Source organism: Paroedura picta, chromosome 2 (genome assembly GCF_049243985.1).
Source record: "Paroedura picta isolate Pp20150507F chromosome 2, Ppicta_v3.0, whole genome shotgun sequence".
Lineage (NCBI taxonomy): Eukaryota > Metazoa > Chordata > Lepidosauria > Squamata > Gekkonidae > Paroedura > Paroedura picta.
Genome location: NC_135370.1, coordinates 1,559,890 through 1,834,766, shown reverse-complemented (window position 1 = coordinate 1,834,766; position 274,877 = coordinate 1,559,890). Strand labels below are relative to the sequence as shown.

General features: G+C 46.8%; 4 protein-coding genes across 13 annotated transcripts in view; 2 read left to right on the top strand and 2 right to left on the bottom strand.

Annotated features, from left to right (window-relative positions):
• WDR12 (WD repeat domain 12) overlaps window positions 1–4,059 on the top strand; it is a 12,508-nt gene extending 8,449 nt beyond the window's left edge. Inside the window, exons 10-13 of the mRNA XM_077319194.1 lie at window positions 1–94; window positions 1,570–1,702; window positions 2,842–2,914; window positions 3,772–4,059. The exon at window positions 1–94 is cut by the window's left edge and continues 12 nt beyond it. Coding sequence (XP_077175309.1) covers window positions 1–94; window positions 1,570–1,702; window positions 2,842–2,914; window positions 3,772–3,849 — 378 coding nt within the window. The 3' untranslated portion in view covers window positions 3,850–4,059. The remainder of the gene's footprint in view (window positions 95–1,569; window positions 1,703–2,841; window positions 2,915–3,771) is intronic.
• Window positions 4,060–9,370: 5,311 nt separating this feature from the next.
• ICA1L (islet cell autoantigen 1 like) lies at window positions 9,371–69,610 on the top strand. 9 transcript variants are annotated; one of them, XM_077319186.1, is made up of 14 exons: window positions 9,371–9,516; window positions 9,982–10,048; window positions 12,148–12,313; window positions 17,069–17,141; window positions 19,582–19,705; window positions 21,021–21,219; window positions 27,935–28,060; window positions 31,285–31,383; window positions 34,222–34,280; window positions 34,663–34,703; window positions 36,895–37,032; window positions 58,729–58,977; window positions 67,494–67,612; window positions 69,316–69,610. In XM_077319186.1, exons 3-13 carry the CDS (start codon window positions 12,155–12,157, stop codon window positions 67,604–67,606), a joined length of 1,380 nt encoding a protein of 459 aa, XP_077175301.1. In that variant the 5' UTR covers window positions 9,371–9,516; window positions 9,982–10,048; window positions 12,148–12,154; the 3' UTR covers window positions 67,607–67,612; window positions 69,316–69,610. The 9 variants fall into 9 exon arrangements, 7 of the variants coding, with proteins under 7 accessions (XP_077175301.1, XP_077175303.1, XP_077175305.1 ...); XM_077319188.1 differs by having other exon boundaries at window positions 69,311–69,610; XM_077319187.1 differs by lacking the exon at window positions 9,371–9,516 and adding an exon at window positions 9,541–9,632.
• A 2,648-nt stretch (window positions 69,611–72,258) lies between these two features.
• On the bottom strand, window positions 72,259–115,424 carry FAM117B (family with sequence similarity 117 member B). Its single transcript, XM_077319185.1, is given in 10 exon segments — window positions 72,259–77,652; window positions 82,099–82,219; window positions 83,608–83,833; window positions 84,460–84,603; window positions 84,740–84,853; window positions 85,874–85,966; window positions 96,571–96,722; window positions 114,642–114,964; window positions 114,966–115,124; window positions 115,126–115,424. Coding segments are annotated over 10 exon segments (1,938 nt in total). The 5' UTR covers window positions 115,398–115,424; the 3' UTR covers window positions 72,259–77,318.
• Window positions 115,425–142,942: 27,518 nt separating this feature from the next.
• Window positions 142,943–261,560, bottom strand: BMPR2 (bone morphogenetic protein receptor type 2). 2 transcript variants are annotated; one of them, XM_077319207.1, is made up of 13 exons: window positions 260,920–261,559; window positions 201,940–202,113; window positions 200,197–200,373; window positions 170,127–170,237; window positions 169,369–169,460; window positions 167,896–168,126; window positions 165,573–165,687; window positions 163,242–163,402; window positions 160,779–160,926; window positions 157,739–157,875; window positions 156,861–157,033; window positions 150,778–152,057; window positions 142,943–149,254 (listed from the first exon to the last, which is right to left on the bottom strand). In XM_077319207.1, exons 1-13 carry the CDS (start codon window positions 260,966–260,968, stop codon window positions 149,004–149,006), a joined length of 3,099 nt encoding a protein of 1,032 aa, XP_077175322.1. In that variant the 5' UTR covers window positions 260,969–261,559; the 3' UTR covers window positions 142,943–149,003. The 2 variants fall into 2 exon arrangements, with proteins under 2 accessions (XP_077175322.1, XP_077175323.1); XM_077319208.1 differs by having other exon boundaries at window positions 149,056–149,254; window positions 150,752–152,057; window positions 260,920–261,560.
• Window positions 261,561–274,877: the final 13,317 nt, after the last annotated feature.

Below are 274,877 nucleotides of genomic sequence, written 5' to 3'. Positions count from 1 at the left end.
GTGGTCAACTCCATTTCCTACTCACCACTGTGTCGGCGTCTAGCCTCTGGAAGTACAGACAGACACATCAGGTTATGGGATCCTCGCACCAAAGGTGAGCGAAAGCAAGTAAGAAAATGTTATGACATGTGAGAAACTATATTTAGCTATACTTGGCCATGGTTAACTATTCAATGTGCATGCTTTCGTGTATTTTTGGTAAAGTGTTTCCAACCAAGATGTGATTTTTGTAATATTTTTGTATTATTATTATTACTATCACTACTACTACTACTACTACTACTACACTCCTCTGACCAAAGGTCTTGAGAAAAGTCACTAAAAATTCAGGATAAAATACAAAGCAATAAACATTAAAATACAGCATAAATTTAAACCTCTCTCTGGAATGGCATAGAGCAGGGGTAGTCAAACTGCGGCCCTCCAGATGCCCATGGACTACAATTCCCATGAGCCCCTGCCAGCAAATGCTGGCAGGGGCTCATGGGAATTGTAGTCCATGGGCATCTGGAGGGCTGCAGTTTGACTACCCCTGGCATAGAGGAACCCCCAGTGGTAAGAATTTAGCAGGAGAATACATTATTTCCGGATTGGTGTCTGCCTGCAAGAGAAAGATCGCACAATATTTGACAGGCAGCTGATATTTACCCAGGATTCTGGAAGTCTCTGCATGGTGTCCATCAGTCATAGAATGAGGTCAGGTGATCTGTGGTCTTTGTGACTCCAGAGGCCCAGCAGCAGGAGCGGTCAGAACATGGAGTTCAGGTGAAGCATCCTCTGAGCTCTGCCGCTTGGCAGGACATTCAGTCTGCCCAACATTAAAGTGCACCTATGGCTAGAAGTTGCAAGGAGGCTTGGGGGACAATTGCAAGCAGAAGCAAGCTCCTTTTATTCAATGGGGCATATTTAGGATTGTGGCCTTAGATATGAGGAAAAGTTCAAAAGGGTACAAAAATAACCTGAGAAGAGCTGTGGGGTCAGAAAACTGCACAAATCCCTCTATCTGCACTGCATTAATGACCTAAAGTAGAAAAAAGCTAGTGCTCACGTGACTTTAACCTTCTTGAAAAAGTCTGGATGTTGTAGACCAGGGGTAGTCAAACCGGCCCTCCAGATGTCCATGGACTACAATTCCCAGGAGCCCCCTGCCAGCATTCGCTGGCAGGGGGCTCCTGGGAATTGTAGTCCATGGACATCTGGAGGGCCGCAGTTTGACTACCCCTGTTGTAGACTTTAGGCTGTGTGCCATTTTGCCTCTCTTCTGCTTCGCTCGTTCCAAGGACAGCCTGTATTGGGCATTCCACAGTTCTGGAAGGCTTGGGAGGTCTCGTAGTTGTTCTTTCACCAGGATGCTGCCTCTTTTGTAGACTGGTAGACTAAAAGCAAAGCCACTGCAGCCGGCTAGGTCCTAGAGAATGTGGCAGAGAATGTTCCTGTCTTTCGCACTTTACGCTTCTAGCATGCAAACGGAAATTGCATCTGGATTCTCAGTGCATTGATCTCAGCTGTGTCATAGCCTTGTAAATTCTGTAATGCCCCATCTAAGGGATCTCTCCTTGCTCATTTCAGATGGTTCCCTGGTGCTGCTTTCACTCACCTCGCACACTGGCTGGGTGACATCAGTGAAGTGGTCACCCACCCACGATCAGCAGCTCATCTCTGGTTCTCTGGACAATCTAGTGAAAATTTGGGACACAAGGAGGTAAATGTGGGCGTGCGGGTTCAAAGAGGCAACTCTCTAGGTTGGTGGGAAGCAGGCCACGGGTCATTTTTAGCGATATTTCTTCATCTGGATTTATCAGTCTGCGTCTGCAGAAGCAAATGGGCCATAAGTTCCCTCTGAGAACAGCCGTGTCATCACCGACACAGAACACAGAAAAATCTCCTGTTCTTATTCAAGTGAAGCTTTTCATTATCATTTTTTTTTTAAAAAGCCTACACAGGTAGGTGTTGTCCATAACTGATGTGAGACTACCGAGTGTCAGATGAGGTTCTGGGAACCTGGGTCCAAATCCCCACTTTGCCATCGTAGCTTGCTGGGTGTGCTTGAGCCAGTCAGCCTCGCCGTCTTGCCTACCTCCACTTTGTTGGTGGGATACCATGGAGGAGAGAACAGCCAGCTTGGGGTAGTGGTTCAGAGCGGCTAATCTGGAGAGCCAGGTTTGATTTCCTACTCCTCTGTGTGCAGCCAGCTGGGTGACCTTGGGCTAGCTACAGTTTTGTTAGATCTGTTTTCACAGAGCAATTCTGTCAGAGCTTTCTCAGCCTCACCTACTTTCCAGAGAGTCTGCTGTGGGGAGAGGAAGGGAAGGTGATTGGAAACCACTTTGAGACTCCTTAGGGTAGTGAAAAGGAGGGTATAAAAACCAAATCTTCAGCAATGTAAACCGCTTTGGGCTCTCAGTGGAGAGGAAATCATGGTGTAATTATCAAAATAAATGAAAATATACGTTTAAGACACTCTGACTAGGAAAAAGAATATGTCAATAAGGAAAACATGAAGCCCCCTTTACTGAATCAGACCCTTGGTCCATCAAGGTTAATATTGAGTAGACAGCTCACTAGACAACTTAGACTGGCCGTGTTTCCTTAGACAGAAGCCTTTCCCATCCCCTGGTCCTTTGGACTGGAGGATTGAACCTGGGACCGTCTGCTTGCCCAGCAGAGGGGCTACCACTGAGCCACAGCCCCTCCACATAAACCTTTGGGCTGAGTTTTTGGACCTTTGTACATTTTAACTCCAGTAAGCCACCGTGAGCCTTTGTGGATGGGCTGTGCGTGTGTGAATAAAAAGGAAAAAGAGAAACAAGGGATGGAACTCGCCTCTCTTTGTCTCTGCAGTTGCAAGGCTCCCCTCTATGACTTGGCTGCTCATGAAGACAAGGTGCTGTGTGTGGAGTGGACAGAAACCGGGGTAAGAACTTCATCTTTGGGTACAGGTGGAGAGACCACTGAGTGCAACTGATGTGTCGCTTGAGAGCAGATGCTTAAAAAGACTTAAAAAGACTTAAGTACATCTTAACTATCCAGCTCCGCCCAAAGGTGGTTTAACTGCTTCATATCCTAGTTTTATTTGTTCATTTCTTTATTTCTGGCCTGCCTCTTTCCATAGAATGAACTCGAGTTATCTCCTTCGGTATTCGTGAAGTTCTTGCTTTCCAGAGCTAGATCAAAAGCAGACTTGTGTTTACACAAAATCCTTTTTTTCGGAGTCTTTGAAACATCGGCCCAGTTTTTAAGACCAAATGAAAGCTTGGCGGTCCACAAGCAAGCCTGTGCCTCCAAAGCGTCCCCTTCCCTCACTTCCCTACTCATGCATTGTGGTTTCCTTCCTCTCGTCACCATGCTATGGTTCATGCTACCACCCCCCCCAGGGGAAAAATCAGCATCGGGAACCATCTACTGACAATTTGGTGTATCTGAAGCAGCTGATTAAGAGCAACAAAGAGGAGCAAAGCACCGAGCATTTTGCTATGTGTATTGAGTTGTGAGAATAAAGATCTTCAGGTAGCATTCAGGACGCTGTTCAGTATCTGCAAGAGACCACCATGCCCTCTGCCCCCCCCCAGTTGCATCTTCCACTGGTTTCTCCTGACTACCCCCCCCTCCCAGTGGAGATTCTCATATCCCTTTTAAGATGGATTTTTATTTCTCTTCTTGTACACATTGTGTCAGAATTACATTTGCTGTTGTTTAGGACCTTACCTTATTTAGGCTGGAAAAATGGCTAGTGGTGAATGGCTTCTCAACTAAATTTTGTTTTTCCCCTAGTTGTTGCTGAGTGGCGGAGCTGACAACAAACTGTATTCTTACCGATGTCGAGCAAACACCTCCGATGTTGGAGCTTAAAGAAGCCTGTGGTTTTTCCACCAGACAACCTTTCTTTTATAGTTTATTTTCTTTTCTGTACCTGGTTTTGAAATATCTATGGAAAATGTGCTTGTTCATAAGTATGTGTGGTTGGCTTGCCAGGGTGGGGTAGGCAGGGGGGGTGACTATGGCATGTTTTTGTATTTAAAGCTAGATTAATAAAATAACACGTTTATTGCCTGGACTAAACATGTGTACATGGTACTGAGAGATTGATGTAATTACACAGTTGGTTTTGTAAAATTAGAATGCTGCCCTCTTATCAGGCTTCTACTAGGTTTAGCAGAGTAGCTCAGATAAAAATAAAGTTAAGAGCCCAGAAGCACCATGAAGACTTAACATAATTAGTGTCAGGGAAGAAGTGAGCAGGGTCTCATGAAAGCCCCTACCCTGAAGCTCCAAGCAATTTTTGTTAGTCTTCAAGGTGCTCCTGGGCTCTTACTCTTTTTCTGCTGCTACAGAAAGACTAACACAGCAACCCCTCTTGATCTGTCTCCGTGCAAGGAACTTCAGGTGTTTACCACTGAAAGTCTAAGGCTGCAGATGGGATTACGGGGGGGCGGGGGGGACACTGAAGGTTCCTTAACACAGTTATTATAATGCAGTGTGCAGACCACCTCATTCAACAGTCTTTGCTGTTTTTTGGGGGGGAAGGGGGCTGGGGATGCTAAGATTAATTCTTGAACCGGAAAGACTCCCAGTCTTGCAAGGAGACATTCTAATATACCTTAGTGCATTCTTTGTGGATCTATAGTCACCGCTTCCTCTGTCAAATATTCATATCGATCTTATCATGGGTGGTGTGTATTCTCAAACTGGAATGATAGAGAAGATACACAGGCAGCATGGCAAGATAATTTCATCCTGCTTTGCACACAGAAGTGGCAGCTAAATCTTTATGACGTCTTAACCAGAAGCTCTGTCTTCTGGATGAGCTATCTGCCAGGAATGCCCTAGCTTTGGAGAGGGGCAGTTTAGGAAGTTAAAACAGCCCAGGAACAAGGTAAGCTGAGCAAGATTCACTGAGCCGTGATCCTGAACAAATTCAGAGTCCAGTCAGGCACCTTTAAGATCAACCAAGTTTTATTCAAGGTGTGAGTTTTCGTGGGCACGCACCTCTTCAGAGACCATGTCCAATACAAAGATCCTGCCATTGCTACCAACCATGATGGTGCAGGAGGAGGCTGCTGAAATCAGGCTAGTCATAGCTGCTGCTGAAAGGTCTAACCCGAGCAAACGACAACACTGGCAGAACTACCTGGGTTTAGCCCTGCTTGTGGCTGGCTGCAGGAGGCCCACTGGGAGTATTCCCTGTGTTGAATGCCCAGTCCCAGTTTTGGAACAGGGATTAAATGACCTATTCAGCTCACTGTATGCCAAAGTATGCATGCAAGAAAGAATTTGATTGATTGATTGATAGATTGATTGATTGATTGCAAATCCATATATTAGATACTCATTGGTAGTATCTGGGAGACAACTTCCTATCACGTTATTTATTGCAGGTATGAAAATGCAGAATGTAACCCTGAAGACAAATTCACTGTTACAAAGCTCCTTCCCTAAGCCCTGATAGGGCTTGAGCAGACTAGTTTTTCATGTTCTCTCCCACTCCCATTCTCAACAATTCACCCTTTCTGAAGTGTGTTTATGCCTCCTTGACCTGGGTTTTGTTCTTCTGTTTAATTAATTTAAAACAATGCAACTGCAGAAGAACACAGTCTTATGGTACTCATGACCATATTTATTTAGAAGCAGTTAAGGTTCTTCAGGATCTTAGCCTAAGCGGCTCTCTACTAATTTTTAACACAACCTTGTAAAATCAGTTAAAGTTTGGATCACGATTGTCTGTCTCTTTAGTTCTGTTTAATGTTGCCTCCCTTTTCCTTGAATGCTGCCATCGGTTTCCTCATTCCCTTGCACTCAAGGCAGGTTGCACACAGAGTGAGTCAATATGATCTATGGATACACTATTCAATAAATAATGCAATAAGGTTTGGGTTCTAGAACTAACCAGAAGCCTACAAACAGAATGGACGCATAGTGTTAAGTGTTAACATGACAAATTGAATGATACAAAATCCCATAGTAGGATCCTAGTTTCTGTGAGTAGTATTGGCCACAGTGGCCAATAACGTTTACAAGTCTCATTTTTGAAAATATGGGACCATAGAAAATAGTCTTAGTAAAATCTTTTCAGCAAGCTTAGATAGCTTGAACAAAGTTTTAAGGGCTCCAGAAGGACTGAAACTGCTATTATCTGCAAATGAGTGAGTCTGTTGGCTGAGCAAAGGGAGTCTATGGCAGTTTGCAAGGGGGCCCCTATGTAGCCTTCAAGTATGCAATGGTTCAGGTCTAGGAATATGCACATGTGGAAGGGTACCCTAGAGAGGAGCCCATTCTCACAGGAGATATACATTTTCTTTGTTGTTTGACCTGGGATTCTCATCTGATTTTTGGATTATTGGTTTTATTGATTTTATTATTTATATTATATACTGCCCTCCCCGAAGGCTCAGGGTGGTTTTCATCAAACAGGAACAGTACCAAAGTTTATAATAATACAATAATAACAGTAACAACATTATGAACAATAGGACATTGGGAGAACAATAAGTCAACGCTTATTGATGGCCCAGTGGGTGGGCGGGTGAGGCTGCAGTGATGGTTGCAGGAGGGAGGCTTGGGCTGATTGGAAGCGGTAATTCTGGTCAACCTCAACCAAATGCCTGGCGGAGGAGCTCCCTTTTGCAAGCCCTGCGGAACTGCAGAACTCTCACACAAAACTTGATTTATCAAGAAGCAAAAAACATGATGTGTTTCCTGACTGAGTACTGCAAACAAGGGATCCTGATGACAAATCTCATTTTAAATAGCCCTGTTGATTTAGATGTGATGATAGCTTGAGAGAGACTAGGAATATGCTGAACCTTCCAACAGCAAAAGAGGACATTTTCATCAGTCTTTTTAAAAAGCACAATAGAAATGGTTGGAACAAAAACATATACAAAATGGCTGCACTTTATAATTCAGCTCTCTTCTGAAGAGAAATAAAATTCACATGAAAATCACAGTCCTGGGTTTCTGCTGAGGCCTCAGAAATAGTTATCAGCACTGCTGAGAACAGCACAGAGCAAGAACACTTTTCCATTTGCTTCATGCATACTCGGTTGTAATTCTTATACTGTATTCAGAGCAAGTTGTGGGACTAACAGGTTCAAATGTATCTAACTAACCAAAGAACAAAGAATCATAGTTCTAACAGTGTTATGAACTGACCACTGGACAGAAGGCATTTAAAACACTAATAAAAGTAGCACCATCTTTATACCCCCACTGCACCCCCACACTGGCTCAATAACTGCCTATGTCATGACCAGGGGATCGCAGGAGACTTTTGGGGGGGGGGTTGAACTGGAGGTTACCACATAACTGACCATGCGATTGTATTGTAATCAGAAGTATAAATGCTTTGTTGTAGACAGCCTGCGTGCTCACTGCCTTTTGGACTGCTTTTCCTGGAGGGAGCCTATTCCTCAGCTGATGAATAAAGATCTTTTGGCTTCTTACCCTTGAGGTTCTTTTTTTTATTATTGGAATATTGGGAACAGCAACTTAATGGATGTGTTTGACTAAAACTTCAGTCAACAAAGAGACGTAAAAAATATGTGTCCTCTAAAAATAACAGATAACAAATAACCTGATAACAGAAAAAGTGAGCCACAGTGACTCAGGAAAGCTCTTATCCTGCCACAAATGTTGTCAGTCTTTCGGGTGCTCCTGGCCTCTGGCTCTTTCCTACTGAAGAAGTGAGCTGCAGTGACTCAGGAAAGCTCTTCTGCCACAAATGTTGTCAGTCTTTCGGGTGCTCCTGGCCTCTGGCTCTTTCCTACTGAAGAAGTGAGCTGCAGTGACTCAGGAAAGCTCTTCTCCTGCAACAAATGTTGTCAGTCTTTCGGGTGCTCCTGGCCTCTGGCTCTTTGCTACTGAAGAAGTGAGCTGCAGTGACTCAGGAAAGCTCTTATCCTGCCACAAATGTTGTCAGTCTTTCGGGTGCTCCTGGCCTCTGGCTCTTTCCTACTGAAGAAGTGAGCCGCAGTGACTCAGGAAAGCTCTTATCCTGCCACAAATGTTGTCAGTCTTTCGGGTGCTCCTGACCTCTGGCTCTTTCCTACTGAAGAAGTGAGCCGCAGTGACTCAGGAAAGCTCTTATCCTGCCACAAATGTTGTCAGTCTTTCGGGTGCTCCTGGCCTCTGGCTCTTTCCTACTGAAGAAGTGAGCCGCAGTGACTCAGGAAAGCTCTTATCCTGCCACAAATGTTGTCAGTCTTTCGGGTGCTCCTGGCCTCTGGCTCTTTCCTACTGAAGAAGTGAGCCGCAGTGACTCAGGAAAGCTCTTATCCTGCCACAAATGTTGTCAGTCTTTCGGGTGCTCCTGGCCTCTGGCTCTTTCCTACTGAAGAAGTGAGCCGCAGTGACTCAGGAAAGCTCTTCTCCTGCCACAAATGTTGCCAGTCTTTCGGGTGCTCCTGGCCTCTGGCTCTTTCCTACTGAAGAAGTGAGCCGCAGTGACTCAGGAAAGCTCTCCTCCTGCCACAAATGCTGTCAGTCTTTCGAGTGCTCCTGGCCTCTGGCTCTTTCCTACTGAAGAAGTGAGCCGCAGAGACTCAGGAAAGCTCTTATCCTGCCACAAATGCTGTCAGTCTTTCGAGTGCTCCTGGCCTCTGGCTCTTTCCTACTGAAGAAGTGAGCAGCAGAGACTCAGGAAAGCTCTTATCCTGCCACAAATGCTGTCAGTCTTTCGAGTGCTCCTGGCCTCTGGCTCTTTCCTACTGAAGAAGTGAGCCGCAGAGACTCAGGAAAGCTCTTCTCCTGCCACAAATGTTGCCAGTCTTTCGGGTGCTCCTGGCCTCTGGCTCTTTCCTACTGAAGAAGTGAGCCGCAGTGACTCAGGAAAGCTCTCCTCCTGCCACAAATGCTGTCAGTCTTTCGAGTGCTCCTGGCCTCTGGCTCTTTCCTACTGAAGAAGTGAGCCGCAGAGACTCAGGAAAGCTCTTATCCTGCCACAAATGCTGTCAGTCTTTCGAGTGCTCCTGGCCTCTGGCTCTTTCCTACTGAAGAAGTGAGCCACAGGAAAGCTCTCCTCCTGCCACAAATGTTGCCAGTCTTTCGGGTGCTCCTGGCCTCTGGCTCTTTCCTACTGAAGAAGTGAGCCGCAGAGACTCAGGAAAGCTCTTATCTTGCCACAAAAGTTGTCAGTCTTTCAGTTGCCCCTGGTGTGTCTCTGGTAACGCTGGTTCATTTATATTTACTGACTGTTCCTCGGGAGAGAAGGTTTGACTTGGGCTCGCCCCGCCACTGCCCTTCCCGCGCCCCTCACAGCGCCCGCCCCGCCCCCACCTCGCGCATCCCTTTCGCGGCTCCCGAGCAGGTGAAGCGACGGGCGGGGGGGGAGGGGAGGGGGAGGGGAAGGGGCGTGGCTTTCGCTTCGGGACTCGCTCCGCCCCTCCCCCCCAAGGCGCGAGCGGGAAAAGTCCGGCGGCGGTTTCTTTCTGACCGTTGGCCTGAGAGGGGGGGCAGGAGGGGTCCTTGGGGCGTCTCTCGCTCGCTCCCCTCCCCCTCCGCTTGAGGCGACCCTTTGAAAAAGTGCGTTTTGCCGTTAACCGGGGGCGGGGGGGGGCTTATGGAAGAGGTCAGAAGGGGGTGGGCGACCCTCGCCCCCTTTCGCCCCTCGGTTTGGGGCCGCTTCCTTTTCCAGCGGGGCAAGTTCTCGTTTTTAAAGGGCTCTTCTCATTTTTGGGGGGTGGGGGGGTTAGTATCCTGCTGCCTTTCTCTTGGCCAAGCAGCCCATGGGCTTTTAGACCTGGATGGGTCCATCTTTGTGTTCCAAAATGTGCAAATGTCGTTTTTTAATTGGAAAGTCAGGACTATTCCCAGCGAATAGCCGCAGTTATCCCTCTTACACAGTAAGGGCCTTTAAAACGAGATTTGTCGTGGCAATCACTTGTTTGAAACAGTTACTTGAGAAAGGGAGTGGCGGGCTATAAATCTAATAATAATAATAATAATAATAAATCTCTCCTGTTTTTTTTGGGGGGGGGGTTCTGCCAGGCTGTGGCAGGATCTTGGACTTTGGCGGCTAAAATGTGCAGCGAAAGTTGGGTCAGCCGCAGCAAAGGTATGATGAGACTGTGCTGCTGAGATGTCATATTTTTATTACTTTGTTGTTGTTTTTTTGTAATAATAGTCTCTTTTTCCTGCTTCCCACTCCAGCCCGCATTACCTGCCAAGGGAAGGGGAAGTTATGTGGTTTGTGTTTCTGAGAAGTGTAATATAAATGGAAGTTAGAAGTTAGGAATTAATTTGTGAATGCCCCAAACTTTATTCACCTATCTTTGTTTATAACAAGGTGTGTGTTTGATTAGAATCCAGAGCATACCTTGTTACAACAGAGATGGAGGACTAAAGATTGGGGCATTCATAAATAATTGAGTTGACTGGTCGGGGGGGGGGGGGTACGGTGAAAAGTTTAATAATGGTGCTTCCTGACAGCGGCTCAGCTCTGCCGTCTTTTCCTGTTTCTGTAATGCACATGTCTAATTACTTAGTGCAAATGGGCTGCATGCATTTGTTAAAGTGAAGCATATAATTTTCTTTACAGGGCAGGACCCCCCCTTTCAATGTCAGGGATGTAATTCTGAAATAGCTCTTCAGTAATTGAATTTGTGAGACAATTGTGGTAAATGATCGCATCACCTTGAAATATAAAACCCCACCTGATTAGGCTAACCCAAGCCTGGATATCGAATTGCTGCGCATTGCATCATGTGAACTGTTTCCTTTCTGTCAATCTAAAAAAGTATTTTAAAAAATTAATTTATGGTATTTTAACTTTGAGAAATATATGGAAAGACTACATATTATTAGAGAGCTGCATCAGATATGACAATATAATTTAAGGATATCGTATTAATAAGAAAACAGAGCCACTTATGTTGGAAGATGGCAACTTAGGCTGGAGGAAGGCTTCAAACTTTGCTTAATAGCCACTGTCTCTAAGCTTGTCCTTTCTCAAAGGGTTGTTGTAAGAATAAAATGTGGGATCATGTATGCTACGACAGTTCCCGATCAGTGTAAATGTCAGTATATGATACAGTATAATTTTATTTATTTATTTATTTATTTAATACTTGGCCATGCTAAGGAACACTGTAATAATAGTTTTTTAAAAAAGCTGGAAGGCGTGCATTTAAAGAAAACTATTACTTTTCCAGATCAGACAAAGATAAATATAAAATAATTAAGACAGGTTCTATCACAAAAAAGTTATGCATATAAACCAATAAAAAGATTGCTAAGGAAATCATACAAAATGCAACTCTAAGCATAAAAGTCATGCTCTGAATTTAAAACATGAGAAAAAATTTAAAGCATATCACCGTTTCAATAAATTAACAGCAGTATTTGCTCCCAAAGGATTTATTTTGAGGTAGATCTAACAAGATTTTCTTGAATACGAACAGTTTTCAAGAAATATATTAATCTGTGAAATATCTAATGTATTGTAAATGAAACAGTAATGTTGCTTTCAGTGGGTTTCAGGCACGGTTTCAAAGTGCTATCATCATCTTTACCCCAAATGGTCATCGTTCAACATATCTGAAAGACTGAACCTCTCACATAACTCTCCTTCTGTGCTGAGGTTTTCATCAGGTAATAGGAACTTTAAGAAAATGCCCACACTTTGGGTCTATTTCCTCTGGCACATTTTACCCTTTCTCCTGTTAGTCAAAACAGTTTTTTGTAAGCATTTGGACAGTGAAGAACACTTAAAAAAATTATAGATAGTTCTATTGCCAACTTACTTTTTAAGTGTTTTTAGATTTGATTTTTGTTTATTTTGTGTCCTACCTTGTATTTTGGGGGGGAAGGTACATATTTTAACTAAATTATTTAAACAAATAAAAGATAACCACCATGTCATATTTCAGATATGCAAAGGTACAGATTTAAATGAGCAATATATATATATCTAGGAACTTCAGTGCCACTTTCTGTAAAAGCAAACATGTCCAAAATAACTTTCAGCATTAAAAGTGAAAAAAATAAGCATAATGTCAATATAAAATGACCATGGTGCCATGCTAAACAAACGTCCTTCAAAGCCTATTGATTTCAATGAACTTTGAATAATACAACTCTTTCTAGGACGGTGCTGGCTTTTTTTTAATTATTGAAATTACCTGATGAATTTTTTTACTTCCTACCATGTTTTAGTTACTTCATGGTCACCTATAAACAGAACAGTCCTGGAGACCAGTCAGTAGTTCGCAAAATGCAGAAGAAATACTGGAAAACAAAGCAAGTCCTAATTAAAGTTACTGGAAAGAAAGAAGATGAACATGTGGTAGCATCTGATGCAGAGTTAGATGCCAAACTACAGGTAACCACAATGTTTTTTTAATATGTGCTGAGAAAATTTATTTTGTGACTTATCTCATCTGTCATAAATAGAATTCAAATTAAAACATTTTAGTATGTACCTATATACCTGTAAGCTTTGTTGAAGAATCTCAAATAGAATTTCAGTCAGGTGGCAGAACTCAATACTGTTATTTTATATTATCCAATAACAATACCTAGAGGAATTTCTAACATTTGGACAGCTGCAACATGAACAATATTGGTAGTGGAAAAAAACAGCTCTTCCGTTTTGCTTCCCCCCACTTCATAGTGAGGTTAATAGCTTGCAGCCATTTAAACTAAATAGCTGAATGGTGAAACCACCCCCCTGTTAGATTTAATTGGCTGGCAGCTATTTCAATGGTTGGTTGGACTCACCCTGCTTCCTAGTGGAGGAAGCAAAACCATCCAGTGAAGTGGCTTAAAGCCATTTCACTGGTCTGTAGAACCTGGGGGAGAGGGACTGATAGGTTTAGTGGCTGGCAGTGATCTTATGAACCCACCCTGCTGTTAGGTTTAAATGGCTGGCAGCCATTTTACTGGATGTTTTTGGTTCCCCACTTCAAAGCAGGGGGAAGTAAAATGGAGCAGTGAAATGGCTTGCAGCTCATGAACTGCTCATGAATTGGCACTTGAAATTAAATTAACCATATTTTCTTAACAACTAAAAGCCTTGGTCAGTTTCAACATAAAAGGTGCACTTTATTCCAGGCAAAACATATGTAACCAGCATTATGGAATGCCATCTGTATGTAAATAGTAAATTATTTACTTATTTTTATTTATATTTATATACCACCCTCTCGAGCCTCTTGTGGCGCAGAGTGGTAAGGCAGCCGTCTGAAAGCTTTGCCCATAAGGCTGGGAGTTCAATCCCAGCAGCCGGCTCAAGGTTGACTCAGCCTTCCATCCTTCCGAGGTCGGTAAAATGAGTACCCAGCTTGCTGGGGGGTAAACGGTCATGACTGGGGAAGGCACTGGCAAACCACCCCGTATTGAGTCTGCCATGAAAACGCTGGAGGGCGTCACCCCAAGGGTCAGACATGACTCGGTGCTTGCACAGGGGATACCTTTACCTTTACCACCCTCTCCTTGCGGCTCAGGGCAGTTTACATGGAACATGAAAGGATATAAGAATAAGAACAATATTAACAAATAATAACAGCAGTAACGGTGGTAGTTTAATAACTAATGGTAACAACATTAACACGTTAACTGTGGTCCCACAGGTTGGTCAGTTCAGGATTACCTTATGATGTGCTTGATGGGCTTGTTTGTCTGGGGGTTCTTGGGGCCCAGTAGATGTTATTGATTCAGTTGACCTCAACCAAATGCCTGGTGGAAGAGCTCCATTTTGCAGGCCCAGTGAAACTGTGTTAACTCTGTCAGGGAAAATTGCATATTGAGTTCAGTTTGAGGCTACACAGGAAGGGAAAAGGAAATGTAGTCCTTCATGCCCCACTGGGGGCCTTAGCATCGCCAAGTGAGAAGAATCAGGTAGCAGACAACATGAAAGAGAAGAAGAAGAAGAGTTGGTTCTTATATGCCGCTTTTCCCTACCCGAAGGAGGCTCAAAGAGGCTGAGAGAGCGCTGATATCACTGCCCGGTCAGAACAGTTTTATCAGTGCCGTGGCAAGCCAAGGTCACCCAGCTGGTTGCATGTGGGGGAGCGCAGAATCGAACCCGGCATGCCAGATTAGAAGTCCGCACTTGTAACCACTTCACCAAACTGGCGGCGGCGGCCTCTTACCAGGTGAACTGGCTTTGATTCCCCACTTCTCCACATCAGCCAGCTGGGTGATCTTGGGCTAGTCACAGTTCTCAGAGCTCCTAGTCCCACTTACCTCCCAGGGTGCCTGTTGTCGGGAACAAAACGAAAGATGATTGTAAGTGAAAAGCGGGGTATAAAAACCAACTCTTCTACTACTACCAGAGACCCTGCGGAGCTGCTGTCAGAGTAAACAGGATTGACCTCTAGACCTATGGTGTGACTCAGGATAAGGCACTTACGTGTGTTCATTCTTTTCGCTTTTGTAGCTCATGGGCAATGCTCCGAAGACACCTCCACCATGACTGAGATGGGCACCCAGATTTATATATCAGATAGTGGGCCCATTAGGGACAAAACTTCCTTTGGAAAAAATATTATTAAATGCTATGTGTAGGCTGCCTACACAGTTGGCCATTTTAAAGTGAAAAAAGACTTGACTTTTTATGTCTAGTCTTTTCCTCTTTATAATAACAGCTCCTGAAGCTTTGTTTCAATTTTTGAAGCAAAATGGAACATGAGGTGTTAAATATCCTCCTTTCTCATACGACGTAATCTGACTTGTGATTTTATCTCCATCACAAGACTGATGGAGGTCTGTGATCTTCCTCAGTTTTGGCCCTTAGCATTTATCTTGGAGGACGACAATGTAACCCAAGAATTGGAAATGAGATTGACATGGCTTTCTTAGCCATTGAAAGTCAGTCTATTTTATTTTCAGTACAATTGGTGAGCTCTCTCTGCAATAAGGGCAGCTCATGGGAGTAAACACCACTGAATAATATGATACTTACTTCTGAGTAGGAGTAAGGAGAAGCAGAACTTTGAGTATCTCATCTCCATGTCTCCCATGAGACTTCTCCTGTGTAGGGACATCTTACCATCATAATCACTGAATTTGCCAGTGAAATTGTGGCAGCTGTGGAATGTATTTATTTTTGCATTTATAGCCCACCCCTATTGGACCTGCTGTCTTGGGGTGGTTTACAACATGTAACAGTTACAATCCATACAAAGTTAAACAATTAAACATGTTGAAATACCTATAAATTGGTAGTACATTCTCTTTCAGGGATCACCAGTGAGAGCTGTCTTACAGCATGGGAGGCCCATTATGTTGGGAGATCCATTTGCCCAAACTGATCTCAACTATCGGCCTGGCAGAAGAGCTCAGTCTTGCAGGCCCTATGGAACTCTGCTAGTTCCATTAGAGCCTTGATGTTCTCTAGGAGCTTATTCCACCAGGCAGGGGCCAGGGCTGAAAAAGCCCAGGCCCTGGTCAAGGCCAGTCGGACATCTTTGGGGCCAGGGACTACTAGACGATTTGCGGATACTGAGCACAGCACCCTCCTGGGGACGTATTCAGATAGGCAATCCCTTAGATATACCATGCCTGGACCGCTTAAGGCCTTGAAGTGAACCCAGAATTCCACTGGGAGGCATTGCAGTTGCTTCAGCACTAGCAACTGCTGGTTTTTATAGTTTTAAATGTACACAACTGTTGTAAACCTCCCTGAGCCCATCATTGGGGAGGGGTGGTCTATAAATTGAACTGTATATATATAAACCTGACACAAAACGGACAAAGGCTTTCTTAGCTGCAGAGGTATACACCTCCAGAAAATATCGAAGATGGTTTTGGGGAGGGGACAATGAAGGCAAAGCATTGCAGGATTTACATGTGCATATTACTCTACATTTTACTCTACATATTACTCTACATGTGCATATTACTCATATTATGAGCCTCTTGTGGCGCAGAGTGGTAAGGCAGCAGACATGCTGTCTGAATCTCTGACCATGAGGCTGGGAATTCGATCCCAGCAGCCGGCTCAAGGTTGACTCAGCCTTCCATCCTTCCGAGGTCGGTCAAATGAGTACCCAGCTTGCTGGTGGGTAAACGGTAATGACTGGAGAAGGCACTGGCAAACCACCCCGTATTGAGTCTGCCATGAAAACGCTAGAGGGCGTCACCCCAAGGGTCAGACATGACTCGGTGCTTGCACAGGGGATACCTTTACCTTTTATTACTCTACATCAAGACTGTTCACCTGTTTTTCCTATTAATGAACTCCGGCTAAGACAGACGGAGAAGCATTATGTGTGTGCATCCTTCACTGGGAACTGTAAATATTTTATGTTCTTTGAGAAAGTGGCCAATGGCAGGCAAGTAGGAGGAAGTGGATTGCAGGAAAGCAGTATGAGAACACACATACATAATCAGTTTTTTTAGTCAAAAACATATGCAGTGTTAGAATATCAGCAATCTGTTGAGCATTAGCTTGTATGGAGGGCTTCCTGTGGACAGCTTGTGGGCTGAATTATTGGGTGACTAGTAATCAAGCCCGCTGTACCTGAAATACAGTGGGCGCTAACGAGGCAGTGTGCGGCCCCCGAGCCGGCAGGCCGCCGGCAAGGGAGCCACTGCGAGGTGCGCTGAGTGTGGCTCGCAATTGGCGGCATGCCGGCGGCCTGATGCGTCGGAGGTGCTTTGCGCCTCTCGACACGTCAGGTGGCCAGGAAGGGAGCAACGGCGAGCCGCGGCAAGGGAGGCTGTGCGCGGCTGGCAATTGCCGGCGTGATTCAGATTCAGACAGCATGTCTGCTGCGCGGCTCGCAGTAGCTCCCTTGCCGGCAGCCAATCGGAGGGCCCAATTGGCAGGCGCTTCGCGCCTGGCAATTGGGCCCTCCGATTGTCAGTCCGGAGGAAGGGGCCAATCGGCACCCTTCCTCATCCCGGACAGAGCCCGCCCTAACTCCTCCCCCTCAGCCCTTAGCGCATTATTTAGTCGCAGGCAGTGTTAAGCGCATTATTTAGTTGCGGGCGCAGTGGGCAGTGTTAAGATTAAGCATCTCTGAGTTTAAGCTGGTGCTTGAAGTTTGCCAGTTCAGTTCATGGCAGTTGTCATAATATTGTTTGTATGTACTTGGCCAAATTAATATGTCAACTAACTTTTATTTTAAAGGTTTTTCAAACCATTCAGATGACGTGCACAGATCTTCTAAAGACAATTGAAAAATACCAGCAAAGACTTAATGGTAAAATTGCCATGTTCTTTAAAACATTTTTGTCAGATAGTTCAGTGCATCAAGAAGTGTATCTGCATCAGTGCACAGTAATTGTGTTTGTCGGCACAGATAATAAGTTCTGTTTGACAAAAGCGAACTCCCTACTTGTGTTAGTCTTGCATCTTAATTCTTATCTGAATAATATTACAGTTTAATTTCACTGAAGTGAATTTAGTCGCACTGAAATACAACAGCATCACATACAACAGTTTTAATCCAAAACAAAGTTTGAGTCCAGTGGCACCATTAAGACCAGCAAAGTTTAATTCAGTACTCTAAGTTTTGTCTGCATGCCAATTTCTTCAGATACAATGAGAGAGAGGGAGCAGGTGGGGTTTTTTTTAAATTCCCAGGAAGGGCTAATTGCATGCATAAGAAACTGGGTGATTATAGCTGAGATAGGATTAAGGCGGATATAACTGCGAAGGCAGTAAATTAGCATACAGATCTGTTGAGAATTAAGCTTGAGTCCAGTGGCCCCTTGAAGACCAACAAAGTTTGCCTTCTGGGTATAAGTGCGAACTGAGAGACGTGGCATGTGTAGTGAAATAAGCCTATAACTGTTCAGTCCAGGGGGTTCCACTGTCCTGAGTGTGTTGTGATAACTTGGAATTCAGCATCCTCTCATTCTATCCTGTTTCTGAAATTCCTTTGTAATAAAACATCTACTTTGGGGTCCCCCACTGAGTGCCCTGAAAGTTGAAATGTTCTCCTACAGGTTTCTCAGTTTTATGATTTCTGATGTCAGATTTGTGTCTGTTTATCCTTTGGCGTAGAGTTTGGCCTGTTTACCCTATGTAGAAAATGGAAGGATATAGTTGGCATTTAAAGGCATAAGCAAATGCAATTATGAATAAATAAACAAATACATATACAATGTTAGAGGATGAGCACATGAATGAGCCTGAGATGGTATACTGCAGGAGCTCTAAGAAGCCTATTTGGATGAACAGAGAACTTCAAGAGGATATTTGCCCTGTTCTAAAGTTGCTGAGACTTGGGCAAGACTGTTAGCAATAGGACTTTTTAGAGCACATTAATTCATAGAGTCACCATAAGTCTGAAGTAATTTGACAGCACTTCATAAATACACACACAACTGCTACTTCAGCTTTCCTTGCTAAATATTTAACATACAGGGTGATTTCCATAAAGGAATTAAAAAGTGAGTGTACAATATAATAAGAAAATACCTTTGATTGGATCATTTCTCTTAATGAAGCAGAACCTTTGTGCCTGGGTGAAATATTTTTATTTTATTCATTTGCACCCTGCCTTTTTCCTCAGTAAGGACCCAGAGCAGCTGATATTGTTCTCTGCTCCATTTTATAACCATCCTGTGAAGTAGGTTAGGCCGAGAGTGTGTGACTGCCCCAAGTTCATCCAGTGAGCTTGCGCAGCATAAGTTTAACGTGCAGGCTCTTTTCTCTTTCACTATTATATCATACAGCATTTCTCAGTCAGGGTAGAGCCCTAGAGGGGTTATGCTGGTTGGGGGGATTTAATTTTTTAAATGTATTTTTAAAAGATTGTTAAATTCATCTCCCCCCCCCCACCCTCTTTATTTGCGCAGGTAGATCTGCCCCCTCCCAAAATGGTCAGTGATGTGCCTGGAGGGGATGGGGAGAAGCTGCAGCCTGATTTTTTCCCCCTGTGGCAGGCAGAGCAGGCTGCTGGGCTGCTTCAGGACTTGGGAGTGGGTGGAAACGGGCCTAGCTCACGCCTGCGGCCATAGCCTGGATTTCCTTGTTCTAGCCACCAGAACAGGTGATATCAGTTAAACTAGAACTTCTGGGAGTTGTGGCAGGGAGGCATGGCTTGCTGACATTACCTCTGAGGTTACTTGAAGCCTGAAGAATATTTCAGGGATTACTCAGTGGTAAAAAGGTTGAAAAAGGCTGGTATAAAGTCTCTGAGCCTAATGCTGGGAGCGATCGAGGGCAAAAGAAGAAGGGGACGACAGAGAATGAGGTGGCTGGATGGAGTCACTGAAGCAGTCGGTGTGAGCTTAAATGGACTCCGGGGAATGGTAGAGGACAGGAAGGCCTGGAGGATCATTGTCCATGGGGTCGCGATGGGTTGGAAACGACTTCACAACTAACAAGAACAAAGTCTTTGAATATTCTCTTGGTATCTAAAAGAATAACAGGTTTACTGTGACATAGTCTCTCTTTGCATCTGCAGAAGAGGGATGCAGCTCACAAAATCATTATGCTGCAATAAACTTTTTAGTCTTGACTCTTGACTCAAGTCATAACTCTTGGTTGGTTTTACAGCAGATATAACATCCATATCCCTCTGCCACCAGTGTTTATCAATGTTTTTCATTTCCTATTTTTTACATATAGGAGTTATAAAGTCACTTATAAGAGTTATAAAGCCACTTACTTGGCAATTCTTTCTCTCATAGCTATTTCTGAGCAAGAAAATGAGCTAGGACTCTTCTTAAAGGTTCAAGCAGACCAAGGCGAAGTTCAGATTGGCAGAATGATCGATGCTACTGGCAAGGCGCTCTGTTCATCTTCCCAGCAAAGGTTTGTGTGTTTTATCCCATTTGCTGAACATTTAATTTGTTACTGAGGCTATAAAAATAGTATATGGAGTACATGCAATTCTTATTGGGTACTTCAGAGTACATGTAGATCGTACAGAGGTGGATTGCATTAGGATATTAAAAATAAAATCTCAGCAGTTCGTAAAAGTAAGTTAAACCATGAGTGTTCGCTTCTGTGTTGCTTTACCACCTCTCTTGAAACATTAGTCATTAGTATGCCCTGGCAGAGGCATACCCTGAAGCTACTGACTTCAATAGGGTCACAAGGGAAAACGCTGCTTAGGATTTCACAGCTGTTGGGGGGAAATTGATTAATCAATTTAAATTGGATTTAAACCAATCTGAAACAGTCATTAATCTTTGATCACTTATTTGATGATGTTGTATTCAGCAGTATTACTTTTCCTAAAAATAGTCTACTATTAAGATTAGTATATATATTTATACTGCCTTTGCATTGTCATTAGTTTTATTTCTTACATTATTTCTCTTTTACACATTTTTTCCTAACTCTTACTGTAACTGTTCAAACAATTCTTAATCATTTCAAGCCTTTTATATAAACACTTTCACAACCAGTACAGATGCAGTAAAGGTGGTTCAGAGATAAGGTGCAGGCTGTTGGGTCTTTCTCCCCATCATCCCTCCACAGTTCAAAGTGAATTTTCTTCCTCCTGCAGGAAAAGGGAGAGAAGGGATTTTGCTAGCCTGCATCAGGATTAGTAGACTGTGACCAGTCTTTGAAAATCATAGTATACATTTTTTGTTAAACTCCATGTCAACTAAAGATCCCCATTCACAATTCAAGATGCATAAATATATGTTCAGGCTATAATTTGCCACTGCAGGTGTAAAGAAGAGAAATTATTGGGGGAGGGGGAATTCAGTCTGTCAATGGATTACACTGGTGGCCTTTGCCATATATCCTGCCACCCAGCAGACCCTCCCCAGGAAAATGGACTCATGTGTTCACAGAACTTGCATAGTTTGGGAAGCTCCTGTTAGTTCAGACAAGTCCTGTGAATCTGGGAATCAACTTTCCTAGGCTCATAAAGAGGAACATAGCAAGAATCCACACTCCTTGCCTTGACAGGTTACTGGATTTAACCAATTACTATAGCTCTGAGCATGCAAAGGCCTACAAAATAATACTTACAGTACTAATTATTTGTTCCATGAAGGAACATATTATAGGAAATGTTGATTCACAATGCAGTACTTTTGCAATACTGTCTTTGTCATTTTGATTCAGTTTAGCAGTCTACTGATTTTTCTCTCTCTACTTTTATCTTCAGGCTGGCTCTCTGCACTCCTTTGTCTCGCCTTGGAAAAGAACTTGCAACATTTAGTCAGAGAGCTGTATCTGACACTTTGTTAACTATCAATCTAATGGAGCAGGCCCGTACAGAGTATAGAGGGGCGTTACTGTGGATGAAAGATGCTTCCCAGGAATTGGATCCAGACACCCACAAACAAATGGAGAAGTTCAAAAAAGTATAAATCCTCAAGGCAAAGCTGTTCTACATCTTGTTCATATGCAATTTTCCCTTTAGGGTTTATGCCTGAGAAGCGATTAATTGTTGGCCTTGAATATATGAGCAGCCTCTAGTACCCCTTCCCAATCCTTCATCCTGTTATGGACAAGAAGTGTAAGGAACAAAGCACAGCCACGAGGCAGCTAGCAGCAAGCAGGTTTATTTAGGATACATGTCTGCAGGCATGGAGAGAAAGCACCTGGATGCAGTCTCTGGAGTCTGTGATGCAGCACAATTAAATGTATAGCTCCCAACGCGTCATCTCTCTCTGTTCCTCTGACCAATCCTGGTCACACGGAGGACTCGCATTCTACCTATCCCCAGCATATATATCTTATTTCATTCTTATCCTTTGTTTCAGAGATTATATTTCCGTTTAAGGTGTTTTATAGCTAGTTCCTATATATTTCCTGTTTTGGAGAAAACATTTCTTTTTCAGACATTTTACAGCTGTTGCATCCTGTTTACAGTACTGAAACTTTTTGGTTATTATGTGATAGGTCACAGATACAGCTTATAGGCTCATCTATATAAATCCCAACAAAAACGGAATGGGGTAGCTGAGAGATCCCACAATTATTTGAATCTCTCTCGATGCCTCCAAATATGAAAACTAACGGTTAATAAAATGGCTTTTTAGTTTCAAATGTAACACAAGCACTTTTAAAGTCTAATAGCAGAGGGAAAATGCTCTAGAGCAGGCTTTCTAAACCAGGGTTTCCCAAAAGGGTGGGAATTAATTTTTATATATATTTTAAAATTTGTTAAACGTTTATTGGGTGATATGACCATATCCCCTCCCAAGATGGCCAATGATGGGTCCGGAGGGGGTGGGGAGGGGAAGGTTCCCAGGTAGGCGTGTCTACAGCTCTGCTTCCCAACCAAGTTCTGCATGATCACATCACTTCTGGGGTTTCTCGAAGCTGGAAGAATGTTTCAGGAGGTTCTCAGCGGTAAAAAAGTTGAGAAAGGCTGCTCTGGAGCAAGTTAATAGAAGCCAAATTTGGTCCTTGGGGCGGGGGGGGGGGGGCATGTACGTGTGGAAACAAGCCACTCTATCATAAATAGTTACTTTTCCCCATCCTGAAAAACTGCATAAATAATATTTTATTCCCTAGCCTATCATTGTATGAAAGCAGGCAAAAATGAGATCGAATCAGTTCATCTTCGTGGCCAGTTCCACATGGGTTCTGTGGAATCGCAGGCCTGCCACGGAGAGGAACTCGCCAGCTATATGCATATAAAATTCTAGAAGCTCCCAAGAGTGCTCGCCCCTCCCCCACACACACACTGAGGGTGACTTTCCCGCCCAAAGTCACATGATGTGGGAGGGGCTAGCTCTGTCCTCTCCTGCCGCCTTCGAGAGGATTGGTCAGCCAGCTGAAGAGAAATTTTACCTCAGATTCAGAAGGGAGGCGAATGACTCAGAATTCTGATATTATGGGCCTTGTTTAAATAAGTAAATTAAATAAATACTTTTAAAGGAGAGAAAGAATAAAGGGGGCTGAAATGGCCCCAAATGGAAAGCTGAGTCCTTCTACAAAGATAGATACACTTAATTCCCCATTTCATGTCCCCTTTTAGTTTATTTTCTTAAATAATTCAGATATGGGACCCAGTGTTCTTGCAACACCTCTTCTGTTTTTCCATTAACTCTCAGTGTCAGTTTGGCCATCTTTGCGAAGTCCACTAGTTTGTTCAACCAGTCTTCTATCGAAGGTAGTTCTTGTGTTTTCCATTTCTTGGCCAGAACTAGTCTTGCTGCAGCAAGCACCATCTCCTTGATGTTGAGATCTGCTGCTGCTGGCTGATTCGATCAATGCTGGTAACCCAAGGGCTGCCTGGCACTGAGAGTCCTTGATCATGTAATTCATGACTATTTGTGATACTAAATGTCATAATTTGGTGCCAAGAGGTGCTGTGTTGACACGCAACTCACCAATTTGTCAGCTCTCTGACAATGAGACTCCGAGCATGCTTGCCTCCATAGTATTGCCACCAAGCACTGCTGCCAAGCATCAGCACCAATTTTTGCTGCCAAGCAGTGCCACTGAGCATCACTGCCAAGTGTCACCACAGAGTGTGGGGAAATTCAAGGGACAGGTAATGGTGCTCTCCCCCTGCCCCCCAACATTGAGCATCAGCTCTGCAAGTAGAAGAAGAAGAAGATTTGGTTCTTATATGCTGCTTTTCCCTACCTGAAGGAGGCTCAAAGCGGCTTACATGCGCCTTCCCTTTCCTCTCCCTACAACAGACACCCTGTGGGGTGGGTGAGGCTGAGAGAGCCCTGATATCGCTGCTCGGTCAGAACAGTTTTATCAGTGCCATGGCGAGCCCAAGGTCACCCAGCTGGCTGCATGTGGGGGAGCGCCGAATCGAACCCGGCATGCCAGATTAGAAGTCCGCACCCCTAACCACTACATCAAACTGGCTCAGATGACCATCAGGTATACTACTGTGGGTAAGAATCTCGCAGAAGAAATGGAGTAGCCTTCATAATCAATAAAAGAGTCGAAAAAGCAGTACTGGGATACAATCCCCAAAATAACAGAATGATCTCAGTTCGAATCCAAGACAAACTTTTCAGCATCACAGTAATCCAGGTCTATGCCCCAACCACTGCTGTTGAAGAGGATGAAGTTGACCAGTTCTGTGAAGCCCTACAACACCTTCTAGAAGCAACACCAAAAAATGATGTGCTTATCATCATGGGGGATTGGAATGCTAAAGTAGGAAGCCAAAAGATACCCGGGATAACAGGCAAGTTTGGCCTTGGAGTACAAAATGAAACAGGGCACAGGCTGGTAGAATTTTGTCAAGAGAATACAATGGTCATAGCAAACACTCTTTTCCAACAGCCCAAGAGACGACTCTACACATGGACATCACCAGATGGTCAACACAGAAATCAGATTGACTGTGTTCTGCAGCCAAAGATGGAGAAGTTCTATACAGTCAGTAAAAACAAGACCAGGAGCTGATTGTGGTTCGGATCATCAGCTTCTTGTTGCAAAATTTAGGCTTAAATTGAAGAAAGTAGGGGAAAGCACTAGGCCACTCAGATATGAACTAAATCATATCCCCGACGAATATACAGTAGAGGTGACAAATAGATTTAAGGAATTAGATCTGATAGACAGAGTGCCTGAAGAACTATGGACGGAGGTTCGCAACATTGTACAAGCGGTAGCAACTAAAACCATCCCAAAGAAAAAGAAATGCAAGAAATCAAAATGGCTGTCTGAGGAAGCTTTACAAATAGCTAAGGAGAGAAGGGAAGTGAAAGGCAACGGAGAAAGAGAAAGATACTGCTAATTGAATGCAGAATTCCAGAAAAAACCTAGAAGAGATAAGAATGCCTTCTTAAATGAACGGTGCAAACAAATAGAAGAAAACAATAGAATGGGGAGGACCAGAGATTTTTTCAAGAAAATTGGAGATATGAAGAGAACGTTTCATGCAAAGATGGGTATGATAAGGGACCAAAATGGTAGGGACCTCACAGAAGCAGAAGAGATTTTAAAAAGGTGACAAAATTATACAGAAGAACTATACAAGAGCGAGTTTAACATCCCTGATAACCACAGTGGGGTACTTACTGACCTGGAGCTAGACATCCCGGAATGTTAAGTCAAATGGGCCTTAGTAAGTCTGAGCAACAATAAAGCTAGTGGTGTTGACAGCATTCCAGTTGAACTATTCAAAATCTTAAAAGACAATGCAGTAAAAGTGCTACACTCAATATGCCAGCAAATTTGGAAAACTCAACAATGGCCACAGGTTTGGAAAAGGTCAGTTTACATTCCAATCCCAAAGAAGGGCAATGCCAAAGAATGTTCAGACTACCGCACCATTGCACTCATTTATCATGTTTAGCTCAAAATTTTACAAGCTAGGCCCCAGCAATATGTGGACCGAGAACTTCCAGAAGTACAGGCAGGATTTCGAAGAGGCAGAGGAACTAGAGATCACATTGCCAACATACGCTGGATCATGGAGAAAGCTAAGGAGTACCAGAAGAATGTCTACTTCTGCTTCATTGACTATGCTAAAGCCTTTGATTGTGTGGAGCACAACAAATTGTGGCAAGTTCTTAAAGAGATGGGAATACCAGAGCATCTTATTTGTCTCTTGAGAAACTTATATGCAGGTCAAGAAGCAACAGTGAGAACCAAACATGGAATCACTGATTGGTTCAAAATTGAGAAAAGAGTTCGGCAAGGCTGTATACTGTCACCTTGCCTATTTAACTTGTATGCGGAGCACATCATGAGAAAGGCGGGATTAAAGGAGTCACAAATTGGGATCAAGATTGCAGGGAGAAATATCAACAACCTCAGATATGCAGATGATACCACTCTAATGGCAGAAAGTGAAGAGGAACTAAAGAGCCTGTTAATGCGAGTGCCAAAGTTGGCTTGAAACTCAACATCAAGAAAATGAAGATCATGGCATCCGGCCCTCTCAATTCCTGGCAAATAGATGGGGAAGAAATGGAGATAGTGACAGATTTTATTTTCCTGGGCTCCAAGATTACTGCAGATGGGGGCTGCAGCAAAGAAATTAAAAGACGCTTGCTCCTGGAGAGGAAAGCTATGGCAAATCTAGACAGCATCCTAAAAAGCAGAGACATCCACCTGCCAACAAAAGTGCGTCTAGTCAAGGCTATGGTATTCCCAGTTGCAATGTATGGCTGCGAAAGGTGGAGCATAAGGAAGGCCGAGCGTCAAAGAATTGAGGCTTTTGAACTCTGGAGAAGATTCTTGCGAGTCCCTTGGACTGCAAGGCTAACAAACCGGTCAGTCCTAGAGGAGATCAGCCCTGACTGCTCCTTAGAAGGCCAGATCCTGAAGATGAAACTCAAATACTTTGGCCACCTCATGAGAAGGAAAGACTCCCTGGAGAAGAGCCTAATGCTGGGAGCGATCGAGGGAAAAAGAAGAAGGGGACGACAGAGAATGAGGTGGCTGGATGGAGTCACTGAAGCAGTCGGTACAAAATTAAATGGACTCTGGGGAATGGTAGAGGACAGGAAGGCCTTGAGGATCATTGTCCATGGGGTCGCGATGGGTTGGACACTACTTCACACCTAACAACAACAAAATGTCATAGATGTCAACTCCTGGAGAGAGGTTCTGTGGGTAGAGTGGATTCAATCCATTTTTCCACTATGTCAGCCCACACCCACCTCCAGGGTGCATTATCTTGCTAGTCTCCCATGTGGGACTGCACAGAAGCTACGAAGATGAAAACAGGGTTGCACTTACCTGTACCTATTGTTCATCAAGTGGTCATCTGTGCAGTCACATAACCCCCTCCTTCCCCACTGTGGGCCCCTGATTGACTTGCCTGTTCCGATGGCAGGAAGGAGAACTGCGAACCTCTCCCATATCATGTGGGTGGGAAAGTTACCCTCTGTAGGGGAGGGGTGAGACACTCTTAGGAACTTCTGGAATTTTATATGTATATAGCTTGCAAGTTCTTCTTCATGGCAGCCCAGAGATTCCGCAGAACCCATGTGGGACTGCACAGAAGACCACTCGATGAATAACAGTTACAGGTAAGTGCAACCATTTTTTGTTCCGAGTGAGGGCCATATGCTAAGAGTGGTGGTTTGGATTTTCAGTGCTGATACAAAAATATCAGTCATGTCCTGATCTTGTAGGCTACTGTACTTGTGTACAAGATTATCTGGTTAGGCCAGGGGGCTTTCCGCACCGGGATCCATGTAGCAAATTGTTTGCTGAACGAAAAATCGCCATTTAAAATAGTGGAATTCGTCGTTATGCATACCTGCCTTTGTAGTGGAATCCAGTTGCGTTTCTATCGTTACCCACAGGCTTCCGGTCTCAGCAAAAATCGCTAGCCAGGAAGCGCTACTGCCAAGCTTGTCCCGCCCCTGGCCGTCAAGCAGCCAATGGGCGGCCATTAGCATGCTCCCAAACAGCCCCTTTCCCTTTAAGAAAGGTTTAAAAAAAACACACACACCCGTTGCAACGAATACGCGTTGATTCGTTGCAACGGAGAGACCCATCCAGCTAGCAGGTGGTGTTTGAGCTGCCGTTTCATCGTTGCCACGCTCCCCCCGAGTGAAAAAAAAAATCCCCCCCCCCTCACGGGTGCGATTTTTGGCCGAAAACACTGTGAAATATAAAGGGAAAATACATCAGCAAACGGGCTTCTGTGTTGCTTGTGCTTAGTGACTGTAAACAGAGGGACTGCAGACGGGGAAGCCTCACTGGGTAAACGAAGGCTCGCTGGTGCGTTGATCTCTGCTCGCTCGGAGGAAAAAAAATGGCGATCGCTTCGCCGGAAGATCAGAGGAGAGAGCCAGGGGGAGGGACTTGTAGAAACCACAACAATGGTAACTCACAGAACTTTCCCGCTAGTGTTGCAGATTGGTTGCAGGAGTGTAGCGCTTTCCGGAGGGTGAATCCACTTTTTGGGATTTCCCTGAAAGCGCTACAAAGAAGCACTTTTTGCGGATCAGTTTCGGATGTGTGGCAGATTGTCAACGACGTTGTGCATAACGGCAAAACTGTAGTGATTTCAATTAGTAACCATTGTGCTATTTTGGACGAATGCGGAAAGCCCCCAGAAGGTGATATAAGTACTTTGTAGAGAGACAGTGCAAAAGAGGGATTGTTAAAAAACCTGAATTGGTATCGCTGCAGGTTCAGATGCAAGTAAGAAACACCAAAATTCAATTTGATAAACTGAAGATGGATGTTTGTCAGAAGGTAGACCTTCTTGGAGCCAGCCGCTGTAACATGTTGTCACACTTCCTTACTCTCTACCAGGTAATTCTTCCATTTTGAGGCAGCATTAGTACCCCTGTACCACTAATGCATCTATTTATTTATATTTTCTTTATTAATCTAATAGTCTATTCTTCAGGGCGAGGGCAATGTATTAAGCTTACTGAGCTGAAGCACTGAAATCAGATTTATACACTGAATATTTTATGTGCTGTTCTGATTCTGATAGTAAATTGTTGTTTGAGATTACTGCTATTATTGATACTTTCATAGCAGTCAAATAAAACAATACAGTATCAAAATAATGCACAAAGCACCCAAGTCATACATATTATAAAATAAAACTGCATGCACCCCAAATTAGTAAATGAAAAAATGCATCAGTAAGCAAAACAGCTAATTTGTTGTTGTTAGGTGCGAAGTTGTGTCCGACCCATCGCGACCCCATGGACAATGATCCTCAAGGCCTTCCTGTCCTCTACCATTCCCTGGAGTCCATTTAAGTTTGCACCTACTGCATCAGTGACTCCATCCAGCCCCCTCATTCTCTGTCGTCCCCTTCTTCTTTTGCCCTCAATTGGTCACAGCATTAGACTCTTCTCCAGGGAGTCCTTCCTTCTCATGAGGTGGCCAAAGTATTTGAGTTTCATCTTCAGGATCTGGCCTTCTAAGGAGCAGTCAGGGCTGATCTCCTCTAGGACTGACTAGTTTGTTCGCCTTGCAGTCCAAGGGACTCGCAAGAGTCTTCTCCAGCACCAAAGTTCAAAATCCTCAATTCTTCGATGCTCAGCCTTCCTTATGGTCCAACTTTCACAGCTATACATTGCAACTGGGAAGACCATAGCCTTGACTAGACGTACTTTTGTTGGCAGGATGATGTCTCTGCTTTTTAGGATGCTGTCTAGATTTGCCATAGCTTTCCTTATGCCCGGTTCTCACTGTTGCTTCTTGACCTGCATATAGGTTTCTCAAGAGACAGTTAAGATGCTCTGGTATTTCTATCTCTTTAAGAACTTGCCACAATTTGTTGTGCTCCACACAATCAAAGACTTTAGCATAGTCAATGAAGCAGAAGTAGATGTTCTTCTGGAACTCCCTAGCTTTCTCCATGATCCAGCGTATGTTGGCAACTTGATCTCTAGTTCCTCTGCCTCTTTGAAATCCTGCCTGTACTTCTGGAAGTTCTTGGTCCACATATTGCTGGAGCCTAGCTTGTAGGATTTTGAGCATAACCTTGCTAGCATGAGAAATGAGTGCAATGGTGTGGTAGTTTGAACATTCTTTGGCGTTGCCCTTTGGGATTGGAATGTAAACTGACCTTTTCCAATCCTGTGGCCACTGTTGAGTTTTCCAAATTTGCTGGCATATCGAGTGTAGCACTTTTACTTCATCGTCTTTTAAGATTTTGAATAGTTCAGCTGGAATGTTAATTAAAGATAGAATAAAAAGCAAAGCAATATAGAGGCAAGGGAACTTCTCCAGTTTTGAAGGGCCTGCAAAATGTAGCTCTTCTGCCAGGTTTTTGGCTGGAACAGGTGAAGATCCGTCAGCCGTAATAAAGTAGAAGAAAAGTCTCAAGTTGGCGATGGCAAAGTGATTTAATGTTCCAAACAATTTCCAAATGGATTCCCAAGTATAGTCCCTTTTCGATATTTTCATCAGTGTATTCTCAATATTGTGATGACTCAATCTTCTCTAATAGTGTTTTTATGATTGTTGGAAATAACCTACTTAGTCTCTTATAATGTCTTGGTTATGTAGATCAGTCCCAAATTGGTAGCACAATATCCAAATTTGTAGGGGTCCACTAATATTAACATCACAATTGGTAATTCCTCTACAGCAGTGGAGTCAGATGTTGTGTAGATTGAACTACATAACCAAGACATTAGAAGAGACTAAGCTGACATGGCTGAGCCGGGGAAGGGCCTCTGATTTTAACTGCCCTGGCCTCAACCAGATGCCTGGTGGAAGTGCTTTGCCTTGCAGAACTGTGAAAGCTCCATCAGGGCCCTCAGCTCTTCCAGGAGCTCATTCCACCAGGTCAGGGCCAGGACCTTGGTATAGGCTGAGGCCTTCAGATATGTGGTCATGAAATGCTTGAGGGGTTAAAACTGGGATTTCAGATTGTGTCTGGATACCTGGGTTGCAGGAAGCCCATGTGACATGCAAAGGGTGATAAACTTTTGGTGTCCAACACCTGCTGGTTGAATGGAAGCTGCGTTTTTCATAAACTGAAGTCTAAGTCACCTTCAGTGGCAGCCCCATGTAGAGCATGTACTGCAGTCCAATCTGGCAGTTACAGCAGCATAAATCAATGTGTCTAGATCAGTGGATTTAAGGAGAAAGGGTGTATGAATATTGTGCAAATTAGAACAGTCTTCCTGTCTTTGGCTCTACCCTTCTGCTGTCCATTCTTCTTGGCCCCTCAGCTCTGTTTGTCTACTCTGGGTTCAGTCACTTCAGCTATAGGTTGGCTAGCAGCCCCAGCAGCCATAGCTGAGTTTCCTGGTTATGGTATTATACAACTCCTGGGGAAACCAAGGGATTTTCTGAAAGCTCTCTAAAAAATCTTGCAAATGCCAAGTCTGGGGGCACTTAGCCTATTTCTGTGGGTTATTATCCTCCCTTTCTAAGCCGTATTATTCTGACAAGAATGGGGCAGCTCTGGTATCAGGGAGAGGCAACGGGAGAGGTCTTGCAGGCTCATCCTAAAGGTCTCAGCATTTCTTGCAAGCCAGCCTTTCTGCTTAATTTTGTCTACATTATGTGAGGCAGGCGAGTGAACAGGTTGGTGGGATTTGGCAATGTGCAGCCAAAAAAACACAATTTTGCTTTTTAAGAAAAATAGCCATGGAAGAGCAATTCTGGGCACAGAAGCAGCCAAGGAATACGTAAACCTTTCCTCCACCTGTTTGTTTGCTCTGAAATGTGCTGTCTAAGCATAGAGATGTTGGGCCAGAAAAGGATAATTATACTTTCTTGTCACCATGTTTTTTACTCGTAAATTCTTATTCTGTGAACCCACCCACTGCTAGTGTTGGGGCAGCATTTTTCACATTTGTGTATAATATTTAGCTAGGCCCCTTTCACAACCATTTAAACTTGACTGCTACCACTGATCATTGGAGTCTTGCCCTGCAAAGGAAGCACTCTGAGAGCCAAATAATATTTCTGGCAAGTATAGTTCGTCCACTGCAGTACAACCATGTCATAAAATATTGTCATATATGTCCAGTAATCATATTTTACTTTGCTTATTTTAGACAGCTTTTTTGCATTTCTGTCAAAAGTCTGCTCAAAAGATGTCTGAAATTCATGAATCCTTTGCATGTTCTCACTCAAAATATCTGGTGCCATCTGAGGTATGTTGCATAATTTAACCCATATGGAAAAGTATCAGCTCTAGAGAGAAAAACATGCTGAGATTTGCTTGGTAGTTTGACAGTGTCATTGTGTCTTTTGTGTTTTGATTCATTTCATTTTAAAACAGTATACATTGTCTAAAAGTACATAGAAGAAGAGCAGGATTTTTATACCTCACTTTTTACTATCTGAGGGATAGTGGCTTACAATGTCCTGTCCTTCCTCTTTCCACAACAGACACCCTGTGAAGTAGGTGAGGCTAAGAGGGCTCCAAGAGAACTGGGACTGGCACAAGATCACCCAGTTGGCTCCATGTGGAGGAGCAGGGAATCAAACCCAGGCCCATTCCGCACAAGAATCAATGTGGCCAATTGTTTACAGTAAGCAATTCCGAAATTTAAAATAGTGGAATTCAGCGTTATGCATACCTGCCTTTGTAGTTGAATTCAGTAGCGTTGCAATCGTTTCCCACAGGTTTCTGGTCTCGCCAAAAATCGCTAGCCAGTAAGCGATTTTTTCCTGTGCTTTGTCCCGCCCCTGGCCGTCACTCAAACGAACAGCCAATGGGCGGCCGTTCATGCTCCCGAAAAGCCCCTTTCTGTTTAAGACAGGTTTAAAAAGAGAAAAAAACACACGTTGCAACGAATCTGCGTTGATTCGTTGCAACGTAGAGACCCATCTAGCTGGCAGGTGGTGTATGAGCTGGCGATTCATCGTTGCCATGCTCTCCCGAATGAAAAAAAATCCCCCCCCCGTGCACGGGTGCGATTTTCGGTCCGAAAATAAAGGGAACTTGCAAACGGGGCTGTGTTGTGCTTGGTGACTAGAGGCGAGCTTTAAAGCAGCTCTGTGAAGGGACTGCAGCCGGAGAAGCCTCACTGGGTGAATGAAGGCTTGCCGGTTCATTGCTCTCCGCTCGCTTGGAGAAAACAAAATAGCGATCGCTCCGCCAGAAGATCAGAGGAGAGAGCCAGGGGGAGGGACTTTGCTGAAACCACAACAATGGTAACGCACAGAACTTTTTCACTAGTGTTGCAGGTTGGTTGCAAGAGTGTAGCGCTTTCCAGAGGGTGAATCCACTTTTTGGGATTTCCCTGGAAGCGCTACAACGAAGCGCTTTTTGCTGATCGGTTTCAGGAGTGTGGCAGATTGTGGACGACGTTGTGTAGCAATTACAATTTGCCACACTCCTGCTACAATAAACCTGTGCGGAATGGGCCCCAGTTCTCCAGATTAGATTCTGATGCTCTTAACCACTACAGCATGCTGGCTGCTATAGCATATTCTACTTCTAGATGTACTATAAATTGTTTTGTTTAATCTCAGAAAGCTGGCCAAATGAGGGGGGGGGGACAGGAACATGATGAAACACAAAATAAAAGATGTTAAATGCATTTATCGAATAACAGTTGTGCTATATCATTCAAAGTTGTGAGAAAGACAGCAAAGGCATTATGGAGAGTGAATGATCACTTAATCTCTCTTTCTTTTACTCTGACATCACTTGAACACAATTAAGGGTTGTTTCACTCCCTGGATACAGTATTGCCATTGAAAAAAAACACTTCACAGGGCACCAGAGCCAGCCATGATGCCTTATTGAGCTTAAGTACACACTTCACTTTCTCAAGTGTAAACTTAAAACTACACCCCATCTATGAGTCATGGAAGAGGAGTAATGTTACGTTTTACATCATACTATCTGCCTTCTGCCCCCCCCCCCACCCCTGACCACCCCCTCTTCCTTCCACTTCCCTCTGAGGCTCGGAGGCTGCAGATCCCTGCTGCGTGAGAGCTGCCCCTGTCAGTGAGTTCCCTTCCCGGGGGCCCCCAGCCTGCAGTCTTTCCAGGTCCTGGAGGCAGGGGTAGGCTGTCTGCAGAGTTCTTCCACCCCCACTCCTCCAATCTAGTGCCTTTTGTATTCCTGTATGGGATATGTTCCCAGGGCCCTACTCTTAAAAAATAATCATGAAATGGGCTGATCATGGAATGCAGACCCCATGTGTGACTGCACAGAAGACCACTCGATGAACAACAGTTACAGGTAAGTGCAACCCTGTTTTCATCTTCGTGATTCCTGTGCTGTCCACACAGGTCTCTTTGCAGGCCTGCCTCAGAGAAGAGCTAGCAAGCTTAAAACAAGTTTCTAGAAGCTCCCAAGAGTTTTCCTGCCTCCCCTCACAGAGAGTGACTTGCCCACCCCAAAGTCATGGAATGGGGGGGGGGGGGCTAGCACTCTCTCCTCAGTTCTCTCCTTGATGCTGTGAGGAGAGGATATTAGCAAACTTCTTTTGGTAATTTTACTTCAGGTTTTGTGAGTAAACAGACTAGGAATTGTTGATAAAATGTGGTGTAAGATGGCCTAAGAGACTGAAGGCAGCCTCTTGGGAGAGGGCAGTTACAGGTAGGTGCCAGGAGGAAAGAAGGCAAGAAGTTGAGCTGTGTCAGTGTTACAGGACAATATGGTTTGAAGAATCTGAGATATTGCTAGTTGATTGCCTTTCCCATGAATGCTCCAGTGATCCATTAATTTTACCCTTATAACATAGGATTAAGAAACAGGGCATACTGTCTTTACTGTTCAGAATGTTTGTTTTCTTAATCTGTTATTCTGGAGTAGTGGTGTTCCAATTAAAAAGATTTTAGTAATCTCTCCTAGTTATAAAATAAACTATTTTCTGTAGAGTTTTGTCAGCTGATATGTGCAGAAAAGCTAACAAAATGATTAGTTACTGCTATTGTCAAAGATCACTCTCAAGAATAAGATATACATCTGTTTAGAGAAGTCTCATAAAAAACAATCTTTACTCTCTTTTTTAAAAACTTGTTTATTCCAGGCACCTAAGCAATCAACTGCAGGAGATAAGAGAGTTGCAACTTCTGCAGACCTTGAAAGGTAAGTGCAACAGGGAATTATATAAACGACATATATCCCCCCCCCAACTTGATTAAATAATTCAGTACTTTGCCTAAATTATATTCAAAATTTTAAAAGAAATCAATTCAAAGATTTTTACAAATCAGGTAGATCAGTTTACCTATTAAATGTGGCCATAAATAAGATTCCTTACTCATATTAGGTATCTAAAAATGGTTTATTTAAAGATCTAAGAATTCTTATCTGGACTTTAAACCCAGAGATTTAAAGGCATCTACTTTTTACTAGTGTTACAATATTGAAATAACTGGACTAAAGCATAAGATAAAGTACACTTAAGTGATCATACCATATAAGTATTGATGCTACAAAATTCAATATCACTATTTTAAATCTAAAGGCTGGTTTTTCTGAATGAAGATGCTTCTCTTGATTCCTCAGGTAAGATGCTGAATTGTGTTTCATTGTAGATTTCTCTAGAGCAGTCATTCCCAACAGGAGATCCACAGACCCCAGGGGGTCCTGGAAGCATTTGTAAGGGGTCCATGGATTTTCCCCTTCTGCCTTAATGGATGCATTTGAAAATGTTGACTCCCAACTCCCCATCACAGAAGCATGTGGCAGCCTCTATTCTCTCTCCCAGGACAGAAAAGCTGATCCCCTCCCACATCTTGCTTGTGAAGAAACTTCCCCAGGATCTTCCAGCTGCCAGGCTGCCCCCCCCCTCTTTTGCCCTTCCAATGGCTGAGCCTCCTTCCTTCCCCACCTTGCTCAGCCTCTCTAGGAAGCGGCTTTTGCTGGGCTTAATCCTTTTAGGATTGCAGGCAAAGGAGTAGGAGAAGCTCCTGCCCACCCACACTCCCCACCAGGTGCAGTGCCCAGGCCTGGACAGAGGAACCTGACACAGGGCCATTCCGCACCAGGATCTATGTAGCAAATTGGTTGCAGAATGAAAAAACGCCATTTTAAATAGTGGAATTCATTGTTATGCATACCTGCCTTTGTAGTGGAATCCAGTTGCATTTCTATCGTTTCCCACAGGTTTCCGGTCTCGACAAAAATCGCTAGCCAGGAAGCGATATTGCCGAGCTTTGTCCCGCCCCTGGCCATCAATCAAACCAGCAGCCAATGGGCAGCCGTTATCATGCTCCCGAAAAGCCCCTTTCCCTTTAAGGCAGGTTAAAAAAAAAACCACGTTGCAACGAATCTGCGTTGATTCGTTGCAACGGAGAGACCAATCTAGCTAGCAGGTGGTGTTTGAGCTGCTGTTTCATCGTTGCCACGCTCCCCCCAAGTGAAAAATAAATACCCCCCCCCGCATGGGCGCGATTTTCGGCCGAAAATAAAGGGAAAAATAAAGGGAAACAGGGCTGTGTGGTGCTTGGTGCTTGGTGACTTAAAACAGCTCTGGGGAGGGACTGCAGCCTGGGAAGCCTTGCTGGGTAAACGAAGGCTCGCCCGTGCGTTGATCTCCGCTCGCTCCGAGAAAAAAAATGGCGATCGCTTCCCCGGAAGATCAGAGGAGAGAGCCAGGGGGAGGGACTTTGCAGAAACCGCAACAATGGTAATGCACAGAACTTTCCCGCTAGTGTTGCAGATTGTTTGCAAGAGTGTAGAGCTTTCCGGAGGGTGAATCCACTTTTGGGGATTTCCCTGAAAGCGCTACAACGAAGCGCTTTTTGCGGATTGGTTTCAGGAGTGTGGCAGATTGTCAACGATGTTGTGCATAACTGCAAATTAGTAGCGATTTCAATTTGTGCAATTTTGAACGATTGCGGGCCTTCCCTCTCTCCACGACAGGGCTCCTTGTGAGTCATTCTGCACAGGGTTGGGCAAGCGCTTTTGGTATTCTAATGCAAAGTATTCTTAGGCATGAGGACTGTTGGACGTGAGATCAGCTCTTGTAAAGTTAAGCACATTTAAATCCCCTTTGATGTGGGTGGTGTTGGATTGATTTCTGGGAAACTGCTGGCATTTGTATATGCTGACTTTTGGTTGGCTTACGCATACTATGATGAAGAATCAATGCACCCATTGACTTCATTGAAACTTTACAGGGCTTCCTCCCGGCCATCCCTCCCTGGAGAGGGGTTCCAGGATTATAGGGAAAGTGGCTGTTCCTGCCCCCACCCTTCCCCTTTCCTCAACAGCAGCCTCCCAGTGAGCCTCTCCCTTTCCCTGCCTGGGGAGTGTTCTCTTGGGAATCTGCCCTGTCAGAGAGGGTTGCTACCTCCTGCTTGGGGAATCCTGTGACATTCTTGCCCCCTTCCCTAGGAGGCTTTGGGAGGGATGTTCAGAGGAGAAAGGCCCTGCTGCTGGCTCCAGGCACTGAGACATCTGAGAGCAAAGAGGCTAGAGTCCAGGGCCAGAGGGCGGGAGCCACAGGAGCAGGGCCAATCAGCACAAAGCTGGCTGCACCCTGATTGGCGCTATTCAGACTTGGACAGCAGGACATGTCCCACCCCCTAGGCTGTTTCAGAAACATATAGAGGAACAACAATGGATAAGGATGTGACAGGCTAGTTTTAAATATTGTACTTTATTTACTGGAATGCTAGGACAGTCTAAGCATCATGTGCACTGAGGTACATCATTAAAAAAAAATGTGATTTACTCTTCACCTTTCCCATAGATATTTCCTATGCCACATTTTGTTCTGGTATTACCAGAACAGGAGATTCAAATGAGGATCCCTGGCAAGTAGATTCAGATGAGGATCCCTGGCAAAGTAGTAAGTTTGGAGATACCCAACCATGCATCCCCGAGAAAGGTAGGAATTCAACAAATCTTTTCCCTTTATACTATCTTCCTTTACAATGGGAATCTCCACATACAAAACGTACATATACTGGAATGTATAAAGGGAAGTATGAATATATTAATCTTCATGGTTTCTGTGCAGTCCCACATGGGTTCTGCAAAGATCGCAGGCCTGCCACGGAGAAATAACTAGCCAGCTCAAAGTAAAAAAAGTCTCCCAAGAGTGCTCACCCCTCCCCTCACAGAGTGACTTTCCCGCCCAAAGTCATGTGATGTGGGAGGAGTTAGCACTTTCTTAGTGCTTAGTTAGTCCTTTCTTTGCCGCTGCGGAAGGATCCTAGCCAATTTGCTCTTCGGATTTCCTCAGGAAATTCTGTGAGGAAATTTTTTTTTCGAATTCTAAATATTTTGAATTATCTTATTCAATGGCACTATTTAAAAAGTGTGGGAAGTGTGGCGACAGACAGATCTTCACTCCTCTTTCCTCTTATGCCTGGGAGAGGGGCATCTTACATCTAACTGCCCCTCATGTAAGAGGCTTATGCCCAAAACCAGAGATGATAGAAGGTTAAAAGCTGCTTTGTGGGAGAAATCTCTGAGGCCTTCAGAGGCACCTGGGCCTTCTACGTCTGAGGCCCCTCTTCTAGCAGCATGATGGTAGAGAAGCAAAGGGCTATGTCAGAGCCCCTTAAAAAGCAGAAAAAGAGGACAGGGGCACCCTCCAGAGGACGTTCCCCTTCAATTTCGGTAAAAAAATCCAAAAGGGTGATATTCCCCTCATCGTCACCGACACGGCCGGCGACAAGAGGCCATTTGCAGGGCCGGGAACCAACTCAAACTGCAGGCATTCGAACTTCCAGTGCCTCACCACCGCGTGCTTCTTTGGCGCCGAGAGTGGTGCCCGCTCTCATGGACGAGCCGTTGCTTGTTAATCCCGGCTCGGGTCCAGCGCCGTGGCCGAGATCGGCTTCACAACATCACTCGACTTTGCCACCTGTTGGTCGACACCATAGTTCAGCGTCCATCAGCAAGGGAATGGGTCCATCTTCAAGTAATGTCCACCACTCGCCTCCGACCCTCAGCCGTCAGTGCTCACCCTCGACTGATGACGACGATATGATGTGGCCAAAATGACGTCGACGTTTATCATCGTTGGAATCTTCCACCGAATCCTGGGTCCAAATGCTGGTTCCAGATTCTTGGCGCTGCGGGGCAGGGACATGTTGACGTCAATGAAAAAACTGCCATCGACCTCGGTCGATCGGCGTCAACGTCGTTCTCCGTCTCCGAGACCATCGACATCAAGGACCGTCCTCAACGCCGAAGGTCGTTATCACTGGCGTCTGTTTCGGCTCTGAACCTCCCAGCAATCGATGAGGCTTGACATCGACAACGGAGGTCTGAAAGGACAATTGACATTGACTCTGCTTCTGACTCTATGTACGAAGCTGATGCTATTATGTTGTCTTCTCCTTCTGATGTTGTTGGAGATCTCCAACTGATGATAATAAGCCATATGCCCAACAGATTATCAGAATGGCTAATGCCTTAATTCTCTAATATAGAGTAAACATGGAGAAATCAGAAGACCCCCTCATGGAGTTTTTATACTCTTCAGCAGGTGGTCCAGTAGCTGATTAGAGGGGTTACAGAGGTGCTGGAGTGGAATTGACAAAACCCAGCTTCAGCCTCTCCATCTGCAAAGAAAATTGAGCATCTGTATAAGGTGCAGGAGGAGGGTTGTGCATTTTTGTTCAACCATCCTAAAGCATCTTCACTTTTTTCAGCAGTGCTTCCTGGGAAGGGCAACCTGACCAGCATTCTGCCCCTCTGGATAAAGAGGGAAGACAGGTTGATGCTTTTGGAAGGAAAGTGTACTCTTCTTCCACTATGGGGGTTAGGGTTTCCAATCTACAAACCCTAATGAGTAGATATCAAGCGGTGCTCTGGGAGAAATTGGAGCCTTTCCTAACAGCACTTCCCGAGGACCAAAAGTCCTTTGTACAAGCTTTGATTATCGAAGGAAAGGACCTTGCAAAACAGCAGGTCAAAACAGCCAGACACACAGTAGATTGTTTGGGAAGGATCATGGGCACCGCGATAGTTATGAGGCGGTACTCATAGTTTAAAAACTCTACACTCTGCACAGATATTAAATCTGCTTTGGAGAACCTTCTGTTTGAGAGAGAGGACCTATTTAGTTGTAAAACAGATGAGGTCCTCGAGAAAATGAGAAAGTATCGTTTACAAGCACAATCTTTGGGGATAGGTACTTCCTTGACTGTCCAATCAAAGCCCAAACGTTGGGGTTGCTCATTTTATCGTCCCAGTTTTTTCAGGCCTTTCAGGCAGTTTCATTCTGCACCACAAGAATTTTTACCCTCCTCTCAATTTCAGCAGAATCAAAGAGATGGTGGTCGTAATCGTGAGAACGTGTCTGACACGGATAATAGGGTTCGCCAGACCTAGTCACAATGACTACTAAAGCAATCCACCACAGTTGGCGGCCTGTCTAGTAATTTGCACGTTTGGATTACTATATCCCTGATTGCTTGGTTTCTTTCCATTATAAAAAATGGTTATTATTTGGAGTTCCTGAGTGTCCCTGATTTTAATATTCTGTGTACCCATTGGGATTCATGTGCACCTTATATTTTGTCAGAGGTGAATGACCTTCTAAAGAAAGGTGCAATTCAGTGTTTGGGTCCTGCTCCCACTACGCAAGGGTTTTACTCCAGATACTTTCTAGTAGATATGAAGGCAAAAGACCTATTTTAGATCTGCGTGCACTGAATGTTTTTATCCAAGTCAAGCGTTTTTGGATGCTTTCCCTTGCTGAATTGATTCCACGTTTAACAAAGGATTTATGGTTTGCCAAGGTGGATCTTAAAGATGCATATTTTCGCATCACATTTAATGCATCCTACACAAAGTTCCTCAGATTCTATGCGGGGGGGGGGGGAACCATTACAAGTTCAAGGTTCTCCTTTTTGGGTTGACATCTGCCCCGAGAGTGTTCACAAAGGTCACTAACGTGGTAGTAGCATATCTCAGGAAACAGGGCATTCAAGTTTACCTGTTTCTTGATGATTGGCTCTTAGTTGGACACTCGGCAGACAACCTTTCATCCTCTGTGTCTACTTCTCTCAAGCTATTACATACCTTGGGTTTTAATGTTAACTACAAGAAGTCCAGTCTTACTCCAAAGCATTCCTTGGAGTTAATTGGTGCATGGCTGGATGGTGAGAAGGGTAAGGTATATTTACCACCAGAGAGGGTTGCTAAGATTCCGGCCTTGGCTTTAAAATCTACTAAGGTCAGGTCCAGGTCTGTCCAAGAGTTACAGACTTTGTTAGGACACATGTCATCAACCACTGCTGTTATACCGTACGCTAGGCTTAAGATGAGACCCTTGCAGATGTCGTTTCTATGGGTGTGCAAACCACATGTGGTCAGCAGTTGGAAACACTTCTCACTACCTCGATCAGTTTCCTGCTCTCTGACATGGTGGACCCTCCCATCTAACTTAGCTAGAGGAGTTCCTTTTGGTTTACAACAAGAGGACTTAGTCCTCTATACGGATGCGTCCCTGGAAGGTTGGGGGGGGCGCACTGCCTTCATCATTCCACCAGTAACTGCTGGATAGGGAGAAGTCTCTACATATTAATGTTTTGGAACTGCGAGCCATAAGACATGCTCTTTTTTTCTTTTCAGGGCTGTTCACGGGAAAACATGTCCTAGTAACATTGGACAATATGGCAGCAGTTTTTTAGGAAGGCAACAAGTCCAAAACACTATGCCGAGAAGCAACAAGAATTTGGGACTGGGCTGTAACCAATCGAACAACCCTGTCAGCCATTCACATTGCCGGGTCACTCAACACGTGGGCAGACGCACTGAGTAGTGATGTAAACATAGTTCAGGAGTGGTCCCTCGATCCGTCCTATCTAGACCCTATTTTTCATCAGTGTGGTCAACCAACCATGGATTTGTTTGCGACTCGTCAAAATACAAAGTGCACTCAGTTTTATTCCAGGGGAGGTATAGAACCAACTTCACTAGGAGATGCCTTCCTCCACTGTTGGAGGGGATCCCTTTTTTATGCCTTCCCCCTGTTCGGTTTAATAAACAGGGTGGTGACCAAGTGAGCAGCAGACAACACCCAATGCATTTGTGTCACTCCTTTTTGGATGCAAAAAACGTTGTTCCCCACCCTTTTCCGATTAGCCAAAGGGAGGTACCTTCACCTGCCAAACCGGGCAGATCTCCTGACTTGGGGAGAGTACCTGCATCCGAATCCCAACCCCTCTACCTAACAGTCTGGAGAGTAGGCTTGTAGAAGACTTGAGAGTAGACCAGATTTTGGAGGCCGCCTGCTGGCCTTCCACTCAGCATTCATACACCGCTAAATGGAATAATTTTACAAAATGGGCTGCAGAGTCTAACCATGCTGCAAAACCCTGCCCTTTATCCGTGATTTTTTCTTATTTAATCAAATTAAAAGATAGGGGACTAACTCTTCTATTAAAGTGCATTTAGCGGCTATTTCCGCTTCTCATGAAATAGTTGATGGTAAAACAGTTTTTTTCCCATCCCTTAACTTCAAAGTTTTTGAAAGGTTTGAAAGATATGTTCATCTTCGTGGGTTCTGTGCAGTCCCACATGGGTTCCGCGATTATCGCAGGCCTGCCTTGGAGAAATAACTAGCTAACTTAAAGCTCCATCACAGTGCTAGTGACTTTCCCTCATAGGGTGACTTTCCCGCCCAAAGTCATGTGATGTGGGAGGAGCTAGGAATCTCCCCTCAGTCCTTTTTTTGCCGCTGGTAGGAGAAGGACGCTAGCTAACTAGCTCTTCTATTCACCTCAGGTGAGAACTTATTTCTGAGCGGATTTTTTCTTCAGAGAAAATTAGTAAAGATGGCTCTATTTAAGAAATGTAGTCAGTGTGGAGCCAAGATGCCTCAAACTGACCATCATACCTCTTGTCTCCTTTGTTTGGACAAAGGAATTATGTGGCAACCTGCCCTTTGTGTAGAAAACTAACACCTAAAACTCGAGACAAGAGGGGCAGGCACTTAAAAGCAGCCCTTTGGGAAAAGTCCCTCATGGCTCCTGAAACTCCAGGGCCTTCCTCTTCTTCAGCTCCCCTTCAGGGATCTTCTGTACTAGAAAGGGTGGCCTCAGAACCCCCTAAAAAGAAGAAGAAGAGAGCTGTGCCACGTTCTAGAGCTAAGTCCCCCCTATCATCGGGGACATTGAAGAGAACTTCAAGACATATCTCCCCCTCACTGCCAAGACAGCAGTCGGGGTCGAGAGGCCGTTCGAGTGACCGGGGCTCTGCGTCGGGTTCGGCTGTAAGAGCCGATGACTCATCATTGCAGCCTTCGGCGCCGGTGCATTCCGTTGTGCCTTTAACATTGAGATATCTTCCTGACATGGCATCTGAACCTTCAACGTTGAGAGGTCCCCAGCTTGGGGCATCAGAATCGTAGCCAGAGCAACAAACTGATGCGTGGAGCTCTCGCCAACGATGTTCGCAACTGACGCTTCAACGTCAGCACTCCGCTTCGTCGTTGGACAACGATGTCAGAGTAAGGCCCCAATGTTGACGCTGACTGTCTTCTTCGGTGTCATCTTCCAAGTCCTGAATCCCTATGATGGTCCCAGTGTCTTGGTGTCGGTGGGGTGCTGCCGAAGGATGTGCCTTTTCCGAGGCATTGGTCTCAGCAACCTTTGGCTTCAGCTATGCAGTCGGCGGCTAGAGGCTCAGATTCTGATGAGAAGCCTGTGCAGCGATGGTGTCAGACCTCTCCACCTTCTCGAAGTCGAGAACATCTCTCCCGTTCGCTGCCGGTTCAACGTTGGGAGCAAGTTTCTCTCTCATCTCCTGCTAGTGTCACCTTCGTCGCCAACATGATGTCGAGAGCGCGATTTCATCTCACCGCCAGCTCGACGTCTAACACAGGTCTCCCCCTCGACGTCGAGACGTCCATGTCGAGACAAGGACACTGATTCCTTTATTGAGTATGAGGACTTTGATGAGTCTGTTGACCTTTCGCCCCCTGATGAGATTGGGGTTGTTTCAGGTCAATCCCCTATGGATGAGAACAAGCCATATGCCAAACAGTTAATTCGCATGGCAAATGCACTGAAATTGAAATATAGGGTTGTTTCTGAGAAATCAGAAGATCCTTTAATGGTGTTTCTGTACTCCCCTGACCTAGGGCCAATCACGCTTCCACTTATCCGAGGTGTCTCGGAGGTATTGGAGAAGACCTGGCAGACTCCTGCCTCTGCCTCTCCTACCTCACGGAAGATAGATCACCTATATAGGGTGCAGGAGGATGGCTGTGCTTACTTGTACAAGCATCCTAGGTCCTCATCAGTATTCTCTGCCATTTTACCAGGCAGGGGTAAAAATGAACACCATTCGGCACCGTTAGATAAGGAGGGTCGAAAAATGGATGTGTTTGGCAGACGCCTCTATTCCTCGTCTGCATTAGGCATTAGGGTGTCTAATCTCCAGACCATTATGAGCCGTTATCAGGTGGTTCTCTGGGAGAGGTTGGAACCCATATTGACTTCTCTGCCTGAAGAGCACAAGCCTCTTATTCAGGCTTTGTTATCTGAGGGGAAAGATTTGGCCAAACAACAGGTCAAGACTTCTCGTCATGCCGTGGATTGCTTGAGTAGAGTAATGTCTACCACGGTAGTCATGCACTGCTATTCATGGCTAAAATCCTCTACTCTCCCAGCAGATATTAGAACGGCTCTTGAGGACTTACCGTTTGATGGGAATGAGTTGTTTAGCCCACAGTCAGATGACGTCATAGAAAAAATGCGTAAATATAAGCTACAGGCTAGGTCCGTGGGCATTGGGAGCTCCACTTCTGCCCAATCTCGCCCTAAACAGTGGTGTCAGGATTGTTAGAATCCCTGCCATAAATTAGCCTGAGTTCTTCCATGACAGTTATATTGCTTGGCGCCTGGTTGCTCCAGGTCCTGTAATCATGCTAACTAGTAGAAAGTGAAATATATGTTATTGTAACTCTTATCACTTGTTGGGGCCTCTCGGCTGGGCCTGGTTTCGCTATCAACCATAGAGAACAGTCAAGGCCATGAGAATGTATCACTGTTTTTAATTGCATGTGTCTCTTCTCTCCTTCTCCCCTCCCTTGGGAACTTTCAAGTTTTGGGCGGGAGAATTGTATTGATAAGAAGAAGCAACTCTGCCCTCAAGTCAGATTTGACTTCGCCAGTCTTGATGTTTGTAGTGCTTCTCAATAAAGCTTTCTTATAATTAAGAAGCTAGTTGTGAGTTCTTTCAACGCCTGACATTAAGTCAAATCTCACAACACCTTTCACCTGCCAACATGCAGGATGAAGGCAATATCTATACTGAGCAGGAAGAAGGCCTGGAGTGGGACTTCTCTCAGGGCGAAGTGGCCGGCGCGGGCTCGTTTAGCTCGGGCATGGTCAGAGCCTTGGGAGATGCGACCCCGGGTCACGCAGATTTCCTGGAAAGGCACATCACCGAACGCAAGCGTCTATCGAAGTACGACCACCTGACAGGTGATGAGCAGTGGCCTGATCAACTGCCCGTGGGGGTGCCCAGCCAAGGGATGGCGTCCACCCTCGAGGTGCGGGAGTTGCAGCAGAAACTTGACAAGGTGACCAGCTGGCTGCAGGGTGTATCGGGACGGTTGGATCCTGAGGAGCAGCGTGAGGCGAGACGCTTGCTGCGCGAGTTGCAAGCAGACTTCTGCGAGCCCGGCAGCCAAAGGCTGGGGGATCTTCCCACCCTGAGGGAGCGCGAAGAGGCGGCGATGAATGCCGCCGGCGAAGCCGAAGCCACAGCCCTGGCGGCAGCGAGAGCGGCAGCGCAACTGCAGGAGGAGGAAGAAGACGACAGCCTCGGGGGGGCCGATGCTGGGAGAGGAGCGGGACTCCAGGGTTTGGGTCAAGTCGTGGCCCAAGGACTGGCTGCTGGAGTAGGAGCCGGTGGATTACAAATTGCAGCGGCAGCTGCTGACGGAGCTGGGGTAGCGGCGGCGGCTGGTGGAGCGGCTGAAGCGGTGGCGGCAGCCAGAGCAGCGGCGGCAGCGAGAGCAGCGGCGGCAGCGAGAGCAGCGGCGGCAGCCAGAGCAGCAGCGGCGGCGGCGAGAGCAGCGGTAGGAGTTGGTCGAGGTGTCGGTCGTGGAGCGCGGGCTCCGATGGATTGGGGCCCGGGGCGTCTGCCTCCCCATCTCAGGGGAGTGGAGATGCGGAGCACCTACAAGTTTAAAGGCAAGTTCTCAGGTGATTCGTCAACTTTCCCGTCCTTCCTGGTGCATCTTCAAGCCTACATGATGGACATGGGGTTCACTTTCAATGATGATGCCGAGCGCATTCGTTTCATGGGGGAGTGTTTGGAGGGAGAGGCGGCAAAGTGGTTTGGAGGGAGAGGCGGCAAACAATCCGAGAGCGGTTCGTAACTACAGTCACTTCCTGAGAACCATGCGCTTGATGTACGTGGAGCATTTCGAGAAGGAGACAGCGGAGAAGAAACTCAAGGTCCTGAAGCAAGGGACAATGACGGTGGCAGAGTATGCCCGAGAATTTAAAAAGCTTTCTTCAGCTGTGCCGGATTGGACGGAACCCCAGAGAGTGCATGCTTTCGTGGGGGGACTCTCCGGAGACCTGTCCAGCAAGTGCCTCCTCCTAGATGATCCTCTGACTGTTTTGGGATGGGTACAGCTGGCGGGAGAGATGGAAGGACGTCTGGAACGGGCGGCTGAATATAAAGGGATTGCAGACAAGACGGGTGGAAAGACCTCTACCCCTAAGAAAGCCAAGCCCAAGGCTAAACTGGAACCGAGCGAGCGCTCTCGGCGCATGGAAAAGGGATTGTGTCTGGGCTGCGGCCAGGCTGGCCATTTCCTCGTCCAATGCCCAACCAAGACCTCGCCTAGTGCCAAGCCAGCGGGGGGAACCCCAGCCAAAGCCTCTACAACCAAGAAAGTGTCCCTGAAGAAAACTGCCAAGACCCTGCTTGCTCCGGCTGGGGCCGCAACTGTGGTGGAGGAATCGGAAGGCAGCAGCCAAGATGAAGAAATACAATCGGAGGAGCAGTCGGGAAACGAAGACGGCCTGCTGTGAAGGCGCCCCGCCAGCAGGTCTCCGGCAGGGGCAAACGCGCGGTGAGTGACTCTCCCCTGGTTCTCTTGCCCGCAACTCTCACAGAGCCCAACTCTGGGAAAAAATTGGGGGTTCGTTGCATAGTGGACTCGGGGTGTAGTTCGCCCAGCGCTAGCCGAGACTTTGGGGGTGGGGAAGGTGCCTCTGGGGGAGCCCCTACCCATTACTCTACTGGATGGGAAATGTGCCCCAGGGGGGGAGGCTACGGTGAAAACGCTCCCGATGGACTTGGACATTGAAAAACATTGGGAGCAGATCCAACCCCTGGTAGCGCCCCACTCCGCATTTCCGTGTGTGTTGGGACTGGTCTGGTTGCGGGAACACGATCCCACAGTGAAGTGGAAGAAAGGGACAGTGAAATTTTTGTCTCCTAGTTGCAAGCAGCATGTGTGGTCCCAACCCGCTCAGTGCTGTCGAACCGTGGCCGCGGTGGGGGCGGCTAGGGCGCCTGCCCTCCCACGGGAGTATCGAGAGTTTGAGGATGTGTTTGCAGAGACCGAATGCGACCAACTACCTCCCCACCGCAAAACAGACTGTGCAATTGAGCTGAAGAAGGGGGAGCCGCTTCCCAAAGCCAAATTGTACTCTATGAGCCCTAGGGAAATGAAGGAGCTCAGGGAGTTCTTGGACAAGAATTTAGCCAGGGGATTTCAGACCGGCCACTTCTCCCCTGGCTGCCCCAGTCCTCTTTGTGAAAAAGAAGGATGGGTCCCTACGCCTCTGTACGGACTACAGGGGGCTGAATGCTGTTTCCACCTGCAATGCTTACCCCTTGCCTTTGATTAAGGACTTGTTGGGACATTTGGGGAGGGCCCGGATTTTTACAAAACTGGACTTGAGGGAAGCCTATTACAGGGTCCGCATAAAGAAGGGGCATGAGTACCTGACTGCTTTCAACACCCCCTTGGGCCAATTTGAATAAACTGACATGCCGTTCGGCCTCGCCGGCGCTCCGGGCGTGTTCATGAACATGATAAATGAAATTATGCATGATTTGTTGTATCAAGGGGTACTGGTTTACATTGATGATATTTTGGTGTATTCAGAAGACCCGGGCAAACACGCCAAATTAGTCCGCGAAGTGCTCAGTCGGCTGCGGAAGCACCATCTGTTTGCCAAGCTTTCCAAATGCGAATTCCACCGGGACGCGGTGGAGTTTCTGGGGTTCCGGGTTTCCAAAGAGGGGATTGAAATGGACCCGGGCAAAGTGTGTGACTTGTTGGCCTGGGAACCCCCCAGGACGAGGAGGCAGCTCCAGAGCTTCTTAGGCTTTGCGAACTTTTATAGAACGTTTATTCCCAGCTTTGCCAAGGTGGCATTGCCGCTTACTGACTTGTTGAAAACAAAGGAGGGGGGAAAGGCGGCAAATCGACCGGGCGCCCCACTCCAGTGGACCCCCCTGTGTCAGAAAGCCTTTGAGAATCTGAAACTCCTTTTTACATCCGAACCGGTGTTGGCCCATGCTGACCCAACTAAGCAATTCACTGTGCAAGTAGATTCCTCGGATGTGGCAATGGGGGCCGTAATCCTACAAGAGGGGGAGGATGGGAAGCTGCACCCCTTAGCCTATCTATCAAAGAAGTTTTCCAGGGCAGAACACAACTAGGCGATTTGGGAAAAAGAGGCAGCCGCAGTGAAATTAGCTCTTGCCACATGGAGGCATTGGTTAGAGGGGTCTGCCGTCCCGTTTGTAGTTTGGACAGACCATAAAAAACTCCAAGCACTCAAGCAGCCCCGCTCACTCTCTGCCAAACAAATGCGGTGGGCGGAGTTTTTCTCTCGTTTCAACTTTACTCTTAAGCATCTGCTGGGCAAAATGAACTTTTTGGCGGACGCCCTCTCCCGCTTGCCCCAGTACAACAGTAAGCGCGACCCATTGGTGGATACAGTTTTCACCCCCGCCCAATTGGGGATGGCAGCAGTGACGCGCAGTCAGACTAAGAAAGGAAACCCGATTCCTGGTGGGTGGGTTCAAAAGGAGGTGTTACAAGACTCTGAGTTTGCTTCCCTCCGCCCTGCCCTAGTCGACAAGGGGGGCCTGTTTTTCACGGGGGAGCGCCTCTACGTTCCAGCGGCGGCGCGCGGGGACGTTTTAAAACTTTGTCATGATGCAAAAACCACAGGACATTTTGGTTTCGTGAAAACTCTGCACCTGGTCAGGAGACATTATTGGTGGCCAACGTTGAGAATCGATGTAGAGAAATACGTGCAAGGCTGCCCTACCTGCCTGATTTCCAAACCCCCAGGAGGAAAGAAACGAGGGCTGCTGCAGCTTCAGCCCACCCCTGCCCGCCCCTGGTCCGATGTCACCATGGACTTTATTACGGACCTGCCTCCCAGTCAGGGCAAGACTGTAGTTTGGGTGGTGGTGGATGCATTTTCAAAGCAAGCCCATTTTATTCCCTGTGCGGGCTTGCTCTCAGCGGCCAAACTGGCTTCTATGTTCGTGACTCACATAATCCGCCTACATGGAATTCCTAGGAGATTGCTCACGGATCGGGGCCCTCAATTCGTTGCCAAGTTCTGGCGGGAGCTTTTGAAGCTGCTGGGGATAGAGCAAGCCCTGACATCGGGCTACCACCCTGAGTCCAACGGGCAGACTGAACGGGTGAATCAAATTCTTGAACAGTACCTGCGCTGTTTTATTAATCACCAACAAAATGATTGGGTTGCCCTCTTGCCTCTTGCTGAGTTTGCCTACAACAACGGGGTGCATGCCTCCACTGGAGTGTCTCCCTTTAAGGTGGTGTACGGGACAGACCTAGTTGCTGCACCCACCTGGGATTTAATTTCTGCTGAAGCCCCTGAAGTCACAAAATGGGCAGCAACTATTAGTGCAGGTTGGCCTGATATTGTCTCTAGCCTTGAGGAGGCTAAAAAAGCTTATAAGTCCCAGGCAGATAAAAAACGTGCACCTGCACCTGTCTACAAAAAACCTACGCTGTCAGCAACAATCTAAGAAACTGGGTCCTAAATTTGTGGGACCCTTTCCCATTGTGAAGCTGATCAATGCTGTGACTGTGGAATTGCGTTTGCCTAAAACTTACAGGAATGTGCATCCGGTTTTTCATTCCAGCCTGCTGCGGCGAGCCCCTGTGCCGGATGTGTGGCACCCTCCGCTCTCAACACCAGTGCCCATCTATATTGATAAAGACACCCACTACGAGGTCAACCAGATATTGGACTCTCGTGTGCACAAGGGTCGACTCCAATATTTGGTGGATTGGAAAGATTTCCCTTCGGGGGAAAGGGAGTGGGTGCAGGCGGAGAATGTGAAAGCCCCTCGCCTCCTTCGGGCTTTCCACCATGCTTTCCCTGAATGCCCTCGACCAGTGGATGCGGGCTAGTGTGGGGGGGTCCTTTTTAGGGTGGAAGGATGTCAGGATTGTTAGAATCCCTGCCATAAATTAGCCTGAGTTCTTCCATGACAGTTATATTGCTTGGCGCCTGGTTGCTCCAGGTCCTGTAATCATGCTAACTAGTAGAAAGTGAAATATATGTTATTGTAACTCTTATCACTTGTTGGGGCCTCTCGGCTGGGCCTGGTTTCGCTATCAACCGTAGAGAACAGTCAAGGCCATGAGAATGTATCACTGTTTTTAATTGCATGTGTCTCTTCTCTCCTTCTCCCCTCCCTTGGGAACTTTCAAGTTTTGGGCGGGAGAATTGTATTGATAAGAAGAAGCAACTCTGCCCTCAAGTCAGATTTGACTTCGCCAGTCTTGATGTTTGTAGTGCTTCTCAATAAAGCTTTCTTATAATTAAGAAGCTAGTTGTGAGTTCTTTCAACGCCTGACAAGTGGACCCATCCCTGTTATCATACGCAATCCTTTTGATCCCGGTTCTTTGAGAACAGGTCCTGAGCTTTCTCCCATGCTCCAAGGTTCTGGCAGCAGTCCAAAAGGAGAAGAGGGCCCCGCAATTGGCTACAAGGTGGTGACAGGGATGCTAGGGGTAGGCAGACCCAGTCCCAATAACTGGGTTGGCACCTTAGCTTGTTTCGCTGTAACATGGTATTCAATAATGCAAAGTTTATGGGTTCGTTCAATATAACTTTGGTTACTTCTTGGAATTCACTGAAACACGTCCTTTTAATTTACCACATTCGCAAGACAGCTTGGTGGATTCTAATATTGTACATGAAATTGATGAATTGTTGCGAAAGAGGGCAATCAGATGTCTAGGACCATCTCCCTCTTCCCCTGGACTTTACTCCAAGTACTTTCTTGTTGAGAAGAAAGGGGGTGGAAAAAGGCCTAATCTGAATCTTAGAAACCTAAATATATTAATTACAATATATATTGTACTTAAATGGTTTAGAATGTTATCCTTATTTGACCTCTTTCCACTTTTGTCTGGAGATCTTTGGTTTGCCAAGGTGGTCCTTAAGGACGCCAATTTTCATATCGGTATTAATCCAGCCTGTACTAGATATTTACGGTCCTATGTAGGGATGGGCAATATGGGTTCGGAAACGCCCGAATCGGCCGAATGGGGGCGATTCGGGCGTTTCCGAGCCAGAAACGGTCCAAATCGGACCTCTAGCTACCCCTAGCGGTCCAAATCGCCGAGATTCAGCGATTTGGGCTGCTGAATCGATTCGGCCCGAATCGATTCGGCCTGAGTCGGAGGCTTCAGACAGCCGTTGCCTGAAACCTCTCTGTCTGTCTGTCTGTTTTTTTTTCACTGTATTTTTTGCCGCCTAAAATGGCGGCGGGGGGGAGGGGGGGAGTGAGTGGCCAACCAGAATGCCTGTAGCTTTTCAGCTCAGGCATTCTGGCCACTCACAGAAGGGTTATTATTTTTTAAATCCCCTTGCTTTGTAGCCTGCCCAGGAGGAGGCTACTTAAAGCAAGGGGCTGCTTGCTGGAGCTCACTTTGAGCTCTGGCTGGCTGGCTGGCTGTGTGCTGCTCCTAAGCTCCTGCTTGGTCGAGCGGCCTGCCTGCCTGCCTGCCTGCCTCCTGTCCTGACTGGGGTGGACTTTTGGACCTGGCCGGTGTGGAGTCTGCGCTGGAGAAGACAGCAATAGTTTGTTTTAGGGGTTTTTTTCTTCTCCTTTCCTATTTTTCTCTTTTTTCCCTCCCTCTTCTCCCTCTCTTTCTCTCCTCTTTTCAAAAGTTTTTTGCCTTTGGGTTTCTGTGGGTGGGGGCCTGGGGGGGGTTGGGGAATTGTGTTTGCTGTTTTCATTGTGTTGTTAACTGTTTGCTATTTTGTTTTTTGTAAAAGTATTTTGGGGGTGGGGGTTGGGGCTTGTATTGTAAAGTTGCATTGTTTCTGGTTGTTTTCTTTGAGGGGTTGGTTGTTTTGGGTTTTTTTCTACAGGTTTCCTCAGTTGCCACCTTTGGTCTTCGTGCCCTGGGTGGCAGCTGGTTGTTTGATAAGTGTGTAGGTGTTTTTTGGTGGGGGGCTAGTTTTAGTTTAGTTTGTTCTTTAGTTTAGTTTAGTTTAGTTTGTTAGGTTGTGTTTGTTCTTAGGTTGGTTTAGCTTAGGGCCTTGCAGGGCCAGTTTTTGCCAGCCACCTTTGGGGGAGTGCCCTGGGTGGCTGCTGCTTGTTTGTTGGGAGCTGTTTCTTTGGTAGAGTTAGCTTGTTTGGTTAGGGCCCTGCGGGGCAAGTTTTTCTTGGTGGCCACCCTTGGGGGAGTGCCCTGGGTGGCTGCTGGTTGTTTGCAGAAGCTGTTTGGTTGGCCTAGGCTAGGCTTGGTTTGATTTGGCAGTTTGGGCCTTGCAGGGCCACTTTTGCTTGGTTGCCACCTTTGGGAGAGTGCCCTGGGTGGCTGGCAGCTGGTCGGTGTTTTGGAGATTGTTTGTTTCCTTCCTGGGGGGAATTGCTGCGTTCTTCTTTGGGTGTCCAGTTAGTGACCCTTTAAATAGGCAGTAAGATCCATAGTGTTAGGAGAAATTATAAAGTGCAAATAATTTTTTAGAATAGATAGTTTCTTTCCTAAGTAGCCAGATAGGATTTTTATAAGAGAACAGTGATTTGGGTTTTAGGTTAAAATTTTATTTTCTTAATAGTTAAAAAACATTTAAACCAGCAGGGGCTGTGCCTTATTGAAGGCCAGCTTTCCTGGTAGAGACAGGAATTGATTTAGAGGCTAACAGGTTTAGGGGTTCTTCTTAGCAGATCAGATGGGGGCTTGGTGCACAAATCTGCTCCAGCCTTCCTTCTAGCTAGTAACACTCAGGTAGTTTAAAACACTTTAAAAGTCTAAAAAGGTTTTTTTCCCTAATTTTTCCCTGCTGTAGGTTAGGTAGGGCCAGTTAAACTTAGCTAGGACCAGACAGGTTCCTTTAGTTTAACAAAAAGAGAGAGAGAGAGAAAGAGAGAGAGAGAGAGAGAGAGAGAGAGAACAGGAAAACTCCATAGAAGTTAGGTCAGCTTAGGGTCTAAAAAAACTAAACAGGTAGCTGGTGGGAGGGTTTTATAAGTTTCAAGGTTTCCTTAGAAACAGGTGTTAGGGCAGTTAGTGGTAGGGCCTCAAATTTCCCTGTCTCTTAGATTACAGACAGTTAGTAGGAAAAGTTTGTCCAAGGGAACATGAGTGGGAAGAAGGAAGGTCAGGCTAGGGGCCCTGGGGGAAAGGCCCTACAGAAAACTAGAGGGGTGGAGGGGAGTGAGAGGGGGAAGGAAGCGTCCTTCCCCCCACCTGAGAAGAGGCCTGTCTTGGGTCGACCTTCCACCACTCCGACCTCTGGCCGGAGTGGTGCAATAAAGAGTGTCCGCAAGGGTCTCTTTATTGAGGCGGCTGACGGGGCGCCCCCTTCTAAGGTGCGGCAGGCAGGGGTCTTTGCTGGCACTTCTGCGGGGCCTGCTGATCAGGCAGCCCCTCGTGCCGCTCCTTTTGCTAGCGAGGCATGGGGGCGTCAGGAGGAGTTGCCTGATCTCTCCCTCGAGGTGAGCCTTGGGGACATGAGTGGCTTGTCCTTCATGTCCCCAGGCATCACCTCGGGGGTGCAGAGAGCCCTGGAGGAGATGGGTGAGGGACTGTCCCGCCAGTCTACTCCCCTTTCTCCTCCAGGATCCAGCAGGCTTCAATTGGGGGGGGGGAACAGGAGCAGATGGTTGAGGTGGTGCAAGAGGGAGAGATGGAGGTGGCACCCCCTGCCCCGCCATCTCGACCCCTTCCCCCTCTCTCACCTTCTTCTGTCCCCACCTCAGGACACGGAGAGTCCGGCCAGAGCTCCTCACAGGAGGCAGCTCAGAGGACTTCGCAGGCTGCAAGCCAGCCTGCGTCGTCCAAAGGCTCCAAAGTCTGGAATTACTTCCAGACAGTGGAGGGAACCCACCTAGCAGAGTGCCAGCTCTGTAGGCAGAGGGTTAGTCGTGGAAGGCAGGAACGCCACTACACGACTAGCGGCCTCATGAGCCACCTGAAGAGGCACCACCAGGCTGTCCTGCTTCAGGGGGAGAGACAGGCTGGCAGTGGGGTGCCTGCGCAGGCACAACCTAATAGCACGGGGCTGGAGAGTCTACCTGGGACCTCCACCTCGAGAGCTCTCCCTAAGAGTTCTGCTCAGGGGGCGGCTGGAGTTAGAGGGAGGCAAGCGACCATGGTGGAGATGCTTGCCCGGGCTGGCAGTGGCATGCCAAAAGGGGGGTTTGAGGCAGGGTGTAGGGCCGCGAACCATGACCTAGCTACGCTCATGGCCGTGGGTGGGTACCCCTTTCGTCTGGCTGACGACATGTACTTCCACCGACTATGCCATCGCATATCCACCTGGTACACGCCTCCTAGTCGTACCACGATTAGCAGGACAGTGTTGCCCTCTCTTTATAGGGCAGCCTGGTGCCGCGTGGAGGTAGAGATGTCCCGAGCTTCAGGGACTGTACACTTCATGTCGGACATATGGACGTCATGTCATGCGCAGGATGCGTACATCTCGCTGACTGCGCATTGATGGGACGTACGGGAGGTGCTGGGTGGGGTTGAGCCTGTTAGGCAGGGTGAGGGCTGCCGGGCAGGCTATCACCATGCCTTGCTGCACATCGAACCCTTCGATGTGCGGCACACGGCAGACAACATCGAGGGCACCATTCGTAGAATGGTAGATGGCTGGGTAGGCAGTGGGACGGGGGTCACCCAGGGCTTCTTGGTGACAGATGGTGCCCTCAACATGACCAAGGCGGTCAAGGGCATGGGCCTGAAGCACATCTCCTGTGCGGCCCACCTTCTCCACCTCGTGGTTAAGGATGCCCTTGGGATCGGCTCCAAGGGAACCGGTTCATCCGCCGAAGCCATTGACTTCAGGCATCTCATTGAGAAGTGCCGGAAGATCGTGGCGCATTTCTCTCACAGCTCGTACGACGTCACGAGGCTGGAGAGAAAGCAGGTCCTGATGGGCGTGCCGCAGCATTGCCTTATCAGAGACTTCAGCACGCGCTGGAACTCCACCCGCGCCATGCTTGAGCGCTTGGTGGAGCAGAGGAGAGCCTTAGACGCCCTTGTCCAGGAGACGAGGATGTTTATGCCTGGGGAGTGGCTCACCCACCGAGAGTGGGAGATCATTTCTCAGACCGTGGAAGTGCTTGGGCCCTTCAAGACTTCCACGGAGATGCTCTTATCTGACACGGCGAGTTTGGGTCTGGTCGTGCCCATGGTCCACAAGGCCCGTGTGGTGCTGGCCCCCTTCCTGGACCCTGCTCGAGGACGTGCAGACACTGTTCCAGCCGTGCGCGCGCTTGCGAGGAGGCTTCTGAGAGGGCTTGAGAGCCGCTTCGAACCCCTCTGCAAGTCTGTGACATACAGGCTCGCCGCCATGTGTGATCCGCGCGTCAAGGGCAGCTTAGCAGAGAGGGAGAGGAGCCATCCTGAATGGTGCGAGCTGCTCATTCAGAGGCTTGCCTGGTGGACGTCCAAGGAGGCTGAGGTGTCAGGCCAGGCAGGGGAGGAAGGAGCCAGCACGTCCGCTGCTCCTCCCCCCCCCCCCAGCCTCTGCTGGCACATCAGCCACTGCGGGCCACCCCAGCGAGAAGGCTGAGCAGGGCAACTTCTTGCTGGGGTTCCTCCAGCCCACTCCTTCTCTTGAGGTCAGCGTGTGCCCGAGGGAGGACAGTGCGTCTGGGATGGTGAGGGCTTACCTCGGTGAGCCCCAGGAGTCCGAGAACGCCTGTCCCTTGAGATACTGGGCCAGGATGGAGGCGGTCTGGCCGGCCCTCTCCCGCCTGGCATGTGTCTACCTTTCGTGCCCGCCAACGAGCGTCCAGAGTGAGCGGGCATTTTCTCATGCGAGCAGCACCGTCTGCGAGTATCGCTCCCGCCTGGCGCCCAAAAGAGTCCAGCGATTGGTCTTCCTCAAGGTCAACTTGCCGGCTCTTGGCCATCCAGAACTATTCTTGGAGGAGGACTGAGGTGAGCATAGAATTGCTGTGACTGCATCCTCTCTGAGTCTGTTCTGGGTGGCGGGGATGAAAAACGCTCGCCCAAGGTAAAAATTCAGACAGGACCAGTGCCCTGGCCAATCTAAATTGCCCCCCCCCCACCCCACACACAGAAATTCTGCAATCACCAGAGGGCCAGAGATTAAATCTGGGTCCCTCAGTCATGCCACCCATTTGGAAAACTTTTCCCAGTCCCAAAGTGAGCTTTAGAGCTCAAGGTAAACCCAAGAAGTAACTGAGCATTTCTCAGTGGGTGCCTAGGAGGAGTTTGTTGTTGTGCGTGCGCCGATTTGTCTTTTTGCTGCTGCCAGGGCTGTTCTCCCAGAACAGCTCTGTCAGGGCTCTCTCAGGATGTGGCCTGAGTAGAGCAGTTGGGTTAGAGGTGGTTTAAGGCGGTGGCCTGTTAGGTTGTTGGATTCCCCACCAGCGTCCACTGCGCCGTGTGTGGACTTCTGGGGGGGGGGGAATGTGTCTTTTTGCTGCTGCCAGGGCTGTTCTCCCAGAACAGCTCTGTCAGGGCTCTCTCAGGATGTGGCCTGAGTAGAGCAGTTGGATTTGTGGTGTTTGAGGGCGGTGGCCCAAGCGTAGGAAGGGAAAGGTGAGTGGAAGCTGCTTTGATACACCTTTGGGTTGTGAAAAACAAGTCTTCCTCTTGCTTTGTTTTTGTTAGAGGGGGGAGGCTGGATGGGAGAGCCAGTGATGAGTCCACAGAATGGATGGAGCATCCAGATTCGCCTCTGAGCTCCTCCATTTGCTTTCTGAGGCTCTCCTGGGTTAGTGCGTAGGCGCCGTGAAGCTTTACAGCTTCACTGGGGGTTTCTGGGGGAATCTCCAGGTCTCCCCTGGAGGTTGAAATCCCTGAGCCACTAGTGTTCCTAGTGGTGCAGGGATATCCCCCCCACAGGCCAGTGCAGGGCCCCCCTCTCCTCTGCAGGGGAACCCAGGTGAGAACTCAGTGGATCTTATTGGTTCTGCAGTTCTCACCTGGAGGCTGCTTAGGCTGCCAGCCACAGGTTCCCCTGCACCTGGGAGAGAGAGTCCCTTCCTGGCCTCTGTTTGGAGCCAATGCAAGTCAATGTCTCCATTGACTTGCATTGGAAAGCCTTCCCCCATCTTCCCCAGGGGCTGGGAGGGAGGGGGTGCAAGTTGCACCCCTGAAACTTCTTGGGGAACAAGGAAATTGGCAATTTACCTGCTGAAATCATTTTTTTCTCACGCTTTTGGGAGCCCATAGGATGGGGACCCCTTGGTCCAATCTTCATGAAACTTGCAGGGGGGCTCTGGGGGGGGGGTCTTCCCTCCATCCCCTGCAAGTTTCAGGAAGATTGCACCAGGGGGTCCCATCCTGGGGGCTCCCAAGGACCATTCCCCATAGAAGTCTATGGAGAAACATGTTCAGCCTAAAGAACCTGACGCTCCATGGAGCGGATAGGGGCACCCTCTTTGGGAGCCCGTAGCATTGGACCCCTTGGTCCAATCTTCTTGAAACTTTCAGGGGACTCAGGGAAGACCCTCCCTGAGATCCCTAAGATGTTTCAGGGGTGCAACTTGCACCCCCTCCCTCCCAGCTCCAGGGGAAGGCGGGGGAAGGCTTTCCAATGCAAGTCAATGGAGACATTGACTTGCATTGGCCCCGAAACGTCCGAAACGATTCGGGAGGCTCCAATGCAAGTCAGTGGCCTCCACTGACTTGCATTGGCCCCCGAATCGATTTGGACCGGTCCGAATCGGCCGATTCGGATCCGAACCTGTCCGAATCGGGCCGATTTGGATCCAAAACGGTCCGAATCGGGGCCTCAATGCACAACCCTAGTTCTATGCGGCCAGTTTGCATTATGAGTACATGGTTCTCCCGTTTGGCTTAGCCTCTGCCCCTAGGGTTTTTACCAAGGTCACAAACGTAGTTGTTTTGCAAAAGGCTTGTATAGTTCTGCAGATGCAAAGTTTGGTAGGTCCATACTGCAGGAAGTAATCTCCACATAACCAATTCTCCCACTGTAGGGGCACTGTTTGGGGAGATCCCAAGATGTCATTCCCCTCTGGGAGAGAACAACCATTGGTCTTACCTGCGAGGAGTTTTTCTCCCCAGAAAGTTTTCTCTTCCTGAGTTTTTCTCTTCCTGTACCACTGCTAGATTGGGGAAATAAAACCCCCAACCCTTAAAATTGACAAAAGTGGCAGCAATCAATCCCCGAGCCCCCACCCACTTTGCAAACTCAACAGACCCCTGCCCTATCCTGTGTCTCAGGGTTAGCATGATATTTTCTACAGCCTTCATGGCTAGATTGCTTCTATTAGACATCTGCAGTATGGCAACCTGCTCAAATGAGCCACATTCGTCTGCCACTGTGCCACAGATGTCAACTCCTGGAGAGAGCTTACTGTAGGTAGAGCGGTATTTCAATCTATTTTTCTGCTGTATACCCCACACCCTCCCCCAGTGAGTGATCTTGCTATTCTCCCATGTGGGACTGCGCAGAAAACACAAAGATGAAAACAGGGTTTCACTTAAGTGTGTTGTTGATCAAGTGGTCTTCTATGCAGTCACACAACCCTCCCTCCTTCCTCACTGTGGGCCGTTGATGATAGACTAGCTTACTTGTTCTGGCAACAGGAAGAACTGAGGGAAGAGTGCTAACCCCTCCCACATCCCCCCCCCATGTGATTTTGAGCGGGAAATCACTCTCTGTTAGGGGAGGGGTGAACACTCTTGGGAGCTTCTAGAAACTTGTTTTAAGCTTGCTAGCTCTTCTCTGTGGCAGGCCTGCAAAGATGCAGACCCCATGTGTGACTGCTCAGAAGACTACTCGATGAACAACAGTTACAGGTAAGTGCAACCCTGTTTTCAAGGCTCAATCAATAGAACATATTTTATTGGAATCACGTTTCAGTGTTAGTCTCATCCGCCCCACATCTGTCCCCAGGCACTTGCTCACAGTTTTCAGATCTGCTGGAAATGCACAATGTTATCCGCATAGTGGTACTAGCAACTGCGCAAATCTCTAGAGGACGTTCCCCAGAGGCTTTACATAAATGTTCTCTTCCTTTAAAGCAGAGCATGAATCTTAAATTTTAAAGAAATATTGAATTGCAGAGATTTAAGTAATCACAAGGAAAGGATCTTATAAAATCTTGTATCACTTTCAGAATTGCTGCCCACAGAGTGTGTTGAAGAATTTTTTTTTAGAGACTTTTCTTTTCTGGAGAACTTAACAAGCTCCCATGCTTCAAGCACTAGAAATGTAGCACAGGAATACCAACGTGTCTTTGACAGCCCTTGTAGGACTACCTCTATTGGGGCACCTGCTACAGAACTGGAATACTTCGCAAACTCATCTGGAGTCCTCCCCTCACAGCTTTTGGATCTAGGCCTTCATGCTATTCGGGGGTTAGATGGTAAGTACCAGAGTGACCAGCATGTTAACGAATTCAGCCCTGGCACCTGCATTCATAATCCCCCAGAAAGGCCATCCATTGTTATTTTATTTCTTATTTTAAATATATTAGAATGATAGATTACAATCTAGCATACTGAATAGTATAATGTAATGTAGAATGGTAAATTGGAATTTATTTATTTATTTTATTATATTTATATACCGCCTTCCCCGAAGGCTCAGGGTGGTTTACAGGAAACAGGAAAGAGATACAGATAACATATGGAACAACAGGTGATAACAGCAATAACAACAATAACATTAGAGAATGATGGAACTGCAAAAGAGCCTCAGCTCAACTCTTGCTGGGACCCAGTGGGTTGGGCAGATTAGTAACAGTCGTAGTAGGAGGGAGTGGGCTTGGAGGCCAGTTGGAAGCGATGGTTTAGGGTGACCTCAATCAAATGCCTGGCGGAAGAGCTCCTTTTTGCAGGCCCTGCAGAATTGTTCAGGTATTTCTCTGGTCTGGGGATAGGGAGGTAAACTCTATAGAACCAGTTGGCCTACTTCAAAGAAGAAGATGCTGTAAAGATGCGTCGATGAGTGAGAGGAGACAGATGGAATGTCATGGCAGAGTCTCAGTTAATCACTTTCAGCATTCCTCCATTAAGGATACATCTGCCCATTAATCTCCAATTTTGACATATTTCCTTCACTATGTTTTCCCCTGGAATTGAACCCAAACAAAAAGCTTGTTAGTATACTAAGCTTTGGTCCATGAATCTGTTAAAAACTTCCATTATGTTATATGCTAATTTATTGCTCACCCTCTGCCTATATATATGGACTGGTAACTTCCATTTCATTGTATCTGAGGAACTGTGCATGTACACGGAAGCTTATACTTTGAATAAAACTTTGCTAGTCGTAAAAGTACCACTGGACTCAAACTTGGTTCATCTTCATGGCTTCTGTGCAGCCCCACATGGGTACTGTGAAGTCGCAGGCCTGCCATGGGGAATGAAATCAGCCAGCTAAACTGCTAGAAAGCTTTCAAGAGTGCTCACCTCGCCACTCACAGGGGGACTTTAATGCCCCAAAGTCACGTGATGTGGGAGGGGTTAGCACTCTCCCCTCAGTCTTTTCTTTGCCACTGTGAGGAAAGGACTTGTTAGCGAACTCTGTGAGTTTTACCTCAGAACTTGTAACTTCTCTTTGTTAGACCTATCTTTACATGTCTTTGGGTGAGAAATTTTATTTTATTTATAGTGGCCCATAACAATTTTAAAAATGCACTCCGGGCAGGGCTAAAATGGCCCAATCTGATGAACACGTCACCTGTCTATTGTGCCTGGGAGAAGGACATTCAGTATGAGGCTGCTCTGCCTGTCAAAGGCTCACTCCAAAGACAAGGGATGGGAGGGCACAGAGGCTAAAAGCCACGCTGTGGGAGAGAACTCTTAAGACCACCGATCAGAAGCCAGGACCTTCAATGGCTATTACAGCACCCCAGAAATCCCAAGATCAGGAAAGGTTTGCTTCGGAGCCTCCTGCCAGGAAGAAAAAATGGTCACAGAACTCTAATCCAGCATACCCATCTCCCTCTCAGACCGCCCCTGAATCAGGCTGTCCTCGTCAGTCCCTGGTCACCGACAAGGCCTCCATCAGCAATGACATCAGAGGTGAGGGGATGTATCTGGCGCCGTAATTTGCTGCTGACTCTTGCAGTCAAGGCACTCCCTCTCATCCTCTCCTGCTCCATCAGCATTGTGGGAGGTAGAAGTGCAGACAGCGTAGAACCAGCCGTTGCCAACGCACCCTCATCGTGACTCATCATGGGCGATTGATCTTCCGGCCTCAAGGTCCCAGAAGGATTCCTCGGGGTTGACACACCAACATGCATCCAAGGAAATGAGACGCTCGCCGCCACATCTCCACAGTGAACGCCCAACATCAACAGATTCCAAGGGCGACCAGATGGTTATTCCACCACCCTCATGCCATCGACATTGGCACAACTCAGTCGACTCTTTGGCATTGGACCCGTGTTCCAGAGTCTTGCAAGAGATGGGGCAGGGATTCCCCAATGTCAAGGGCACCATCACTGGAAGAACAATATTGTAGTCAATGTGATGTTGAGCCGTATGAGTCTACCCTAGAGGACACAAATATATTTGAGGAGGCAGGGGCCACTCTGCTGTCTTCACCATCAGGCACCATAGGAGAACCCCCCAGGCCAGTCCCCCTCCGAGGACATTAAGAGAGCAGCTGATGCAAATGCCTAATGCTTTAAGTCTTCAGATCTGGATCACTCTCAAGAAATCGGAAGCCCCTTTAATGGAGGTGATTTATTCTCCAGGTAGAGGACTTGTGGCATTGCCTTTAATTAGGGCCATTAGTCAGGTTGCAGAAAAAAATTAGCAACAACCTGCCTCTATTCCCCTGGTGGCAAAAAAATTTGACAATTTATACAAGGTGCAAAAGGAGGGTTGCACGTTTGTTTAGACACCCTAAGCCAACATCAGTTTTTCCCCCACCATCCTCCTAGCCAAGGGGAGGTCTGACCAACACTCATAACCTCTGTAAAATCCGAGTCCAGTAGCACCTTTAAGACCAACAAGGATTTATTCAGGGTGTCAGCTGACAAGGAGCGCTTGCACTCGAAAGCTCACGCCCTGAATAAATCTTTGTTGGTCTTAAAGGTGCCCCCGGACTCTGATTTTATTGTGCTCCTTCAGACCAACACGGCTACTCATTTGAATCATAACCTCTGGACAGAGAAGGCCGACTCATTGACACTTTTGGTAGGAAGGTGTACTCACTGCCTGTGATAGGGCTTCAGGTCACCAATCTCCAGACGGTGATGAGTCGTTACCAGATGTCCCTTTGGGACAAATTGCAACCCTTAAATCCATTCCTACTTAAGGAGCATAGACCTTTTGTTTAAGCCCTGTTTCAAGAGGGAAAGGACTTGGCTGAACAGCAGGTCAATACAGCATGCCATAAGGCTGACAGCCACAGGAAGGTCATAGCAACAGCTGTGGTAATGAGGTGATATTCCTGGCTTAGATCTTTCATACTACCCCAAGATTTGAGGGCTAAATTGGAGGATCGGCTGTTTGAAGGCACTGACTTATTTAGCTTACAAACTGATGACACCTTAGAGAAAACTAGAAGGAACAGATTGCAGGGGAAATCCCTTGGCGTTGGGGTCTCGGGGTCTCCTCATACTTGCCCCAGGCATTGGGCAGGTCTAATTTCAGACAAGGATCCCAGCAACGTCATTATTTTCACAGGGGTCAGAAATACCCCCCAGTGTAACCAATCCCAGGGGTCAGGGTGCAGATGCAACTGTACAGGATCAGGAGATCAGGAGGGCCAGGCCAGGCACTCACAACCTCAATGGCTAACCCAGAGTGAGTTAGTACTGGCCGGGACGCAACTGATCCCCGTGCCCCAGGCCAGGAATTTGGGAGTGACCTTGGATGCCTCACTGACCATAGAGGCACAGGTCATGAAGGTTACCCACCAGGCGTTTTTCCACCTTTGTCAAGCAAGGCTACTAGCACCATACCTATCCTCTGAGCACCTGGCCATGGTGATACATGTGACGGTCACCTCCAGGTTAGACTTCTGTAACTTGCTGCATGCGGGCCTGTCTTTGTCCCTGACCAGAAAATTGCAGCTGGTGCAGAATGTGGCTGCTAGGATCCTCACAGGAACTCCTTGGGGGGGGGGCATATCCAGCCTGTGCTGAGGCAGCTGCTTTAGTTGCCAGTTGAGGCCCAGATCCGATTCAGGGTTTTGGTTTTTAGCTTTAGGGCCCATAGTCTGGAACCCACATATCTGAGGGACCGTTTGTTGCCCTGTGCCCTCCGCAGGGCTTTGTGGGCACCAACTTGTTGGCCATTCCCAGCCCCAGGGAAGTGCACTTGATCTCAACCAGAACCAGGGCCTTTTCAGTCTGGGCCCCTACTGGGTGGAAAGAGCTCCTGGGAGAGCTGCAGGCCCTGTGGGAGCTGTTGGGTTGCTGCAGGGCCTGCAAGACAGAGCTTTCCCACCAAGCCGTATAAGCTTCGGTTGAGGCCAGTGCAGGAGGAAGATCTGACTGCCCCCCCCTCAGGGAGCATATCATCTTTGACCATCTTGATGACGATTGTTGACATAGCCCTCTACCACCCAATGGCAGGGGGTCTGTTATGGGGAAGGATTGTTTTTTGCCAGGTTGGGCTTGTCTATTGGATTTTAATAGGTTTTATTGGGGTTTTATTGTTGTGGGGTTTTTATATTGTAACCCGCCACGAGCAGGCATGCCAAGAGTGGCAGGTAAGAAGTGTAATAAACAATAATAATAACGAACTGATCGAAATCACAGTTAACACCTACATGCTCCTTGGAGTTTATTGGTGCAACATTAGATGCTACTTGCCGTGTGGCCTCCTTACCACTAACCAGGAGACCTGATTTGGTGCCTTAGCTGCAAGGTTATGAAGAACAGGCATCTTTTGGGGCACATGGCTTCCACTATGGCTGTCACACATAATTCCAGGTTGTTCATGAGACCGTTGCAAATGAGGTTTCTCTCAGTGTGTAAACCCCATGTAGTGCCTTTCTGGAAGAAATACTCTCTTCCCAGAGTAGCCATATGCTTTTTGACATGGTGGTGGGACATAACACAATATTTGTGCAGGAGTTCCTCTTGGTGTCATAGAGGAGGAAATACACATTCGGGGGCCCACTGCCTCCAGTGCACAGCCAAGGGTACCAGATATGCAGCAGAGTTTAGGTTGCACATTAATATCTCTAAGCTATGATCTTCCCAGTTGCAATGTATGGCTGCGAAAGTTGGACCATAAGGAAGGCCGAGCGTCAAAGAATTGAGGCTTTTGAACTCTGGTGCTGGAGAAGACTCTTGCGAGTCCCTTGGACTGCAAGGCGAACAAACCGGTCAGTCCTAGAGGAGATCAGCCCTGCCTGCTCCTTAGAAGGCCAGATCCTGAAGATGAAACTCAAATACTTTGGCCACCTCATGAGAAGGAAGGACTCCCTGGAGAAGAGCCTAATGCTGGGAGCGATCGAGGGCAAAAGAAGAAGGGGACAACGGAGAATGAGGTGGATGGATGGAGTCACTGAAGCAGTAGGTGCAAATTTAAATGGACTTCGGGGAATGGTAGAGGACAGGAAGGCCTGGAGGATCATTATCGGACACAACTTCACACCTAACAACAACAACATCCCTAAGTTGTGTGCCAATAAGTATGCTATTCTCTCTTTTGTTGATTTGCTCAGTTGACTGATTCGCCACTCAAAAAAACACCAAGTGCAGATCATTTTGTTCAAGGGGAGGATTAGGGCCCGCTTCTCTGGAGGACACATTTTTAAAGAAATGAAATTTATCCCATTTCTGCGCCTTCCCATCAAGCATCCTCCTGCCCAGAGTTGTGGCAACACTAGAGAGGGATCGCCCTCCCTGTGTCATGATCGCCCCCCTCTGGACTCGGGAAACTTGGTTTCCTTTCCTGCTCCACTTAGCCCAGGCTAGAAAAAGTCAACCAATTGGCTGGTACACAAATGTAATCTTTTTGGTTATAATTCTTCCAATTTATTTTGTAGTTATTGCCTTCATATCTATGATGTGCAAACATAAACCAAAATGGGTTCTGGAGAAACACACATTCTTTTCTTTTTCAATACCCCGTTTTCAAAGTTGTTTTCTTCCCCAGTGGTGTTTTTATCATATAAATAGTCCCTCAGGCTCAGTGTTTCCTGGAGGTTTCTTTCCTGCTCTATGGCTGTGAAAACCTCCTACCAGGAAATCCTACTCCGCAAAGTGGAGATGATTCATAACCTGGTCAGAAAATAAGGGGTCGTCACCAGTAAGCTTCAATATACACAAGTTTCAAGAGTATCTAGCTTTGTTGAAGGATGCTGATTTGGCCAATGCATCTATTAAAGTTCATTTGGCTATCATATCAGCTTTTCATGACTGCATAGAAAATACCCGGTTTTTTCCCCATGCTCCATCCCCATGAGTTGTCTCATGTTGTAAAACGTTTCTAAAAGGTTTTAAAATTACTTTCACACCAGTTATGACTCTTATCCTTCAACGGAGTCTGCCTCTTGTTTTATCCAAGCTTTTACATAAAACATTTGAACCTCTAGTCTAACACAAATAGACTTGTCTTTTTTGTCTTACAAAACTGTGTTTTTAGTAGCCATTACGTCTGCATGCAGGGTAGGAGAATCATAGAATCATAGAGTTGGAAGGGGCCATACAGGCCATCTAGTCCAACCCCCTGCTCAACGCAGGATTAGCCCTAAGCATCCTAAAGCATCCAAGAAAAGTGTGTATCCAACCTTTGCTTGAAGACTGCCAGTGAGGGGGAGCTCACCACCTCCTTAGGCAGCCTATTCCACTGCTGAACTACTCTGACCGTGAAAATTTTTTTCCTGATATCTAGCCTATATCGTTGTACTTGAAGTTTAGACCCATTACTGCGTGTCCTCTCCTCTGCAGCTAATGGAAACAGCATCCTGCCCTCCTCCAAGTGACAACCTTTCAAATACTCTCAACCTCCCCTCTCAGCCTCCTTTTCTCCAGGCTGAACATTCCCAAGTCCCTCAACCTATCTTCATAGGGCTTGGTCCCTTGGCCCCAGATCATCTTCGTTGCTCTCCTCTGTACCCTTTCAATTTCATCTATGTCCTTCTTGAAGTGAGGCCTCCAAAACTGCACACAGTACTCCAAATGTGGTCTGAGAACTCTCTGCTCAGACTACAGAGCTGCCCTTCCTACACATTTTTAAGGATAAAATTCTACTCCAACCCAGTGTGGAATTCCTGCTCATGGTTGCATCTAAACTGGCCCTTCCATTTTTTCCCCAAACCTGGAATCACATTTCGAGAAACAACTGTACATGCTAGATGTCAGACAAGCCATCCTCGTCTATTTGGGCAGGGTCAAATACTTTCCCAAGGACCAAGGGGGAGCTTGGTCTGTTTAGCCTGGAGAGGAGACGACTGAGAGGAGATCTGATAACCATCTTCAAGTATTTAAAAGGCTGCCATATGGAGGATGGAGCAGAATGGGATGAAATTAATGCAAAATAAATTCCGTCTCAACATCCGGAAGAAGTTCCTGACAGTTAGAGCAGTTTCTCAGTGGAACAGGCTTCCTCGGGAGGTGGTGGGTTCTCCATCTTTGGAAATGTATAAACAGAGGCTGGAGAGCCATCTGGCAGAGAGGCTGATTCTGCGAAGGTTCGAGGGGGTGGCAGGTGACAGTGGGTGAGCGAGAGGGTCCTGCCTAGTGCAAGGGGTTAGACTAGATGACCCAGGAGGTCCCTTCCAACTCTATGATTCTAAATCCCTTTTCATCTGCTTCAGAGGTTCAAATAAGGGACATAAACCTTATCCCAGACAATCTCTAGGTGGATCGTGCTAGCAATCAAACACAGCTATTCTGCAGCAATGTTGGACTGCCGTCTGGGCATGACAGCACATTCCACAAGGGTGCATGCATCATCTGCGGCTTTGGTGGTGGGTTTTCCAGTTCAAGACATTTACGATGCAGCAACATGGTTCACACCAGGCAATTTCATGCACTAGACATGGACTCTGCAAGGGAGACAGCAATGGGTAAAGCAGTACTTCAAACCATACTCCACTCCTAAACCCACACCTACATCCTATAGTCTTGTTAATCTCCCATGCGGGACTGCACAGAAGCCACAAAGATGAAAACAGGGTTGCAGTTATCTGTAACGGCTGTTCATTGAGTGGTCTTCTGTGCAGTCACACAACCCTTCTTCCCTGCTGCGAGCCGCTGATGATTGTTGCTTGCCTGTTCAACAGCAACAGGTAAGGACTGAGGGGAGAGTGCTAACCCCTCCCACATCACATGACTTTTGGATGGGAAAGTCTCCCTGTGTGGGAAGGAGTGAGCCCTCTTGGAAGCTTTCCAGCAGTTTAGCTTGCTAATCTCCGTGGCAGGCCTGAGACTTCGCAGAACCCATGTCTGACTGCACAGAAGACCACTCAATGAACAGCCGTTACAGGTAAGTACAAGCCTGTTTTCTGCTACTTCAGACCAACATGGCTACCCAATTTGACTCTATCACAGAGCTATTTCACTATTATTCCAGTAGAGGTACACCATATGTTCCAACAGCCTCATGTTTTGGTTTGGCTTGTGGGTCAAAAATTATGTTTTGTTTATCATTACTATGGTAGCACAAACACTGCATGGGTTTAAAGGAGCAATCGTAAACAGATCAATTTAGAAACTGCGTGATATTGAATGGGGGAACATGTATTTGAATCTAAATCTCAAGATGTGGCACTGAGTCAGTGGTGCATTGCAGCCTTCTGTCTAAAATTATGTAGAAGAAATTACTTTGTCCAAAACTGATTTAGGAGAATCTTATTCCACTAAGGAATTAAGAGGAAGCATTTTTTTTTGTTGCCAATCATTTCTTTGAAGGACATGTTATGTCAGACCATCTGAGCATTTCATCTTTACCTGTTCTGCTGCAGGGGAGACTAGTAGCCAAGAGAGGCCAACGTGGTTCAGCGCTCTTGCACACCTGGATCCTCTTTCAAATCCAGATGCTATTGGCCGGTCAGATGATGAACTCCTCACTGCATGATAAAGAGTAAGTGTGCACAGGTTTTCTGTCTAAAGTGCCTTTCAAGGAGGGACACCTAAGGCTGCAAACAGGTCACTGGAATCCATTGAGTAGCTATTTAGCTATTTATTTATTTATTTATTTATTTATTTATTTATTTATTTATCATACTTATATACCGCCCTCCCCGGAGGCTCAGGGCGGTTTACATCATAACAGAGAACAATACATTACTGTTAGTGAAATATACAACACAGTCTCTGTTGAGTGGAATGATAAAACTCATGATTGCTTCCCTAATTTCACAAAATAGAAGTCACATAACTACAATGGCACAAATGAATTTCTTTACTGTTATGTATTCATTCATTTGACCTGATTTAATAGATGAAGCAATCACTCTAAAAAACTTCAAATTATTCAGAAAAGGAATGGAGGCATCTCTAGAATGGGAAAAAACAAACACAGGGTAGTAAATAACTGCACTGACAAAATATACAGAACTATATTTATATATATATAATATTTATATATATATATATATATATATATATATTATATATATATTTATATATATATAATATATATAAACCCAATCTATTCGTTATAAGCATTTCACAAATCTTAAAAGTATTACAAGTACTAATAATTTGTATCTGGGCATAAAACAAAGTGTTGGTTATTCCTTATCAGATGCCTAATTCTGTACTAGGCCTTAGAGTATGAATTTTTTAAAAATCTACAAAAGAAAAAAAAAGGAAGCCAGGGACAAATAAAGGACTTCACTAGGAACCTTCACTAGGAATCTTTGCAGAAAAATCTGAAATTGTAAAAAAGTACTTTAGGGAATTAAATCCCCCAAATAACAGAAACATCACCTCTAAAAGCAAGAAAAAAATGCCTGCTGAAGCTGTGTTCTGAGATTTCAGAGACCACGGTGGGGGTTGCTAGGCAACAACAGTAATACTTAGGCTTCAGGAGTGTACTAGCAGACCAAAACAGCCTTGAAAAATGATACACCATCTTCCACTGTAATGTCCCCTCCGCAGGGACAGGCCCAGAAACAATCAACAGAGACCCACTATCCGCATAGGCTGCATCGGCCACCACACAACTCCAGAGAGTACCAGGGAAAGAGAAGAAAACTGATGGGTAGCAGATAAAGGAAAGGGGTGGGAAGGAGAGAAGGAAGGTGGGAGCAGAGGAGGAAATAATGGGGGGGGGGGCGGCAGAGATACATGGGAAAGATATACCCTGCCTGCAAGTCCTTAGGGATCCCTGCTTGGCAAACTCTAAGTGGATTGGGGACAAATCACCCAAGGCCCACCTGCTTCCATGTGATTGTTTGCTATCTGAATCAAAGACCCTTTCCCATGTTTCCCCATCTTCTGAAATGAAATTGGTAGCCACAAGAAGCTCACAAATATTTTCACTAAGAAAAGTTTCCAGTATTTCCTGTTTATATGCTTGCAAGAAAATCAATCAATTTCAACCCTAAAAGTTTTAATCTAGGTGTTCTTTGGTATTATAATTGGTATATGAAGAGATTTCCCTATCAAAGCATCTTTAAAAAAAACACTAGGATGTAGAAAGCTGTATGGAGAAGAAAAGATTTAAACAAGTGTAATCATCCATCTGTAGTTGATGTCAAGTAAAAGAATTAATGTCTGTACAGTTCTAAAGGAGTCAATATGTTCTGAAATTTCTTCTCTGTATCTTCCTGAGGATAGATGAGAAGTGGAAGAGTTTCCTGGTATCTTGGAAAACAGCAATGCCTTCTCGAACTCCATGAAACATGCCATCTTACACCACTGTTTCCATTCCATCTCAAGGATCTGATCTTACAAAATAGCTCTTTTCCCCCTAGGAATCAAGTTTAAGGGTATATTAGAATACCATTTTTGTTGCATTTAGTTTAATTTCATTATCATCCCTCATGGTCCTGATAATTTGCTGTTCATTTGTGGGTCTGCCTTATGGTGTTCTAGGCTTTGGATCCTTAATAAATGCAGAATGTGTATAGTTGCAGCCATTGTGTCATTTTATCTGGAAGTGGAACTCTTGTCAAATGTGGGGGCACAGCTCATATTCTCAGACAGAGCCTAGCTTGGTTGCTAGCTACTGTGATTTGCCACCTTTGAGGCATTACGGTCACTAAGGCGCAAACCTGATGGAAGCTACCAGTCCATCAGATTTTCTGACAGAGCCCTAAAGCTGGTTTTTGGAGGGATGTTAATCGCGCAGCTGGTGAATGGATCAGAAGCTATCCTGGCCGCCACAGCCGGCAGAGAGAAGCAGCAAGCGTAACAGTTTCCTGAAGGCATATAAATGGCAATCTACAATTTTACATCATCATGTTGTGATCTAATACCATGACCATTCTATTTGAGGATTCTTGCCACTTATGGAGGAGACAGTTTTGCTAATACTGGAATTTTGTTTATTTCTAAATAGGATTATTTTGACTGATGGACAATTCCCCCACTGAATTACATGTTTAATGTGAAGCTAGTTTTGCATGATCCTGAATCCTCCTTTTTGTTCACCTTTCTTCTTCCAGAGCTGCCCGAGTTGGCAGTAGTATACCTTTGAATGGGTGCCTTCTGGCAGGAGGATTCCTTTGGAGGAATCGTGGCCTTTCTAATGGTCGAGGTCCATGCCACTATGCTTAGCTTAGCTAGGTCTTGCTTTACTTGGCAGGCCTCAGGAAAGGAAATGCCCCTTTTTCCATTTAGTCTTTTTTCAGTCTGAAACCAAATGTTTTCATTCATTTTCTGTCTTCTCTCACAAACTAACTGCACCAATATGTTTGGATTGGACAACTGTCAAAAGGTTTATGGTTTTAATAAACAACATTTAATTGTAATAGACAAGTAGAACTCCAGAAAGGACAAGTTGGTAGCCATGGACAGGAATTTGTTTGGTAGCTGAAACCTGACTGAGCTGGCTTCAGGAATTCACACACAGCTCCCATTATTGAGCAAATGCAGTCCAGCTAAGCAACACACTTTCGTATCTCCCCCCCCCCCCCCGCCCCGTACCGCATCCAGGGCCTTGGGTTATACTGTATGTCTTCAGCACATTAAACAATTCACCTTTTATTGTTATTGTTATTTGATTTATTTCCTGCCATTCCCTATACAGGCTCATGGCGGGTAACAATAGTTAAAAAACCCCCATAAAAACCCTGTTAAAACTCTACTTTGTTTTCTCAACAAAGATTCAGGGAGTGATTGGCAAAAACATACTGATTCTCCTAGAAAACAATTTATTAGATACAACAGACTACTTTCTATTTAAATCGGGTGCAATCGTTTGTCAGATTCCTTCCACACAGAGATGGGATTAGAGAGGATCTGAGGAATTATGGAACAGGCGTGTTGTTCTAGTGGACTCCTCTTAGTGCTGGGTTAAGCCTCCCTGTCGCTTAATCCGTGGCAGAGTCATATCAAATGTCTTACGTGATGCAGACAGTAAACAAGCTGGCCATATGGCATCAGTCTCGCTTTGGTTGTTTTGGTGTCTGGCTTCTTTTTTCCACTTTCCTTTATTGCAAAAAGGAAATTGTGTCCCAGCCCTACATGCCCTCAATAAAACCATTTAAAAACCCAGGCAATTTACACTCAAGTATTTGAGGTCTAAAAGTACTAACTGGGATCAAGAACTGGTTGACAGGTTGCACCCAAAGGGTGCTTGTAAATGGTTCACCATCTTCTTGGAGAGGAGTGATGACTGGAGGGCCTCAGGGATCAGTCCTGGGCCTGGTGTTGTTCAACATATATTCATACATGATTTGGATGAAGGAATAGAGAGGGTGCTTATTAAATTTGCAGGTGACACTAAACTGGGAGGGGCAGCAAACTCAGAAAGAATCAGGATACAAGATGATCTTGACAGGCTGGAAAACTGAGCTAAAATGAATAGAATGAATTTTAATAGTAATAAATGTAATGTTCTGCATGTAGGAAGGGAAAATCAAATGCATCACTATAAGTTGGGTGAGACTTGTCTTGGCAGTAGTAAATGTGAAAAGGATCTGGGGGTCTTAGTAGACCATACACTGAACATGAGTCAGCTGTATGACTCAGTGGCTAAAAAGGTGAATGGAATTTTGGGCTGCATTAAAAGAAGTATCATGTCCAGATCACGCGTGGTGATGTTACCACTTTACTCCACTCTGGTTAGACCTCACTTGGAATACTGTATTCAAATTTGGGCACAACAACTGAAGAAAGATGTCGAGAAACTGAAGCGTGTCCAGAGAAGGGCTACCAAGATGGTGAGGGGCTTGGAGACCACGTCATATGAGGAAAGGTTGAGGGAGCTTGGTCTGTTTAGCCAGACTGCAGTACAAATGGACAGTGGTTCATCCCTGCTCTCCTCTGAAGCAACTTGATTCTCTTTTCATTTACAAAATGAGAACTGGGACGCAGAGAAAGTAGCAATCCAGGGTTTCTCACAAGGTTAGGATCCAAATTGTAGGGGCTTTGCAAGGAAAGTCAATGCAGTCACTGTGCTATTTAAAGCAAGCTGGGGGGGGATTTAACAATGAGTATAATAAGGACACAAAATAAACTCGGGAATTAACTGTTGATCATAACGGGTTAAGTTTAGTCTAGCATCATATTTTATCATTCTGGGCAATAGCAAAGAACCGATACAACAGACAAGTGTTAACTTGAAATATTTATTGAAAGTGTGCGAGTCCCATAAAGGTGAGTAAAACATTTTTGTAAAAAAATTCAATAAAATTTCTTGGAAACCCAGGTCTTACATCTGTCGTTAAAATAAAAAACAATAGAAAAACAAGAAATGCCCAAACACACGGGTGAGCCTTGTGGGGGGAAAAGTCTCTTTTTAAAAATCTTACATCGTCAAACATCGTTGGTCTTTGCAAATACAATGTACCAAATTACATGTGGATTTCTCCAGAATGTCTTTGAGCGCTGTACTGGCTGAAAACAGAATAGCCAGACTTGAGCAAGAGTGAGTGAACCAGGAAGGAAGAATTCATCACATGCCACTGGCAGTGAGATGCTGTGATTAAGTCACACAACAATATCCAGACAGTTAAGGTAAAAAGGAAGGACACATCTTAAGGAACAGTCAGACAACATACAAGAAACCAAGGAAAGGATCCATGTGTAGCAGCTAAAGTTCACCAAGAACCGCTTGCCTTATCGTTACCTCCTGGGTTTTTGATAGGCACCACTTAAAGGATTTCAGGTGTTTCAGAAGCCTACAGAACAGCACTGAGGAGCAGCTTTGCTTGACGACTTGCCCCAAGACAGTGATGGAGCCACCAACAGCCAACTGAAACCACAATGACAACCCTGGTCTCAAACGGCACAACTCGGTCATTAACAGCTCACATCCAGTTATAAAACAGAATTTTGCTTATTTCTTGAGAATTTGTAAAGCAGCAGGGATGTTTTCAAATGGAAAAATAAACTATAAGAACTCCTGTTTTCATTAACCAATTTTTAAAATTGCAAAAAGCAATTTCCACAGGCCTAATTATCAACCCAATAACGCCACTCCAAGGATTTCCAGGCCCTCTGTTTCACTTGCAACGCTTGCTCCCTAACCTGGTTTAGCGTATCAGCGGCCTTTCTACCGGATGCTGCCAAAACTCAGCAGAGCAACAAAATCTAAGGAGACCAATGCATTGGCTTACCCAGAAAAACTGTCTGGTGCCATTATCTTCAACAATGGGCTCAAAAAACAAAAGATTTGTGATTCAAAGATCCCATTCTTAAGAAACCGCTCTACTTTGCAAGAGGACTTCTCGATGAGGATGAGCAACATGGAGGCTTCTCTCTACCAGCGAAGGTATTTCACCTCTTGGAACCCGTTCTAAGAGAAAGACCAGGTGCAGGCAGAAGCGATCGACTCTCTTCAGCAACCCTCATTCACTGCCCTAGCACTCGTCACCTGGTGCCTTTCCTGACAGCAGAAGAAACAGCAGTGGAGTCAGAAGGGCTGGGTGTGGCAGAATAGGGAGCACCTACTCGAGGTCTGCAGACACATAGATTCCCCTTTTGGGATGCAGCTCAGTGACATTCTCTTTTTCTCTGTTTTTTGGCTCCTGAAAGGTCAGCTACTGAACACAAATCCCCTTCCTCCCTCGTCCAGGTGCACCCCTTGTCTTTCTTGCCAGTCACCTGTACGCAGCTCTAGAGCTAGGAAATCAGAATGGATTGGGTTGTCACAAGTTCAAGTCCAACTTGTGGGGAAGTCACTGCCTTCATCAAGGCAGAAAATACATCATACAGACACACCCTTGTACACATCCACACTCTCTTCACCCTGCCCAATTTCTAACTGCTTATCTTGCCCAGGGTAACAAATGCTGGTAGACTTAGTAATGAAAAGAGAAGATATCCTCATGATTTCTAACTAGCTGCACTTCCATGCTTCTGGAAGATTGCTTGATTTCTGCCCTTCCTCTGTACATGTCGGAGAGAGAAACCAACATTGAACCAGGCGGCTAAGTAAGACTCGGGGAATCTTATAAACCCCGGCCCTAAGGAGGTGAAGCTGGCTTTAACCCGGGCTAGGTGGAAAGCTCATAGGAGAGATCAAGGCCCTGCAGGACTAAATCAGCCCCCACAGGGCCTGGAAAATGGAGCTATTCCACCAGGCTTATGACCGAGACCAAAAATAACTCCCACCAAGAAAAGCTGGCCTCGCCCCTGGGGATGGGATGAGGGGGAGGAAGATTGGTTCAGTTTCCAAAGTGGGGAGGAGTTTGCCCCAGTCACAGGATGAGAATTCCAAGTCTAAGCTACAGGAGACGTTGCATCTCTGGAGAAGAGTTGCTTTTTATACCCTGCTTTTCAGTACCTGAAGGAGCCTCAAAATGGCTGACCACTGCCTTCCCTTCCTCTCTCCACAACAGACACCCTGTGAGGCAGGTAGGGCTGAGAGAGCCCTGACAGGGCTGCTCAGTTAGAGACAAGCCCAAGGTCACCCAGCTGGCTGATGTGGAGGAGTGGGGAATCAAACCTGACTCCAGATTAGAAGCACTACACCAAGATGCCTCTCAAGTCAAGAATGCCACAGTTTCTGATGTGTGAACTGGAAAGAAGTCAGCTGAATGGTCCAAGGCACCCTGTTTTTTTTCCTCTTCCATGCAAAACCCACCATATTTTATCACCAAGGTTCAAGCAGCAAGGAAGTAAATGAGTCCAGGACCATTAGATGTCAAAACTGTTTTGCATGAAAGATGTTTTAAGACATCTTGCAGTGATTAATTAAAACAATTCATCTTACATTTTGAAGGGTTTCTAAGACCAACATTTAAAATGTGATTCCAAAAACAGCACTTCACCTCTCGGGGCCTCTATGAAAAGATCTCTTTAAAACCATCCTATGGTCTGGAACCTGTAAGCTGATAACCAACGGGGTCAGACGCACCACAGACGCCCATTTTTCCATCCTCTACGCAGCCAATGTTAAGTATTGTCAAAATGAAGTTCACTACATCAGATGACTGACATTAAGGTCAACCTTCTTTTTCCTCTTATACTGCTTTCTCACACAGGCCATAATGTACTTTAAATTGGAGTGCAAAACATCCATGGGGATTCAACACTCTCAAATAAAAGTACACAATGGAAATGTTTTTGTAGCAAGTAACAGATCTTAGGATTGGATATTCTAGCAGGTCCATCCCCAGAACAGGGTGAGCCATCCTGGTCTCCCAACCCAACAATGGAAACACAAGACACAACTCAAACGATATGCCGGTGTTTAGAAGCCTCGTTTCGAGCAGTGAATTCCAGAAGGCCAGGCACAGAAAACTGTCACTTGAGGGAATACACACACACACACACACACACACACACCCTGAGAACGGGGGGGGGGGGAGACATTCCCGTGAAGTGAAGGCAAAAGACTAGTCAATGCAGGAGACGATGGCTGCTATGCCACACTACTGCAACACCACAAATGAGTGTAAGATCCAATCAACTTGCGCATGACTCACTTCCAATCAGTGGCAAAATGGCACTTCCTCCCCACTCAGCGTGTGGCGTCCATCATCAACAGCTGCTACTCAGAATGGGTCACATTAATGCTCTGAACTGAAGAGCTGGTGTTTATAAGCCCACTTTTCACTATCTGAAGGCGTCTCAAAGCAATTTACAAGCGCCTTCCCTTCCCCAGAACAGGTACCTTATGAGGTAGGTGAGGCTGAGAGAGCTCTGAGAGAACTGTGACTGTCCCAAGGTCACTCAGCAGGCCTCTTGTGGAAGAGAAGTAGGGAATCAAACCCAGTTCACCAGAGTCCACCACTCTTAGCCACTGCACCACGCTGGCTCATGTGCCTCAAGACATTGTTACTTTTCAAAGATTAGTTGGCTCCAATTATGTTTGATCAGTTCTAGATCCAAAATCCCTTCGAAACCACTGTGCTGCCCTCACAAGTGTCAGCAACTTTGGAGAGGTTTCGGAACTAGCTCAGGCTGGGCTACTGCAAATACCATTTTGTATCCAGAGTTGTTCTGTGCCGTCCACAGGCCAATTGAGCAAAAGAAAATCCTTCCTGTTTCTTGACTATGATACAATAATTTTAGAAAAACACACACAAAATAAATGAAGTGGGAAATATCTGAAGACCAATACTAAGAATCAGACAGTTCTTAGCTTAACACTAACAATACTGCTAGTCCAAAAGGAGACCAGGCCCACTGAAGATAAACTGCTTTAACACATACCATGCCTTGCAAACTATTACCCTCAACAGACCCACAAAACAGTACTTGGACAAGCGGGAAGAAACATGCACGGCCATTTCAAGGTCATATGACTAGAGCCTATAAAGTACAGTGGCAAGACATGATCAGGTATGGGCCAAAGGCGAGGCAAGACTTGGACAGCAACACAGGAAACCAAGACATCCCAAGAGGCACTGATGTGACAGTCGATTGGCATTTGGAGGGGGGGGGGGCAGGGCGAATGGGTCTGAAACACAACACGAGGAACCACCCATCACACGACTGGCCGAAGTGCTCTAAAAAGCTATTCCCGGACAAACAGCTCTACGCGAGTGCTAATCCACCCCCCGCTGCCCTCCCAATGCACACGATGAACCGATATTGCTTTCCTTTTTTTAGTCTGAAGAATAGTAGGCTTATTTGGGAGAAGGAATTAAAACATGGTGACATGACAAGACTGCTGAAAAGTCTCAATCCTTTGGTCCCAACAGCTGGAATGATGTGGTTCAAAGTTATGGGATGGCCTGTTCTCTGTGCGCATCAGAAAACACAAGATTTTAAAACAAAATATTTTTGTACAAACTAATGATCTTATAGTATCATTTGCTTGTCTTCCCTTTGCAGATATTTTTCTGGGAATAGCTGGTACATCAGACTTCTTGATCCTTGTTTTTTTTAGGGAAAAAAGGAAGTTCAATTTGGGACCCAACGCCTCAGAAAAACCGGTCCTTCCAATTGTATAGAATTAGGCATGTCTTCATCCTTTATAGTACCAAAGCTTTTGAAAAGTGCAGACCACGGACTGATCTTGAGCCTTCACAAGACAAATGTGGCCATCTCTTTTTCCTAGGTCTCACACCCAGGCGATCAGTCATGGAGATCAATATACTAGCCTGACCTGTTTAGCAGTTTTTGGAATTGCCAGCAATTATGACGCAAACAGATGCAATTAGGAAGGCTTAAATCACCATCAACTTCAAAAAGGTTGCCCCCAGAAGGTCATGCCACGGAGGTTATCCTTCCGCTTCTTCGCTGTGTGCTGACGGCTGGAACACGGACATCTGGGGGACGACTTTGCTTGAGCTGCTGCTGCTGCTGCTGCGGGAGAGCCGGTCTTGGTCTGCCCCTGCCGACAGGGAGGCCATGGCGATGGGCTGCAGCAAAGCCGGCGTCATCCCAGAGGGGACGGTCAGGTTGTGACAAGCACCCTTGAGAGTGAGATCCTGGGTGGGGAGAAGGGGCTTGAGGATGCTGACGAGGCAGAAAGCAGAGCCACTTTTGGGAATGAAGTTCACTTTGTTCTTGTCCGGACAGTAGAAAGGTGGAATTTCATGTAGGGGTTTTGGCCTACAAATGGGGGGGGGGGGGACACATGAAAAAGAGAAAATTAGGTTCTAACCTGGCAACAAGAGCCTTTTCTATTTTAAAATAGGAAGAATTAGGTGCACTGAAAATTGCATTAATATTCATAACCCCATTATGCAAGGGAGCATCACAGCTTCAATCTTTCTTACGGTTATACGGTGAGTAATTGTCACAGCACTGTGTGAAAGAGTTACTGGACCAAGTTGTGTCAATATTTTTATTTATTTACAACCACCCCAACCCCCTCCCCCGGCTATATACCAGAGAAGAACACCAAGAATTTAATCGAGATTTCAATGAAATCACTTCTAGTTAGGCTTAGTACCATCCTTAATAATCTGGCAGGGTCCCATTGAACCCGAAATCTCCAAAAACATGCACAATATAAGATGGTTTAAGACTTTTACAACCTTCTGAAACATATATATATAAGCCACTATAAGGATGAACCTCTAGGATAGCCTTTCTTAACTTCTTCAAGCTTGAGAATCACAGAATCATAGAGTGGGAAGGGGCCACACAGGCCATCTAGTCCAACCCACTGCTTAACGCAGGATCAGCCCTAAGCATCCTAAAGCATCCAAGAAACCCCAGGAATGGTGTGATTGTTTAGAATATGGTTGAGAAGCATAGCCATGTACACACCCACCTGGGGACCTCCCCTTCCCCTCACCTCCAGGCCCATCAATCCTTCTGACCTCTGGGATTCCAGCACTTCCTCCGTTGCACCCTTCTCTATTAGCGCCTTCATTGCCAGAAACAAGTCAGGTGCTGCTTAGTTTGAAACCTCCCACTGAAGTAAACATGGAGGTGTCCATTTAAATTCTAATCTATAGTGATTATCAGTGGGACCTACTCATCTGAAGAGATGTTCTCCCAAGCAGCAGCAAACCAAGCTGACCTGTCCCCAGTCTTAACAGTGACCACATCTGCCTTGAGTCAGAAACTAGATTTCTGAGATGACATTGCCTCTCTCTGAGGTGGCAGCTGGTCTTTGGCCTAGAATGGCTAGCAGCCTGCACTTAGAATATCTCTGTTGAGATATTCAACAGTCTAGACAGAAGATACTGGGAGCCTTGAGGGTTAGTATATCAGCAGTCCCTCTGGTAGGAGTGCCAGATCTGATGGGAAAACCGGCTATGTTTATACAGAAACTGTAAAGGTTGGGATGCAAATGATTTCACTGTCTTATTAAGAGAAAGTTCACGTTAGGTAAGGTGGGGAGTGAAGTCAAGCTGAGACAGGGTCAAGAGCCAGAGAAAGTCAGAAACTAAAGACATAGAAGTAGAGCCAAGAGTGTAGTCAGAAGCCAGGAAACCAGGAGTCGGCCAGGAGGAACTTCACCACAGTGAACTGGAACATGGACTCATCTGGCAAGACAGCAGGTAAATGCACATGTTGCACCCACGGATGACCTTGGCTCAAGGTCCTCCTGAAATACACCAGAGCTGGGTGGGGCACCCAGAGGGCTTGCAGCTGGACCTAATCCTTGTCAGAGTTGCAGCTGGGCCCCATCTACCTTGACAATGAGCTGACAGGTGTGCCAACCTTCTGACAACTGTCAAGGTAGATCAATGGCGCTGCCAATGCCACTCTGGTGAGTGTCCAGGGTCCGCAGGGCCTTGGCCTGGTGGCACTGGTGCTGCCCCTCTGGCGAGTCCTTGGGGCCAGAGGCCTTGTGCTGGGGCTTGACGTAAACAGGCACACAGGGCTGAGTATTACTGCCTGGCTGGTGCTTAGCTGCTCATCACCCAGGATCTCCTGGTGCCTTCGGAGCACCCCCTGGTGCTGGAGTCATTGGCATGGACACGACCCCAGGCCTGCTTATGCGTACTCGCCCTATGGGACTGCACAGAAGATCCACGATGAACAGGAGGTTCCCAATAAGTCTACATGAAAACTCTTCTCCCAGAGCCCACAGGAAAGTGGGGGTTCATCTTCAGAGCTCCCACATGGGATCGGTGCCTGACAAAAGGCCAGCCGCGAAGAACTCGCAAGCTATATATATATATATATATATTTTTTTTTTAAAAAGTTGAGATGTTCCCAAGAGTGCTCACCCCTCCCCTCACCGAGCGTGACTTTCCTGCCCAGACTCACATGACTAGGGAGGGGCTAGCACTCCCCCCTTAGTTCTTTTCCTGCTGCCGTTGAGGGAAGGCTGTTCAGCAAGCTGAAGAGAAATGTTACCTCAGATTCAGAAGGAGAGGCGAACACCTCAGAATTGATATTAGAGGCCACTGTTGTAGGACAGGGCCTTGTTTAAATAAATAAATATTGCAAAAGAGAATGAAGGGGGTGGGGTGAAAATCACCCCAATGGAGAGCTCGGAGTCTGTCACCTCTGACAACCTCCACAATGCCTTAGCCTTGCTGTCAAAACACCTCAACATTTGAGGAAAGGAAGAACAGTTCGTCTGGAAATGGCCTCAGATCCGCAAGGCGATCAAGCGGTTCATTTATGGGCCAGCAGCCACCTTGGTGAGCTCCGAGCCTGTCCCATTGGTGCCTAATCAGAAGAGGAATTTGCCCTGTCTAGGGCTGCACCAACACCAGCTTGGTGGAGTGGTTAGGAGTGCAAACTTCTAATGTGATGGAGCCAGAACTGATTCCCCACTCCCCCCCATGCAGCCAGCAAGGTTGACGTTGGGCTCACCGCAGCACTAACAGAGCTATTCTGAGCGAGCTGGAATCTCAGGGCTCTCTCAGCCTCCCCTTCCTCACAGGGTGTCTTTTGTGGGGAGAGGAAAGGGAAGGCGATTGTAGGCTGCTTTGAGACTCCTTTGGGTAGAGAAAAGTGGCCTAGAAGAACCAACTCTTCTTCAGTAATCTCAGGGCTCTCTCAGCCTCCCCTCCCTCATAGGGTGTCTGTTGTGGGGAGAGGAAAGGGAAGGCGATTGGAAGCCCCTTTGAGACTCCTAGTAAACAAAAACAGCATGCAAAAGCCCACTGGTGAAGGAGAGAGGGCCCAAGTGGCTGATTTATGGCCAGTAGCCAAGAATTTCCCGCTAAATATCCGGAAGAAGTTCCTTAGAATAAGAGGAGTTCCTTAGTGGAACAGGCTTTCTCGGGAGGTTGTGAGTTCTCCTTCTATGGAAGTTTTTAAGTAGAGGCTAGATAGTCATCTGACAGAAATGTTGGTTTTATGAACTTAGGCAGATTATGAGTGGGTGGGCAGGATGGGATATGCCTGTTGGTCTCTTATGACCCTTCCTTGCTTACCCCAGAAAATTGCTAATTGCTGCTGTGAGATGGTTGGTGAATTTCGTCCAGGCCAGGCTGGATTCTGGAGATTTTGAGGCATGAAACTGGGGTCACCGTGAGTGAGAAGGTAGTTATGAGTTCCTGCATTGTGCAGGAGGTTGGATTAGTTGACCCTGGAGGTCCCTTCCAACTCTATGATTCTATGAACAACAGTTACAGGTAAGTGCAACCCTGTTTTATCTCTAGTCTTACACTGAGCTTTGGAGATGCTCTAGATCACAGGTGGCCAAAGTGGCTCTTCATATGGCCATGGGCTACAATTCCCATGAGCCCTTCTATCAGGGCCTCATGGGAATTGTAGTCCATGGACATCTGGATAGCCACAGTTTGGCCACCACTGCTCTAGACATTCACTTCCTTTCTGAAGGGCGAGCACCATCAGAGTCTCCCTCCACACGTCATGTGGAACTGGCAAGAAGAACTGAGGCCTCACCACACAGATGTGGTGACCTTTGAAGACACTGAAGAGCAGAGGAGACATGGCCCCTCAGGACAAACTGTGCCTGGCTCCCAAGAGCATCCAGAAATTGCAAACTGAAGAAATTCACATCTCTTTGGCCAGAAAGGCATCATGTCAGATCATATTGTGACCCATTCCTAGCAACAATCTACACCAGGCGTTCTCAATCAGGGTTTCTTGACAATCCTGGAAGAGTTTCCCCAAAATGATGGAAATTAATTTTTGTATATTTAATGTGTTCAATATTTATTGGATGATATGACCATATATGGTCATGTTGAACTGCCCCCACCCCCACCCAATGGCCAAAGACTGGCTTGAAGGGGGTGGGAAGGGGAGGGGCCCCAGGTGGGCATGTCCACAGCTCTGCTTCCCAACCATATTCTGCAGAATTGCATCACTTCTGGGGTTTCTCAAAGCCTAAAAAATGTTTCAGGGGGTTCTCATGCGTAAAAAATTTGAGCAAGACTGGTCTACACTGATGGAGCAGTTTAGGATTCCCCCCTTGCTATCTGTAACAGTCTCTGAAAAACAGGCTGTATTTGGCTTTCAATAACTGCTTAATTACGGGCTGTCAATGCAGAACTGGGCGCCCAACCTTAAAGCCCTGCGTTATGCAGACTTATGCAAAACCAATCGCTTATGCAAATGTTTATTAAAACTCAAGGGTTAAGTTTTAGTTCTTTGAAGTGCAGAGCTACTTACAAGCTTTCCTCAAACACTTTCACCTTCTCGCAGCCTTCAGGAGGTTCACGTTTGAACATGTAGCTGTTGTTGGGTTTTGGTGAGGTGGCGTATTTGGGCAGCGGGGAGTTGTTTCCATTCTCTGAAGTGAGCAAAGCATCAATTTATTTAACATACGATAAATCACCTCTCTCATCCTTGATTGCTTCACATACTAAGAGAGATGACGAAGTGTTCTAAGGGTAAGAAGCCTCCTCTTGGAGTTCTGGGAATGCCTTTCCTCTATGCATGCAAACCAGCATGTTAGCTCTGCAGAAGATCTCTAGTGTATGGATGTAAGAAGAACCCTGCTTGATCAGACTGGATCAGCTCAATAGTCCAGCTAGCCCAGCATCCCGTCTCACTCAGTGGCCAGCAAAAGGACCCGTCAGCTGAAAACCAAGGACAAATATGAACAAGCTGATGATGGCTAATGTGCAAAGCGTTGATTATAATCTTCAAAGCAGAGTCAAAATGAGCTCGTTTTGGACCAAAATTGTCTTCCTCAGTGACACTCTTGTTTTTACGATTCAATATAAATGATTCAATGTTCTCTCTCCAAAAATATTCACTCATGGTGTCTCTTGGACCATATAGGTTCATATACCTTTACGATGGGGATCCAGTGGTCAGTACTGACAATATAGTCCTCTCCTTTTGACGCTGTTTTGAAGATTATAATAAACATCTACATATTAGCCATCGTCAGCTTGTTCATATTCATCCTCACTCAGTGTCCAACCAGTTCCTCAGGGAAGCCAACAACAGGGCATAGAGGCCAAGGCCTTCCCCTGAGGTTGCCTCCTGGCTCTGGGCTTCAGAGGGTTGGTGCCTCAGAATGTGGAGGTTTCCCTCAGCAACCATGACTAGGAGCCATTGGAAGACGTGTCCTCCATGGATCTAACCCCCCTTTGAAGCTGTCCTCACATTCTCTGGCAGTGAATTCCACATTTTAATCACTTTCTGGGTATTTCCTGTTGTCCATCCTGAACCTCCTGCCCATCAGCCTCATTGGATGTCCTCAAGTCACAGTCTTTTGGGAGACGGAGAAAAATCTCTCTGTCATCTCTCTCCACCCCACGGCTCGTTTGACAAAGCCCTGTCATTTGACAAACCCTGTCCTCCTTTAGTTGTCTCTTTTCTCAACTGAAAAATGGCAGACTCTTCAGCTTTTCCTCATAGGTGCTCCCACCCCCTGGTATACCTTTGGAGGCTTAAGATCATGCCTGCCAAATGAGCAGCCAGGGAAACCTGTTCTACAACTTCTCTCTTTTCTGAGTTAAAAAAATACTCAATGCTTTCTTCCCATAGTTAGAATCCGCTGCCTTCAGAAGCCCAAGTATATAATAAATGCCTCTTCGCCCATCTTAAAAAGAGAAAGATCAAGGTAATCAAAGTTTCTTAGATCAAGGCCTACATCAAAAGATGGTTGAAGGGCAAAAAGAGAAAATGCCCTTCAGGTCGTAGCCCAAGTACTCTTTCAGGCCGTACCTTTATCTCTAGACTCCACAAGCAGATCCTCAGTAGAGCACGGACTCTCCTCGCTGCCCTCATTGGAGATGGCAAGAAAAGAACTGGGGGACACAGACTGGGACCGGCTGCTGTTGTTGCTGCCCTTCTCTGTTCCCCCCGGAGTCTGCGTATCGATGCTGCGGGTACTGCTGCTGCGCTGCACCAGGGGAGGTGGAGCTCGATGCCCATCTGGAATATCCTGTGGCTGTTGGAAGGGAACGTGCATGATATACTCTTGGCCATGTAGGAGACGACTAATCTTGTCTGGTAAGGAATTACTTTATGCGTTAATGGACTATTTTGGGCCTCTCCAATAAATCTCTTTAGTATAAGATTAGTTATTCTTCAGACTCCAACAACAACAAAGATGTAAGAGATTTGAGGTCTGGGAAGTCATTCCAAGGAAGTGAAAAGTAGCTCTATTTAAGAGGATTCTGAAGGGATGATCCCACATGAAAAAGCAACTCCCCTGCCTACAGCGAGGTTCCACAACACCCCCGTGAGCGTGTCTTAGCTTCTCCTTGGAACAATGATTCCAGATCTTCCCACAGACATCTCTGGAAAATGTTCAACCTGCAGCTAGGCAGATCCTCTTAGGAACACTGCCCAGTGGTCCTTGTGACTGACTATTCGAGTCTTCCCAACACAGACTCTGCATCAAAATACTGAGGCACGTAACATCCTTGTCCTTCACCCTGCAGTGACAGTTTTCTCACTGGCTTGTTTGCTCCTCTCCTGCGCTCTACAATAAGCTCGGCCAGTTCTGAGATTCAAGGCGTTAGATACCACACATGCTTCAGGTTACACATTCCACGGCCGGCGTGTACTCACAATTAATTGTTCCTCTTTCTCTCCCGTCTCCTTTATTATTATTTCAATCTCCTGATTAAGTCCCTCTATGCTGTTGCGGAAACGTGAGCCTGTTGACTTGGCGATTGGCATCACAGGGACGAGCACGTTCTTTGGGACGGGGGCCTGAAACCCCAAACAAGGACAACCACGATTACACCTCTCTGGTTTGAAGCAGGAAAACTAGAGCGTCGCTCGTTTACGTGCTACGAAGATGACCCGGCAGATCCCAAGCTGCCTCAGGCCTAGTGGCATCCCTCACCTGGCACTGGTTGATGGCTGCGTGATTGCCATGGAATGGAGACTGCCGCTCCTTCTCGCGGTGGTGCCTGCTGCTGTGCTTGCTTCTTTGCAGCTGTTGGCGTAGCTTGGCAATCTAATGGGACAAGCAAACATTTTAGATTTCTTACAGCATGGACATTTGCCACGCCTGCCTGTCAAAAGGGACCTTAAGAATTCTTACTCTACCAGGTGCTTTATTTTGGAACAGTAGTCAGCTTGCAAAAAAATTCAGAGGCTTTTTTCTCTTCCACCCACAATATGTTGACAGCACAACCATACACACAAGCATACCCCTCCCCACAAATGCAGGCTGGGGGTAACTTCAGTCTGCCTCCATCACTGCTGGGGGAAATGGAACAAACAGGGCCCAGCTGGGGGAAATGGAACAAACAGGGCCCACTCTTCTTCGGAGGCAGCTCTTGTCACTGGCCTGGCCCCCTTCTTCAACACAGGATGGAGCAACAGGAAGACTGAGGCTCAAAGGCATATCAGGGTCTTCATCAGGGCCTGGAGAAGCAAGCTGGAGAGATTGTGTGGCTCCATGAGAACCCCCGAACCTTTGCTAGCAGCACATCACTTCCCACCTATGGGCAGTGATTCCACACCGTTTCCTCCTCCCAGGCCGGTCTGAAGAGAAAATGAAGGCTGCCCAATGGCTTGTTGCTCAGACACAACAGGCATCTTAGCCTGAAAACACCCTCAGTGCATTGTAACAAAACTGAAGAAATGGACTCTCTTGCATACATGATGGTTGTAGCAATTATAAAAATGCTAAAAAGGTGACAGTAAAAAGTCCTTGTGGCTTTTAGTGACAGTAACTTCTTACCGTCCTGTCCAACTTACACTGGGTCCTGCTTTCCTATGATTATTCCAATACCATAAAAAGTCACATTAATGATTTGCCTAGTGGACCAATTTCTCCACAGTGATGTTGTTCCCTACTGGATCGTTCTCTTCTATGCCGCTCCCTGTCTTAAAGCCAGGCCAACAGATGATCAGGTTTGTTATTCCTTTGAACTGTATGGCTGTTTCCCGCTCTTAGTACTGGGCACATGGAAGCAGAATGGGCCTGTGCTGTGGGAAAGCTGAGTACAAACATAATAGGTTCCCCAACCTCCTTGAGTTGGTCTGTGCTGCCCCAAGATGCTGAACGCTTATGAGAGCCTTTCTTCTTTTCCAAATACTCTTCAGCCCAAGCACTCTCCGTCTACAAAAAAAAAAAAAATCATACAGACAAGTTAAAGGAAAAGAATCATAAGTTCAATAGAATGTGGGTAAACAAAAAGCAGTGATTAAAATCAGAATCAGGTTAAGACATTTTAAATGTCCTGGTTTTCGATACAACGGTATTGAGGTCTAGTAACTCTTAAAATCATGGCCCTGTGGCATTATCCAAAAACCTAACATTCTATGCACATCATGGCAGCAAATGTATCTGACATGGAGACAAACTAATAACAGAAGCTTGTGTTTTACTGAATTGTTTTAGTTTTATTGTTGTTTTAAATTGTTCAAATGTTTCAATATTTTTAGGGGCATCACCTCGGGGACCTTGATCAGGCGGAAAGGCAGCATAAACAATATTTAAATTAGGGCATATAATACTGTTTTTGCCTATAAATCCAGAGTTTGCAGAACAGTCTCTCAGCCCAAAGGAATTGCTATGTTCTTTCTACCTCACAGAGATGTCCTGTTTGAAGCTTCTGAACTATTAGAGCTTAATCTTCAGGCAAGGGTTCTTTATCAGTGTCCCTACATAAACATTTACCAGGGAGAAATCATTAAGATACCAAATTCTTCCATCTAAATCCACAACACAAATCCGAGCAAACTACATGAGCAAAGGCTTTTGAACTGTACTCGCAGATAACATTTAATGGGTCTTTTTGATTGTAAACTGATATGTTTCAGTCACTATTGCAAATTCATGCTTATCAGGAACTAGAATTGGAATATTTGTTTGACTCAATAACCAACATCAACTTGATTTAAATTAATCTATCGTGAGTGCAGTGAGTCTAACAAAAGTAAATAGTTCCTGAAATGAAACACATTATTCAAATCCACCCAAGTCCCGTCTGCAACGTATGTCCTCCACACCAACAAGCTTGGCCCTTCCAAGTGGAAGGAAAAGGCGTGAGCCAGCCATGCAACACCTACTCCTCGTTGCTGCAGCTGAACTTGCCAGAAAGGGAGACTATATCTGTGGAACCTGCTACTGGATGCAGGCAGTGTTTATTTTATAATTTAATTGCTATCCCGACCTTCCCAAAAAAGCTGGCTCGAGGCAGCTTACAACAAGATAAAACAGAATAAAACAGAACAATACAATACAATACAATCCACTTTCAAATTAAAAATCCCAGTGAACACGCCAAGTTAACAATCCCACAGATGGCGGATAAAGCCCCTTCCCCATCCCAGGGGGACATTTCACATTTCCAGCCGCATCCACCCACCAAAGTCACTCAGGCCGAGATCTACCCGCCAGCAATACTGCTTAGCTGCTTAGCCAAGTCTATTAGTGTGTATTTCCATTTTGCAGACAATGGTATTAGCCCATCCAGATGGCCTTCTCCGTGGCTTCTGTGCAGTCCCTCATGGGTCTGCACCTTCCCAGTCCTGCCACGGGAGGAGCTAGCAGCGCCCAAGAGTGCCCCCCCCCCCATCTGATAGGAGCTTGATTTTTCCAGCCCCAAAGTCACATGACTGGGGGGGGCAAGCCCTTTTCCCCTCAGTTCTCTTTCTGCCCCCCAGGAGGCTGTTCCAGCCAGCGGTCCAATACTTTCCTCAGAAGGAAAAACAAAAAAACAAGCAAACAAAAGGAAGGAGAAGCAAAACAAGAGACCTGAGAGAAAAGGAAGCGAGTATTAATATTCAAAGGCTGAATTTAGCCTATTATCGGGCTTCATGGCTCTTTTCAAAAATGTTCTACTTGTTGGGCGAAGATGGCTCAGATGGATCTCCATAATACCTGTCTCTTACGCCTAGGAGAGGGACACAAAATGGCCTAAGGCGAGAGGGGGAAGGGAAACTGCCTGAAAGCGTCTTTGTGGGAGACGGCCCCGCAAGCCTCCACCCCCCATTCTGGAGAGGGCCCATCTGCTACTAGAACAGCCAGTGCCCCACCGGAGAGCTCCTTGCCCCTGCTCCTGAGATGGGCCCTTGCAGAGCGGCCTCTGAGCCCGACAAAAAAGCCCAAAGGGAACACAGAGCCACAGTTAAAGAATAATCAAAATACAAAAAGCATTTGCAGAAACTGTAAGCCAAAACAATTTCAATTAAGACATGACAAGAATATAACCATTTTTTAGAACAACAACTAGTTTCAGAATAATTGGCTTATTAATACCAAACTGATTCAAGTGGATAGCTATGATTTGAGATGGGGAGCCAAGGAAGCTTGTAGCCAGACGCGGATGTTGGATTTTCGTAGGGCAAACTTTAATAAACTCAGAGACATGATGAGTGTCATACCATGGACGAGAATGCTGGAAGGGAAGGGAGCATGTGAAGGGTGGGCGCTACTCAAACAAGAGCTATTGAAAGCTCAATCAATGACTATCCCAGAAAGACGAAAACACTGCAGGAGCTCTAAGAAGCCTATTTGGATGAACAGAGAACTTCAAGAGGAACTAAGAAAGAAAAGGAAAATGTTCAGGAAATGGAGGGAAGGACAGAGCTCTAAAGAAGAGTACCTACAGGTTACTAGGCACTGTAGATCAATCATCAAAAAGGCCAAAGCTGAGAGTGAGCTAAGATTGGCCAGGGAAGCCCACTGTAACAACAAGAAAAGATTTTTCAGTTATGTGAGGAGCAAACGTAAAGTAAAGGAGGCAATAGACCCACTGTTGGGTGCGGATGGACAAACTCTAATGGAAGATGCAGAGAAAGCAGAAAGGCTTAGTGCCTATTTTACATCTGTTTTTTCCCACAGGTCAAAGTGTTTAGGCACATCTAGAGATGGCCGTAGCCAAAGGATAGTGTCTGGGTGGCAGGTTAACATGGATAGAGAGGTTGTCGAGAGGCATTTAGCTGCACTGGATGAGTTCAAATCCCCTGGTCCGGATGAAATGCACCCGAGAGTACTCAAAGAACTTTCCAGACAACTTGCACAGCCCTTGTCCATCATCTTTGGAACCTCTTTAAGGACTGGAGATGTCCCGGAGGACTGGAAGAGAGCAAACGTTATTCCGATCTTCAAAAAAGGGAGGAAGGATGACCTGGGAAACTACAGACCAGTGAGTCTGACTTCTGTTGTGGGGAAGATAATGGAGCAGATATTAAAGGGAGCGATCTGCAAACATCTGGAGGACAATTTGGTGATCCAAGGAAGTCAGCATGGATTTGTCTCCAACAGGTCCTGCCAGACCAACCTGGTTTCCTTTTTTGACCAAGTAACAGGTTTGCTGGACCGGAGAAATTCGGTTGATGTCATTTACTTGGATTTAAGTAAAGCTTTTGACAAGGTTCCCCATGATGTTCTGATGGATACGTTGAAGGACTGCAATCTGGATTTTCAGATAGTTAAGTGGATAGGGAATTGGTTAAAGAACCGCACTCAAAGAGTTGTTGTCAATGGTGTTTCATCAGACTGGAGAGAGGTGAGTAGCGGGGTACCTCAGGGCTTGGTGCTCGGCCCGGTACTTTTTAACATATTTATTAATGATCTAGATAGATGAGGGGGTAGAGGGACTACTCATCAAGTTTGCAGATGACACCAAATTGGGAGGACTGGCAAATACTCCGGAAGATAGAGACAGAGTTCAATAAGATCTGAACACAATGGAAAAATAGGCAAATGAGAACAAGATGCAATTTAATAAAGATAAGTGTAAAGTTCTGCATCTGGGTCAGAAAAATGAAAAGCATGCCTACTGGATGGGGGATACGCTTCTACGTAACACTGTGTGTGAACGAGACCTTGGGGTACTTGTGGATTGTAAACTAAACATGAGCAGGCAGTGTGATGCAGCGGTAAAAAAGGCAAATGCCATTTTGGGCTGTATCAACAGGGGCATCACATCAAAATCACAAGATGTCATAGTCCCATTGTATACGGCACTGGTCAGACCACACCTGGAGTACTGTGTGCAGTTCTGGAGGCCTCACTTCAAGAAGGACGTAGATAAAATTGAAAGGGTACAGAGGAGAGCGACGATGATGATCTGGGGCCAAGGGACCAAGCCCTATGAAGATAGGTTCAGGGACTTGGGAATGTTCAGCCTGGAGAAAAGGAGGTTGAGAGGGGACATGATAGCCCTCTTTAAGTATTTGAAAGGTTGTCACTTGGAGGAGGGCAGGATGCTGTTTCTGTTGGCTGCAGAGGAGAGGACACGCAGTAATGGGTTTAAACTTCAAGTACAACGATATAGGCTAGATATCAGGGGAAAAAATTTCACAGTCAGAGTAGTTCAGCAGTGGAATAGGCTGCCTAAAGAGGTGGTGAGCTCCCCCTCACTGGCAGTCTTCAAGCAAAGGTTGGATACACACTTTTCTCGGATGCTTTAGGATGCTTAGGGCTGATCCTGCGTTGAGCAGGGGGTTGGACTAGATGGCCCCTTCCAACTATGATTCTATGATTCTATGATGGTCTGAAGTAGCAAAACAAAAACTGAGTCTGATGAGGAAGAGGGCACACTCTCGAAAGCTCACCCACTGAATAAATCTTTGTTGGTCTCAAAGGTGCTACTGGACTCCATTTCTGGTTTAATACAAAACTGAGTAACAACTGAATAAGCCACTGGTTTTTAGCTTGTTTTCGACTGTAAACCTTCTTCCAAGAATCATTTATAAATACTCAAACCAGGCTGGAGTTCACACTGGCTGCAAAAGGCTCAAGACGACCTGAAGGTGCAATGAAGCTGGAATGCCCCAGCAACCTTATTTATTGTTTTATTTACTTATTTTCAGATTTGTATCCTGCTGCTCTCCATTCAAACTCACAGCAGTTCACAGTAAAACAGTAAAAACTAGTAAACTCCTAAAAACATTAACATTGCATATTAACCATAAGACATTACAAGATAGCGATACAAAGAATGCTCTTGGTCGCCTTGTGATATTTAGGAGCCCTGGTTAAGCCTTTTGCAGCCAGTGTGAACTCCAACCTGGTTTGTGTATTTATAAAAGATTCTTGGAAGAAGGCGCTCAATAAATTTATTCACTAGTGCAGAATTCAAATGCTTTCCATCCAGGAATCCCTTGTTAAAGATGGGTTTGCAATTCTTGACCTATAAGACACATACTTAAGCATAAGTATTCACCCCAAATATACTAGGAGGAAGAAGAAGAAGAGGAGGAGGAAGAAAAAGAAGTGGTCTCCTTTCCCTTTGTCTCCCCACAACAGACACCCTGTGAGGTGGGTGAGGCTGCGAGAGCCCTGAGATTCCTGCTCGGTCAGAACAGTTTTTCCAACATTTCCGATTTACGTGATTGGCTGTTCAATTCACTGATTGACCACTCTTCAATTCAGCCATCACAATCAGCCCCATGGTATAAAACAATTAAAAAAGACCACTCTAGAGCATCATATTTCGTAAATATAACAACACGTAATCCTAGAATAAGAGCCTCTTGTGGCGCAGAGTGATAAGGCAGCCGTCTGAAAGCTTTGCCCATGAGGCTGGGAGTTCAATCCCAGCAGCTGGCTCAAGGTTGACTCAGCCTTCCATCCTTCCGAGGTCGGTGAAATGAGTACCCAGCTTGCTGGGGGTAAACGGTAATGACTGGGGAAGGCACTGGCAAACCACCCCGTATTGAGTCTGCCATGAAAACGCTGGAGGGCGTCACCCCAAGGGTCAGACATGACTCTGTGCTTGCACAGGGGATACCTTTACCTTTAATCCTAGAATGGCTGTAACATCTTTGTGGTTTGAAATGATGCCATCAGCCATGCTCTCTGGGGCCCATTATGCACGGTCGCTGAAACGGCGATTTCGGGTCACATGGAAAATGCGGAGGGGGAAGACGCGAAGCACACCAGTTATGCATGGGATTAAACTGAGTTTCAGAATCCCAGTTTGCAGGAGTAAGCAAACAGGTTGAAGTGTCTACATTTGGACATCACAGCAAACTGGAGGTTGATCAGACCAGGAAGTATGAATCTAGCTTGATGTAGAAATGGGGGCAAGAGCAAAGGCTGTTGGTATCTGTTGTTGTCAGAACCAGGTTGGTTCTGTCAAATGGTTGTTGTCTTAATGTGTATTTTTCCATCAACCCCCCCTCTCATCTTGTGAACAGTTATCACAGTTATCCGCATGCCTATGTTATTCAGTTTGTTATGGTTAGATGGGTTGACTGACTCTAGAGAATTCATTGTCCTTCCCTGCCTCCTCCATTCTGACCCCATTTGGGTTCTGTCCTTGGGTTTCAGAGATTTCCTAGCCACCTGGATGGTTTTTCTTTGAAGCTTCCCACATTAATTGGATGCCACGAGGAGGACTAGGCAAAGAGGTTATATACTGTGTAACTGCACTGAAATTTCAGTGCTGACAATGTTTATGCTTGTGTTCTCTTGCTTGCTTTAGAATAAAATCGGTCTTTTGCATTCAGTCAAAGACTGTGTTTTCTTGGCAACGAATTAACCTGACAGTTGTACAGCACTTGTACTGCATTTCCTCCCTCAAGCTTTACCTCAGATGGGTAGAGCACACACACTGATATGGTGGAACCACAGGTACAATTATGGGTGACAACATTGAGCCTGCACTGACTCTGAGGCAATGTCTCATAGACAGAAAACAGAGTTCCTTACCTGTAACTGTTGTTTATCGATGTCTTGTGTGCAGACACACACTGGGACTGCCCAGGCACAGACCTGCTGCAGAGAAAGATTCTCTAGCTTAAGCTCTGAAGGGGGCACCCATTGACTCAACTGTGCAGGTTTTCCCGCCAATCAAGTCACCTGACCTTGGAGTAGAGCATTCCCTTCCCTCAGTTCCCACTGCTGCAGCGAGCCATATGTTATCATGCAACAGACCCTCACTTCCCTTTCTCATTCATTAATGCATGGTCCTATTATAGATCACAAGTTGAGGGCTTGCAGCAGGGTGGGGGGAGGGAAAGTGTGTTTGCACAGAAGATGTCGATGAACAACAGTTACAGGTAAGCAACTCTGTTTTCATATTCTGTCTTGTATGCAGCCCACACTGGGACCTTAGTGAGCTCACATACCTAAGGAGAAGGGTCGCAGCTCTCAACTAAAAAGAGAGCGTAGCACCACTGTCCCAATGCAGCTATCAGATCTGGCTTGCAGGTCCAACACATAATGTCTAATGAAAGTTTCTTCTATTGACCAGGTTGCGACCCTACATATTTCATCAAGGGAAACTCTCCAAGAAAAGGCTTCCAGAATAGCTTGTGCCCTGACAGAATGAGCATGGACATCCAGCAGGCAAGGTAGTGACGACAACCTGCAGGACGTCTGAATGGTCGTGACTACCTGCTGGGCATTGGATTGTGAGGTAGCCACCCTACCTTTTTAGGGCCCCAGTAACATAAAGAGAAACTTTCCCTAAATTGCCTAGTCCTGTCAATGTAGTAAAGTATCGCTCTGTGGATATCTACTGACTGTAAAGATTTTTCAGCCACAGAGTCTTTTTTGGGGGGAAACTGGAAGCAAAATGTCCGGTGACAGGTAAAATTTAGAAACTACCTTGGGTACAAATTCCCGACTGGGGTGCAGCACTACTTTTAAGGATATATCTTCATGTAAGGTGGGTCTATCCGGAGTGCCATCAGTTCACCAACTCTCCTAGCAGATGTTACAGCTACCAGAAAATCCACCTTCTTAAACAAGGAACTTAAGACATGAAGGGGCCATAGGCTCAAAGGGCGGTTTCATCAACGCATCTAGGACCACCACCAGGGTGGCACTGTCAATGTTGATGGAAAAGAGTGCCCTTCAATTTCAGCCTAATAAACAGGAATAGCTACAAGGTGTGTGCGGATCAAGGACAGCGACATTCTGTAGTTAGCCAATTCCAACAGGTACCAGACAGGATTTTCCCTCATTGACAATGAGTCCTAAATCCCTCCAGAGTAAAAAGGTGAACCATATCTGATCTGACAGATGTTCTAGAGATCTATCTACTAAAAGCCAGTCATCTAAATAAGGGTAGACAGATACCCCATTTAGTCGAAAGACAGCTACCACAACTGCTACACAACTGCCACAGAGGGGCCATGGCTAGACTGAAACGGAGGATCATCTGTGTATTGAAAAATCTTGTGACCTTGTCAAGAATAGATGTTTTATGAATTACCTATGGATCGCAATATGAAAATATGCATCCTTGCGATCTAAGACTATAAACCATGCCCTTTAGAGAGGTTCTCAATCATGAAGGGGAACCATATGGAATTTAGAAACCAGTAAACGTTTATTTAAATCTTGACGATCCAAAATAGGCTGGGATCCCGTGTTATTCTTATCAACAATAAAAAGAGCTCCCTTTGCTGGTCGGAAAAGGAGAAGAAGAATGGGTTCTTATATGCCGCTTTTCTCTACCCGAAGGAGTCTCAAAGTGGCTTCCAAACACCTTCCCTGTCCTCTCCCCACAACAGACACCCTATGAGAGAAGTGAGGCTTAGAGCCCTGATATTACTGCAGAATAAGAAGAGTTGGTTCTTTTATGCCACTTTTCTCTACCTGAAAGAATCTCAAAGCAGCTTACAGTCGCCTTCCCTTTCCTCTCCCCTCAACAGACATCCTGTGAGGGAGGTGAAGCTGAGAGAGCCCAAGGTCACCAAACTGGCTGCATGTGGAGGAGGATCAGGGAATCAAACCTGACTCACCAGATTAGGAGTCCACACTCCTAACCACCACACCAAGATGGCTTTCTTTTTATTAGCCACCAATTCAGAAAAATTAGGCAGTGCAGTATTTTCTACCTTAAGATACATACTATAAGTTGTTTTGTTCCTGTTGGGCCAAGATACACTAAGCAAGCTGTCCGTGTTGTTCAAAGCACTAATGTTACATCTTTACTTTCAGTGCATTTAAAGAAGCATGAACAGGCCTGAAGCTGCAGCCATGCATTGAGGCCAAACTAGGGATTACAGTGGCATGACCGAATTTCAATAAAACCAGGGGGAAAGAAAATGGATGGAAGGGTACCCAATTAACTCAGGAAATGGATTATTAATGGACAAACAGGGTTGGTGGCAAACAGGCTGGGATTTAAACTCTAGTCTGTAACCACTAGAAACAACAGACTGGACCCAAGAGTGCCTTATAATGGAAAGCCAAGTGACCTTGAAATGGACAAGCTCTCTGGGATACCGCTTGGAGCCAAGAGTCAGAACATTTGGCTAGAAGGTTTGTCCCTATGGGATAATGGTTGGCTCGATCTCATACATTGAGGGTGCTTCCTCTTAGGGAAAGTGCTATGCTGTTGCCAAGAAAGATATTGGAAGGTCAAAGTGGGTTGACACTGAGATCTGTAGAACGAGGAGAAGCCTTGTTGACATTTGGCCAAAGCAACTGGAGAAGTACTGCTGAGAAAGTGGGGGTGGCAAACTACTAAGGTAACATGCAAACTGCCTGTTCTGTGCAGCGGGCCTGCTCATGCGCAGTTCCAATGTGGAGCTGCCCAACAAAATGGAAATGTGCTGTTTCCCGCAGAATAACTGACCAAGTTAGTACATAACATTCATATGAGCGCATCCACAGCCTTGCAGGCCAATGTCAGCAATATCTGTTCCACAAAATATATTTCTGGTAAGGCCTTGGAGGAGGAGCATGTCTCATGGCTTAAGTGCCACTCAGCGCCATCCCGCCCCTGAGTGCCTCCTCCTCCACCTGTCTGTCCAGCAGCCATCCAATCTCCTTCCATCCCCCACTCCTTCCTCTTCCCTCCGAGGCTCAGAGACTGCAGATCCCTGCCATGTGAAAGCTGCCCCTGCCAGTGAGCTCCCTTCCCAGGGGCCTCCATCCTGCCACCTTCCCAGGTCCTGGGGGAGGGGGAAGCCGTCCACAGAGTTCTTCCACCCCCCACCCTCATATATTGTAAAGGATTTTTGATGTAAACCGCCAAGAGCCGGCCTAGCCGAGAGTGGTGGTATATAAATTAAATAATAATTTTGCTTGAAGCTTGTTCTGTAGTTGCCCTGATCAGCGTCCCCACATTTCTTTGTGCTGTCCCATAGCAATGATGGGAATAACATATCACTTGTGAACACCTGGATATAGCACAATCATTTACATGCAGCAAAAAGTTTTATAATTTGTTCGTAGTAATTTTAGAAATTGCTCATAGCACTGAACGAACCAACTTCTGAATTGCAGTAGAAAAAACAATCAGCAGCTGAGGGGGCAGCACAGTAGCCAACCCCAACAGTTCTGCTAAGGAGCACCAGGTGCCAGAGCAGAGCGGAACCCAGTCCAGAGTATGTGCAACTCCGACTGAGGAAGTCACCCACTTTCCCCTTGCTTTGACAGCCATCTGCCACTTCAGCATCTCACTTTCCCTACCCCTTTGCAGTGAAGAACCTCAATTTCTCTGATGTGCCTGCAGATGGCAGGGCTTCTAGCTAAAGCTGTGCCAATGGCAACATATGGGCCTGGCCCCCCACTGGGCAAAACGAGACGAATGATCCAGCGCAGTCCCCAACCCCTCTTGCCTCCTCCATAGTTTTGTGGCCTAGAGCCCATTTTTTAAACCACACCAGCAGCAAGAGTCCACTGAGACAGACCACCTCAAAGTCATCCTGATTGAGGAACTGAATGGCACCCAGCACAGAAAGTATTTAATCTATGCAACAGACCCATTCTTCAGAACACTGGATAGAATTTCATCTGCAGCTTACCTGTGTTGCTTTGTCTCTCATGCAAGGTGCTGCCTGTCCGTGATTCTCACGAGGCCACTGTCCAGCAAGGTATGGAGCGGCTAGTATGTCTAGGGAAGGTGTGCGGCGAGAAACACTGGAAGGGCTTGACGATGGCGGCCGTTGTTTCTCAACTAGAAAGAGACACATCTCCGTAAGTGAAAGTGAAACTCACACACACACCCAGATCTTGCATAGTAAGCCCTAGTCTGGTTTACAACTTCTTCTATAAACCCCTCAAGAGTCACTTATCTCTTCTACAAGGATTCTTACTGATAAAATCAGCATTCTGTTCACAGATTCTTCCGGATGTTTATTCTTTTGAATTTTCATCCTGTTGGGTTTGGTCCAACCTTCAAGGACAGGGGCCCCCAACTTGAGGCCCGCAGCCCACATGCGGCCCCGACCTCTTTCTGTGTGGCCCTCCAACCTGCTTGCCTGCTGCTATAACCCACAGGGCATTTGCCATCGACCCAGTGTTCTTCCTGCCTCAAGAGGCAAAAAGACAACAGCAACATTGTTTGTTTGGGTCTCCATGGTTCCTCCATAACAGCATTTTGGCCATTCTAGGCGCTTTGCTCGCCAGCACAGCTCCAGCACCCAGACCACTCCCCCTCTCCATGAATTGCCATGCTGAAGCCACATATCTATGTAAGGAAGGTAAAGTCACTGTGGGAATGGAGATGTCAGGTCTGCTGTTGCAAAAAAAGGCAGGAAAAAGGACAGTAAAAGGCCTGGTAGTTCTGCCAGAAATGGATACAAGGTGTTCTGCATCCTGAACATTTCTAGAGGCTCCACCCACCCAAGCAAGTGGCTTCCAAAGTGACTGGTGAGGCTGCTGCTGCAAACAAGAGCATTCTTCCTTCCACAACAAGGGCTGGTTGCTCTGACTTCTGGCCTTGCTTGCTTCTGCCTCTCCCCCCTTCCTCTCTCCAGCTAGGAGACTTCTTACACGTCTGTGATTGCAGGAGCCGGTGAGGGGCCCCTTGAATAAGCTCATGGCCTTGCCCTGCTCACATCCTCCTCCAGACCAGCTCCCCTCCCTCTGGCTGCCCACGGACTTCTCCTGACTGAGGCTGGGCTGGCAAGCAGTGATGGGCATGAGCACCCTGCGTATAATCTGAAGCCAACTTAATGGCATCTCCTCTGCTCCAGGTGGAAGACTGATCTCACTCACTCTTTCGGTCTACTTGCCCTTTTTGGAAGGGCCCCCAATTTTACTGTATTAAAACATATTAGCAGGTGCATATTTAAACTTCAAGGGACCGTGTTTATCTTTATCCATAGTTCCTCTTAATATTTGTGAAACAACCTGGTGGTGTCCAAGTTGGAATAGGACCAACCTTGACTTGGACATCAATGCCTTGGCTAACACAACAATCACTCTGACGGTTAAACATGTGTAGCTAAATAAAAGGATTCCACAGTAAAATACTGTTCCAAAATGGATTGCATTAAAGTTAACATTTCTTCATTTACCTTTGAATGTTTACTTTTGATCTAAATAAGTAGGTTAATAATTTTATTACATTTTGGTTTAAGTTGTGGCCCTCTTCAGGCACTTACACCAATACAGCCCCCAGGTGCCAAAAGGTTAGGGGCCCCTGCTCTAGGGCAACAGAAAACAACCCTGCTCCATCCTCTAAGGGCTGTCACATAGCAGAGTTATTTTCCAAATGTTACCCTAAAGGTAGCCCATAATGGAAGGGTGCCTCACACAGAGACACCATCATGCACAGAAGCCCATGACTGGACTCTGAGCAGGTTGGCACACACAGAAACCTGCCTGGCAGAGACTGACTATGGAGTCAGTAGGTTTGAGCTGGACTAAACCATTTCCTCCTTGCCCAACTGACTGAGCTAAATGTGCACAGTATCTAAATCACCCCCCCCCCCAGCCAAAGACCATTAGACTATCTACAGGAAAGGAATATCCCTTCAAGGTACTAACTGCAACTTCTTTTGTCTCTCTTGTCCAGTGTAATTTCTGCCTAGCAGCATCTCTTATCCCCAAATGTCTTCCCCCAGTCCTTCCTGATAAAACAGACAAGGCCATTAGCAACGCATTACACCTAGCCAAGGTATTGTTCTACTTGATGAGATTACTTCACACCTCCCACTCTAGTGACCTCACAGTTCAAACTCACCTATCAGGTACTCATATTATCAGAGACCAATCATCAATCACGGACCTCCTAGTGGGCAGTCCCTGGGGCTGCCCCAGGAATTTCAAACATTATATCAAGCCTTGCACACACCGTGTGTGTGTGCGTGTGTGTTGTGCTGCTGTTCCCTCCACACCCGGCATCCTGTCCACTCCTGATGTCATCAACCTTGTGTCTTGGCTGCTTGGATCCAAGAAAGGTACAGTATCTTGAACTTGTCCCCCCTGTAGAACTTAGTGTATGTATGTTTTTGCTTGTGTGTGTTTTGAGTGTACCCCAATATTTCCCCCAAATAAATCCCCTGAGTGTAAGCTTAATTGTCTTCTCCATTTAAGAAGGGTTTTTTCCAGGGAAAGGACCCCGTAAAAATTGGTAGTAAGATCCTGCGTTACCCAGCCTCTTGCTATATTCATGATTCCCCAACAATTTGGGTAACACAGAAGGCCATACCAAAGAATTTCCATCGAAACATCCAGAAGAAGTTCCTGACAAAGCAGTTCCTCAGTGGAACTGGTTTCCTAGGGAGGTGCCAGGATCTCCTTCTTTGGAAGTTTTTAAGCAGAGGCTAGATAGCCATCTGACAGAAATGTGGATTCTGTGAATTTGTAAGTGCGTGGATAGAAAGGACTGTGTGGGTGCTTAAGCTCTTGTGGCCATTCCCTGCATTCTACAGGGGGTGGACTAGATGACCCTGGACATCCCTTCCAACTCCATGATTCCTAAATCACAGACAGTTATTATCCAAGCACCAACCCTTCACCTAAGAGATTCAAAACTACCTGTCATCCAGTCATCTTGTTCACTTATACAATTGGAGAGTGTTTTTTTTTTAATGCTGGAGATGAAAATTTGACACTCGTCCAAATTTAAGCAGGAACACTGAATACCAAAGGACTGAATTGAACTGCAGATAAAAGTAGAATGAGATGTGATACTCTCATGACACAATTACAAAGTTACTAATGATATCTAAGAAATTAATGATGTTTGTAGTTTGCTAAAAGAACTTGCCATTTAAGGAACACAGTACTAACCACTGAAAACAAAGTGTAACTATTTGCACTTAAGGGTAGCAGCTAAAAGACACCAGCCTTTCACCAGGCACACACTTGGGTTCAAAGGTGTTGCTGTGCACCTGAGAACCATATCTGCTCGTGGACGGCAGTGTGCACCCACACTTTTCCAATCGAGTGCATATAGCATACCCCCTATTGCCTCAATGTTCCTCCAACTAGGGATGGCCACAAATCACCTGACAAAGTTCACCATGGATTTTGGCCGGTTTGTGGTTCACGAAGTGAAGAATCATCACGAACCTTCACACATTTTTATGCAGGTTGTTAAGAGCAACCAGCTGAGTCCCCCGTCACTCAGCTGTTTGGAGGTTTATAAAATTATGCATGAGGTAGAGAAAGATTTCTAGAGCTCAAACGCTAGAAGTTGGATACCCTGCAAAATTGATGAACAGCAAATTCAGAACAGGCACGTTAGTACTTTATCATGCAAAGGGTGATTAGCTTATGGAGTTCACTGCCACCTGATACAGCAATTGCCATGAGTTTAGTGAGCTTTAAAAGGGGATTGGACTAATGCATGGACAATCTATCCATGGCAATGACTACATATGGGACCTCCATTTCCACAACAATAGAACTCAGTGCTGGGGGCCTTGGCTACTCTGCCTCGCCTGCAGCCTTCTGAAGGTATCCATTGGCCACGGTGGGAACCGGGATGTTAGACCCAATGGGCTGATCATAGCTGCTCTTGTGTTTGACCCACAAATATACTGGGCTAGTTTTTGAAGGCTAAGTAGTTCTGGATGCATCCCTTTTGAAAAGGGTAAATTATAACTTCTATTCTACATTATAACTGCTCTCTGTATACAGTCCTATTTGGAAACTCATGAAAATCATCAGAATTTAATACAGCCAGGTCTAAGTAGAAGAACGCCCATTTGCTGATGCTTTTGCCTTCAGCAGAAGTCATCCTTTTGCCTGCCTTGCTGGTGGAGTCACACAGTGGCACGAAGACTACAGTATCTGGGGGTGGGGGGTAATGACCACAATGTTGCCAAAGTAGCTGCCAAAAGGCCAATGGCCTTTCCCAAACCTAAGCATTTCAGAGTCCTCACCCACTCCCACCCCAGGAAGCAAAAGCTGCAGTGGCACAAATTCAGGAGAGCACTAATGGGCAGGACAAACCCCCTCCCTCCCTCTCCCCCTATAAAACTTTACGAGCACCCGAAACAAGCACCAGTACTAATAAATCTACACATTGTAGCAGTGTGCATTTTACTGTGGCAGTGTATGTGGTTTTGTCTGATGTGTCATTGTTCAGCAGAAAAGAAGACCAGGCAATCTGCAACAGGTTAAATGGCATCAGCTGTTCTATGGCTGGGAAAGATTATACTCACTGGGCTTCAACTGTTGAACTAACTGAAGGGGGAAATGGAAGCCAACTCTGCAAGACCAACCAGCTGCAGACAGACCCCCACCCCCCAAAAAGCAAGCTATTTGGCTAAGAAGCACTATTTGTTTGGTGCACGCACACATGCACACACGCACAAATACACACAGAGACACCCCACTCTCATCTGGTGTATCATTTGACTTCTTGGGAATTCTGAAAGATCGCTCTAAGCAAGGCAACTGTGTTTTGCATCTAGCAAATTCTTTTTGTGGCAACTGTGTTTTGCATCTAGCAAAACCTGCTTTGCATCTAGCAAATTCCCCATCATGCACACCACATGATAAAAAATGGAATATGCTAACCAGTATGAGGCACCACTCAAACGAAAAGTATCAAGTAAAATAAGTTTCCCGAAGAAACATATGATCAAGGCAGGTTTTCTTCATGGCTATTCTTAATGCTGCTTGGCCAACCATCAGCACTCCAAGGGCCAGCCGCCTTTGGGTGAGGGGGGTTTCTCTCAACACACGGGGTGCCGTTTGGAGCATGGGGTGGAATCATCCGGTTGATTAGAATCCAGTATTCCACGGGAATCCAAGAGGCGCACCATTCTTGATGTTAACAGGTCAACATTAGAACTGTTTGTATTTCTTAAATCATATTTCAGGCAATCACCTGATACTTCTATATGCATCAACCAAACCTCATTAAAACAAAACTTTTATTTGTTACCTTGAAAATCAGAATCCATTAGCCAGGTACCAATATATATTTTAAAGGAGAACCAGAATTATAGATAACTATGCTAAGTTGCCTTGATTTAAAATCAATTTCCCCTGCTAGCTAATGCAGCATCCTTAGCTCACAGTCCCATGGAATAATCAATTAAAACCTCACTAATTAATTGTAACACTGAAAGACTCAAAATATTCATCTTTTCAACAAATTTGTCTTAAGACCATTTTGGAAAACCAAAATGCAGATGAAATGAGCTGCCTGAGAAAGTTATACCTGTAATAGTATCAACATCAAAGCACCCTTTCCTGAACAGGAAAATGCCAGATTGTCACAGAATATGCCCCCTGCAGCATATACAATAAAACCCAGGACCTCATTTAGGCACAAAGGGGGAATCCCCCAGCCCATCTAATTGCTAGAGATCTTTAGATCCACCACCTGTAAACCGCTCCTGTGGAGTGGTAGAAATAAAGTCGTAAGGCCAGTGTGGGTGGAGAAAGGGAGAGTCCGTGATAAAAACTTGGCGGGCATATTGGGAGCCACACACTCCGGGGCCAAGCGGCCAATCAGGAGCCGCGCATAGCACAGCTCCTGATTGGCCACTTGCCCACTTGCCCCATCGTACACTGGAGGCTGAGGGGGGCACCAGAAGACGCTTCTCCATCACTCCTTTCCCGCCGCCAAAGCCGGGACCTGGCCCCTGTGATGACGACTCGGGAGGCACACAGCGCCTCTCGAGCCGCCTTCCCCCCATGCCGCCATTACCAGCCGGCCCACCGCTCCCACAGCCAGCCGACCCCCATGGGCGGCATGGGCGGGCAGGCAGCAGGTGGAGGCGGTGCCTGGGGGGTCTCTCTCGCCCCTGCGGAGCTGCCCCGCCCACCAGGAGCCAGCCCAGTCCCGGGAGCCTTCGGCCCCAGCAAAGGGACAGTCCCACCTCATCACTGATGCGCCGGCCCTATCCCTTTGCCACCGAGGTCCACTAGCCGAATCGAAGGTGCCCACATGAGCCAGCCCCACGACGAGCCAGGAGAGCCTCGGCCAGGAAGCACTCTACACGCCAGGTAAGCTCTTCCGCCGCCGCCGCTCCCCAAGTCGCCCCCACGAACCGCCACTGCCTCCCCACACTCCGCACACGCCGAACCATCCACCCACCGCACGCTTCTCATGCCCACCCCCCACCTCAAGTCGCCCCCATGCTCCCCTGGGCTGCAGATTCCCCCACCCAACACACCCAGCCACCCACTGCCCTCTCCCACCGCAAACCCCCAAGTCCCCCCTTGCCGCTGCCGCTTCCACGCTCCCCCCACATGCCGACCCACCCACCGCATGCTTCCCACGGCCACTCCTCCACAAGTCCTCCCCACAATCTGCCGCCGTCTCCCCCACCACAAACACCCACACACCCCTCTCGACCCCATGCTCTTCCCCCTCAACTCCCCCTCCCAATTCCCCCCTCACCACTCCCCACCCAACCCCCAAAGACCCTTCACATACCCCTGTCCCATCCCATTCCATCTACCTCGCTGCCTGCCTTCCTTCCTTCTTTCTTCCTTACTGACTTCCTCTATTTCTCTATCTACTTCCTGCCTCCTTCTCTCTCTCACTTGCTCTCTTTTTTCAGGAACTTCTGGATGTTTAGACAGAATTTCTTTTGAATTAATTCAATTTCATTGTCTCTCTGGGGCAACTCTGCTCCATCCTCTACATGGCAGCCTTATAACTGCTTAGAGATTTTATTTATTTATTCATCTTCTAGACCATTACTCCTTGCAAGCAGGCTTGGGGCAGTTCACAACATATTTCCACACATCAAAAATCACAATTAAAATAATAATAAAACCATATAATGCTTGGCTTCTTATCTGTCAATCTATCTGCCACTTTCCACACTACATCTTCTAACTCACTTTAGCAGAGGGAAGAACCTGGAGGTTAACTGCTTACACACCACGAAATTTATTGTACACACATGCATGGTTGTATTGGACTGATGCTGAGACACATGCAGACGGCCCTCTGTCCTCTTGCAACTCTATGCCTGTATTAAGGCAATAAAGTAGAATCCAAACAGGCACCCTCTGATTTAGCTACTGATGCTGCTCCGGAATATTTAATTAAAAAATACTATATGTAGCCTCGGCAAACTGTGTGGTCTTCTCAGACTTATTTTTCTGCTCTCATGTGACTGTGTTTCCCCCACCACCACCACCACCACCACCACAACTGCTCAGCTGCTAGGTTCACATGATGTGACCTACATAACAAGAGATGCACTGCCTTCAAGATAGCAGTTACAACAGCTGGGCGTCTGAACAATGGTGCCATTTCAGAGCCCTGATTTTATTAGATTTAATTACACCCCAGCCAGGGGTTCAATGCTATGCAGCTTTCCTATACTTCAGGCTGCTATGCAAAACAGTACTTATTTCAATATACATAAGCATCAGGGTACAACACTAACAGAATGCTTTCAGATGTCCATGTCTGAGGGTAATAAAGAACCCAGTCATTAAGAGTCTCAAAATATTAGCTTTTTTTTTTTTGCAATTCAAAGTAAAAACTTGTACACAAAAACCATACGCAATTTCATTCAGGCATCAAATGGATTAGAAATCACTCCTCAATATCAAATTGTCCTCTTTCTCTCTGTCTTAAGGTATTCCATATTAATGAGACTTGAAAATCAATCTAAGGTTACCAGTTTTGGTACTCCGCAGAAATAGAATGTAGCATGGTTTTAAAAAAATGTATGCATGTGCCATCAAGAAAGTGAGTGCCGGAAAAATACAGTTAAATTCAAAATTGGCACTCATTTCCTATGGCAAATAACTAAACTGTACACCAAATGCTGACTGGCAGGCAGTCTCCAAGATCTCAGCCGGAGGAAGGCGTCTCCTGCCACCTGTGGCCCGAGACTCATTCCCGACATCTCCAAGGGAAAGTACCAGGGACTGTTCCTGTGCTGGACATGGATTCTGTTATTGAGCCACTGTCCTGTATATAAAGACAGGGGAGCTAACGAATGGGTGTGTTAGGGTAACATTTCCTTAGAGGGTGAAATAAGACCATACTCCCCTAGACAAAGCATCAACAGGACTGACTAGAACAGGGGTAGTCAAACTGCGGCCCTCCAAATGTCCATGGACATCTGGAGGGCCGCAGTTCGACTACCCCTGAACTAGACCAGCCTTTCTCAACCAGCCTTTTTGTGAAACCCTGGAAGGGTTTCCTGAATGAATGGGAGTTAATTAATTTTATAGATCTTAAAATTTGTTAACCATTCATCAGGTGATATGACTTCATATGGCCATGTTGACCTGCCCTCCCCTCCCCAGAGGGCTGCAGGGGGTGGGAAGGGGAGGGGCCCCATGTATGCAGCGATGCTTCCCAATCATATTCTGCAAGAAGATCGCACCACTCCTGGGGTTGATCCTTCCCACCGTGGAGAGAGCGAGGGAGTGGGCCCCAGGGACATTCAGTGAGGGCAGTGGCCCTCTGAACTTCTGGGCAAGGCCGAGTATGCCCAGGAGTGCCTGGAGCCCTGGCTGAGAAAGCCCAGTCCGGCTAAAGACCTCGTTAAGTGATCTGGATACTGTCAGGCAGAGTTCCTCACAGACAGGAGGAACTATTTGCATGGCTTAAGGCTGCTGAACTCTCTCTGTCCTGCTGGGGCAAACTACAACAGTTTCAGTGCAGAGGTTGACAGTGCAGTCCTCTACAGAACTACTCTGGCCTAACTGCACTGAAGCTCACAGCTTGAAGTAGAATTGCTTTATCAATTTACTTTTCTTCTCCACATTGTCCTTTGGATCAGTGGTCCCCAACCTGCGGGCCGCGGCCCAGCGCCGGGCCGCGAAGGCCATGGCGCCGGGCCGCAGCTCCCTCTCCCCGCCCCCCCCCGCAGTAAAAAACTTCCCAGGCCGCAAGCTTGCGGCCCGGGAAGCTACTTACTGCGGGAGGGCGGGAAGAGGGAATCAGGGCCGGGCTGCGCCCATGCAGGCCGTGCCCGTGCGGCTCGATCCGCGGGCGTGGCTTCCGGGCGCGGCTCGATGCGCGGGCGCGGCTCGATGCGCGGGCGCGGCCAGAAGCGTGGGTGCGGTCCCCGCGGGCGCGGCCCGATGCCCTGCCGGTCCCCAGCCTAATAAAGGTTGGGGACCACTGCTTTGGATGATTTAATACAGTAGTCCCCAACCTGCAGGCCGCGGCCCGGTGCCGGGCTGCGAAGGCCATGGCGCCGGGCTGCGGCTCCCTCTCCCCGCCCCCCAGCAGTAAAAAACTTCCCAGGCCGCAAGCTTGCGGCCCGGGAAGCTTCTTACTGCGGGAGGGCAGGGAGAGGGAATCAGGGCCGCGCATGCGCAAATGCGCCATGCGCGGCCGAAATCTCTCTTTTGCTCAGAAAGGTTGGGGACCACTGATTTAATAGACAACATTGTACAGTTGCCATCAGCCTTCCAAAGAAAACCCAGCAACACTTTCAGTATAAAACAGCAGAGACACCCGGTGACTCGGGAGGCATGTGTGGGTCTCCTAAGCATGATCCCGCAATGTGGTAGCCTCAGGAAAGTGACATGGCAGGGCCTGTGGCTCGCTGCTTATCAGAGGAAGCCTCCTGTGGTGCAGACCTCACTCTGAGGATGGAAGTGAACACAGCTCTTTGGATCATTGTACGTGTGGATCTCTGCAGTCTGCCTTGAAGTCTCAGAAACTGGGACAGTTCAGCAAAGGGCTGGCTCATTGGGACAAGGGAAATAACGGTATTAAGGCACCATGACAAGGAGCTATGGGAGCCCTGAGGCAGCAGGTGGATTAGGCTATTCCAGGTGATACAGGTGAGAGATCATGCTTCAGATGATACAGGTGAAGGATTATGGAATGCTCCCTTCTGGTAAATATTAGATGAAAACAGAAAATCAGCACGGCAGAGGAACGTTCTCCCCTCTTCTTTGTTTGCTGTGCTCTTTCTTCCTGTTTGCTTGTGATTTTATATACAAAGGAGTGTTCAAGGCAGTGATCTACCCCCTACAATCTCAATTGGGACGGTCCATCTCGCCACCGAATGTATAAATCTGACCTGGAGATAGAGCTGAGCTATCTTCTTACAATCACCCTCAGCTCACTTAAAGACCCAAGCCCACAAATACAGGGATTACTATTCTCTTTACTGCTTAAAAAATGGAAATAGAAATAGGCAAGTCCAATCAACTGCCCTTTCCATATCTGCACATTAAGCTATTTCAAATGTTGGCTCGGTTCTCCCCATTTAGAGATAAGGCAAATGCCCAGCTATCATGTCTCTAACAGCCCAATACGGCCCAAATGAGGATCAAAGTCTCCCCACGGAGGAACAAAGGGCATTTTTCTGGATCCACAGAAAAAGACAAGGATGGTTTTTCCCCCCTTTCAAACAGAGCATCTAACCCACACGCGCACACACACCAGTGATGTATGTGTTATGTGAGGGAAACAAACCCTTTGGGTTACATACTCGGTTACTATAGCAACCCAGAATAGTACCCAAAATCAGAACGTAAGTGGGGTGGGTAGTAGGCGTGGATAAAATAGGAAAACAGGAGGGGAAAGCACGAGTTGTGAGAAGAGAGGGGGGAAACAGTGGGGCACACAGCTGTAGGCAGAAAAGACAGGCCAGTAGGGCAAGAGGCCGGGAGGGAAGAAGCAGAGATTAAGCTAAGGTGGGAGCAGCATTTCTCCTCCCCCATGAATCCTTACAGCCCCCCCACCCCCCCCAGCAATATACTTGGAGGCAATAGATTTCACCTTGGAGGTGAATGGCGGGAGGCCCATAGCTTTTATTGGCTATTTGAGATTGTTCCAGCTTCAACCAAAAGCCTGGTGGAAGACTGTTCTTCTCTGACTGCTTGGGGGAGACCAGAAACTGTAACGCTAATCCCTTTCCCCCCCAATGAGGACCCCAAAAAGGCTTTTACAAATGACTTTTACAAAGAACTTTTTCCAGACTAAAATATAGCCGCTGTACAACAACCAAAAAAGCAGCATAGAGCATGTGGTGTGTTTTGAAATTGCAGTAGGCCTAACACCAGGAAAGAGGGGTCTGCTCATATGCATGGGGGGGGGCACTAGGGACGCAGTTTGGGAGCCAAAGCGGCGGCAGCCCGAAAAAGTTTACAAGCCACTGGTTGAATGAGATCAACTTGATCAGTTCAGAGAGGGGCACAGGCAGGGCTTGCAAGACACAGTTCAGGTTCCGTGATCGGAAATGATGGACAACGGGCAACTCTAAAGATGCGGCTCCTTTCAGGAATCGGACTATGTGGCAGTGCTGTGCAAGCTGAACGTTCCAAGTGAGCATTGCAGGTAGTGCAGCCACCTGTCGGTCATAGACCCCGTTTAACGACATCTTGTAAAACTCTATTTTGTAACCCCAATGAACGACATCTGTAGCCCACTGGTCGGATTGTGTCATGAAACAGTACAAGACGGCCTCCTACTGGAACCTCCTTGTAGTCAAGGCTCTGTTCTGATTGCTGTCTCTGCCTCTCTTATCCTGGCTGTTAGGATCCTGTTTGTTAAACTTATAGTAACGTCCTCTATGAAAGGACTGACTATTATAGCCCCGTGATACTCTCCTGTTATCCCGAAACCTGGGAAGAGTATTCTGGGATCTGGAAGAAAAACTTTAGTATCTCCAAATAAATCTTAGGAAGCACCTGCCTTCTGTCTTGTTTCCAACAAAATCCTATTTAAGGCTTTGCCAAACGACCATTGAACTTACCAAAGATGGTCCTTCTCCCCTAGAGTAAGGAGGACATCTGTCAGGATGGGTTTTCCCTTCAGCTGCTCAGGGAGCCAGGGTTTGATTAAATCACCCTCCTTCTGGTTCCTGTCCTGCACACTGCGTCTCAATCCCCAGTCAGGATACTCTGAGAGCCATGGAATACAACAACTGAAGCTAAAACTCATCAACTATTTACGCATTATGTTACTTAACTTTTTTTTGAAAGGCAGAAGAACAGGAAGAAAGGAGAGAGATGATATTGCATTTATCAAACCCTCTATCCTTTGTATTTTTTTATAATCCACTCAGGTCCCTTGAGTGGTTTATAACTATCTCTCCTTCTCCATTTTATCTTCACAACCCTGTGATTGGCGCAAGGTCACCTGATCAAGATTCCATGACAGAGGGGGTATTGTGCACTCAGATGGCAGCTCTCCAGGGTCCTAGGCAGAGGATTTCATGCCACCTACTATCTGGTCCTTTTAACTGACAAAGAGGAGAATTGAACCTGGCACCTTCTGCATGCAGAGACTATTCCAATGAGCCACAGCCCTCCCCTCCTGTGGCTCTCTCAAAATCTGCTCTGGAAGATCCATTCCCCAGACTCTCTAGAGCCCATGTCAGGGTGAAGCACAGTCACTGCAAGTTACTCAGTGGAGAAAAAAAGAGGGGCCTCTAAATCCATTTCTTTATTTTTTGTACACTACACAATCACATCCAAAAGCTATTTTGAATTTTAAAATGCAAGCAGGCTCTCTACATAAGTGTTTTAACTGATCACTGAGCTGTTCCCCTAAATTTCCTCTCTTGGGGGGGACTGGGGGGGGGAGGAGAAAGGAAAAAAGGTTACTACGCACATCCAAGGTCTTCCTGTATTTCAAGCTCAAAGAACAGATTCCTTGTATTGCGATCGCCACCAAAAGCTTTGTGGATGGAAAATATACTTCTCTCAGTAAAGGAATAAAATTTAATCACAAGAAGCTATCAGTCTAAATGATCTAGCCCTCAGAGACCAAAAGTATGAAAATGTATATTCTGAAGATGGATTAAAGTAGGCTGCTCGTGATTTTAGAAAGTTGTCCTAACTGTATGCTGAAAACTAATCTATACACGGAACATTCCAATTTACCCACTCCTCTACAATGCACGGCCTTGTATATTCTGGTTTGTCTTGTTTCTTTTCCTTCCAGGCAACTTAAAGCGGACAATTTCAAACTTGGCAGAGAGAAGAAATGCTATGGCAATTCCAGAAAACACACTGATGCAAAAAACACACACACCATATTACGTAGTTTAACATGGACAAACCTCATTATATTGCCACCCAACTGGCTTTCCAGAGGGAGCAACTGACAAAGGGCACAGAACTGTCTCCCCTCCAGATTCACTTTGGAAAGCCACTTTATGTGCCTTTAAGAACAGTCGCTTTTCCTCCACCTTCCTCCTCCTCAGCTTACATAGAAGGAAATGCAACATTCCAATTCATCTATGAAACCAAGGCCAATCCCTTTCTCACTATGTACTAACCAGAGGCAAGAACCCAGTAAACTGACTCGAATCTTGGCCCTTTTAGAAAGGGACTAAGCAGAAGGCAGAAGCCCTGAGGAACAGCATGCATGCTACTTAGCCAAAGTCCAAAAGTCTAGCTGCTAGAAAGAATATCCACGGGTGGGGAGATGTATTCAGCATCAGCATCATCAGCATCAAGCATAAAAATGAAAAAAGTATACACCCAGATGACTCACAGCCTCCCTGATTGGTCCTTTGGGCAAGTGACACCTCTGAGGGCCAATCAGGTAGGCTATGCATCATTCCCAGCCTCTGCTCTGCCTCCTCCTTCTTTCAGCCAGAAGAACAGCTGCGGAAGGTAAGCCAGTGGGAGAGCAGGGGCTGGGAAGGAGAGCCGGGGACACAGCCTGGGCCCAAACATGGTACCGTCCGTTGGGGGGGGGGGATCCCTACATGTGCCACATGCTGCCCAGACTGAGGTGACGCTGGCGTGCACAGATTGCTCTGAGGGCTGGCAGCCATTGAAGCAGCCTGTGCACCCAGCACCACCCCGGTCGGGGCAGCACATGGCATTGGGGGAGCCTCCGAGGGCTTTAACAGTGCACAGGGACCCTCGGAGCAGCCTGTGCATGCCGACCCAGTTCCAGGGGGGGAACCCTGACAAGGGGGTAGGGGAGTCTCCCTTCCTTTCTTCTTCACTCCCTTCCCCTTTCTTCCTGTCATTTTCTCTTTTTTCTGTCTACCTTCCTTCCTCCCCTTCCTTCTTTCCCTCCCTCGGACGACCTAGCATTTGCTATATTCCGGGATACAACGGGCTGTGTTGCTAGTTTCATACATATTGCCAAAATCCTACTGAAAAGTAGGGTCCTTCCCACATTGATAGCCAAACTGTACAAAAGATGTGTCAAATTATATTCATTCTTTAAGTTGTACTTTTTCTAGATTTGCAGGGCAAGTTTGCAACCCAACAGTCACATATGCCAGACTTGCCTGATGATAGATCCCATCCACCTTAAAAGGTAAAAGGTAAAAGTATCCCCTGTGCAAGCACCGAGTCATATCTGACCCTTGGGGTGACGCCCTCTAGCGTTTTCATGGCAGACTCAATACGGGGTGGTTTGCCAGTGCCTTTCCCAGTCATTACCGTTTACCCCCCAGCAAGCTGGGTACTCATTTTACCGACCTCGGAAGGATGGAAGGCTGAGACAACCTTGAGCCGGCTGCTGGGATTGAACTCCCTGCTGGGATTGAACTCCCAGCCTCATGGACAAAGCTTTCAGACGGCTGCCTTACCACTCTGCGCCACAAGAGGCTCTCCCATCCACCTTAACTTGACCCAAAAAGATCTCCCACCTTCAAACCTATAACTTTCATCCTTCCTCTATCCTATGAACAAGGCCATTCTCATTTTGAGAGCTGCAAATTAACCAACCACTTTACATGGAAAATCTCCATGCCACTTAACTGTTAATGATAAGCTTCCAGTCATGAAATGCAGTTAAAGTGCTAGGTAGGTCAACATTACATTACTCATTTTCCAGTGAATTCTGATTCAACACTATCAAGCACACATACTGATGAAAAGAAGCCCTCAGGCCAGGAGATTTCTTAACAGTAGACTCAAGAGTAATTTTCTGTGTGACCTCTTCAAGCATATAGAAAGCTGGAAAACAAGACTGATCTATTAAAATTGATCATCAGTCAATAAGATTGTCTTGCAAAATATATCATTTACACTGACCCATAAAAGTCAAGCCAGAATGAACTGGTTTAACTGGCAGAGATGGTTCCAGACATAAGAAATCTGCACAAGTAGTTACAGCATCCCCTTGACTCATTCTTTTAGTTTTTCTCAAATGCATAAACCATGGAAATAAAATCTACTCTGCGTAGCCATGCAACATGAGCCTATGTGTCCTGCCTGGGAAACAGTCAAGAGGTTCCTAATAATAATACAATGAGAAATATTAAACTGGACGGGTCCTAGTGACATCTCTGAAGAAAGTTGGAACTGGGCAGTTAATGTGGCACTTCTGATGTCCTTTTACCTTTCAGTATTAGAGACCTGAAGAAAGGTATTTACATTGAGTGAAGATGTAGTGGCGCGCACGCACACACAGTAAACAAGTCAGCCTTAATAGCTAGCAACAACATGGCTCACACATACCTAATTTGGATAGTTGTAGACTCATGTCAAAGCAGGGAAAGGGAAGGGCCAGCTTGCCTGGAAGTTGTCCTTACTCTCCGCAGGTGACCAGGCATGTGGATTACATACAAGGCTGCCCAGGACTGTTTGGCCTCCACACGTGGATTGTCACAGGAATCTGCCTATTCTTTGAATTCACCAGGCCACATGCAGGTCAACCTTGAAGGGTATGTCAGGACTATCAAGAAATGCAGAATCCCTAAAATATTCATTGTTTCCTTCAACTCATATTTATTATGTATTTATTATATTTATATACCGTCCTCCCTGAAGGCTCAGGGCAGTTTACATCAAACAGGAACAATACAAATAACTCAGTTAATAATAATACAACAATAACAACATTATGAACAATGGAACATTGGGGAGAACAATAAATCAACGCTTACGGTTGGCCCAGTGGGATGGCTGAGTCTGCAGTGATGGTTGCAGAAGGGAGGCTGGGGGGGGGGGGTGAGAAGCGTTGGTTCTCGTCAACCTCAACCAAATGCCTAGCATAAAAACTCCCTTTTGCAGGCCTTGCGGAACTGCTCGAGTTCCGTCAGGGCCCTGGTTTCCTCTGGGAGCTAGTTCCACCAGGATGGAGAAAGCTCTGGCTCTGCTGCTGCAGCAAGCAGGCTTCCTTGGGGCCGGGGATCACCAGGAAAACGCTTCCACCTGAGAGCGTGAGAGAGCATCCACAATGGTCCATCCCCATTCCCCAACTTTAGTCATCACAGTGAACAGGCAAAGGTCAACTTGTGAGGTTTTATGGTACTTCTGAGGTCTTCCCAGCCCAATAGTCCAATACTGGCCTCTGTTTACTGATTGTGAAAAAGCAATTGGGCAATTTCACTTTCTATGGTGTTTTTGTTTTCCTGAGGTTAGTGTCTGTCACACTAGGCATCTAATCACTCTTTGGGTCTACCATCACCCTGCCCCAAACCGGATAGCCCAGGCTAGCTTGATCTCATCGGATGTTGTAAGTTAAGCAGGGTCAGCCCCAGTTAGTCTGTGAGGCAAGCCCATCAAAGATGTCCAGGATTGCTCTGCAGAGGCAGGCAGAGGCAACGTCTCTTCCAAGAGTCCCCAGAAGTCACTTGCCACACGATCCACCATCACGATCTGCCATCACCATTCTCACTGCAGACTGAAGAGCACAACAAACTATGGCGTCTGCCTTTGTTTTCTAACCTGCTTCTATCCTCCAAGAAACTCGGGGCACCTTATGGTTCTTATATTATCCACACAACAAGCCATAAGGGAAATCAGGCTGAGGGAGGGAGGATGGCTGGCCCAAAGACACTCAGGAAGGTTTAGGATCCTGTGGGGATTCAAACTCAGCTTGCTCTCGTCCAGGACAACACTCTAACCATTACATCAGTTAGTTCCCAAGCTTTTTCAGGCTGCTGCCCCACTAGCTCCCAGGACACATTCCTGGTGTCCTCCCCCCCCCCCCCCACACACACACATACCTTGTTTCTGGTATTAGGTCTACTGCAAATTCAAAACATACTCCATTGCCTATGCTTCTTTTTTGGTTGTTGTGCAATATTGGCCATATTTTAGTCTGTTTAAGAGATGACAGGTTAACAGGTCTATCAGATGTAAAATAGGTTAACTGGCCACAAAAAGCCCTACATTTCTTTCCCCTGCTACATTGTAATTTTAAGTTGCCACAGACAAAAGGGGGGGTGTCCAAAACCAAGAGTCCCGCTCTTACAAGCTACTCTGGCTTCCATTTTTTTCTTCAGTGATGCAGAGCAAAGAAAGGCTGGCCGACTCCTTAGCCTTTTGGCAATTTTATCTGAGCTGCCTGCCACATGGAAATCAGAACGGATCTGGGTCCAGTAGGACCGACTAAGCTTAATTGTGGGAATAAGCGTTCATGGCCATGGCCACTTCAGTGTGCATGGAGATCCACCCGACATGTCTAGTCATGCCCTTTCGCACCTCTGTTTACATTTCACGCTTTCCAGGCCACGAAGTCGGTTCCTTTGCAGCATTTCACAGGCGCTTCAGCACAACCTCCCAGCAAACCTCCTCCAAGGGCCGGAGAAGCCCGCGAGCCTCGAAGGCAGGGGCGACCGGCCCGAGGGAGCAGCGCGCTCTCCCCCCGAGACCCGCTCAGGGGCCGCAGCCACACGCGGGGCGCCCCGCGAACAAAGCGAAGAAGCCGCCTGAAAAGGGCTCCGCGCGCCGGAGAAGTCCCCGTCGGCCTCGTGGCCGCGCACGAGCGAGCGGGCCCAGCCGGGCACCTTCGGGGGTGGGGGGCGCGGGGGGGGCTCACCTTTGCCGGCGGGCGAGGCGGGGCTCTTCCTCTCGGGGGAGGCGCGGCTCTGCTCCGGGGACCGGCGGCGCTGGCGATGGCGGAGTCTCCCCCCGGGGAGGGCGGCGGCGGCGGCGCAGGCGGAGCTCTCGGGCGGGGGCGGCGAGACGGGCGAGGCGCGGGGCGACGGGGGGGCGGCCGAGGGGGGCGGCGGCGGCGGGGGGGGCGGCGGCGGGGGCAGCGGGTGGGGGGCGGCCCGGGGGGGGCTCCCGCGCGGCGGCGCAGTCGGGGCGGGGGGGGCGGCCCCCCCGGAGGGCGTCTGCGTGGCGACGGCGGGCGCGCCGAGGGGGAGGGGGGCGGGGGGCGGCGGCGGGGGGGGCGTCGTGGGCGGGGGGGGCCGCTCTGGCGCCGCTGCGGGTGGGGCTGCCGTGGGGCGGCTTGAGCTGGAAGGGCACCGTGGCGCGCATGGGCTGCAGGCGGCTGCTGCTGCCCCCCCCGGACGCCCCCCCCCGGCGCCGCCGCCCCTCCGCCCCCCCCGGCCGCTCCCCCCCCCAGCGCGGCGGCCGTGGCGGGCGTCGGGGAGCCGTTGCGCCTCACGCGCGGGTGGGCGGACATCGCGAGGGGGCCCGCGGGGGCCGGACCCCCAACCAGGCCGCCGCCGCCGCCCCCCTCAGGCGCTGCCCCTCCGCACGGCGCTCGCGACGCTCCTCTCGCCTCTGCCGCCGCCGCCGCTCCGGCCGCCTCATCAACAATAGCGCCCGCGTCGGCCTCTCCCATTGGAGGCGCGGCCGCCCCGTTCCGGCCGCTACAGGGCCCCGATTGGCTGAGGGGCGGGCGCGAGGGGGGCTTAAAGGGACAGGGGGCGGGGCGCCGCCCGCGCGAGACCTGCACGCGCGTCTCTCGCGCGCTGTCGCCAAGGGGACGGGTGCCCGCCCTCCAGGCGCCGAGGCCGCGAGGCCGGTCCTGCCCGGTTGCCAACCTCCAGGGGGCCTCAGGGAGAAACGGCTCCTCAGGAGGGCGCGCCTCCGGTTGCCAATCTCCAGGAGGGGACTGAAGGGTTCCCAGAATTATAGATGAGAGTAGCCTCCCTGGAGAAAATATATAAATCAATCAATCAATCAATAAGATGGCCGCATTGGGAGATGGGCTCTTCATTGTGTTGGAATAATGGGCCCTGAGTCTGTGGCAAAAGGGTGGGCCACAAATAGAACAACAGCTGCCTTGCTGGAGCCTGCCTTCTCCCCAAATCTCCAGGAATGTCTCCGCTCAGCACCAGCAGCCCCGCATTAGACTCTACCGGGGCCCTCCCAGTCACAGGCCCTCCTGGCCCCAAACGTCCCCTCCTCTTCCCAGGCATTGTCTAACCCAGGGGTAGTCAAACTGCGGCCCTCCAGAGGTCCATGAACCACAATTCCCAGGAGCCCCTGCCAGCGAATGCAGTCCATGGACGTCTGGAGGGCCGCAGTTTGACTACCCCTGGCCTAACCCCAGCTTCTGTATTTCCGTAGCCTGGACTCTGTTCTGAGAGGCAGATGCACAAACAACACCTCTAAACCACAACAGTTTAGGCCGGGGGGGGGGGGGCAAACGGTGGCCCTCCAGATGTCCACGGACTACAAGTCCCATGAGCCCCTGCCGCTGGACATCCGGAGGGCCCCCGTTTGCCCAGCCCTAGTTTGGGCCAAGGGAAGACAAACTGTGGGTCCCTAGATGCCCCTGGATTTCAATTCCCGTGAGCCCCTGCCAGCACGGGCCTCTGGAGGGGCGTAGTTTGGCCACCCCTGGGTTAGGCCATAAGAAAGTGATTCCTCTTTACTAACAGCCCTTCCGGGCTGGGCGCTGCCTGCCTCTGCCCTTTCCTGGCCCCCAAAAGCTCTGCGACACCTTTGAGAAGCGAGGCCTGTGCATATCTTCTTCCTCAGGCACCATAACACGCTCGGGACTTTCACTAAGAAAGAGCAAGCCATGTGGCTATTCCAGTTCATTTCATAGGCCACCCCTCCCCGCAAACAGGCTCAAGGTGGCTTATAGTGAAATTTTAATAGGAACACAAGTAAAAACTATTTTAAAACATTGCACTTTAAAACTATCTGTTGCTATTCCCTTCCCCCTAGCTCCCTGGCATTCTATATCCATTTTTCTGGCCTATGATGGGGGGGGGGGGTCACCTAGTTATACTGGGAGAAGCTGAACTAGGGAGAGGTGGGAAGCCCATCGTTGTCCTCATTTTGTCCTGGCCTCAACTGTAGGCCTGATGGAAGAGCACCATTTTACAGGCCCTGCAGAACTTCACTAGCTCCATCAGGGCCCACATCTCCACTGGAAGCTCATTCCACCAGGCAGGAGTCAAGGATGAACTGTGGCCCCAAGTCCCACCTGGAGGTTGGCATCCCTAGAGCGGGGCTTGGTCCCCCAGGCTTCATTGTGAACAAAGCTAGCTGCTGAGCAGGATTTTGTTTCAGGGGCCCCCTTTGTCACAGCATTGCCTTTTTCAAATCTCCCCCCACTGACTCCTCTTGGCCTCTTCACTCCCTGCGAACTCACTTGCTGGGGGACCTCCTTGTTTGTCTTTCTGATTCTCACGCTCCTCCCTATCCCAGGGATTAGGAATGCAATTGTACATTTTGGCACCTGTAGCCAAACACAGAAATCGATCCCCTCCTTGTATGACACCAGCTCCCCCCACCCGGTGCTACAGACCTTTCCCACATTAAATATTTGCCTAGAGATGAGCCCTGCGGCCAAGGAAGGGGCGTGGGGCTGGGAAAGGCACAACGCAGAAAACCTGCAGGTTTGAACCTGACCAAATAGCAACTCCAGAGATTTCCCACACTCAAGCACAGACCCACCGGATGCCTCCCCCCAGCAGCATGAAGAGAGGAACACCCTGCCCGGTCAAGAGGTGACACAAAGTGACATTTCAGCGTCCTTCTGTGGGAAACTCACAAGAACCCCACAAAGCAGCATAGGTAGGAACAGAGGGACAGTGTTGATGGAGCAGACTGTGGACTCCTGCAGCCACGTGTGGCCATGACTCAGAATGTGAGTGCATGGGACAAGTCCAAAGGATTTTACCCTGCCCCACTTGTAGCAAAGTATCATAAATTGGCTCCCCATAGAGACCTTAAAAGGAGCGGGGGGGGGGGGGGCAGATGCAAGGAAAGTCCTGGAGATTTGGGCCGGGGGCCTGGGAAGGGCAGAGATTGAGGCAGGGTGGAAATTCGGCAGGGTATAGAGCCCAGTCTCCAAAGCTACTATTTTCTTCAGGGGAATTGTAGTCTGGAGATGAACTAGAATTCCAGGAGAACTCCAGGCCCCACCTGGAGAATGGCTAACCTAAAGGGCAGGAATATCTGTGCTATTTGTCCTGCTTTCAGCCACCAAGTTCTTCTTCTCCTTGTTCATAGAATCATAGAATCATAGAGTTGGAAGGGGCCATAGAGGCCATCTAGTCCAACCCCCTGCTCAACGCAGGATTAGCCCAAAGCATCCTAAAGCATCCAAGAAAAGTGTGTATCCAGCCTTTGCTTGAAGACTGCCAGTGAGGGGGAGCTCACCACCTCCTTAGGCAGCCTATTCCACTGCTGAACTACTCTGACTGTGAAAAACTTTTTCCTGATATCTAGCCTATATCGTTGTACTTGAAGTTTAAACCCATTACTGCGTGTCCTTTCCTCTGCAGCCAGCAGAAACAGCATCCTGCCCTCCTCCAAGTGACAACCTTTCAAATACTTAAAGAGGGCTATCATGTCCCCTCTCAACCTCCTTTTCTCCAGGCTGAACATTCCCAAGTCCCTCAACCTATCTTCATAGGGCTTGGTCCCTTGGCCCCAGATCATCTTCGTCGCTCTCCTCTGTACCCTTTCAGTTTTATCGATGTCCTTCTTGAAGTGAGGCCTCCAGAACTGCACACAGTACTCCAGGTGTGGTCTGACCAGTGCCGTATACAATGGGACTATGACATCTTGTGATTTTGATGTGATGCCTCTGTTGATACAGCCCAAAATGGCATTTGCCTTTTTTACCGCTGCATCACACTGCCTGCTCATGTTTAGTTTACAATCCACAAGTTCTGCTGTACTGATACTTTGTGGGTTTGGCTTTGGGTTCAGATGGGTAGCCATGTTGGTTTGAAACAATAGAACCAATGTGTAGTCCTCTGGCACCTTGAAGACCAACCAAGTAGAAGCTGTCTGAAAAGAAGTGGGCTTGCACACAAAATCTTATACCCAGAATTAAACTTCCTTGGTCTTCAAGGTGCCACGGGACTCAAACCTATTCTTTGGCTTTGGTTTTAGATCATTAACTTTCTCACTTTTAACTCCTTTTATTTTTCCTTCATTCTGTGTGGAGGAACACCTAAAATCCTACGTAGAATGTTGCCAGAACATATAAAGAGTATAAATAATCATTTGGTGTGGACAAGTTAATGTTTAATAGCAATAAATTAGAGAGTTATGAGGTAAACGTGAGCTATTTTCACTTGGATTGCAGGAGTAAAACTGTACATCCTGTAGGCTCAGGGAGCAATTTTCTCTCCGAGGTTTTCAGGGAGCCTCCCTCATGTTTATATGGGGCAGGATTATAAATTCACCACCTCTGATTGGCTAAATGTTATGTTTGGTTACTTGGTGGATGTTTGAACCATTTCCATTGGCTGTTAGCTTTGAGCCAATGAAACGAGGGCCTGAGATAGAGTAAGCTCTAATTCAGGGGTAGTTAAACAGCGGCCCTCGAGATGTCCATGGACTACAATTCCCAGGAGCCCCCTGCCAGCGAATGCTGGCAGGGGACTCCTGGGAATTGTAGTCCATGGACATCTGGAGGGCCGCAGTTTGACTACCCCTGCTCTAATTGCTTGATTTGTCTGGCAGGAGACTATCCTCTCAGCCCGGTGATAGTGAGTGAAGCTTCTCCAGTTGCTAGTGATGCCTGAAGGAAGGAGCTTCTCCGCGAGGGGAATGGTGGTTCGAGTCAGAAAAGCCTTGTAGGACCAGCGAAGGAAGTGACAGGGCCCTTCTGGGGGCAGTGCCTTGGTGTCCTCATCCCAGCAGCTTCAGGCAACAGCCTTAACTTCCACGAGTGAGGCTATTGACCTCAAGGTGTACAGAATAAGCCAAGGAACATTCTTGAACAGGAAGACTTTATCAGCCAGTGTACTAAATTTCACCCCACCCAGTCTCGCATCTTGTGGTTCTGGGAAAGGTAGTTGAAAGGGCCACAGCTCCTGGCTTACTTGGATGAAGCTTCGGCGCTCGACCCATACCAGTCGGGGTTCCATCCTGGCCGCAGGGTGGAGACAGTGTTGGTCACCTTGGTGGATGATTTCCGGCACCAGCTGGATTGGGGCGGAGCGGCAGTATCTGTTGGCTGCATTTGATGTGGTTGACCACGAGTTACTGGCCCACTGCCTTGCCAGATCTGGGATACGGGGGACAGCCTTGTGATGGCAGTGTTCCTTTTTCTGGGAGTAGACACAGAGGGGGGCTGTGGGGGAGTCACTATCGTGTCAATATGGGCTCCCTTGTGGGGTACCACAGGACGCAGTACTCTCCCCCATGTTATTTAACATCTTCATGCGTCCCCTTGGACAACTGGTCCGGAGCTATGGGCTGGGTTGCCATCAATATGTGGATGACACCCAGCTCTGTCCACATGGATGGCCACCTGGACTCCTCCTGGATACGTTTGCCAGATGTTTGGAAACTGTTGCTGGATGGTTAGAGCAGAGTCACCTGAAACTCAACCCCTCCAATCCGGAGGTCCTGTGGATGAGCAGGAAAGGTGCAGGACAGGAAGCATGTCTTCCCACCTTTGCAGGGGCACAAACTTAACATCTCGCCCACAGCAAGGAATTTGGGGGTGATCACAGAATCACAGAATCACAGAATTGTAGAGTTGGAAGGGGCCATACAGGCTATCTAGTCCAACCCCCTGCTCAACGCAGGATCAGCCCAAAGCATCATAAAGCAATCCTAGATCCTAGATGTCTCACAATGGAGGCACACCTCACAGGAGTAGTGTGCATAGCATTTTATCATCTTCGCCAAGCACGGCTATTAGCTGCCCCCAGACTGTCTGGCCACAGTGATCCATGCAATGGTCACCTCTAGACTAGATTTCTGTAACTTGCTGTATGCTGGCCTACCCTTGACCTGGAAACTCCAGCTGGTGCAGAATGCGGCTGCTAGGTTCTTCACTGGTTCACCTTGGAGGACACATTTCCAGCCAGTGCTGGTTGCCAGGTCTGACCCAGATCAAGTTCAAGGTCTTGGTTCTGACCTTTAAAGTAATTCGTGACTTGGGCCCAGCCAATCTGAGGAACCAGTTGTCTGTTTATGCCCCACGCAGGAACTAATCTGTTGGTGGTCCCTGGCAGCAGGTAGATGCACCTGGCTTTGACCGCAACCAGGACTTTTTTGGTCCTGGCCCCAACCAGGTGGAATGAGCTCCCGGGAGACCTGATGGCACTGACTGAGCTGACTGAGAGTTCTGCAGGGCCTGCAAAATGGAGCTCTTCTGCCAGGTGTATGGTTCTTCTTCATATGACCCTGTGGCGAAGCCTTCCTTGTCCAATACGGCTTCTTCTTTCCTACCTGCGAGTCCCATGCCTCTTCTCCTCCTCATACCCCAGCCTTGCAGCAAAGCATTTCCCGTACTCTTCTGCATGGTACAATGCCAGCCTGATTCCCCACCTCCGTTTCCCACTATCCACACGAGGTTGCCATGTTGTTCTCTCCAGCTCGTTCCTGGCTGTTTCGATTGCGTGCCTGAACTTGAGCTGCACACCTGAGCTGTAGAGGTATGCACATTATCAAGCTTCCCACACAAGTCCTGCACTGACAAGCGTGGGAAGCAATGAGAATCCAGACAAATGCAGGATCAGGTATAACACAGGGAGGTGGGAAGACTAAGCCACTGACTGCATGCTCCTCCTTTAGCAATACAAACGCCCTCTTGGCCTCCACGTGCCTGAGGCTGGCAACCAAGCCACCTGCCAAGCGTGTCCCAAACGGATGCCAGGGCAAGAGAGAGAGATGCCAGCCACAAGGCCTGCTGGCCCTGTGCCACTGCAAGCCTAGACTGGAGTGGATCAGGGGCACGGAGGGGCCAGAGTGCGGGTCTGTCGGCTTCCTCGGCCTCTCCCGCCCTCCCGCCCATGCCTGTGCCGCACGAAGCCTCCCAGATACCCACAGAGGCCATCTCAAGTTTAAAACCCCCAAGTGCCCTCCTAGCCCACCCCCAATGGCCAGCAGAACATCACTGGCTATGGGTGTTTTCACACACACTGAATCAGGCCTTTCCAGCACCTTGCTGGGGTCAGGGGAAAGATAGGGACAGGTGGACAGCAAAGACCCTTATGCTGGACTCCCTCCTGTTTCCTTGGCCTGGAAGATGAGCTTCACTTTCTTCCCAGCATTGACTTCAGTAGCATTTGAGCACACAGCCTCAGTCTGACACACGGGTGCGTTTTCCGAGGGAACATATAGACTGAAATGTATTAGAAGAAGAAATAACTGAAGAAGAAGAAGGGCTTCCAATTGCCTTCCCTTCCTCTCCCCACAACAGACACCCTGTGCGGTGGGTGAGGCCAAGAGAGCCCTGATATCACTGCTCAGTCAGAACAGCTTTATCAGGGCTGTGACTAACCCAAGGTCATCCAGCTGGCTACACGTGGGGGAGCGCGGAATCAAACCCAGCTCACCAGACTAGAAGTTGGTGCTCCTAACCACTACAGCAAACTGTCCCTCTTAGGTCCATATGTTTGTACTGATGGTATTCCTTTTTGACTGATATGTGTGGGGCCTGTAGGGAAAAGAAGTGTTCCTTTTCAAAAGGGTTTAAAATATTTGTAATTACCTTGAGCTGTATTTCAACTATGTTTATACTTTTGTGTCCCTCAACCTTTTTGGCTCTCACCACTTTCGGATTTCTGACCCCATGGGGGAGGGGCACAGGCACAAAATGGCTGCCCCCGGAGGCGGAGCCAGGAGGCTGCTGCAGTTTCCCTTCGGTCATACTTTAGTAAGGATATGGGGGCACCCCAGGGGGAATCCCTGCATTAGCAGCAGCACAGGTCCTCTGACAGCATTAGCACAGAATCAGACGCTTAGGCAGGGCTCTCCGGGACTTGTTTGTCTCCATGGAGGGCAATACTCATGGCCACTTCCCTGGCTACACCCTGCAACGCATTTGTGAACAGTGTTTTGAGTTGTGTTGACGTTTCTATGTGCCCAGGGCTTACCTAATGAAATGAGGTTAAACTGGGCTGGCTTTTTAAGGAAGAAATGCCATTTTCACCCCTAACATTTAAAAAGGCATTAAAACTCTTTGGCTGTTGTGCATTTGTCAAGTTCTTTGTTAATGGCCTCTGCAACCCTTTGTGGCAGTGAATTCCATACATTGATGATGCCTCGTGTGATAAAAGACTTCCTGGTTCCCGGAATCCTCATCCCATTTAACTTAATTGGATGACACCGTGTGACATTATTTATTTGGATTTTTATACCACCTGTTCTTTACAGCTCTGGGCGGTTTACATGGAACATTATGAAATTTTACATGGAACATTATAATAATTTAATCTATAACATACAGTTTCAATACAACATCATAACAACCAAGTAACAATTTATAACACAACATAAACAACAACAGAGATCAAATTAGGGGAGATCAAATTAGGTGAAGGTAGGTGAAGCTGAGGAATAGGGGCTGATCCAAGTTCTCCTGGAAAACTTCATGGCGGGATGGGGATTTAAGCCCAGGACTCTCCAGTCATGAGCTGATCCTCTAACCCAGCTTTTTCCAACCTTTTTATCACTGAATAATCTTCAGGCTTCAAGTAACCCCAGAAGTGATATCAGCAGGCCACATCTTACACACACACACACACACACACACACACACACAAAGACATGGTAGTGACAAGTCCCTTTTTCTTTTAGATTCCTTTTTAGCATGGTTAATTTCCTAATATGAGGAGAGCTGGGACAGAGTTCTAGTTTAACTGATATCAGCTGTTCTGGTGGCGAGAACAAGGCAAATCCAGGCTGCGGTGGCAGGTGTGAGCTAGGAACCTGTTCCCACCCCCAAAGTGGCCCAGAGGCTGCCTCTACCCACCACAGGGAGAAAAATCGAGGCCAGCCCCCCCCCCTTCCTGGCCCATCATTTGGGGAGGGAGCAAGCTGGCCTTGCTAAATAAGGAGAAAACCCAGGGTACATTTTTAAATAGTTTTAAAATGCATTACAAAATTAAATCCCCCTCAAGTGGCATAACCCTCCTTGGGAGACACTGCTCTAACCGCTACCTTCCGTTGCCTCTCCTTCTTATCTTATCTTGACCAATCAGCACCCCAAAGTGTCTCTGCGTTCCAGGAGGGATCGGCTCTCTTTCTCCGTGCTCTCGCAGGGTATTTAGGACAGTGGTTTCAAAATCTCCCCCAAGCTCTTTGTGGGAACCTTATCAGGGCTTCCTCCACGCAGGAGGTCAGGCGTGCCTCTCTGAGATAGCCTGTCCCTCACTGACCAGCCTCCTCTTGCTGCGGGTCGCTGTTGAAGGGAGCATCGCATGTGACTCAAAGCACACTGTCAGTTCCCACGGGATCATGGCCGCCCAGCACAACCGGCTAGCTGCCTTTTCTGCACACCTTAGAGCAGGGGTAGTCAACCTGCGGCCCTCCAGATGTTCATGGATTACAATTCCCATGAGCCCATGCCAACTGGCAGGGGCTCATGGGAATAGTAGTCCATGAACATCTGGAGGACCACAGGTTGACTGCCCCTGCTCTAGGGCACGTCTGGCCTTCACCAGAGAGAGGAGCCTCTCTAGGCAGTTCTCCAAACGGAATTGCTGCTCTTTAAGGAAAATCTCTGAATGTTGAGCTAGCATTAGAACAGGAAGGAGGACACAAATGAAATGGATTTTAAAAATCCACAAGCTTGCTACGGAGAGTGGATGACCCCCCCCCCATACACACACACACACTTGGTGAAAGGAGAGATCTGGCTTGCTTAGTGCCTTAAGAATGGGAAGCCTGACAGAAGTTTTTTTTTAGAAAATTGCAGCCTGGTTAATATGTGAGACTGATATTGTGACAGTGGAATTTTACACACAGCCATCATTTCCACATAAAATATAAGGTGCGCTTCAAGTGCTTGGAGTTATTTTTTTAGTTTTCAACTTATTATCTGCCATTCCCAGTTGTTCACTGGCTTAAGGCTGGTCACAGTACTTAAAACCCCACAGTAAAAATACACTTTCAACCCCCACTCCCTTAAAACTCCCAGCGGCATTCAATCCAAGGACACCCCCGCCTCCTTCCTGTAGCAGGAACATCCCTCTATCCATCCCGTGCCTCCTGTGTGTGTGTGAAAGAAAGAAAGAAAGGAAGGAAGGAAGGAAGGAAGGAAGGAAGGAAGGAAGGAAGGAAGGAAGGAAGGAAGGAAGGAAGGAAGGAAGGAAGGAAGGAAGGAAGAAAGAAAGAAAGAAAGAAAGAAAGAAAGAAAGAAAGAAAGAAAGAAAGAAAGAAAGAAAGAAAGAAAGAAAGAAGGGGTCAGCATAAAGTGCAAGTCTCCATATTCTCTGAATTACAAAGCCACAGTTCATTTTATATAAGAATTTAGGACTGGACTGGTAGTCATCCCTTTGACTATTTTCTTCAGCTGTCTTTTCCGATGTAGGCTGTTGAGATTGATGGGTTGCCAGCTTGGGAGGGGGGGTGGAGCCTGAGGAGGGAGGGGTTTGCAGAGGGGAGGGACTGCAATGGGGGTCTAAATGCAACCTTCCCAAGTGGCCATTTTCTCCAGCCCCTACTTGGGGTGGTGACCCTATGAAATTGGCCCTGTACATTCTGAACATGGATGTGCCTTTGAACCACATAACAATACTTACTACTTTAAGGACACACTAGGCTGACTATTACTATTTCCTGGGGTAGCAGATAGTAGTGTAGCTATTTAAGTTTTTGCATATGGTATTTTGCGCTGAAAGGCCAAACTATGCGGTTAGATGGATTGTGGAAGTAGGTTTTGCTTTGCTTTTTTCCCACTGAGAAACACCCAGGGAAGGCTGCTGGGGGGTGGCAGGGGCGAAAGGGGATGCTGGAACCTTTCCTCTCCTCTTTGTTGTTTCAGAGTTGCCCTGTCTACGCTATTCCCTTCCCTGCTGCTGCTCCACTTCAGAATCGCAGACTCCAAGGCTACTTAGAATCATAGAATCATAGAATCATAGAGTTGGAAGGGGCCATACAGGCCATCTAGTCCAACCCCCTGCTCAACGCAGGATCAGCCCTAAAGCATCCAAGTAAAGTGTGCATCCAACCTTAGCTTGAAGACTTCCAGTGAGGGGCAGCTCACCACCTCCTTAGGCAGCCTATTCCACTGCTGAACTACTCTGACTGTGAAAATTTTTTTCCTGATATCTAGCCTATATCGTTGTACTTGAAGTTTAAACCCATTACTGCGTGTCCTCTCCTCTGCAGCCAACAGAAACAGCATCCTGCCCTCCTCCAAGTGACAATCTTTCAAATACTTAAAGAGGGCTATCATGTCCCCTCTCAACCTCCTTTTCTCCAGGCTGAACATTCCCAAGTCCCTCAACCTATCTTCATAGGGCTTGGTCCCTTGGCCCCAGATCATCCTAGTCGCTCTCCTCTGTACCCTTTCAATTTTATCGATGTCCTTCTTGAAGTGAGGCCTCCAGAACTGCACACAGTACTCCAAGTGTGGTCTGACCAGTGCCGTATACAATGGGACTATGACATCTTGTGATTTTGATGTGATGCCTCTGTTGATACAGCCCAATACAGATATTTGCCTTTTTTACCGCTGCATCACACTGCCTGCCCATGTTTACTTTACAATCCACAAGTACCCCAAGGTCTCGTTCACACACAGTGTTACCTAGAAGCGTATCCCTCATCCAGTAGGCATGTTTTTCATTTTTCTGACCCAGATGCAGAACTTTACAGTTATCTTTATTAAATTGCATCTTGTTCTCATTTGCCCATTTTTCCATTGTGTTCAGATCTCGTTGAACTCTGTCTCTATTTTCCGGAGTATTTGCCAGTCCTCCCAATTTGGTGTCATCTGCAAACTTGATGAGTAGTCCCTCCACCCCCTTATCTAGATCATTAATAAATATGTTAAAAAGTACCGGGCCGAGCACCGAGCCCTGAGGTATCCCGCTACTTACCTCTCGCCAGTCTGATGAAACACCATTGACAACAACTCTTTGAGTGCGGTTCTCTAACCAATTCCCTATCCACTTAACTATCTGAAAATCCAGATTGCAGTCCTTCAACTTATCCATCAGAACATCATGGGGAACCTTGTCAAAAGCTTTACTAAAATCCAAGTTAACGACATCAACTGAATTTCCCCGATCCAGCAAACCTGTTACTTGGTCAAAAAAGGAAACCAGGTTGGTCTGGCAGGACCTGTTGGAGACAAATCCATGCTGACTTCCTTGGATCACCAAATTGTCCTCCAGATGTTTGCAGATTGCTCTCTTTAATATCTGCTCCATTATCTTCCCCACAACAGAGGTCAGACTCACTGGTCTGTAGTTTCCCGGGTCATCCTTCCTCCCTTTTTTGAAGATCAGAATAACATTTGCTCTCTTCTTGTTACAATGGGCTTCCCTGGCCAATCTTAGCTCACTCTCAGTTTTGGCCTTTCTGATGATTGATCTACAGTGCCTAGTAACCTGTAGGTACTCTTCTTTAGAGCTCTGTCCTTTCCTCCATTTCCTGAACATTTTCCTTTTCTTTCTTAGTTCCTCTTGAAGTTCTCTGTTCATCCAAATAGGCTTCTTAGAGCTCCTGCAGTGTTTTCGTCTTTCTGGGATAGTCATCGATTGAGCATGCAATAGCTCTTGTTTGAGTAGCGCCCACCCTTCACATGCTCCCTTCCCTTCCAGCATTCTCGTCCATGGTATGACACTCATCATGTCTCTGAGTTTATTAAAGTTTGCCCTACGAAAATCCAACATCCGCGTCTGGCTACAAGCTTCCTTGGCTCCCCATCTCAAAAGGAATTCTATGAGGACATGATCACTTCCTCCTAGGGTCCCCACCTCCTTCACCTCATCCACCAACTCTTGCCTGTTGGTCAGTATTAATTCCAGTATGGCTGAACCTCTTGTGGGTTCATCTACCATTTGATAAATGAAATTGTCAGCCAGGCAGGTCAGAAACTTGCATGACTAAGGACGCTTTGCAGAGTTTATTTCCCAGCACACATCTGGGAAATTGAAGTCACCCATGATGACAAGGTCCTGCCGCTTGGATATTTTCTCAAGCTGCTCACAAAGTGCAGCATCCACATCCTCTCGTTGGTCAGGCAGTCGGTAGCAGACACCAACTACCACACTGTTTTCCCCTCACTTATTTTCACCCAGATGCTTTCCACTGTAGATATGCTCTCCTTCACTAGAATTTCCTGACAGGTAAGCCCTTTCCTCACATACAGTGCCACTCCTCCACCTCTTCGATCTATTCTGTTTTTTCTGAACAGTTCATATCCATCCACCATTACATTCCAGTCATGAGAATCATTCCACCAAGTTTCTGTGATGCCTACTAGATCATACCTTTCCATCAGCATGAGAAGTTCCAGCTCTTCCTTTTTATTGCCCATGCTTCGGGCGTTAGTATAAAGACATCTGAATCCTTTTACTTTTGGTTCCCTATGAGCTGGCCTTGCCGGTTGGGCTGCCTTCGATCGTTTTCCTTCAATACACTCCCTATGTTGAACGTCTCCTTCCCCTAGTGGCTTTAGTTTAAAGCTCTCCTGATGAATCTCCCCAGGTTCCTGCCAAACACATTCTTCCCCAGTTTCGATAAGTGCAGTCCATCAGGTGCTAGTAGGCCTTCCTCAAGAAAGCCTATCCCATGGTCCCAGAAACCAAATCTCTCCTGCCGGCACCAACTACGCAGCCAGTGATTCACCTCCATTATCTTCCTCTCCCGACGCATTCCTCTTCCCTTGACAGGCAAGATTGAAGAGAATACCACTTGTGCCCCCATTTGCTTGAGCTTCCTCCCCAGATCTTGATAGTCTTTTTTAATAGGAGCGATGGTATTCAGGGACATGTCATTTGTTCCCACATGGACCATCACAAATGGGTAGCGATCCGTAGATTTGAGCAGTTTGGGCAGCCGTTCTGAAACATCTTTAATTTTCGCCCCTGGCAAGCAACACACCTCTTGGGTTAGGGGGTTGGGCCCAGCCACATGGCGATCCATTCCTCTTAGCAGGGAGTCTCCAATTACCAGTACTCTCCTTTTTTTTTTCTTCTCAACTCAATTTCCTTCTGTTCCCGTGGCCTCTTCCCTTTGTCTTAGACTTTGTTTTGGGACCTCTTACCTTGTTGACACTTGCACCTCCTCTGCAAGGGCCTGAAATCTATTCTGGAGCTCCAAAGGCCCCGAGAACTGTCTCGCTCTTCGCTGTTGAGTCTTTTTCCGAACTGTCTGCAGAGGCTCCCTATTGTGGTCAATCTCCTTATCCTCTTCAGGACTGGTTGTATTCTCTTTATTCTGAGTTGCAGGGCTCTGGTCTATGAACTCCTCCCCTTTCTTACTTTGGGTCAGAGTAATAATTCTGTTTTCTAATCCCCTAATCTTTTCCTCCAAAAGTCTTACCAGCTTACACTTGGGGCAGCTGTAGTCCATCTTGTCTTCTGGGAGGAAGGCAATCATGTCAAACTCACTGCAGATGATGGGATGAGTGTTCTGGAGGTCCATTGTAATGTCTAGGCAGTGGAAGTACTAGGGAAATATAATCTACTGATATAATCTACTGATTCTAATTGCTCGGCCAAGAACCCCAGGCTAAGCCACAGGCCAAGAGCCCTTTGTCTCTCGCCCTTCGGCTCGCGCCAAAGGCTCGCGCCTCTGGCGAGGAGCAGCCCTTTTTAATCCTCCCAACAATTACCCAGCAATCACCTCACCCAGGCAGCACAATAGCCTCACCTGGTCAGCAGCAACTCTCCCCAGTAGCTCTCTCCACGTGCTCTCAGTTGTCTGAGCTACTTTTCTGTTCAAAAGCAAACACCATCAGAGGTGGGGTCTTCTACCCCTGCTATAGGGTATCCCAGGAAACTCTCTGGGCCATTACGCACAATAGGCAATGTTGCTAAATCTGAGTGCTATTGAAAAGTGCTGCAATCAAAAGCGGCAGGTCTTGTTAACGCACACAGCCGTTTCTATCGATATTTTTCCACGCTTCCTCCCGCCCCTGGCCGTCAATCAAACAAAACAGCCAATTAACTGTTGTGTTCATGCTTCCCTTTAAAAACTGTTTTTTAAAAACCTGAAAACACCAGTAGCAACGCATATTCGTTCATTCGATGTATCAGAAAGACCTTTTTCGCTGGCATAGGAGTTGGCGCTTATTCGTTTACACGCTCTTAAAATGAACTTCGCCCCCAGTGCAATTTCTGGCCGAAATTATGGGCAGTGTCAAACAGGGGGGTGTATTGTGCTTGGAAACTTTACAGACAATTGCTTGTTGAAGGATTTCTGCCAAAGAAGCATCGCTTATTCGTTGCTTTTGCTGGTTTAAGGAAACAAATGGTGATTGTGACACCGGAAGCTCAGGTGTGAGAGCTTAGGGAGGGACATGCTTGCTACTGCTATACTGAGAACGCACATGTCTTTTTCGGATGTGTTTCAGGTTGTTCTCAAGAGTCTAGCAGTTTTTTAAGGGAGAATCCACTTTTGTGGATTCCCCGAAAAGCACTACAACGAAGCGATTTTTGCAGGAGTGTTGCAGATTGTGTATGATGTCGTGAATAACTAAAAATAGCGTTACACAATGGTAACACTTTGGCAACATTAAGGTTGTGCGGAATGGCCCTCAGAGATAGTTTCCCGTTGCCTGCCTCTGAGCAGCAACCCTGAGTAGCCTGGAGATTTGGGAGTCTGAGAAGGGCGGGTTTTGGAGAGGGAGGACTTCAATGGGGTATAGCGCCATAGTCCACCTTCCAAATTGGCCATTTTCTCCAGGTGAACTGATCTACGTTGCATGGAAATCAGTTGTAATCTCAGGAAACCACCAGACATTGCCTGGGCATTGGCAACCCTATGTATGTGCCCAGCTTTTGTGGTGGGCAACAGCTGCTGAGGTACAAAAAAAGTGGCTTCTTGGGGTGAGATCCACGCATTGCAAACATAAAGCTGTCCTTCTGGTTTGAAGAGGAGGAGCTGTGGAGAAAAGCCGTGACTGAAAGCCCAGCTGTGGTGAGAACTCACTCCGGAAACACCAAGATTTCGAGGCCCAAGTTCAACGCTAAACCACATTGGAGAGAGGCTTACTCTCCTTCCTTTATTTATCATGTAAGAATGAAACAAAAGGAATACTGGCTTGGTGCCCTAAACAAGGTTTTGAAGTTCTTCCAGACTTCATGTCATACAAAGATTATTATTGCTCTGGGACAGTCACTGAACTGTCTTGGCAATGTAAACCGAACCATAGACAGAATCGTTTATAATTAATTGCTTCTGTTACTTCTTTCCCACGTTCCTTTGTAGAAACACACACAGACAGAGTTGGGCTTGAACAATGGTTCTCAGGAAAACCTTCTTCGGTGGATTTCCCTCCCACTTTCAGCTTCCAATACCAGATCAAATGGATCTATGAATTTAGGACGGGCTAGCTGCCTAACAATTTGAGATAAGCAGATGACACCCCATTCCTGGCAGAAAATAGCAGAAGCTACTGTGGGAGTTTAAGGCAGAAAGTGCCAAAACAGGAATGCAGCTGAACATCAAAAAGACCAAAGTCGTCCCCATTGCTATGTGTGGGTGGGAAAGTTGGCCAACGAAGGAAGCCGGCAAGAAAAAAGTTGATCCGTTTCAAATGCGTTGTTGGAGGGCAGGTTAACGGATGCTGAGAGCAATCAGTGGGCCCTCGAGCAAATGAAGCCTGAACTCTCTCTAGAAGCTGAAATGACGAAGCTGAAGTTATCATACTTTGGTCACATTATGAGAAAACAGGAGTCACTGGAAAAGACACTAATTCTGGGGAAAGTAGAAGATCCAACATGAGACACATTGACTCTTGTCAAGGAAGCCATGGTCCCCCCTTTGCAAGTCCTGAGCAAGACTGTTGACGACAGGACATCGTAGGGGACAGTAATCCGTAAGGTCGCCATACGTCGGAAGTGACTTGATGGCACAGCACACACACAGAACTGCCCAACTATCCCTTGTAAGTAAGAAGAGTAATGTCTTGATGTGAAATGGGTGTTGAGGCAAGTGACTTGTCTTCACTGAGTCAGCTTCTCTCCAAATTCCAGCAATGAACTGGAATGGTAGGGCCATCATGCAGGGCCTTTTAAAAAGTATTTTGCCCCAGTAGTTTTCCATGATAAAACCTTACCTTCTGAGGAGTATGAATTCTGGCATGAAGACTGACTGGGAAAGAGTACAATCAGACAAAACACCTCCAGCACCCACAGTTTTGCCAACTGTCCAACAAGGGCAATCCCAATGTCCCAAGGCAATATGAGCCACCATCAACAATAAGCGGCGGGACTTACCCCGAGCCGCCCGTTGGCGGGGGAAGGGCGGGCAGGAGAAGAGCACGCCACAGTGGCTCCCGGCTCGGCTGTGTGCTAGGGAGCGCCGGTGCAGCCGGCGGCGTGAGGGGCGGGGCCGGCAAGATGGGCTTGCGTGTGGCCCCGGCTTCCCGCCACTCGCATCCTGGGCGGGCAAGCGAATGGTTGTTTCCTTGCCTTGTTGGGAGCGGGGCCCTTGGGAGGCGCGAGCGAGCAACAGCAGCGGGGAGTGAGTGAGGTTTGGAAGGAGGGAGGAGTATTCTTGGCCCTCCCCACCGGCGCAATGTTAGAGTGGACCCCCCCCCCCGCCGGCCGCGTAGACGGTCTGGTGGGTGGCGTTTTGGGTGCAGCAGAGCAAGGCTTTAAAAAACGATGGTTGAGGCTGGGGTCAGCGAATCAGGGACATCGCTCCCCCCCCCTAGGAGTTGGAGTGTACGCTACTCCCCTATCCTTTCCTCTTCACCTCTTTGATAATTGGGGGAGGGATGGGATTTTTAGCTGTCATGTCAGTAGATTGATGTTTTAATGGTAATTTTAATGTGATTAGTTGTTGTGACCCACCTCGAGCCTGTCGGGAGAGGCGGGATATAAATCTAATAATAGTAATAGTAATAGTAATAGTAATAGTAATAAAATAAATAAATAATAAAGGAAGCCAACTCGATGGCCGCAAAGAAGAAGGCCGGGATGGGGAAAGGCACTAGGTCCCAGAATGCGGCCGGCAGGGCAGACACGGAGCGGGGTGAGGCTGCAACAGAGGGCCACCAGGAACAGCGTCGAGCCAGCGCATCCAAGGCGCAAGAGGCGTGGCTTTCGGCAGTCCCCCACACCCTAGGCTTCAGGGAGCGGGGCGCAGTGGGACCACAGGGACCGGGTATCGGGGGGCCAATCAGCGGGACCCCATGGGAGACAGCAGAGCCCAGACCTGGCAAAGGGAAAAGGCCGCAGCTGGGCCAGAACCCGTGGCGGCCCATCAGGCTCAGGGCGGGCCAGAGCCAGGGCCTCTGAGCTGATTACACGGCAAAGGTCAGGCTCCAGTGGGAAGAAGGGAGCCGGGCGGGCGGCAGCATGCAGCAGTCCAAGTAAGGAGTCAGGTAACCCGTAGGCTTCCCCGGTACGGCGGCCATCATCCCGAGGGAGGCGCAGGTCCCGCCACCCTCCAACAGGAGCATCTGCACGGTCCAGGGAGCCAGGGCCGGGCAGCACTAAGTGCAGGGCACGTGGGAAAGGTCAGCATTCCAGCCGGTCTTCATCAGGGACCTCGGAACACTCTCCATCTCATAGTTCCAGCAGCTCTGCAGTGGAATCGGTTTCAGACCAGGGATCAGTAGTCAGGTTGCCGCGTAACAGCGCAGACTACTGGCAGGGCCATGCCAGGGCATTGGAACGTTTTTCTAACCCCAAGTCTATACAGTGCGGGACTGCGCAAGCTAACTCCTCTTCAGAATCCAGCACAGGTGATACCTTACCTGTTTGAGCCCAAAGAAAGTGGGGAAAAGAGCATGGATCCAGGCGCGCGAGACACCAGGGATCAGTGTGACTCAAGCGTAAGCGATCCACGCATGGTAGTCCCTCCACGGGTGAGTCCTCCTCCAGGGATGGGGGAATTGAGGACAGAAAGGAGGGTTGGTATTGCCTGGAGGGAGCCTATGTGCCCGGGATTCTGCCTTGGATGGATGCTAGGCATTCCAATTCCCACCGCCTGTTGGATGAAGCAGGGATCCCTGAGAAAGATAGGTTTCCACCCATCAAGTACAAGGCGCCTGAGGCGCCTCCAGGGGTGCACATGCAGGCAAAAATACGAGAAAGGGCCTTAGAGGGCTACTTCGTGGACTTGTTCTCATTAATTCGAAGGCAAGCTTCGGGGGGCGACACCGGCAGCCACCGTGATAGGAAAAAGAAGAGGGAGGTGGCCCCCTGTGACAGGTCATTTGATAACTGGATGAGGGGATTCACGGAGTACCCGGCCCTCATAGTAGGATCCTATCCGGAGAGGGCGTGGCACTTGGTGCGGTACCAGGCTCACATTTTAGAGACTCGTGACCTAGCAGGCAATGACACCGCTATGGACTACGACCGCGTTTTCCGGGAGATGACATCTCAAAACCTGGATACTAGGTGGGACCTAAAGGACACAGATTTGTGGATGGTATACGTGGGTCCCAGTGCTCGACGCCCGGCGGAGAGGAGTAGCTCCAGGGGCACCTCGAGGCGCTCGTCCAGGCTACCGTGCTGGGACTTTAACAACAAGGGCTGCCGGAGGCGTCGCTGCCGCTTCGACCACAAATGCGAGTCTTGCGGTGGCGGTCACCCCCTTCCTTCGTGCACGAAGCCTAACTCCCAGGCGCCCTTTCGAGGGGCCCGGCCTGTTGGGAAGAAAGACGGAGGGTCGGGAGCAGCTGTTTCTTCCAACGCCACAAAAGCGGTCTAATGACTGGCCAGCTTCGCTTTGCTGTTTGGCCTTGACACTGGTAAGTCTGGCAGAATTGGCAAAACAATTGTTGCATTATCCGGACAGGGAAGCTGCAGATTACATCTGGCATGGGTTTTCCGAGGGCTTCCGGATCCCGTACGTGGGGCCGCGGGTCGCCACTCAGTGCGTCAGTCTGAAATCAGCAGTTACCATGCCAGCAGTGGTAGCTAGAAAGATTCAAAAGGAATGCGCTGAAAGCAGGATAGCTGGGCCATTTGACCAGCGTCCCATTTCCCATCACAGGGTGTCCCCACTCAGGATGGTGCCCAAGAAAGCACCTTGGGAATTTCGTTTAATTCATCATTTATCGTATCCTAAAGGGTCTTCTGTGAATGATGGCATTGACTACGAATGCGCGGTTCGCTACACCCCATTTGATCTTGCCGTTAATTTGGTACGAGGCCAAATGCGACATACAGTCGGCATTTAGGTTGTTACCAGTGCACCCGGATGATTTTGACCTGCTGGGGATGAAGTTTCAAGGGCAGTGGTTCGTGGACAAAGCCATGCCTATGGGCTGTTTGAGAGCCTGTGCGGCTTTCGAGGCATTTAGCACGTTCCTTGAATGGGTGGTCCAAGAGCTGAGCAGTTTTCAGGAAGTCACCCATTTTTTACGTGCCCCAGGAATTCTGGGGCCTGTGCATTCCGCCTGGCCACCTTCCAAACAACGGCTGCCACCTTGGGGGTCCCTTTGGCAGCCGATAAGACTGAAGGCCCTATGACACGTTTGTCTTACTTGGGGATAGAACTTGAATCCATGCAAGGCACCTCCAGGTTGCTGGCAGAGAAGATAACTGAATTATGGCGTCTGCTGACCAACATGGAGTTATGGTTGAAATGCACATTGAAGGAAATGCAGCGGTTATTAGGGCATCTTAATTTCGCATGCAAAGTGATCAAACCGGGGAGGGCCATGTCAGGGGTCAAGAAGCCTCATCACAGGGTCCACATCACGGGACATATCAAAAAGGACCTAAAAGTTTGGCAAGAGTTTTTGGAATCGTTTAACGGGGTGGCAATATGGCAATCGCCGTTAGCTCTGGCAGACTGTCTTCGGGTCCATTCGGACGCCTCTGGAGCCATGGGGTTTGGCGTGATATACAGAGACCACTGGTGCGCCAAGCGATGGCCCGAGTCATGGAGGGAGGGGATCAGGCGGGATGTCACGTTCTTAGAGCTTTTCCCCATTTTAGTAGCGATAATGCTTTGGGGTCGTTGGATCGGCAACAAACGGGTTACTTTCTGGTGCGACAACCAGGCGGTCATCCATATTGTGAACAAGCAGACAGCCCGTTCCCCTCGTGTCATGAAATTAGTGCGCAGGTTAGTGTTCACATGCCTGCGACTCAATGTCACGTTGTGGCATCGCAAGTGGCGGGGGTTTGCAATGAGGTGGCTGACGCCCTCTCTCGTTTTCAGGACGAGAGGTTTCGTCAGCTAGCCGCCAGAGTGCGCCAAGACCCAGACGACTTCCTGGAAGACCTTTGGGATCTTGGCATCGAGTGATCCTACAAGGCGTCGCAGAATCCCTGTCTCCCTCCACACGAAGGGCGTATGAAGGAGCCGTTCGGAGTTTTCGGGCATTTGCAGCATCATTGGGCCATATGGATCGTTGGCCCATGAATGAAAGACTTTAATCCCGTTTTTGGCCCATTCCTTAGGACTTTCATTTTATAGCCATGTCACAGGGGGTTGGAACCCTGGATCATCCTTTTTGGCCCGGAGGGCTGTGAGGGGTTGGGCCAGGGTATTACCAGCTCCCCCAGATGTGCGGTGGCCCATTACCAAAGAATTATTGACTGGTATTTTAAGGGCATTTCTGTGCTGTAATTTTGGTTATGTAGCCTTGGTTATCATCCAGTGTAGTTTTAAATTAATTTCTCTTTCACATGCCTTCTCTGACCCTTCAACTACAAGAGGCCACACAAGTGGGCCTTGTTAGATATCCACAGATTTTAAAGTTGCTAGCACTCTTGAAGATCTTTATCGGTGGCTGGCTTCCTGGCTTTAAAGAATATGTTACCGGTGGTTAAAATGCATATTCCTCTTCCCCACTGGAGTGTAGCTGGCATGAGTTGGAAACTGAGGTCGATGAACTGGAGATTGACCCTGCAGTTACTATAATGCCCATGGGCGTAACTCATCTTAGGATGTTACCTGAAGATATAAATAATACAATCTTAATAAGGTGTGATCGAATCCAAAAGGCTCTTACCCTGCCTTGGTCAGTTCTCAACATTGTACTGGAAATGGCCTCCAATGGCTTTTTCTGTGAGTGGTCTGGATGGAGAGAGAGAGAGAGGGAGAGAGAGAGGGAGAGAGAGAGAGAGAGAGAGAGAGAACGAACAAAAATGGCGGCTCAGTGGGACACAGTTGCGTTGCACACCTATTTTGATCCCCTGCAATTTCCAGCATTTTTGTACAGGGATGATCAGAAAGGGAAGAAAGTGTTTGTGAGGAGGCGAAGTAGAGGATAAGGGAAGACGCCCCCATTGCCTCGGCAACCAGATAGATGCATTCTGCTCTGTTGCAACGTGACAAAAGAGTGACCAATCAGCCCATGTGCTTATCTGTGCGTGAGAGTTATCTGCCTGCGATGGATTGTGCTGATGGGCATCCATGTATGCATTCCAAATCACATGCATCTTCACTGTGGTTCATTTGCCTTATGACGTCACTGCAGAGCCAAATCCAGCTGGTTCTATGAGCTGCTAAGGGATTCCTGAGCGTGCACGGGGGGGGGGGGGGGGAGAACGGCATCCAAGGGAAGAGCAAACGGCAGAAGGGGAGAAGTAGCAACAGTCATCTGAACATCACTGTCATGCATTTGCAGGAGGAAATTCAGCAGTGCTGTGGTTGCCAACATTTCTCCAAGCAGGAAGAGGGTGGGGGGCAGGGGGGGAAGACAGACATGCTCAACTGGCCAGTTTGAGTTCTTCACCAACACCCCCCCCCCCATTTCACTTGATGCAGATTATGATTTTAGCAGGTTCCAGGAAGAGTCGAAGAAAATGCAATTGACTTAATTTGTATTCTGGCTAGGATTTAAAATAGCTTCATATTTCAAAGGGCAACTTTGATCATGGTAGTTTTGTGGCAGGATTTCTCTGGGTTGTTAAGCTTGTATTTATCAGTTGTGGTTTGGTCTTTCAGAGTCTGAGATAGTTGGCCTAGATGGGCAACATCTTTGACTGCATAAGGGCCGGGTTGTTTTAGCATTTCTAGGGGTGGGGAAGACCCCCAGGAATCCTCAGAAAGGGTGGCCATTTGGGAGCTCTTCCACCCATTTCACTCCCACTTACAGAAGTCTGGCTAAAGATGTGTCTTGGGGGGGGGGGGACGGAAGCTGATCACCGGAAAGTCTGGCAGCAAAGTGGGGAATATGGCAGAGTTTTTCGAAACAGGAACTTCCTTCTCTCCCCTGCCCCTTCCCCCAGCTCCAAGACGTCCCAAGGAACAGGATTTTGTCTCAGCAACTGCTCTGAGGATCAAGGTGGTTTTATCACTGGTTTATCACTGTCATAAACGGGTGTGGATTTTAACAGCACTTGGTGGTACAAAGTGCCTTCAAAGACCAGCTGACTTGGGAGGGGTTGTTGAGGCAAGAGCTGTCGAGGCAAGAAGTCGTTTTGCCATTGCCTCCCTCCCTGTGATGATCTGGTATTCCTCGGGGTTCTTCCATACAAGCACTAACCAGGTGCAGAAAGCCTGGCCCATCCGAGTCAGGGCTTAAGGGCACTTCCTTGTAAGTCATTGTAATGATTTTAGGAGTCAGTGATGTTCAGCCCAGCATGTCATGCTGCTTAGGAGACTTCCATATGCTTCTCACAGACCTCTCTGCCTGGAAAGTTACTTTGTGGTGGTCCACATGTCGCCAGGCTGTCAGATCCAGTTGTCTTGGAGACTGTTTGCTACCGGACCCTGGAAGGATCGCTTGAGGCCAGAGTTTGGGTTTACTAAATCCATGAGGGCTTTCAGGAGAGCTCAAGCCCCTGCCGTGTTACAGAGGAGGGGGAGCACAGCAGCAGGCCATGACCAGCAGGACTGGGATTTTTAAAACTGCTGCCTAGGTTGAGGTCAGTTTAACGTCCTTGGGGCCAGGGATCCTGAACAAATGTTGCTCACTAGATCTTAATGCTCTTTGGGGGACAACCTGGGCAAGGCAGTCATGGGAGTTATGATGGTCCCAGACTGTTTAGGGCAGGGTCTGCAACCTGAGGCCCCCGACCTCTTTCTGTGTGGCCCTCCAACCTGCTTGTCTGCTGCTACCGCCCTCAGGGAATTTTCTCTCAGACCCATCCTGTTCTTCCTGCCTCAAGAGGCACTATCTACTGCTGTTCATCCTGACAACAGCAACATTGTTTGTTTTGGTCTCCCTGGGTCCTTCTGTCAGCCCCTTCTGTTCTTATGCTCCATAATAGCATTTTGGCCATTCTAGGCACCCAGACCACTCAGCTTTTTCACTCCCTCTCTCCATGAATTGTCATGTTGAAGCTACGTATGTATATAGGTAAAGGTAAAGGTATCCCCTGTGCAAGCACCGAGTCATGTCTGACCCTTGGGGTGACGCCCTCTAGCGTTTTCATGGCAGACTCAATACGGGGTGGTTTGCCAGTGCCTTCCCCAGTCATGACCGTTTACCCCCCAGCAAGCTGGGTACTCATTTTACCGACCTCGGAAGGATGGAAGGCTGAGTCAACCTTGAGCCGGCTGCTCGGATTGAACTCCCAGCCTCATGGGCAAAGCTTTCAGACGGCTGCCTTACCACTCTGCGCCACAAGAGGCTCTTACGTATGTATATAAGGAAGGTAAAGTCACTGTGTGAGTGGGTTCAGGAGATGTCAGGTCTGCTTTTGCAGAAAAAGGACAGTAAAAGGCCTGGTAGTTCTGCCAGAAATGGATACAAGGTGTTCTGCATACTGAACATTTTTAGAGGCTCCACCCACCCAAGCAAGTGGCTTCCAAAGTTACTGGTGAGGCTGCTGCTGTAAGCACAAGCAATGCTTCCTTCCACAACAAGGGCTGGTTGCTCTGACTTCTGGCCTTGCTTGCTTCTGCCTCTCCCCCCTTCCTCTCTCCAGCCAGGAGTCTTCTTAGACGTCTGTGATTGCAGGAGCCGGTGAGGGGCCCCTTGAATAAGCTCATGGCCTTGCCCTGCTCACATCCTCCTCCAGACCAGCTCCCCTCCCTCTGGCTGCCCACGGACTTCTCCTGACTGAGGCTGGGCTGGCAAGCAGTGATGGGCATGAGCACCCTGCATATAATCTGAAGCCAACTTAATGGCATCTCCTCTGCTCCAGGTGGAAGGCTGATCTCAGTCACTCTTTCGGTCTACTTGCCCTTTTTGGAAGGGCCCCCAATTTTACTGTATTAAAATTAAAACATATTAGCAGGTGCATATTTAAACTTCAAGGGAAAGTGTTTCTTAAGAAAGAAATCTCATACTATTCAATGTATTTAGGACTGCAACTCTACCATCTGGTAGACCAGATTCACAATCCATTTTAAAAAATTGTTCCTATTTATTATATAGAAGATTGTTATACTGCCCTTCCATACAGCTCTAGGCAGTTTACATAAAATGCAGTAGGGTAATTACATAGAACATCATAACAGATATAACAACCGTAACAACATAAAAACTAGGACAATATTTCAACAGGAACGGTAACTTGACAGATTATTCAGTCATGGAGGGGGTGTCTGAGGGGGGACCAGCAGATGTTATTGGTTGGTCGGCCTCAAGCAAATGCCTGGTGGAGGAGCTCCCTTTTGCAGGCCCTGCAAGGTTGTGGGAATTTGAACAGGACCCTGATTAGGCTTGTGCACCAGGGGGCGGATCCGGACGGATTTGACTTTGGCATCCCTTAAAGTCAATGGCACCATTGACTTCAATGGGAAGTCCAGCGTTCCCGCCTTTCCTGAGGCCTGGGACGTTAGAGGTTCCATTACAGCCTCCAAATTTTCCGGGCAGCTCTGGAACGCTCTTCCTTAACCCCCCTCCGAATTTCACAATGATTAGACCACGGGGTCCATGTCCAGGGGTTCCGAAAGTGGGTGTCCCCATCTCTGGAGAGTCCGCCGGTGCGTCAGGCAGTTGGTACACCAGCCAGATAGCCAAACTCTACTCTGTGTCCCACACCAGACCCACACATTAAATAGCTGGCATCACTGGCATGGGGAGTGTCCTAAAAGAGAAAGACTCCCAGATCCATGTCGCAACTCCCTCCCCCTCAACCTTTTGTCCACAGTTGGTGGAAGACTGACTAACTGGTTAGAGCTAACTCCTTCAGGGTGATCATCTTGCGTTTCCACACTCAGGCCTCAGTAACAGATGCCAGGCCTATATTCTGCTGTGCAAGGCAGCTCTGCAGGGCTTGTCCTTTATGGACAGAAGCTGAACACCGCACAACACCAATGTCAGAGAAAGGTTCCGAACCCCACCACTACGACTGGAAAGGGTGTAAGCATTTCCATATACCCCACCCCTTCATTTAAACCATCTCCTCCCACAGCCATGTTTCCCATGTCCCCCAGTGGCAGGGATTCCCGGCCCCTCACTGACCTCCCCATCCTCAATCCACCCAACCCCCCATGATTTCCTTCCCAATAGCCCCCAACAAACAATGTAACAATAGAACAGATAAAAACTCCCTCCCAGTCCCCCCCCCCAGCAGTAAGGAAATGGAATGATCAGATGCACCCTCCCTGCAAGTTTTTTAAGGGGCCCCACTCAAAATTCCTGACAGCTGGTGACTCTGAAGCCTGAGCAAGGACCTTCAAGGCCATATGCGGTCAGGGCCCAGTGTACCTGAGGCCTTTCTACCTATGCCCCTCAAAGAGCTTTGCGCTCCACCACCTCCAACCGGTTTCTGATCCCCGCCCCAAAAGAAGCCCACTTGACCTCAACCAGGGCCAGAGCCTTCTCTGACCTGGCCCCCACCAGGTGGAACAAGCTCCCAGAGGAGATCAGGTTCCTAAACAGAAATTGTGCCACATGAAACCTCATCCCAATTTGACTCTATAGATATTAACAGTTTGGTGTAGTGGTTAGGAGTGTGGACTTCTAATCTGGCATGCCGGGTTCGATTCTGCACTCCCCCACATGCAGCCAGCTGGGTGACCTTGGGCTCGCCACAGCCCTGATAAAGCTGTTCTGACCCAGCAGTGATATCAGGGCTCTCTCAGCCTCACCCACCTCGCAGGGTGTCTCTTGTGAGGAGAGGAAAGGGAAGGCGACTGTAAGCCGCTTTGAGCCTCCTTTGGGTAGGGAAAAGCGGCATATAAGAACCAACTCTTCTTCTTCAGTGATCTCAGGGCTCCCTCAGCCTCCCCTCCCTCACAGGGTGTCTGTTGTGGGGAGAGGAAGGGAAGGCGATTGGAAGCTGCTTTGAGACTCCTTCAGGTAGAGAAAAGCAGCATCTAAGAACCAACTCCTCCTCCTCCTCCTCCTCCTCCTCCTCCTTCTTCTTCTTTTCTTCTTCTTCTTCTGTGATCTCAGGGCTCTCTCAGCCTCCCCTCCCTCACAGGGTACCTGTTGTGGGGAGAGGAATGGGAAGGCGACTGTAAGCCGCTTTGAGCCTCCTTCCGGTAGAGAAAAGTGGCATATAAGAACCAACTCTTCTTCTTCTGTAATCTCAGGGCTCCCTCAGTCTCCCCTCCCTCACGGGGTGTCTGTTGTGGGGAGAGGGAAGGGAAGGCGACTGTAAGCCGCTTGGCGACTCCTTCGGGTAGAGAAAAGCGGCATATAAGAACCAACTCTTCTTCTTCTTCTACTTATAGCTTTGCCAACAATCTCATTGCTTACCTACAAAAATGCCTTGACATTTCTGTGCTTGCCATTGGGGGTATACTGAGATTTTTAATGGAAAAACAACCTTCCTTTCAATTGGAATGCAAACCTCCTGCCTACTCACCAAGGGGCAAATCTCACTCACCATAGGTGACTGGATGTTTACAAGCTTGACTTACGACTGGTAAATGTGTTAGGAACAACCGGCAGACTTTGCATGTGGGTCCCACATATACCTCTAGTGTACCTGGACACATTTTGCCAACTCATTTTTTCTGTTCTCAGAGCCAGAATAACTATAGAGCAGGGGTGGCCAACCTGTGGTTGTCCAGATGTCCATGAGCCCCTGCCAGCACCATGCTCATGGGAATCGTCGTCCATGGACATCTGAAGAGGCCACCCCTGCTATCAAGAAACGTGTGTTTCAAATAGGAAGCAGTGACATCTTCTGAACAGACACAAGGGCCACCAAAGCAAAAACACAAGCACAGTTTCATGAAGGTGATTTTTAATAAATGGATTAATGCATCATTTTACAGCAAGCCTCCCCCACCCTGACCTAAAGAATAGGTTTTTTTTAATGTTCTGATCCAATCTCTTAGTGTCAATACAGTCTCCTTATATAGGTTCAATATATACCAAAGCATTTTGTTACAAGTATTCATAGAAAACTCTGTAGTGGCTTTTTAACCATGTCAGCATTCATAGTGGCATCCACAAATGATTAAACAAAAAGAAAAGCAGTAAGTTTCATTCGTAGTCACACTATTCTGTAATACACAAATTAAAAGAGCACAGCAAGGTACTGGGCAGCTTATACAAAAGTAAGTAAGATGGATTGTTGATAAATTTAACATTTCAGCAGAAACACGAGAAAGGCTTCATACGAGGGATTGAGGCCTCTGAGGAGATGAACATCCTTCCTCCCCTCCGGACGTCTGGTGGCAGACGTGTGACTGGTACGTAGCTTCAAATTTTGCACAATTAGAAGAGAGACAGAGCACCATAGTCCACCTTTTACAAACATCAAAACCTTTATAAAGAAAATTAACATTTGCTCATTGCCTTCATTCCAACTTCCCTGGCAAAGAGAGGACCCCGCATGCGACAGCCACTGAGAGCTGAGCCTCACCCTCATGAGCATGCCAGTACAACCCATTCCCTCCAAGAAGCTACTGGACACTTGTGGGAAGAGGATGGGATTGGTATTTGGGTGGGTCAGATTCTTTTGCAATTAAAACGTGGGTGCTGAAGTGGGTGAAATGGTGAAGTGCTGCCAATCTGGCTGCAAACCACCAACAGAGATGCTGTGTGGGCCCTCTGTTTCGCTGACAGACATGAAGGCTGTAGGTTACCAAATCGGAATCAAGTGCTTCAAAACCATCCAGAAAATATGGGACCCCTGAAGCAAAATTCTGGAAGGGAGAATATTTCCATTGCGGTTCATAGCAGAGTTATGACCTGCTAAATCCATTGAGGTCCATGGTCTTAGCAGGATGTAACTCTGTTTAGGATTGCACTGCTCTGACCAGACTATTTGTGATCTTAGGTTTCGGCCCAGCTTTGTCATATTCAAGTATCACATTCCCTAAATCCTATTTGCCTTTTGGCCCTGAGTGCAAACCTAGCCTCTGGGTAGGGTTGCCTGAGCCAGGTTGGGAAATACCTGGTGATTTTTGGGGTGGAGCTCAAAGAGGAGGGGAGGGAGAGTCCACCTCCCAAGTGGCCATCTTATCCAGGGAACCTGATCTGTCACTTGGAGATGGGAGAATCTTTAGAGACCCCCAGGAGGTTGGCAATGCTACCTCCGAAAGTTCCTGCCAGAAGACGTGTGTCTATTTTTCATGGAATCATAGAGTTGGAAAGGCCATCTAGTCCAATGACCTGCTCAATGCAGGATCAGCCTAAAGCTTCCATGAAAAGAACCAGTCTAGCTGCTGCCTGAAAACTGCTGGGGGGGGGGGGCTCCAGGGGTTTGGCTGTTGTGCTCCACCTTAGAAAACAGATTTGTGGGTAGTTTTTCAAAGTGATCCTGCAGTACAAGCTATACTGAGGATAACATAAATGGGTAAGCGTCAGCAGGACACGGAAGATTGATATCTAATTTCCGTCCAAACATTTTGTTAAAATATTGCTCAGATGGTATGAAACTAACCCACCTTAACTAGGCCAGCTCCTGCCACCCCAAATCTTCCATTTCACTGGTTGTTATAGAAGCAGGAAATATGAGCAAGCTATTTAATGAGGCTCTTCAGAACTGCTTTGCATTTTGATTAAAACAACTGCTTGGGATGGAAGAGCTTGGTTAAGCTTTTGTTTCTGTTATACTCTCTGCTTATATTACAGTTTTATGTGATGAGCTTACAATATGCCCATGAGGACAACAAAAAATGGGCACTTATTTTTGGTTTTGCCCCAGAGGTCCCAGTAGGGACGTCAGTCCCCAGGAGGGACCTGAGGGATACCCCCCCCCCCCGCCTGGAATTCCAGCTCCTCTCCAGACTACACAGACCAGTCCCCCTTGATTATCGAAGTGTTCTTTCTTTTTGAGAAAAAATTGTTCTATTACTTTTACAACTTAAGCACAACTATGACAGTGCAATAATAATAATTAAACACTTGTGGACCATTTCCCTTTCCCTAAATTACAGTACAACTAAAAAGGTTTTGCCAGGGAAATTACGGGGGGATAGCAATGAGTCTGCCGCACTAGAAAAATAAATCTTCTCTGACTTCTTTAGAAATGGGACTTTGACACAACCCTCCTCTCCATTTGTCCAAATCTGTCAGCACAAAGTGGCAAAAGAATGAACCTTGCGGTGACATATTTCCTGCAGTCAAAATAGCAGCTCTTTTCGCTACACGTGCTTCTTTACAGAGTGCTTTCAGCATCATTTTAAAGGAGAAAGGAGACATATTTTAGGGGGGGGAAGACTATGTCAAGATTACCCTGCAGCTAAATGTAATTTTCAGAGGAGGGAAAGAGATAGTTTAACTCAGGGGTCGCCAATGTGGTGCCCACCAAATGTCTTTAGAAAATGTATGTGAGCCAGGTGGGGCCACTGGAGATTTGACTGGATTTGCAGATTTTTAAAAATATTGCTTTGGTAGCAGCTGTGTGATCTTTGCTGTGTGACTGAAGGGAAGCTGCAGCAGCCATTTTGTGGCTGTAGCCACCATACTGGGTCAGAATTCCACAGGTGTCTGAAAACCCAGAAAGATTGGGGACCCCTGGCTTCACTCACCCACTTGAGCAATGTTTCAGGCCTGATGCCTCCAGTGGGGCAGATGTGTAGATGTCAGCAATTTTATCATCGGACCAAGGATTCATTGTCAATAGATCTCCACATGCAAAATATGTCCAGAGACCTTTAGATGTGTCAAAAATCACTCAAACGTCTTCTTCTACAGCAAAGACACCCTCTGCTCTCCTGCCAACAACCATGATCAACTCTGTTCTTACTTTTCCCTCCCTGGCTGCAGAATCCTTCACTTAGGAACATTCCCTTCACGCTGGGCTGCGTTGGATCACCGAGGGCAATATTTACCGTATTTGCTGGCGTATAAGACGACTGGGCGTATAAGACGACCCACCAACATTTCCACTCAAAATATAGAGTTTGTTACATTACGTTACACTACTATGGGCCACTATGGGCAGCTATGTCTATCCCAACTGAAGTGCACCCGACGTATAGGACGACCCCCCCCCCCTACTTGGAGGCATGTTTTTCAGGGGGAAAACGTAGTCTTATACGCCAGCAAATACTGTAACCGGAAAACTGTAGGCTCATGATTATTCCGCTCGGTCCTGATGAAGGGCAACAAAGATGTGAACCCCCAGTAAACGTGAGGCTCACACAGACCTGAAAAGGACTCCAAAGGATGGGCAGCCTATTTACTGAAGCCCCAGCCTCAAGAAAGGGGTAGGGAAACCACCAGAGAGGTAATATAAACAGGAAGTGTGCCTATGACAGAATAATGTGAGCAAGAAAGTGAAAGATGATAATAAAAATCACATAAAAGAGGAACATGAATGTGTGTTTTTTTTGGAGGGAACTATTTGTAGGATTTCTGCACAAGATGCAAACAGCAATCTACGACCAAGACCATTTCACCAAAAATTCTAAATACTACCCTTATTTACTGTGCTGGATCACTGGACCCAGGTCTTATTCTTACTGAAACCCATTTAAGACTACTCTAGTGGGTCTGAAAGAAGAAACTTATTCTGATGCCAAACGGAAGCAAGCCCCAGTCCAGCTGTATGCAGGTGACAAACGCAGAGTGCAATGCACAGGGCTCTTAAGAGTGTAGAAGGGCGGGCAAGTGAAGAATCAAGGAAATGTCCTGAAGGACAGTACTGAGGCCCCTTAGAACCTAGCGTGGGGACAACTGGCTCTAGGGAACTGATTAGAGCAGGGGTAGTCAATCTGTGGTCCTCCAGATGTCCATGGACTACAATTCTCATGAGCCTCTGCCAGCATTTGCTGGCAGGGGCTCATGGGAATTGCAGTCCATGGACATCTGGAGGACCACAGGTTGACTACCCCTGAATTAGAGAACAACCTTTGCAGAAGTGTGTGGCAAAAAATACAGCTCAATCTCTCCTTTCTAGAACAGTATCACTGAGATGACTTAGCCATCTCTCTATTTTTAAGGCCTGACCAACAGCTAAGGCAAATCCTTCAGAATAGGACAAGGACCAGTACAAAGTGTTTATGAGTTTCTGTCTTCTGATCTTCAAAACTGGTACTTCAGTGGGGCCAAGCATTTTAATAGCCATGCACCAGTGGAGCCAATGTATGTTAGTGTTCAGGATATATCCTGATTGTCTCCCCCTAGAAAAAAAAATCTTGATATGCTCTTGTGACAGGATGAAGTAGTTCTCTGAAGACACACTGAACGCAGAGGGGTCTGGAGGAATGCGACCCTTTTCACGACACTCTCCAGCCAGCCGGTCCTCGTGCACAGGAGCCACAGAGCTCTGGACAACCCCCCCCCCCAGTATTCAGCTTTAGGCAACAAAAAGCCAATAGAAGCATATTAACTTATCACATGACTATCATACCAGTGAATCCATGTTTTAGCTCTTCTATGTAAAAAGAATCTACCTACGGTAAACGTTTTTAAAGATAACTTATATCCAAATTAGGTAAAAATGTACGTATCAATATACACTGAAAGCATTCAATTAAGGAGAAAATGTACATAAATACAAACCGTATTTAAACCGTGAAAATTGCATAAAAGATAAAACAAAAAATGGAAAGACGTTAAGGCCAATTTCACTTACAAAACAGTTGCAAAGCTCATAAGGATCTTGCTTTTGGAAGAGATTACCACAGAATTGGACACCTCGGGGCCCTGACCTGGACCACCCAGGCTTGCATTTGGATGGGAGGCAGGCAATGCCCCCCCACCCATCCCCCCCCCTCTAAACACTCTAGGGGGTGGCCATAACTCATGGTGACTGGATGGCAAAATAAATAAATAAATAAAAAGTTATCCCGGGTAAAGCTTTGATATCTTGTGAAACTGCCAACAGGAGGCAAGCTTATAGAGTAAAAGACTTATTGGGCAGATCTCATAGGTTGTACAAACTGGCCCTCAATATATTATCTTTGTTCAACACTGTATTTTTTAAAAAGGGTTTTGCAGACCTGCATGATTGACTATGGAGAAAAATGGAAATTCCCTAAGCTGGAAGGATGAAAGAAGGACAAATATGTTTATTATTATTATTATTATTTTTAAAGCCCTTTCAAGGCAGGGAAAATCATGCACTAACTGTGACCTTAGAGTTATGCACACACGCACGCGTGCGCACACACACACACGCACGCACGAACGCACACACACAAAGCTGGACAACAAGCAGCCACCTCAACTGATTATGCTGGGCAAAGGTCATTGTTGAGGGCCACTACTTGCTGAATTGTTGGACTTTTCTTTTTAAAGGTTGTAATTCGAAAAGGGAAAACACGTTTAGAAGAGTCAGAAACACAAAGCCTACTGCCAACTACAGACTATTGCACATTTTAACGTAACCCAAGTGAAAAGGGGGATTCAAAAGGTAACACACTCATCACACAGAAACATACAAACAAGCTCCTGCACAGAACTCAAAAAGGTGAAAGGCAGACACCACTGCAGCCAAAATCCTCTCACTGATTGGCTGACACGTTTAGTGACCTTTAGAAACGGGTCTAAACTGATTATCAGCAATACATATTTTTTGTTTTCGTTTTTTAAAAAAAATATTTTGAGACCACAGCATTTGATACACATATATATAACTCTGTGGTCAGAACGGACAGATGTAATTTTTGCAATACTAAATAAAAGTGCAAAAACAAAAGTTAAAAAAAAATTGAAACAAAATTAAAAATATGGAAGCATAAGCTAAAAATTGTCTGCATAGCTGAAATCTATTTAAAGCGAATCCTCGGTAAAGGGGCGCTGACAGGAGAAAGCAGTTTTTGGGGGAGAAAGTCTTCCGCACGTTTAACTGAATGCAAAAATGTCGTTTTTTGTCAGCTTCTGAACAAGTCACAGGCAGTCCACTCCTGCATCTTTAGACACCATGGTGGTGGCCGTACCTCCTTCCACGAGATAGACGGCTGTGCTGGACTTTGAGCTGACCATCCTATCGCGACCGTTGTTGTTGACCTCACAGTCCAGGGGCTCGGTGGAGATGACCCACGTTGAAGGGCGCCAACGCTTCAGGGAATACGGCGTTTTCACGCGTTTCTTGATCTTTTCGCCTGAGCCAGCTTTGCCATCTAGGGATGACTCGCTCACTAAAGGGGGGGTGGGGGGTGGGGGGAGGAAGAATATACAAAGTGTCACGTAGATGTAAAGACCACAAGACAAGAGGCGCCAGAAGCAAAAAAAGACAACATCTGGGTCAGAAGAAATAAGTGATGAGGCAGATCGGAGCCCCCCAACCACGGGCACCCTGGGGGCATGTAAATAAAAGGCCCATTAGGTATACGAGAGTCCTCTGATGAGGCCTGTTGCAAAATGCATGGGGAATGTTTTGGAAATTTTACCTGAGTAATAAAAAAATATTTTTACCCGATTCTGTACCATCGGGCCTTGGCCTTATTTTTATCACCTTTGGCTTTGTGGTGGTGGGAGCAACTTCAAAGTGTCCAGGAGTGATAATAACAGCAATGCTTCAGGATTTTGGAAAAACGCTCTAACAGGATGTCTTTGAAAGTTAAAACAATGTCTTGCTTTCTTAGAGCCACACAGTCTTTCTGCCGTGGTGGCTAGCACATAACCAATCTACATAACCAGTCTGATCTCTAGTGGCCAATCAGAAGCCCAATCAGAATATCCCCACTGGCCGCTCCCATGTTCCAAAATCACTTGTTGGGCACCAGGAAAGGTGCCAGTGGGCAACCACCTCCCCCCCCCCAAAAAACCCCAACAACCCCTAACCAGTATTTTTCAGATTCAGTTATACTGAACTTGAAAAACATCGACATTTCCCGATATTCCCAAATCTCAATACTGGTCTAGTATTCCATTCTAGTAAATATTTGGGAATCCCTAATTTTTCAGCTTGATTATACCTTATGGAGACTATTATAATCAACCCATGGGATACAATGGAGAATTGATCCAGGGATATCTGGGGCTCAGGGAAGGGGTGTGCTTTTTGAAGTAGAGGCACTAAATTTGCAGTACAACTGTTGTTGCCTTTCCCCAATCAACCCCCCAGTTTCAAGAAGACTGGCACAGGGGGTCCAATTCTATGAGTCCCCAAGTAAAGTTACCCCATTCCTCACTGTTTTCAATGGCATGTAAAGGGAATGTGGTCTCTTTAAACACCTTTTGCAAGCTGTAAGTAAACTCTGAATGCCTTTAAAGGGCTCACTGTCCCTTTAAATGCCTTCTGCAAACCACAGGTTCACCCAGAAGGCATTCAAAGAGACTGCAATTGCTTTGAAATCACCTATCCAGCCTTCCTGAAAAATCCTGAACATTTTGAGGATTTTTTGGGTTTGGCCATTTCGGACTGCTGAAATTAAGCCCCTGAAAGAATAGCCAGAAAATACCGATACAGTATTTTCCTGGTATTATTTTCCCGCTCAGATATTCTGCATGCACACCCCTCGTGCCATGGCACCCACTGGCCACGTTGGGGACCTGATGTGGATAGGGTCCAGCACTGACCTATTTCGGTAACCAGTAATATCCAAGAACCACAGATTACATGAACAAGGCTAGCTTATTTGTATGCACTCTCACACTGGATTCCAATACCCCAGTTTAAGCCCACTGTTTACCATGGATTCAAGACTGGAAGACTCACACTGCATACTAAAGCCATCCAAAATATTTGTGGCCGACAGATCCAGAGAGTTCGGCCTCTGTGCTCTCCTAGTGTGGGTCTGTCCAGAATTTGGTGCTGTGCTCTGGTTGCTGGGGACAGTCGCGGCTTGCACGGGACATGGGTTGCTGTTGTTATTGTTGGCGTTAGGTCGGCCATTATCCAGGGATCGGTCTCTCCTATCGACCAGGCGATCCAAAACGCCCTCGTCGTGGCTCACTTGCTGCTCTCTTCTCAGTAAGGGCTCGTGCTCATCAGGGCTTGAGTTGATATTCAAGCGACTGTCCTCTCCGCTGAACTGGTTCTGCAGCATCTCCTGGGCCCTGTGTGCCACCGAGCCGGTTGCTTGGCCAGAGGGCACTGTGCCATTGACATACTGGGTTGGAACAGCGTGAGAGTTCATGGCATGGCTCCTCCCAGCAACTTCATTGGTGGTAACCGTGACGACGTGAGGTTCTGCAGCATTGATAGTGTTCATCTTGGCAACTCCAGTTTCTACTTGCTTCAAGTTTGATTTGTGCTTCCCTCCAAATTTCAGCCGAGGCTCCTTTGTGGAGTTTTTGGTGTTTAGGGGTAGGCTAGTAGGCCTCTTTGGGAGGTTCTGCTGCTTGGGAAGAGGGTACACCTGAGCAGGCCGGACATCTGGAATCAGACATGCCTGGCCGTTTCCAGCTTGTGCGAAATCTTGTTGCCCTGTTGCTTCTACTGCTAGCTTTATCAATGGGTACAGCAAGCTGGAGCTAGTGCTGCTGAGAGGATCTGGACCGCTGAACTGCTTAAGGGAGTGCTCCATCAGATTCTCATCAGAGCTTTCCTTTAAGTTCTTGTCCACCTCCTTGGGATCCAGCTTGTTGGTCTCCAAGTCTTCCTCCGTCAGCTGTAGACAAACTGGAGTGGGCCCAAGCGGCTGCAGGCCATTTGCAACACCAAGGTTTGTTTCGCCTGAGTAAGGCAACTCAGATATGGTGGTCATGCCAGTGCTTGGAGTCAGGCCTGCTGTGTTGGTCGTGGTCGTGTTGGTGGACAAGCTTGTGACGCTGGTCTCGGGGCTTGGGATACGAGTTTGTGCTTGCTGCCGCTCATAGTTGATGGAGTTTCTGTTCTTCTCCCCGAGTGCCAGCGGCATTTGGGTCACTGAAAGCTCCGAGGAAATGTTCTTCACTAGGCTGTCGGTGTGATGAACCGAGTCCTCAATATAGGATGAGGAAGAGTAATCTTGATAAGGTCTGATCTTTGGCACACGTCTGTGGTGTGACAGATTTCTTTAAAAATAAACAAAAAGGAGAGTGGCGTTATCTGGGCAGAACCATTGCTTCAGTTTAAGTATCTCACTCAAATGCAAAACACGCAAGGAACTGTCTTATACTACCTGATGATACCGTTAATTCCCCCCTCTTCAGCACAGAAATAAGAAACAAGACCACAATTCTCCAGGAGAGGATCTTGGAGATATGCTTTGACCTGGCGCCCTTGACTGATACCTGGATGGTGAGCATGAGGTAATTCCCCTCCTCCTGCTTAATCCTCAGATACTTGATCCTCCATCAACATGGAACTGAGGAATGAGGTGGGTGAAGTGGCAATTCTCACCCATTTTTGCTTCCTTAGCCTGGCTTAGGGTGTTAGGGAGAGGGCGGGAGTCCTGTGGGTGTTCTGTTGGCCCAGCTCACCAGCAGACTCCCTTCTACCATAGCCAGTGGGTGAGTGAATGCTGCATTTCTCTAGACTGCTGGTCTTGGGAGACTAACATCCATGCAGAGACTTACTTGTTGGAGCCCCAGACTTCCAGGCGGTCATGGCAACACTGAGACTCACCCAGGTTCTACTGACCACCACGCATGAAAGACAGGAATGGCAGGGTCATTTGTGAACCAGGGCCACCGTGTGACCACTTCCTTGCATGGGCCAGTTCAGGGGTGGCTGTTCTCCCCCTGCAGGGGTGGAGCATATTTATGCTCGCCTGCAGAGACAAATGGAGCCTAGTGGTTTGCAAAATGCTTGGCAGGATTGATGCAGACTTGCCCCCTGTTCCCTCAGTTAGGTGGCTGAGATCTGGAATAGAGGTCGGCAGGAAGCTATCGGTCGTATTGCTCCCCGACACCCTCAGCCTTTGTGGCTCCGTGGTACAATGAGGCAGTGGTTCTCAGTGTTTTTACCTTCGCGACCCCAACTTCGGCAGCAGTGTGCGTGTGTAGGCGTACAACAATCGAGGCGGCGTGGAGGCAGCCAGCAACATGGCAACCCTGCAGAAGGGACCAGGAGACCCAAAATAGGGTTGCGACCCCTAGGCTGAGAACCACTGCCTTAAGGGATTGCTCAGGTGGCTAGAGCAGAATTGGTGATGAGCTCTGGACAAAGCTGTAAGAAGGCTTGGTCCATGGACTGCAATTCCCACAAGCCCCTGCCAGCGTTCGCTCATGGGAATTGTAGTCCATGGACATGTGGAGGGCCACAGCTTGACTACCCCTGGTCTATGAGGTGACCACGTGACTATTTCGCTACCTCCAATATGCCCACTGGTTTGCATCCACCTCCATTATTCAGATCGGTTCAACAGCTGACCACCCCTTTTGGTGTGTCCCAAACCTATTTGGCCCTCAGATGTGGCTCATTTGCAACCTTTTTGTGTGGATAAGGTCCCTACGTTCTGCCTAGAAATGGCTGCCAAACTTCATAACAGCAGTGGGATGGTCCTTTGTAGGCCGGCTCATCCTTGCAGATGTTGACAGGATCCTGACAGCTGTGAAGCCAACTACCTACTCCCTGAATCCTGGTCTCTCATGGCTGGTACAATCATGCCACAAAGTGGTGGCACTGGGAGGCTGATTATTCATTTGTCTCTCGACTCTATGTCTTCCTGGATGAGACATATGCCCTCAACTCTTTTGGCATATAAGAACCAACATATTTTGGCATATAACATATTTATCCTCCTCCTCCTTCTCCTCCTCCTCCTCCTGGCCACTTGGTCCTGATGGGTCGCCTTGCCTCCCTGGGGATTCTCTTAGAGGGTTGCTATCAGGGAGGACAGGTCTTCCCAAGAGACCTGAATTGTCGTGTCCCATCAGGTTCAATCTTCTATCTGATGTAATTTAATATACATACAATACACCTTTCCAAGACCATCAAGAAGTTTGGAGCTGGGTGCCATCAATATCGTGATGACACACAACTCTTCCTCCTAATGGATAAGCAGCCAGGAGCCGGGCTGCTGCATTTCCCCATGTCTGGATGTAGTAATCTGATAATGGGCAATTGGCTGAACTTGCATCCTTTCACAGTGGAAGTCATGTGGCAGGGAAAGACTGAAACATGAGCTGGAGAGTCACTCCTGAGACTTGATGGTGTCTAGCTGACAGCTGTAGACTCTGTAAAGAGCCCTGAGGTGTGGTGGATTCTGCACTACTGCTGCCTATCAAGTGTCCGTAGTAGCAAGGGTGGTGATTGTTTCACATACATCAGGCCCTCCAGCTGACGCCTTATTTGCGTGGGTCAGATCTTGCCATACTGATCCATGCAATGAGCACATCCAGACTGGACTACTGCAATCCATCCTTTGTAGGATGAATTGGAATGTATTGAAATTGGAGACTGCAAGTCTCCAATATGCATTGAAAATGTATTGGAGACTGCAAGTGGTCCAGAATGCAACTCTCCGTCAGCTCATATTACTCTGATTCAGCAGCAGCTGCCCTGGCTACCAATCACTCTCCAGAATCAATTAAAGGTGTTGGGGTTAACCTTCAAAGTCCTTCGCAGTCTTGGACCCTCCCAGCTCTGGGACTGCCTCTTCCACTGCAACCCCCCCCCACTCGCTCTGGCCATTCTCTCAAGGGAGGCCAGCCTCAGCCTATGAGAAGGGCCTTCTCAACTGTGGCTGCACTCTTGGGGGGCTCCGTGCCCAATTTCCACACAGCATGGGAGGCTGAATGGTGCAGACGGGCCTCGGAAGTGTAATCGACATGCTTGGATTGTCTTTATGGTGCTGGCTGTTTAATAGTTTATATTTGTTATCTGTTTTAGAATCACAGAGTTGGAAGGGACCTCATGGGTCATCTAGTCCAACCCTCTGCACTATGCAGGTCACATCCCAATCGCTCATCCACTGTAACCTGCCACCCCCTTGAGCCTTCACAGAATCGGCCTCTCAGTCAGATGGCTATCTAGCCTCTGTTTAAAAATTCCAGAGGAAGCCTGTTCCACTGAGAAACCGCTCTAACTGTCAGGAATTTCTTCCAGCTGTTTAGATGGAATTTCTTTTGAATTAATTTCATCCCATTCATTCTGGTCTGTCTCTCTGGGGTAAGAGAGAACAATTCTGCTCCATCCTCTACATGGCAGCCTTTTAAATACTTATGCTTATCAGATCCCCTCTCAGTCATCTCTTCTCCAGGCTAAACAGACCAAGCTCCCCCAACCTTTCTTCATACGTCTTGGTCTCCAAACCCCTCACCATCTTTGTTGCCCTCCTCTGGATACGTTCCAGTTTGTCAACATCCCTCTTCAACTGGGGTGCCCAAAACTGAACACAGGACTCCAAGTGAGGCCAAACCAGAGCAGAGTAAAGCGGTACCATCACCTCCCATGATCTGGACACGATACTCCGTTTGATACAGCCCAAAATCCCATTTGCCTTTTTAGCCAGGGAGTCACACTGCTGACTCATGTTCAATATATGGTCTACTAAGACTCCTAGATCCTTCTCGCACATGCTACTGCCAAGACAAGTCCACCCCCCCCAATCTTATATTGGTGTATTTGGTTTTTCCTACCTAAATTCAGAACTTTACATTTGTCCCTATTGAACTTCATTTTATTCAGTTTAGCCCACTTCTCGAGCCTGTATTCTGCTGCTGTCTTCGGCTGTGTTTCCTACCCCTCCCAGTTTAGTATCATTTATGTTGTTCTAATATTGTACGCTGCCAAGAGACCCTTTAGGTGAGCAGCGATTGAAAATCTAATCAATTCCACATAATATATTTCTGGTAAGGCCTTGGAGCTGTCCTGCCCGAGTGCCTCCTCCTCCTCCAACCGGCTTGCCTGTCTGTCCAGAACTCTGCCAATTGCTTCCGTCCCCCCACCTATATTCGGGAACTCTACCGCTGCTGAGGCCCCCCTTCCCCAAATGCGGGCCCTCCTCAAGGTCCTCCCGCAGATCTCCATGGATTTCTCAACCCAGAGTGGCCAACCGTAATGGCCCCTCAGGTCTGCTGCGCAGGGGTATGGATCACGGTCAACGGTGAAATATCTGCTGTACATGACATCTTATGGCACACATGGCCCAGCTCAACAAAGTGACATTCATGTTAGATCCAGCCATTGTAACAGATGAGTTTGACATCTCTGCTAGAGTGCCTAACCACTGAAACGCTTTGTTTGTTGTGCCATGATGGCCCTGTGGCATCTGTGCAACACCCTTGCAAGTTCCCCTGCTGCAGCATCTTGTTCTCATATAGCACATGGGAAAGAATGGGGGACATTTACATTAAAAAAAAAACAAAGCACTGAAGTTCTTATCTGGTTAAAAGTGCAAGCACCTGGGACGGGGAGCACGGAGAATGGAGCCGTGTTACAAACAATCTTGTGTAGAATAAAATCAGAGTCCAGTAGCACCTCTAAGACCAACAAGGATTTATTCAAGGTGTGAGCTTTTGAGTGCAAGCACTTGAATCTAATCTTGTGTAGATGGTGGGGCACCTGTACAGCCACACTCCACAGAGCAGTCATACCACAGCTGGGACCGCTAACTGAAGGAGGAATTGTTCAAGACCAATGGGGACGGGAGGGCTGAGGAAAGGTGACACTTGCAACCAAAACACCCTGTGGGAAAAGGCATCCAGGCCAAATCAACACACAAGCTTGGCGTGGCAAAGTGACTGAACAGGACCTCATGAGACCCAGGTTCTAACCCCCACTCTTGACACGGGAGCCTCACAGGGCTGTTATGAGGACAAAGCGGAGGAGAGGGAAAGCAGTGTGAAGGGGCATAACTGCAGTGAACAGAAGTAAGTTTGGAGGCCTCGCCATGGGATTGAACCCTGTACGCATAAGGATGTGGTACCGACCGCTCATTCTGCATAGCTGTGGACGTCGGGTTCACGGTTGGGCTGACAGATTTGTTCCTTTCCCAGATCATCATGAGTTCAGCCATCCGCTCTTCGGCGCACTGGGCTGTCAGCCGAGCCTCAGCATCCTGGTCCCAACAGTCCTCGATTGTCTCTTTCAGCGACCTCACGGCCTGGAAAGCACAATGTCATTGGTGAACCTGACTCGCCTGCAATAGGCCTGCCAAAACTCGATTACAGGGTTACGCCGCCTAATTTCTGGCATGATTTCCTTCACTGCTAGGAAACTGGGAATGTGTCTTAATGTGTGTTGATTGGAAGGGAGCTTTGTGGGGGCATCTCTAGGACCATTACAAGTTTTCAACATCTGTTACATCAGCAGGGCAGAATGACAGTCATCATTCAAAATATGTTCTGATGACAAAAAATCCTACAGAAGAGGCAATGCAGCTGCAACAAGGTTAATCAGAGGGAAGGTGCTTCTGCAGGGAACGTTACTGTCCTCAGAGGCAGAGAAGGCTGAAGAGGATTTCATCAAACTAGCGACATGACACAGGGAGGCCATCCGCTTGTGTTTCGTTGGGATGGGCCAAGACAGCAACGACGCCTTAACATTACAGCCCCACCTAATGCCCAGCCATGGAGAGACTCATATGGCCACTTAACAAGTCACAGCAGCAAGTCAAAAAGTTAATGTTACTTCAAACTATATAGTACTTTTTATTTTCATAGCGTTTTTTTTTACCTGATAGTAGCAGTTACATTTTTTGGAACCCCAAACCAATGTTGCGGTTCCCTCCCCGTAGGATCCATATTGCAGAAGCCCACCTGTTATCCTCAAAAGGACAGAAAGGGATACTCAGTATTGCATCTCTCACCAAGCTGTTCTCTTTCCAGGCCTCTGGGAATTTGGGTCGTTGCTTTTCCCGGGAAACAAGGACTTGCATGTCTTCGAAAGTGGGATGGTTTCCAACTTCGGCTTGGAATGCTGTCTGGAAATCTGGCACGGCTTCCCCTGTTCGCAAAGAAGTACGAAAAAGAAGACAAGATCAAATTACCCTGGCCCTGAAATGGCACAGTAGGGCAGAAAGGAGGTGCCTCATCATGCGTTCTTTCCTGGCACCTGAACCAAGATTTGACACATAAGCCGAGATAGCCCAAAAGTGGGCAGCAAAGGAGCCTCTCTACCTGCCGGAGGGGTTAGCTGGTTGAGCAGCTGATAGCCCAGTGCAGCAGGCAGGATACTTATCCCTTTTAAAGTGTCCTGCCATACATCTGGGTCAGTGGTTCTCAACCTTCCCAATGGCGTGAGCCTTTAACACCATTCCTCCTGTTGTGGGGACCCTCAACCGTAAAATCATGCCAGGGTTCTTTCACAGAAAGTAAACCGAAACTGACCAAAGGCACGAAGATCCCTTGTTCAGGATTGGATATAAATGGTTTTCTTCTCCAGGGTTTCTCAGTTCAGTCCTGCCTCTTGGCCCACCATGCCGATCTCGCTCTTTGCTATCTCGATCTACCCACCTGCGGGAGAAGCAGCAACAGTGGTCGCGCCCCCTCCAGGCCAAGCTGCTTGCCCTGCCGCAACCCCTGTGAAAGGGTTGCTCGATCCCCAAAGGGGTCCCGACCCCCAGGTTGAGAACCACTGGTCTAGGTGATTTGACACAACAGACACTGTACCAAGGCACCATCAAACTCCACGTTGCCACAACAGACACAACTGCCTCTTGTTTGTGGATCCAACATATTCCTCCTCCCTCCTTGTTGTTGTTAGTTGCTAAGTCGTGTCCGACCCATCGCGACCCCATGGACAATGATCCTCCAGGCCTTCCTGTCCTCTACCATTCCCCGGAGTCCATTTAAGTTTGCACCTACTGCATCAGTGACTCCATCCAGCCACCTCATTCTCTGTCGTCCCCTTCTTCTTTTGCCCTCAATCACTCCCAGCATTAGGCTCTTCTCCAGGGAGTCCTTCCTCCTCATGAGGTGGCCAAAGTATTTGAGTTTCATCTTCAGGATCTGGACTTCTAATGAGCAGTCAGGGCTGATCTCCTCTAGGACTGACTGGTTTGTTCGCCTTGCAGTCCAAGGGACTCGCAAGAGTCTTCTCCAGCATCAGAGTTCAAAAGCCTCAATTCTTTGACGCTCGGCCTTCCTTATGGTCCAACTTTCGCAGCCATACATTGCAACTGGGAATACCATAGCCTTGACTAACCGCACTTTTGATGGCAGGGTGATGTCTCTGCTTTTTAGGATGCTGTCTAGATTTGCCATAGCTTTCCTCCCCAGGAGCAAGCATCTTTTAATTTCTTTGCTGCAGTCCCCATCTGCAGTGATCTTGGAGCCCAGGAAAATAAAATCTGTCACTATCTCCATTTCTTCCCCATCTATTTGCCAGGAATTGAGAGGGTCAGGATGCCATAATCTTCGTTTTCTTGATGTTGAGTTTCAAGCCAACTTTTGCACTCTCCTCCTTCACCCGCAACAGGCTCTTTAGTTCCTCTTCACTTTCTGCCATTAGAGTGGTATCATCTGCATATCTGAGGTTGTTATTTTTCCCTGCAATCTGGATCCCAATTTGTGACTCCTCTAATCCCGCCTTTCTCATGATGTGCTCCGCATACAACTTAAATAGGCAAGGCGACAGTATACAGCCTTGCCGAACTCCTTTCTCAATTTTGAACCAATCAGTGATTCTATGTTCAGTTCTCACTGTTGCTTCTTGACCTGCATATAAGGTTCTCAAGAGACAGATAAGATGCTCTGATATTCTTTAAGAACTTGCCACAATTTGTTGTGCTCCACACAATCAAAGGCTTTAGCATAGTCAATGAAGCAGAAGTAGATGTTCCTCTGGAACTCCCTAGCTTTCTCCATGATCCAGCATATGTTGGCAATTTGATCTCTAGTTCCTCTGCCTCTTTGACATCCTGCCTGTACTTCTGGAAGTTCTAGGTCCACATATTGCTGGAGCCTAGCTTGTAAAATTTTGAGCATAATTTTGCTAGCATGAGAAATGAGTGCAGTGGTGCGGTAGTTTGAACATTCTTTGGCATTGACCTTCTTTGGGATTGGAATGTAAACTGACCTTTTCCAATCCTGTGGCCATTGTTGAATTTTCCTCCCTCCTCCCCATGTGCAAATAAATTCCGTGTGAAAATGAACGCCAGTTGCCTGCGAAGTCTGAGGTGCTGGTATCTGGACCCAATGAATTTTGCTTGCTCTCAGCAAGTGAGGATTCTAAGCTCAGGTGTAAGAGGTAAAGAAATGTTCAGGTGCTTGCATCCAGATATCATGGGCAACCAAGGTTTTTTTTTTTAAGCACTCTGCACAACAAGGGATGGAAGCAGGAGCAAGGGGAGGGAGTGCGTGAGCATGATGTGCATGCTGTATTTGTACCTCTCCTGGCCAGCTGGGATTTGAATTGCGGTTTAGTGTGACTTTTGTAGTTTTGCTCTTCGGTTCTAACAAGGAAACTCCTTGCGCCTGGTTGCGATTTTCTTCAATAAAGAGGTTTCTTGTTTACAGCAGATCTGGTTCTTGGGAACTCAATAGAGGCTTCACAGCGAGCGGTACAGCTGCGTTTTTGGAGATGGGATCGACTCAAAATGGACTCCCAGCGCCTCCCAGTAAGCCTCTTGTGACTGTGCCCTTGATACCCATTCAACTGTGCTGCCACTAAGCGTGTAAGCTTCTCTTAATGCCTAAAGCTTATTGACGGGATTAATTTATTATGTCCAAGGCCACATTATTTCAGTGCGAGGCTCCTAGCACTAGATGGCGCCGGCTTCACTGTGATCAACCAACCTTGGAATTGGGCTTTACAGCAAAAACGGAGCTGCGTTTTAATTTTTTTTAATCCATCAACAAGCATCAAATGTAATCGGAGCAGGAGACTTACGGAAGTTCTTCCCTTACCTGGGAACAGATCGTTGCATCTCATAAAGATCTCCCAGTAGATCAAGCCTAGTGCATACATGTCCACTTGCTTCAGAGCCGATTCGCAGTCCCTCAGGTTCACCGCTCCTTCGAGAACTTCAGGGGCCATGTAGCGGATCGTGCCCACCTGCAACATACATTGCGTCCTTCTTACATTAATCCAGGGCCAAGTCAATTCTCCTTATTACGCAACTCTTTCTGCAGAAGCCAGCAGACACGTCCCCCGCCCCACCCCCAGTCACGTTTCCATTCACACTCAACCCTCCCGGTTCCCATGAATGGAAAGGGCTCTGATTCTGGCCCCATTTAATTACATTGACACTATAGCAGCCATATCATCCTTTTAAGGTACTCTCATGACTAGCAAAGTCTCTGGTGGAAGGTCTGAGATTCACAGTGAAACACAGAAAGGCCAACAGAGGAATCTGATATTTCCTTGGCCTTAGAATTAGCAAGAGCCTCTCTGATTTCCAGCAGGGGCGGAGGCAGGGGGGACAGCTGCACACAAGGCAGGGAGCCCTAAAGGAGTACCTTTTATTTTATTTATTTATTTATTTATTATTGGATTTATATACCGCTGTTTGCCAAAAGGTCTCACGGCGGTTCACAATAAAACCGCCTTTTGCATATTGAGTGAGGTGATGGGATCAGCTCATTTCCCTCGGCTCTCCAACTCTAATAGTAAATAACAGGAGCCGTTTCTCATCATTTTTAGGTGAAGGGATCTGCAAGGCATTTTTTTTACTGTTCTGCCAAGTGGTACTTCTGATCCGGTTCTCCGGAGCCAACTGCAAGAGCCAACAGCTCTTGCAGTTACTGCAAGAGCTGTTGGCTTGTGAGAGCAAGTAACTGGAGACACAGTTGGAAGGTCAGTTTATCACCACAATCCTCTTATGAATGGGCAACTAGTAAACGACATGCATCTTAAGTGAGGACCATCCTTTAAATTCGCTAAGCTCTACGGCAGTGGTCCCCAACCTTTATTAGGCTGGGGACCGGCAGGGCATCGGGCCGCGCCAGCGGGGACCGCGCCCGCGCGGGCCACGCCCACACTTCTGGCCGCGCCCGCGGGCCACGCCCGCACATCGAGCCGTGCCCGGCCGCGCCCACGAGCCGCGCCCGCGGATTAGGCCGCACCCGGAAGCCATGCCCGCGGATCGGGCCGCGCCCGCGAGCCGCACCCGCGGATCGGGCCGCACCCGCGGGCCACGCCCGCTGATCGGGCCGCGCGGCCGCGGCCTGCACGGGCGCAGCCCGGCCCTGATTCCTTCTCCCCGCCCCCCCGCAGTAAGTAGCTTCCCGGGCCGCAAGCTTGCGGCCTGGGAAGTTTTTTACTGCGGGGGGGGCGGGGAGAGGGAGCTGCGGCCCGGCGCCATGGCCTTCACGGCCCGGCGCCGGGCCGCGGCCCGCAGGTTGGGGACCACTGCTCTACGGCATCCATGACTATGATAATTAACAAGGCCAATGATACCTTTCAGGGGGGAATGCTTGGAAACATGAACACCTGAACCTGCCTTATACTGGATGAGATCTTCGGTCAATCAAGGTGAGGACTGTCTATTCAGACTGGCAGCAGCTCTCTGGGGTGTCAAGCAGATATGCTTTCATATCACCTACTGCCTGGTCCTTTTAACTGAGGGATTCAACCTGGGGAATTCTGCGTCCCAAGCAGATACTCTACCACTAAGCCATGGCTCCTCCCCAAGGGAGAAGAAATCCTTGTCAGTCACATCCAGTCAACCTCTGCAGAATGCAGGAAACTCACAAGTTCCTGCCCACCCACAGTGACCCCAATTCCATCCCCAGATGATTCCCCCCCCCAAAAAAAAGAAAACAAAAAACAAAAACAGAATCCTTGGCCAGTCTGGGCTTGAAGAAATTTGCCTCCTGACCCTCAAGTGTTGATCTACATTTCCCTGGGCCTGCAAGAAAGGTTTTGGAGAGCCTGCCGATAGGGCCTTTCCCCAAAACTCAGCCTTCAGCCTGGAGGAACAATCTGACCGGGCCTTTGGAGTAACTTTCTGGTAGATTTTGGCATGCTATGATGTTATGTGCCTCACCAAGACAGAGGAAGCAATAGGCATGTTCATCCATGTGCGGGATCTCAACCCCACAGCAGGAGCACTTTTTAAAGATAGCCTTTGAGGCCACAGGGAACAACGACTGTTCTTCACGGCTGCAAAAAAGGAACTGGGGGTATAGAGCGCTCTGCCTCTGATCACGCGTGGGTCTCGGTGGGCAACTGCGCACACGTCTTCAGAAAGGCCCATCAAGGCTGGACAGAAAACGGTCTTCAAAGCTCTCCCCATGACGTGCTCTTAAAGGAGCCACCCAGTGACCGAGGCTCTTGTTGAGGGGGCCAAGGAAAGGATCAAATGAGGCTTCCCTTTCATGGCACGTCGTTTTACCCCGTTCATCAATGCCACCTCTGTCCCTGCTCACCTCACTGATGGCCGCATTCTCCTCCTCCCCCGGGCGCACCAGCCTATTTCCTGTCAGCTTCATGGAAAGGCCGAAATCGCTGAGGACGCACGTCCCGTCGTTCTTCACCAGCACGTTGCGGCTGTTCAGATCCCGATGGGAGATGGCGGGCTTGTAATTGTCTGCCGAGCAGATGCAGAGATACCGTTTCAGAACGGCCACCACAAAGCCCAACACCAGCATTCAAAGAGAGCAAAACAGTCTCCGTGCTCATAATGAGAATGACAGACAGGAACATTTCCCTGCAGTGCTACTGCAAGAGGGGCTGTGCTGGCCCTGCCAAAGGGGGGCGGGGAGGGGCAGGGAGGACCCAGCACTGCCCCCCCCCCTCCACAAAAAAGAGCCAGTTTATGTTTTAATTTTGGGGGAGGGCAGGAGGTGCACAAGGCATTCTTCTATATTTCGTTTTGTAAGCAGAAGCCTAAGAGGCCTGTTCCCCATAGGAAGCCTTCCACAGCCACGACCCACTTCACCAGGCCAGTTATAGCGCCAAAGAGCGGCCAGCGGCAGATCTTGCTTGTGTCCTGTGTGGATGCAGATGGACACTCCTGACAGGAGGCCTGACAAACAGAAGGACTAAGCCTTGCCAAGAAGAGCTCTTCATTCATTCATTCATTCATTCATTCATTCATTCATTCATTCATTCATTCATTCATTCATTCATTCATTCATTCATTCATTCATTCATTCATTCATTCATTATATTTATATACCGCCCTCCCCAGGGGCTCAGTTCTTACATAAGAACAAACAACAATACATAAAACAATCTATAAACATGTGAATAACTTTACAGTAATAACTAATGGTTGTAACCATATAACCGTATAACAGATCTTGCCTCACAGTCGGCTTGCTGAGGGAACCGAAGCAGTGCTAGAACCAGGCAAAGTCATCAGCCCAGGAAGCAGCCAGCCATGTCAACAGAGACTGGTGGCCAAAGAGCTGCAGAAGTTCACTGTGGGAGCCAACCCCTGTGGGAACTCTTTCCCTCATGTTCTCCAGAGAATGCTGGATCTAGGCGGTTGGCCATTGCTACTTCTAGTAGATCTAACAGCAGTGTTTGACAGTCAGTCAGCGCCTAGCTGACAGAGGGAAAGGTGGTACAGCCTTAAAATGGCTACAATTCTTTCTCCAATAGAGGAGAGAACCTCCTGGTGAAGTACCCTGATATGTAGGGTTCTGCAGGAGCTATTCTCTCCCCAATATTATTCAACATCTATAGGCATCCCCTCACGCAGCTAGTCCAGAGGCTGGAGCTGGGTTGTCATCAATATGCTGATGATACCCAGCTGGATCTGTTTATGGACAGCCATCCATCTGCACCCCCAGATTTACGAGCCAGTTGTTTGGAGGCTGTGGAGAACCGGCTAAAGCTGAATGCAGCTAAGATGGAAATCCTTCGGATGGGTTAACGGGCTCCAGGTGAGTCAGTGCAATTCCCAGCTCTTGATGGAGGGCAACCACCCACCGTGAAAAGCCTGGGTGTGATCTTGGACTCTTCTCTATCAATGAAGGTCACAAGTGTTGCCCACAGGCATTTTATCATCTTCGCCTAGCACATCAACTAGAACCTTACCTGTCAGCATCCAACCTTGCCACAGTGATCCACTACAGTCACCTCCACACTGGACTACTGCAATTCACTTTATGCAGGGCTACTCTTGAAACTGCTACGGAACTTCAACTGGTCCAGAATGCAGTGGAAAGGGTTGTTGTTGGGACTCAATGGAGAGTACACATTTGACCTACCCTCTCCTAGGTGCACTCACTAGAAGACTGGATCAGGTTCAAGATTCTGACCTAGTCAAGTCAAGTCTTTATTATTACGGAACTAGACCAGTAGTCAAATTACAAGATACATAAAAACATCTGGCATTAACAAGATAAAAGAATCACTGATAACTAAAATATTATAAAAGATAAAAAGATTCTGACCTATGAAGCCCTAAATGGCCTGGGACCTTCATACCTGTGGGACCGCCTCCTGCCCTACGTCCCCCAAAGAAGCTTAAGGTTGACTGACCAGAACCTGCTCAAGATCCCCGGCTTTAAGGATGTCAAAATTGCCTTGCCCAGGGCTAGAGCTGAAAAAAGAAAGCAGAGCTGATCCACCAGGCCTACAGTGGGGCCAGAAATGGCATCCAAATTCTGGCCTCCGTGCCCAAAACATTGGCCAAGCTACCACCGTACTGAGTTTTGATACCTGCAGCTATACCTGATGTCCCCCATTGGGAAATCAAAGGCAGCTTTGAACTGATATTTATGCAAGCTTCCCCACTGTGACCTTACCTCCGCGAGGTAGCTCTGTGTGAAGATAGGCCAGGCCCCGGGTGATGGAGTGAGCCAGATGACAAGAGCTCACCCAGTCACTGGCATGGAGACCCAAGTATCTGCATAGAGAACCCTGGAAGGAGAATAAAGACAAGCCCTTTGTGAGGTGTGGTGGGCTCAGCTCATCCAAACCATTTATGAATGTGTTGAACAACGCAGGGCCCAGGACAGACCCCGAGGCACTCCACTCGTCACTCCTCTCCAAGAAGATGGTAAGCCATTTACAAGCACCCTTTGGGGGCGATCAGTCAACCAGTTCTCGATCCGCCTAACAGTAATAGGATCCATACCGCATTTTACCAACTTGTCAATAAGAATATGATGAGGAACCTTATCAAAAGCCTTACTGAAATCAAGGTAAACTATGTGCACAGCGTTCCCCTGATCTAGCAAGATATCAACTTTCTAAAAAAAAGTCTGACATGACTTGTTCTTGTGAAAGCCATGCTGACTCTTAGTAATTACAGCCATCCACTCTAGCTGCTCAAAGACCGTGTTTCACTATTTGTTTTAAAATTTTGCCATCTACAGACATCAAGCTGATGGGTCAGTAGTTACCCAGATCCTGCTTTTCCCCCTTCTAGAAGACGGGGACAATATTTGCCCGCCTCCAATCCTCTGACACTTCACCAGTTCTCCAAGAATTGTCAAAAATAATGGACAGAGGCTCAGAAATAACATCTGCATGTTCTTTTAGTATCCTTGGATGCAATTCTTCTGGCCCAGAGGATTTGATTTCATTTAAAGAAACTAGGTGTTTATGGACTACCCCTAGAGTGATCCTAGGCCACAACTCCCATCCCTCATCATGTGACATTATTTTGCCATGTTGAGCATGATTCCCCTTGCAAGAGAAGACTGAGAAGTAGGAATTGAGCAGTTCAACCCTCTCTTCATCACCTATTACAATGTCACTTTCTTGTCCCTGCAATGGTCCTACCATAAAAATCACACTGTTGAGATGAACACTGGAGCACACCACCAGGTTCTTCTTCTCCTTATGGCACTCAATTGCATATTGGGATAAAAATTCCCAGCTTCCATTAAAGGCTGATGGGGCTGAGAGGGAAAAAGATCTTGGGGTCCTAGTGGATGGCTATGTGAAAGTGTCACTACAGCATGCTGCAGCAGTGAACAAACTCTATGTTAGGGATTTTCAGGAAAACGACTGAGAATAAATTGGCCGACATTATACTATCCCTGCATAGATTTATGCTGCGGCCTCATTTGGAATACTGTGTCCAGTTCTGGACACTGTATCTCAAAAAGGACATTGCAGAGCCAGAAAAGGTACACAGGAGGGCAACCAAGATGATGAGGGGCTGGTTGGGACTTCTCAGTTTAGAAAAGAGATGACTAAGGGGGGACATCACAGAAGTTTGTAAAATTACGTGGAGGATGGAGACAACTGGCAAGGAAATTGGTATGTGTATGTGTGGATACTGTGGATCTATGTGTCTCTGGATACCACTGAGGGGCCAACCTAGGCACCACTTTCCAATCCCACCCACAGGCCTGGTGGTGGTGAGAAGTACCATTAAGTCACTGCCCACTCATGGCAGCCACCGGTACCATTTTCAAGGCAAGAGACATTCAGAGATGGCTTGCTCCTGCCTGCCTCTGAGTCCTGACGCTGGTCATTCCTGGTAGGTCTCCCATCCAAAGACTAGCCAGGGACGACCATCCTGAGATCTGATGAGATGAGGGCAATCTAGGCTATTTGGGCTACGCACTACTTTTCAATCTTATCCATAGGCCTACACTAGTGGTCCCCAACCTTTTTCAGGCTGGAGGGCGATTGCGTGAAAGTGCCGCGATTGTGCATTTTCGGCTGCGCATGGCGCATGCATGCATGCGCGGCCCAGCCCTGTTTCCCTCTCCCCCCCTCCCACAGTAAGAAGCTTGCCAGGTCGCAAGCTTGTGGCCTGGTAAGTTTCTTACTGCAGGGGGGGGAGAGGGAGCTGCAGCCCAGTGCCAGGGCCTTGGCAGCCCGGTGGTTGGGGACCACCGACCTACACAACATTGGCCCCCTCTGGGGGCCAGTGCAATATAGCAGAGCAGGAGGCTAGAAATAACTTAGCAGGGCTCCCTGTACTGAAAATGAGTGGCTTCAGCCGCTGAAAATAAAGCTCTCTGCGATGTGTAAAGCTCCACTGTTATTATCCAAAATATGTGACAATATATGTCGGAATATTAGCGGGCATTTTTGAAAATGCAAATTCATGCAGTGTTTTTTCATTAGCCATGTGTTCAACACAGCTCTCTTTGAACTATTACTTACATTAGGATAATATTCCATTACTAATAAATACTCTATCCGTCCTTCTGTAGTGAATCTCTCATCCCCGACAATGAAGCGGGCAATGTTATCGTGCTCCATCAGCGGGATTCTGTAGATGTTCCTTTCATTGATGAAGTTCTGGCGGTTCGTGAAGGAGAAGACTTTCACGGCCACAGGGCGTTCATCTAAAGAGCCTTTGTAAACAGCTCCATATCGCCCTCGACCAATCAGCTGTGAAGAAAAATATAAAATAATTGTTGGCTCTACTTCAAAGTAAGGCGGAATATGCATCTTGGCCACAATCCAAGGCGGTATTAAGTGTATTTGGTTTCAATGAGCTTAAACACATGTACGCCTGGGCTCAACCTTCAGTTAGAAAGTACGGCATTTCGCTGTTGCGTACACAGGATTTATTTTTGAATTTGGTGGCTGGAATCCAAAGAGCCGTATATGCAAAGCGGAAGGTACAAATGCCATTCCGTGTGTGTGTGTGTGTGTGTGGCAGTAGATGGACGCTGCTTTAGCCCTCTTGGAAATGACACACTGGTAAACAAAATTAAAAATGCAAGAGGTCATCCCATGGTTGCACTCAACCTGGCCCTTGGGTGTGGTAGTTAAATGTTGCACAAAGATCTTGGTAAACTCAGGTTGGACCACAAACATATCAGAAATAGAACAAGAAGCCCACTTTAAATATTGAGGTGTCACCTTCAGTGGTAACACCCTGCTCCCCCTCAGAACTCCACCAGTATGCTCTGGACCTGTTTGCATTGTTGCCCTGTTGCATTGTTTATATTGTTTATACTGTTATGTTGTTATATGGTTACAACTATTAGTTATTATTATTGTAAGGTTATTCACATGTTATAGACTTTTATGTATTGTTGTTTGTTCTTATGTAAACCGCCCTGAGCCTCTGGGGAGGGCGGTATATAAATATAATAAATATAATAAATAAAATAAAACTTATACTTCCTCAGCACAAACAAATTCCCAGTTTTCCCAGGGCAATCTACCTGCACCTATTGAGGCCTTTAAAGCTAAGGTAAACCCAAGTTCAAATCCCCCCTCTGTCATGGAAGCTTTCTGGGCAACCTTGGGCCAATCACACAGTCTCACTCTAATCTACCTCACAGGATTGTTGTGAGGATAAAAGGGAGGCAAGAAGAACAATGTAAGCTGCTTTGGGTCCCCACGATATAAATAAACAAACTTGTGAATATTCTAAAATTTGCTCTTTCTAACAACAGTGCAAACCTAATCTAGCTTCTCTCTTTGAAAATAACCCCCAGTACTAATTTTACAGAAGAGTGAATGCTTACTTCTAGGACAGCCTCCTAAATTATTATCAGCCTGCCTGATGAAGAGGTCCAGCCGTCATTCGCACTGAGGTTTCATGATCATCTGATAGCAAACAGGTCAGATCACACAGCAAAGCGAAGAGACCCCAAAAACTCCCAAAAGCAGAGTTACCTCCAGCATTTTCAGATTATCTAAGTCTAACGAGGGCTCAGACGTTGCTGCCTCCATCATGTTCATGCTGTGCAGACCCTGTTTGCGGTCGCCTGAGAAGGAAGAGACAGACATTCCAGAGGTTAAACGACCTGGTAGTATGCACATCCAAATGGCCGGGATGGAGCTCATGGTCCCATCACGGTCTCCCCCCACTAGCCTCCTGAGACCTCTGGAAGGCCAATGCTCAGATTTAGGGGGGTCCTGTGAACAAAACGCTCGCTCTTCCGCCAGCAGTTTGGGCAGATGTGAGAGGCTTTGTTGCCCAAGAATGAGGTGAAAGAAGTGCCCACCCGCGCCTTGCTGCATTTTGTCTACGGGGTTGATTTATTTATTCTGTGAAGGCTGCCCTTCTTCCCAGGAGCTCCAATGCCTTCGGCTGTCCCATCTTTGTCCCAAGGGGCTTCAACAGGATGAGAGGGGAGGGGGTCCTCCTCTTCCAAGCTCTGCTCTGCCTGATCCTTGGTCCTTCTGCCTCCTCTGGCAAGTCTCACAGATCCCGTCTCTCCTAGAATGTTTCTTTACTCATTTCAGATGCCATCAGTAAGATTCACTGCTGACATGGAACAAGACAGGAAGAATCCACATAGGGGGAGCAGGAGGAGGGAGGGAGACAGGCATGTTTCATTCTGCTGACGGAAGTGCCTTTCATTATCAAAGAATAGGGAAACTGAGAATGAAGACTTGGTTGCCATTTCTGAAAACTGACTGAAACTCACCTGCAAGCATCCTGTATCCAAAGAAAAGAGCCACCACCAAAACAGCCAGGACAGATACTGATGCCAGAACAATGACAATGGTTTCATCTCGCTGAATCGCATGGGGTGGGTCTGAAAGAAAGAAAGCATTCAGTGAGGACCTCTTCCCACAGCACAAGCACTCAGAAGGCCTCCGACACCCACTAGAGAACAAATACGAGCAATATGTTATCGTAGATTTTAATGCATTTTAGCTGCAAGGGAGAATCTAGCTTCCTGTCTTTACCAGCCCTACAAACTGACTTTGATCAGTCTTAAATATTTGTGACTCAAATACCACTTTAGCAAGGATGGTTACCTGACAGTCCAGCCTTTCTTGTTGCTGCTGTGCTGCCAAACAGACTTACTGAGGCCCCTCGTGGCGTTTTCAAGGCGAGAGACATTCAGAGGCGGTTCACTATTGCCTGCCTTGGACATTCCTCCCGTCCAGCCATTAATGGGGGCTGACCCTGCTCAGACTGGGCTATCCAGATCAGCGCTCCTCTAAATTGGCTGATGGGACCAGGGCAAAGATCATTTTGTTTGGCCAATGTTTCAGAGGATTTCATTCCTTTTCAAGTACCTAGCATATAACACAACTGAAGACACCAGCCACACAGAACAGCAATGAAAACCATGATTTAGGGGGAATTTAATAGCAGATGGGCTAATGCAGGCACAGCTCAGCCAAGGGAGCAAGGGCTGCGGATTGCCTTTCACCTTTCCCAGGATCTGACTAACATAAAAAAGTGAAACATCAAAATCACAAGATGTCATAGTCCCATTGTATACGGCACTGGTCAGACCACACTTGGAGTACTGTGTGCAGTTCTGGAGGCCTCACTTCAAGAAGGACATTGAGAGGGACATGATAGCCTTCTTTAAGTATTTGAAAGGTTGTCACTTGGAGGAGGGCAGGATGCTGTTTCTGTTGGCTGCAGAGGAGAGGACACGCAGTAATGGGTTTAAACTACAAGTACAACGATATAGGCCAGATATCAGGAAAAGATTTTTCAGTCAGAGTAGTTCACAGTCAGAGTAGTTCAACAGTGGAATAGGCTGCCTAAGGAGGTGGTGAGCTCCCCCTCACTGGAAGTCTTCAAGCAAAGGTTGGATACACACTTTTCTTGGATGCTTTAGGATGCTTAGGGCTGATCCTCTGTTGAGCAGGGGGTTGGACTAGATGGCCTGCATGGCCCCTTCCAACTCTCTGATTCTATGATTCTATGAAACAAAAAACTCTCCTCACTCACAGTTCATGAAGAATCGAGTCCTATTTTATTCCCAAGATAAGAAAATACTCTTAGGATTGCAGTGTTGAGTCCAATTTACTTTTCAAAAGCTAAACACAATGGATTTGTGGACTTCTAACTATCTTTTGAAGTTATTTATATTACTAGCCAAGTCCAATAACACGATACAGAAGTAACACAAGCAGAAATAACACAAGCAGCGCTTACTCTTTTCTCATGCATTTGGAAAAGGATCCCAGGAACAGGGTCCCCGTGTGGCTCCCCGCATGCACAGAAGAAGAGTTCCAGGGCTCCTTCCCTTGTGGCCCAGGGGAGGGTGAGCCATTATAGTGGACACAGCCTCCATCCACGCAACCAGATTGTACAATCCCTTGGCCACAAGGAGGTGGAGGGAAGTGCCATCAAGGTGCAGCCGCCTTCAGCAACCTCAGAGGGCTTTCTAGGCGAGAGGGCCACCGTGGGCCTGCCTCTGCACAGTGGCCTGGGTGTTTCTGAGGGGTCTTCCAAGCAAGTGCTAGCCAGAGCTGGCCCTGCTTGGCTTCTAGAGATCTGAGGTGATCAGACTCGTCTTAGCTGTCCGGGTCAGGGCTTAGGCAGAGGCATATTTAATTCCTCCCCTCCCAACACAAAATGTCTTGCTCACATGCTCACTCCTGCCTCCAGGCGGTCTGCACCTTGTGTGCCTTCCTTACATAGTTGGCACCGTGCAGTATAGGTGGGGCTTATGCTTTGCCCATCTGCAAAAGGAAGAGAAAGCACACTGCTTCTCCTTCTCCCCCCTACCCCCACTAGCTGTGGCATATGACCAGCTGTCTCCCTTCAGGCACTTTTACAGAGCATGGCTCCCATAATACGTATCCAGAAATCTCCCCCATCAATTACGTGCAGGAGGACACATCACCTGTTTGCTCAGAGAATTGTCCGCCTGCCATGACGAGAGGGACCAATGAAGGCCTGGCTCTGTGGAGGTGCCCGCTGACAAGGTACCATCAGCAAGGTACCATCTGACCACTCGGCCAGAACCTGCAAAGGAAGCCTTGTCCTTAGTCCTGGACATAGCTGCCAAGCCTCCGCCAGGCAGGACTCAAATCCAAGCCTGTAGCCACCCCCTCCCAAGGACCCTCTCCCACTCCACAGGACAGCAGCAACAGAAGGCCCCGGCCAAGGTGGCAAAGGGCCAACTGGCTGCATGTCAGTCAGCTGGAGAAAGAAGATTCCTTCCACGATCCTGGCTGGAGCACATCCCCACCTCAGGAGCACCAGCACCTGCCAGTGGTGCAGTCTGCGTCAACAAGTTCCCAGCCTATTTAGGCTGAGGTCAGGGAAGGCAGCCTTGCTGGATTAACCAGTTTGCCAGGCACATGCCTTGTCTTCCAAGCTGAAGCGCCATGTCCTCTTGCCCCAAGCTCCAGCTTCTGCCTAAGGGCCCTACTTCGGAGAAGCCTTGACTGGCCCTGACTTCAGAGCGCAAGACGTCCTAAAAGAAGGAGCTTGTCTCTCTTTGGACACGGATGAACAACAACTGCTTTGCTATCTTCCGCCAGACACTCCTATCTACTCCCCCCGCCTTTATGGTAATAAATATAACCCAGCATCCTCCCGTTCTTATCGTTTCCTTGGGGGCACACTTGGGGGCAACAAGGGCCAATCTTGTCCTCTGATCAGGCTGCCCAATTCTCTCACAATTCTCTCAGCACATTAATGTTCGATCGTTCAGCAAAGAAGTTGGGGCTACCACGTTGAAGAAGCCCGCATCAAACAGACCGTCATATGTGGTCAAGGAGGGTTGGACTCTTGAACGCTTAGGTCCAGGATATGCTGCTGGTCTCTAAGGTGCTGCTGGACTCAAGTCTACCTGCCCTCCTGGAACAAACAACACCTCACAGTTAGCTCCCCTACAAAACGAGGCTTGCTGAGTCCAAAGATTTATTATTGTATCATTGGCAGTATGAGGCCCAACACTAATGAGAATCTCAAAGGGGGGTGAACAGTATATGGTTTGTTCAATGGTTTATGATTTGAAAAAGAAGAAGAAAATAAAACTTAAACATATCCCTAATCCTTTCATTGTCTAACACTCGACGGCAGTAAGCCAGTCTTCTCGGGATGGAGAAACATGAATGCCCCCCCCCCCCCACTGTGACAACTTTATGTTCAATATCTGGCTAATCAACTAGCTGAAGAAAACTGTAGCTACTGTCAGAGGCCCTTCTGGCCTTAATAACCATCAGGAGCCCCACGCTTAGCAGGTTTAATTCTAATTGATTTTATGCTACAAATGCCAGAGGTTTTGTTAACTGTGGGTTAAGAGGCTCACAAAAGAGTAAGTACACAAGCTGAAGTCCCTAATCCAATTCTTTCTTCCAGCTTAAACATTCTCTGAAGCAGCAATGCTGGGAAACCTTTATTATTCAGATACTCTCTTTTGTGGATCAAAGGATTATTCTGACTGTAATTAAACGGAAGCCATTTCATTTTACTTACAGAATGTCCCAGATTGCTATTCATGATTATTGGTGTATACATATATTCAAAAGATGGCAGCATGCAGCATTTCCATGGGTAGTGAGAGATTTTTCGTATTCTTCCAGTTGTTATACAAACCAAACAATTATTCAATGTTAGCTATTTTAGGAAAGTTTCTCTTTGTGACAGGGTTTGCTACCCCGTGATTGTGGTAGATGTTGAGTTGCCAATTCTGGATTGGGAAATACCTGAAGTCTTTGGGGGTGGAGCTAAGGAGGGCAGGGCTTGAGGAGGGCAAGGACTTCAGTGGGCTATGTTACTACAGAGTCCACCTTCCAAACTGACCATTTCCTCCAGGTGAACTGATCTCTTATTGCCTGGAGATCAGCTGTAATCCCAGGACCTCTCCAGCCACCACCTGGAATTTGGCAACCCTAGGTAGAGACAACTGGTTGTATTTAATCAGCTTCACCATGTGAACCATGACAGAGGTACACTAACATGTCTTGAATCATTATTTCCCATTGCCTTGATCAATGTTATATGACCCCCCACATTAACGTCTCCTTTCATAGTTTTAATGGGAAGCTCCGGTATGCTCCAGACAAGCTGTATTTCTACAGGAAACTTTATTTTAAAATCAACATCATTATCATCATCATCATCGCTTATATCCTGCTGCTTCCCAAAGACTTCCAACAGTTTACAAACATAAAACCCCCATAGAAATCCCTGTATAAAACCCATTGTACCCAAGGGCCCTAAGATCCTCTACAACCACAGATTCATGGCTGTAAAAAAAAATAACAAAAACAACATCCATCTCCCAGGCAGACCTGTCTAGAGGTGGGAGTGTAGATGTCATACAGCTAGGCCTGAGGAGGGGCCATGATGTTCCTAGCACCAGCACTGGCCTCAACCAAAGACCTGGTGGGAGAGCTCAGTTTTGCAGGCCCTGCTGAACCGTGACAGCTCTGTCAGGGTCCTCAGCTCTCCCAGGTGCTCATTCCACCAAGTTGGGGCCAGGACAAAAAGGCCCTGACCCTGGTTGAGGCCAGGTGTGCTTCTTTCGGCCCAGGGATCTCTAAGAGATTTGCATCCACAGAGCAGGGTGTCCTGCAGGGGGCACGAGCAGCCAAGCATAGGCAGGGCCGAAGCCATGGATGGCCTTAAAGGTTAAAACCAAAACTTGATCCAGGCAACAACTAGCAACCGATGCAGCTGCCTCAGCACAGGCTGGATATGGGTCCTCCAAGGTGTTTTTGTGAGGACCTTAGCAGCTGCATTCTGCACCAGCTGAAGTTTCCAGGTTAAGGACAAGGGTAGGCCGGCCTGGAGTTACAGAAATCCAATCTAGAGGTGACCGTTGTGTGGATCACTATAGCCATGCAGTCTGGGGGCAGGTAGGGTGCTAACAGCCTCACCTGCGGCAGAAGGAAGAATGCCAGCTGGATACTCCCGTGACCTTGGCCTCCATAGATAAAGAGGCATCCAGAATCATACCCAAATTCCTTGCTGAGGATGAGATGTTCAGCTGTACCCCAGCCAAGGTGGGCAAGTGCACTTCCTGCCCTGTCGCCTTCCTGCCCAGCCACAGGACCTCCGTCTAGGAGGGGTTGAGTTTCAGCCGACTGTGCTCTAACCATCTAGCAACAGCTTCCAAACATCTAGTGAATGTGACTGGGGGGGGGCATCCATGAGGAGATAGAGCTGGGTGTCATCTGCATACAGAGACAACCCAGCCAATAGCTACGGACCCGCTGTGCCAAAGGGCGGATAAAGATGTTAAATAGTGTGGGAGAAGGAACCACGCCCTTAGGCATGGGACCCCAAAGGGGAGTCGATAGGGGCATAATCATTCCTCTCCCACAGTCACTCTCTGTGTCTGGCTCCGGAGGAAGGAGTGCAGCCCTACCTGCAGGTTGCTACCAACTTGCTCTTTTGAGTCATTTCCATTGGGCATAAAAGCTCATTGGAAGCTCTGAAGAGGCACCATCTCTTTAACAACAGTTATACAAAATCATAAACTCAGCCCCAATTTTGAGAATACTGTAGACCCCTGAAAGGTAGATAAAGAAGCATCTCTCTTCGAAGAACAGGGAAAACCATGACACTAAATTTGGCAGGTGGTGCCAAATTAGCACAATCTCTCACACTACAGTATTATAAACGCACACAAACATTGGGTGTTGTGAACCAGCATTTCACTACTGACAATAATACCATAAAGAAGAATGATAGATTCCTGAGTTTATTGATCTAGACTTCTATCAACCGGGGGAGTGGGGAGGGAGGGAGGGAGAATGCCACAGATGCTATTCCCTTTCAACTCCGTTTTTTGTCACACAAGGCACTGGGGAAGGGGGGGAGGTGGTCCCCATCTTTCTAAAATGCAGTTTTATGCCATGCCTGCTACCTGCATACACAGCAATTTGAAATCATTCCAATCATATTCTAATCATTAATTTCCTTCTGACGTTTCAATGAGTGATTAAATTAATTACCGTCCTCTACAACTGTAAGCACAAGCTACTGATAAGGGCTTCAAAAATGTCAAGAAGGAAGTTAATCAGCTGGCTGGATGGCTAATGCTGCTCGTTTCATTCTTATTCTACATTGTTCTTCACGTACCTTGTTCTACTCCTTAGGGTCCTATGGGTGAAAGAGCTCTCAGCCTGAGTGCATGAGTGGTGGTCTGCACCTGTTTGTCCCTAACAGCTCTCTGTTCCCCATCGCGGAAGGTTCTGTGGAGGAGAAGCAGCTGGACAACTATCTATTCTACTGTGCAGTCAACTGTGAGCGACATTTACACAGATGACTGCTATGTTGAGAAGGCAGCCAAGACTCGTCAGCCCAAGATGTTGATGGATAGTGGGAGAGCCGGGCTAATCTCCCTCAAACTGGCATCTTCAGTTTGCTGCAGCCAAATGGCACATGGAGGGAAAGTGTCATCAAGTTGCAGCTAATCCATGGTCGCCCCACAGGGTTTTCAAGGTAAGAGATGTTCAGAAATGGATTGCCATTGCCTGCCTCTATGCAGCAATCCTGGACTTCTTTGGCGGTCTCCCATCCAACTCCTAACCCGGGCTGACCCTTCTTAGCTTCTGAGATCTGATGCAATCAGGCTAGCCTGAGCCATCCAGACCAAGGCAAACTGCAGACTTAATCTCAGATCAGCTGGGCTTGGAACTGCTATGAAAAGGACTTATTTCCTAGTTTTCACAAGAAAATGAAGAGAGAAAATCAGGAGACAACACTTGGGTTCTCAGAGACTTTCTGTTATTGTGGAGTAGGAGGGGGAAAGAATCCAAGCAGGCTGACATCGGGTTGGGCATTTTAATTTCATGATTCTACAAGAACGGGTCTGTGGGTGTGGCCGGGAGACAAACCAAGGAGGATATTAAAGCACTGATAGCTAATCTCAGCTCATAAACTGACAGAAATACAAATCTAATAACTGAATGATTTATGGATAACGAAAGAGGGGGGGGGCGTATGGGCTTGTGGCCAAGGATGAGACATGCACTCCCCCTTGCTACTTGACACCAGGGGAGAAGGCAAAAGATAAGAGTCTAATCTCAGCTAGAATATGAAGGTATAATGGGCCTCAAGCCCATTTGAGAAATTGCATGGGGAACAAGCACTTATCCAGAGAATCCCTGTTTTAAGAGGATATGAGATTTTAAATTAACTTCACAAAATCAGGAAGATGACACTGAGAGGCATGGAAGCTCTCAAAAAATGGAACACATATCCACATGCGTATGCACAACAGACTGCCCAGGCATTGGTGCCCATGTGCAAGGACGGAATCTAATATTTGAAACAGCGGAAGTACCAAAGAAGACAGTTATCAGGCAGGACGCATTTGTGAGCCTCTCGAATGAGATACTGAGACAAAACGTTGTGGGATAAAGGAAACGGATTACAGCAGGAGAGATGTTTCTTTTCATCATGGCTCTGGATTATCCAGAGGTGGTGAGTATATTTAAATGCAAACTCCATGACATTGCCAGTTCTGATATGCATCTATTAGATGACTGCATTAGATGATGGATGGAGACCACCAGGGAGGACCGGGGTTGCTATGCTGGGGAAGGCCATGGCAAACGACAACTCCTAAGAGCTTGGAACTTCATGCGGTCAGCAGGAGTCAACGGGGACCTGAAGGACTCTTTATTTTACAGAATTCTTTATTAACCTAGCAATTCACACTCAGCCAAGAAACCTGCTCACATCCAACATCTCCTTTTCAGAAACTCTTACAGCTGTTACCACTGGAAACCTGTAAATGAACACTGCATTCCATGGTAGATTCAATAGGGCATGTGGCCTTTCAGATGTTACCTTAGAACTAGGGGCCAAGCCTGTTGCATTCAGGAATACAACAGGTGCTAGATTGGGAGGGGGGGAGGGGAAGAAGTCTGCGGACGGCCTCCCCCTCCCCCTCCCCACAGGACCTGGAAAGGCTGCAGGCAGCTGTTGGGGAACTCACCGGCAGGGGCAGCTCTCATGTGGCAGGGATCTGCAGCCTCCGAGCCTCAGAGGGAAGTGGAAGGAGGAGGGGGTAGGCAGGGGTGGGGAACAGAAGCAGGCACTCAGGGGTGGGACAGCCGTCCTGAGTGGATGTTAAGCGCTGAGTGGCACTTAAACCATGAGACATGCTCCTCCTCCAAGGCCTTATTAAGTGGAACAGATGTGTACTGCACAGAATTTTTCATATCTATATAACCAAGGGGTGCAGGAACAATTACAAAAGACTGTTATCCCAACTTAAAATCCTGGAATTGATTCCTTGACACAATCCAAGTCTCAGTATCACTGGTCACTGCTCGTGGCCCTAAAAGAGAGGTTCCATAGGCCATTTCAAAGAAAACGTACAAAGAAAACGTAATGCTGGGCAAGGACTAATGTCGAAAGTAAACCTGGAGTACCAATGGAATTTATACTATTATGCAGAGTATGCAAAGATCCTTTGAGGTATATAGCCACGGGAGACATAAGCAATGCCTCAGGAAGCTGAAGACGGGAGCAGAAATTGATATAGCCATGTAATTTCTAAATACCAGTATCATATTGAAAAAGCAAAAAAAAAAGTTGCAGTTTTTAATAACTGATTTTGATGTCACACACAGATATTTAGGGTTGCAGGTACCCTCTAGCCCCTGGCAGGTGGGGTAGGACTAACCGGGAGCAAAGAGAGGCCTAGGCTGGTGTTGCCAGTGATACAATGATGTCATTTCTGGTGTATACCAGAAATGACATCATCACATCACCAATGGTGCAGGGACACTCAGGTATTTGCATTAAATTCTATGCTAATCATTTTTATCATGGAGCATCTCTGTGGTGCCAGCAACACGATGGTGCGTGCTGAAGTGATACTGTTATGTTGCCGGCAATGCAGCCTTAGGCATACTTTTGCTTCTGGTCAGTCTCCCACCACCCAGCTGCTCAGTGCTGGAGGGGCCCAGAGCGTGGGTTCCCCCTCTCGCAAGGGGTCGGGGCAAACCTATAGGATACTGAATGACAGGGCATCTATTTACTGGGACAGATGGACATCCTATCCAACTGAGACTGACCTATCTATGGTCAGGTAGCCTTCTTGAGTTCAAAGAGATGGGGATGGGGCAAGAGCTGAGTCCAGGAGCACCTTAGAGATCAACGTGACTTGGGAGTGATAAGCTTCTGAGTGGCCAGGCTCCCTTCATCAGATCTTCTAACTCTGGTTTTGTGGGCAGAGATGAGATGCCTAAGTAGCCTAAGAAGGAAGAGAAACAAGCCACACTTCTGCTGTCCTTTTAAGGAACTATTTGTACATGATCCATACATATTTGAGTAACTTTTTCAAACCCAAAGGTGCTGAAAGATAAAAATAAAACCTAGAACTTCTTGGAAATAAAATGTAAATTGTAAAAGTACAGCAGCAGATATCACAACTCTATATTACAAACATGAGTGTGTGATGTATTTTTGGACATTCCCTGGTTTCTAGCTAGCACAACTTAATTATAGAGGAGAACATTTTGAGACCTAACAAAGCTACTACATCTGGGTCTTACAGAAATAACATACTTTTGTGGTCCTATAAAAATGTGGTGAAGTTTATTCCAGTGCAGTTATCACGTTATACTTCACTAAACAGAGCCTTAGTTAAGCCTTATCTTTTCCTTACTTATTGGTATTCTGAAAAGGGAGGCTGTCTGAATTCAAGCTGTTGGAAACAGAGGCGGCGTCTCCTCTGTATCACTTTCCTTGAAATACAAAACATGCAGGAAGCAATAACAACAAAGTGATTCTTTCAAAATCATCAGAAAAATATTACACTGCCTTCTAAATGTGCCCATGTGCAGGCACGACACATTTGCAATATGGCAATTATTGTCCTATTAAGATCTGCTCCAGGGATAACTGGCCCATGAAGGACAGAGAGCCCAGAATACTGTTAGTCCAGATGTGTGTACGAGTGTGTGAACAGCTGTCCTGGAGCAATTTAATTTGCGCTATGCAGTCTACCCACTTTGAGGAAACTAACCCGAGTGTTTTAATCTGGAGTAGCCTGAATTTATAAGAGCCTCTTGTGGCGCAGAGTGGTAAGGCAGCGACATGCTGTCTGAAGCTGCCTGCCCATGAGGTTGGGAGTTCGATCCCAGCAGCCGGCTCAAGGTTGACTCACCCTTCCATCCTTCTGAGGTCAGTAAAATGAGTACTCAGCTTGCTGGGGGGTAAATGGTAATGACTGGGGAAGGCACTGGCAAACCACCCTGTATTGAGTCTGCCATGAAAACGCTAGAGGGCATCACCCCAAGGGTCAGACATGACTCGGTGCTTGCACAGGGGATACCCTTACCTTTACCTTTAGCCTGAATTTTTTATAAAACACATCCTACTAATATTTTGTTTATGTACTGTGTTCTGCAATGAACATTTAAAAGAATGCTGAATGCCAAAATATGAAAAGGTACCAATTTAACAAAACCCGATTCAGAGATTAAATAATGTTAACCAGCAGAGCATTTGATTTAATTAAATCAGGTTCTCAGATCATTACCCTGGACTTATGACTCAGCTCTCTCTAAGGTCAGATTATGGTTACCTACTGGGGCATTGCATAGCATTTTTCTTCCATTTAATCATGCAAGCTAATTTGGGCTCTCTTTAATTAAGTGCTGTTCATTACTAAGCAGAACGTCAAGAAAAGCACAGCTAAACTGGCTACAAGTTAGATGGAGTTGCTGAAAAAATACTGGCTAACTTATTTAAAACACACACACACACATTACAAATATCATCTCATGTCTTGCACTTTCATTCCAATGTGTTCCCTCAACCAACAGCACAGCCCTAGGCTACAAGCCAGGGGTAGTCAAACTGCAGCCCTCCCAAAGTCCATGGACTACGATTCGCCGGCAGGGGCTCATGGGAATCGTAGTCCATGGACATCTGGAGGGCCGCAGTTTGACTACCCCTGCTGCAAGCTGTCCGAGACAGGCTCCAAGATTTCATACTTACTGTACATGGATGATTTGAAAACTTAAGGAAAGACACCATTAGGGATTCACTCTTAGTAAATTCGGTTTGAATATTTAGCCAAGATATAGCTATGGAATTTGGCCTTGACTAGTGTGCAGCATTAGCACTGAACAGAGGAAAGGTTGTTGACTAAGAAGAGCTAAGATGCCAAACAACATCAAAAACTTTGCTTTGAAGAAACCTACAAATAACTTGGAATTTTGAAAGCTGACAACATCAAACATACCCTTGTTAAGAAAGATACAATCAAGGAATATTACTGGCGAGTTAAAAATATATTGCAAACAAAATTAAATGGAGGCAACACAGTAAAGGCAATTAACCCGCGGATACACAGTTGGCATTACTGACTGGAAACAAGCAGAATTAGAAGCAACAGATCACAACATTTGCAAGATAATGACAATGCATCTTTCAAAAACATTCTAGAAGTGATACTGATCATCTTTAGTTAATAAGAAAATCTGGTGGAAGAAATCTCCTGAAAGTTAAGCAAGCAGCTGAAGAAGAAAAACAGGCACCAAATTACTACACCAAGAAAAGCAAACAGAATCTTCTCGATGAAATGTATGACGCAGACTTATTTAAGGTTACAAAAACCAAAGAAGATTACAAAAACTTTGCAATTAAAACTCACTTTGACATCTGGAAGGGAAAGCATGTGCCCGGGCAACATCTGAAAGGCATCGAGAATAACCTTAATGATGAAAAATCTGGAAGTGGCTCCAAAATGGGCACTTGAAGATAGAAATGGAATGACTCTATCTAGCTGCACAAGAACAGGCATTCAAAACAAACAGTATGAAAGCCAAAATTCAGAAGACCCGTGATAGCAGCAAGTGTCAACTTTGCAAGTCAAAGGATGAAACAGTCAACCACGTGATTATTACCTGCAGTTGCTAAAACTGATGATAAAGAAGGTCACAATAGAGTTGCAACTATGTTGCACTGGACTCTTTGCAAGGAATCTGGCTTACCGTCAAGCAGAAATGCAGGAAGTATAAATCAGACAAGATCATGGAGAATGCTAATCAAAGATTCTTTGGGACTTCTGATTACAAAACGAGAAACACAATTATAGAAAAAATGAGAAATAGGGTTTGAATCATTGACCCTGCAATTTCAGGAGAAAGCTGAAAAGATATAGAGAAAGAACAGGCGATGACCAAGATCTATGAATACAGTTAGAGCCCCTTAGGGAGAAGAAGGTGACCAATCTGCAGGTTCCATTACAGCCCTTGGAGTAGTGCCTAGGAGTCTCCAGAAACAACTGGAAACTCTTGGCATTGAGCAAATAAAACCAGCTCAGCTCCAGAAGACAGTTGCTTGGAACAACAAGAATCTGGCAAAGATGCCTCTGCAGTTCCCAAGAATCTGGCTGGATTTTGAATCACGGAACCTTATGTACCAGTCAAACACCTGTCTGGGACAATTCATAATGCATTTTCAGTGGCAGCCCCACAGTTATGGAACAACCTTCCAAGGGAAGTGCCTGGACCTGTCACTCTCAACCCATAGGAGGGATCTGAAGAGAGTTTTACTCACAATGGTGCTTAATTCGTTTTAGCACTTTTGCCTGCCAGAAATTTTAAAATGATTAGTCATGTCTTGGGGACCTTTGCTGTCCCTGTCTGTCTTATCTGGAGAAGAGCTTATCTGTGCATGTGGGTCTAGATCCCCTGAGGCAAACCCTCCTCTTCTGAAATTGGGTCTAGATGGGTTCCAGGACCCCCTTCTAATGTCCGACCAGAACCCTGGAAAGGAATGTCCTTTCTAATGTATCTGGGCAAAGCCTTTTTTCTTTTTGCCCCTTGTTTCTACCAACACCTTTTCTTAGTGATCCTCAAATAGCTTAGCACCTGAAAGGGGTAGGCCATGAGGATGGTTTTGGAATAGTAATCAGCCTGCCAAGCCCATAGCTAGAGCAGGCTTCCAGCCACAGCTCTGTCTAAGGTGGGATCGGCTAAATAGGAGGAGGCTTTTAACAGAAAATTTGTTCCCTCTGAATCCATGGTCATTTTCTGGGATCAGTTGTAATAACTTATGGCAACAGGAGATGGCAATGGATGCTGTGAGTAGAAATATATATATACTAGTAATCAAGCCCGCTGCAGGGGAATGCAGCGGGCGCTAGGTCGTGACCTTAGTCGTCTGCGGCGGCGGCGGGCTGGTCGGCGGTGGCGAGCTTGTTTCGTTGGTGGCGGGCTAACGCGGCGAGAGGCGCTTCGCGCCTCTCGCCGCGTCAGCCCGCCAGACAGGGAACCCCCGGCAGCTCCCTCGGGCAGCTGCCTGACGCGGCGAGAGGCGCTTTGCACCTCTCGCCGCGTCAGCCCGCCAGACAGGGAACCCCCGGCAGCCGCGCTCCCTGGGTCGGCGGCCTGACGCAGCGAGAGGAGCTTTGCACCTCTCGCCGCATCAGGCCGGGAGGAACTGCGAGCCGCGTTCCTGGAGCTGGGAATCGGGGGCTTCCTGGTTCGGCGGCCTGACGCGGCGAGAGGCGCTTCACGCCTCTCGCCGCGTCAGGCCGGGAGGAACTGCGAGCCGCGCACAGCGCGGCTCACAGTTCCTGGAGCTGGGAATCAGAGGGGTCAATCGGCAGGCGCTTTGCGCCTGCCGATTGGTCCCTCCGATTGTCTGTCGTGAGGAAGGGTCCAATCCGGACCCTTCCTCATCACGGACTAATCCCACCACTACCCCCCTTACCGAATTATATAGTCCGTGGCGCCCGTGGCGCCACGGGCGGTTTAAAGATGCGCCATGGCCAATAGCCTCATAAACTCTATGTACAGTGGACTCAGAGTTGTCCATAGTATTCCCTCAGAATACCTTCTCCATCCTCTGAAACTAGTCCTGCAGACTGGATTAAAAATGTTCACGACCGAGAAAGATGTCTCAAAAGTTGCAGATTGTTTGAGATCCAGGGGGGATATTGCCTTTCATAACAAAAAATGGTAATCCCCTGCAATGAAAAATCTTTCAGACTGTTCAGGAACCTGAATGGGTTCCACTTCCTCTTCATACATTTCCCTATGGTCCTCCTGCTTATCAAAGGAGTCACAGAATCATAGAGTTGGAAGGGGCCATACAGGCCATCTAGTCCAACCCCTTGCTCAACACAGGATCAACCCAAAACATCCTAAAGCATCCAAGAAAAGTGTGTATCCAACCTTTGCTTGAAGACTGCCAGTGAGGGGGAGCTCACCACCTCCTTAGGCAGCCTATTCCACTGCTGAACTACTCTGACTGTGAAAAATTTTATCCTGATATCTAGCCTATATCGTTGTACTTGTAGTTTAAACCCATTACTGCGTGTCCTCTCCTCTGCAGCCAACAGAAACAGCATCCTGCCCTCCTCCAAGTGACAACCTTTCAAATACTTAAAGAGGGCTATCATGTCCCCTCTCAACCTCCTTTTCTCCAGGCTGAACATTCCCAAGTCCCTCAACCTATCTTCATAGGGCTTGGTCCCTTGGCCCCAGATCATCCTCGTCGCTCTCCTCTGTACTCTTTCAATTTTATTTACGTCCTTCTTGAAGTGAGACCTCCAGAACTGCAGACAGTTCTCCAGGTGTGGTCTGACCAGTGCCGTATACAATGGGACTATGACATGTTGTGATTTTGATGTGATGCCCCTGTTGATACAGCCCAAAATGGCATTTGCCTTTTTTACCGCTGCATCACACTGCCTGCTCATGTTTAGTTTACAATCCACAAGTACCCCAAGGTCTCGTTCACACACAGTGTTACCTAGAAGTGTATCCCCCATCCAGTAAGCACGCTTTTAATTTTTCTGACCCAGATGCAGAACTTTACACTTATCTTTATTAAATTGCGTCTTGTTCTCATTTGCCCAATTTCCCATTGTGTTCAGATCTCGTTGAACTCTGTCTCTATCTTCTGGAGTATTTGCCAGTCCTCCCAATTTGGTGTCATCTGCAAACCTGATGAATAGTCCCTCCACCCCCTCATCTAGATCATTAATAAATAGGTAAATAAGAACCGGGCCAAGCACCGAGCCCTGAGGCACCCTGCTATTCACCTCTGTCAGGATTGTAGAATCTCTGCCATAAATTAGCCTGAGTTCCTCCATGTCAGTTATATTGCTTGGCGCCTGGTTGCTCCAGGTCCTGTATTCTTGCTAGCCATAAAAGTGAATAATCTGTTTTTGTAACCTTATCACATGTTGTGGCCTCTCGGCTGAGCCTGGGTTTGTTGTCACCTCCTCAAGGCTATGAGAATGTATTTCTGTTTTAATTACACATGTGTCTTCTCTCTTGCTCCCCTCCCTTGGGAACTGTCAAGTTTTGAGCGGGAGAATTGTATTGATAAGCTGAAGCAAATCTGTACTCTAGTCAGATTTGACTTCTCAGTCCTTAGCGTGTAGTACTTTCCAATAAAGCTTTCTTTAATTAAGAAGCCTGTTGTGAGTTCTCTTCACGTTTGACAACCTCCCTCCAGTCTGATGAAACACCATTGACAACAAATCTTTGAGTGCGGTTCTCTAACCAATTCCCTATCCACCTAACTATCTGAAAATCCAGATTGCAGTCCTTCAATTTATCCATCAGAATATCATGGGGAACCTTATCCAAAGCTTTACTAAAATCCAAGTAAATGACATCAACCAAATTTCCCCGATCCAGGAAACCTGTCACTTGGTCAAAAAAGGAAACCAAGTTGGTCTGACAGGACCTGTTGAAGACAAATCCATGCTGACTTCCTTGGATCACCAAATTGTCCTCCAGATGTTTGCAGATCGCTCCCTTTAATATCTGCTCCATTATCTTCCCCACAACAGAGGTCAGACTCACTGGTCTGTAGTTTCCCGGGTCATCCTTCCTCTCTTTTTTGAAGGTCGGTATAACGTTTGCTTTCTTCCAGTCCTCCGGGACCTCTCCAGTCCTTAAAGAGGTCCTGAAGATGATGGACAAGGGTTGTGCAAGCTCTTTGGACCTGCATGGGCTAAATCTCCCCCTTTGGCGGGGGGCAGCTTAAATGGGTCAGCATGCCTGGGGGACTGACCCCAGGTAACTGGTCACAGTGTCCAGTCTATGGGGTGGGGGGGAGGAAAGGTGGCTATCAGGAGGTCCCTCAGAAGATATATCTCCCTGTGCATAAATATTTGAAATTTCCTTCCACACTGCCTGCCTTAGGTATAGAAAACTGTACATCACAATATGACTACCTCGTAATCGAGCATCTACTGCTTTATACATCATTGAAGGATTGTCTATATTATTTCATTGTACTATTCCTGTTCTACTGTTTTATCTTTTATTATTATGCCTGTATTCTATAGGTATAAAAACAGCTCAGGAGGCATATTAAAGGGGTTACTGTTTCCAGCCACATTACCACCACTTGAGCCCTTGGCTGATCCTTGTGCTTCTTGTATTCCCAGTTGCAATGTATGGCTGCGAAAGTTGGTCCATAAGGAAGACCGAGCGACAAAGAATTGAGGCTTTTGAACTCTGGTGCTGGAGAAGACTCTTGCGAGTCCCTTGGACTGCAAGGCGAAAAACCGGTCAGTCCTAGAGGAGATCAGCCCTGACTGCTCCTTAGAAGGCCAGATCCTGAAGATGAAACTCAAATACTTTGGCCACCTCATGAGAAGGAAGGACTCCCCAGAGAAAAGCCTAATGCTGGGAGTGATCGAGGGCAAAAGAAGAAGGGGATGACAGAGAATGAGGTGGCTGGATGGAGTCTCTGAAGCAGTCAGTGCGAACTTAAATGGACTCAGGGGAATGGTAGAGGACAGGAAGGCCTGTAGGATCATTGTCCATGGGGTCGCGATGGGTCGGGCATGACTTCACAGCTAACAAGAACAAGTGCTTCTTGTGGTTGTTGTGGGGTGGCAAGCTATCAATCCCCAATATGGCTCCTGCTGAGGAATGGACATGTAGACTTAGCCACTGTTGTAGTCTGCATGTGCTCCTTTTAGGGCTTTCTGGCAGCCTTTTTACGATCCGCGCACTCGCTCCTTTTGCGCTGCAGTCAGTACAGCCTGATTGGAACGGTGTCCACCACACCTGCTTTGTCCCTGGGCTTGCTGGGATCAATGAGGCAGGAGTCTCCTCAAGCCTTATCACAATGGTGATCGGCCATTAGATGGTTCGGATTGATTGTTGTAGTCACAAAATGAACCCCCGTCCCCTCAGCAAAATACTATCTCCTAACCCTGACCTTGATCTCAGAACAGGTGAGACAGACAGGAAAAAACGACAGAAGTGGAAAGAAATGAATGAGGTAGAAATTTAAAAAGTTAGGAAGCAATTTAAGAATAACAATACAGGATAGGCAGTCGAGCTTAGCTGCTCTCCCTCTTGAGGCAGGAAGAAGGCTAGAGATGGGTGCCTCCCACCTCAGGGGATAGGAAATGAAGATTTTGATCTGTGTCCCTCACCATGAGATGTGAAACACCCACCGAGATGCCCTCCTGTCTCAGACAGAGAGCAGCTATTTCCTTCAGGAGAACCTCTGTAGCCTGGGTATCAGTTGTAATTCTGGGAGATCTCCAGCTACTATCTGGAAACTGGCAACCTTAATTAAGCTAAAAACCAGTTCTAGAACTACAGTTAGGTGTGAATTCATGAAATAAGCCAAGATGTGCTTCAAAGCACTTATAGATATTAACTCTGTTGAAATCAGTATGCTTGGGAAAATTCATTATACAATTATTTCTTTTAGCAATGACCCTCTGTAACGTTACGGCAAGCAGATGCTGATTCAGAACAGACTACCTCTTTATCGTACAATCTGAGTGGGTGTTAGATGACGCCAATATGTTAGCACTTCATTCTTGCTTCCACGGCCACAGGGGAAAAACTAAGACGCTTGAGTATATTCAGCAATTTAAAAGCAAAATTTTTCAGTGTCTTAAAAGGCATCCTTAGAAAAAGATTTTTTTTTTACAATTTAATCAGATATAAAACCAAAACTGAAGACATGCCAAGTTTTTGTAATGAACTGTGTTTGCTAGATAGGTAGAAAAACTGGAGCTACCAAAGTTTACCTCTATTGCTAGTCAGATTTTTTTTTGAGATTTTTCTTTTTCTTGTAGACAATCTATTATTACATATTAATATTTATTTATTTATTTATTTATTTATTTATTTATTTATTTATTTATTTATTTAATCATACTTCTATACCGCCCTCCCTGGAGGCTCAGGGCGGTTTACATTATAACAGAGAACCATACATAAAACAGTATCTAATATCTAATAAATAATATCTAATAAACCCTTATTCTAAAGGCTATAGAGCCAACCTTATCAAATATTTGTAATCATATTTTTCTTCTGAATCTTTGTTCGATATATATCGTTCACACTCTCCACTCTGTGTCAAAATTTGACAGTTTGATTTATATACAGAACAGTTATCTGATTTTTTTTAAATCAAGGGTATATACCATATTGTTAAAATAATGCATTGTTGTCATTTATTTAATTTTCATATTTATTCTACTACATGTGAGATCAACGTTTCATATAAGGGGGAAAATATTATGTACCGAAGAACAGCTTTCATGGTTCAGAGCCAAGGGTAGTCAAACTGCGGCCCTCCAGATGTCCATGGACATCAATTCCCATGAGCCCCTGCCAGCAGTAACTGGCAGGGGCTCATGGGAATTGTAGTCCATGGACATCTGGAGGGCCGCAGTTTGACTACCCCTGGTTGAGATGACTACCAACCCCTCTAGTGCAGCATCCTGTTTCCCACCGGAGCAGACCAGGTGCCTTGGGAAAGGGGGCAGGAAGTGTGGGTAGCATTTGGAGCGACCAAAGCAAGGCTGGATATAAGAAACTCCTCTATTACTAGGAATGAAGATGCGGAAGAAAGGGAGATGAAGATCCGCAAGGGAGCCGCAAGGGAGTGGCGGGTAATAAATCGAATAATAATAATCATCATCATCTGCTCTGAAGGAGTCAAACATACGCTGGGAGATGCTGGGAAGTTCCTATTTTGTCAGTGGGAAAGAAGGAACTGTGGGTAGGACACTCTTCATTTGGGCGAGAAAACATTATAATAGCTCTGAGAGTGTTCAGCATCCCCCAATGCAATGTTTAAAGCTAGGGACAAAATCTCTCTGCTACAGTTAGTGCATTTATACGGTCACTGACCAGTAAAGTTTCCCACGCAACACAGAAAGTTCTTACAGGGCCCTCGGCTCTTACGGGATCTCATTCCACCAGGTTAGGGCCAGGACCAAAAAGGCCCCAGCCCTGTTCGAAGCCAGGTGAACTTCCCGGGCCCTGGGTACCAACAAGAAGTTAGTGCCCACAGCGAATAAAGCTCTATGGGGTGGGGGTGGGGCATAAAGTGACAGGCGGTCACTCAAATATGTGGGTCCCACACCGTGAAGGGTCTTAAAGGTCAGAACCAGAACCCTGAACCTGATCCTGGCCGCAACCAGCAACCAATGCAGCTGCCTCAGCACAGGCTGGATGTGGGCCCTCCAAGATGTTCCAGGGGGGACCCTAACAGCTGTATTCTGTACCAGCTGCAATTTCCAGGTCACAGACAAGGGTAGGCCAACATAGAGTGAGTCTATGTTGTAGACTATTCTGGAGGTGACACCATGTCAGGTACTCTGAAGGCCAGGAAGAGTAAATGGACTTCCTGACTTGCCCTCTTCCTTCCTAGCCATAGGACCTCCATCTTGGAGGGGTTGAGTTTCAGGCGACTGCTCGAGCCACCCAGCTACAGTTTCCAAACATCTGGTGAATGGTTCCTGGGGGGAATCTAGGTGGCCGTCCATGAGAAGATAGAGCTGGGTGTCATCTGCCTACTGATGACAACCCAGCCCAAAACTTTGGACCAGCTGGGTGCATAAAGATGTTAAAGAGTGTAGGGGAGAGCACAGCCCCCCGTGGGACCACAAGTGAGTTGAAAGGTGTGTGTCAACTCATCCTCCACTGCCACCATCTGTGTCTGGTTCTGTAGGAAGGAGAGCAGCCATTGAAGGGCCATCCTGGAAAGGTGGTGGGCCAACAACTCTGTACCCCATAGCCAGGACAGAAGCCCAACTGGTATGGGTTGAGTGCCAAAGTTTCCTCCAAGAATACCAGCAGCTGGTCCACGGCGACCCTTTCAACCACCTTACCCGGAAACGCAAAATGCAAGACTGGGCAGTTAGCTGGCCAGGTTTTGTGGATCCAGCAATGGTTCCTTTAGTAAGGCACGCCCCACTGCCTCCTTCAGCGCCTCAGGAAACTCTCCAGTAAACCGGGAGAGACTGATAATATCCTTGAGTGGGCCTCCTACCCACTGGCTGCTCTCCTTGAGCAGCCAAGACGAACAGGGATCTAGGGGACAGGTGGTTGCCCTCACAGACCTCAGCAATTTGTCCACTTCAGTTAATGAAAGTCATCTGAATCCATCAAACATAGCTTCCAAAGGCTTCCAGTTCCCCACCTGTATCAACTGTGGTGGGAAGGTCCTGGCAGAGCAACAAGACTTCATCTGTGAAAAAGTTTGCTAATCCGATTTACTAAACTTTTGGTGCCTCAAGAGCGGTAAGAGACCAAACTACCTTAAACAATTGTGCTGGGTGACAGCTTGTGGATACAATTTCCGTGGCAAATAAATTGCATTTTGCCATTTTCACTGCCATCTCATACGCCCTCATAAGCGTGCAATAGGATGTTCTTGCCGCTTCATTGCACGTTTTCCACCACACGCGTTTAAGTCGTTTTACTTCCCTCTTCCTTTCCTGGAGCTCCCTGGCGTACCATGGAGCTTGCTTGAGGTAAGAGCGGAGAGGACAACTAGGGGCAACCTTGTCTATAGCTGTCAAAAGGCAGGAGTGCCAGTCCTCCACCAGCGCTGTCAACAAATCACCAGGAGGCATCGGGTCCCGCAAAACATTCCGTAATCCAGCTGGATCCGTAAGACTCCATGGACAGGCTAACATGCACCCATTGCCCAAACAGGGGAGAAGTGAAATCTTGAGGCGAGCTCGCAGGGCAGTTTGGAGGAAGTGCCTGTGAACTGCTAATCAATAATTTGATACCATCCATAGATCTGACCGCTTTATTGATCACCTCCAATTGCAGATAACTTATGAACAAATTAAATAGCACCAGTCCTGATTCCAGATCCCCAGGGGGCTCCCTACTACTTGCTCTCCATTGTGAGAATTATCCATTTACTCTAACCTTTGCTTTCTATCAGTACACCAAATGTGAGAGCTGTTGCCCAAATGATAATGGACCTGTTCCATTGTAACTTTTCTTATCACAGAAAAAAGAAAAAAGCACTCATTAAAAACCTAACAATCACAATGCAGCATCTATAAATGGATTTCTCAGAAAGGTCTTGCAAGCAGAATGCTAAATTCCTGATCACAGATGTTTCCTGTAAAATCCATGTGGATTTCGCATTCTGGTATATTCTTACAAGGAAGGAAAGTGCTACTCTGGAATCAACACAAAAAGTCCTTTGGTTCAAAATATCTTAAACACTGTTGTATAAAATGTGGCAAATGCTGGAAGAAGAGAATTTCGTCATTGCATAATCTGCCCATTGCTGGGCAATTTCAGAAGGCTGTCGGGTACCATTTCTTATCTGAGTGCCCTTTTCCTAGCTCCACGAGGTCTGAGTAATGGAATTTCCTGCTGATGCAACTGTTGGGGAGAATGGTAGCAAAATGGTCATTACGATCACTTGGCAACAACACATCCTTCCAAGATTTCCCAGATTAAAATAGGTACCCTTAGACAGGGTGCGGTTTAGGCTGGGTCAGGGCAAAGGAAAACAGGCTTTAAGGGTGCCAAAGGCAGAAAGTGAGAATTAATAATGCACTTTAAGAACACCCAGCTCCAGATTCCAACAGCGTCACAGGAACAACACACAAAAGCAAGCCAAACACAACATACGCATGAGGCACACTGGCACTGGAAAATAAATGACCAGACCAAGCCCCGGGGTCTGGGTCTGTGTCAAAGACAGTAGGCTATGCCCTGATTGTGAAATCAAATCCACACACACTGCTTCTTACGGGGAAGTTCCTCAGCCGCCTATCACAAATCCAAAGTTACAACTCTTTGCATGGGGGGGGGGGAGACACGTGCCCCGAATGGAGTATTTGGTACATGCTCAAAGGACCATTGTTGTTATTATGCATTACCCTGATGCCCTGTCCTTGTTCCATCATGAAGATCAAGGCTGCTTAAATAGGTTTCCCAGGCGTTTCCCAACCAGGACACTGATTTGCACAACTTCAGGCAGGATTGTTGTCTCATGTGCCTCCCAGCCATCTTTTGGAATGTCCTACCCAAAGGAGTTTCAGGGGTAAGTCAGCCACAGAAGTAGTCTTTGCCCCTGCCAGCGCCCTAAAGTGGAACTTCTAAGACTGGAACCAGATCTGTGCTCCAAGTGCTGGATTCCCCCTACGCACCTCCCTCCTTCCTGCTCACTTGTCCTCCATTACAGAAGAGGAAAGCCACAAGAAGGGACTTCAAAGCTGAGATGGCATTTCTCCCAAGTGGTCTTGCTTCAATTTTTGCACCAGGCCCTACCTGAAATGTTCACTGACACTAAACTGGGGAAAATCTGCACACTCTGGCCTCATCCTGGTGAGCATTTTTGAACTTTTCGAACAAGGATCAATTGACTTCATTTATATCTTGCCCCTCTCCCCAAATGGCTTTTGTCTTTCTCTTCTCCCTTTTTGTTGATGTTGCAGCTAATTAAGAAGAAGAAGAGTTGGTTCTTATATGCCACTTTTCTCTACCTGAAGGAGTCTCAAAGTAGCTTCCAATCACCTTTCCTTCCCCACAACGGATACCCTGTAAGGGAGGGGAGGCTGAGAGAGCCATGATATTACTGAAGAAGAGAAGAGTTGGTTCTTCTATGCCGCTTTTCTCTACCCCAAAGCGGCTTACATTTGCCTTCCCTTTCCTCTCCCCACAACAGACACCCTGTGAGGTGGGTGAGGCTGAGAGAGCCCTGAGATTCCTGCTTGGTCAGAGCAGTTTTCTCAGTGCTGTGGCAAGCCCAAGGTCACCCAGCTGGCTGCATGTGGAGGAGGAGTGGGGAATCAAACCCGGCTCACCAGATTAGAAGTCCACACTCCTAACCACTACACCAAGCTGGCTCTTGGTGTAGGAGATGGAGCTTCACGCCATGAATATATGTTGTAAGACATACAACATGACGTCCCTTTGTTTTCCAAATAGATCTGGAATGCTTAAATTTGGGATCTGCTTTGCCTGAACGAGTCAGCCACCATTAACCTTCCTAAGAACATATGGATTTTTATAACCTATGAGAAATCAAAAAACAAAAACTCTGTGTGTTTAATCTGCTCGGTCTTTCACGTACATAAAGCACACGCTGTGCTCCTCCTAGCAGTTAAACCTGCTCCAGGATTCACAGCAAAGCAGGTCTGGAAACTTTAAACAGCTCGTGTGTGCTCATACACGATGGCCGGGCTTGTTGGAGCAGGCGCTTCCTTCATGCGGATCAGAGGGAGAGCCGCCGTCTGCCTCACTGGAGCCTGGGATGTGTCTGTTTACAAATCCTGGAGCCAGGCCGGGGCGCTGACTAGAGGCGTGCCGTCTGCTTCCCTGCGACACTCAGCCTTTGTCTGGGTCTGTGTCAAAGACAGAAACTCTGCCATGCTGCTGGCCGAGGAAGGGCTTGGTTCAATGCAGCAGCCTCAGCTCCCCCCCCCCTCTTTTTACAGCCTTCTTCAGAAAGGGGATTTAAGGATTACTCGACTTTTAAAAAGCACACACAAAATATCTGTCCCAGAGAAATGGGGTGGGGTGGGGGGCTGAACCGGCTTCTAGTCCACCGTGACTCCTAAAATGAATGCAGCCAACATTCCCGTTCACATTTGCATTCAGAGAGAGGATTTTCACCCATATGAAATCCTTTTCCCCATCATAGCTGCACATGGCAGGTTCACAAGTTTGCAACTAGTGGGGATGATAGAAGCTGAAATTGTATCTGAACCTTTCCATTTCTAGTTAAATCCACATTCTTAGAAGAATTTTTCTTTCCAGTTCAGGAGTAGCCTCCATTCATGCTTTGTTCTAGAACTGCAGGTTTTCCGCCTCATTCAAAGAGAAGTACTTTGCAGCCTGCCCTGCCATTGACACAGCGGTTTGGCAATCCAGCCATGGGCTGAAAACAGAAGCAGATGTTTTGACTTCTCACAGCTGTGGCCTTGGAATTCCAGAGCAAAACATGTGGGCTTGAAATCTAAGTGTGGCAAAATGGCACGGGATTATCAGATCCTGTTCTTTCATAACACCTTCTAGTTTTCTGCCGCTGGTACACAGTTCAGATAGGTGGCCGAGGGCTTCAAAGAAACACAAGTCATTTGTTAGCCTCTGAAGGTGCCCAGCCTGAGCTAAGCAGGGCTTGCCCTAGACGGTATTTGGACCAAGGAAGTCCAGGGTCGAGGTGCAGGGGCAGGCAATGGCTCCCCTCAATGTCTCTTGCTTGAACACCCCATGGAGTCACCACAGGTCAGCTGTGAATGGAAGGCCAAAAGGTGCCCCAGGGCTCCTTCAGCTGTTTTGAGGTGAGCAGATGAACATGGAAGCCCTCTAGAATTTTGTCAAAAATTAATTTAAAAATCCAGATGGCTGTCAAATGTCTTCCACATGAGTGGCACCCTCTGCTGAACTGCCCCCACAATGCCCACTGTTGTAACCCACAGATGGGAGCACATTCATGCAGAATTAAAGTATGCCCATACGCTTTAGCCTTCAAGCTGTCCTGGGCACAGACACTGTCTGCAATCAGGCTTTAAAGGCTTGCTCCTGTCTCTGGGCATTATTTATTTTTGGTACACCTCTTGAGTACATCGCTGATGCAGGCAGGAGACAGGGTTAAGCTCCAAGCCCACCGAGACCGCCAAGAGATGTAATTAGTTACGAATGGTCGTTCTTTTCCTTTTAAAAAGACGCTTCCAAGAAACGACACGGCACTGCTTAAATCATCTCAGTAATTAATTTGCACAAGGTGCCAGTTTTGTGTATGTGCAAAACGTGAACGGATTGGCAAGATCACGTAATTCATTGCTCTTATCTCAAATGGGCCCGAAAGGCTGCTGGAAGCATCTGTATGCTTTAGGGTTAAATAAAGGAATGCAACACAGGGGGATCTAATTAAGGGACCTCTAAGAACATCAGATGCAAATAATCACCAACTCTACATTAAAAAATGTATCCCCACACATTCTAATAATAGATACCGGCTTTCCTAGAGAAAACAAACAATCAGACATCACTATGCCATTTCTAACAGAAAACACAGCTAGCGAAAGTGCTCAGGCCTACTAAATGTCTCAGTTTCTATAGCAACTAAGCAATGTTCCTTTTATTTATATGTTTAAAATATTATTTGCAGATATACAAGGAAGAGACATACCCGGAAGGGCACAGTGCAGCGTGAGTTATGGAGATCTCTGGGGGACAAAAGTTCTTTGAAATTATGGAGGTTAAGTATTGAAATGCTATGGAAAATTAATGCAGCCACAAGAGAAGCTAAAGTCTTCCAAGTGAAACCCCTGGGACATTTTGAGATGATGATTTTTTAGCGAAATAAATGATATTTTATTTTAGAGTAGAAGCCTAAGAAGTTAAGGTAAGGCTAATCTTTTCTGCAATATTTTCTTCCTTCTGAATTCTAAGCACAATATTTAATTAATGGAGACCATACATTTCCCTTCCCTCCAGCTGACACATCAACTGCAGTTGTGACCACTGTGCTGAATGTGGTCACATGGTATGAGCAGGCAGAAGGGGACAGTGCCTGCGGCTTAGTCAGTGATAAGCACAAAAACTTTCCTTACACACACGAAGCTGCTGTACACTGAAATCAGACCACTGATCCATCAAGGTCAATACTGCTTACAAAGACCAGCAGCACATCTCCAAAGTCTCAAGTGAGGTCCCTCCTATCACCTGTCCTTTCCCCTGGAGATGCCGGGGGTTGAGCCTGGGACCTTCAGCGTGCCAAACAGATGCTCTGCCTCTGAGTTATGGCCCCTTCCACATTAAGCCAATGACATAATGTTACTTTTTCAAACAATTAGGAATGAGTGCTAGCTGTGCTAAAGTCTCCTCACTTTGCTCTGTGACAGTGATGTGCAAGTTCTTGTATTTGTTATATTTTAATTAGTTATTTTAAGGTACTATAAGGTACTATATCCATATATATCCAACCTCATTTCTATCAATTAGGATGTGATGGGATAAATCACATCTGGTTAGGATTGCCAGACCCCTTGGTGGAGGTGGGGGTCTCCTGCCATCAGGTCCTACCCCCAGATGCCAATCAGCTGCCCAGTAAGGGGCACTTACCAGGAGAAAGGAGAAGACCTAGCTAGGCCTTGTGGCCAGCACTACACAGGAAGTGACATAATCACACTTGCAACATCTGGGCAATGCTCTCATATTTGGCAAAAACTCTATGGCAGAAGTCAGTTTTATCACAGTATTTGCCCAAGCATTAGAGCATTGTCCAGATGTCACTAATATGATGATGACATTTCCTATGCCATGCCTAGGCCTTCCCCTTTCTACTCATAATTCCCCCCCATCCCCCGCCAGTTGCCAGAGGGACCAAAAACCCTACTGAAGTCATAGAATCATAGAATCATAGAGTTGGAAGGGGCCATACAGGCCATCTAGTCCAACCCCCTGCTCTACGCAGGATCAGCCCTAAGCATCCTAAAGCATCCAAGAAAAGTGTGTATCCAACCTTTGCTTGAAGACTGCCAGTGAAGGGGAATTCACCACCTCCTTAGGCAGCCTATTCCACTGCTGAACTACTCTGACCGTGAATTTTTTCCCCCTGATATCTAGCCTATATCGTTGTACTTGTAGTTTAAACCCATTACTACATGTCCTTTCCTCTGCAGCCAACGGGAACTGCATCCTGCCCTCCTCCAAGTGACAACCTTTCAGATACTTAAAGAGGGCTATCATGTCCCCTCTCAACCTCCTTTTCTCCAGGCTGAACATTCCCAAGTCCCTCAACCTATCTTCATAGGGCTTGGTCCCTTGGCCACAGATCATCCTCGTTGCTCTCCTCTGTACCCTTTCAATTTTATCCTGGGAGAGCTGAGGGCCCTGACGGAGCTGGCAAGTTCTGCAGGGCCTGTAAAACAGAGCTCTTCTGCCAAGTCTATGGCTGAGACCAGGTTAGCAAGATCAATGGGTCTCCCTCCAACTTTGCTATAATAATGAGACTTAGAGGAGGGCGGTATACAAATGTAATAATAGATAAATGTCTAGTGTACCCCTTGTCAGATGTCTGCGGGAGGTAAGAGAGATCTTGTTGTCTTAGTAATTTTTGGATTAATGCTGTTTTAGGGTTGGGTTTTATGGGAATACTTTTATATGTAACTTGCCTTCAGTCACAGGAGGAAGTTGGGATGATGATGATGATGATAATGTGTTGATATCAGCAGGGAAAAATCTGGACACCCTGCCTCCACTCTATGATGCTAAGAGGCTGCTTGTAGAATAGCAATTCTAACAGTTGATAAGTATGATGGAATAACTTGACCAAGGCCTCTTAGTGAATTCATGACAAAGGCATGAATTAATCTAAGGACTTCCATTCCATGGCACTCAGGCATCAGGCCAAATTGTAACTAGCCTACAATTTGCTGCAATAGACACAAATGTAGTTTATCTGTCCAACCTACACACCCCCGTAACTCTTCTTTCCCATCTTCAGCAGCATGTGGGGGGGGAAACAAATTCCCTATAGTGTGAATGTAGGAACTCAGGTTAATTGGTTTGCTTGCTTTCCCACATGCTGGAATTTTAATTGGCATAGAAGCCCAGCCAGTGGGGGAAACCAATTTAAAGTTAAGCACTCCATGTGAAAAGACAGGGAAAGGAGGTCAAGGAAATCATGCAGGTATGACAAATAAGCTGTGTTTGTGCCCATTGCACTAAACTGAAGTCGAAGTATACCTTAATGTGATGTCTGAATGCAGCTTCAGTCCCTTAGCCTCTGTGATAAATCAGTTCCCCATACAGAGTTCATCAGCGGTCTGGATGACTAGATCCCGCTTTTGAAGGGAGAGGTTCTGCCAGCATCCCAGCCAAGGTGAAGACAGACACTCATGGCTATACTTACTATATAGTAACAATTAGTTACTCTAGAGTCAAAGCAGAATTCGCAAGAATGGGTTCATCAATCCATCTGAGTATTGAAGCTCTTCAACTGAACTCTTACGTTCTCAGAGTAGACTTGTTACAAATCCAGATCCCCTAAGGAGTTTTCCCCTCTCTTCACTGGATGTTTTACAAGTCTGAATTATGTTTTTACTGGTTTTACTGTTTGTGGTTTGTTGATCTGTTATGTTTTGCCCTGACCTGGATAGCCCAAGCTAGCCTGATCTTGACAGATGTTGGAAGCTGAGCATGGTTAGTCCTGGGTAGTATTTGGATGGGGAGACCACCAAAGAAATCCAGGGTCAGTATGCAAAGGCAATGAATGTTAAACCACCCTTGAACGACTCTTGCCTTGCAAAACCTACGGGGTTGACACAAGTCAGCAGGGACTGGATGGTGAGGAAGGAAGGAAGGGAGGGAGGGAGGGAGGGAGGGAGGGAGGAAGGAAGGAAGGAAGGAAGGAAGGAAGGAAGGAAGGAAGGAAGGAAGGAAGGAAGGAAGGAAGGAAGGAAGGAAGGAAGGGTAGTCGCTGGCAGGGGCTCATGGTAATTGTAGTCCATGGACACCTGGAGGGCTGCAGTTTGACTACCTCTGGAGTTGCTAGTTATCTAAAACAAGTAAGTATTTAACTGGACTGGCATGACCAAGGGGGACAGAGAAGACTCCCCAGGCTTGTTCTCATCATGGCCAAACCACAGTGCTGCTTAGCATTACATCTGAAACATGAGACTGACATGACATTACGGGCATCATCACAAAGATTTAACTTAATTTTCTCCTGTGCTTTTCCAAAAGACTCTTATTAAAGAACCTGTGGGTCATTGTCTTACTAAGGCAAATTAACTGTAAAGCAGCCTCTAGAGCCACTTGTAAAACTAAGAGCCAACAAGGAAAATTCCCTCTTTTTAGTTTTAAAATATGTTTTCTGTGTAGCCCATATCAAAGCACTGCATGCTACAAACGGCCTGCATAATTACATGTTATCAAGAAAAGGCAGAATGCACTAAAATCCAAAGTGCTCTAGAAATCCAAATTGCAATCTCTTGGGTACAGGGATGCAATTACAATTTGTGTTTCCTTGTGCAACAGGGACTGTTTAAAGCAGAAGTAGTCCAACTGCAGCCCTCCAGATGTCAATGGACTACAATTCCCATGAGCCCCTGCCAGCATTCACTGGTGGGAGCTCATGGGAATTGTAGTCCATCAACATCTGGAGGGCCGCAGTTGGACTACCCCTGGTTTAAAGAATCAGTCTCATCTGAGCACAACCAAATATGATACTGGATCATATTCAGGCCAGGCTGGATTCCGGGGATATTTGGTGGTGTGTGTGGGGGGAATCACTTGGGCATGAAATTGGGGTCCTTGTGGGTGGGCAGGTAGTTCTGAGTCCCTGCATTGTGCAGGGGGGTTTACGAGGTGGCCCTGGAGGTCCCTTCCAACACTATGATTCTGTGATTAACAAAAGATACCTCCATTCTTTGTAGGACAAGAAAAAGTATATAACCTGACAGAATTCACAGGTTAGCAGAACATGACAGTCCTTTAATTTCTCATATAAAACTCAGATGATAGGTTGGACTGGCACCAATCAAAGCTTTCTCAGATTTATTCTTCCATCAGGATTATGAAGGTCCGACTCACTGAGAGGCGTTCCATCAGTAGGATCCGGTGGGAAGTTCTCCGTGAAGTTGACATTGCACAAGTCGGTGCTGCAGCAGCAAAATCGGTAAGTCCCATTCTGAACTAAAGACGGGGTGGTGGTTACTATGCACTCTTCCGAGTGACAGTCATGGGGATCTCCGATGTGAGACCAGCAGCCTGGAAAAAGAAGAGCATGAAACGGATTAACATGAGTTTCAGACACAGCTATCACAGACAACTCTTGAACCTTTCTCTTTGTTTTCAGCCCGCTTGGTGTAGTGGTTAGGAGTGCGGACTTCTAATCTGGTGAGCTGGGTTTGATTCCCGTCTCCTCCACCACATGCAACCAGCTGGGTGACCTTGGGCTCGCCACGGCACTGAGAAAGCTGTTCTGACTGAGCAGGAATCTCAGGGCTCTCTCAGCCTCACCCACCTCACAGGGTGTCTGTTGTGGGGAGAGGAAAGGGAAGGCCCAGAGGGACAGACCAGAACCAATGGGATGAAATTAATTCAAAAGAAATTCCGTCTAAACATCAGGAAGAAGTTCCTGAAAGTTACAGTGGTTTCTCAGTGGAACAGGCGGTTCTCCATCTTTGGAGATTTATAAACAGAGGCTGGATAGCCATCTGACAGAGAGGCTGTTTCTGTGAAGGCTCAAATGGATGGCAGGTGACAGTAGATGAGCGAAAGGGATGTGAGTGTCCTGCATAATGCAGGGGGTTGGACTAGATGACCCATGAGGTCCCTTCCAACTCTATTATTCTATGATTCTAAGGTGATTGTAAGCCGCTTTGAGATTCCTTCAGGTAGAGAGAAGCGGCATATAAGAACCAACTCTTTTTCTTCCTCTAAATGAGTCCCTCTCATCAGGGTCTTTACTGCACCTCTTGCAGGACAGTGAAAGATGCACAAACTCATGGGGTCAAGATTGCTGAGAAAGCTGGATAGTCACTGGAAGATCCGGTCAAAGGTAATACACTAATCTGAAGAAAACCTTTGTGCACAGGGCTTCTCTGTAATTTCTCTACGGACTGAACTACAAGCACTGCTATGTATCATTCCAGTAAGCAATTAAAACAGGCATAGGAGTGCTAATTCAACCACACTGAAGCAATCTCTGTAGCAAGAATTCTAAGGCTGCCAACACAGCTGCGGCCCAGTGAAAGCTTTCTCTTCCGGCCAACAAAACTAGTCCATGTGAATGAAACTGAGGGCTGATGATCACCTGCAAATCCATCCACACAGCAGAGCCTTCGAACTACCACAATGTGCAGCAAGAAAGGCATTTAATTTTGAGAGCCAGTGTGGGGTAGTGGTCAAGAGTGGCAAACTCTAATTTGGAGAACTGGAGTTGATCCCCCACTCCTCCTCCCCCTCCCCATGAAGCCTGCTGGGAGACCTCGGACAGTCTCTCAGAACTCGCTCAGCCATACCTGCCTTGCTAGGGGCCTGCTGTGGAGAGAGGAGGAGAAGGTGATTACAAACTGAAATTCCTTACGGTCGAGAAAAGTATGGTATAAAAACCTACTCTTCTTAATTTTAAAGCAACGCTGGTATTGTTTCAGCTGCTTTTGCATAACGGGTTCCCAATGCCCAAAGAAAGATTTTGCTCCAACTTATCTTCAGGGAGAAGAACAAAACACAGAGCAAGGCCAACAAGGAAAGTAGTGCCTGGCTATACATGTTAAGGCCTTCATGCTGCCAAACTGAACAATTAGCCAAGGAGGTATTGCTGAACTTTACCTTGTTTCACAAGATGTATTTCTCCTTCTCGTGTTTTCTCCCAGAGACCATAGCAGGTGCTGCCTTTCATACACAGAACAGTGCCGTTCTCTTGAGAAATCCGACTTTCACTAATGCCATGATCGTTCTGATACGGATCCCTAAAAGCACACGTTGTCTCTTCACTCTGGGCAGCTAAACAAGGGGAGAGGGGGGAGAGAAATTCAAAATCAGGATTGCAGCAATTTAAATCTAGACATAATTACCAAGATGTAATGGAGATTTTGGGCTTTCAGCTCTCTGGATACCGGTTCAGGACTTCGTGTTTATGTGCGATTTCTATTCCACTTTTTAAAAGATCAATTTGCTGTCCACGGGATAGGTCTGCTCCCTCATCATCATGCTGATTTCTCAGCCACCCCTCTGGCGGTTCCCATCAGCCACCAATGCCTCCAATGGGGCAGCCTCCCAGAAAGGTATCACTGGGGCCTAGGTCCACGTAGGCCCTTCACCCTCTGTGTTCCTGCGAGGGCGTGTGTGGGAGTTGCCTCTGTGTGGCTGATAATGGGAAAGGGGACAGAAACGAGAGCTCACCCCTCCCGTCAAGTAGTACCTCTCTCTCCACTGCTGTCAGCCCAAAACACTGGGTATAATCCCTAACTGCTGTATCCCTCTTTAAGGTCCCAAAATAGAAATTTGGGATTTTTTAACCTCCCATGGGCATGTGCAATATCGAATGGCTGCCCTCTACGTTTGCTGCAAGTGGACAGAAGGAGCTACCTAAAATCGCCTGAATTCTGAAAGCACCCCAAGATTTATACACTGCCCACTGGAATAAGAATTTACCCCAAGTCCCATTTTCAGAAGCATCAACATTCAAGTGGCTCTGAGCACTATTAAGGAGGAAAAGAACTTAAGGTGGACCTGCTGCACCACCACAAGCTTGACACTTTTTGCCACCGAGAATGCTTTAAAAATTCAGTACGCGAGACCGGATGAACCGGAATACATGCAGTCCCAGACCACATTATCTGTAAATCTTAGATCATCATAATTAGTCTTCCCAGTGAGCACACATTTCCCCTGAGCTATAATAGTAAAAGATCAAAATATCTTAAGATCCCATGAATTCAAAGGAATTTCACTACATTCTTTCTTTTTGATATACACTAGAAATTGGGGCATGGCCTGAAAAACCACCCCTTCATGATTTCATTGAGGGAAGGGGGAATTCCTTTAGAAGAAGATAACTGTACTGAAAGTGCTTAGACTTTAAACTGATTTAATGTATTTTTCCAAAATATTAATGCTGGGTCTTTTTTAATTTCAGTGCTCAGTAATGTACATCAAACCAAAAAACAGACAAATTATTGACCATCAACAGTATGACCATCTATGCTCCCTCTTCCCATTCCTCTACATAGATGTTTTTTGGGGGGTAGGGGGTTGAAGTCCGCCCTGGTTTTTAGGAATCTAATTTTATTGTATGTTATGTCCAAATTGTTTTACTGGCCTTTAATGGGGTTATCGGGTTTTTATAAGGACAAGTTGTAACCCGCCATGTGTTGGTTCCGGAGTGGAGGGTAATAAGCCTAATAATAATAATAATAATAATAATAATAATAATAATAATAATAATAATAATAATAATAATAATAATAATGTATTGCACTTATATACCACCATTCCCCTTGGGCTCACGGCGATTTACAATAAAATAGATCACACAATAAAATAAATCCCCTAATTCCCACAATAAAATTATTACAATCTAATAATAATAATAATAATAATAATAATAATAAACTGTCACAGGGGGAATGTACAAACACTGAATTATGTTTTGCCCTATATCCAAATTATGTGCTGCTTTCTAGCAACAAACAGATCATTTGGTGGGCTGTCCGTAAATACTAACATTGCAGGAGGCTTGAAATTATTGATCCCAACTATTACTGTTTGCCTGTTTGTGCTTCTCAATCATCCTCCTTCAGCAACTGAAGTCTGCTCCTTGCCATTTATTAACCCACAGTCAACACACCAGACTGAGGTCTGAAGGGGACTTCTGGCTTCCCCAGCATCGGCAAAGCGACTTGCTGTTTCTTACATCCCTCTGCTCTATTTCCTCCTTTGCATCTAAGAGTCAGCGACCTCATTTCTTAAAGCTTACCTGTTTTGTTCCCCAAAACTAGGTCACTTCATCATTCTGATTTTGTTCTATTATCCCTTTAATCTCTGAACATACAATATCCAACTATCCCAAAAATTTGAGCATCAGCCAAGTTGCTCAACCAAGTTCAAAATGTATCCTCTGAACACACAATGATTTCTATAGAGCCTGTCTTCTTACTGCTAAAGACATGGGGCCTGATCCTGCTTCAGTAGTGATATCCTAACAAACATAAGGAAACAAATCTTTGCTTAAAGGGGAAGAGAATTCAATTTTAACACTATGCATTAATAATTGGGGAGAGACCAGTCAGACTTGCTACTCCCAGGATAGGCAGGAAGACGACTGGAGCAGGGTGCCTCCCACCACGCAGGACAGGAAGTTGAAAATTAGTCCTGCCTCCCAGTTAAAGTGGCGGGAAACACCCACCGAGGCGTCCTCCTGAATGTCAAGGGAGAACAAATCTTTGCTTAAAGGGGAAGAGAATTACTGGTTTAATACCCTGAGCCACCACGCGGGGTCGGGACAGAAACAACCAATTTGGCTGTTAGAATAGCAGTTTCCAACATTTTTGTTATGGTGATCTGCAAGTCCAAATTTAATTGGTGCAGTGAACATAAGAAGAGCCCTGCTGGATCAGACCAGAGATCCATCTAGCCCAGCCTCTTGTCTCACACAGTGGCCAGCCAGTTCCTCTGGAAGGCCAACAACCAGGCAGAGAGGTTGAGGCCTTCCCCTGAGGTTGCCAAGGCACCAAGCACTGTTCAAAAGGCAAAACCTCTTTTTATTTTTTTTAAAGGCAGGCTGATGTTATTGAAATGGGAAAATATGGCTGGGTTAGGACAGGGAGATTCCTTTTCTTAAAGGGCTTCATGAGCAGTGAAGCAGACAGGCATTACTACTGGACATAATGGAATCAGAGTCCAGTAGCTACTTCAGGCCAGCACGGCTACTCATTTGAATCTACTGGACATAAGTATACCACATTGGTCAGACCCCACCTGGAGTCCTGTATGCAACCCTGGAGGCCTCACTTCAAAAAGGAGGTGTGCAAAATGGAGAGGATGCAGAGGAGAACAATGAGGATTATCCAGGGTCTGGGGACCAAGCCCTAGGAGGAAAGGCTTGGGAATGTTCGGCCTGGAGAAGAGGAGGTTGAGAAGGAACATGGCTGCTGTCTTTAAGTATCTGAAAGGTTGCCACTTGGAGGAGAGCAGGGAGTGGTTTCTGTTAGCAGCAAAGGATAAACGTGTAGAACTGTACTAGCTAGATATTGGGGGGGGGGGATTTCACAGTCACAGTAGCTGAGCAGTGGAATCAACTGCCTAAGGAGGTGGTGAGCTCCTCTTCACTGACAGTCTAGACCAGGGGTAGTCAAACTGCAGCCCTCCAGATGTCCATGGACTACAATTCCCAGGAGCCCCTGCCAGCGAATGCTGGCAGGGGCTCCTGGGAATTGTAGTCCATGGACATCTGGAGGGCCGTAGTTTGACTACCCCTGGTCTAGAAGCAGCAGCTGGACAGATACTTATGGATGCTTAAGGCTGATCCTGCATCAAGCAGGCGGTTGGACTATATGGTCTGTATGGCCCCTTCTGAGTCTGTGCTGAGAAAAGATGCATTCAACTAGTTCTTTAAAACTTGCTGCAAGCCAGAAAGCAGGGGACAGCATTACTCCTTGGGGACAAAACAAACCAGCAGACTAAGCTCTATGCCAGGGGTAGTCAAACTGCAGCCCTCCAGATGTTCACTGGCAGGGGCTCATGGGAATTGTAGTCCATGGACATCTGGAGGGTTTGACTACCTCTGCTCTATGTGCTCCTGTTGCAACATCACCAGCTACAAACGGGGCTTTCTCTGGGGGAGAAGTGTACGGTGTCCTGTTCAGCTCAACGATAAAATAATATTTGCTATGTTTCTTAAGCAAAGGATGCTCTGCCCAGGATACACATCCTGCAAGCAATAATGACAGTAATATTCGATCGCACCAGAGCTATATAATCTGCCATCTCTTATGTCACATAATCATCTCAATTACCTTACAAAAGGTTAAATAATTCTGCTAAAGCTCTTCTGACTTTGCTGTGATTTATGTTTAAATGCTAGGGAGAAGTTTTCTCAGCTTATTAACGTTACCTACCTTCCCCCTTTTTCTCAGGCATCCCCAAGGACAAAAGGAATCATCTACCAGCGTGTGTTTGACTGAACAATAATTGTGTGTTTCATGCACATAATTTTATTCTCGGGAACAGATGCTTTGCGCCTGGAACGCTCAGCTGTCCCAAATTTTCTGATTCTTGGCACGGGACTGCCAAAGAAACAAAGAGAGGATGTTGTTTCTATCTTGAGAAACAAAGAATGATTCAGTGCCGACTCAAAATGCAAGGACCACTGCTGCAGCTTTCAAGGGGGGAAACAAATTATGCGGTGCCTGAAATGCAAATTATTTGTCCCTTCTGCACTCCTGGTGATTCTAAAACGGCACACAAAGAGAGCGGAAGTCAGGAGGAGCACGCCTGATCCTAGGCTTGCTTGTTGTTTATGGGGCTAGCCCGTCAGACATTTTACATGTTCCCCAGTTGATACCGTCTGACCATCCTTGCGAGGAGGAGAGTTGTGTGGCTTGACTCATCCACAGCTGCAGGCTCCTAGAGGCAACCTTGCATCGTAGCAGCAGCAGCAGCGCATCTCACAGCTGCTGCAAGGATGGGGGCTGCTTCTGGGCAATTTCTGGAAGGGGAGGGGCACAGCACAACATTCTGGATTTGGGCTGTTCCCTTCCCTCTGTGCATGACACAAATCACTGAGAAGGGATTCTGTCTGGCCTGATTCATTCAGTTCATACATGTGATTCTTAACTTTTTACATAAAAATGCATCAGATTCCATGTTGAGCTTAGTTCTGGTATTACGTGTTTAGCTTGCCAGTTCATCAGGATCAGTCTGTTTCAGCAGTTTGCACAAGGTTTATTGGGTAAAATAGAGGGGGGGGGAATCATTTGCCTTGGAAGCACAGAAGCTTTGTGCAGGACCCCCAATTTTCCATGTTTCCCAATTCAGGTTACAATGGTGTGCCAGTAAGGGTAAGCTGACTCAAATGGTAACAAGAGAAAGAACTTTTACTTACAAAAATAGAATTTTAACTTACAAAAACAGAAGCATTTCTTACATGACATACTCATCTAGGTACATTTTAATTTATTGTGAACAGTTTAACTTTAAAGAGGTTAACTTGCTATAGCTCCATGCCCAGGGAAGAGAGGTCCTACATAAGCTGAAAATGGCAAGTCACCAACTGCCGGAGCCTCAACATCTGACCAATGAAAGAAGGGCAGGGCCACCTGCCAAGTGAACCCTTACGGACAGAGTTATGATAGTCAACAAGGTTTACTAGAACATCCTAAGTTCCAATCTTCTGCCCTCATTAGGTGTAATCACCCAGTCCGTACATGTTCTGTGCTTCTCTTTCTCCACTTATTTACTTCCTACAGCCTACCTGAAAGCCAGTTTGGTGTCGTGGTTAGGAGTGCGGACTTCTAATCTGGCATGCCAGGTTCGATTCTGCGCTCCCCCACATGCAGCCAGCTGGGTGACCTTGGGCTCGCCACGGCACTGATAAAACTGTTCTGACCGGGCAGTGATATCAGGGCTCTCTCAGCCTCACCCACCCATCAGGGTGTCTGTTGTGGGGAGAGGAAAGGGAAGGCGACTGTAAGCCGCTTTGAGCCTCCTTCGGGTAGGGAAAAGCGGCATATAAGAACCAACTCTTCTTCTTCTTCTTCTACCTCACTCCATCACTCCTCCTCATTAGTGGCTAGAGTCCATGCTCTCACTTCATTTCCAGTCTCCGCTCACTGGGCCTTCAATGGTCTAGAACAGGTAAGCGCCCTTCGCCCTTTTAGCAATCCTACTCCTCCATTTCACCAGCTACAGGAGGCTCACTGCTCACATCTGGAATTCCCAAAGTCTTGACTACTTTAAAGTCGCATTCAACTGTAGGGAGAGCCTGCTTGCCAGTCTGATGAAAAGCTACTTTTATCAGACCAGTCCCAGTTCCCTCAGGACTCTCTCAGCCCCACCTACCTCACGAGTGGTGGGGAGAGGGAGGGAGGGCAATGATAAGCTGTTTTAAAACTCCTTAAGGTAGAGAACGGTTGAGTATTAAAATCAACTCTTCTTCAAATACCCTTTGGTAAAGGGTAAGGACTAGCAAAAATGGGTGTGTGCCGTTGGATATAAAAACCACATTTGGAAGGCAGGAATGGTTCATTTTGAGATTGGGGACAGGAAAGAAATAGCCAATGGCATTTTAGAATTGTGTGCTGCCTTGATATTTTTAAAAATTGCTCCTTTTTAAAATCCCAGTGTTAATTATATAGGAATAATTTGCATACAACTACAAGACTAAGAATAGTTCGCTAAGACTGTTTACGCACTGGAGGCTTCATGCCGGGGTGCAGGTTGGAGTCATGGCAGGTTGCCCCACCTCTTCTTACACCCATACAGGGGAGCTTTTGGCCCTCATCTGCTCCCAATTTGTGCTCCTGAATGGGAGCTGGGGCAGTGAAGTTCCCAGTGCGTAAACGGTCAAAGATATGGAAAGCTATGAAAGTCATGGCACCATCTGTCTTACCATTTGATTTGTTTGTTTCCTTTTAAAGCTTCCTATAATTCTGAAAAGGAAACGTGGAAGACATAATGTAAAATCTAGGCCTGAGTTCTTGTTAACTCCAAACACAAAGCCTTTACTGGCGTAACTCCAAAGATATCACTGCATTCCAGTTTTGACCAAAACAATTACTCTTACAATTACTTCTTTGACTAGTGAGGCATGATGTGCTCTTAACAAACAGCAAATGGTGGGTTGCTAATAATGCTCAAGGCACATGCAAATTAACGGCTCCTCTGTTTTTCTCTGTTGCTTCAATATCTCCCAAACAATAACAAAAAGTAGCTTATCATTCTTCGCACGGTTGTCCTATCCATTTCCACAAACCTGATACCCTGTGCAATTTGGGAAAGCATGCCAGCCATGTACTGGGGTCTGCCGGGGGTTTGACAGCCTTCCTGCCCCAAGTGTGCAGTCCTAGAGGGAATGAAGCTCAAGACGTGAGCACAAGCAAGCGCTTGTGACCCATCGTCCATTCACCAGTGGGCTCCCTAATTGTGCTGGGCCGACTACACACAGTCTTTGAAGGGCTGCCCACTCCAGATGGGGACATTTCTGAAGATCTGAGAGGTGGAGCCGGGGAAGGGACTCAGCAGGGCATAATGCCCCAGCTTCTACCCTCCAAAGCAGCCGTTTCCCAGAGGGGCACTGGACTCTGTAAGGAGTTCAGTTCCAGGTGGACAGCTGTGTTGATCTGCAGTACAAGAGCAAGATCCTTGAAGATAGACAAGATTTCCAGGGTATGAGTCGATGCTCTCTTTGCACCCGAAGACAGCTTTGTCTCTCTAAAATACTCTGGAAATAATTAGTTCTCCATTGTCACAATTTGGTAGCTGGGCTGCTAGGCTGGGTCCCATCAGGGATCTGCTACAATGGCTTTGTTGTTGCTGCCTGTCTGGGACTGTAGAAAGGGCCAGCTTGCCTATGTCAACCACAAGACAAACCCAGAGCCCTGCGACTGTACGGAGCGAGGAGATGGTTATATTGCTCTTCTCAGCAAAGCAGGTTGTTTCTGGTTGCTTTTATGCAGCATGAGAAGAGAAGTCCATGCCTTTACATCATCTAAAACGAGAAGAGCTTGTTCTCACAACCTGTATTTTAAATGCATTTTGAGGGCAGTCCTAAGTACAGTGTGAATAAGTCCTGTGGGGGATTTGCTTAACCTCCTAGTTGCATTTCTGAGGGAAAAGATCTAGACTTGTTGGCCCTGGCAGGCAGAAGCAGCACAGTCCCCATTTAGGAGATCCTAAAGACAAGGTCGCTGACCACAGGGTAGGTGCAAACTAAACCCCAAACACCATTATGAACGACCGCTGATGCCAAGGGAGTGGCTTTAGAACTGCAGCTTTTGAATTCAAGCCAGATTACTGCATTTTGTTTCATAGATTATTAATACTGCAACTGCTGTTCACCATCTTCACGCTTACAGGGGACAGCGTGTTGCAGAATTTCAGTGCAAGCTCCTTCTTCCAGGAAGGCCTTGGGCTGCCTATCCCAAGTTTCAAACACAGCACCCAAATAGCCAGGACAGACATACAAGCCAAATGCAATGCAGAATTATTTCCACAAAAAATCTCTTTCCTAAAGAGAACCAATGATGACCAACACAGCACTGCATCTATTTATATATAAGTAAACCATTTTGATTTCAAGGACAGAAGTCAGAAGGGTGTTAAGATAACAGTTCCTTGTGTTTCTAAAGCTCAAACTTTTTTCCATTGATAATTCATTCAGTTTATTATACTTTGTTATACATTTTTACAACCAACCAACCAACCAAACAAAAAACATTTATGCTGGGGTAGATCTGCCAATGATTTGTCAAGAAATTTTTCTCCAACAAACAGCTCCTCCATAGGAGGAGCAGTTTTTGGCTCATGGACCCCTTCAAGGAATGGTAGAGGACAGGAAGGCCTGGAGTATCTTGTCCATGGGGTCGCAATGGGTCACGACTTCGCACCTAACAACAACAATGGTCTAAGCTGTTTCATATATTGTTATTTTATTTTATGAGTAAATCCATGTTTTGGGCTATTTTGTTTTTTGTAACTGCAAAATTGCTAATTTTGACTTTGCTGGTCTGTGGCCATAAGAAAGATATGTCTATGTCAACAAACCCTTGAAAAGACTAAATGGTTACCTTAAAATTCACCAAGACCTGATGCAAAGACTTCCATAATCATAATGGCAGGGTACATTTTCGTTCATTCCTATGCACAGGAAACTATTCCAGGTGTCATAATATGACGACAATAACAATCGTTTGTTCCTTTGCCAAGTGCAATAGCATTCCATACCACCCTACACTTGTTTGGAGTCAAATAATATCTTAATATAATTTGACATTGAAATATATTTTCCCCACAAAGACAATTTTCAAAGTAACAGGAAGGAAACTGAAAAAACCCCACCCCGCTGAGTCACAGGTCCCCCACTGGTCTCACAAGGTGCCAGTTGTAGGGAGATGAGGGGAAGGCAATTGTGTCTAAAAATACAACAGGCGCTAGGCCCCCACCCTCACCTTGCGCAGGCCAGCCGAGGCCTCGCGAAGGAACAGGGTCCCCAGCCCCCCAAAAAGGCCTGCCCAAAGTGGGGATGGGGCCTTCCGCCCATTGTATTTTTAGATACTAGCTTTTTTGTTAGTAAGAGCATAAGAACGTGAGAGAAATCACGGTGGATCAGACCACTGACCCATCCAACAGAGGTCCACCATTCACAAGAGTACAAAAAATGAAATACCAGAAAGAGAACTCTCAGTGGAGCCAACTCAGAGGATTAAATTTCGAGTCTCTGCTGCAAAGAGACATGGAAAGTCAGTAGGTCCTCCATTTGTATCTGGTAGATCCAGCCAGGCTCCATGGCACAGAGCTCCTATACAGGGGTAGCATTTGCTGGCAGGGGGCTCATGGGAATTGTAGTCCATGGACCTCTGGAGGGCCGCAGTTTGACTACCCCTGTCCTAGAGCCTCAAAAGCCTTCAGTTTTGACTGCACATTTCTTTTTATACTGCTGTCCTTATAATTAGTAGCATTAGTAATTTTTCTTGCATCTTCTGCTTGCATTTACTGGCACAATCAAACGGCCATCAACAATTTACCTTAGCCAGTACTGCATGACTTGTCCCGCTGTCTGCAGAAATCAGAAGCAAGAATATCACAGCCCACCCCATTTCCCAACAACAATGTTCCTGGGTCATGGCAGTGGAAATTTTAATAGCACTACTCGCCTGATTCATAAGGCAAAGCTAATGCAGATGCCGGGTTAATAAAAAAACATGAATTTTTCTCCTTGTTGGGAATGACTCCACAAAATTAACTAAGCAAACATTTATTAGTACATATGGAATAATTTGCTCAGTTGTGGGAATGGGCATGACACACAGAAGTCTTGTCATTATTGAAACGGCTTTGTTTGAAACCCGTGATATAAATTATGTAATTTTAAAAAACTGAAGTCCCTGAATTCATCACATGTTCAAAAATAGGCCACAATATTGGCCAAACATTCAAGTAATATTCATGCTGCAGGAGAGGCTGTACATTCTGCAAAAATCTACTCCATTTCAAATGACCATTTCAATTTGGGGGAAAAATTAGCCCAATGGCCATCTGGAAGTTATGGACTGCAAAATACCAACACACACTAAAATGCACAAGGGCAAATTAACAGGAGTTTCCCCACCCCAAGACTGAGGCACGCCTTTAATCAAAATAGCAATTTCCCAAAAATGTCAGATTGTCAGTAACTTGCTTAGCTTTTGATTTAAGCTCACAGATATCTCTATGCAAATATTCCCATCTTGGTGAAAGTATAAGATACATATTCCTCCAACAATTCAAATAATATCAGTTTAGCACTTCAAAAGCATTTATAAAAATATAGACAAAGATCTTTTTGATCAGAAGATGTTGCACATAATTAGTGGCACCAAGTGAATCCATATATTATACAATTTATTTCAGTTCAGTGGGGAGAGGCTGAGGAGACACTTAAGACAGAGTGGATGAACAGAAATCTCAAAGCACATCACTCTCAAATATGCTAATCCATTAGCATGAATAGTTCTCCAGAAAAATGAGGAAGACAACATGAGATGAATTAATTCTATAACGGAAGCCACAACTCTCCGTTTTCAAGACCTGAGCAAGGCTGTTTGGGGGGACATTAATTAACGGGGTCGCCATAAATCGGAAGCAGTTTCACAGCATTTCGCACACATGCATGGGCGTGCATGCACACACATCCGATAAAGGAAGCTTGAACTCCCAAAAGGTATATAGCCACTATATAGCTTGTTTGTTTCTAAGTAGAGTTGCCAGGTCCCCCCTGCCCAATGATGGGGGAGGGGGGAAGTTGGGAAACTCCTGGAGATTTGAGGGCAGAGCCTGGGGAGGGCAAAGGACCTCGATGGGGTACAATTACATAGAGTTCACCCCCCAAAGCTTCCATTTTCATCAGAGGAGATGAGCTGTAGGTCCCACCTGAGGGCTGGCATCCCTATCTCTATGGTGCTACTGAAATTTATTCTAGCTATATTCTGGGTTGGATCCAACAGAAGATTTTTGCATGCAGAAATGCAAGAAAAAGACCATGGCAGGCATTTATGCTAAATGAAAATTATTATATCCCTACTTACATATATGTTTACTTAAAGCCATGTGTAACCAACCTCTAGCTGCTATAATATACAATGGACTACAATTCCCATGAGTCCCTGCAGCACATGCTGACAGGGGATCATCGGAACTATAATGGACACCTGGAGAGCCAGAGTTTGGCCACCCCTGGTACATAGGGAGGAAATCTCTAGGTGTTGCATAAGAACTAAGTCTGTCCACGCTTCCACTTGCGCATTGCCAGATCCAAGTTAATGTCTACAGAAAGGAAGAAATAATTTTATAATTTGAAGTTCACATTTTTTTTCATTTGTAAAGTATTTATTTGTATGAATTGTGAAAACAAGTCCAAACCAATATTCATAACGGTCCTCCTCATGTATTACATTCAACATAAAATTACTTCTCATCTCTATTTTCAATATAAATTGCTTACTATTTCACCTGAATCTAAATAAGCTACAATAAAAATTCTTGTTTACAACCACTCTTCCTTCTAACCCTGACTCTGATCAAAGTAACTAAGTTTTACAAAATATATTATAGATTGACTTACACAAACATGCTTAATGTGTGTATCTCTGATTGTCAAAGTCTTATATCTTAATTGTCATTCTTTGTACATTATTGCTTGGCTTGGTAATTTAGGAGCCACTTCCATTGTTCAAGGAATTTTCCTTTAAGTTCACATTTTTAATAGTAACAAATGATATCATGTTCACAACATGCAATCCAAGCTGGAGTAATTCACTGGATTCACAACTGCATCGAATTCTGCACTTGGCAAGAATTTGGGACAGCCTTTGAAGACCACTGTCCAATAAATAAGGTTCCAAAAAAGCATTATACATATTGGGTAGGAGTCATGGTTCAGTGGTACAGTAGCCGTTCGGCATATAGAAGCCCCCTGGTTCAACTCCTGGCATCTGCAATTAAAAGGATTTGGCAGCAGGTGACTTAAAAGAGCCCCAGACTGACACCATGGAGAGCCATTGTCACTTTGCAGACTATGGGGTTAGACCAAGGGTCTGATTCCTATATGGCAGCTTCAGATGTATACGTATAGACACATACATTACTTTCAGATTTAATTCATTCCACAGATGTTTAGCATAATCAGCTTTCTTATTTTTAAGAAGCCTCTTATACTGAGCCCTTAACCTAATGAGCTCTAACATCCTGTATACTTTGACGGGTCAACCTCATGCATTTGACTAGCTTTTTACATTCTTGGTCAAACCAGCCAATATTAGGGTAAGATAACAGCTTTGGAGGTTTGTTGTTGATAAGCAGAGGTTTGATGAAGCTGATTATTTTGTCGTAGTGCCAAATTACTACCCAACTCATACCCTATTTCCAATTTTGATAAACTCACCTACCTGTTATCAGATGTCGACCCCTCTGTTTCATACAGGGTGGCACTTTTCACTTTGGCTGCCAGCAAGATTCGAGCCAGAGCATTTGTACAGGAGGCTCCACCTTGACCGTTTATGCACTGGAGGTTTCATGCTGTGCTGCAGACTGGAGTTTTAGTCATGGCAGGTTGCCACACCTATTCATGCCCCCACACAGGGGAGCATTTGGCCTGGTGCACCTCATCCACCTCCTATTTGTGCTCCTGCACGGGAGCTAGGGCAGTGAAGTTCCCAGTGCATAAACGGTCCTTGACACATCAATTTTTAAATCTTACTGTGACTCAGTAGACCAGAATTACAGTTCTATGTATGTAATGCTGGAGAAATATTGTTTTATTTTCATTTGCATTCTACTGTTTTAACTGTGCTTTGTAATGGCCTTTGGCTACATACAAATGTTATTGAATCGTAATGTATCGTTACTATCAGAATATTCAGAATAACATCTCATCACGGAGGGATTCCTTCAGTTATCCTGTCCTTTCCTAAGAGGCATCAGATTGTCTTCATTCTAAAAGCCACCTGTCTGATTTCTAATGCATTCTAACATCTTGCTAATGGTAAGGGATTTCTCGAATTTCAGTTTCCAGCAAAAGATGTTCTACAATCTATGATGTAGGTATGTAACAAAGTGATAAATTCAGGCTACATTTTTCTAGCACTGAGACCTGTCGCATGATGTTCCACATCCCAGAAACAGAATTCACACACAGTGGTTCTGCAGAGACGGTGGACGGCCTTCAACAATTCTGCAGAGAGTGTCTACGTCGCTATGGAATCACTTGATATCAATAAACTCCTCACCTTGGCATGGTCACTTTTTTAGTTGAATACACAGTTAAACGGCTCTGATGCATCATAAGACACCAGCGCCCGCCATGGTAACTAAGCTACAATAAACTGTATGTTATTCTCTAAATAACCGATTTTTCTACAGCATCTACATGCTATCCAGTAACAACCTGTGGTCCTCCAGATGCCAGCGTTTGCTGGCAGGGGTTCATGGGAATTGTAGTCCATGGACATCTGGAGGACCACAGGTTGTCTACCAATGGAGTAACAGTTTCCAGCCTTCTGTTTCACTATGCTTTCTGGTGAACATTCCAAGAAAATTCAAAGTCCTCTTCACTATTTCTTTCTAAATAATGAGTAACTGATGCTCCTAAAATCTGAATGCAGAAGAAGAGTTGATTCTTAGATGCCACTTTTCTCTGCCAGAAGGGGTCTCAAAGCAGCTTCCAGTCGCCTTCCCTTTCCTCTCCCCACAACAGACACCCTGTGAGGGAGGGGAGGCTGAGAGAGCCCTGAGATTCCTGCTCTGTCAGAACACCTCTATCAATGCTGTGGCAAGCCCAAGGTTTGAAAGTATGCAACAAAAAATTCCTAAAAGTAGCCATTTAAGATGCTTACATCACAGTACAGATAATGTTGCAACCAGATACACTTCACAATGTCTTATGTCCCAATAAACTCACATAAACAGGATAACAGCAGGCAAAGCTAATATATACTAACAGCAATTTCCTAGATGTCTCAGCAAGCCATCAGCAGCTTGACTGGATAACTAAGCAAAATAATTGGCCATATTATACATAAGCAAGGGGGTCTTAAATTTTAGCTTGGCTTCATTATTGTAAGTTGTCAAGGCCCCTACCCTCCTTCCCTCTGTGTGTCTCCATGACACTGGCGAGTGGAAAGGTCTTGCTTTGTGCTGGACAGTAGAGAGATGAGTTCCAATGTCACATTTTCTTCCAGATTTAGGAGGAATCAGGTCTCATCTCTCATGCTCAGCTTCAAGTGACAGTCTTCTCAGTCACTTTTGTGACAGATGGTAAATTGGGAGGTGGAACTTTTAGTAGGAATCAATAATTAATACACATTTTTACAGTGCTTTAAAGTGGTCCAAGTGCTTTGCATGGCTTAGCTTGCAATCCCTTGCAAAGCACTAAGGCAGATCACGATGGCTGCGACATGGCCTTTCATGCTGCTTAACTAAGTCTGCAGGCATCCTCCGTCTAAACGGCTCTTCCACTGGAGAGGAAGCCACTCAGGACAGAGGAAGTCCTCTAACTTTACAGTGGTATGATACAGGTCATTAGTATTCATTAATTATCTCTTTTTTCGAGAAAGTGACTACCTTGCTGGATCAGGGGAATGCCGTGGACATAGTTCATCTGGATTTCAGTAAAGCTTTTGATAAGGTTCCACATGATATTCTTGTTGACAAGTTGGTAAAATGCGGTATGGATCCTAATTCTGTCAGGTGGATCGTACCCAGAGGGGACCTGTTAATGGTTCAGCATCTTCTTGGAAAAGAGTGACAAGTGGAGCACCCCAAGGATCTGTCCTGGGGCCTGTGTTGTTCAACATATTCATAAATGATTTGGATGAGGGATTAGAGGGGATACTTATTAAATTTGCAGATGATACTAAACTGGGAGAGGTAGCAAACACAACTGAAGACAGCAACAGAATACAGGATGATATTGATAGGCTCGAGAAGTGAGCTAAACTGAATAAAAGGAAGTTCAATAGGGACAAATGTAAAGTTCTGCATTTAGGTAGGAAAAACCAAATAAACCAATACAAGATGGGGGAGACCTATCTTGGCAGTAGCATGCGCGAAAAGGATCTAGGAGTCTTAGTAGACCATACATTGAACATGAGACAACAGTGTGACTCAATGGCTAAAAAGGCAAATGGGATTTGGGGCTGTATCAAACGGAATATTGTGTCCAGATCACGGGAGGTGATGGTACCATTTTACTCTGCTCTGGTTCGGCCTCACTTGGAGTACTGTGTTCAGTTTTGGGCACTCCAGTTGAAGAGGGATATTGACAAACTGAAATGTGTCCAGAGGAGGGCAACAAAGATGGTGAGGGGTTTGGAGACCAAGATGTATGAAGAAAGGTTGGGGGAGCTTGGTCTGTTTAGCCTAGAGAGGAGACGGCTGAAAGGGGATCTGATAACCATCTTCAAGTATTTAAAAGGGTGCCATATGGAGGATGGAGCAGAATTGTTCTCTCTTGCCCCAGAGGGACAGACCAGAACCAATGGGATGAAATTCAAAAGAAATTCCATCTAAACATCTGGAAGAAGTGGAACAGGCTTCCTCAGGAGGTGGTGGGTTCTCGATCTTTGGAAATCTTTAAACAGATAGCCATCTGACGGAGAGGCTGATTCTGTGAAGGCAAAGGGGTAGCAAGTTACAGTAGATGAGCGATTGGGATGTGAGTGTCCTGCACAGTGCAGGGGGTTGGACTAAAGACCCATGAGGTACCAACTCTATGATTCTTGGATTCTATTATCTTTAACCGCTCCTGCGGAGTGGATTAAATAATTCGTTAAGGGCCCCTCTGGACTGACAATCGAAGGGCCCAATTGGCAGGCGCAAAGTGTCTGCCGATTGGCCCCTCTGATTGTCAGTCCACCGACAAGGGACCAATCACGAGCCGCGCACAGCGCGGCTAGCGATTGGTCCCTTGCCGCCGGACTGACAAATCGGGAGGCGCTTTGCGCCTCCCAATCCACCACCCCACCTCGGACCCATGCGGCCGACCACTATTACCTCCCGAGCCTCGGAGCCGGCCGGTCCACGACTGGCCGCGTGCCGAGGAGCACCCGCCGACAACACTGGCCGCGAATACGCCACTTCCCCACAAGCCCAAGCTCCCATGACCCCGCACCCCCCGCCAACAGCGCCCGAGCAGCTCCTGCCTTCCCCGCGGCTGCCGCCCCACCGGCAGCCGCGCCAGCGCCACGAACACCTTCGCGGACGCCATGTCACTGCCGGCCTGTCCAACACCAAGCGCCTGCTGCCCGCTCCAACCCCACCAACGGCACCGCAACCCCCTCCAGCCCCACCCACCCCAACTACGGTCACAGCGACGGGTCGCACCAGACGCCGCCGCACCAACACCGCCGATGCCCCCACCCGAAAAACCATCTGCTCTACTTACCACCTTCTGAAATGGCCCGCCATTTCTCAGCTGCCCTGCTACAACTCAGGTACATACCGCACCTCGCCCGAACATGGAGGACCCCGCAGAAGCCGGTGGCCCGACACAGGCCAGCCCATCCCTGGGCTACGGTGCGCGGCCTCGCCGTCGCGAATTCACACAGCCCAACTAGCGCCCGCTGCATTTAAACTGCAGCGAGCTTAATTTCTAGTTCTATATAACTGGAATGGCCAAACTGTAGGTCTCCAGATGTCCATGGATTTCAATTACCATGAGCCCCATAGTAATTGTAGTCCATGGACATCTGGAGACCTAGTTTGCCCACCCCTGCTATATTGTCTGTAAACTCCCATGAGCCAGGTAGGCAAGAGTGGTGGTTAACAAATCGAAGAAAATGAATGAATGAATGAATGAATGAATGAATGAATGAATGAATGAATACAAACAAACATACATACATACATACATAAATATAAAGGGCAGACAGAGAAAGCAGCTTGCCTAGGCACCCTAGTGATTTGGGAGGGCATTCATGGTGTTGGACTCGGATCTTGGAGACCCACATTTGTGCTGCTACTGTGCCACCAAAGCTCACTGGGTGAGGCCAGTCACAGAGTTTCACTCTATCCTACCTCACAGGACTGTCAGGATTGAACGAAAAAAGGGAGAATGCTGCGAGCTGCCTTTGGATCCCTCTGCAGAGACAGCAAATGAAGTAAATAAATCCCCAAATGCAAGTCTTCTGGTCTTCCTACTGTTGTTGTTGTTGATTTTAATTAACAGCAACAAGATTTAGACACTCATCATTCCAATACAACATTTAGTCAACTCTTATGGAGTAGACTGATTAAACTGAAGATGGATACGTATTAGAGTATTTTTTTTAAATGGATGGATATTTTCAATTTCTGCAGAGCAATCAGTTTGAAGGAAATCTATGTGATGGCTGTCTTCCAATAACTATTGTTATAAATCAAATTTCCCCTCTGTGAGCTATTTTTCTTACATTGCTCAGACAAGCAGAAATAGACTTTATGTATATAGCTGTTTATTTAGTTCAGATCAATTTTTTTCTTGGAACACTTTCGACTTGTGTTTAAAAGATTCCATCTAAAATCCTCAGTGCCTGACTCCAAAGGCCTGTTTTCTATTAATAACTAAGCTGTTTGATTATGTACATGTCTAAAAAATGGAGGCTGCTTCTAAAAACCTATTGAACTACCAGAGACCTTTTCCCCGCAAAGCGAACAATGTATTCTAGGCTATATTTACTGTTATTATTCAGTATAGGCCATGCTTTCAATCATTTATTATAATTAGGTGCACGTAATAAAATTAAAACTTTGATAAAATCTCCATTATATTCTGCATAATCAATCAATAGTAACACATGGAACATATAAGGAAGTAAGACCAAACTTGTTTAGACCCTGTCTTCCTTGGTGGTCAAGTAATTTAAAATGCAAATATACAATAAAATAACATTAGGGCTTGCTGGGTGGTAAAAAAAAAATCCTGAAAATAATATATCAAAAGATATAATGAGCACTTATGAAAAATGTTTTATAAAGTAATTTTTACTTATTGTTATCAACTAATATAAATATATATAAATAAAAGTGGTTACTTACTATAGGGTGATGCTCTAACTAATATGTATTGTATATAGTGTTGTTTATTATGGAGCCCACACTTTGAAATATTATTCAAAAAACCACCACTCTGTAAACTAGATAAAAGCTGAGTAGTACTAATTCAAATTTTAAACGTTAGTTCAGAATGCCCATATAATATATTTATATTATATTTGTATATTAAACAAAAAAAGATTCTGCAGCTCTAGGTTCCTAACTTGTCTAGTGAGGTTGGGGTTTTGTTTCCCTTTTTGGTTTTTCACGCTTTCAAACATGTCAGGTTCCAGGACCATGAGAGGATCTGAATGGTCAAGTTGATGCTGAGCACTCCTGTTTTAAGGGCCACTCCCATCTGAAGATGGTGGAAACTGGTTCCTTGTCCTAACTTCACATATTGTTGCACCATGGAAGAGGCTTTCTGGGGTGAAACGGTTGGCAGGCCTTTGGTTGCATGGGAGGTCTAGACTTTGCTCAGCACTTGCGGGTTCCTCTGCATGCAGCTGGAGACCTTCAGTCTTGACAGCTACAACCTAAGTAGTGGGACAAGCCACCTCCAAAAACTTCTACTGAAGCAGCACCGTGTGCGCTCATAGCAAACTGTCTGCACAGTGTTCAATGTGTAACATGCTACATGCTACAAGTGCAGAAGCCACCCGTGTGATGTAATTTTAGTGGGGCTTTAATGGGAGTTTTATTGAACATGGTGTGGGGGGGGGTGTTACCCTATAACCCGCCATGAGCCGGTAAGCTGAGAGTGGAGGGTAACAAATTGAATAAATAAATTAAATAAATCAATGTGTGCAGTGTTAATAGCCAGTGGAGTGTCCTGGTTGGGCTGTAGCTGGGGAGGCCGAGGTGACTTTGGGCCATCCCATTCTCTCAATTTTTCACTTTTCCAGATTTGACTGCATTTCTGTCTGAATTATTAGTAAAATGGATTAATTTATAACTCTACAAAGCGTAATGATGTCTCAAATTATAGCAAGAAAATGGATCAGCACGGAAGTTTCTTACAACAACATGTTACTGAATGTTAAAATTTATGAACATTTGTAAGTTAAGTAAACTAAGAAGATTTAAAAACCTCAAAATGAATTTATTACGTAAGGGAAGGGAAGGATTCCAAAGGATATTTAAGTAGTTAAAAGTGTAGGGTATGAATCTAAGAGAAAGTCATTTTCAATTCAAATAGTGATCCAATCTTGGCTCAGTTAACCAGTCTGAGAGGCACTACTAGTTGTAACAAGCACCTGTATTCTTTTAGTATGGGGAGATCTCTCATAGGACAAACAAATATATTAAACTACATCATTACTATTTTATAGACTAAACCACAAATATGGTTTTAGTGCTTGCAATACCCCACAACTATATATAGATCATCCCTTGAAAGACAAAAGTCTGACATTTCATGTTTGACATCATTGCACCTGGGCCCCTCTATATCTGGCTTTAGGTGGAGTATAATTCCTCGCTCCTTTTGAGAATCATGCCAAGAGCAGATGTGGAATCTGTAATGAAACAGAGGATCCTGAAGACTTAGGAGTATTACAGCATCTCTTCTAGCTGCTTTGGTTGGAACTGAATGGGTTACCTGGTCATAGTGAATTGAAGAAGGTGGAGAATAACAGGTAACAGGAGGATGCATCATCATTGGAGGCAAAGACATAGCTAGCACATTTACAGCAGACCTCTGTTGACAGAATGACCATTGGTTAACTTATCATGATATGGTCCTTCTCCTTGAGGCCAGGAGGACATCTCGATGGGTGTTTTCCCGTCACTTTAACAGTGAGGCAGAACTTAAATTTCACTTCCTGTCCTGCACTGTGGAAGACACCTTGCTCCAGTCTGATGACAAGCCTCTCAAACTCAAAAACATCAGCAGAGTATCCAAAACAACTTGCTTATAAAATAACAACTGAATATTGAACCTCTCTGAAACTAACTGTGCTGCACTAAAAACTCTGCAGGTAAAGTTATAATAATGAAACGCATGATCAAAGATGCTCAAGAGGTAGGACAAGATGCCCTCCTGGCCTCAAGGAGAAGGAACATATCACAGTAAGTTAACCAGTGGTCGTTCTCCCTTGAGATCCAGAAGGACGTCTTGGTGGGGCATAAAAGAGCTGTCCCGAAAAACCACTCTAGTAAAGAAATTTGGTAGTACTAACTCCTGACTGATATGAAAAGCCATGGAAACTATGGGTTTAAAGGTAGGATCCGTTCTCAGTAGCACTCTGGCCTTATGGAACTGACAATATTCCTTCTTAATAGAAAGTGCTCCTAGTTCAGAGGTCCTCCTAGCAGATGTGATTACTACCAAGAGGGTTTTCATTCTTAAAAATTTTAGATCAATTTTATCCACCAGCCCAAAAGGAGCCTTTGTCAGTGCTGACAACACTAAATTTAATTTCCACATGGGGAACCTATGAACCACTGGAGGGTCATTATGCGTAGCCCCCTTTAAAAACACACACAATGTGAGGATGCCTAAATAGAGGAACTCCCTTCTCAAGGGGAAGAACAGAAGCCTAAGCTGCCGCCTGTCTTCGCAGTGTAGTGGCACTTAGACCCTGTCTTCTGCCTTCTTGCAAGAACTCCAGAGTACTAACTAAAGGGAACCGAGTATAATCTGTCTTTTTCCTTTGCGCCCAACACACAAAGGCCTTCCAGGAACCAACAAAGATTTATTCAAGGTGTGAGCTTTCGAGTGCAAGCACCCTTTGTCAGACTATGATCTTCTTAAATGACAGGGATCACGTAAGAAGATCATAGTCTGACTAAGGGTGCTTGCACTCGAAAGCTCACACCTTGAATAAATCTTTGTTGGTCTTAAAGGTGCTACTGGACTCTGATTTTATTGTGCTACTTCAGAGCAACATGGCTACTCACTGAATCTATCCTTATGGAATGTATTCTGTTAGTGGATGACCTATGGCAGGGGTAGTCAAACTGCGGCCCTCCAGATGTCCATGGACTACAATTCGCTGGCAGGGGCTTCTGGGAATTGTAGTCCATGGACATCTGGAGGGCCGCAGTTTGACTACCCCTGACCTATGGGATGCCAGAATAACTTCTGACACCTCTTGAGAATATCCTAGACCCCTGAGTCGAGACCTTCCAAGCGGTCAGACACCACCATTCCGGGTTGGGATGGACGATGGGGCCCTGCTGGAGAAAGTCTTCGCGAACTTGAAGCAGCAGATATGGGGCTGGCGTCTGTGAAAATCTGTTTTTCCTCTAGGATCAAAAAGGTTTTGCCTTGACATAAATTTTTGGAAACAGTCCAGAATGCTTGGTGCCTGCAGGGACTGTCAATGACATGTTCAGCTTCTTTGAGATTCTGAACTGATAAGGGTGAAGAAGGTCCTGAAGAGCCCTGGTGTGGAACCTTCCCTATTCTATGGCCTCTATGAGGAATATTAGCAGACCCATGAGGCTTGCCAACTGTAAAACATGGAAGTGTCTTGCCCTGAAAATTGAGACGGCTAATCTTTTGGTCTTTTCCACTTCTGATTGGCTCTACAATCCTAACCCTATTGCACTGTTTATTGAATGTCCCATCTGTTTATTGTGTTTACTTGTCTTGATTCCAATTGAGAAGGGATTATACATAATGTAAATAAATAAAAATACATGCACAACATCTGACTATTCATTGCCTTATACTGCAAACTCAGAGCAGTACAGTTTATATCAAAAGTAAATGAATTAATTTTGATTTTCCAAGACCAAAGCAAATAAGTAAGACAAAACAACCAGCTACTGTCCCAACCAAAGTTCTTCTAAACAGGCTTTTACACATTTTTAGTTAGCTTATCAAGCCATCAGCTTTATGCAAGGTGTTTTGTTTTTTTTAATTACTAACCTGAAAATTTTAAGTTACTAACCTGAGCCTTCGGGGAGGGCAGTATATAAATGAGATAATAAATAAATGAAATGAAAAAAGGGTTTCACTTCTGCAAAATGTTCCAGCCAACTTCATTAACTGTCATTAGTTTACATTACAAAGAAATGTTAAACAATAGGCTGCCCACGGAGTCCCCCCCCCCCCCCGCTTACTGGAATTAGGTTCCCTTCCCAGAAAACAGAAGGGCTCCTGTTCTGCTCCGGCCTCTTTTGCATGGAGGCAGCCTGGATCACTGGAGCAATCTGCCACCAGGCAAAAAGCAACCCTGTTTATCCACACACAATTCTTGTAATGACAGCTTATCTTGTCCCAACAACTTGCACTAACTTAAGGCGAGAGAAGGATCCTCTGAATTTGAACAAAGCTAATCATCACATCTGAATGTACATTCACCAGGGAATAATTTGCCATTAAATGCACAAATGACATTTCATCACTGAAAAGGCCTCTAAATTGTTTTAGATGCATAAACAATGTGCAGAGATGTAGCATCCCAGAGTGAGGAAGTGACAATCAATTTCAAAGTCAGTAAATACAAGATGCAAATTACCTGCCCGGTCATTTATGAATGCACCATGTGTTTTCTTTAAGTATTATGGGCTCCTGAGGTAGCATTACAATTAACAATCCTCACCCCAAATTTCAGACGGCCTCCCACTGTTCCAACTGTTCTGAGGAGATAAACCTCCTGAAAAAAATGTTCTCTTAACACCAATTCACAAGTCTTTTCACCCCCTCCCAAAAGCCACTTCTTAAAGCTTAAGAAAGATTTAGGTTTCTAATTTGCAAAACAAATCAGCTAACATAAACAAATACCATCTCCTGCAGCTGCCTAACATCACACTGTTGCCAATTATGCTCTCCCCTCCCCACCCCCAGTCCCTTGAAAGCTTTTCAAAGCCAAGCATTAGAAGTCAGAGAGAAGAGCCAGGGAGGCTTATCCAAGGAACACACTCCTCAAGCTATTCAGGAGGCTCAATGCACACTTTTTAAAAAGCATCGCACAGCTCCTGGCCCTTTGCATTGACTGGGCTTTAGTGTACAGTTCCAGTTCCACAGGCGCTCCATCCAAGCATCAGACAAGGCCAAACTCTGGGATAATCTTCTGTTCAAATCATGATTATTTTGTCAACCCTGTTGGAAATGAACAATCTGCAACTTGCCTTCTATCAGCTAATGAAAAAGGCTTTGCCATCAATGCACAGCTGACTTATAGCTACCTTATTTGTTTGTTTGTTTATAATTGTATTTGTAGACCGCTACTCCCAGACCAGCCAGCTCATGGTGGTTTACAATAAGAACATTAAAACCCACATACGGACAGCAAAAAAACCACCTACCAAAAGGCATCTACAAAAAACTCCCCCATCCCCTCTCCTCGTACCTTCCAGCAGCAGTCACCCTCGCCCCGGAGGTTGTTTGCTGGCATGTCTGGCCTAGGGGTCTATTGAGGGAGGGACCCAATTTTTCTAACCCGGGTGGAAGAGCTCTGCCTTACAGGCCTGAGGGATGCTGATAGCTTTGTCAGGGCCCTCAGCTCTTTCAGGAGCTCATCCCACCAGGTCAGGGCCAGTACCAAGAAGGCCCTGGCCGTTGTCAAGGCCAGGCGTGCCTCCCGGGAGTCAGGAAGAACCAGCAAATTCATACCTGCAGAGTGAAGAGCCATGCGGGGGGCATAAGGAGACAAGCGGTCCCTCAGGTAAGTGGGACCCGGATGGCCTTAAAGGTCAGAACCAAAACCTTGAACCTGATCTGGAAGCCAACTGGGAACCAAAGCAGCTGCCTCAGCATAGGCTGGACATGGGCCCTCCAAGATGACCTTGCGAGGACCCTAGCAGCTATGTTTTGCACCAATGGCAATTTCAGGGTGGGAGACAAGAAAAGGCATGCATAGAGCAAGTTAGAGTTACAGAATTCTAGTCTATAAGTGACTATTGCATGTATCACCGTGGCCAAGTGTTCTGAGAACAGGTAGGACACTAGTAGCCTAGCTTGGCACAGGTGGAAAAATGCTGTTTTGCTACCTTTGTGATCTGAGCCTCCATAGATAAGGAGGCATCAAAGATCACTCCCAAATTCTCAGGTAAGCTATAAGCTGCACCTTGTACACGCAGGGGAGGCGTGCTTCCTAATCCTGTCCCCTTCTACCCAGCCACAGGAAATCCATTTTGGAGGGGCTGAGTTTCAGATGACTCTGCCTGAGCCATCCAGACACTGCTTCCAAACATCTGGCAAATGTTTTTGGGGGAGAGCCCGGCCGGCCATCCGTCAGGAGATAGACCTGGTAGAGTTTTCAAGGCAAAGACCTTGCAAGGTGATTTCCCAGTGCCTGCCTCTGCTTCTGGTAGTCCTTGGAGGTCTCCCACCCAAATAGTAACCAAAGTCAACCCCACTTAGCTTCTCAAATCTGATGAGATTGTGCTAGCCTGGGTCATAATGGGGGAAGGAGGAAGAAGGTTTCTTATAGAACAACAACAACCCCCCCCCCCCCCCCACACACACACAGAATTGCTCAGGGCTGACTTACATATTGCTCTGTTAAATATTTATTTTTAGGCAATACAAACAAAAAATCCTCATGTTTTCTTCTCATTCATTTAACTTTAAAAACTCATGCTGCATGGTCATTACTAAATCATTTTATTTACAATAAAAACAAGTTTGGACCATTGTTTAGACCCATTTTAACCTTTAGAGAACACATTTAAGTGGCCCACTGCCTTTTGAGACAGTTTAATAAATAAAGATATACATTTGTATATAAAGATATACAGAAATATTACTTGTGTGAGCTAGCGGACACCGAAATCCAAGACTGCTTCTAAAATCTTAGTTAAATCTAGCAGGCACAGTAATTTCTTGCTCTCCCCTCCCCCCTCCTTTGCTTCTCAGAGAAAATGCTGAGGTTTCATCCAATGTTCTGAATATCTGGCTAGAATCCAGGAAGCACTTACTAAGCCCCGGCAACTCCCCTGCATGACTGACGCCTATACAGAACTACAGACAGCCCCAGAAAAAGAACCACACACAAAGCTACGTGGGACAGAAGAAGCCTTTTTGCTCAAATACTGGGGGGAGACCCCAAGTAACAGACTATAACAAAGTACAAATTTACTCAAATGGCCTCAGTGTGATTTCAAATGTTTCTCTCCTACCTCCGCACTTCATGAACTCGAGACAATTGACACATTCAATAGTTACAGAAAAATAAAGAGAATAAACTCAGTGATGTATTGATGCCATCTAAACGGGTGGCATTTTGAGAGGCCCACGAAAACTCCACATTGCTTAGGATTGCACATCAGGAGCTAGCCAGTATTTTCACGGTCACGGGAGGGCAACAGGCATCTAGCAAAAGCATTGCTAATCAGGCCTAAAAAAATTCAAACATAATGCTTTGAGAGCGTGGTTAGGTGGGATGCAGGTGATCCGTGATCCGTTACCTCTACGCTGTGCGCCAGGGCAAAACGTGCCTGGTATTTTCTATCTGATTAAGAGGCACCACCCATATGGCTTCCTCTCTGAAAAACTAGATAAGAACTGCAGCTATGTTGCATGAAGACCTCATAGGAACCCAAAACCAGATTTCACTTTATCCTTGCCTTTCAAGGAATTGCATATGACTTGACATTTTATTTAAAAGGACCCTCCTGAGGACAGCTAATAGTTTGTATCTGGTCTTCTTCACTTCAAAAAGGACATGGACAAAACTGAGAGGAGTCAGAGGAGAGCGACGCGAATGATCCAGGACCCAGAGACCAGGCCCCAAAAGGAAAGGTGGAGGGACTGGGGAATGTTCAGCCAGGAAAAGAGGAGGTTGAGAGGAGACAGGATGGCTCACTTGAAGTATCTCAAAGGCTGTCACTTGGAGGATGGCAGGCTAGCTTTGACGGGGGGGGGGGGGATTTCAGAGTAGTTCATCAGGGGAAAGGGCTGCCTCAGGAGGTGGGGAGCTCCCCCTCACTGGCCGTCTTCAAGCAGCGGCTGGACAGATCCTTCTCCTGGATGCTTTAAGCGGATTCTGCACTGAGCAAGGGGTGGGACCAGGTGGCCGGGCTGGCCCCTTGATTCTCTATGATTCTATCTGGTGCCGGTAGACCAGCCCTCACTACTCTGTAATTAGAAGAACTAGATTGCAGCATTTTACAGACCAACAAGTTTTTTGGAGTATTCAAGAGTCAAAGCTCTCTTCATCAGATACCTGGAAATTAGTTAAGTACCTGAATCATTCTTTTCAATTTCCTTTATGTGTCGTTTTACAGAGCAACCACTGATAACAACAGTTTTCTTCAAGAGCTCTCTCAAGCTGCTTTTTGCAGGTGTTGAGCATGAAAAAAATGCACATGGGTTGCTTAAAGGAGGCCCTGGCTGCCAATTCAAGGAGGGAAGACTAAACTGCTTGTCTCAGAGGAGTCACAATAACTTTAGCATTCCTACCAGCTCCAAAATCACATAGCCGAAAAATACACACTGTAAAATCTGTACTACTCTTAGGTCCCAAACCTCACCATACCTAAAAACTGACGGCTTTACATTACCGTTGATTTATGTTTTGAGAGCTTTCTCCTACAGCCCCCGGCATCCACTTGCTTCTTATTTTCTGCAGAGTCCTTCCTAATCCCTTCCCGAGGCCCCTGCTGCTGTTTGGGCTCCTCCAGCCCAATCCTGCTCTCCCCTTTCCGACTCTTTCCTTTGCCACTATCCACATTGCTGCTGTCCCCTTTCTCTGCCTCTTTTCCCTCTCGTGAGTCACCTCGTGTCGTCCCTCTAGCTGGCTCGGAGGTGTGCTAAAGGGAATGGAAGAGAATGCAGCAGTGGCTCCAGCTTGCCTCATGCAAAATCTGAACATCAGCCCCAGCTGGACGCTGACTTTGCTGTTTGAGTGCCATTGCTTGAAGCCACTTTTGCCACCCTCCTCCCCACAAAGGAAGTGGGAGAGAAAGGAACTGTCACCGTAAGCAAGAAGAGTAAATGTGAGGAGTGCCAGAAGGGGCAAGGGGAAAGAAGTAGAAAAATGGAAGGTTTGCTTTTCCAGTCTCAGGTAGGAAAACCCATCCAAAGCTCCAACCACCTGCAACATCCACCCAGCCACAACAAGGAAAACTTCAGCTTGCGCAGAAGGCCCATTTCCTGGCAGATGCACTACTGGCAGTGCTACAGCAACTGCTGGAACTAGTTGGAAAAGCTTAAAATTTTGGGAAGAGCACCTCACTGGCTGCCTACATCTGCTAGGTTTGTCAGACAGTTGTACATTGCGGCCTCTGAGAATGTTGAGCCGGGAGATGAGGAAGTTCTGAGGGGACAAGACTGCTGTCTTGAAGTATCTGAAAGGTGGTCACTTGGAGGAGGGCAGGGAGTGGTTCCTGTTGGCAGCAGAAGATGGGACCTGCAGTTTAAACCATGTAGAGAATGGAATTGGTTAGAATTTTTTTTTCACAGTCCCAGTAGTTCAGCAGTGGAATAGGCTGCCTCAGGAGATGATGAGTTCCCTCTCAATGGGTGCCTTTAACCAGCAGCTGGACAGATATTCTTCATGGATGCTTTAGGCTAATCCTGTATTGAGCAGGGGATTGTACTAGATGGCCTATGTTGTCCCTTCTACTTCAATGAATCTCTGACCCAGGGGCTTGTGGTCTTCCCTGAAAGCCAGGTTTCTACCTCTGGTTTAAGCTTGGTTGGGAAACCTGGTTTGGCAGAAAACTACAAATTGCAGCTTAGACCCAGATGGGTGTGAGAGCAGAAATCGTCTGCTGGCTGAACACATATAAGGACAAGGGAGGGAGGGAAAAATGAAGTGGATATCCAAGGATTACTCTCTAAGACCAGCATTTGTGATTATATTTGAATGCCATTGTGCATCCCTCCAGAGGAGGTAAAATGAGAGTGCCCCACCACCAGAGAGAAGCGTCTGTCAGTCATTGCCCCAATATTTAGCATATTATAAAGAAGGGCTATGAAGTGACAATGATGGGAGCAGATCTTGTTGGCAGCAAAGGACAGAACTGCAGTAATGGGTTTAAACTATGTGCAGAATGGTACTGGCTAGATATCAAGAAGTAGAATAGGCTGCCTTAGGAGGCGGTTCCCCCTCATTGGCGGTCTTCAAACAGTAGCTGGACAGATATCATGGATACTTTAGGTTGATCTTGCATTGAGCAGGGGGTTGAACTAGATCAGTGGTCCCCAACCTTTTTATCACCGGGGACCGGTCAATGCTTGACAATTTTACTGAGGCCCGGGGGGGGGGGGGGTAGTCTTCTGCCAAGGGATGTCGCCGCCGCCTGACCCCTGCTCTACTTGCTTTCCCGCCAGCGCCCCTGACTTCCCACCACCCGCTGGGGGGCGCTGCCAGCAGCAGCTGCGCAGTGCCACACCAAGGGGGAGCCCCAGCCATGGTGGCTGCCGGAGAGCACCAAAGGTGAGCCGGCGGCAGAGTGGCAGGGCAGCCCCCGAGGCAGCAGCCGGGGAGGAGGACGAGGAGGAGCCGCTGCCCAGTACTGACTGATCCACGGACTGGTACCGGTCCCCGGACTGGGATGTTGGGGACCACTGAACTAGATGACCTATATTGCTCCCTCCAACTGTATGGTTCTATGAATTTATTATAAAGGCTACACCAATATTTTACCAGTATACTGGACAGTTCCTAATGTGCTGAGCAATAGATTAATAAGAAGTTTTTATACAGTATTTGCTGGTGTATAAGACTGCTTTTTCCCCTGAAAAACATGACTCCAAGTGGGGGGGGGGGGGTCGTCCTATACGCCAGGTGCACTTCCGTTGGGATAGACATAGCTGCCCATAGTGGCCCATAGTACTGTAATGTAATGTAACAAACTCTATATTTTGAGTGGAAATGTTGGGGGGTCATCTTATACGCCCAGTTGTCTTATACGCCAGCAAATACGGTATTTATGAACACTAGGTCACCAAGTGCTTAGACCATTCTCCCTATGTAATTTACTTATCGAGATCTCTTTTACTGTTCTTATAAACAATTTTCAAATATCTGCTAAGCATAAAATCAGTAACAGAATATTAACAATAGTAAAACCTTGAGAGCATCTTATCATGCCGAGTTCTCAACTATCAGAACTCATCCACAAACAAGGGGAAAATATTTCTTATCCCTGGGCACTAGTTGGCATTTTGGACAACCAACCTCAACTTTTTAAGAATGGGGTTGCAGTGGGTCGGACACGACTTCGCACATAACAACAGCAAGAGTCAAACATATAGTAATTTGGAAACCCATGCTTTGGAGCATTCCTGGACTTCCATACAGAATATAAAGACGCTGACTCAAATGCAAATGATACATCATCACACCAAACAAATATAAAATACAAACACACATTCATCTATAAAAAAAATAAAAAATAAAATACAAACACACATTCTTGCACTCTAACATCCTTCATATTCTTTACTTCTCCATATCAGATGTGGGGTTATTCCCCACCCCCTTCTCCAAGAAGCAGCATTGGATGGATGTGAAGTGTGGATGGATGAGGTGTGTCCAATGAACCATCAAAAACTATTGGAGCAGAAACACCTGCTTGGTCACTTTAGGGCTACACAAAGACTCTTACACTAAATTACATTGACACTGGCTAGAGATCAGTAGCTAGACTGGTAATCTGAACAAGTAGCTAAAATTTGGTTCCAGCAAAATGGATTTCTAATCTAATATCAACCATGACCAGTGTGCCAAGTAAGGAAATGGAGCTGTACAGAGGGAACAATTAAGACACCCAGAGAATCATTCACATGACCTCTACTTTTCCAGTAATTTAGCTGCACAATACTCAACCAATGTAAATGCCGCCAGAAAGCAGCGCAATCAGGCTTGACTTATCAAATCAGAGTCTCAAGGACCAGACATTAAAAGCATGACCTCTTATCTAAAGAATTTGCAACCTCTATCTCCCTTCAGATATTTAGACTTCTCTAATTCTATAATATTACTATTTATATTTATATGCTCCAGGAGATCATTAGCCTTCAATATTTATTATACAACTAGGATTAATTTTTTTTACTAGTCTACTAATTTCAGCAAACCCAGAAAATGCCATATCACGGGACCCCTTAATTAATGTCTTCTTGATGGCTTCAGTACTATGTCCTTGATATCTATTGGCAAATCACTTCAGCCTCTGTCTCTGACCTCCATGTGCACACAGTCCTGATCCAAGAGTCCATCTTGGGTCCCTGCACTTCACAGCTATGGCTGCTTCTGAGCTCCACAATACACTTCTCCTTCCTTCAGCCCTCTAACTTTGACAGAAAGCCATATTATACGGCTTGATTGATTTCTGATGGAGAAGAAGAGATGACCAATAGTCCTGATGGGCCAATAGTCCTGCCTTTTGATCCTTCTAAATCTCTAGTCTGATAGTTGCTTACTGGAAAACTGCTATGTTCAGAATAATTCTTTGACAGGTATAGAGACATGTCAGTATCCCAAGAACACAATAGGAACCCTGTTGGATCAGACTGAAGGGCCATATAAATCTGTTTCCAGAAATGAGCCTAGGAAGCTCACACCAAGACATTAAGGCCACAGCTGTCCCCAGCAACTTTCCCAGGAGTATTAACTGTACAGAGATTAATTTAGCCATGAAATATTTCATAGAGAGAAGAGGTCCTACTGCACGGGTCAAAAACACAAGATAGACTATTCAGGACTAGAGTAGACCAGCCCCACAGGTTTGCAGAAATAAATCAAGGTAATTTAACTGGAATTTTAAACTCCATCCCTTGAAGTAGACCATAGGTAAAGGTATCCCCTGTGCAAGCACCAGGTCATGTCTGACCCTTGGGGTGATGCTTTCTAGTGTTTTCTTGGCAGACTCAATACGGGGTGGTTTGCCAATGCCTTCCCCAGTCATTACCGTTTTACCCCCCAGCAAGCTGGGTACTCATTTTACCGACCTCAGAAGGTGGAAGGCTGAGTCAACCTTGAGCCAGCTGCTGGGATTGAACTCCCAGACTCATGGGCAGAGCTTTCAGACTGCATGTCTGCTGCCTTACCACTCTGCACCACAAGAGGCTCTGTGCCACAAGAGGATCTTAGACCATAGCATAAGTGCATACATAGATGTCATAAAATTAATCCAGCTGACACCTTGGAAACAAACAACTGAACACTTTGGGAATGGGGGGGATGACTGGGGAGGCTGGAAGGGGAAAGAAAGCAGGAGCTATGGAAAGTGGGGTTTCTGCCTGCCCTGTGTCCTCTCAGGTTACCCTGTCAAGATGTTAATGTCAAGATCTAGGTTTGAAGCATTCAACAGGGAACAGCCACATGAGAACAGGTCACAGCCAAGGGGTATGGCTGAATGCCAGGCAAGATGTTACAGAATTGGGACCCCACCAAGGCAGACCACCCCAGAGGGTAGGTGGCCAACATCTGTCTCCCTAGGCAATCGCTTGGGGAGAGCAGGACAAATATGCCCCCCATCCCTCAGCTGAGGACTCCCCACTTGTGGCAGCTGAGGAAGCTAGGTAGGCGACGGTCAGGGTGGCTAGAAGCTCTCATCTTAATCAGAAGTTTTCAAGATATGGCGGCAACCCTGCTAGGAAGGAAGTCAATCAGTGGATATCACAGGACAGTTGTAAAAAATACATTTACAATCTTCTTGTTAATATTCATGGGAGGGGGCAGAGAAAAGTATGTTTTTTAAACCAATGTCCTTGCAGTCAGATAATGATTCAAACCAGAATGTTCTACTGTGGACAAGAAAGAGGTGGGGAGGGCCTGAATGGTAGCAAGAAATGAAAATGGAAGCGGGGAAATGAGCAATGTTCTAGAAATCTGGCCGCAAGTCTCTTTCTTTCTTTCTTTCTTTCTTTCTTTCTTTCTTTCTTTCTTTCTTTCTTTCTTTCTTTCTTTCTTTCTTTCTTTCTTTCTTTCTTTCTTTCTTTCTTTCTTTCTTTCTTTCTTTCTTTCTTTCTTTCTTTCTTTCTTTCTTTCTTTCTTTCTTTCTTTAGGTCTACCAGATGTCATTGGTTAATTGTAGCAAAGGAAATATATTTGGTTGAAACTCTGAATGTAGCCCTTTGTTTTTATAAGGGAACTCAACTTGCAACCAGAATTTCATTACTGGATAATTGTGTGGCTGAATTTCTTTCTGCAGTTGATGTGAGCTTAAATTAGTTGACTATTTTGTGGAGTCAAGGAGCTTTTCAACCTAAAATAGCCTTTGAACCTGACCAAAGAGCTTGGCAACAATGCTTACATTAGTTTAATGAAGCAAAAAACCAACCGGATCAGCTGTAGCACAACCGAAGGAAATGGAATAAAATTGCTACCTGCCTCGCAGCAGCGATGATGGCACAAGGCCGTCCCAACAGTACTCAGCCGAAATAGCTGCATACAGAGACTCAATCAGTAGATTCTGTCTCCTTGTTAGCTGAAGTGTATCATGAAAGCTAGAGCCTCTTGTGGCGCAGAGTAGTAAGGCAGCCGTCTGAAAACTTTGCCCATGAGGCTGGGAGTTCGATCCCAGCAGCCGGCTCAAGGTTGACTCAGCCTTCCATCCTTCCGAGGTCGGTAAAATGAGTACCCAGCTTGCTGGGGGGTAAACGGTAATGACTGGGGAAGGCACTGGCAAACCACCCCGTATTGAGTCTGCCATGAAAACGCTAGAGGGCGTCACCCCAAGGGTCAGACATGACTCGGTGCTTGCACAGGGGATACCTTTACCTTTACCTTTATCATGAAAGCCACTTTTCATTTCCTCTTCTTGCACTGTTCTTCATCTGCTTTACAGCACCAATATTAATTTCCAATGTATATAATGACCCAAATTTTTAAAATGTAGTTAAATGCAAATATCGCTTAAACTATACTAAATGCACAGGAGTACAAAACTTGTGAAGGCGTCTCTATGTACTATAATATTATTATTTTCCTGTCAAGTCACAGCTGACTTATATTGACGCCATAGGCTTTTCAAGGCAAGAAACATTTGGAAGTGGTGGGTCACTGCTTGCCTCTGTGCCATGACCCTGGCCTCCCTTGTTGGTCTCCAATTCCAAATACCTGCCAGGGCCAGCCCTGCTTTCTGAGATCAGATGGGATCAGGCCAGCCTGGGCTGTCCAGGTCAGGGCCTAGGTAGTATTACTAGGAGGCAATTCAAATCAAGGGATGTTGGAACACAAAGCCTCATTCTGAGACACCCACAGACACACCGAACCCATTAACGTCTGTCAGCACTCACAAAAGGATACTGGCAGGCCTACAGGCAAAACACACCTCTGGGCAGAAGCCTTTGTTTTGTTGACCTCTCCATCCTTGACTCTTGCGACCTGTTCAGAGTATAATCCTTCTGCCATTTTTTCAAACCACTTCTTCTTCCCCAGAGCTATGAGTGTAGCTAATACTCACACTGGTAGGATAATGCAGTGAAGAGTTACCATGCGTGGGTATTTGTGGGAGTTAGGAATGAGGCCAGGCTTGCTCTACACACAAAGGCAACCCCAAAAGCACACCGTTCCAGGGCCAATCTAGCTCTGCTAGTCGGTATCTCCGGAGAGTCCATCGCATCCTGTGCCTTCACTGCTATAACGTAAGCTTGTTAAACAGCAGACACAGACGCTACACCGAGGAAGGAGGGCAAGGAAGACTAGACACAGAACCAACCCATGCCAACAAACTAAACTGTCATATATGTTTATGGTCTTCTTTTTTTTCCCTCTTTGGTAAACAACAGACCTCCAGACAGGAGAAATAAACTGAATCAATTCTGGAAAACCCAATGCATGATGGACCACCCTACTGGGTGGGACAAGCTGTCCTCCTGACCCCTGAGGAGAAGGACCCCTCTCGGTGAGTAATCAGGTGTCACAGTCAGAATAGTTCAGCAGTGGAATAGGCTGCCTAAGGAGGTGGTGAGCTCCCCCTCACTGGAAGTTTTCAAACAAAGGTTGGATACACACTTTTCTTGGATGCTTTAGGATGGTTAGGGCTGATCCTGTGTTGAGCAGGGGGTTGGACTAGATGGCCTGTATGGCCACTTCCAACTCTATGATTCTATAATATCTCAAAAAGGTCAATATAGATGCCCAGGTGGCCACCTTACAGATCTCTTCAACAGAGGCATGGTTGGAAAAGGCTGTTTTGGTGGCTGACTTCCGCACGAATGTGCATGATACCCTCTGGGATCCTTTGACCATTAGACATTTCCCCCCTATAAACATCCTATCCATTTTTCTTAAGCCTTTCACTTTAGAGCCCTTCTTACATCCAGGTTATGTCATAACTTATGTTCCAGGGCACTGGGATTATGGCAGAATGTGGCCAAACTGACTTCCTGAGAACAACGAAATTTTGATGTGACTTTGGGGCAAAAGGTAGGATAAATCCTTAGCACTACTTTGTCCCCTGTGAAATGTATAAAATTCTTTCTAGTTCTGAAACCCTCCTGCCCAATGTGATCACAACTAAAAATAAGGTCTTCATTCTAAATGTCTGTAAGAGAATGTCTCTGATAGGCTCAAACAGTGGTTTAGTAAAAGCTGACAAAACTAGGTTTAGCTTCCAGGGGGGGCGGAATCTATGCCTGGGGCGGGCCCTTAGCCACTGTTCCTTTCAGAAATCTTACTGTGTGGGAATGTCTGGGAATTGAGACCCAGAATCAAAGAATCATAGAGTTCGGAGGGGCCATACAGGCCATCTAGTCCAACCCCCTGCTCAACGCAGGATCAGCCCAAAGCATCCTAAAGCATCCAAGAAAAGTGTGCATCCAACCTTTGCTTGAAGACTGCCAGTGAGGGGGAGCTCACCACCTCCCTAGGCAGCCTATTCCACTGCTGAACTATTCTGACTGTGAAATTTTCCCCCCTGATATCTAGCCTATATCATTGTAGTTTAAACCCATTACTGCGCGTCCTTTCCTCTGCAGCCAACGGAAACAGCATCCTGCCCTCCTCCAAATGACAACCTTTCAAATACTTAAAGAGGGCTATCATGTCCCCTCTCAACCTCATTTTCTCCAGGATGAACATTCCCAAGTCCCTCAACCTATCTTCGTAGGGCTTGGTCCCTTGGCCACAGATCATCCTCGTCACTCTCCTCTGTACCCTTTCAATTTTATCCACGTCCTTCTTGAAGTGAGGCCTCCAGAACTGCACACAGTACTCCAGGTGTCGTCTGACCAGTGCCGTATACCAGTGGTCCCCAACCTTTTTATCACCGGGGACCACTCAATGCCGGGGACCACTCATCGGGGACCACTCAATGCCTTTTACTGAGGCCCGGTGGGGGAGGGGGGATAGTTTACTCCTCTACTCTCAACCACTGCCCTAACGCTCGCTGATCGCTATGGTAATGTTTAAACATCCCTTCAAAATAAGATACAGACACTCCACAACAATGAACATAAGGAACATTTTATTTTCATGGAAATTTAACTCATGACAATGACAAATCAATGGGAACCCTGAGCGTGTTTCTCTGCAACGAGAGAGAGGGAGTGATGGGAGACAATGACACCCGAAGTGTGTTGTAAAGGGCCGGGGGGGGGGGGAGAAGGCGTCCTTCGGGGCCCACCTCCAATTAGTCGAAGGACCACAGGTGGTCCGCAGCCCACAGGTTGGGGATCGCTACCGTATACAATGGGACTATGACATCTTGTCATTTTGATGTGATGCCCCTGTTGATACAGCCCAAAATGGCATTTGCCTTTTTTACCGCTGCATCACACTGCCTGATCACGTTTAGGTTACAATCCACACGTACCCCAAGGTCTTGTTCACACACAGTGTTACCTAGAAGCGTATCCCCCATCCAGTAGGCACGCTTTTCATTTTTCTGACCCAGATGCAGAACTTTACACTTATCTTTATTAAATTGCATCTTGTTCTCATTTGCCCATTTTTCCATTGTGTTCAGATCTCGTTAAACTCTGTCTCTATCTTCTGGAGTATTTGCCAGTCCTTCCAATTTGGTGTCATCTGCATACTTGATGAGTAGTCCCTCCACCCCCTCATCTAGATCATTTATGAATAGGTTAAACATTTCTAGACCGAGCCCTGAGGTACCCCGTTACTCACCTCCCTCCAGTCTGATGAAGCACCAATGACAACAACTCTTTGAGTGCGGTTCTCTAACCAATTCCCTATCCACATATCTGAAAATCCAGATTGCAGTCCTTCAATTTATCCATCAGTAAAATCATGGGGAACCTTATCAAAAGCTTTACTAAAATCCAAGTAAACAACATCAAATTAATTTCCACGATCCAGCAAACCTGTTACTTCGTCAAGAAAGAAAATCAGGTTGGTCTGGCAGGACCTGTTGGAGACAAATCCATGCTGACTTCCATGGATCACCATATTGTCCTACAGATGTTTGCAGATCGCTCCCTTTAATATCTGCTCCATTATCTTACCCACAACAGAGGTCAGACTCACTGGTCTGTAGTTTCCCGGGTCATCCTTCCTCCCTTTTTTGATTGGAATAACGTTTGCTCTCTTCCTCTGGTTCATAGAATAACTGCAGTCAGGTCAGCCACCTGTCTCCAAAGTGTGGCCACTCAGAGATCCTTGGAGACCCTCCTGAAGAAAACTAACGACCACACTTATGCTTGGGCGAAGGTAATCCAGTATTTTAACATGGGCCCACCTGACAAAGATCTTCCAGGTGTAATTGTAAATTCTTGTCATAGACTGCTTTTGTGACACAAGAATATCGGTCACATCCTCTGAATACCCTTGCTTCAGCAATGCTGACCGCTCAGAAACCAGGCAATCAATTTGAATCAGTTGGTATATCACACTGGGCCTTGTTGAAGGAGGTCCGACTCTAAAGGTAATGTCCATTGGGCCTCTACTGACAAGTGTAGAAGTTTGGAAAACCACAGTCTTCATGGCCATGCTGGGTCTATAAGAATTACTGTTGCATGTTGTTGTCAGATCTTCCTAATACATTTGGTAGGATGGGTATTACGGAAAATGCATACAGGAGCTGTTTTGGCCACTCTGATGTTAAAGCATCTGTTCCTTCCACCCACTGTTCATGGTACACTGAGAAGCATCTTTGAAGCTGGTTGTTCTCTTGAGACACAAACAAGTCTACCTGGGAACGTTTGAATCTGCTCCTCACCTGAGCGAAGATCTCTTTGTTTAATGCCCACTCACTTTCCTGGATAATCTGGTGACTCAACCAGTCTGCTTGAACATTAAGGACTTCCATTATGTGTTTTGCCCTTAGGGATAGAAGGTTGTCTTTAGCCCATGACAGGATCCTTGTCAATTCTCTGTGGAGCAAGGGAGACTTGGATCCCCCGTGATTGTTGAGATAGGTTTTTGTCAATTCTTATGAGAACATATCTGTTCCTCAATGTCTAGTTGAAATGTTGAAGGGCAAGGATCACCACTATTATTTCCAACAGATTGATCGGGAACATCATCTCCTCTTTGGACCACAGTCCTTGAGCTGTCTTGCCTTCAAAGGTGGTACCCCAATCTTTGATGATCACATCTGTGAACATCTGTAAAAACTTCTTCATTACATAGAAGTGACTTGTCTTTAGGTTCTTCATCTTTGCCCATCACCTCAAGGCAACCTTGACCCTTAAGGGCACCTTCAAGGTTATCTCCAGTTTCAGCAAAATCTGGAGCTGGTAAGAATGAAGGAATCTCTGTAGGGAGGAAGCTTGCTAGGTACATGAGGGGGGATTGTCTGCTTTGTATTACGCTGCTTGCCCCTTCCTGGATCTTGATAACATTCTTGTCTGCAAGAAAGAACTGATTCCAGGTCATGTTGATCACTCCACGGTGTTGTATCCTCTGCCTGGGAACAAGCTGTCTTTTCTCCCAGTTAAACTTTAATCCAAAACTCTCTAAGCAGTGCATAATTTTCTAGGGGTCAGCTAAGACCTGTGGGTAAGAGTCTGTTCTGATCAGAACATCATCTGAATAAGAATGTAAATGTTTTGAAATCTGATGGCCACCACCAGGTTCACCAGCAGCTTCATTAAGTTCCTTGGGATTGTGGAAAGTCCAAAGGGTAGTACCTATATTGCCAGCGGGTTCCCTCCATAAAACATAAGAACCTCCACTCCATCAATGTAAATGATCCACAAGAGCTAAGCCATGATAAGATAGAGCAGAACTATTTTCCTGATATCCCAGAAGGTCAGACCAGAATCAAGAGGTTGAAATTAAATCAAAAGAATTTTCAGTTAACCAACAGGATGAATGGTTCCTCGGTGGAACAGGCTTCCTCAGGAGACAGTAGGCTCTCCTTGTTTGGAGTTTTTAAGAAGAAGCTAGCTAGCCACCTGATAGTAATGCTGATTCTATCACTCACTGTGAGTTTACATAGAGCATGAAAGGGAGGGCAAGAAGAGGCAGCTGTGAATTTCCTGCATTGTGCAGGGGGTCGAACAGGATAAACCTTGGGATCCCTTCCAGTGCTATGTTTCTAAGATAAAGAGAAGGACTTAAAAAAATCATTATATTTCCACATAATTTTAAATCTGTGGTATTACTCAACGTTTCTCCTTACATCTTTAATGGAGCAGTATGTGATTCTGTACAAAAGTTACAAAACAGCTCTATACTTAAAGCACTAGTTATGCCTGTCTAAGTCCATTGAAGCCAACAGGCCTAGACAGGACTGCCCTATCATGATAATATCACACGTTAAAAATCATATTCATCTTAAAATTAAGACTATTTATTTATTTATTTATTTATTTATTTAGTCCATCAGTATTAAAGCTGGCACAGATAACCTACTTGCAGATCAGTGAGAGCTGGCCACATTTCAGATTAATGGAAATGGCTTATTATGCAGGGTTTTAAAAAAAACTGTCACCATTTTCCACATCCCAAAATAGCTTCACTTTGTCTTTTCTCTGGTTTACATTCTGTCAGAATTCACAAATATGTCACGGGGCTCTTGTCATCTGGTTTGCCAGAAATCTATGATATCTGTGTTAAATAGTGTTATGAAGTTCCCATGTCCCCATATGTAACATTTAATAATTGAAGTAAAGGCAAGTTATAAGCTCGTGTGGTCAGCAAAGTAAGTCTTCTCCAGATCCATCCACCAAAAGCCTGACTGCACACCCAACCAAACATGGAGAAGGCACCCTGAACTGACAAAGTGGCAGAGGGGGTGGTGAGTGAGGCAGAGAGAGGTGCACACACTCAAACTGCTGCTCTCTCCCTTCCAGAACAAAGCAAGCTCCAGGATCATGCAGGGATCTGGGAGGTGCCGGCAGCCAAGGAGAGTAAACAGATTGTATTTCCTAGTCAATTTCAGGTGGGTTTACCTGGGGCTTCCTTGCTTCTGTGAGCGGATCTGTCCACAGTACTGTTTGGGAACTTAAAACTGACAACACACAAAAAAGCACAGAACTGCAGAAGAATGCAGTTATGTCCTTGTTGATCAGAATAACAAATGGAATTTTAAAAAATCTTTTAAAAACCCCTAGGTTTTGGCACGCAAAAGGGTTAGCTTTGAAGGGCCTTTGCACTTTGTAAAGTTGGGCTACTGCACTTCTCTGAAGAGGGGGACGGACTCCTGCCCATCCCATCTTAACATAGAAGGTGCATTTAGTTCAGCAAAGTCTCCCTGCAACCAAGACAATCCTAATCAAAAGCCTTGCAGTTTAAAAGGGGTGTTGAGTTGCTCAGAAATTCATTTATCTTCCAAACAAACGAGGCCGTTATAAGTCGTACGAATGCTGTGTGCATTCTGTGTTCTCTTAGAACTAGAAATCTGTGTACCTTATATGGGATGGGGCACTGCAGACAGAGTTTGCATTATACAAATGTTTAACAGGAGTTTGGTTACATGTCAGAGTTAATGACACGGAATGTCCAATGGAAAGAACAGATGTCACGGCGCTGCTGCTGTTTTTGTGGGTGAGGAAATACATATGAGAAAGAGGCTGGGCAAGTATAAATTCTCCGATCACATCATATCTTGATTGCTCACCTGGCACAGAATTTCACAGTGCTTTAGTTTACCATTAAAAAGAAATCAGGAATTTGTCACTGCTTCCTTCTCTTAAACTGAAGGTCCTCCCCACAATTCTGAAATGTACATACTGTACACATGCCTGAAATTAAATTATGTGCACAGGATCCTGCCTATATGTTCACAAGCCAGATAATTTACATGCATGACTATTTTACACCCACCCTGACTCCTTCTGAGAATGGCAGACTATAAGAAAAAAATGTTCTTGTACCAACACGACATAGGAATTAGCATACTTAATTTTCCATAGTACACAGAATGAAACGAAGACAAAGGAATCTATAAAACACAACACTAAGCAATGCTTCTTCACTGTTCAGAGGCCCATTCCCTCAAATGAGGATAAACTACAAGCTGTTCTCCAGAGACAATTGATCTAAAGGTCTTTCAACTAAAAATACTCAATGATTCAATCAGAACACCAAGCTTGTCAATTAAAATGATTTTCAAAATGATTTTCAAATAAGCATAACTGTTATGTTCTGTACCTCTTTGACTGGGCTTAATAACACAAGGAAAGGAGTCAGAGGGAAAGATGTGGGAGGGGCAGGGAGATGCCGCTGTTTAGAAAACAGATGCACTTTCAGACACACTTGTAAAGGAGCTAAGAAATAGGTGTATCTTGTCAACTGTGCACATACTGTAATATGTAATTACTTTATTCATACACTGCTTCTCTCCCCAGTGGGGACCCACAGTGGCTGACCAGAGTTTTCCTCTCCTCTGTTTTATCCTTACAGCAACCTTGCAACGTAGGCTAGGCTCAGAGTGCATGGCTGGCCTGAGGTCAGCCAGCCTGCTTCCATGGCAGCATGGGGATTCAAACTTAGGTCTGCCAAGATCCTGGTTGGCCACTCTAACCATTACACCAGACTGGCTCTCATGTGGCAGAAGGTCCAGGTTCACCTATGCTTAATGAGTAAAAGGGTCCCAGGTAAAGGCATCACAAGAATCAAGCAGAGTGACTGGAAGTCAAAAGAAGATGAGCCAATTCAGCATAAGAGGGAGGAAGAAAATAATAAAATTAGAAGTCATGTTTTTTCCCCCCATACTAGCCATTGGCAATCATGGGAAAAGGGCAAAATAGAAAAGATGTGCACATTAGAGGCAGCAAAGCCTCTAGCCTTCATCATAGCAAACAGTTTGACAGTAATCAAAAATTGTGATTTCAGCAAAAGCAACCTGGGATTTTCATGCTCAGGCAATACAAGCTTCTGACCAAGTTGCCACTTAATGATATTTACTAGTAGCAAAGCCCGTTCATAAGAACGGGCTTTGAAATGCGCTCCCCCAGGCCCCCGCAGGGTGGCGGCTGAGTTCTGTGAGGCGGCGAGAGAGCTTGGCAGGCCCTAGGGAACATCCCCCCCCCGCCCCCCGCCCCAGCAAGTGCACGGGTGGAGCGCCGGGGACTTGTAGATGTGGTGGCTGCAGAAGCCATGCGCATCTGTGTGGCGAAAGGTGAGCGCTCGGTGAGGGAGGGAGCCGCAGAGGAAGGCCAATCAGGGGGCCCCTGATTGGCCCTATTCTAACTTGGGCACCTGGGCTCACTCCTCCCTGAGGTCAGTTTCACAAATATAAATTTCTGAAGGTCAGATCAATTTTCTTTGCTACTCTTCATCCCAGAGATATTTGATCTTAATGATGTATGAACATGACATTTTAAAAAGTAATGAATTAGAATCCTATTTCTCCAATAATACATGAACAGAAGAGAGGAATATTCAGCCTGAATCTGCCAGTCCTTATTGACTGGAAAAACAAGTCAAAGAATTTGACTTAAGGATCACAAAGCATCTTTATCTTACGTTGTTATGGCACAAAAATATAAAAAGACAGAAGGAGCGGCACTGATTTCTTTAAACCGGCTATGCATTAACCAGCTATAACCTTCAAACATCTCTCAATAGGAAGAAACCCAATTCAAAATGACAGGACAAGCTAGGGCAACTCTACCAAACAAAGGCAGGTATGTCTTTATTTCAAAGCGTTCAACATTCTGAATATTCTATGTCTTCAAATGGCAACTGGGCACTAACAAATTCTGGATGTGGAAATAAAACACTTGCCTGAACAGCATGAGTGAAAAAGGCAACTGGGTTTGGCTGGGCGATTGGAAACAGCAGCGACTGAGAATCCGGACAGCTGGGACCAGCAGATGGCTGGCCCTTTGTGACTCTCTGCATTCCTGAACCTCCGGACTCGTTTCCAGCCTTCAAAAGCACCTCGTACCCACAATTGCCCCTGCTGTGTAGAACTTCTGATATTTGACTTCTCTTCTTAAGCTCCTATATAAATCAGAGCATTTCCAAAACAAATTTAGTAACTGGTCTGCATTAATACAGGCCTACCAGATTTCCCCAGCTTTCTGATGATCTTTGCTCTCTAAAGAAATGCAATAAAAAGATACTCTGCATGTAATTAATTAATTAAGTAATTAATAAAAAATAAACCATGAATGTTCAGGCACTGTCCAATATCACTGAACACTGGAAGAGTCAGTGCCATGTTTTGGTTAAAGTGTCAGACTAGAGCAGGGGTAGTCTAACTGCGGCCCTCCAGATGTCCATGGACTACAATTCCCATGAGAATTGTAGTCCATGGACATCTGGAGGGCCGCAGTTTGACTACCCCTGGACTAGGGTTTAGGAAACTCAGGTTGAAATCCTAGTGCTGCAATGGAAGGTTACTCGGTAACCTTGGACCAGTCACACCCTCCTAGTCTAACCTACTTCACGGGTTTGTTTTGAGGATAAATGGAGAAGCTGATGATGTGAGATGCGCTGGGTCCCCACAGGGGGGGGGGGGGAAAGTCAGATATAAATAAAGTACAATAAACCATGACATTGCCAAACTTCTAAATGCCTTCTTCCATGCCTGAATGTAATGTTACATTTCTCCAAAATAAATATTTATTTATTCCTTGAGTTATTCATCAATTATATCTCACAGCAACCACAAAATAATTTCTTTTGATATATTTCAAAGGACAAGTCAAGTGGGAATACCGCCAGAGAGTGACAGAAACCGAATAGGAACACTGCATGTGCACCTCTGTCAATTTACTTCTGCCTGCCTGTCCCCAGAAAGATTTGTTCTTCTGAGAATAAGAGATAAAAGCCCAACTATCCTGGTGTTTGTGTTTAGCCTGAAATATGGTTAGACTGTTTTTGTTCATCTACAAGGCTTCAAAACAGTTAAGGAAGTGAAAGGGGTCCAAATCATTCAGACTAAGTCTATGCAGAGCTTCCCGTGAAGAGACCCAAACCCCATCCTTCCAGGAGCACACCTTTCTTTAAATAAAGTTCGAGTCCGAAGGCAACTTTATGACCAACCAAGTTTTATTCAAGGTGTGAGCTTTTGTGTGCATGCACACTTCATCAGACAATAGAACAAGAATCACAAGAGTACAGATATAAAGAGAGTACATTAGTAGTAAATTAGTAAACAGCATCACAACAAATATGCAGCATGCTAATGAAGATCGCATAGTTCTTTGCTAGAATAACAAAATCAGTCATTTGGGTTCAACTGTTATTCACAATAACATAGGGGGGATAAAAATGTTAAGTTTAGTGATTAACGACAGATCTTTTCCCAGTTGTGGAAAGGAGTAATTAAAAGAGACTTGTTGCTAGTCCCATCTTTCTCCACCCAAGCATGGAAGCATCCCCACAAGTGACAAGCCCTGCTGTGTTTGTTCCCCCATCTGTCCTTATAACTGTACTCTTGTGATTCTTGTCCCATTGTCTGAGGAAGTATGCGTGCACACAAAAGCTCACATCTTGAATAAAACTTGGTTGGTCTTAAAAGTGCCTTTCGACTCAAAATTTGTTCTGCTACTTCAGTCCAACATGGATACCCACCTGAACCTTCTTCTAAGTAACTTGTTATTGACTTGGACAGGAGAGCCCATAGGACGCTTCCTAACAAGTTTGGTGCAGTGTTTAGGAGTGCGGACTTCTAATCTGGCATGCTGGGTTCGATTCTGCACTCCCCCACATGCAGCCAGCTGGGTGACCTTGGGCTTGCCACAGCTCTGATAAAGCTGTTCTGACCGAGCAGTAATATTAAGGCTCTCTCAGTCTCACCCACCTCACAGGGTGTCTGTTGTGGGGAAAGGTAGGGAAGGCGATTGTAAGCCGCTTTGAGCCTCCTTTGGGTAAAGTGGCATATAAGAACCAACTCTTCTTCTTCTAGCCAGATCACTGGCAGTGGCCCCCAAAATGTTCAGTGCAGGTCAGGGGAGTTTATCTCAGGGCCTGGACCCTCAAGAGTTCCCCCAACTATGTAGATCCATATGTAACACCTTTTCATCCATACAGGACTCTTAGCCAATTGTATTCAAGAATGAGATACTCTGGACAGAGAACAAGTATCAGATACAGTCCTGTAAGAACTATTCATATCACAAGCACAGATATCAGTGTTTGAGGGGTGAGGCATTTAGATTCAGCGGTGTGGAAATTTTTGTTGTTTTTAATCACAGGAAGTACCTCTGCATTTTGAGAGATAGGCATGGAATCCATGTCTGGCTATGTACAGTCCTTCAACCGAATTATGCTTCCAAGAGACCAGACATCTTTTTGACATTTTTAAGAACTTTTTAAAAAAGCCACAAGGCAATGGCAGCCATGAGACACGTTGGTTCAGTTCAAGGGTAAAATTATATTCCAATCATGCCAAACACTACGAACTGCCCCTTATAAATATGTACTCAGCTCACTTCTGAGTTTGAATCTAGTATTCAATCCCCCTTCATCCGGTACCCTCTGGCAAGAAAGAAGTGCTTCAGGGCAAGTAGCAAAACTCTCATCCTGACTCACTTCTCAATCTTTCCTTTAGTCAAGTCCAATTTGCCGCTGCACTTGCCAGAGACGGAGCTTGCTTTGGACGGTTCCCATCTCTCTCCCCTTCCACCAATCACCCTTGCCCACTGCGGACACAAACTGCCGCTGATCCCAATGCCTCTGAGCAAGTGCATGCTTGCCTGGATAAGGAAGAGGTTAAAAATGGCCTGGGAAGGGAGAGAAATGACTGCAGACGTAGTCAGTTACAATTAAGAGATGCTAGGGAGTTAAGGGCAAACAGCTCCCTCCCACACACGGGAGATAATTGTGGTGATACCTGACAGGTGAAACCAGAGGCCACCCTGGCTGCCAGAAGTCTATAAATGAAAAGCCTTCCACCCTCACGTTCAGTTCTGGAAATTAAATCAATAAAATTAGTCTACAATGCCATGTTCTTATACGATCACAAGATGTTCTGGCATTTCATTTGTCTTTCTTCCAAGGATAAAAAATTGGTCCCTCCTCGTTTGGGACCATGTAGGTTTTAAACTTCTAAGAACAACCTCCTCAAGTCCTAGGGAATGATCTAGCTGAAATAAAGAACTTCTATACCAGACTGAATAGCAAAAAGCTAAATGCATGCTTAACTCCTTCCCATTAAAAAAATTAATCAGTATGACTTCCCCTCAAAGTGGCTCCCTTTCCTCTCCCCACAACAAACACCCTGTGAGGTGGGTGAGGCTGAGAGAGCCCTGAGATTACTGAAGAAGAAGAAGAGTTGGTTCTTAGATGCCGCTCTTCTCTACCCGAAGGAGTCTCAAAGCGGTTTCCAGTCACCTTCCCTTTCCTCTCCCCACAACAGACACCCTGTGAGGTGGGTAAGGCTAAGAGAGCCCTGATATTCCTGCTTGGTCAGAACAGCTTTATCAGAGCTGTGGCGAGCCCAAGGTCACCCAGCTGGCTGCATGTGGAGGAGCGGGAAATCAAACCCGGCTCGCCAGATTAGAAAACTCAGCTCTTAACTACTACATCTAGTCCAACCCCCTGCACAATGCAGGAACTCACAGCTACCTGCCCACCCACAGTGACCCCAATTTCATGCCCAAGTGATCCCCTCCCCCACCAAAAATCTCTAAAATCCAGGCTGGCCTGGAAAAAATTCACCCACTATCCCACAGTGATGATCAGCTATTCCCTGGTTATGTCATGGTAGTTAAAGCCTTCTGCACATTCTTTCTGCCCCACAGCCCAGCAGCCTGAGACAGCCCGAAGGACAGACCATTGTCTGCCACATCCACGTAAGCTGATTGCTCCTGCATCGGTAGAGAAGGGGTCAGGTAAGCAGGCCATGGCACTCGCTCCGAAGCCTGGCTTGAAGTTGCTATAAAGTGCTCTGGTGCTTAAAAGGGCACCCATGACTGTAAAAGTGACATCGTTCAGCCAATCAGAACGCCCGATGGCTCTTCTGGCAAAATTCTGTCTTTTTTTAAACTAGAAATAGATTGGTGATGAGATAAAATAATTAGAAACAGATAAGTGATAGGTAATAAATGTAAGAAACGCTAGAGAAGGTAGCCTTTCGAACTGCTTCCTGTCCAAGTTGAAGAAGCCTATCCCCCACCACCAAGGGGACAGGAAATGAAGTTTAATTCCACCTCCCTAAGCAAGTGGCAGGAAACACCCACTGAGTCATCCAGACTCATAGGGAGAAGGACAGATTTTGGTCTTGTGTAGTTCCAAAGCCTGTACAACCATTTATGCTTAATTGCCCTTCTCTCATTTTGCTGCTCCTAATGTTCTACTGACCCTAACTAAATGGGACTGAGACGGGCTCAGGGGGCCAAGGTGGGAGAGGCAAATCAGTTGAAAAGGCCACCCCACCATAAGAAACCCGGAGAACCCATGAATGCTGGGCATTTGAACTTTCATTAAATGACTGACAAAGCCAAATATGTCCGTGTCATCCATTCATTTGGCAGGTACAGAGATCCTTGCATACAGTGACATGCACAAAACTAACTGTTCCTGTATAAAATTGTGTTGATGCCTTTGTGTTTCATTCTTTCCACCACTATTTCGCTCCAGAGCACTGCCACAGTAATAAAAGAAAAACGCAATAAAATAAAAGGACGGGACAGGAAAACTGCCGTTGAATTTCCTTTTTCGTTAGCTTGTGCTCCAGTTCTGGTGCTGGTCTTATTGTTCTTTTTAAAAAGGTTTCCTTGTTTTGTTAGACCTTTAAACCCTGAGGAACTTCAGTACGTTCTGAACTCATGTTTTGGGTTTCAGTTCATCAGCAGCATGCTACTACTTGTGAAATACCTCGGTTTTTGTTTTCTAAATTAATCTGAGCAATGATTGGACAAGTCTATTACTTAGAGAGCACGCTGCCAAAAAATGCAGACTGACATCTTCCCTGTGGAGCTCTGTTAGCGATGAGAGCCCTTGGCCCCAACAGTAACCAAATTTCCTGCAAAGATCAATACTTTATGCTTGCAAGGGTCTCTCTAATAACTGACTTAGAACACTAGAATTAATGATAAAAATAAACAGAATTTTTGGCTTATTTATACTTATTAACCTCAGACTCATCAGCTTTTCCTTCCAACTAATAAGCAGCTGCCCACGACTACTTTGAAGATGGTGGGGGGGGGGGTGCCAGGGGGAGGGATGGCTAACTCTTATTTGCCCTGCTGGTCCCAGGCTACAGTTAGCTATATGGGGCTTGTCTGTTTTATTTTCATCTCACCCTTTCTTAAAAGAACTTGGGGCAGCAAACATGGTTCTCCCCACCTCCATTTTATCTTCACAACTACCCTGTAAGATAGGTTAGACAGAAAGTAACTGACCTAACATCATCCAGTGGGCTTGATGGGTGCTTGGGGATCTGTACCCAAGCTTTCCCCACACAAGTCTGGTACTTTCACCATTACATCTCACTGGCTCTTCAACATCTACATTTTATCCTGCTCAATGCAGGATCAGCCCAAAGCATCCAAAAGCATCCAAGAAAAGTGTGCATCCAACCTTTGCTTGAAGACTGCCAGTGAGGGGGAGCTCACCACCTCCTTAGGCAGCCTATTCCACTGCTGAACTACTATGACTGTGAATTTTTCCCCCTGATATCTAGCCTATATCGTTGTACTTGAAGTTTAACCTCATTACTGCGTGTCCTCTCCTCTGCAGCCAACAGAAACAGCATCCTGCCCTCCTCGAAGTGACAACCTTTCAAATACTTAAAGAGGGCTATCATGTCCCCTCTCAACCTCCTTTTCTACAGGCTGAACATTCCCAAGTCCCTCAACCTATCTTCATAGGGCTTGGTTCCTTGGCCCCAGATCATCCTCGTCGCTCTCCTCTGTCCCCTTTCAATTTTATCTATGTCCTTCTTGAAGTGAGGCCTCCAGATCTGCACACAGTACTCCAGGTGTGCACAGTACTCAAGCTTGCGGCCCGGGAAGCTTCTTACTGTGGGAGGGCGGGGAGAGGGAATCAGGGCCGGGCCGCGCGGCCGTGCGTGCGCGGCCCGATGCCCTGCCGGTCCCCAGCCTCAGAAAGGTTGGGGACCACTGCTCCAGATGTTTGCAGATCGCTCCCTTTAATATCTGCTCCATTATCTTACCCACAACAGAGGTCAGACTCACTGGTCTGTAGTTTCCCAGGTCATCCTTCCTCCCTTTTTTGAAGATTGGAATAACGTTTGCTCTCTTCCAGTCCTCCGGGACATCTCCAGTCCTTAAAGAGGTCCCGAAGATGATGGACAAGGGTTGTGCAAGTTCTCCGGAAAGTTCTTTGAGCTCTCTCGGGTGCATTTCATCTGGCCCAGGAGATCTGAACTCATCCAGTGCAGCTAAATGCCTCTCAACAGCCTCTCTGTCCATGTCAACCTGCCACCCAGACACTATCTCTTGGCGACGGCCATCTCTAGATGTGCCTAATCCCTTTGACTTGTGGGAAAAAACAAATGTAAAATAGGCGCTGAGTGTTTCTGCTTTCTCTGCATCCTCCGTTAGAGTTTTTCCATCTGCACCCAACAGTGGGCCTATTGCCTACTTTACTTTATGTTTGCTCCTCACATAAATGAAAAATCTTTTCTTGTTACAATGGGCTTCCCTGGCCAATCTTGGCTCACTCTCAGCTTTGGCCTTTCTGATGATTGATCTACAGTGCCTAGTAACCTGTTGGTACTCTTCTTTAGAGCTCTGTCCTTCCCTCCATTTCCTGAAGATTTCCCTTTTCTTTCTTAGTTCCTCTTGAAGTTCTCTGTTCATCCAAATAGGCTTCTTAGAGCTCCTGCAGTGTTTTCGTCTTTCTGGGATAGTCATTGATTGAGCATGCAATAGCTCTTGTTTGAGTAGCGCCCACCCTTCACGTGCTCCCTTCCAGCATTCTCATCCATGGTATGACACTCATTATCTCTCTGATTTTATTAAAGTTCACCCTACGAAAATCCAACATCCGTGTCTGGCTACAAGCTTCCTTGCCTCCCCATCTCAAGAGAATTCTATGAGGACATGGTCACTTCCCACTAGGGTCCCCACCTCCCTCACCTCATCCACCAACTCTTGCCTGTTGGTCAGTATTAAGTCCAGTATGGCTGAACCTCATCTACCATTTGAGTTTCAATGACCTTTAATCAAGCCACTTCTCTTTGACCAAAGATATTAAATCCTGTTAGCCCAAGGCAATCAGAGAAGCTGCATCATTTGGAGGTATAAATAATGAGAGATCCAGGCTCAGCTATCTTGCCCCCCTGCTGACTCCACACCTTGACTCTGTAAATTGTAGGGGAAAGGATGCTGCCCCTTCCTTGCCAGCAGGGTCCAAGACAATGGTAGAAATGCTCCGATACCCCAGATCAGGGCATGCTATTACGACAACATGAACATGAATTCAGTATGACTTCGGTAAAAGATTAGTACTGCTTTTAATTTTTAACGGTGCTCTGAAAAATAAAATTTAATTATTAAATAAAAATATAATTTGATTTAATTTGAAAGGTTTGTTAGAATACTATATAAAGAATCGAGCTCAAATAACATTTACTAAGCACAATGCAGTCAGCTAGATGCAGCTTGATCCTATACAAGTTTATCCTGAAGTAGGCCATACTAAATTCAGTAGGGCTCACTCCCAAGCATGCGGAGGATGGTAAGATTTGTCTGCCATTATTCAGAGCCTCTTGTGGCGCAGAGTGGTAAGGCAGCAGACATGCTTTCTGAAGCTCTGCCCATGAGTCTGGGAGTTCAGGCCCAGCAGCCGGCTCAAGGTTGACTCAGCCTTCCAACCTTCTGAGGTCAGTAAAATGAGTACCCAGCTTGCTGCTGGGGGGTAAACGGTAATGGCTGGGGAAGGCATTGGCAAACCACCCCGTATTGAGTCTGCCAAGAAAACACTGGAGAGCATCCCCTGCTTGCACAGGGGATACCTTTACCTTTATTCAGAGCCTTATTTTTGGTTTTAAAAACCTTTGATGACTTTTCTCAAAGTGTGATATGGTGATGAAAGAAACATTCCAGTCCAATGACAAGACACCATAATTTTGGACCATTTTAACATTGATAGTAATGAAGAAGAGCAGGTTTTTATACCTCCACTGTTCTCTACCCTTCTTCTCCCCACAGAAGGCACCATATGAGGTAGCCAAGGCTAAGGAAGTTCTTTGAGAACAATAACTGGCCCACGGTCACCCAGCAGGCTTCATGTAGAGGAGTGGGGAATCAAATCCAGTTTTCCAGACTAGAGTATGCCACACACACAATCCTGGAAATGCAAGGGTGTTCTTCTACTTACAATCAAATGGCCTTCACAACAAATACAATTAACTGTGGTGCTATCCTGGCCAGATGTACTGTCAGTCCATTCCGACTATTTTTTAATTGAGCTAATAAGGTTGTATTCTTTCAGAAACTGACAAATCACAACATTAATTACATCTCAAGGACTGTACAGAGACAATGAGTATAAGCTTACCAATACAACAGAATGCAGAAAAGCTGTTCAAGTGAGCATCAGCTGTCTGGGCCTCCAACACTTCCATCTGGAGGTTGAGAGATCTACAGCCTTGCTCATATGTATCTGCAAAGCACTTTTTCAAATTTAACCTGACCTGATAGACACGAAAGTTAGGGCCAAGTCAAAACTTGAAATCTCCTGCTTGCATCCCAATTGCAGATTCAAATAACCATGTGTGACTTGCAACCTTGCCCATCCTGGGCCTTCCCTCTAAGCTGTGCTTGTGAGCAGAGGCTCATTACAGGAAGCCCTCCTCAGCAGCAATCTGAAGTGACACTTGCACTGCTCATTGGCCATTTTAAGACAACAGCAGTGATAGCCTACTCAAGACAAGATATTAACTGCTCTGCTCAGGTGAGGGAGGGAAGAATTAGAGAGAACACTGAGTAGTTCCCCCAAGAATACTCAACATTCTCAATGTTAGCTGGAAATTCTTTAGTAAGACCAGTTGGTGTACACTATGAAATGTTTTCAGCATCCTAGGCTATGAAAGATCCTCCCACAGTACTTCAATTTTGCAAAGTTTCTATGCACACTGAAAGAAATTCTGCTTTGGGGCAGGGAGTGAATTTGTTGGAAGCATGTTTGCATCACTCTCCTGTTTGGGGAAAGCATTATTACCTTTAGACAATCCCAATAGTGTCAAATGTGCTTTTATTGATCACCTGTTGTTTTGACTTGATTCAGACACTTGAATCAAATGTTCATGGCTTTGTGAAGTCATTAAATTATCTCCCCCAATAGAAAACCTCCACTGAAAACTGCAGTTATGTTTCTGAACGAAAAATGACTGCATTAATGACATGGCTGAAACGAACCTACATGGAAGATGTGACTTTAAAGGTTTTAATGTTTATGTTATTAACAAAACGATTATTTTTATTGTTGTGCACTATCATGAGCCTGAATTGGAGGGCAGTATACTAATTAAATAATTAACCAACTATTCCAGGTAATGAGGCTGTCACAGGGCCAGACACCAGGGCTTGGTTCACAGCCTCAGCAGGGGACCTACAAAAGCAGGGGGCCAGCTTTGCTTCTGAAGGACTCATTACCATCCAAAGGAGAATGAGCAGAAGACAATTCAGTGCAGATTTTAGAATTATGTAACTGCACATGGACGCTGGACCAATTTACTGGTGTTTACAAATAAAGCCCAATGAAGTTTTATTTTGACAACAGAAGTCAGGATGTTATCACAACACACTCTTGCACACCATGTCCTGAAAACAATTGTGCCTTGTGTTGTGCACATTTAGCAACTAACACTCATGTTTTTGTCAGAAAAGTAGCTGTTCCACAGAATACAGACCTTGGTTTATAATGACTTGTGAAGATTCCTAGCCATGCCTTAGCATTTATAGGCAATGAATCATAGTTGGTAGGGTTCTTAAAGGCCATCTACTCCAACCCCCTGCTCAGTTTGGAAAATCCAGAGCTACAACATTCCTGTCGGCTATTTGAAGGATGGAGAGCCTTCCAACCCAGGAATGGGATTCTGTTGTCACACTGCTCTTCCTTTGCTTTAAAAGGTTCTCCTAATGTTCAACCAAGAGCTACTGTCCTGTAAAAAGTCCAGTCAATCTCACCTTTGCCTCCTTCAGCAGCACAAAGCAATTCTTTGCCCTCTTATATACAGATGTCAAAACAGTCCAAAACATTGCAACAGATTTTCAAGCTTTTCCTGTTTTCAGCACCCAAGGGGAAGTTACTGCACAAGACAACAGAGGTGTGCATAGCTAATGAATCAATAACAGGCCTTATAGTGCCTGCGGCATTTGCAATCCTTTGAATGTGGACGAATTATGCAACAGTCAGTCTGTGTTGTGGATAGTTAGAGGCGGCATGATAGCTTGTGGCTGAGAGGAGACACTGATGACCTGAGCTACAGGGCAAGAGACATACTTGACCTGCAGCCTCCTAATTTTTCCCTCTGTCAACTCTTGACCAAAAAAGGGCCAGGAAAATATGCCTCCTTTTACACAGTTTTTCTCATTTCAATATGATTGGGGGAAAGCCGGACTATGAAAATTACAACACCATGTCTGAAGTAGAGTCACTGACCATCCAATGCCTATATAATGCCTATATAAGCACTCCAAATGGTTGGGGCACCTAGCTCTCCCTTGGAAGGCTTACATGGCAATTTCTAGCAGAAAATAGGAAACTTAAGGTGGTGTAAAGAACGGAATAGTAAACTAAGGGGTTTTTTTTTAAGTGAAAGTTGGCCAGGGTAAACTAATGAAACTTATCTGGGTTAACTTCATACCCCAATATTTAACATGGGCCGAAGTAGCATGGGCCGAAGTACCCCAATGAGAAAATCAAATTGCTTGAGGGCTAAATTTATAACCTGAGTTCTTTTTTAAACTTATAGGAACAAAAGGATTAATTCTAATTATTTGTCCTTTGGGGATGTTGTTTGCCACACTACTAGTAATCATTTTCCTAAAAGAGCCAAGTGACCGAGACGTTAAGTTCAGAGAAAAGTGCATCTGTGCAAGTAGCCAAAGTCGAAACGACATTATTCATCAGTGGGGAGCTACTCTGAGCCCTCAGAATAGGGCACAATGTTCACCACTTCTTATTGTCTGAGGGCTTACTCATTAGTGCATTACAAAACAAATTCATGTTGAAAACACAAGGAAATCTGGCTGCAGCACTGAAAGCACCCTTTTATTTAACTACCAAAGCCAAGAACTCCTCTGTCCAAGTTTCCAAACGTGGTCAGGCTAAACCTTCAAACAGAAGGGGAAAAGATGTTTGTCATAGCAGCCTTAAGAATCTTTAAGAAATGTTAATTGTCATGCTAACTTCCAAATAACTGGTATTTTCTCCCCTCTTGCCAATATGGTAACCTGAAACCAAAAAAAGCCAGTGATTAGGCAAGCTGCTTCAGGCTTTCTGAAGGGGCTTAAGGGCCCAGCTAAATTTGGGCTGGGAAAGTGGTCCTCTGAAGTTCTGACCAAGCAGGGCCTTATCCAACAGCTGGGTTAATGACAGGAAGCCAATTTAGCTCACATATTCCAGATGAAAGGTCAAAACAACTATTCTGACATCCAGGTTATCTGATGATAATACATATATAAATAAGGTCAAAAGATCCCAGACCCTACCTTGCGTTCCTAAGGACTGTAATAGTGAGAGAGGATGGGTCTCCACAATGTTGTGAACCCAGCAAAGAACAGAAGTTAATTTGAACTAACGCTTTCCACTAAAGCCAATCTTAAACAACTAAGGGGAAAATGCCAACCCTTCCTTAAGAGAACCCTTTCTTTAGAGAGCCAGCTTGGTGTAGTGGTTAGGATTTCTAATCTGGTGAGCCGGGTTCGATTCTGCACTCCCCCACATGCAGCCAGCTGGGCTCGCCACAGCATTGATAAAGCTGTTCTGACCGAGCAGGAATATCAGGGCTCTCTCAGCCTCCCGTCCCTCCCAGGGGGTCTATTGTGGGGAGAGGAAAGGGAAGGCGACTGTAAGCCGCTATGAGCCTCCTTCGGGCCCTGCGGGATCTTTCAGCATTCCGCAGGGCCTGCAGAACCGAGCTCTCTCACCAGATCTATGGCTGGGGTCGGCGAGGGACATCAACTGCTCCCCCTGGGCTCCTTGAACATCGTTGACCTCCTTCTTCTTCGCCCCCCACCTTAGCAATGGGGGTAGGAAGGAGACTTTTTGCTTCCGCCATGTTGTGATGGTTTTAAGTCTTTTAATGGGAGTTTTAATGGGCTTTTGACCTGCCACGAGCAGCTTAGGGAGTGGTGGGAAATAAATTGAAAATAATAATAATAATAATAATAAACTGGAGTCCAGTAGCACCTTTGAGTGCATGCACTCGAAAGCTCATGCCTTGAATAAATCTTGGTTGGTCTTAACGGTGCTACTTCAGACCAACAGACCAACACGGCGACCCACTTGAATCTTACCAGGGTACAGTGGTTACAGAATTGGATCAGCTTCTCTCTCACCCTTATTTTCTTCACAGGGAAGTTGCAAGGACAAACTCAAGGAAGGGGCAAGCATTGGCAGCACCATTACTTGGAATAAGGGGGCAATGGAAAATCTTTAGTAATGTTACTATAGGTACTCCCAGACCATATTTTAGCTAAACTGCTTTGCTTTCATGGGAATCAAAGACTCAGCGACCCTGGCTCTAAGGACAGGAACACAAGACTCATTAAAACCATTTGCTTATAGAGAAAAGCTCTCCCTATTGATTCCCCTTTCATCCTTTTGATTTCAACAAGGAAACAGGATGTCCCCAGAGATCTTGCAGGGCTTTGCTGAGGGAGGCTGGAACAGACAGAGCATTTCAGGTCTACAAGAGCTCTACATCATCCCATGAAGCCAGGCCTATTAAGAAGTACAGCTAGCCCCGTCTTCATCTTATCCTCACAACCTACAGCATTTAAGGAACACACAGAGGAATCCCCTACCCAAGTTCCATGAGAGGTGGAACAGATCCCTCCCGACACCCAAAACAGCAGGTTAATCACAGGGCGTTATAGCTACAATGCCCCTAAAGAGAGATGGTGGCCAAACTGAAAGCATGCTGGCAGGGGCTGGCAGGTAACTGTAGTCCACGCACATCTGGACAGCCACAATTTGGCCACCTCTGAACTATACAATAGAAAAAGCTACGTTGAAAGATTTTTTTCAAAGCCAAATCATGCCTCTAGCTGTTCAAGAAGAAGAGTCGGTTCTTATACACTGCTTCTGCTTTTCTCTACCCGAAGGAGTCTCAAAGCGGCTTCCAATCACCTTCCCTCTCCTTTCCCCACAACAGACACCCTGTGAGGGAGGGGAGGCTGAGACAGCCCTGATATTACTGCCCAGTCAGAACAGCTCTAGTCATGCTGTGGCGAGCCCAAGGTCACCCAGCTGGCTACATGTGGAAGAATGGGGAATCAAACCCAGCTCAACAGATTAGAAGTCCGCGCTCCTAATCACTACATCAAACTGGCTCTCAAGACAACTAAGTCAACAGATGGCAAACATGGCATGTTTTCAACTAGGTGCCCACAGACCAAAAGAGAGAAAAGTGTAAGCTCCTCAGTGCCTAGAATTCATTTCTAAAAACACAAGATAATCATATTTGTGCTTCCTAACACTTGACTTGACAAATGATATCGTACATGGAAGCCTGCGCCCATTGTTCAAAGTAGCTAATCTTATCAATACAATCAATATCTGACCATTTCTTGCCTTGCCTTTCACCAAGATCCTTCATAATCTTTATTCTTTTTCTGTAGGAATATGAAACTCTCGCCATCCTCTATTATCAAGGCAACTCATTCTTTAAGTATATTTAACCCAAATTCATGTATGTAGCTGTGATTGATATAAAACATTTGATCTGAAAATGGAAGTGAACCGAAACAAGCAAAAATGAGACTGACAAGATGAAAATATCCACTCTAAGAGAATAGCAGGAAATAATAGAATTCTTAATGTATTCCACCCTTAAAACAGCACACTGAGAAACTTGTCCTAGATCTGCCTGCTCAAAGAAATGTGGCTGAGTTAGCATCCCCCCCCCCCCGCCACACACACGGGTAGTTGCCAAGGAGAGAGGTGATGAGAGAAGAAGCATCACACAGGAGGTCTGCCAGAACATCCTTGAATACACTATCCCACCCCAACCCCATTCTGAGAGCTTGCATCAAGTCATTCAACTTCCTCCAATATCTCAGAAGACTTCTGCTGCACTCCTAAGCACACTTTTTTGAAAGTACAGCCGACTGATTATTGCTTGTCCATGCATGTGCATACATAACTGGACAGTCATACATGAAACACAGAGGACCACCCTTAAGACAGTTATCTGCAGATATTCAGTTCTGTCAAGAATGACTTCCCTTTGGTTTTCCAATATATATAGTAAAAAAAGATTCTGAAGTTTGTCATTAGGCCTATTTGTCTGTTGATTATTTTCACTTCTTTTATACTGAAGACCTTTATTGCTAATAAAATCTTAAGAGATAAGGCAAACGCATGTATAGCATAATAGGTCTGAAAGAATAATCGATTATCATACTTGCAAAGAAAAAAAATGCAGAGTTCATTAGTCAAGTCTAAGATTCTAGAAGATTTTAAGAGAGTGTTCCACTGCAACAGGTAAATATGGGAACCTCCAAAGGACATGATTCATGACAAGAACCAAAGAACTGGCAACAGCCATTCAACTGGCTTCATCTCCATTCCTCCTTACCAGGCAGGTTCATTTTATTTATTTCATTTATTTATAACCAAGGCTTTCATAACCAAGAAATTAGGCCATGGGGAGGAACTAAATTCTTGGGAGACTACAATAGTCAGTGGAAAAATGTATTATGCTCATGAAGTTTTAGCACAAATATTTCGAGTCTCAAAGACTCATTTTTATTAAAGGTTATAGCTTATAAAACGACCAAAGGAAGACATGGCAGGCATCAATCAAGTATCAATGACACAGCCAAAAAGGTCAGCCTGCTCGTCAACCACTTCAGTTCAATATTACTCAAGAGAAATTATTACTAAGTATGAATAAATCATACTTCACTAGTCTTTGCATCATATTCAGGAAATGGACAGTGCAATTAATTCTAAATATTTTTACTCAGAGGAATAACTCCCCCACATAAACTTCTCTTGTCATTGGTTTTGATCCTGCATACAACAAACCATCAGTATAGTGCTTCAGCATATGGTGCTTCAGAATTATCAGCATTTCATATTTAAAATGAGGGGTAGATATTGGCTTAAATCCAACATCTGGAGAGGGGAACCAACCCAAATCATCACCCTCTCTTCCACAGACGGAAGCTCCCTCAAATCTCCGGAACTGTGTTGATGGATGTAAGCCAAAGCATTCATTAAAGAATCCAAGTAATTAAGCAGTTCCTTTCAATATAATTCTTGCAAAATCTCTTGCAAGCATTTTTCCTTTCATTCAAGAATAATACATGTAAAGATGGGTAATCTTTTCCCTCTGAGAGAAGGCAGAACCACATTGAGGCTTTCAAAACTCCTGAGAGCATTCACAGGAAAAAACGTTAATGCATAATAAAGCCATAGCAGTTCAGTGCTCTGGCACCTGAATCTTCCAAGGCAGCACCTGGCAGCAGCAGCAAATGTCTACAGTGACCAATGCAGGGTGCATTTTAAAAAGATGGCCAATATTCTGCCAGTAGCTCAAAAAAGGCATTACTTTGAAAACAGTGGAATGCATTTTACGGAAAATCACATTATTATAATATATATATATAAGATACACACCTCTATGCAAGTGTAAGCACAACCTGGCATCAATATAGATTTAAAGTTTGTTTTTCTTATTTCACGGTAAATACTGAGAGTTCCCTTATTTAAATCCCAGCGACCAGTCATTGTTCCATCTCCATGCCAAACCTCTATCAATTATGAAGAACCCTGACGAAACGGGAGGGCTGTGAACAAAGATCTCTTACACAAGGTGCTAATAAAAACGCACCGGCCCCCTTGCGTTCCAACCCTTCCAGCTTCTCCTCGGCTGGGGGATCCGAGTGAACATAAGCAAAGCCCCCCAAAATGTCTAAGCACAGACTGCTCGCACCTAGCCCAGAAGGGAGCTCCCGTCGGTCGGCGGCTGAGCCCGGAACGGGGTCCCCAACCCCTCCCCCACCCCCCACCCCCCCCAGGCAGGGCGAGTCCAGCGGCGGCCCTCCAGGGGGCCATGGACTACCATTCCCATGAGCCCCTGCCAGCATTCGCTGGCAGGGGCCCATGGGAATGGTAGTCCATGGCCCCCTGGAGGGCCGCGCCCCTCTGTCCGCCTTCAATCAGAAGCCCTCCGGCCACTTACCCAGCGCGGAGCCGAGGAGTGCGGCGACGAGCAGCGCCAGGGCCGGCATGTTGGGCGCGCAGGGCCGGCGGCGGGGGACGCGGATGCTGCTGCTGCTGCTGCTGCTGCTGCCGCCTCAGAGGGCCGCGGGGGCGCGGAGGGGCCGGCGGCAGAGGGGCCCAGCCGCCCTTGGCTGTCTGCCTCCGCCCCGGCCCGCCGCCGCCGCCGCCGCCATGCCCCGCGCTCCGCTCGCCCGCTCCGCGCTCGGCCCACCCACCGCTCAGCGGGGCCCCGCCGCAGGCCTCAGGCGCATCCCGCCCAGCCCAGCGCCGCCGCGGGGGGAGTGAGTGTGTGTGTGTGGGGGGTCGGCCCCGCCTCTCTCGGAAGGGGGGGGAGGGAGGGGGAGGTCGCGGGGCCCGCCCTCCGGTCGGTCAGTCAGTCAGTCAGTCAGTCGGTGCGTCAGGGAGTTCCCGGCCCGAATCGCGTCGGCGTCCGCATGGCGGCGGCGGCGGCGTCTCCCTCCCGGGGCCTCCTGCCTGCCTTCCTTCCTGCCTCCCTGGCGGCGCCTCAGCGGCCTTCCCCGTCCCGTCCCCGCCTGGCTGGCTGGTCTGAGGCGCGGCTCCCTCGGCCAGACACAAAGGGGAGTCGCCGCTCAACTGCCAGCCGCGGAGCAAGCCCCGCCCACGCCCGCGCCCGCGCCCCGCCCACCCGGCGGACACGCCCCCAAAGCAGGCAGGGAGGGAGGGACGGGAGGGGAGGAGCGGCCCGACGGACGGATGGCCACGCCCCCTCGGGGAGAGACGCCCCGCCCGCGCCGCCATGTTGCGCCGGCGCCGAGTTGGCCGGGGGGGGGGGGGAATGGCGCTGCCCCCCTCCCCCGGCCTCCTTGCGGGTTCTCGCGGGGTCTCCGCCTGCGACTCAGCCGGGGGGGGGGTGAACGGGGAGCCCCTCGCGGTCATCGCAGACCCCCCCCCCGAGTCCGGTGCCCATAGCGGGAGGGAGGGCGCCAGCTACCCCCCGGGAGGTTGGCAACGCAGGCCAGATGGCGTCAGGATGGCTGTCCCTGCCGGCTGAGGGCCCGGGCCCCGGTGCAGTGTGCAGGGGGTTGGACTAGATGACTCGGGAGGGCCCTTCCAGCCCTGGGGTTTTGGGGCGTCTGTCCGCCTCGTGCAGGGGGCGGCCCTTCCTCCTTGCCTCCTGCTTTTCCCGTCAGTGGGGTTGGCATCCAAGCATCATGGCTTCCGATGGGTCATATTGGCTTAGGGGGCGGGGGTCCCCAAGACGGTGCCCACAGGGGCCAGTCACCCCCTGGTCAGGTGCCCAGCATGGATCCTTAGCAAGTCGATGGGGCCGGTAGGGCTTTTTGCCAGGCAAAGGCCCAGGATGTGAATCAAAGCTGAGATGCAAAGTCAATTTTTACAATAAAATTCAGTTGCAGACTTACGAGACAAGCCCTGGAGTCGCTTTCTTGTATAAAAAGAGGGGCTGCAGGATATGTGTGTTTAACACAAAACAAAACCCCCTGGTACAGGGGTAGTCAACCTGCAGCCGTCCAGATGTCCGTGGACTACAATTCCCAGGAGCCCCCTGCCAGCGAATGCTGGCAGGGGCTCCTGGGAATTGTAGTCCACGGACATCTGGAGGGCCGCAGGTTGACTACCCCTGCCCTGGTATTTCGCCATTGCGGGTCTATCCCACCCCTGGGAGTCATCCTAGTGGAACTTGTGAGTGTGCCTGAGATTTGGCTGCCCACCATCAGCTGTGAGACGGGCACCAGATGTGGATATGGGCACCAGATGTGGATATGGAAGCCTGGAAAGATCACCGTTGTGGCCTCAAAAGGCCTGGAGGAAGCGGAAGAGCCTCTTCCGGGGGATCAGTTCTGGGGGCAGCTGGGTTGGTCTGCAGCAGCGGAACAGAGTTCGAGTCCAGGGGCACCTTGAAGAGCAGCTGTTTGAAGAGCAGGTGTTTGGAAGAGTTTAATTCTGGGTGTAAACCTTCACATGGACCTATCTGAAGAAGTGTGTGTGCATGGAAAAGCTTGTGCTCAGAATAAAACTTGTGGGTCTTTGTGGTATACACTGGCCTGACATACTGTGAGGGGGTGGGGCTTCTGTTTGGGCCTGCTGAAGCTGACATCTACTCATCTTCTGACCCTTGTTTTGACAGGGAAAGAGCACATGGGTGGAGAAAGACCCAGTTTCCCACCCCACATGCTTCCAGTCTCAGCTGCTCCATCTCTCTATGCATCATTGCATCCTCCAATCTTGCATGTGCCCAGGAAGGTCACATCCGGGGAACTGGCTGTCCTGGCAAGAGCCGTGTAAAGGAGCACCACAAAACAGTCCACAATTCTCCTAGAATCATAGAGATGGAAGGACCACAGGAGAAGGATCTGTCCAGCTGCTGCTTGAAGTGAGGGGGAGCTCCCCACCTCCTTAGGCAGCCCCTTCCACTGCTGAACTAGACTCCTAGAATCCCAGAGTGGGAAGGGGCCATGCAGGCCATCTAGTCCCACCCCCTGCTCAGTGCAGGATCAGCCTCCAGCATCCAGGAGAAGGATCTGTCCAGCCGCTGCTTGAAGAGGGCCAGTGAGGGGGAGCTCCCCACCTCCTCAGGCAGCCCCTTCCACTGCTGAACTAGACTCCTAGAATCCCAGAGTGGGAAGGGGCCATGCAGGCCATCTAGTCCCACCCCCTGCTCAGTGCAGGATCAGCCTCCAGCATCCAGGAGAAGGATCTGTCCAGCCGCTGCTTGAAGACGGCCAGTGAGGGGGAGCTCCCCACCTCCTTAGGCAGCCCCTTCCACTGCTGAACTAGACTCCTAGAATCCTAGAGTGGGAAGGGGCCATGGAGGCCACCTAGTTCCACCCCCTGCTCAGTGCAGGATCAGCCTCCAGCATCCAGGAGAAGGATCTGTCCAGCCGCTGCTTGAAGACCCCCAGTGAGGGGGAGCTACCCACCTCCTCAGGCAGCCCATTCCATGGCTGAACTACTCTTTACATGTGGATTTTTTCCACCTGGTAACTAACTGGTACCATTCTCCACATAGTTTAAACCTATTACTGCAGGCCCTACCCCCCCCCCCCCCCGCTGCCAACAGGAGCTGCTCCCCATGCTACAAGTGACACCCAAGTGACTTCAAGAGAGCCCTCAGGCCCCCTCTCAACCTTTTCTCCAGGCCCAGGTCCCTCAGCCTTTCCTCCCAGAATTTTATCCCCAGGCCCTGAGTCCTCCTTGTCGCTCTCCTCTGCACCCTCTCCTTTTTGTCCTTTATGAAGTGAGGTCTCCAGAACGACACACAGCAGCAAAAACAAGGCTGTGGTCCTAAGGACAATGTTCTATGGACTTGTTTCCATGTCAACCTGCTTCCCAAAGGGCTGCCCTGTTTCAAAGACCGGCGGTCCTGACACTTTGGTAAGATGACACACAAATCTGTATTTAATCAGTTCAGGGCCGACTTAAAGTTTTTGGTACTCAAGGCCAGTGTTTTCCGGCCTTTGTCTCACATCTCTTTCCTTCCTGTTACTCTTCCATGACCTGAATCACTCCTGCCAACTCTTCAGCCTCCCCTCCTCCCTTCCAGCTCTGACAAAGTGTGCCTGCACACAAATCTTATACCTGGAATAACACTTTGTGGGTCTTAAAGGTGCCCCCGGACTCAACCTTTGAAGGCAAGAATGTGAGGCATCAACATGCAGGACGAGGAGAGAGAGAATGTTTTGCAAAGGTCACAAGTGGCCCTTAGCGAGGGCTGGCCTGGGACCACTCCCAGAGGTTTCCTGACCCACTTCTGGGTCACGGCTCACCGGTTTGAAACCCTGCTCCTCCACAAAGATCCCCTGTGACATTAATGATTGTTGGAATTACCCTTAATATGCACCGCTTCTGATCCGAATGGAGCAAGCCCGTCCCATTAAGGTAGATCGTTCCGCTAGATTAGCCTTGCTTTCATTGCGTACTCTTTGAAGCCAACCTGTGTGCCTCTTTGATGTTTCTTATCACATCTGCTAACTAGTATTGTTGGTTCGCACAGCTGGTTAGCAGCTGGTATCTACCTATTTATTCCATCTAGCCATGCTGGAGACATCGCCCCAAACCGAATTTCCTTATCTCCGTTTCCTTTGCTCCAGATAGGGAAAGCCATGGTTCATTTGTTTCCTGTAAAATGCTTCTATTTTTTTTAACCCCTTGAGCCCCCCCCCCCACCGATCAGGCATAGAATCCTTTTAAACTAGCTTGCAGCTGAATTATCTAAAATAGTTTTGTCATTAGAGGGGGGAAATTAGTCGTAGAAGTGGACAAACCAAAAGATGAATTCTATTTCCCATGACAGAAAGGGGACGTTGCCCAGTCTCAGTTCAGGCAAACGTTTGTTACTCAGATTTTGTGCAGTTTTGCTTGCCAAAAACACCCCTGAAGCAGGAATAGTCAAACTGCGGCCCTCCAGATGTCCATGGACTACAATTCACATGAGCCCCTGCCAGCGTTTTCTGGCAGGGGCTCATGGGAATTGTAGTCCATGGACATTTGGAGGGCCGCAATTTGACTACTCATCTGTTGATGGAAAGAGATTTGCCTATACTTCTTTCGGCCACCCTGATTTGTTCACGTAGATTGGAGTGTGCTGAGAGTCCGGCTGCTTTGGGTGGCTGCTGGTTGGAATAATTGTTTGGGACTCTTCCTCCAGAGGGATGTGGCAAACTTTTAGACTAGGCTTTTGTGAGACTCGGGGGTTTCTGGACAGCCCTGGAAGGGTTTCCTGAATGGGTGGGAGTTCATTCATTTGTTTATATATTTTTAAATTGTTAAACATTTATTGGGCGATGTGACCATAGATGCTCATGTTGGCCCCTCCCATTGGCTGGAGGGGGCGGGGCCCTAGGTGGGCGTGTCCACAGCTATGCCTCCCAACCATGATCTGCACAAATCTGACTTCTGGGGTTTCTCAACGCCTGAAGATTGTTTCAGGGGCTTCTCATCATTAAAAAAAAAAGGTTGAGAAAGGCTGTTCCCTGTGTGGCTGGCTGTCTAATGGTGTTTCTGCCCAGACTGCCATCTGAAGTCCAGTTTCCATCTCTCGCAGGGGTCCCCAACGTAGCGCCTGTGGGCACCTGGTTGCCCTCTGAGGCATTTCCTGGCCTCCACCAAAAGTTGGCAGAAACTGGATGGGGCTCCTGGATGGCCACTGGAGAGCCCACTGACTCTGCAGACGGAAAGAACGTCATGTCAGCAGCAATTGCCCACAGGGTTGGTTTTATTTTCTTGCACTCCTCTTAACCATGATATTTTTGAAGTTGCCCCCCTTCTGCTCTCTATTTGGGCTTCCTCCACCTCCTGTTGTGGTTGTGGTTGTGCCTACCGTCCTGTATCCGAATTCCAAAGGTGCCCACAGGCTCAAAAAGGTTGGTTGGGCGATAATTCCAAGACTGGGGTGACTCTACTGGGCAGGTGTTTGTCTGAGCGATGTATGAAGAATGCCAGGCTGGGCTCACTCAGCTACCTTTGGCCCAGTTGGGAAGCTGAGCCCACCCTTGCATCTCTCAGACAGTGCACCTGCCGAATGTAAACCTCCCAGGAGGAGAAAAAGTCGTTTTAAATTCAGCACGTTCACTTTCCCACCATGTCTAAGACTTCCCCAAAACAAAGGACAAACGAGAGAGTTTGGCAGGGCTCTCCCACACAGACCAGTCCTCTGCCCATTTTCTCAAAAGTGGGCATTCATGTGTCACGGGACTTACTCTCAAGTAAGTGCCCATGGGCTTACAGGTTTATGGGGTAGCACCACACAGGCACGCAGCATGCTTTAAGACCTCTGGATTCTCCGAGGGACTAAAACGGCCTTGGAAAACTAGAATTTGCCAGAGAGATAACAAATGCATTATGCGCAGGGGCCAGACGGGAATCTTTATCTCCAGACCAAAATTAAATGACCTGTAAACATTAGACGGGGGGGGGGGGGAGGGAATCAGAGGCTTGATGAAAAAGCAAACGGAAGTATAATAAAGACCTTGTGCTGGGCCCTTCGATCTGACGGCGGAAGGTGCTGATGGCCGCGGACCTTTTCCATGCCTGGGTCCCCCCAGGAGTCTTTCGGAGTCTTTTAGGCAAGTTTATTCCCCAAATGGTGGGACGACTGAGGGGTGGGCTTTCAGGAGGCAAAGGAAAGCAGGCACACTTGTCCTTTCTACTTCTCCCATCAGTGTGGATTTCATTGCTGCTGCCCAACCCAGGTAGCCGGTCACAGAACCATAAAGGGGCCCAACAGGCCAACCGCCCCACCCCCTTGCTCCATGCAGGATCAGCCTGGAGCATCCAAGAAAAGTGTGTATCCAACCTTTGCTTGAAGACTTCCAGTGAGGGGGAGCTCACCACCTCCTTAGGCAGCCTATTCCACTGCTGAACTAGACTCCTAGAATCATAGAGTTGGAAGGGGCCACACAGGCCATCTAGTCCAACCCCCTGCTCAACGAAGGATCAGCCCTAACCATCCTAAAGCATCCAAGAAAAGTGTGTATCCAACCTTTGCTTGAAGACTGCCAGTGAGGGGGAGCTCCCCACCTCCTGAGGCAGCCTATTCCACTGCTGAACTAGACTCCTAGAATCATAGAGTTGGAAGGGGCCACACAGGCCATCTAGTCCAACCCCCTGCTCAACGAAGGATCAGCCCTAACCATCCTAAAGCATCCAAGAAAAGTGTGTATCCAACCTTTGCTTGAAGACTGCCAGTGAGGGGGAGCTCACCACCTCCTGAGGCAGCCCATTCCACTGCTGAACTACTCTGATGGTGAAAAATTTTTCCCTGACATGCAGCGAGTACTATTCTCCACATAGTTGAAAGCCATTGCTGCAAGCTACCTGTCCTCAACCGCTCCCTGCCCTCCTCCTTCCCATGAAAGTCATCCTGCCCCCCCCCTTCAATCTCCTCCAGAATGGCACACGGTACTCCAGGTATGATCTGACCAATGCTTAATACAGCAGGACTGTGACAACTTACCTGGCCTGAGACCTTAGAATCAACTTTCCCAGAGTTGGAAAGATCGGGGGGGGGGGGGGGCTGTGCTGGGCTTCAGTCCTGCCCCCACACATTGTGATAAGCTGTTGTGTTATCATTGCACTGTGGTTGTTCATTAAAGCCTGACAGACAAATGAGTGATGTGCAATATACTTGCATATGTGACCTCTCTCCTGAGTATGCACATTTCTTTGGAGCTGTGTTCCATTGTGCTCTGGGAATTCGCAAGTAACAGTAGACAGGGTGGAAAACTCAGGTTGGTGGAGTCTTTACAAGCGCTGGCTTCTAATCTAGAGAGCTAGGTTTGATTCCACGTTCTTCCACACGCAGCCAGCTGGGCAACCTTGAGTTAGTCACAGTCTTGTTAGAGCTGTTCTCACAGAGCAGTCCTGTCAGAGCTCTCTCAGCCTCCCCTCCCTCACAGGGTGTCAAGGAAGGCAATTTTCAGCCTCTTTGAGACTCTTTCAGGTAGTGAAAAGCAGGCTATTAAAACCAACTCTTCTTCCCTGGTAAATCTTCCACAAACCCTGCAGGCTGAATTCTTTCCTGGAGCGATTGCCTGGCGCATGATGTGTCTGGAGCAGAAGTGGACGGATGGGGCTCTGTCTCGTCTGAGCTGAAGCGCACATTGTAGCAATCAAGCCCAGTGACTCAAGTTCAGTAGCAACTGCAGATAGGCTATTTTTGCAAAGGCATGTTTGAATTTCTTCGGAATCTGTCTTCATTTTAAGATCTGAGTCAAAGAGCAGACTGACAAGGGACATTTGGGGGATAGGCCAGCGTATGTGTGTGGAGACATTAAGGCAATAGGGCAGGGGTGGCCAAACTGTGGCCGTGCTGCTGGCAGGGGCTCATGGGAATGGTAGTCCATAGACATCTGGAGAACTACAGTTTGGCCACCCCTGCAATAGGAGAAGGAAGTGGATAGCAGAAACGTTATTTACTATGATGAATGGCTCCATGGGGTGTGTAAGATGGAGCCATTCTGCTAGGCCAAGTGTGAGGCCCAAAATAACATCCGAATTATGCTGGCCTCCCTGCCAAGGCCCCAGACTATATGCCAGCTAAGCCCCCTCCCCCTCCTTTTCCAGCAAGTAGAAGATCTGGACAACAGACAACTCAGTTTTGTCTTTAGATTTTAAACATATTTAACTTAAGGTCTCTTATATTTTATCTGTATATTTATTTTTGTATGTGATTTTTATTATGACGTATAATGTACCCTGAGTCTCAGGAGATGGGGTGGAACATAAAGAATTATTTACAACATGCATTAGCCACCTTTCTGCCTTGTGGAACTCAAGATGGCTTAACAATGTAAAGAAAACAACCACCGTAATGAAAATGCGGAAAAGAAAATCATTTAAGGTCACAATTCAGGGCTGCCAATAGATAGAACAATTAGTCAGATGTGGCCCTAAAGAAGCAGCCATACAGAATGAAGGGATTGGAATCTGAACACGCCTGTCCTAAACAGAGTTACACACTTCTTAAGGCCTTCAACTCCACTCTGTTTTTTTTTGTTGAGTGGCCCCTGGCAGGGGATGGGGGAGATGTGGGGAGGGAGCCTGGGGGGGGGCAGGGAGCTCAGAGGGGGGGCAGGCCAGGGAGGCCTCCCTCCTCAAGTGGAATTGATCTTTGTAGTCTGGAGATGGGCTGTATTTCCAGGAAATCCCCAGTGCCCGCGGCCAGTGGAGGCGGCCATCTCTGTTTCTAAAAATAATTAAAAATAAAATCATATTGTTATCCATTTTGAACATAAAGAGTAATGGAGAAAGGTTTGTCGGTCTATATATCATCTATCTATTTAATACACAAATTGACCAACGGTGCCTGCTCACAAGGAATCCTTTCCCACTGATTGGACATTTGATCAGGCCTTAAACCAGGGGTAGTTTATGTCCATGAACTACAATTCCCATGAGCCCCTGCCAGCGCTGGCAGGGGCTCATGGGAATTGTGGTCCATGGACATCTGGAGGGCTGCAGTTTGACTACCCCTGCTTTAAACCAAAGGCCCGTAAAAAAACCTTCGGAACAGTCATGACTTCTCAATAGATAAATATGCAAAAAGCCGATTGTGCAAATGACGGAGAATCTTTTATGACTCAGGTGGGGGAAAATCCCAATGTGTTACGCAATAAAGCTGCTTTGGGGGAATCTTCTAGTGTCCTTCGATGTTTTCCCAGCAAGAATGGCAGATTTTCCAAAGCAGGTCACACCATTCAGGCCCCACGGCTATTATTTCTGTTGCCGGTGCAGGTAAGAGCAGCCCGCCTGCGAGGAAAGCACCCAGCTGGCTTGGCAGACAGGCATGCCTGAGTCTTCTGCAAGCAGGCCGCCTAACCTTGGTCGTGCTCCATAGATATGCGGAGGGTTCTTATCGGGTCTCCCTGACCTCCAAGGCAGCCACAATGGAATCTCAGGAGTCAGATGTGTTGAAATAATCAGCTACTGTGTTTTTCCACAGATACGAGCGGGACTGAGCTTGTTTCCTAGGGCTGCGTCGGCACGATTATTTCTGTAGGCCAGCGGCCCTCCTCCGCCATGGCTTCATTGACGCTGTGCCAAATTACTAGAGCGACAAAACCTGGCCCCTGCCTGCTGCAGAGAGAAAGAATCTGATTTCTCCCTGCCTTTTCTCCAGCCAGAGTGATGTAGTGGTTAAGAGCAACAGTCTCCAATGTAGAGAAGGGGCTGATCCCCCCATTTTCTCCACATGCAGCCAACTGGGTGAACTTGGGCCCGTCAGCTTTCTCAGGGCTCTCTCAGCCTCACCCACCTCACAGGGTGTCTGGTGTGGGGAGAGGAAAGGGAAGGCAATTGTCAGCCGCTTTGAGCCTCCTTTGGGTAGAGATAAGCGGCATATAAGAACCAACTCTTCTCCTTCTTCAGTAATCTCAGGGCTCTCTCAGCCTCACCCACCTCAAAGGGTGTCTGTTGTGGGGAGAGGAAAGGGAAGGCGACTGGAAGCCGCTTTGAGCCTCCTTCGGGTAGGGAAAAGCGGCATATAAGAACCAACTCTTCTTCTTCTTCTTCAGTAATCTCAGGGCTCTCTCAGCCTCACCCACCTCAAAGGGTGTCTGTTGTGGGGAGAGGAAAGGGAAGGCGACTGGAAGCCGCTTTGAGATTCCTTCGGGTAGAGAAAAGCAGCATATAGAAACTCCTCTTTTAACCCTTGAGCTGCCCTGAGTACTCTTTAGTCAGTATATATTATATATTTATTATTGTATTTTTATCATATCCTTACTCAAAGGAGGGTACCGTACATATCAAGGGTCCTCCACCTTTCTCTATTTCTGATATGATATGGTGGATTCTACCACAAAGTTTCTGTTATAAACTAGCTGCCATAGGAGGTGAAGCCAGCTGCAAAATGGCTGCTGCAGCTTGCCTTCAGTAACAATGCAGATCCGTGTGCTGCCAAGATGATTAAAAAAAAAATCTTCAAAGTCAATCAACTCTGCAATGACTAATCAGAAACCTCCTGGGCAAAAGGATCACTTGGCTCCACCCACTTCCTAAAAACACTTAGTGTGCCCTGGGGAAAGTGTCAACTGGGCTATAGCAACCAGAAGCAGCACATGGGAGATTTCTGATATAGCTTTTTGCCCCTCCTCCATTTTATCCCCTCACGAGGTAGTTCAGGCTTGAGCTGAGAGTTTCAAAATGCATTATTTCTATATATTCCAATACTCTACTAGCAACTAATGTACAGTCTCTCAGTCTTGGCCTTCTCTTATCTCAGGCCCCAACATGGGAGAAACAGAAAGTGGGTGTTACGCTCGCCTGTTCTTCTCAGGAACTACAACATAATAATTTTTTCCCATATTACTACACCGAGACAGAATATCTGAACCAACGTCACTGAGTGAGATTTATAACCACACGGAACTTGAACCTCGGTTTCCCCTGATCTCATCAGTCTGACATCGTAACCACTAGCCCACACGGACTGTTAGGAGGAGGAGGACGTCAATGGTTATCGTTATGGAACAAACACCATGGAAATGTATTCCCACCACGTATATGCTAAACAGGGACAGAATCTCACCCTTGATGTGGATATATTTTTTCCAGAGACACTACAGATTTCCATGAACTATATCTAGGATTCAAGGCTGGTTTCTCATATTGCTTCATGATTAATTGCAAAATGGCATCTTGTGGGAGATAAACTAAGCAGTTGACAATGTGGTGGGTGGGGGAGGAAGAAGCACAGGAAGACTTCATCAGATTAAGTTCGCCTCTCTTTCTTAAGCACTGACCAATGTTTAAACTGAGCTGCTAAGGCTACTCCTTCGAGTTGCCCAGCACTGGGTGGGGCTTGGAGATCTCCCAGAATTACGAGCGGACTACAGAAATCAGTTGGGGGAAAGGTCTACCTTGGAGGGTCGACTCTTCAACAAACTCACTGAGATCTCTGCTCCCAATCTCCAGGAATTTCCCAACCCAGAGCTGGCAGCCTATTAGAACTAAATGTTTATATTGTATTTTATTCTCTGTATGTGTTTTGTTTTGTTGTAACCCTCTGCGAGTTGCTAGAGATAGAACGGAAAAGAATTACAAATATAATAATCATCATATCATAAAGTCATGACCATATTTCCAACAACATGTAGCCCTCTGATTGATAGGTGGGAGTGCTTCCCGTCAAGGGCCAGTCAGAGGGGTTGGCACACAGTCAGGCAGCCTGGTAGGGCCTCTGATTGGCCCTCAGTGAGAGGGCTGTCCCCACTCAGGGCTATTCAGAGGGCTCCCATGCTCTCCCCAGGGCCCAGCATGAGTGCCAGAGGCTGTACCGCTCTCTGATGGCCCAGGACACCATGCCTGCCCTAGCGCCACTGGCCACTGGGCAAGGCTCCCCCACCTTCCAACAAACCCACCACACCATCCTCAGCTTGCCGCTGCCCTCTGTGACCTCCCTGATGCCTTCCCTCCTATTCTCAACACAGAGGACCTGTGGGAAAGACCTCCCACCCCCTCAAACACGACACTCCTGACTTATCCCAAGCTCTTGCTAGCAGCTGGGGCTGGGATGGGCAGCTGTCAGGCCTTTCCATCCCCCGGCTGTAGCCAGGATGTGGTGGGGTCTGTGGGGCCTTCATGAACAAGGCGCCTGCCCTTGCCAGCCACCTGCAAGGATCACCCGGTGCATCTCACCAAATGCATTTTGCCCAATGCCTGTCTCCCACCACCTCCCTGCCAGCAGCGGTACAAGCTGCCCACCTCCCCACAGAGGCCCCGTCGCTCTACCACCTCAGTGCCACTGACAGGAAAGGAGGTCTGCTGCACCCTCCACCACGCTGTGACCTCCAGACTCCCATGGCAAGATCTCGGAGGGGGGCAGGACTCCGCTAACAATGACAACAACCCACCTGGCCTACAGTTGAGGCAAGGATAAAAATAGGAGGAAAAGAAACCTTGATGGGCCTCCCCCCTGCCTTTCCCTCCCTCCCCACACGGAAAGATCATCCCACCATAAGCTTAGAACAGGGGTAGTCAAACTGCGGCCCTCCAGATGTCCATGGACTACAATTCCCGGGAGCCCCTGCCAGCGAATGCTGGCAGGGGCTTCTGGGAATTGTAGTCCATGGACATCTGGAGGGCCGCAGTTTGACTACCCCTGGCTTAGAAGAACAGCTATATACAGAAAGGCCAGGGGAGCTGTGAAGAAATAGATCTGCAGTGTTCTAAGTGATGTTTTATCATGCTGCATTACTGATATACCGTGAGCCACCCGGAGCCTGCTTGCGGGGAGGGACAGGCTGCAAATCAAAGTATAATATAATAATAATCATGCAATATCTGAGGAGGAATGTTAGACTGGCTAGCACAGGGCGGCATTAATGCCTCACTGCAAGGAGTGGCTCTGAAGAGGGTGAGAAGTGGCAGCGAACACCCTCCGTGGTTTCTCGGGGGCCGAAGTGCCAGTTCCTCTAGAGCAGGCACAGATGCGGAGGGTCTCAAGCGCTGCCAGAACAAAACAGGCCGGGACTTGGGTCAGGAAGGTTGCCGTCAGACGCCTTGTCGTCAGCCATCTCCGGTGCAGCGCCAGGAAGAATCCGCTCCCTGCGTGGGGAAGGTGGGGAGGGGAATCTCCACCCGGATGACAGAGGCCTCTGGTTGACCACAGACGAGAACCGTGGGGGCGGGAGCCAATGCTCCTTGGCCCAGGCCACGCGACTGGGAGCTCTTTTCAAGGATTCTGCTAAACTCAGGGGCTTCCTTCATCTGGGAAGGGCTGCAAAATCAAAGTGAAGAAATATGTCTTGTTTTGAAGATAGAGGAGCACAAGTGTGTGTGTGAGAGAGAGGCAGAAGGGAATCGACATGATTGTGTGTGTGTTTGTGTGTGCATGTGTGCATTTGCACGCGATGGGTAGGATCCAGCCAGCTTTTTCACTCAATCCCTCTCCTTTATATAGCCACGGAAGTAGTAGTTATACTTCTTCTGTGTCCATAATGAGAAAACACAACTGCTATTATTACCCAGTGCCCCATTTCCCAGTGGGGCTTGGGGGATCCCCCGCCTCCCCCGCTCCCATTGCCCCTGCTGCTCTGGTTGGCATGGGGAGATTTTTTTTTTTAATTCGTCCTGGAAATGCTGGGTTTTGCCATAGAATTCCCAGCGATTCCTAGAACTACCTGTGTACCTGTTTTTGTTTTTAACAGAAGTCATCTGACATGGCAGCAAGCTTTGTAGGCCGTCCCATATGCCTACTCACAGCCCTCCCCCTGGCTCCTACAGTCTTAGCCAAGCCTAACAGCACTCAGCATTGTGACAGTTCACAACATCTGGCCCACAGACAAAACAGCCAAGTCCATCATCAAACAATCCATAACACAGACCTCTGCACACTAAAGCCAAAGGTTCTGACTCGGTCAACAGTTATCACCAGACTTCTTTGTGAGTTCTGACCAGGTCACTGCCTTAGGTGACGTGCAAAATTATTCCTTGGGCATT

What these genes read in the sequence shown, in the direction of transcription:
- ICA1L (XM_077319186.1), top strand. Translation starts at nt 12,155, where the DNA reads ATGGTCACCTATAAACAGAACAGTCCTGGAGACCAGTCAGTAGTTCGC. An exon ending in ACTTCTGCAGACCTTGAAAG is followed by an intron (nt 34,281 to 34,662) that starts GTAAGTGCAACA and finishes TTAAATCTAAAG; the next exon opens with GCTGGTTTTTCTGAATGAAG. An exon ending in TGCTTCTCTTGATTCCTCAG is followed by an intron (nt 34,704 to 36,894) that starts GTAAGATGCTGA and finishes CCTTTCCCATAG; the next exon opens with ATATTTCCTATGCCACATTT.
- BMPR2 (XM_077319207.1), bottom strand. Translation starts at nt 260,968, where the DNA reads ATGCCGGCCCTGGCGCTGCTCGTCGCCGCACTCCTCGGCTCCGCGCTG. An exon ending in TACTGATGGAACGCCTCTCA is followed by an intron (nt 170,238 to 200,196) that starts GTGAGTCGGACC and finishes TCTTTCTTTCAG; the next exon opens with ACCCACCCCATGCGATTCAG. An exon ending in ATAATCTGAAAATGCTGGAG is followed by an intron (nt 168,127 to 169,368) that starts GTAACTCTGCTT and finishes TTTTCTTCACAG; the next exon opens with CTGATTGGTCGAGGGCGATA.